The following is a 288,358-nucleotide window of genomic DNA, read 5'->3' on the forward strand; positions in this document are numbered from 1 at the left end:
AGGCAATGAACATCACATGAATATGTATGTGAAAGAACACCAAAAGAATAGATACTGAAGACTTGGATAAACATAGGCTGTGCTAATTGAAAAAAACCCACCATTATAGCCAGTTTTAGGGAAAATTCAAATGCAGCTATTGTTTGCAAAGCATAGGTTATATTGTCATATACTTTACAGGTGAAAATGAGCAAAGCTATTGCTCCCAATTGTGTGCTTATTCTTTTAGCAAAACTAGTTTTCTGGCCCAGTATAGGAACAGACATTGTAATCAGCAAGCTCAGTTTGAAGTAGTAACAAACATAGGAAAAGAATCAAATTCTGTTGAAAACTTCGCAGCCAGATATGCTCCAGTCTCCTCTGAATGGCTTGGTAAGAGAGCAGAGCTTTCCCTTATTCATCATTTAGTAGCTGCAGAGACTTGACAGATCTGCGAATCCCCATGACTCTCATTTCTCTGAGTATCACTGGAAAAGTGATACAGTTGGAAAAAGCTGAATGACAGTTTGCCTTTGAAGGAAGGGAGATTTTTCGGGGGGAAAAAAAAAAAGTTTGTTGCGTTTTTTTTTCTTTTTTTTTCCTCAAACATTAGAGGTGCTTTCTAGGTCCAAGCAGACTTGCTTGAGTTCTGGATGACTTCTCCACTCTTTTTTTTAACAGGACTATGCTGGTAAAGCCATGGAATGTGCAAGTTTCCTATTATCCTTTGTGGTAATCCACTGGGGGAACAGATTTCTTCTATTGGAAGTATAACCAAATGATGTCTTTATGCATATTTGGAATGCCTGAAGAGATTACTGCAGGCAAAGCAGAAAAATTTTGGAGAGTATTTGCAGCCTTGCCACAATTTGTTACTCAAATTATCTATTTAGCTTTCTCTTTCTAAAGCCTGGCTTGAATACGGTAAGTTTGCATCATTTGTGCGTGTGTATGCAGCTGGACTTTCCTTGCTTTCATTGTCAACGTGCAGTAGGGAGACACTTCTTAGTTTTGTCCAGTGCTTGATACATCCTGTGATTGGTGAAGACATTTTGTTCACAATTTTATGAACCAGGGTTGTAATGCCTTTAAAATGTTCCTGCCAAATTAGCTGTGCACTGATCAGTCATAGGAAAGGTCTTCATGAATCTATACTAAACTGACTACAGTACAATCTTGTCTTAGGTGGCTTCTTATATCAACATCTCAAGCTCTTTTAAAATCCAGCACGAAATAGATTTAAGTTTCAGTTGAATCACTCATACCTTTGGAAACTCCTTTGCATAATTAGATGCAGTCATCAATCTGGATCACAGTGAGCTCTCTGAATTTAGCAATAGTGTTGCTGTAGGCAGAATGGTCTAAGAGAATAAGATGAGGCTTGTCAGTAGAGGTAATTTCTCATCTTAGATCAAGTTTTATCATATAACCTCTACATCAAATGTACCCTTCAGAGGAGGACTTCATTTTAACCTAATTTTAGGTGTTTAAAATGTGCCTTTTAAAACATTTGAACTAATTGTCTAGGCCCCTTTTTAGTCCATGGGAGGGGCCATTCCCGGAGGAGAATTCATCAGATTTGTATTAGGTGTCAGCTTTCAATAGAGTCATATCCTAGCAGGATGTTTTACTTTCTTGCACTCCTTCCCAGGGTCTTTCTGACCCATGCCTGGGCCATCGCTGTCTGTAGCTTTCCCAGGCTACTAACACGTGTCCCAGAGGGTGGGACACCATGACCTTGGTCACAAGCCCTCATGCTTCACACAGTCCTCATTCAAGGATAACCTGCTGCCACACCAGCATCTGCTGCTGGCCAAAGGAGAGTCCTCTCCTGAAGCTGGCTACTCATGCAGTGGGGTCAGGATATTCTCCAGGCCCAGTCACAGCAGAAAGCTCCTCAAGTCGCACCAGAGGGAGCAATATCACAGCTGTATATTATGCTTCCCTTTCTCTGAGAGACAACATACTGTTTTCCGATTCTTTTTCATCTGAGGGTGTCCGCCTTAAAATGGTCATGAAAGTCCTGGGACAGGGATTGGTAAGTGACCCAGATCTGCACCACAGCTTGGGATGACATTAGTCAGCCCCAGCATTCCTTTGCTGGGAGCACGGCATGTGTACGTTGTTGCACCACTCAGCAATGCGGTGCCTGGCTGGAGCCAGTGGTGCCATCAGCTGCCCGGTCCCTCCACCACCCCAGCTGAGGCAGGTCACCTGCTAGAAGGACGTGCGACTACAAAGTGGCAGCCTGCACAAAGGCCTAGGCACATGTGGGAAAGCTGCTCTGTCAGTTTGCTTTGCTGCCGTGTATTGCAGGGGCCCTGCTAGTTCCTGTGCTCCTTATTATGCCATTGGCAATGTCTGTGCCACCTGTTACGGGTGTTTGAAGACAGACTCGGAGACAGTGTTCGCTGTTACATACCTTGTGTGGCTTCTAGACAAGACTGTTTTTGCCACTGTACTGCTACACGTAACATTTTTCACTGTTGACAGCAAAGGGTGTATGTCACCTGGTAACTCCTGCATCCTAACTTCTTCCCCTGGGAGAGCCTGTCCTCTCAGGTTTGCTCCTGACATCCACCCTGTTCTTGTTCACAAATCCAAGGTGGGCCTCACCATGTAAGGCAGTCTGACCAACACTAGCAAGGTGGTTTAGAGGCATTAGGGGCTTAGCAATGCAGCTGGTCCTGCAGAATTATCTATCAGACGTGCCCTCACATGGCCTGAAGTTCCCAATTCACTTGCTTTCTTTTCTTGTAAAATGTGTTTTGGATAGAGATAAGCTCGTTCAGACACTGTTCCTCGTAACTTCTTACAACTTTTGAGGTTTCCCACTGATGACCACTTTACATGTCGTGACCTAATATTGAAAAATAATTTGGGAGGGAATGAGACTTTGCTTCACCAGAGATGACTGAACATCAAGGAGGAATTTTATCTTTATTTTCATGATGTTAGCACAATAAACTCACACAATAGCATTGATCTGTACTTATTTAACAAAATACATTTATAGCAATTTACAAATTCTTTTCCATTTGAAAACATTGCATAACATTTTATTAAACACAATACTTTATATAGAGAATTCTCATTAAAAACATATTTTATTTTTGAGTATTTTCTTTTCTCAGTAAAGCACAGCCTAACAAAGAAATTCGTGCCTGTTAGCAAGTAAGAAAATCAGAACACTAAGAAGATGTCACCTGTCAATTTATTTGATTAATTTTAAATTAAGGTATCAGTGGAATGTAAACAAAGAGTAATTTTACAAAAGGCTCCTTATCAAATATACATGCAGAGGTCTGAGTTCCAATGTATATATTATTACATTTCTGCTCTCTAACGTAATATAATTTGATAAGCCATTATTAAAAACAGTAGCCTTTGGCACTTTGAGTAAAAAAGAATATATCAATATTTATGTAAAGAACACAATTTCAATGATTACACAAGAGCTTTAAAATCTTTTGTTAAGAAATAGGAAACTTTAGGAAAAATATCACACTGCACTTGAAATAGTGCAGCAAGTTTTAGAGTAATAAAAGCAACACATATGCCAATATATATCTGACTAAAACCAAGGAATAAAGAACAAACACTCCCACCAGGAATCCTGCTGTTTCCAAAACAGCTAAATTGCCAGAGGGAACATTTTCTAATCTTTGCTTTATTGCCATTATTCTCCATTTCAATTTTCCTTTATTTCCAGGTTCATCTACTTATGTTCTTTTCCCCTGCACTTACAAACTAACAAATGATTGCATCTTATTTCCCTGCATTGATAGGCCAACAGTGATTGTGTCTTACCTATTCCTTTAAAGCTAATCCTACCTGCTTTATCATGTACCTAGACCAAACTAAATCCAAAGGGTTTTGTTCATGACAATCCAAGTGTTTGTAATTCCTAGGAACCTGGTACAAAATTTGGTATTAAATACCAAGGACTAAAGATTCATCCTTTTAAAAAGAAAAAACGAATCCTGACTTGTACTAGAGTCTGAGAACATATTTCTAAAAAATTACTTTTTTTTTTTTCCCTGGCATCTATGATTATTTTTTCCCAGCTAATGTGCCTTAAAGTGTGAGTTCAACATACTGTGCCTTTAACATACACAATATGCTGCAACCCTACTGGTTAGCTTCTTACATGTAACCTGCAGAATATTCAGAATATTTCCTCCCAATGATCAACTCTATGATGCTTTTTTTTTCTATTACTGGCAGGAAAAATGTATTCATTTCTTAAGGACCAACACTCTTCCACAGCACTGGGTGATGGGAAGGTGAGGGAAGCATTGCTTGGCAGGGTTGGCTGACAGCACTCAGCTAAGCCTGGAGCAGCTGTATAACTGGGAAGGTCTATAAAGCTTTCTATTGACTTTGAATCCCTTCTTCTATACAGATTAGTGAACACTATCATTGTACTTCTGAAATTACTTAGGATTGGGGTTGGTTTTGGGGTTGTTTTGGTTTTGAGGTTTTTTTGTGGGTTGGTTTGGTTTTTTTTTGGTCTGTGTGTTGTGCTATTTATCTTCTTGGGATGGGATGATTCTTCCTTCTACCTCCTACTTGGCTGGCATAGGGTGGGCTGAGTTCTGTGGGGTAGGATTGGTAGACAGCATCTGACTATGTAGTATGTATCTGGTTCTCTGATACCCTAAATCAGAAGAGGACATAGAGTGAAACACTCCTCTCAAGAAGCCACAGAACAGACCTGATCTGCTACTATTTATTCAGTGAGGGGACTGTTAAACTATTCCCTCCTCCTCCTAGCAGGGGAGCTGGGAGGTGTCTGATGGCAGTTCTCTTTCAGGTGGAGATAATCTAGGAGAGAATGAGGAGCTGCAGTGGGTGAGCAGTGCCCCTGGCTTCCTTCATGATTTAAATTATTTAACTCAGAGCCAAATGTAATGAGGCATTTCTTCTAGCATGCCCAGGACATGCTATGCTTATTCCTTTCAGAGCTTATCCTTTCAACAAATTTTGGCAATGGAAATTTTTAGCAGGTAAGTTCTTTCATTATATTCAAAGCTCAATTTACTCAAATAATCCATGTTCTCTCAGGTGCAGAGACCCTCCATATTCTTAAGTGGCAGTGGTGGGAAAAAATATAATGCTTAAGAAGGCTCTGGAGGGTGTCTCAAGGGAGGTGAAAAGTAGTAGTGGCACAATGCAACACTCATTCAGTGATTCTGTAATACCAAGGCATTCCATTTTTAAAGCGAAGCATAAATTCCTTAAATGATGGTGACTTGTGATTTCACCTAAATGGAGTGAAACTTGTGATTGTTCTTGTGGCATACCAAGCAAGTGAGGTGAATAGCTGCTTCCAAGTGTGAGCTGTGATATTGGTTACAGTCTCCTTGGAAGCTAGTCAGGAAAGTGGCCCTTTATTTTTATTTACTCCTGGCTCACCTTTCACATTTGCACATCTTGCAGTTATTGGTGCCCTGCATTGTATGGGTAAAAAACTGATCAAAAAATGGAAGGGTTGCTGAAGGACAGAATAAGAGGTTTAAAAATGTAAAATCTGAATTACTTGTAGTATTTTAAAAGACCCCTTAAAAAACATAATTTAAAACAATTCTACAAGTTAGCCTACTAAGAAGCAGCCTCTTCATTAGTAGCACCTGTTCTTAAACAAAAGTTGAGCAGTAGCAGCAAAACTATTCAAAATAGATAGTTATTCCATTCTAATGGAACGTCACCCACACGTTTTTTGTTGCAGTAGACATCTTAAAGAACTACACAAAACCTTTGCAATCTTTGAATGTGACAGATCCACTATAACAAAGCTGTAAATATTTCCTAAGCTAAATGAATGCAGCCAGCATCATCATAGTATTAGCAATATTACTTTTAAAGTAACTGCACATCAATGTCATGTGTTTGTAGAGTCTAATAAGTATGCAATTTTTCAAAACATGTAAAGTTATTATCAGCACCATCCTGTATTAAAGATTTGGTGCAAATTCTGCAAAGGTGAATATATACCACTGATACAGCCTTTGCTGTGAAAAAATCAGTTGATTTTGGACACAAATATAAATAAAATAAAAAGTTGGCACATTCAGGAAATACAGTCTCTGTGTTAAAGACCATTGTTTTGATTGACATCATCACCCTCAGATAAATGTTTTGAGTCTGAAGAAACAAGTTTCACATTAGTTAGGTTCTAGCATTGTGCTTTCCCCCCACCACATGCTTTCCACAGGCTCATGCACGTTGCACATCAGCAATGTTCAACAACAATTGGGCTGCTGGTCAATAATTTGGCACATGAAAGATAAATATCAGCTCAAAATGAAGAGAGCAGAACCTGTGTCAAGATGTGTTTACTTTGTGGTGGTGTGGACCAGCTGATATGTCTCCTCTCATTCTTTGTATGCTCGTGTGGGGGATGTGCCTTTATAGAAGATGTTTCTGGTGTTCTCTGGACTGCTCCCTCTCTCAGGGATTAAAATGATGTTACCTTTTCTTCGAAGTGTTGAGTCCCGGCTAGAAGAAATGGACAGAGTCTCTGAGCCAATCTCACTTCCTTCTACTGGTGTGACTCTTATTGTCGTGATTCCATGATGGTGATGCTCACTGTTATCTATGTTGCTTCTTTTCCTGTCACCTGACCCATAACTGTCTTTTAAGGAGTCACAGCTCTCAGAGTCTCTGTTAAGATCATTTAGCTCATATGTCTGACGAAGGGTGACTTTTTCAGGACCTTTCCATTTCCATGACCCACTTCCTTCACCTTCTGATGGCATCTGAATTACAGGTCTGTTATTTTCTGGGTGGGCCTCAACTCTTACAATGCTACTTGGCTCATGGTCTGTCAAGGTTTTATATCTGATGGCTCCTGTACAGGTGACTGTGCTTCCCTCTGAACTCTTTGGGCTGCCCTGAAGCACTCCTTGCTGCTTAGACATGGCTATTACTTGCATGATTCTTGGCTGGCTATTGCTTCTACATGCAACGCTCTTCTCAGCAGCTTTCAGCCATTTAGCTCTAGCTGAACTGCTTTTGGGCGATGTATTCACATTCTCCTGAGTCTCCTCAGGAATATGCACTAGCTGGGATGAGCCAGGACGTGACTGAATAGAGACCCTTGGCCCACCAGAAAGACCTGAGTTGTTGCAACCTGGTACGCTGCCAGGTTGAATTTTCAGGTATTGGCTAGTTGGGCCATGATGATCACCGTTTACACCCACTCTGGAAGGTTCTGAGCTTGACCTCATTTCGATAGCCCTTGGTGGTGACTGGCCAGATTCAGTCTCTATTACTTGCAGTGACAACTTTCGACTTTCGTTCTTGTTCTTCCACTGGGAAAGCAGTTGTTTGGAACGGGCAGAATCCATCGATGCATGTATTGTTGCATTTCGTCTTGCTGGATCTTCCAAGGATGGTGTGTTGACTCTTGGCAAAGTGTTGCTGAAAGTAACCATATTTTCCTTTCCCATTGGGCTTCGTGGTGTTATTATTTCTACATCAGCATTTGCTCTCTTGATGTTGGTCAGGGACCCTGAATCTCTGTGGTTTCTATTCAGGATACTTTCTGTACGGTGAGAGGCAATGCCATCACTGCTGCTACTATTTTTACCTGGCAGGATTCTGTTTGCATCTTGACTGAGGTCTGTCAAAGACCTTAGAGGTTCTCTCTGAAAATTTGGGTGAAAGACATTGTCGTCACTTGGTAAGAAGTTCCCCACAGCATATAGGCCCTGGTATTTGAACAGAAGCGTCAACAATCAGTTAGGGGAAAAAAAAGAGACATTTGAAGGTATTTTAATTATATTCTTATGACTTTAAACAAATATTGAGTGACAGAATTAGTCTAGCTTAACTGACAGGGTATGCTCACTTTCCTTTCCTCACCAGTATATCCTTATTCCAAATTCTGTCCTCAATCTGGTACATCTAGGTATGTATGAAGTAGCCTCAGTAGGGTAACTAGGGCACACAGTTCATGGCAATGAATAGTTGAGGAAAAGATTTAGCCTCTTTCAGTTTATTTTATAAAGCAACAGGTACAGCTGAAGAATGTTTTGTTACAAAAATAACAACATAAATGTTTGCAGTCTTCTGGGCAAAGCTATTTTACAGCTATGCTACTGTCTGCTCTGATTTACTGAATCTTGTTACAGCTTGAGTTCTTTGCTCTGTGATTCTGCCCTTTCTACTGCATAATAACCGTGTAATACAATATCTACATGATAGAACAATTTATCAACTTTAAATCAATTGGTTTCCAAGCTGTGCAGAACTGTAACAAGATTTAGTTTATTCAGTAGACTCACTGTAAAATGCTGTCTCTCTCTACTGAGAGAGAATATTCCATGAAAGGGTCAAATGCCTGACTGAATCACTTAGGTTACTTGTTCTTTACGCTCCTTTTGAGTTATTTGCATTTTCACATTATTTCCCTTCCCCTTCCTCTTATTGGTGTGTAGTTTTCAGGACAGATTTACTGACTATTGGGTACCCAGGACCATGTACCTTCTGATGTATGTTATCATGCAACGGTATACGGAGAAGACCTAATAAAGAGCATGGTTATTTGTGGATTTCAAACATGCGAACAACAGCTGCATTTATGAGAGTCTACAACAGCTTAATCATTTGAAATAATATTCTCAACAGAGTGCCTTTCTTCTCACAGTGCAATCACAGAAACTGGCTTTGGTAGCTTGTGGGGTTTCTATTATCTACCCTGGTTTCTGTTCCTTCTGCCACTGTGAAAGCCATTTTTCCCCCCGATCACCTTTGCAGACTATCTGCATGTACCTTAGATTAAATTATCACAGAAAAAAAGGAGATGGCATATGAACTTATTTTAGTATTATACTAAAATTCATCACTGACTTCTTGTGGGTCAAAACCATCCCACTGGCTGTTAAGACTCTTCTGTTCACCTGCCCATGCTGGGGCAAAAACGTTTTCAGTAGAAGGTCTTGATTGCTCACAGGCACCGGAGTTGACACTGTGCTGAACAGCTAGGGCAGCAGCAGTCATGTTGGAGACACACTGAGAGCAGCAACCAAAAGCAAACGCTGGATGAGCTTCCTACTGACAGATACAAACAGGCCTATTCTACATACTCCCTTACAGGACCCTCACAAGGTGCTCCATCTGTTTCAACCCAGTAGAGAGGAAAAGCTTAGGAATAACCTGTCTTGGGCATCCTATTTCCCCTGCGTAATTTCTCCAAGAGCTCCAAAGAATCACAAGAGTGTAACATTGCCTTTGATGTCTTGCAGGTTCGGCAATTTACTCAGCTAAGTTGCTGCATATTAACTCAACCATTTCTTTTTGAGATCATAAAGCTAATGTTGGCAATATAAACTCAGGCTGGCAAAAAATACCAATTAATCCAATATTTTTCTTGTGTTATGCTTCTAAGTGTGGAGTAGAAAAGATGAGTATCTTTAAGCATTTAATGAAGCACATAATGTTAGAGCTGTTTCTGTATCAAACACCAGATGATTATGTACCATTTTGTGAACTGTTATGGCACTTTAAATTGAAATACATATTTGCTTTTTCCTGTTTATTTTTAAAGTGATTACCCTTAACATCATCTTCAACATATTTTGACTGTTTTTCTAATTATGGCATGTGACCATGATGAAAAATTTTTGTAAAAAATACCAGTACTTTTGTTAGAGCCTTATCAGTTTTATTTGCTAAAACTTAACTACATGAATATTATATTTACCAAATAGAGAGCAATTCCTCCTCCTATGAGAAAGCCACAGTAAACATCAACTGGATGATTCTTATACTGGGTGATACGAGTCAGACCACATATAATTCCACAGATGATAAAAGCAAAGACCAAGAGTGGTTTCAGAAGTTTTGAGGAGTCTGTTAATGTAGAATTGAAGTACATCTTGAAAAAAGAAAGAAATGAAGAAGCAGTTGAAGAAACTTAAACTTACCTAAGAGGATATGAATTTCTCACATTCAATGTTTCTTTCACACGTAGTCACTATTACACAGTAATACTGCAAATAATCAGTTTAATTTTTTAACTTTACAGCTCTGTTAAAATTTGCTCACTTACTGTATCTGAAATCACACGGAATGGATTTCCAAAAAAACAGGTAGTGTTGCTTATTGACATCAATTAGGAGGATTTTTATGTCTAAATACTCTTCACAGTCAGAGCCTAAATGTTCTGTAAATGTGACCAACGAGTCACTGCTTCTGAAATACAGAAGCCAGATGTCATGCCAGATGAAAGCAATAACCTGTTCTAACAAAAGCTACCACCAGATGCTTTAGAGCCTTTCTCAACTGGGGGCCATGATGCCAGGGAGGTCACAAAAATGAAGTGGAGGTGGTTCATCAGTACTGTTCCAAATTTAGGCCTTTCCCTGGCCTGAATAAATACTGGCAAGCTCCCAGTTCATGCACAGTTCCATTATCTAATTTCATTAACTGGTTGTTATTGGTGTTTTTTTCCCTCTGATGTTTATAGCATGAGTGATGGATTTTTTCTTTTCTTTTTTTTTTTTTTTTTTTAAACTTCAAGTAAGTGGTCACTTATACAAACATTGTAGCCTATGCTGAAGAAATGTCATTGGTCAGATGTGGAAAATCAGCTGAGATCGCTGCAGCATGTCCTAAATTCCTTGCTAGTTACTGATAGTTTTAATTCACTTGCTTTGCAGTAGCACCTTGGGAGGCCTCTGGGAGTGACTGTGCCAGTTCATCCATGCTGCAATTCTATGGAGGTCAAATGAAACTACATATACATAAATGTTTGTTCCTTAATGCCTCAAGTTTAAAAGCAGCGAGTCAAGTGAAGACAGCAATAGAGAAAAGGCAGAACACATAAAGGTTAATTTGAATGGTAAGTTAAAATATCACCCTGTAAGACAGATAAGCACTGCACTTTATATGGGAATAATATGAGGCACCACATATACTTTAACATTGCAGTTTTTGTTCCTTCTTAACAAAGAATATGAAGCAGTTGAAACTTTTCTGTATTCTTAATAGAGCTGGTTTTATTTTAACTGTTAGTTTTATTTTGCTTTCAAACTGGCAGAATAAAAACTTACATCCATCCAGGATATCCAGGCAACACATCACTTTACAATATACAGCAAATGACTTTCTGACTTTTGTCTTGTACAAATGAAAATGAACAGAGTTGGTTACTCACCGAAATGTACACTGCTGCAAAGGCTGCCAGGGTGGCATGTTGAGAAGGGAATGACTTTCTGCCAAGGAAGGACACTCAAATTATGCTTCTCAGTTCAAATACACTGTGCTAGTGTTCACTTGAAAAAAACACTGGGTGGTACAGTCATTTTCAATCATATATTGCTTAGGAAGTGTAAGCTGATCAGTAATGTTTAATTTCTAAATTTCTTTTCTATAATCTGGAGAAAGGACCAATGTTAATGAAATTACTTTGTTTTGAAGTAAATATTCAGCATCAAATTATTTTTGTGTACTAAGAGAACAGTGGGAATGAGCTAAAGACTGAATGCTTGATTGAGAGAAATATATATACATTTATTTATATAAATAAATTTCCATATTAAATTTTCAGTAAGTACCTAATTATACAACTTATTTAATGCATGAACCTTGATTTTATGATTATTCCCACTGAATTCACTTGGACTCTTTTCAAAGTAAGGACTCATATGCTTTGACAATCAGCCCCTGTCTTCAGCAACTGAATTCATCATCTTCGTGCCCCTGCTTGGTTGCTCTTATAATGGGGGGCATGACAGGGTGACATTCTCAAAGAGAGGCAAACTGCATCTTTATTTGCTATGTCTTCAGGTTCGTTTTTTAAATTTCAGCACTTCATAACATGATATGAGCGAATGGATAAAAGAACGTGGAGAGGGTATTTTAAGTTACCAAGCCCCTTCCTGACACCCAGAACAAGAGGGTAAATGAAAATATGTCAAAACTGTGTGAGACAGTAGGCGAAATCAGTTCCATTCTTGAAATTGCTGATGGTGTTCTGCTCCCATTGAAAATCTGGGGACTTGAACGATGTGGACTGGGTCTTGAGACAGAAATTACAGATACAAAAATAAAAAGTGACAGCTTAGCTTCTACTTCCCTGACCAAGAAAAGGAGGTTTTGTAAGTGGCAGCTCACAGAACCATCATGAGGCCCTCTTTTAACATTATTCTTCTTATAGACCCATTTCAATCCTCTAAAAACAACAAAGGAAAAGTGATGGGAACATAAAGGAGAGATTTTTACACAGTGGAGGGAAAAATTTAGCTGGGAGTGGATTCACTAACACCTGTTCTATGGCAGACATCTATTTCCTAGCTTGTAGAAGCCCTGAAAAACTTTTATGACCTCTGAGCTCTAGAAGTGAGTAAGATGCAGTGAACATGTATAGCAGTTTATATCTGTACATGTATCTCCTTAAAACGGCATGGACATGTAATGTAATGTGCTGGCTGTCTTGGTGAAGAAGGGTATGCCTATCTTGCAGCCCCCTTCGCCCGAGAAAGCTCAGCTTGCGATAAATACTCAACAATCATTCAGCTTCGCAGATGAGTCTTGTCACCCTAACTGGGCTCCACGCACAGCATTTTCCTAGCAGCGCCGGAGTTAGCTAGTTTAAAATAGCAAACGCTGAAACAGTCCTTTGCGTTTAGACAAAGACATTTTTATGCAAAGCAGCAGAGTCCACTTTCTAAATTTCTCTCCTATGCTTTTTGCCTTGTCTGTTGTAAATAATTCATTGGCAATTAAATGTGTGCATGTAGTTCAGTGTGAATGCCACACCGCTGACCTAAATTTGAGCTCATGGCTCTAGCAGGTTCATGACTGGCCAAGATGAAATCAGCATGATTCCTTTTTAGTTTCTAAAGACAGATCTAAATTCTTCTTCTTCTTTCTTTTTTTCTTTTTTTTTTCCCCTCTTCCTGCGCCCCCCACCCCCAACAAATCTTTCACAAATAGTATCTCTGGGGAACAAGTTCAGGGTTGAGGACAGGATGATAAAGACATGAAAAATGTAAATGTTTACGATGGCTAATCAACTCCTCTATCCTGTGCTGGTTTTTAGTGAAAACATAAATCTACTTACGGTCTCTGCAGAGCTAATGTGTAGATTTGATTCTATGAACTTTAGTACCACTCAGAACTTAACCTTAATTTGATGGCATTTTTACACTATATAAGGTGAGTCATTATGCTACAGTCAATTTTCTCTTTGTTCTATTTCCTATTCATATGCTTTCAGTGCAAGCACAGCATGTTACAGACTAAACGCACTCTGTATACTCTCTAATGGCGACACTGCTTTTGTTCTTCCATTCATAGTCTTTTAATCTAAAATGAAAATAATTCAAGCTAAAAATATGTAGCCTTTCTGTATGGCTCTGTATTGAAAAGGTGAACAAAGGTCTCAAAGAAAACATGTCCAGAACTCAGATGACAGTATATCACTCTAAATGCTCATGCACAAGGATGTGTAGAGGGGGAACAATGATAAGAAAGAGTCATACCGAGAAAGAGAGTCATACTGAGTTAGAACATCAGAAGATAGAGGATAGAGAACTCACTGGAGATCAGAACAGAAATGACTGAAAGGCTCTTTGACGGTAAATAGAGGAAAAGATGGACAAAGGAAACCACTGGATATTTGGGGATGTTGCAGAAAATTATTTCATATAATCAGCTGGATAATTCTGTATTCTTCTCTATGCTTTTCAAAGGGGAGGCTAGAGGAAAATTTCTGGAGCCAAAGTTTCTGGGAAGTACATATGAAAAATGAAGGCCATTAGCAATCACATATGAACAAGTCCCTTACAAACGGAAATTACTAAAGTCAAATTAACCTCCTGGGCTGAAAAAGTTACACCATAACTCCTATAGTAGATGAATGAAGGAAGTATTGAACCAGTAGCAAGTGCTGATCACTTTAGTAAAGTTGAGACTGGCATAAGAAAGCAACAATAAAGGAAGAATGCAATAAAATTGAATTAAGGAGAAACTGAAGGTGGTGCCAGAATCAGATCACCAAATGCATCCTCTATGATGGGAATAAATTTGAGATATCAATATACGGTCAACTTCCTAAAGAAACAGAAACACTTTAAATTCCAAGTATTTAGTCTTAGTATGTTACAACTAATTTAACTGTTTTTTGGAAGTGATGATATTTAAACTTAGGAGCGATCAGTGTTTTTCAAATGGCTCCAGGCAGTCAATTCAGAGCAGTAGGCATCACATTCGAGATGATAATGAAATGAATGAGATGTAATCATGAAAATTTTTCTGCCTGCACACATGTAAAGCTACACCGATTTCCCTGAACACCATGTAGGTGCAAGACACTGCTTGCAAGCATCAGGCTTCAATGGCAGTATCCCAGTAACAGCAAATGGTTATAGGAAAAAAGACAGTGAAGTGAAGGCTGATATGGTAATTGAGGATCTTTAAACATCAGCAAAATTGGTTTGTTCCAGTGAAAGGAGACAGGTGATGAGATTTGCTGGAAGATACTTACAAAGTCAATGATTTCATGATTCCCAAGTGTGGTGACCATTGAAATAAATGGAAAAGCAAGCAAACTGAGGGAGAGGTGCCTTAATATTAGACAGAACATTTTAATAATATCCATGTGACAAAGATGTAATACCATGAGACATAAAGTTAAAACAGAAGTTAGCATCTGGGGCTGGATACAGAACAAGAAAGAGTGCAAAGCTTTAGTGAAGCAGATGTGACAGAAGTAACACAGCTTCATGTCTGCTGATGAGGTACACAGACAAATTTTGCAGCTCAGTCAGAGATAGAAATTGTAGTCATTTCAAGCATTCTATAATTTTGCTGTAATGTTTTTCGAGAGCAGGAGATTTAAAGAAGCACCAAAATTCTGAAGGACTGCAAAACATTCAATGACTAATAGGCCAGAAAGGTTAACCTGGTGTGGAAACAATCTAGAAGACTGGTATTGTATTCAGTGAAGAGCTTCATGACTTCTCACTACTGTGGTGCATATATTTAGGACGCTTCATGCTAATGAAGTCCCTGAACTAACAAGTAGCAGATGTACTGGAACAGTACAACCTATTGACTGACACCTTCAGATTCCTTGTTTAAATCTATGACCAGTCATCAGTAATTGAATTATCACTATTTTATCACATCGAGCTTGTTTAAAATAAGATATATAGGCTGAGTTATATCTAGACTTGAATGATATGCATGTCCAAAACTACCTATTGTAAACAATATTAATTCCTCTCCTGGCTATGTAAGTAGGGAGGCTAAAGAATAAATTATCAAGGAGGATAAACCACCAGTTAGAAATACCATGAAAGAAAAGGCATGTATTTGGGAACACAGATTTGCACTTGTTGTGGTCTTTCCTCTAACAAAGGGATTTTTTTAATGCTGTCAATATAAAAAACTTAATCAACTAGAGAAACAGAAAACAAATAAACTCCTCCAACGAAACCAAAACCAATCTTCACAAACTAAGACAAAATTGCCAGGACAGTAATGTATGATATACAGAAGTCTCAGATAAAGTACTTAGGTGACTTTTTCCCCTGCATCTTATGGGGAACTTATCCAGATCACACTGGGAAAAGCAGCAGAAGCGATACTTCTTAAAAACTGTACAGGACCTTGTCTCCTTTGAAGGAGGGAAAATAACTAGCTAGTAATGGCTGGGCTTCTGAATCTGACAGAGTCATCCAGAGCCCACTGTTGGCCTTGTATCTTTATACGGAAAATTCAGCATCACTAAGACACTTACGCTCTCACCCTTGTTATAAAAAACTGACATAACTCATTCGGACTTCAACTAGAAAAAAAATCTTGAAACTGGGACATAAAAAAAAAATAAAATGAATAATTAAAAACGTACACAACAAAGGACAGAACCAACCTTCCAGCATTGATAATACTGAGATCAGCTCCTGAGCAAATATCTTCCACGACATACGAATTCTCTGAGCAGGATACGTTTAAGGACGTATAGTTAGGCTTGCAAACAGTCAGGAAATATGGTGCCTGATATCCTGTTGATAGCTGTATGATATCAGTAACAAGAGCAGTGGAACAAAGACCAAACACATGAACACCTGGAAAGAAATAATAGAGCTTGTTAACTTTACTATATGCATAAATTAGATTAATTCATTGTGACAAAATACATTCAACAGAATTCTGGTGGCTCGTGCCATTGAACTTGAGAGAATTTAACTAAAGAATAATATTTTTTTTTAATGAAAGTTTATTGCAAAGTTGAATTCTTTAATGTAAAAAAGTAAGATTATTTATGCTTGTTTTCTTCCTGTTGATACTTAACATTTAATTTTGATAGCTTGATGTCAGTTTTCTGAACTGACTAAAAGACAGCCATCTATTTGAGGAGAGCGTATGTGCTCGTCCATTCCTGGGGCTTGCCCCCACTGGGATACAGGGTTTTAATAACATGGACAGTTGCCCATTAGATGACTGCTCTGAGGACTTGTTCTCTTTTTACCACCAGGGACTCATCAGCTGCCAATAGCTTTCGCTACCTTCACACCTCTGTATTTCTTGAGTACCAAGTCCTTGCCACAAGTCCAAATATTTAAGTCCTGTGGGTAATTGATCAATGCTTCTGTCTGATAAGAATGCCAAATTCACAAGGCAGTTGAAGTAAATGGAATTGTTTTATTGAGCATTTTCAACTGCTTTTCCTCTAAAGATTTCTACAATTCCCTACTTGTATTTATATAAATAAATTTATTTTTAATCTTAAAATTGAAAGAATGCTAAAGCTATTAAAATATGGAAGAAACCTCAATTCAGAGTATGAATCAAGAATGAAATTCATACATCTATGAGCTTGTCTTTTTTGATGAGGGAATGGAATGCCATACAGGAGGAAAAGTGGAGAGCGTAGGCTATCTTTACAGTCCTCCTTGCTGATGTGGTGACCTGCCGTCCCCTCTGCTTCTTTCTCACTGCTGCTCTTCAGAGGATGCTTTACTGGTCATAGACTGCATAACCTCTCCTGTCATTACCTCCTTGCTTGCCAGACTACAGAAACTTAGTGTATAATCCTCCTACCAAGTTTTCAGTCTACTGTCCTGCAAGTTGGCCTTGCCTAGGCTGCCCTCTCTAATGAAAGCTTTTTGGAAAACAGAAAACCTTTCCTTTAGCCACTCATTGGTAGAGGAAATTAACTGTAAGAAGGGGAACAAAGTCCAGTTGTCTTTTCAAGTTCATTATTCATAAATGACAAATAACCAAAGTAAAATAAAACAATTCAATATGTTCTTCTATCATTAGGTTGCCAGATTCTAGCCCTTTTTCAAGAGGTGGATAAACACATCCCAGAAAAAGAATGTCAAATCTACTGGCAGTTTCTGACAAGTTTTTACTGTCATGCTGAACACTGTGTCAGGTGGTTTGAATCCTTATGATGCACTGAAACCATTAAAAGGAAGCCAGCTCAAGGTGGGCAGAGAAGGAAACATAAATTATTCCTTTAGAAACACTGACAATAGTATAGGAGAGGAAAAGGAAAACAGAGAGTGTAGATGCTGCATTACTGATTACGGGGCTGCTCTGTCACTCCATTTGACAGTTTCTTCTCGCGTTTTCTGGCAGAAAAAGACCTATGCCAGTGACAACCCTGCACTATTCTGAAAGGATGTTTCAGAGAAGGAAACCTGCATAGTGAAAACCGAATGTATATGGAAAGCTCTTCTTTGTGACTAACGTTTGAAACCCACCAACAAATCTGACAGCTCTTCTAAGAAAAGAATTGAAGTTGCATCCTCCTGCATTAATATTGGCCTCCGTTCCAATCCCATTTCTTCTTTTGGACAGGCAACAGTAGAGGATTCCTTCTCCTATCATTATCTGCAATGACAAAGGAGTCATTAAATTAAATGTAGCGGTTACTCAGAAGACACTGATGGAATTTAAATTGCTGAAATATAGCTATACCACAACCAACGTCATCCACTGACATGTACTTGCCTTTAAAAGATTTGCATCAATATGTAACATTCAGTAATGCAACATAGCCTGAGTAAAGGCAGGCAAGAAGGTGACACTGAAATTAAATGTAAGTGGCATATAGTATACAGCGCTCAGTGGAATCAAGGCCTTGATCCACAGCTTTAATTTGATGCTTCTACAATAAAAAATTAACCATTAGAAAATCTTACCGCTAAAATAATCCAGAGCCACTGCAATATCTTAGTGCTCCTGAGGTGGTTTTATCGCTCAGTCTTGGCCTCAAGCTTAGCAATCCCTAGCAGCTTCTAATTACGTGGCATCCTGCTCTTCTGTATTTGTTTAATTTAGCTTGGGTTTTAACCAGATCCACAGCAGCCGAAAAAGTTCTGTCCTTATGGCCCCTCCGAACACACCAAGAAAAACAGATCATGACTGAAGCTCTATACAAGAGTTCAGAATAGAAATACAGAGAAGATTATAAATGAAAAATGGTGTGGCTGCAAAATCCAGATCCATTTATATATTTGCAGATTCAGGTTTGATTGTTTTCCCTGTTAAATAGTGCAACAGCTTTGAAAACTGTACAGGGCTTGTACAGAGTTCAGAATAAGGGCTGGGCTGAAATTAATGAGGCAGTTCTCACCACTGAGAGGAGATTCACCTTGTCTATCCGCAGATGCACTGAAACCTAATACATGTAATGCACAAAGCTTACAATGCAATGAGATGCTAAAGCATCTGAATTATGCTGAATCTGCTGTAATTACCAGCGAAGTTTGTGCATGCTAAGACCCCTCACCCTAGGAGAAGGGAGATACAATAGACAAACTTAGTCTAAAACTTTATTTTAGCTAAAGGTTTAGTAAGTTGGTTTCCTTTCTTTGCCAGAAAAATTGAAGTAGTGAAGGTTGTCTCATTACATGGAAAAGTCAATGGTATGGGTTATTTAAGGAACTTTAATTAGATGAGAACTATGGTCGTTATTATCTGTCTCCATATGATCAATATACAGCTGAAACTTCCCAGAGAAATCAGTAGTATTTCAAACTTAAAAACCAGAGAAACTCTAATAGCTTTTAGCCAAACTCTAAGGAATGTCCAGCACAGAGAAAAACACCAGAGAGACAGATTAGCTTGTGTGATTGAGGAGAAAATTAGGGAACAGCAAGACCTATGTCAAGGAAAATTCAGAGGCTGGTATTTCCAAGGAAACAAACTCCCACAGTAGAGGAGGCAGCAGGGCTGAAACTGCCAGCAGTGAATCTCTCTCCTTGCAAATTGATTTCCCAAATCAATGCAATCTAATTTCCTAGTGATCTCTGTTAGAAAGCACATTGTTACCTTTATGTAGGTTTTTAGCCAGTGGCCGATAAGGATCTGAATCGACACTGATACGATTCGATAACTGGTCCTAAAATTTTTGAATGAATAACTAGAGAGAAAATATGTCAGAGGATCAGATTCAGAGTTCTTTGAAGGAAACAGAAGTCATGTTGGAATTCAGGTATATCTATATTCCAGACATATAACATCCATGTTGGTAATTTCATACAAGTCCAGTTGTTCCACACTGAAATCTCCTGTGCTTTATGAATACATATAGGAAATTTCATATACGCCAAAAGCTGTAAGACACATGTCAATAATACAGGTAGTAGTTTTCTGTAGCACTTCAGGGCTATAGAACAGACCTGGTTAAAATCAGTTGCTGCTCACTAATAATGAGCAAAACCCCACAAATTAAAAAAAAACCCAAACCATAAAGTCCCAAATCCACACAGATCCTTCTGTAATAATGGCTTGGAAAAATAAATTACAAAATGCTAGATTTGTTGTAAAAAAAATTACTATAAAGTCAATAGATATAATATGTTCTCTAGTCTTGGGAAAAACTGAGTATATCAATAAAAATAATATAGCAATGAATTATTATTCTAATGTTTATATAATGCTTCAAGGAGGCATTGAGACTGGAATTTGCTTGTCTACTTCCCCTTCTCCCTTCTCTCTTTTTTTTTTTCTTATTTACACGCTTTGGTAATATTTAAGATGCAGCTTAATCACACCTGTATTTTATTGAGTCTTGATGACTTTCTGCCTCATACTGCAGTAAGTACCTGAACTGCAGACAGAGGCTAGCATATGCTATCTTACTGGAGATTCTCAGTTCCTCACATAGCACGTGCATTCTTTTCTTTATTTTACAGGGTTTATAAAGTGTGTAAATCAATGAAACATTAATGACAACTAAATTATAAAATGTTAAACTCTACAGGATGACAATGGCACAGTAGTAATCTTTTTGCGTTAAACTTCATTGGCCTATTTTTCCAAAGAAACAAGGAAAAACTGGAGAAAAAAAAAACTATTTTTTTTTACTTCAGAAGTGGTATGGAATAATAAAGAGCTGATCTACAGCATTTTCAGTGCCTTTTATTAAAGGAGGTTGTGTATTTCACACTATCAGAGCCCATTCTCCGACTAATACAAGCATCACATTCATGCTCACGCTAATGCAAATGAAGAACACCTTCCTAAGGCTTGCAGCTTTTCAGCAGTTGTACTTGGGAGCTTCAGGATTTATTTACTTTACCATCCTATGTTTGATAGGCATGCATAAGTGGGGGGTTGAGTTCCTCACATCGCATGGCTTTGGTTAGCTGTCTGTACTGCCAGCAGGAGAATGATTCAAGCAAGAATAACATTTTCTATTGCAAATCTTCTTGCAATGCTGAAATAATTTAGCTGTAATCAAAGCACTTAATAAACACTGTAACAAAATGGCATCTTTCATCTCCATTGAAGATGTTTTATACTACCTAGGCTTGACATAAACTCTCTAAAGTAAAAATCAGCTTTTATCCCTCAACTGCGGACCAAGTGAGCCTATACAGATTCCTTCTATGGTTGTTTCAGGAAAGTCCACTTTGTTATCCGAAACACTGTTTAAACTTAAGAAATTCAGCCAAACTGCAATACCAGTAAGTTTTGGTTTTATTACAGTCTTTGGCCTTTGCTGCAAGTGTCTGCACTAGGAACACTGGGACTCTTAGCAAACAGTTCCTAAATGAGTACAATTTTGAGCCTGGTGGTTGTGCAAAACTCTTCAAAAATGGTTTCTAAAGCAACCAAAATCAAACACAGTAAGAGTTCAGTCTAAAAAAAGACAAATAAACAAAAAGCAAAGCGAGAACATCACTTGATGATTTTTATATGGGCATCCCATTTTATAAGTTTTGTAATTGCAAATTGGCTAGTATTATGAAAGTAATGAACTGGTTGAATTTAAGGGAATTCAGTGGAGTTGGCAGCAGAGATATATTTGCAGCTGGCCTTGGAGAAGCGTCTAACCGAGATGTGCAGTCACTGCTGTCAGGGGAGAGAAGAGACCCTTTCAGAAGGTTGATTCAGCTTTTTAGGTGCATGGAATCACCCACTCAAGGTGAATTTCTCTCTCCATTTGCCAAGCAGGAGTGGTGTGAGAGTAAAGCTCTTATCTGTGCTGCCTAAAATCAGTCACAATGAATTCCCTCTAGTATATATATATAAGGTCTTTAAATTTAATTTTAAATTGACACAGCAATTCCAGCAGGACAATACTCACCTGCATCAGACAATTTATATATTTTCCTTCTGTGAAATAGTGACTAAACTGCTCATACTCTGACAGGACACTACTTCTTTGCTGAAATAATCTTCTCCCTTTGGGTGAATGATTAAACCAGCCTCCTTTTGCCTGCTCTTAATGACTAACTCACAATTTATAGGAGTCCCAGTGCTATTTGGGAAAGTGTAATTGATTTCACTGACACGGTTGATAAACCTTGTCACTGAATAAAGCTAGTTCTCACAAAAGTGGCATGTTCCATGCTGCAAATAGAAGGCTTCCATTTCCAATGGAATTTTGAATTTTTGGTATATCTCAGAGTATGGAGACGTCCTGTCTGTAAAAGTTCAAACATTTGTACAGCACAACAGAACGATTCAAGCTATTCTCAACCACCTGTAGTTGCTGTTTCTTAACATTAATGACCGCAATCAGGATTGTATGAGTAGATGAAGTGCTACAGGGAATGCTTTAAGGAGTGTGTCTCCTTCTGTTATATAAGAATAAAAGATTAATTTAAAATCTTAAGGTAATTAGCCTGGATGACACTCTGTAGCCTAACTGAAACTGAAGGAGCTATTTTCTTTATGCCAGCTGAAACTCTATTCAATATCTTTAAGAAGTGACAGTGGCATCTCAAACTTACCGTAATTGATGGTCCAGCAAAAACCAGACTAAGCAACATCAAGAAGGGAACAGACTCTTGTGTAGGTTCAATGTATGGCATACTCAGACTCTTGTCATAGCAATTAAATCCAGAGTGAACTGGCTTGAAGACATCGGTAAGTTCAAGAAAATAGAGGCTAACAACAGAAGATGCCAATATAGGCAACTAGAAGAGAAAAAAGCAACAGATTACTGTTTGGAAACGAAATAGCAATGCTTTTGCAAAGACAACATAGTCTGTTAATAAATCTCTGTGATGTTTGCTATTTACATCCCACTGCTCCTTGTCATATCCATTTTACCATCTTTAAATAATTAATTCTCTAGAGATATGATACTATTCAGTTGATAGCAAATAACCCTGTTGTCTGCCAAGCTAGTCAAAACACCCAATCCAATCTTCAGCCCACATAATTTAGCTTCTTCCTCTATGAATCAGTAATAGAAAAACTTTGATTTTTTAATATTTTTTTTTTTAATGAAGTACCAGGACTGCAGTCTCCCATGTGAGGCTTCAGCATTCTGCTGTTCATCATCAACACTTTTTGGTCCTTTAGCAACTCTCTGTTATGTATATGACAGTGTTTATATCAAAGCCAGTTTGTGTTAAGTTTCAAAGTGCCAGTTAATGAAAAACAGTATCCACTGCTTCCCTAGAATCTAAATATGTGATAATATAGCGTTCTGTCTTTGCATATTCATTTCGTTATTCTATCAAAAAAGCAATTAACTTTGGCAAGACTCAGTCTGTGTAGAACCATGATGAGTATGGTTCACAATTCTTTTATCCTCCAGCTACTTAGTGATTTTACCCTTCACAGTTACTTCCAGTAATTTATTAAGAGTGAAGTTCACCTCTCTGAGGATAAATTCCGTATCTTGCCACCAGCTCCTGAAAGCACAGACTCAACTAGCAGAAGGAAGTCATTTGAGAGAAGAAACAGCAAATAGGCATTCTGAAGCCATTGGTTTTTAGGTGAACAGATGTGATTATTCTCTGTATTCTCTTAGTAAATGCTCAGAAACATTTTTTGTTTGTTATTTCCCAGAGTCCTTACTGAACAAGGCAACAGTAGAAAAACTGCCTGCTTCTCCACTGAGATGCAATGACTCCCTCCCTGCGTCTCTACTGCAATGAAGGTACCTATGATAATATGATGTAAACTGCCTATCTGCTTCCTTTTCTTTTAAGATGGTTATCACATTAACTTTTTTTCACTGTTAGCTGCAGCTGAAAAGTAAAATCTTGCAACTACTAAATAGTTTCACTTAGACAGATAAAATCATAAAAATCTGATAAGGCTGTATCACATCTCCTGAGGAAAAAACCCTCCTCGTTTATATCAAGCACCTCACATCATGTGAAACAAGGACTGCCCTAACATAATTTTGGGCATGCTTAGATCATATTATTCTTGCAATGTTCAGTAAAATTTACAAAAATAATTGATTGATTAAGATCAATGTAATTCATCCCATTCTACAATGGAATAAAAAAGCAGAGGTAAAACTGGATGAACATGTATGTTAGAAAAATTATGAATAAAACCTGCAATATATTGCAGAGGGACAATGGTTGCTCGCATTAACTGGCCACTTTTAGATTTTTAAACATTGGGCTTTTAAAATGCAGACTTTTTGTGCATAAAATGTGGTTCTGGGTGGTTAAAGAAGGAGGGTTCTAGCTAAATTTCCCTGAAACATTTCTTAATATGACTTAGTTTTTGTTTGAAAAGAACAGTTTATCTTTCACGTGCTGAAGGACAGATTTGAAGAGGGTGAGTTGTATCTTCGAAGTGCTCTAAGCAAAATCTGCAGAAGGTGGAGAATGGAAGAATTTGCCTGTCTAGTTATCTGTGTTCAAGTTGATTGCATTGTAATGCCGCACAGCATAGAGGCTGTGATTGTGCAGAAAGGGAGGGAATGTGTAATGGCATCCCAAAGTGCTATGAGCACTACAAAAATAACACCAGGCATCTAGTAAGTTTGCTTCAGTAAGTTGTGTGTGTGTGTATATGTAACTCAAACATATATGTATATTTCCGCTCACATGCTGTATTACACATACATATAATGTATAGCATGCACAATATGTAAAATAACTACACAATATATTATATAATCTGACATATAATAACGTGTCTGGAATAATTATATACAATGTGACTAAATTGAGTTCTGCTTCCTGCCCATCACAGGAAGAAGTCCAATTCTTTAGCTGGATGCATTATATAATACTATTTCTCACTTCCTGCTGGATGCAGTCCCTGATCGACTATAATTCAAAGCATGCACGATTACTCAACATGGGCTAGATTGTTTCTAGTCATTATACAGACGTGCAGGGCTGAAAGAGGACTTCCCTGGAGTCTTCATACTCTGGGAATAATTAAGATTGTTGTGAAAGTGGGTGCCCTTCTCTCCACACCGGCCTGCAGAGCCTATGGAGCTGTTTGGGATAAGGGGCCTCCTCACCAGAAGGCAGGCACAGTGCATGCTGCCCTGCTGTGTGGGGAGCTTGCACCGAGTCTCTGCTGCTCTTGCTGGGACACTAAAATTCTGCACAGCATTTGAACTTGAACATGTTGCAATTTCACGTTTGCACAGCATTTCACTCTTGAAACATGTGCAATGTCTTTTATTATTAGCTATTTGAAAGTCATACCTAATGACTTAGCCAGGGTCTAGGTTCCATGGGGCAAAGCATCTTCTAACAGGACACAAACCTATTCCAAAATAGGCAAAGTGTCTACTGCCCTTCTTTTCAGAAATTATGCCCTTTTATCTAGACGTCCCCAAAGGTTCATTTCCTAGAAAAGAAACACAGAGCAGGCAGACTCATGGAACACTTTGCACTCAGAGTTTCATCTTCATTGCATATTTTTCCATTTCTCTAATGTCAAGAAAAGGAAAACCTCTTCTTGAAAACAGGCTCTGCATTACTCAGAAGTCCACCTCTACTTTGATTATGGTATTCTTAGGCAGGCAACTTTTTTAAATGGCAATAATGAACTATGAAAAATAGGTGATATATGAAGTGATATTTTATTGTGAGGAACTAAAATAAAAGATGTGGATAACTTTTTTATTTTTTAAACTACCATATGTAAGCTATAATTTTATTGTTAATTACAAAATCAAGGAATTACAAGAATTGCATTTTACTGTCTTACGACTTCACTACAGGACTACTGTATTATTTCTGACTGTAATTACTCATTCTACTAAAAGAAAAGAAGTAATTCTAAAGGACTATGAGTCTCCAACGTAACTGCTTACAATACTAATGAACAGGTTTATAATCAATTTGCTATATACAGTATGTCAGATCCCACAGGACGTTTTTCCTATCTTTTTAAAAACAAAAATACAAAACGTGTCTTCAAAAATTCTAACGTTTCTAAAAAAAAGCAAATGTTTCTAAAATCTTCTAAACAGTATAACTGGCTATTTAATATATGAATATTTATGGAGTGTCCTGCTTAAGGCAGCAGTAGTTCTGTAATTATAGACTTCAGCTCCCAACACCTTGAAAATGTCAAATATAATTAGATGGTAGAATGTGTATTGTTTTAATTACAAAATGGAATAGGAATTTTCCCGTTCCTAATTAGAATAATAAAACCCCCAACCTCAGTTCATATCTTGACTAGTGAGTCTTTTATACTCTTACTTTCTTGGTTACTAATGGAGAAAGGTTTAGCTTGTAATTTAGACCTGTAAATGTAGACTTTGACCCAAGTGGCCAAACTGTTTGGCTTAGAGTCTTAAAGTCAGGACCATAATCAGCATACCTGCTGAAGAGATTTGATTTGGGATTGGTTTATTTAAAAAAAAAATAATTTTTCTTTTTCCTCCTGTTATTTTCTTAAACTGTAAGTTAAGCGCCTTTATTAAGCCATAGGACTTTGCTATTAACAGTAATTAATGTTATTAATAGTTTAAAAGATTTTGCTCTATTGAGCTAGGAATTGTCCAAGCCTGAGAAAAGATGATCTCTATTCCCAAGAGCTCAACAAGAGAGATCCCAACCCAGAGATCATGTAAGGAGAAAAATAAAAGGTGAAAAGCTCCTGCTTGTTACATAGTGCAGGACAAACCAAAAGAGCATTCAGTAGCATAGTAACTTCTCCAAACAGATGGGATATGTAACAACCAAGAGCCACAAGACATATATCACATATTGCAAAGAACTGGAAGAAGAGATGGCTGTGAGAGGAGTCCAGAGGTGGGAGAAAACAGTCCTTCAGGTTGCCCATCACTCTTCTATGAGACATGCTGTGATTGCTCCTGGGGCCGTTTTAGGGTGCTCCCGGTTTAATTGTGAGGTTTGAGATTATCCAGGACCCACAGTGCCAGCACAATTTGTTACTGGTCATATGATATAGCTCACATATGGAAGCCATACTGGTCCTGCCCAAACCCCACAAGTTGTCTGCCCCTTAATCACCAGGCCCAAACTTGCTGGGGTACCCCCAGGTAGATGGAAATTTCCCTGTGATTAGTTTTACATGGCTTTGAATGCACGAAAAGAGGAACCTGTAGAGCTGTAGCCTGCTAAATACAGTATTGTCATTGCTACTAACAAGCTACAGATTTTGTGCTGAGTTTGCAAGGACTCAGGACTGGGGCTTGTCAAATATGCTTTGTTTGTACTTGTCTTGACCTGCCTGGAGCTTTGCTTTTATTTAGTTTAATTGTAACAGCAGTTTTTCTGATGATCTTAGAAATTAGGCTAATTTGTTTTACTTTCACATATCTTTGTATGGTACAACTCTGCATGATTTTTACATTCTAGAAGTAGCAAGTAGTTATTCTGTATAAACCGAGCTATTTATGACTCTAGTGAGCATATTCCAAATCCTTTGTCAGGAGCACTATGATGTTGATGGTGATTCTTCCTCACTCTAGGAACCACTTGGGTTCATTTTTATGTTTGCTAATGTGCTTTTAAACCTTGCTCTTCCTCTTTTGGTCCATCTTTTCACGTTATATCCCAATTTACTATATGTGGCATGCCTTACATATGTTGGATGCTTTTTCTTTGTACTCTTTGTTACCCATAAAATCAGTTTTGTCAGTTCTGCGTTTCTTTATCTGACCATTGGGTGAGTTATTAATAGCCCTGAGGTCTCCAGTACCAGCATATGCTCCGTCTCTTGTCCTACACCTGTAACTCCTCCATACTGCACCCTCTGTAATGCAGGAATACAGGTCTGGTATGATAGCAGAGGTCTTGCAAATGAGGCAGTGGAAGGCCAAGCTTTAGTAGGAAAATCTTATTGAAGTGGATGGAACTCTAAATAGCACAGAGTTGTCCTTCGGGTAGTTCAGCATCTGAGGCACTGACTTTTGTCTCCAGCCTTCCACCAGAACCTTGTTGTTCTGAAGGAAACACTGAACTGATTGCTCTTCAATTAAAATGTAGGCCCGTTAACTTTACTATTTCACAGGGTCTCTGCAGAGCCCTAAATTTCTAATTCAATGTGCTCCCTCCCATTGGAGAATTTCCAAGTAATCAAAGCTTCACTAAAACCACATTCTCTCTGCAAGTGTTACAGGCAAGTCAGTAGCAATCAGATATGACACTATGGAGATAGTGAGGCTCAAACCAAAAGAAAAGCAACAAATAAGCACCCACTCTCCGATGCCCTCCCCCCCTCCTAGTTTCTCTCTTACCTTGAAAGAATATGCAACTGGATACATCCATAATTCAAAACACTCTGGGAATTACTAGCTTCTACAAATTCCCTTTCTCTAAAACTGTACACAGGTACTTACATATTTAACTCTTATATTTGCCAGCACTTAACTAAGCAAAGAACCCATATTTATTTTCAGGAGAATAACATCTTAAAATCCATGGTCTTTGTGAGAGTGCAACCATGGAGTGTCACATACTCGAGTGTCTGAACCTCTTTTGAGGGTTGCGGTTATGTGACCTCTCTTTGCTTTGCTAAAATGCACTACAGGCATTCTCTCTTATCTGAACTCATATCCAGATCCCATGGTCGTGTTGTATTGGGCTGTGTTGGGGGCTACGAGCAGACACTCTTTAAAATGGGTTACAAAAGTGGTTAGCCTGGGCTATATTTCAGTCAGGCTAAGTGAGGGGGAAAAAATGAAATGCCTCTCTTGTAATTATAGTTTAAAAGTGAAGTCACTGCTCAGTGTGCTGGCCAGAATGACTTGAGTGATCTTCCTTGAGACTGGATGCAACTACAAAGGCTGTAGAATTGATTAGTTTTACCTGTCTATAGAAGTTAGGCAGGAAAGAGAGAAGCAGTATGTATGTAGCTTTCAGAGGAAGTCAAGACACGATTAGACAGATGCAGAATAAAGATAATATGACTAGCCTACCTTTCAAAAAGGTTTAAGGGATGCGTGATACACTATCTGGATCTTCTATATTTTGTAAATATTTTTTAGACTTGGATGGCCAAGAAATTCTTAGATCCTTAGGTCATTCTACAACCTTTCCACAGCAAGCAAGTTGTTCCCAAGCACAAGTGCTGCCTGTTTCTCCTGTTTTCTGGAAATCTTTGTAAGCAATCAAGTAAATAAACAGGACAGCCTCGAAGAGATAGCTGATGAATGCCATCAGTTTCTCCTCATGGAAAAAATACCAGCCAAGTGCTTGGGAGAAGGGTAGTCTATTTAATAACTACGTTGTGTTAGCACTGCAAGGCTGTGGCATTGTGGAAGAATCTATTAAAATGTATCATAAATGTCAGTCCTTGTGCCAAAGAATTCATGGTCTAAATGACAAGGCACAACAGATGGATGAGACAAAAAAAGAGGGCTGTGGTGGGTTGGAGGAGATAAGGTATTCCTATTCTCAGCCAACTACTAACAGTGATTGCAGCCTTCAACCACCCTGGCTGTTGTCCTGTTGTATTTTGGTGCGAGGACACAAAAGAGAGGAGAGAATGGAACAAAGTCAGGTCTCTTATCCTGACAGGAGTGAATACTGAACTCATGACTATGACTGAATACCTTCCAGAAACAGGTCAAGAAAAAATCATGGTATCAGCCTAAATTCTGCCATCTTCTCTTGGTTTTGAAAACCCATAGTCTCCTCACCGTGGTTCCTGCTTAGCTACACCAGTCCTGTACCTTCTCCCTCAGTGAGACTGCTGTGCACGGCTGGGATAAGATCAAGCATAAGCTCAATCGTGTTGCAAGCTGGGCTGTCATGAGGACTTTTGAAAGACTGCTCTAAGCACAGGATGGCTGTAGAGCAGGGGACTTGCTTGACCTAAAAGTCAAGTCTGTAGATTTTTTTATGTTCAAAACTTAATTCTTAAATGCCTAAAGCAAGGCACTCAGGCTTTTCAGAACTCTAAAAGTTGCATCTGTATAAAGACTTTTCGCTTTTCTCTCCAAACTCAAGTTTCTGCTGCTGCTTGTCCCTTTTTTGGATGCAGGGTTCCTCTGACTCAAAGCTGTAGTCTTTTCTCTAAAGGATTTTTACCTCACCATTGTCTAAATTTTGTGGAAACTACTACCAGAGACATGATATGATGGCCTTTCTTCTCCTAGATTTAACACTATTGGATTTAATTTCAACTCACCATTGAATTTGAAATCCCAGGTGCCATTAAAATCTATTATCATTACCATTTTGGAAAATTAAGTTATCCTTATTTCCAGCATTGATTTTAGAGTTTAATTGAATATTTCAGTGACTGCCAATTAGAGACTAGCTTTAGAAATACAACAGGTATCTTTGTGCAACTCCTCAAACCTCCCGATCTTCTGCCAAACCTCAATAGAAAACCTCTCAGTATGTGTAAGACCAAAAACAGAGGTGATATAAAAGTGCTTTTTTTTTAATAAATGTATATGTGAAGCAACAATTACACAGACAGAAACCAACAAAAAAAAACCAAAAAATATTCTCAGACAGGAATAGTCAAAAAACACTTAAAAAATGTTTCAGTTTAACTAAGTGTGCTTAAATAGCAAATCCTTAGGCAGAAATTTTACAACACAAAAACCCACCACAAATGCATTTCTTTTCGGACTTTAAATGTAATTGATGATTCATTATATTATGATTACAGTTACATTATGATTATTGATTAATTAAATCAATGATTAGTTACAATCAATGAATAACCACAAGCACTGAGATTTAGGATATTGCACGTACTGTGGATTATGAAACTTTTTACACTCCTGCTGCAAGGTCATGGTAAATCAAGAACAGCAACACTTCAAAACAAAGTGGTTGTTTTCGGGTTAGACTGTTACCAAACTTCAGCCAGAAGTCCCCTCAAAAACCTCATCTCCAGGGCACAAAGCTGCCTATTCCTACACAATACTACAATTTTTCTACTCCCTGAAACATATTGGTTTACACACACACACACAAAATAATCTGTGAGTGCCAACCCTTCTCCAGTGGCTTACTCCCATGCTGTTTTGCCACTTCTGAACTCCCTTCCTACAAATTGAACTTTTAAGGGACAAGCTCATCAGTCAAGATACAATGTTTTTAACAGCTCAGCTCCTGTGTATGTAAGGTTCCACAACAGGCTGTTCTTTAATAATTTTGGCTGCAGAGTGACAGATTTTTAACAATTACAGAAGAAAAACACAGAAAGGGGTATAAATTTTTTTCTACTTTTGGAAGAGGTAATCATTTGGAAAAATTCATCTCCTTGAATTCCTAATGCATTCAGGCCTCCTTTCACTACCAGGTTATTAGGTCAGGAGGATGCTGCAGGACTGAAAAGGGAGCAGGGCCTTTGTTTGCTAGGAACTACTCAAACTCTACACTTGTCAAGCAAGTAGCCAAACACACAGGGAGATCTAACATGTGGCATTTGCATTTCTTCTCCTAGGACAGCCTTGGCAGGCCTGACACCTCCCTTTTTGTTCTCCTTTTCTGTTCATCTGCTAAAAGCTGGTAGTGTGCAGGCCGTACAGCTCTTCTGTAAGCACAGAAGTGATGTGGAGGATTTAACACTGATGACTTGGCCAATGAATTATACAGCTGCTTTGAATGCGTAGCAGCTTCCTCAGATAGACCCTTAATATTTTGGGGATGCTGGTCTCTAATGCACTGTTATAAACAAATCTGACATCTATTCTCTGTGAGTCAGCCACATGACAAGGTCAGCTCGATGAGCAGACTGTTAAGTGTATTTCTCCTTCTTCTTCTCCCCTCACACGTGGTTAACTCTTTTGAGAGAAAAAGCAATGCATTTGGAAAGTATTATGCTACTTCCACAGTATGGAGATAATTTCATCTTCTACAGTTGGGTTTTTTTGTTATTTGTTTTTGTGGGTTTTTTGTTCCCCTAAGGCTAATTTAAGCATAACAGAAAACCTATCTAGAGAGAAATGTGACTACACTGTGCCTCCAAGACACAGCAGTGTACCTCTTACACTAGATCCAAACATCCTGTTCTTAGGAAGAAGGATTTAGCCCTATCGCCTACTCTCTCTCTACTCTTATTCTAATCGCTGCACTCCCTTGGCTTTTTGTGTCTTCTTGCAGTCACACCTATACGTGACTTGCAGTGACAAAGTGCATAATTTAAATGTGGTGGGTCATGCATGGCTGAAGAGCTGAAAAAAATTCCAGATGTGACTGAGAAGTGGCACTGAGCTACCAAGTGATGTGTACAAACATTTGATGTTTCAAACCTACCTCTGTCAGTGTGTGTTAGAAACAAAAGGAAATAAAACATCTGGTGCTGAGACACAGCGAACGTTTTCTACATACACTTATTTCAATGGAAGCTGATGACCTTCTGCATTTTGCAGCCTGGAATCCTACAATGGTAACAGATCTTTGTGCTTGCTGCTGGTGGGAATTCCAGCTCTTTTGGGGAACAAGAAAAGTTAAAAAAGTTAAGTGGTCTTCCAGTACTGAAAGAAGTGTTTCCAAACAATCCTGGCATGATAAGCTCCTGGCCGTGCTTTGGAAAACGTAGAAAAAGAAGCCACCTGTATATCTGTATGCATGCATGCGTCATACACAAGAGTCTAGAAGACAATGTAAGGAAAAAATTTAACTGTGCAAGGGACATTGTCTGGAATATCTCCGATTTTAGTCCCTGGAAGTTAAGCAATGAACAGATGAAGGCTGTGCCACAGGAACACAATTTAGCCTCAGAATAAATGCATCAAGTCACTCCAACTGACAACACCTGGGCCTTTTGCATTCCCACATCTGGGGCATTGTATGAAGCAATAGTGCCACTGAAGTCAAAGGCAAAATTCATAGCGACTTCTGTGAAATCAGGATTTAAACTAGGAGTTTTTGAAGTGGGATAGCATGCATGAAGACAATCTTTTCTTCACCAAGAAGAAATTTATTTGTCTGTCCTGCCTCTAAAGTGTGCCCATTCTGCCAGGAACAGAAACTACATAACCCTGGAAGTTTTCCAGATTCATATTAAAATGTGAGACATCCGTATTTCTTCTGTAAGCGAATATACTTATGATATACTCTGAATATGCTGAAAAGAAAGTCAGTTAACAAAAAACAAAACTTAGTCCAGGAATACTCATTTTCAGTATCTCCCAGAGGCACGTAGACTTTTTACCAGGGAAATGAATTCTCACTACACCAGAGGGACTATGAATTTTCATGGCAAGTTTTGTCTTTCTGAGCCCTGCGTATGGAGCTCAGATAACCCATACAGTCTACAGGACCCTAAAATGCCACAAGCATAATTAGGAATAAAACAGGCCAAACTGCTGATGGCCACAGGCAGTGCAGATTACCACGTGCTTCAGGTGAGCACGATGCACAATGCAATCTAAAACTCTTCAGCTCTCAGGCATCTCAGATCAGAAGTATTACCAGTGTTTTAAAATAACCTCTAAAACATTCTTATGATACATACAATAAATCATCAAGTTATTTTATGAATAATGAAACTTGAAAAATATGTGATTGAAAATGCATTAAGTTTTATTTCATAATGCTCATTTGTTTGTCTCTGACGTTTTTAGAGAATGGCCCATCCATATTTTTCAGAAGCTCCATCTCTTAATTTTATTTCCTCTTTGTTTCTATGTCTTCCAAAGTTCTTGCCTAATTCTCCTTTTATAGCTCTAGTAATAACGATGATCTTAAGAGCAGCATATTGAGTTTATGTTTTAACTCTACTGTTGCTAAAAATCTGCTAGTTTGAGTTATTCTTAAATTAGACTGAAACCAAAATCAGGCCCAGAGTATTTCTTTTGAAGTTAACCATCTATTGGTGTTCATACATTCTATGTAATTATATTTTTTCCAGTCCAAAGTTGCTGCCACCAAACACGTTTGTTTACAGGAGTTAGTCTCATTCGTAACACATTCTTAAGGATCCTAATAGCAGAAAACCCGCAGTGTCAGAACTGTGGGTTTGCTGCTATTTCTAAAGATAAGGTCCTTCTGAAGCAGCAAATCCATCTTTACTTGTTCTGCATGCCTGAATTATATTAGACATTACAGATATTTTTTCACTCTAACTGTAAATTTCATTTGTATAACATGAACATGTCCCTTTCCTACTGCATTAAAATTTTGACTTCCTCCTTGACCCAATTGCCTTTATTCCATGTCTTTCCTTTTGTCTAGTGTTTTTTGTAACATATTTTCTAAACAATCCGCTTTTTCTTTGGCCTAGATCTCCTAGGTCTTGAAGCAAAGCGCATTACAGCAAACGCTAATTTTCTTGTTTGAAAGTGCAAACTTTATGTGCTATGGTTTTTTTGCTGCAATTCAGGGTGGGGAGGGATTCTCTGCTATGAATGGGTCAGGGAAGATTAAAGTGAATGAGTATCAGAAGAAAAAAAAAACATAAAAGAATTAACACCATTCAGAGAAGAGAGGTTGAAAGCCTGCTTCCCATCATCCGTTCAACCACCACTCATGAAATTAAAAGCTTTAAAAATCAGAAAGCCTTAATTAAATTGGGTAAGTTTTATTTTTAAGTGGTTGCCTGTTGTAGGATCTCATTAGGAACTTACCTCCTGCTAACAAAGGAAATCCGCATTATGTAGCAATGCCAGTCAACCACACTGAGAACCTTACACTTCTCATTGCAATTAAATCATCTTTGATGAAATCCCTCTTTATGAGGCACAACTCAATCTTTGATTCTCTTGAGCCAATCACAATGGAAGAATCTAAGCCATCATGCCCTTTTTCTGATGCTGTTGAAGTGCCGACATCTGCCTGTGCTACAAAGCTCTAGAAAGGCATTCTCATTAGTCTGATTAGAATCAGGGCACGTGTGGGTAAACACAGGGTGGGTGTGCACAGGTAACACAAGGTAAGTGTTTCTAAATGCCATATGAATTGTTGTCACCCCTTCTTTCAAGTGATTTGAGTACTCAACTAAAATGTGGGAAATGGTTTCAAATCCTCCAGCTGTGTAATAGGAGAGGTCTGGTAACTCACCAAAGAGTTGCCTAATCAATGCTTAGGCTCAGGTGTATTGCAGTTAGTTTTTTCTCTTGAAGTTGCTTTTACTTGTATTCAATGTTCACCAGTTCAAGAGGGGCCATAAACATGCCGCTCAATAATTAGAACTTGCTCCTGAGGTAGAAGGGCTCGCGCAAGCTTTAGTCTCTGCTCCCGTCACTGAATAACATAGAAATACTCTCACGTGAGGACTCCAACTTCCTCTCAGAGCTGGGTGTTGAAGAGATCTCTGCCTCTTTTTACATCTAGCTGGAAATGACTTGCTGAAGGTCTTAAGAGCCCACACCAGAGTAGAGAACTCGCTTGCTTCATATAGGAACTGTACACAATGCTCAGTCTAAATTCTTCATTGCTCACAGAATCCTTTGCCGTATTCCTCGCAACAGCTACAGGGAGCTTCTGGGGAAACTATAAGTATGCCATTAATATTATATAAGGGAACTCTGCAACTCATCCCATCTTGCTGCAGGCCAAAGCACACCCACCGAACAGCACAGTTCTGATATGCCTTGCAGGATCTCTACGCTCTCTCCTGCATTACAGTTATGCCCAAGCTGAGGTCCAGCAATCTCCCTTCCTGTTCGGATTCCCAAAGCAACAAAGATAGTACAGAGAGTGAGGAAACCCCTTTTCTAACAGCTTCTTCAAGCTTGACCTTTCCCTCCCATACAAAGCTCATGTAACATATGTGGGACAGTAAGCACCTTCCATCAAAGGGCTTTTCTTGAGCAGGCCTAATTACATGGATAGTATGTGTCTGATGCTTCCATATAACCAGCCTCTGCAAGGCTTTCCAGTTGGTGCAGTTTACTTTGGGTTAGCTCCTGACCGTGTCCAGGTGCTGAGGGAGCACAGGGGGCAGAGACTGTCCACTGTTACCTAAAATCCCTTCTCAACCTGACCCCTTCTACCTCCCAGAGAACCTCCAAAGCCCTTCCAAGTGCACCTGAAAAAAAATTGGGTTTGCTTTATATTTCACCCGATGTTTACATTTTAAAATTTAATACAATAAGCATTGTAAATTTTTTATGCCTTTTTTTTTTTTTTTTAGTGTACCGGTTATAGTTAACTTACACCATATTTTACCATTAAGTTCTTCCCATTATTCTCACGATCTTTCTCTAAGGTAAGTTATGTGGTGCCTCTAAGTGCCTCAGTCACTTCCTTGTGAGTGGAGTCACCTGAAATTTGCTCAATCCATAAAACATTTGTACCCCCCTCTTACTTCTGTGCCACTAAACAAATTTACATCACACCGATTTCCTTAAGCTTACACTGTATCTACTCATGATCTTATGGAAGTACGTAAGTGACTGTACTTTCCAGGGGGTTAAATGCCTCCAAGTGACAGACCGAGCAGCCAGTGCCTCTGCAACTCCACCTGCTACCAGCTGAGCAGCCATGGCAGGTTTTGCTCTTTAAGACGTGCTGAGAACCTCATTCCATTTTCAAAACAGACATTTTTAACTCTGTTAGAGGAAGCACATAATCCAGAGGTCAGTAAAAACATACCACTGACTGTCATTTTGAGAACGTTTCTATTTTCCTAAGCATTCCCTTACGAACGTGATTTTTATTCTACCAAAGCAACGTGTTTGCCAAGAAGCCAGCCCTTCTTGAAAGATGTCTTCCTCCCAAGAGGTTCCTGTGCTCATAGCGCGATGCAGCTGAGCAATCCTTTCATTTTCTGAGTAATTCTTAGGAATAATTCCCACTTGCAAAGACCGCAAATAAGAGGTTAATTTACGCCTGCTCCTTACGGGGGGGCTTCGATGCTGATTCGGTACGGCAAAGCAGCACGAAGGGATTTTGCATCAGACGGTGCGGAAACGGTGCCGAGGCGAGCTCCCTCTCCGCGGGGAAAGCGGCATTCCCCGCGGACGGGCTCCGAGGCGCGCCGCAACCCGCGCCCGCCGCCAGCCCCGCCGCCCCCGCGGCTGCTCCCGAGGGGCCCGCTCGGCGGGGGCCGCCACTCACCTCCACGAAGTAGAAGCAGGGCAGGAGGGTGACGCTGTCCTTGGTCACTTTGCCCTTTTGCCGCTCCTTCGTGGACATGCTGGCGGGGCTGCGGGCGGCAGCGCGCTCCCGCCGCCGCTCGCCTCCTGCCGCCGCGCCGCCCGCCCGCCAGCGCGTCCCCGCGCCGTGCGCGGGGCTGACGTCAGGAGCTGCGGGCGGCGGGGGCCGGCCCGGCCCGGCGGCGGGGCGCTGCGCTGCCGGAGCCGCCGGGGAGGGGGCGAAGAGCCCGAGCGGCGCGCTCGGAGCGGGCGGCGAGCGGCAGGCAGATGCGCACCTACAGCCCTGAGACACCTGAGCAGCGTCCCCGCGGGCGGGACGCTCCGGGGGGAGTTTGGGGCTTCTTTCTGGGAAATCTTTCTCTGGAACAGAGTAGGAGAATGGCCCTGGGAATACCGTTCCTGTACGGCAAATGTTGTCTTGCAGGTCTGCTCTTTTTGAGATCAAATGGCTAATGACAGCTCACCCCAGCCTCAGTGCCACTCGGGGGGAGTGGTGTGACTGGGACTGGGCAGAACTGAGCTCTTCAACCCCATGTGCAGTAAATACTAGGGCATGTGATTTCTCTAACCTGTGAAGTACCTGGTGCAGTTCCTGCCACAATCTTAAAAAGAACAGCATTAACCCGAACAATTGTTTCCATGGTGAAGGGTGTTATTTTGAGATCCTATTTATGAATCAAAGTTTGCAGCCTTTTCTCAGGCAAGCTCCTGTTAATGTCAATGAGAGGTACCCTGGATAAGGCCTGCAGGAGTTCTCAGTATGGGATAGAATTCTCATGCTTTTGTAGCACATTAATGAAGTCCACAAAGGTTTGTTTTGTGCCTGTAAACTTATTCTTGCTTTGTGGTGTTTACCTTTAATGTTCAGGGAGAAAAGCAGTCACAGTTTATTTCCTGTTCCTCCTTTTTTTGGGGGAACATGAGAAATAAACTGCTGTTCTTGTTCAGATGGTCGCTGGTATTTTGGCTGCTGTAGCCAAATTGCTATGGCAGTGGAGGTGAAGGTTCTTACCAGCCCCTTTTCTTTTGCAGCTGTTCTCCTTTCATTTACACAGAAGATGTGTCAGTCTGTGCTCTGCACCGCGCAGGCAAGCAAAGAGGTTTCATAAGAGGGTAAAAGCAAAAACACACTCCATGCCTGCAGGCAGGAGTGGAAGGCAAATCTGTAGTCTGACTTCAAATCATTGAAAAACACTTTTCAGAGCTGCAGCAGGTTGCAAGTGTTGCCATACCAACACATAGTCCTGTCCTGACCCTGTTAGGAAAGATTTCCAGGGTTTCTGCTGACTCAGAACTACAGGGGACTCATGGGTATCCCTGTGAAAGGGAGGTTGGGGGGCTCCAGGCAGCAGAGGTGGCCAGGAGGGCTTCTGGGAGTAGAGGAGCTGTGAGTTTTGTTGAAGGAGGTTTGTGCCCGACTATCAGCACCAAATTTCAGGAAATCATTTTGGGTGGTGTGGGGGTGTCTGGTAGTGGTTTCTACCCACCAGTGATCTAGCCTTTAAGTAAAAAAGTCCCTTTTTGTTAGCCTTGCTGCTGGGTAATTCGAAGTAAACCAGCAAGAATTGAGGGGCTGTAGCAAGACTTTGCTACTGCCAAATATGTAACTATTTTTGGGGAGAGTGGTTAATGATCAGTGGCTGTTTAGAATTGCATTTACTGTATCAGCCTCGCTTATTCAGAAATCATGAGTCTGGCTTGAAAATCATTAGCAGACACCATTAAAAATTACTCGAGTGCTTTGTTTGCCTCCGTTTCACACACAATTGCTTCATTCTGGAAGAGCAGTGAGGCTAGGGTGCTTCTCTGGTAAATTGAACTGAGAAACCCACATTGTGATGTAACTTCAGAAACTGGCAAAACCCCTGTCCAATTAAGAATGCAGCTGTGTTAGTTAGGTACAGTAAAACACAGGGTAGTAACCAGTCCCTATTCTACAAATTCTTACTGTAAATAAGTGTCTGGTGTGAAGGATGCAATGCAAGCTGTGTGACTGCTGTAAGGGCAGGAAGAGTCGTGTTAATTCTCTGGTTTTGTTTCTCGCCATTTTGTGAATGTACTGGTAGAGGGAGTTAGGAGAAGGGTTATGTATGATTTAGCTGAAGTGAAGCAATAATTTTTTTGTCGGTAACAGACCTTGACAAGAACTTCTGCCCTTTATCTAATCAAATAGAAGGGGAAAAGGATCAGCAATGCCTGAGTCCCAGAGTGTGGCAGGTCTGCCTCCCACTACTCTAAAGGTGATACTGATGGGCAAGTATGGGCATGGCTAGGGTGCATTTCCCACCCTTCTCTCTGGGCTTTCACTTGTTCTTTGTTGAGAGTCAGCTATAGCAACCACTTCCTCAAGAGTAAGTAACCAAGGTACAGCTAAGATGCCACTTCATCATTTCACCCTTGCTGTGCTGCCAGTGATGCATTCCCAGCTTCTGCCATACCTGCCTGGGTTTCAGAGTGTAGCACCTGATGGACTCTATGCAGAGGCTCAGCATCTCTCTTCATCTTGCAGTATCCAGAAAGGGCTGCAGTCATTTGGGCCTTATGTCCTAAACTAACATAATGGAATATTTCTCCTTTACTTCTCCAGACTGATGTTTAGGTTCCTGCGTGTCCTCTTTCAAGCACATGAATATTGAAGGAAAAAAGCAAAAAACCCTTGATGGGTGTAATGATATGGCTTTTGGACTAAGGGATTTGTCTGTATCTTAACACCTGGAAACACCCATGTGCCCCCAATGCTATTGCATTCAGCTCTTTCGACAGTTAGTTATTATTTCCTAGAAATTATGGGATTGATTCCTATTTACATAAAAGCTCATTTGATTGCTCTAGAAGTATAAGCAGCCTTCAAATGGGTATAACATACATTTATATCCTTATTAAATTCCCTTAACATTGATAGAACAGCGTGAAATGGCTTTTGTGTAAGAGTATCTCATCTATATAGTCTCCTAAAGGAAAATCGTTGGTAGTAAAAAATTCAGAAAACACCTCCTGTCCATTTCAATCAAGACAGTCTTACAAGAAAGTGTGGTGATGCGTGACTTACGAACACCCATTATCTGTGTGCAGGATAGTCATATGCAAAGGATCTGCACTAACACTGACAGCTTTTTTTACCCACCTTCAAGCACTCTCTGTAACAGGGAAGTGTCATGGAAACATGTTAGCATAAAGCATAAAACTGTTTGTTTATGCTTTGCTTCAGCAAAATCAATCAAGTTCCTGTAAAAATTTTAAGTTGGGGAACTATAAGATAAAATCCATAGATCTGGAGCATAGGCTTCTTCTGACTCGTCTGGGATAAGATTTAAGGAGAGATATTTATTCATCCCTCAACAAAAAGAAAACTTGTCCCTCAGTGGGTGCCCCTGGTGATTTCAGCCTGATTTTTAAGAGTTCAGCTTGACACAAAACCTCCCCTCCCCTTGCCCCCCCCAAAAAAAAGTATTATTGGTGGAGCTTCTTTAGGTGAAGAAAGCACCTTTCTTTCCACTTGTCAGGCAGACAGCAGCTGCCACAGTTATTAGAAATATAATTTGAAATTATTTTCCAGTATAGTCTAGTGTTTTGGCAAAGCTGCACTGCATAAAACATGACTGCAGGTCATCATCTCTCTATCTAGGTGCTCTCTTCCCTCTGCAGCAGTCTGCCTTTGTTCCCAGGCTGTGTTAAGTGCTGGACACAGGCAATGGCTGTGGTTCCATGACTTCCTTGGGAACAGAAAGCACACTGCATAAGCAGGGACATGTGGTATATCACTGAAACACCTCGCAAAGGCAGGATGAAATAATTTGGGGAAGAATCAGAATTGGCCGAGAGCCAGTGGGCAGATCCACTGGTCAGACAATGGCACTGGGGGCATCTGTAGCAAGCAGGAGTTTGGCCAGAGGCTGCAGCAGCAGCTGCAGTTGCAGTTACCGTTGCTTAGTAGCCTAAGAAAACCTGCTTTCCCCTGGTCACCACACAATTTCCCTGCACAAAAGCAATTTCTAGGACCGTATGTATGGATCAGGGTAAACACTTTTGTATTATATAGATAGATTTTTTGCTTTTATTTTGCCCACTGAGTGTGGAATAGATGATGCGAACTCAGCATATTAAAACAGTAATCCTCTTCTGGAGAACGAGTGGCATATGGGAGCTGGGCTCTGCTGTATGAAACTGACAGATGATTTTTGTTCTGCTTTGCTTGCCATATCAGAATTCAGAAATGCAGCAGTGTGTGTGTGTGTGTGTATATATATATATATATATAATCTTTGTTTTTCCCCTAGTCCCTCAGGAAAACGTCTATTTGGGGGAATTTGCTGCCTGTATTGAATTCACATGTTTTTCCATAAGTAAATTTGCCCTGAGCAAGTGAGAGGATGTTACTTATTTTACAGTCATTTAAAGATTTAAAGATTGTTTTCATCATAAGACAGATAAATTTTTTAAAACATTTCATGAACAGGCTTTCTAATCTTCCGTGCAACTACTTTAATATAGACTGTTACTTGGAGAAAAGAAACCGGTGGCTCCCAGGACAAGGTCTATGTCAGACAACAAGGCAATATCTTTTCTAGCATCCTAACAAGGTACAGAAACCCGGTAAACGTGACAAAAGGGAAAAAGGGTAAAATATAGCAAAATTGGATAGCTGAATAATATCAAGGGCATCCCCCTAGTTATTAACATTTGCATTAGCTTTTCACAAGTGCAAGATTATTTTTTACTTACTTTTTGATGTTAGGGCAAAATTTTTCCCTTGGACTCATCTGTAGCTCCCCTGTGAGCAGCACATAGCACTCTTGGATAGATGGCATGTGACAGCACTGGGAGATTCATTCAAGTTCAAAAAGTACAAAAGAGCTCCAGAGTGTGGATCCAGCTAATCCAGCTGCAAGGAATTGTGGCTGCTAGGAATTGTGGAATTTGTGATCAATTAATCAATTACCTTGAAGTTAAGGCCCTTTCTACAAAAAGGTGGGCCATTTCTTCCTGGCTGTGGGAGAGGTGATAACCTGTTTTAGAGCTGCAGTCTGAAGTCCTCTTCTGGTGAGTGGCACCAGAGTGCAGATGGGAGAGTTAAATTCCACTTTGAACTTGTAATTACATCAAGCAATTGTTTTTCCACTGTGTCTAATAATCTCCTGTTGCTGTAAAGCTCTGTCTTCTAATATCTTTTCTTTATCTACTGGATACAGATCATGGCTTTAAAGTAGCAGATGACTCTGAATGATTCCTGGCTTTCTTGCTGCCTTTTACACAGCAGTGTTTGGTCTAGAAAGTGAATTTCGCATAATTTGCATGAGTCATGCTAGGATCATTCTTCTGAATCTGTGGCTTTAAATACTACCTATGAATGTGTCTGTGCTTTGTGGCCTTAGGTGAGTTTTGGGTTGCAAGCTATGTTGCTGTGGAAGCATAATGCTGGACTGTGGTTTATACCAACTGCTTACCTTTAAGCCAAATTTAGCACAAGGCTGAGTGGTTATGTGGCTTTTAGTGAATCTGCCTTGCAGCTGGCTGATGTGGAATAGGGGAAAAGAAGTTTATGTATGTTATGTGTAATGCCAAGTAAATTTTTCTTTTGATGCTGATAAAGGCATATTCTTGGTTACATGCATACATCTGGATCTAAGGTCTTGGTTACAGACATGAAGGCATTAAAACATCAGTTTCTGGATATCAATGGCTCTTTAAAGCAACTTTGTGTGGATATAAATGAGGTACTGAATTTTTATGTGGTGACCTGTCACAGAGATTTGGTTTGAATCTGGGCAAGTTACTTATCACCAGCTAATTAAACAACAGGTGTGTGACCTGAAGCAGAGGTAGAGTGAGAAACTGCAATGATGCAATTAGCAGTAGTACCCATTTGTCTGAAGGGAAATGCAGAAGTTCCAGCAGGAATCCTGTTTGCCCTGCAGTTTGTATGAAATACTATGTCAGAAAAGGGCTGATATACACATCTGATATTTTGAGGAGTACTGCTACAGTAGCCTGTTGATATTAATCCATCCCTTTCTAATCATTGCATATATTTGCATCTGAACTTAGTTTTGCCATTTCCAAGACTCTGGTGACATGTTTTTCCTACTTAAATAACCTCCTTCTAAAAATGTTCCTCTTAAAGTAATATATGCAAACACAATATTATTCAATACATTCTAATGAAAATTGTATGCTTTGGATTCTGTGAACAAGACAAACTGCGTGCACGGCTTTGAGAAGGAAATTTAGCAAGTGAATGGTAAAAACACAGGATAGTGACTTATTCGTAGGAGGTGACGGGAAAAGTGTCTAAAATACTAAAATATTTGGTTTTCAATGTTCTTAGATATTCCATATTCACAAGATAAAAAATTATTTTATTTTTGCAATATTGAAGTTCAACATTAACTTTCCTACGAGAATATCAATTATTTTGGAAGTCTGCAGTCATAGTGCTGTTGGTTGTCAAGGGCTCAAATTAGTTGGCCTCAGGACTGAAAAAAACTCCTGTTCCCCACTCTTAAATACTCATTTTCACTGTTAGTTATTAAAACCGGGTCATAAGAACCTACCCTATGTGTATGTATGCCATAAATATGTTTTTATGTACTGATGAGGTCTTAAGGCTCAGATGCAATGTGGCAATTGACTGAAAACACGTCAGCTAAAAATGATTGCAATTCCACAATAGCACTCAATATATATCGTCATTAACTATTTATAGCACCAGAGAACTCTTGTCACTGAACTAACAGAAAAGGGAAAACCATGAAATGTGTCTTTTATCATTTGTATGACATTTTGCTTGAAAAAATTCTACATCATCAAACAGCAGAAAAACTCATTATCAATAAATGTTATACAGAAATAGCACAGCACAAGAATCAGTCCATCATCTTACTAGACTAAAAGTGGAAAAACTGATCTGTGAATAAGCTGAGTAGAAATAGCTTGATTGTAAAAACTAGTTGAATATTCATGGGGAGAATGTTCTTTATAAAATTAACACTTGGGCAAAAAATAAGAGGCTATACAATCATTTTGTGTCTGGGTTATGTAACATGAGGCTGAAGAGCTGTCAGGTGGCTTTCGGCCCCTTTGTGATCACGCTCAGAAAGCTGTTAAAATCAACCGTGGCTAAATTAAATGTGGAAAAGTTTGTTAACAGTGAGAATGTAGATGCAAACAGTCAACAGATGTTCACTATAGAAAGGGAACAGTCACTGAGTAGTTATTCCTTGATATAGATAAAGATTTAACTTTACGGTTTGCATTTTCATGAGGGAAAATAACTGAAGATTTAACACTTGATGTTAAAAAATTATGTCTAGCAATAATGCCTGCATAGCAGAAGTATACCAAATATGCATGCTTCTTAGACATGCCCTGATGCTCTGGATAGCCTCTAGCACAGAACAGAAAATGGCAGTGGCAGAAATGGATATATAGCTCTCCAAATAGTTATAGTGCTCAATCTTCTTCCAATGACATGAGAAGCTGCAAATTGCAATACTTCTCTTGTCATATGCTGGAGTCTTACAACCTGCCTGTAGATGTTCAGTAGCTGCAGTGCTTTCCAGGAGAGTGGAGTTGCTGCATGCATGGAGATCAGTAGCACTGCCCATGCACAGCAGGTGTTGTGCACACAGTTAATGGAATACGCTCTGGTTTCTATACATTCCTGATGAATAAAGGCCCATGCAGCCAGTTACATTTTAGGTTTATTCTGTACCAAATAACTTGTTTCTATGTGTCAGGGTCACTGTTTGTAGAAACTTCTGGACTTCTGTCTGACAGAAGTATATTGCTGAAGTTCAGAGTGCAAATCCTGATCAGAGGTGTTACCCCCGTGCACCTGTTGTTCCAAACACTGCAAGCCCATCTTTTCTGCCACGTAGATTTTTTTCTAATACAGCTGCTCCTGCCTTTGAAACTGAAAGGAATGTGTTTTTCGAGATGAGTTATGATTGCTTATGTTATCATTGATTGCTGGTATTTTGATTTCTGTTGATATTTTGATTTTTTTTTATCCTTCTGTTATTCAAATTATCTATTATTCTATTATTTCAAATATTTTAGGAGAGAGCAACAAACGAGGCCTTACATCAAAAGGGAGCTGCGTATAGTTAGCAGCAAAATATCACTGGGCAGTTAGGAATGAGTTTCCATTAGTGTTTGAATAAAAAGTTAGTACTTTGCTTACGTAGAGGACACAAAGTGGAGTGGGTGATAGGCATTCAAAATTATGCAAATTCAAATGCAATGATTCTGAACCAGTTCTTCTGAACATCTGTGTGACAAATAGTCAAATGAGTTCTAGAGTAAGTAATTTGGCTTCATGAGTTTGGCTTTGGGATCTCCTTAAAGTGAGCCAAAATGTCCTTTTGTTGATGTGAATATTGCTGAGGTGGGCAAGCCAATATCAAACTTTTCTCTCTATCCCCATTTTCCCTTATAGAATTATGCTTCTGCAGAGAAGCACATGAGCTCATAACACACATACGGTTTGTTTATTCTTACCTAAAGTGTGGCTTCAGTGGAAGTACTGTATAGTTTACAATGATACCGGGTTGAAATTCTCTGCGATATAGTGATTACTTGCAGCCTACTGCAGTCAACTGGAAGTGACAGACTTTATTGACAAGTACATTGAGCTTGCTTTCCATCTGGATAAGCAGAGAACTCTGGTGTTTCATGTTTAGTATTGGGATTATTATGATTATTCGTCAAAAATACTGATTTAGCTTACCATAGTAAAAGTGTATGTCATAATTTATTTATGGTAAAATATCTCTGTTTTGTAACCTTAGCAAGAGTTTAGCTTTGCTGGAATAGCTCTTTGATTAGACATAGCTGGCGTGGTGAGACTAGCAACAGCTCAACGTGGATTCCGTGATATTGACAGAAAAATTCTTTGTGACTTTTCACTTGGAGAATAGGAATATGTTATCCTAGTTATGCGGCTGACTTGGTCACATTATAAAATACAACTATCTTTAAGACTCCTGAAGTTAAAAAGTCATACTTTCCTCAACATAGTTACACAATCAAATTTTGTAAGCTGTGCCATGGCATTTTGCCTGAAGTGAAGCTGAGCGCTGCATTAGTATCTTCCAAGTCTTGTCAGTGCCTTAAATCACAGGACCAAGCATCCATTTCTTTTTGTGCCAAAAACTAAGGGCAAAGAATAATAAAACACAGACTGGAAAAATTAGCTTAATAACAGAAAATTATCGTAAGTAATGACGACTGTAATAATGAGAAGCTATCCATCATGTAAGGGGGTGATTTGTCTTGCTACAATTGTTCATGTCCCCTGACTGGAATATCTTAAACACATGCAAACTGTTACAACTTTTCACTGAGTTTTAGGGATTGTAACTATTAGGTGTAACTTGAAAAAAATAAAAAGGGAGATGCTTGTTTGTAACTTGAGTGGTGTGAGCCATATTCTACTTACAGGTGTGCCTGTAAAATATATGCTTGAAAGTTAAATGAGTGGCATTTTCTATTATTTTACTCATTCAATAACTTTTTAAAAAATATTCAATTACTGATAATTAATTCCTTTAGGAAAACAAACTGCTTTAATAAACAGATATCCCTACACATGCTTGGGAGCATATGCATATTAGGATATATACTTTCCAAGCTGTCAACTCTGCATCTAAATTCAGGCCGTCTTCTGGTACATACGTACAAAAATCTGCAGTTTTTTCAGATGGCATTTGAGAATAGGCAGTTACTGCTGATGATCCCAGATTCAGTCCCTGGATAACTGTCCTGCAACAGCTTGTAGCGTTTGCAGAAGGTGTAGAAAGTATAAGATGATTTCACAATAGGACAAGCAGCAGTGGAGGCTGTGTATCTCTGTGTATCTCCGTGTGCAGCTCACTACATAGTGTGGCAGTAAGTTCTTGCTCTGTGTAGCTGCTCCAGTAAACACCAATGGGAAGATAAAAAGAAATAGGGAAGAGCAGGGAATTAGATGTATCTGATTCAATGAATGCTTTTAGCTTCGTGTTCTTCCATTTAGCACCTGGCTTTCCCTGGGTGGTTTTTTCCTGAGTTTGACACAGTCTAGAAGGAATATGGCTACATGTAAAATCTGGGGAGATTAGGGTTAAAAGTGTTATCTGAGATAAACTGAAGTAGCTCAAGTGTACCTCAACTTTGTTGCCTGCAGCAGTGCCCTGTGGAAGCATTCAGGAATGCCAAATACTGTAAGTGCTCTAGTAACTGTAACTTCTGCAGGCCTCTGCCTTGTGAACTGGCTGGTGGAGAGTTCTCCTGCTGGCCTTATATCTCTGCGGTGTGTCCCTTGCTTGCTGACTTGTCTCCAGAGGGACATCTGACACCTTTATGGCTTCTGTATCATCAGAGAACTGTAGGAAAGACGCAAATGAGGGACAAAAGCTTTGCCCATATAACTTGAGAGGAATTAGTCTTTATGTTTGGTTTTGTAGATGTGTATGTGTATAATGAATATTGCACCCACATTGATTACATGGGGCCAGAATCATTTCATGGCATTGTAAACTTTGCCCGAGTGGAAGAGTTGAGGGCAGATTCTGTTGATGTTATGATCTATTCATTCTGGAATGACAATAACAAATTAATATGTATGGAGAGCCAATATTATATAGTTGCAGACATAGTTACAGATACATACTGCCAGAAGATATGCTATATTACTGAAAAAGAATAGATTTCGATTAGATCTAAGGAAGAAATTCTTCACTCTGTGGGTGGTGAGGCACTGAAACAGGTTGCCCAGAGATGTTGTGGATGCCCCATTCCTGGAAGTGTTCAAGGCCAGGCTGGATGAGGCTTTGAGCAACCCGGTCTAGTGGAAGGTGTCCCTGCTCATGCCAGGGGCTTTGGAACTAGATGATCTTTAAGGTCCCTTTCAACCCATGATTCTGTAATTATATATTTGCATGAAAAAAACCACAGGCCAGTCATCATCTTTTACATCCCATATTTGAGCTGTAAGAGAATAAATCTTGCCTAATGCATAATTAAATGCATTATAAGGCATCTACTGGCTCGCTTGCCTCCTTGTGGTATGGTACATGTGTAGTTTTAAATAATTATGTGCACGTATGTAACACAAGCCTGCATTCATTTGTTTATTGTTTGTGCAGCTCAAATGCTGCACTTTGGCTTCTGCCTGTAGCCTGACTAGATACGTGGATGTGTCCCAGGATTTCAATTTTTTTTTTTTTTACATGAGACAAGTATCTCTGAATACGAGGATGAAAACAGGATTCCTGAATTTAGATGTAATTTAATGAATTTAAATTCTCTGAATTTAGAAATCTAGATTTTTTTTCTAGGCAAACTCAAGTCTCTCAAGTTTTAAATAATTCAACTTTGAATAACTTTATTCATCCTGTAAAAAATTTCCATTTGTTCTTTAATGATTCAGTAACATAAACTGTGATATTTTCCATATTTTTCAATCTCTGTCTATTATAGCCCCTTTAATTAATGTTTTATCCATAAATTCTTCAAGGACTTAGTCATTCAGATTGGGTTGAAACTTACATCTTGTTTGTTTCACAGCTGAAACTTAGCAACATAGATATTTTAAATGCTCCAGCAACTCTAAATAAATCAACTTTTCTAAGTTCTCTGTGGTCTAATGATTATAGAAAAGCTTAATGCTAAATTAAATCACTTTGACTTACTGTTTCTTCACCTAGTAGAATAGCTCAAAATGTCTCTACAACCTCAATCTCAGGAAAAAAAAAAAGTCTTTTCTGACTTGGACATATGAAGGTGGCTCAGCAGAGGCTCTCCAGTCAGCCTTGGTATGATTGTATCCGAATGGGAACAAACAAGAAAGCAGGGATCCTTAATTCTATTCCTACCAAACTCTAGATCTAGAATGGAAATTAAATTGAATGTAGATGTACACAATCAAAGGACAAACAAGAGCAATATCTACATTCAGGAATGTTCTGCAGTGTGTCAACAAAGCCAACCAGATACAAAGCACTGAAAGTCTTTCATGTACAGTGTAACAGAGATGTTGCTTTTCTGAATGCTTTCAGTTACAAGAATCTTGTCCTGTAGTATTTTCTAAAGAAACTCAAATCCTGAAAGTAAATTATGTCTCCTTAAAACCATAAGAATTGTTTATTTTCAGGAAATCTGTCCATTATTTCATTCCTTGTCAGCAGTGGGAGTAAAATGGAGGCAGCTTCTTTGATGAATTTGAATGAATGAATGCCTTGTCTACCCTGACATGCCTGCTGAAGGCTTCATCCTGCACCATGTGAGCTTCTCCCTTCTGCCTGAACTCTCATGCTGTTTAGTAGGGCTTGAATGCAGTAAGCAATTCTGGAACTTGGACTGGATGTCTCTTGATATCAAGACTTTTTATCACAGAGAAGTACAGGATGCACCCATTTCAGCATACATGTAGCATTAGCAGTGTAAGGAGGACAGGTACTTAGGAAAGATCACCTGGATTGATTTGAGAGTGGACATGCTGCATAGCTCAGCGAAATTCAGCTGCCATTCCCAGGGAGTTCCAACATGAGCAGAGGCTTTATGAATTCAGTGGTGAGATCTACAAAAGGAGAGAAACTCCTTTTGAACAATGTGGAAGAAAATAAGAAAACGGCTTCCATGGATGGACAGACCTTTTGACTGGATAAGTCAGCTGTCAGTTAACTGTGAAGTAAGGAGATGTGCATTGCCTGAGGCAACAGGGAGCTCTTAGTGATTTGCTGTGGTAAAAACTGTCATTGAGATAAAGTTATTTCATCCAAACACTTGTAAATCCATGAAAACCAAGGCATTCCTTTGAAATATTACTTTATAAAGCCCACAGCATTTTACGTTCTGGCTTCTCAAATTAATATGCATCTCAATTAGATACCAGAAATTGTTTAAAATCTATTTTCCCACTGTAGGCAGATGGATGTCACCCTGCCTAATTTTCAGCAGTAACCCTAAATTGCACTGAAATAGAATTATTTATATCTTAAATTTAACTCAGATTAAAAAGCAAACTGTTGGATTTTGAAAGAAACAAAGCCCTTACAAATATTTTCTTAATTCCAAATTAATCTGAATATACAATAGTGTAGTTTTCTTCATCTTTCCCAAGAGTCCATTTAGGTTGATTGAGGGATTTATTTGTGTGGGATTTAAAAGGCTTCAATAACAGAACATCAATATCAGCACTTATTTGGTAGAATGCAATTTTCATGTGTTTTTCATTGCTATTATTTGCCTTCCTGACCTGGCAGAATGCTTTCTGGATAGAAATTCTAATGATAACTACGGAACTGTGACCAATGACAAATTAAGTGTCAATAAAGAGTGAAAATATGTGAAGGAGATGATATTTTTGTTACTGCTTAATACTTCACTTTATTGTACTTTGAGTGGGGTCATCTATCTCTCTAATGGTAATGATTTATTTCTAGTATTTTTTTTCTGCATCTAATACACCACTTTGGCAACAAAAAACTTTCCCATTTTGATGTAAAATTCTACACTTAATTGATAATAATTAAAGAAGAATGTGAGAATGTTTCGTTTCATTGACACTGGAATTAAGTTCAGATAGTCTGACCTGCTGTTAGAAGATTCTAATGGGTATAAGTGTTACTATAGTTGAAGAAATAGGGCAAGTAATCAGCAAAACTTTCTTATTTACATGCATGCCACTTGATGAATATGCAGATGAACCATATCACCATCTTGGATACCAGATGGAAATTGTTTATGAATCTTAGATATGATCAGCTAGTTTATTTATGGTGCAGAAGCAAAATTAAAAGCAATGACTGCACCTATCATCTTAATTAAACAGGTTAAAATGCTACATTTTTAATCACTGTGCTGTCAAGATTATGACTACAGCTAAGAAAGTGTTAACATCTTCCCAGGACTTAGTGTATCCATTAATCTGTTAAGAGATTGGTGGCTGAACCAGTGAATACTTTGTCTTGAGATATGCATGTAAATTTGGGAGAATTGAGGAAGGATATGATGCTCCAGAAGCAAGTATCACTGCTCATAACATGGGTTACACATTTCTGTATGTTATTGCTACACATTTTTGTATGTTCTCCATTTATTTTAAGCTCTCCAGATGCTTGCACATCTCTTGTTCATCTCTTCCATATCATTTCCATATTTTCCTTGCCATTTCACCGTCTCAGTTCTACAACTCCATTTTCTGCACACTTTTTCTTTCTTGTCTTCTGTCTTCATGTCTTGTTCATTCCCTCTTACAGTTTCTCACTTTTCTTGCTTCTTCCTCTGTCCCACCTTCCTTGTCTTTTCCTCTTGTTCAGCTCTTTCAGTCTTCCATTTTAATCTCTTTGCCCTTTTTTGTTTCCCTGAGCCATGTTTATTTCCAAACTCCCTGCCCCTTTCTCCACAGTGCTTTGCTTCTTTGCTTTTCCCTGTCATGCTGTCCCCTGGGTATTGCCAGCCAAGCAGCCTTGCTTAGGGCAATTGCTTAATTGAGGTAGTAAGCAGAAACCAGGTGGCTAAGCCCTGAAGTGAAGAGCAATACGACACCCTTCTCTTTGTTCTGCCTGTGCCTACCCTACCCTCCAAATATCACCGTACCAAGGTCATTGCTGCCAGGGTGGCACTGCCCCATTTTTGCAGGCAGAAGCGACGCTGAGGAGCTGGTCCAAGGTACGGCTGGTGGTCCCATCCGTCCTGTGCTGTGCTGTCCTGTCCTTCTCTCTCTTTCCCTTTCAGTATTTTAACACTGAGCTTTTCAGGAAAGTGGCTGCAGACATAGCCAGGAAGCCTGTTTTTCTCTCATCCTAGTAACTCCACTGTAGTCTATGGGGAGGTATCTGTTCATTGGTGACTGGCTAATAGAATCCAGGATAGCAATCTCAAGGTGCTGGAGTTACTAGGATGTTGCAGTGCAGGCAGCTCAGACACCACTTTATCTGAAGCAGATAAGGAATACAGTGGAAAGCAGTATCTCTTGTTGTAAAGTTTGGCAGAAAGAACACATGGTTTATACATGGAGATGGAATTACAGACAGATCACCAGTGTCCTGCTTCCCTAATCACTTGCCTAGCTGGAGTTCTCAGATTTGCAGGTATGTTGTTTTTTTCTAGATCCAATTCATATCAACCAATTTGATTTTTTTCAAGTGTTTGGGAAAATGCATTTAAAATGTGCTTCTGTGCATTGCTATCGGTATTATGAACAGACACCTAAGGACACTTTTCCAGCCTGTTTACCTAACCTTTCATTTAGAATATATGTAATGGATATCTGGTGTTTCAAAGATGTGGTGAGAGACATTGACAGGTACAAAGGATCGACCTTTGCCTCTCTAAGCTCCAAACAATACTCTGTTTTCGTGGGCATTCTCAACTAAGTAATCACATTCCTTGCCTAGAAGATTTTCATCATCTGTTTCAGGATGTAACATCTCTACACAGAGGATTAGAGAAAGTTTGTCTATTTTTCAGTCTGCTTAATTTGTACATCTGAGAATTCTTTGTGCGTAGTTAATTTGTTTCTCCAGTGACTCAGTTTTCTCATTTGTTTGTGTGACACTTTCAAGGAGTGATTGAAGAGAGAGTATTCCCGAAACCCAGAAAAATGGGATTATAAAATCACCTTCCAAAAAGCAAGAGGGTGGCATTAGCACAATACATAAAACTTCTGTTGTTTCTTTCATTAACTTCGTTCCATGTTTTTTTGATCTCTCATAAGCTCTCTATGCTGAAGTTTATGCTTTTGTGAAATGGGGACAATGTGCTTTTCAGTCTCAAGAGATGATACAAGGGTTACGTAAACTATGATTAAATTCAGTGCTGTGAGATCATTAGAAGAAAGTCTTGTTACTCTAACTCTGATGTTTAAGGATGCTCATTTGGGTACAATTTCTAACAACATTGATGGGAGTTAGAATTTTTCAGGTACTTCAAAGATGTTGGATACCTAGAATGAACACATGATCTTTGCGCTCTTCTGTACATTTTGACTTGTGGTGTGTTGGCCTTGTCTAGATGCCAGGTGCCCACCAAGCCACTCTATCACTCCTCCTCCTCAGTTGGACGGGGGGAGAAAAATACAATGAAAGGCTTATGGGTCAAGATAAGGACAGGGAGATCCCACACCAGTTACTGTCTTGGGGAACTTAATTGACAGACTTGACTTGGGGAAATTAATTTAATACCAATCAGATCAGAGTAGTATAATGAGAAATAAAACCAAATCTTAAAACACCTTCCCTCCACTCCTCTCTTCTTTCCAGGCTCAACTTTACTCCTGAATTCTCTACCTCCTCTCCCTGTGTGGTGCAGGACTATAGGGAATGGGGGTTGCGGTCAGTTCATCACATGTTGTCTCTCCTACTTCTTGCTCCTCAGGGGGAGGACTTCTCACACTCTTCGCCTGCTCCAGTGTGGTATGTCTCCCACAGGAGACAGTCCTCCATAAACTTCTCCAACTTGAGTCCTTCCCACAGGCTACAGTTCTTCGTGAACTGCTCCAGCATGGGTCCTTTTCACAGGGTGCAGTCCTTCAGGAACAGATTGCTCCAGCGTGGGTCCCCCACAGGATCACAAGTCCTACCAGTAAACCTGCTCCAGTGGGGGATCCTCTCTCCACAGATTCACAGATCCTGACAGGAGCCTGCTCCAGTGTGGGATTTCCACAGGGTCACAGCCTACTTCAGGTGCATCCGCCTGCTCCAGCGTGATGTCCTCTTCAGGCTACAGGCGGATCTCTGCTGCACCGTTAACCTCAGTGGGCTGCAGGGGGAAGGCCTGCCTCACCATGGTTTTTGCCATGGGCTGCAGGGGAATCTCTGCTCCAGTGCCTGGAGCACCTCTTCCCACTCCTTCCTCACTGACCTTGGTGTCTGCAGAGTTTTTTCTCTCACATAATCTCACTCTTTTCTTTGACTGCTGTTGTGCAGCACTTTCTTTCACCCTTAAATCTGTTATCACAGCAGTGCTACCACCACCATCACTGATTGGCTCAGCCTTGGCCAGCAGCAGGTCTTGGAGCCGACTAGCATTGGCTTTATTGGACATGAGGGAAGGGTCTAGCAGCTTTTCACAGAAGCCACCCTGTAGCCCACCCTCTACCAAAACCTTGCCATACAAACTTAATGTATGATTACGGACTGAGTCCTTTTCCCAGAAAAGCTATGGGGATCCTCTACTGACCCTAAAAATTTTAGAATCAGGTGTGACAGCAAGAGGTTCACCCTCTGCTCCATCTACCCTCTTCCAAATGTGCTGTCACAAAATGGCAATGCAGCAGTTGTAAGCTATTTCTGCATCACCAGAAGAGTATCCATCTAATACATAAAGTCCCTCTAGGAGACAGTGAACCTGAGGTTGTACCTACAAATAGCTAATATTTTTTTTAATGCAATGATACTTCTTTAATGACATAAAGGGATGAATTTTCATGTAGAAATTTCACATAAAGCAAGAAACATGGGTTATTACTAGTACTGTTCTGTGAATTACGTGTAATGGGTTTTCCATTTAAATATAGCACATAAGATTATTATATAAATATAATAATTTCTCATCTTCTAGTTTACTTGAATTCTTAAGTACTTTTTTCCTCAATCTTTTCTGGGTCTCCAAGGAGTGTTTTAAAATGGGAAAGAAAAGAGTGGAGGGTTTGCAAAGCATGGCTGAGATTTTTTTCAAATACAGTAGCTATTTTTCCAATTTGTTTCCATTATGGAAATGTGGTGAAATAGTAGTGTTAGCAGTGTGATGATCAAATGTCATGGAAATCAGTTCTGAGTAAGATCAGCTTTTGTATTTTGGAAATCTTTGCTAAATATGGGAGAAATGGAAGCTAATTCTTATGCAGTTTTGTAACAAAAATTATAATCACTTGTGATTTATAAAAAAAAAAATGTCTAAAAACATACCTCTGACATGTACAGGAGGGAAAAAAAAGCCTATGGATTTGAAGAGAAGTTTGCCAGGTTAAGCATAATATTCCTCTGTGGGTTTTTGCTTCAGGAGTTCTGTGGACTCCAGGGATGGAAGGGAAGAGATGCTCATGTAGCTCTTTAAATGCAAGTTGCCTAGATTTCAGGTCACCTCGGCTACTGCAAAATTTATAGTGAATAGGTTACTTCATAAAAAAGGAAAAGAGTGCATTTTTCTGAGTTATTTGCTGCTAGTTAATCTACCACCAGAAAGAAGATTTGCAGTAAGATTCAGAGCAGAGAGGTGCAGATTATAAAGTATATAATATGGCATGCATAAATTTTGCATTAAATGCAAAAATTAGAAGAAAATATTCATAGCTCTTCCTCAGCCGTTCCCTCTCCCACCTCCTTCAAATAACCTACTCAACCTCCTGGGAGTGAAACACTACTGTAAGTGCCACTTTTATCTGGAATGGATTGTACGGTAATCGGCATAGCAGGACAACATCATTCCCTTCAATAGTTTCCCTGCAAAAACTGCTGCAAACCAGCAGCAATCGTTTGTCCTCACTTCCAGTCTTGAGCGCTTAACCTTGGATGGGAGAACCATGCTGAGTCCTTTTCCCCAGTGGATCCTCACCTGCAATTAAAGTGCTGCAGATTGTATTAGTTACTCACTTATACCTGGCAACATCGATGCCGTGGTATTATATTGAGCTGACCCCCACGCTGTGCAGTTTGCCTTCTGCTGGTCTGGGAGAGCGTTACTGATGAGAGTCAGGCCCCAGCAACGGGCTCTGTACAAGTGCCCAGCAGGGTGTGCGTGGAAACGCTGGTTACTGCTCAGCTGTGCCCTCTGCCGAGTCCGGCTTCTCTTGGCTCCTGGCTGGGGACTGCGTTACAACTTCTGTGGCTAAATGGCTCCAGGAGGGGAAAAATTAATCTTATGTACCAGATACATAGTGTTCTGGCCTTGCTCCTTTTACCGGTTGCATAAACTTGTCTTTATTGAGATGGCAGAGGTTTCACTGAGATGCCTGAGAGAAACCATCACATCTTCAGTCAGTGACCCTGCCCCCAGAATTTTCAGGCAATTATACTATATTTGGGGCCTGGGGACACTAATGGTATTTAGCAAAACAGCCACAATCCCTTCAAAAATGTGTTGCTTGGTAAATGATCATGCTGATCAAAACCAACCAAACAAAACAGGGTGTTTGGCTCCTTCATGTTTTCTTAGGAGTTAAAAAGAAGTAAGGGAGATAGTTTTGTGAATATGGTCAAAAAAGTTACCTGATATTTCAAAAGAGGTGATCCACCATGTAAAACTGGACTATTTTAACATAATTGCTTTTTAAATTAGTATTGTACTTAAGAGGGAAACATCTGGGCCCAATTGAAGTTAATGATTTTGCTTAAACTGTAAGTGAAAGTATTTCATGAGGTCTTGCACTCTTTTGTCTCTCTGCAGAAATAGCTTACTGAAATGAATCTGTGTTCCTTTTTTTAAGCTGGAAAAAGATACAAGGGAGGAAAAAAGTTAAATTATGCATCCATAAAGCTCACAGTTATTTGTTATACATACAGGGCAGTTTTGTCTAGAGTTGCCTGAGATTGTTGAAGATAGCTTTTAAACGTTCTTTCTGAAATTTTGGTTTATCTTTCAAAGCATCGAACTTTGCTATAATAATATTGATATTTCCTGCCCCATTCATATGGCTTACATCATTTTGGTACCTTATAATGCTGGATCATTATTATAAAACATATCTTTGTGAGCAGAAAGAGAAAGAAAACCTCAAGAGTGGCATAGCCAGGAGAAAATGATTCTGTCTCTCTGCACAAATGAAGGGAAATGTCATCATAGATCAGATATTATGCACTACACATGCATAATGTATGTATTTTTTCCTCCCATTTTCTCTCAGTCAAGTCTGATTATGAGTGGAAACTAAAAAAATAATGGACAACTGGAAAATGCTAGAATATGTTGTTATAGAATGCTTTGGATATTACCAAATGAATTAGCTATGCCGTAAGGGCGAGAAGTGTGTTCTGAACCAGGAAATAGCCTGGTTCTGCCTTCGTTTTTATTTTAAGCCAAAGAAACTAGCATATGACTGAAGTCAATGGATCTAATGAATCTTTCAAAATATCTTCCTGGTAAGAACTACTCAGAACATAACCACCTTGTTTGCAAACCCCATTAGAACCAAACACTGCTTCCTGGTGTTTCAGAGTAGCTCTTTTCATTTTCAGTAGGATTTGGGAACATAATTTAGTGCTTTGTTTTTATGTCTCTCCAAACTGTATATTACAGAAAGAAAAGGTTATCAATTCAGCAAATTTGTAGAGCTCCACTGAGTGAAGGAGCTGACTTAGTATAGTTGTGATACAGAAAGGCCATTTGGAACACTTTGCAGGAACAAAATATGCATTCCCTTACAGTGTGTATTTTAGGCATTTATTTACTGTTTATTTTAGGTCAAGTTGCCTTATATTAATTTTAAATTTAATAAAAGTAATAAATAATAAAAATTTTTAAAAAATGAGCTGAGGGCCCTGTAAGGCCATATTTCTCTGAATGTCTTGTGTGCTTGCCCCAAACTTGAGATTTGGGAAAACTGCAACAGTCGGTCTGAAGATTCAGCACCAAAGGGAATATGTACTTTGAAATGTATATAGTTGTCTTCACCTTCCTCTGTCAGGGTTTTTCGCCTCCTAGTTGGAAAGTCAAGGCTATCTTGGCACCTATAACACAAAGATCATTGTAGTTCTCAGGGATACGCACTGTGGTCAAAATACATGAGGTGGCGTGGAGAATAACTGCATTCTATTGTTTATATAGAGTCCGTTAATACTGAAAGAGAAATTGTCATTATGGAGTGTTCTATGGTCAATTGATAATTTTTTTTATGCTATCAGCCCAGCAGTGCAGTGATCTGTGTTAAATGAAAACAGCTGTATAAGGAAAAAAGACTCATAGTAAAGCTGCATTAAACGTCTTTCATGGAAGAAAAAAGGGGTAATTTCACTGCCTCCCCAGTGAGCTGGGTACTGTGTAAGCTGCATTGTTCTTCAGTGCCTCATGTGGACTGTGATTTGTCTGTTCTATCACTCTTTGTATGACAATACTCTCCCTTAGTGCTGCATTCTTCCACATTGTATTGAGGCCACAGACATCGGGGCCAGGTATCTGGGCATAGATTAATTCTGCCCAAGTTTAGGCACTCAGTGCCCAGGTTTTCCATATAGTTAATGGAGTGAGTGTGTTTTGTGAAAGAGAGGTGCCTCCTCTTTTCCAGAGGAGGTGATTTGGGTTTTAGAAGCACTGGATATACTACCTGATGTTCTGCTGGCTTTTGGTGTAGTTGGAAGCTCCTAGCTGAGGCACTTTAGTTATATAACTAAATTTGGACGAATCCAGGCATTAGCATATATTTTACCCCTCAGGTTATGCCAGAGAAAATCTGTCTCTTAGAGTGTCAGGATTAATTTGAAAAGAATGCATCTTATGTATATAGCATTAAAATAAGACCCACTGTGAGCTGCAATCTTTAGAATGTATCTTCAATTAATGTCATGCTGAATTATGTTTGTGGTGGAAACACACAGGTATGATGAAACTTCTTAAGAAATATGAAATCATAGCCTCTTATTTCACAGAGTGGCGTCCTCCTTGTTACAGCAGCTCGTGTTTGTACAAGGATCTATCTGTGCTCCGATTGCGACAGGCGGCACACCAGGCAGGACTGATTTTGTGGCTCAGCTGGTAGTTTTTGCTCTACCATGGTGACTGGTAAATTCAGCTCAATGCAGAGACATTCTTCCTTTCTCCAAAACGGAGAATTCTGTTCCCCATAGACTTCGCTGGTATAAAAGACATGATAAACCTGTAGAGGTCAAGCTTCCTGTCCTTTCTCGGTAAGAGCTGGTTATTTTAACTGCACTCTAACATTGAGTTCCCAGGTACTAAGTCCTGCATTCTGTGATGTAGGGCTTCAGTGGAGGGCTACGTTTGCTCTGAAATATATAATAAACTGTTACATTTCTTTCTCAGTAGAAGGATAATAGACCCCTTGAAAATGACTAACTTGGTCCTGATAGTTTTTCTATTATTTAAAAAGGAGAAGAAAAATTTGACTCCCGTTATGACAGAAACAGAGCAAATCAAAGAGGAAAATCTGCATGATATGGCACTGTGTGTTTTTAGCAGCTCTAGTCCTTAGCTCCTCTAAAATGCACATTTTCCATTTCAAATTGCTGGTGCTATAAATTAAATAGATATTTTTACTGAGATTACATACTCTTTCTTTTTGTAGTGCTAAGGTACTTTAGCATATTACAGTACATATGAATGTAGTACCTTGTAAAAAGCTATTATGCCTATATTCACTCAAAATCTCAATTGTGTAAGCATAAGGCACTAGATACCCTTTTCATGGCCTGCTCCAAGTCTCCCTTTTTTCTTAACAAAAACCAGTCAGAGAAGGATAGGGTTGCACACTTTAAGAATGGTGTGTTTCAAATCTTCCTGTTTTAATTTACATAGATTTCTTGAGATAACTGGAACTTTCAGGCAAAAAAGTGAAGAATCCTAGTTTATATTAGGTTAGAAATATGCAAGACTTGCTGAATTCCCTTAACTTCACTCCCACCCAAATGCTGCATTTTCCCCTTTCTGGATTTTCTTCTTTCTGATTTTTCAAATTCAGCAGGGAAATAAATATACAATTGTCTTCTACCTGTAGTCCAAAAGAAAAAGGATGATTACTGTACCAGGTGTGGCATTGCATACATGGATGGCTGTCATAAGAAAGCCTGCTATTTCTGGCCTGTTCTGAGTTCAGTTTGCCTGCAGTTATGGTTGTGAGATCAGGATATCTTCTGTCTACATGTTTGTGCTTTACAGCACCAACAGTACAATGGTCTGTCATGTTACAATGGGACGTTAGGGCAATTCTCTTTCCCTTTGAATGTTTTTACCAACAAGTTTTCCAGGTGTCACTGAACATCATGAGAAGCGAAATCTCAGTATGTTGGACAACATCTCTACCAGAGAAAACCTTCATCGCCAGGGTACTAGTCATAAATTGAGAGTTTCTGAGCATGATTTCAGCCTTGCTAGAGTTTCTGTTGAGGGAGGGAAGGCTGCTTTTTATAATAAATACTGAAGAACAAATATCTCATTGATAATATAAGATATCCCATATGCAAAATTCTCTAAATTTGGATAAAGCTGAAAACATTTATTTATCAAGTGGACAATCTTGTAAAGACCTTACAGAACTGAAAAGCAAAAATCATGTGAAATTCATTAGGAATATCCTTGCTGTCCTACAGTAAGTATTACAAAATGGTACAAAACGTGTTGGTATACATTAAGTTCAATGGCATTTTCTCATGGGGGTTTAACATATCATCAGAATCCTTGGGGTGGTCTTTAGGGTTATAGGTACAGACAGCTTTCAGTTCAGATAATGTCTGACGTCTGCATCTGTAACTGCTGTAACCCAGTTGTGCATACTGTACGTGAAGGTTGCCCGCTTATGTATATACCCGGTATACTGCACTGGGTAGCTGTAGGCCTGTTCTTTCAGCTAAGCACGCCCCTTTGTAACTTTGCCCTGTTTCATGCGTATCAATCCATATGCATATTTGTGCACTCACAATTAGTCTTCTTGTTGAAGACCTGTGAATAAAAATATTAATGTGTGGGGGGAAGGGATGGAAAGAATGTGTGAGTATACGTTTGTCCTCTATTGCATAATTGTTCTCTACTGTACAATTAAGGACCACAAAAATAATCAATTGGTGTACCACTAACTAGTAAATGTACAGTGCTAAGCACAAAGAAACTTTGATTTTTTTTTTAACATCTAAATATGACTGTAATAAAAAAGAAGTAATAATTGTTTGTATTACCCTCTAGAGAGCATGTATTGCAAAACGCTATGTAAAGGGTGGGGCACGGACTCTGAATATTCTTGTGAAGAGGATTTAATTTAGAATACGAGCTGATCTACTTCCAGTGGCACGCTTCAGGAGCGACTGTACTGCAGTGAAGGGAGTAATCCTAGCACGTGCTCAAAATCAGGCCAGTCAGATTGCTTCTGTATTTCATGTTAGGTTCAATTAAATAGCTGCTTCAAATGCTTGCACTTCATGGTGGTATTATCAACACCTGGAAATGTAATACTGTTCTTCTGCACTAAGGCTCAGTTTTGTCTGTATTTGACTCCTTCAGTGTTTTTTCTATGGCCTAGAGAGCACTCGGTAAAGGAGGAGATGAGAGCAGAGGCTGACATCCAGGCATGTTTTCTAAGAACATCTTTAATGAGAGAGGGAACAAGTATTTCACTCTGATCACTCAAGCAGAACAAGTTACAGTATGTCACTAATACATAGTGCATGGGCTCATGAACCCAGGCATGCTTCCTGCTTTGCTGTCTGCTTTTTTCTGTGGTAGATGTTTCACAGAAACTAAAAGGACTTGAGCTGTTTTATTTCAGTCCCTGCAGCTCCTCAGTACAGGAATGTCTTAGATATTTTTCTGCTAGGAACAATAATGGTCTCTGGACAATGGTATGAACAGAAACAATAAAGCCTATTTCTTCTCCTTTCAAGTCAACAAATATCTTAACCCTAATTTCAAGACAGAGGTTTAAATTTCCTGTAATTGGACAAACTGTGCAGTTTCACTCTTGTGTGTGGGCTGCCTGCAGCACCCCTGGGCACAGGCAGCAGCGAGCAGCTGCGTGTGTGCAGGGCTGGAGCCCTCTGCCGAGCGCTGAGCTCTTGCAAACCTAATGGAGACATTGGTCTCCTCTAATAATCTGCACATATTTTTTCACTTCAGGCTCTACTCTTTTTCTCTTGATTTATTTTTGTGATGTAAGAATGTGTCATTAGTATTCTTACCCAGCTTCTCATCTGTTAGTCGGTGTGATCCATGTGCAGGGTGAGTGGGCAGCAGGCAGAGGCAGTGGGAACTGCAGTTTGGACAGGGCTGCCAGGGTGAGGAAAGGGGACCTGGACAGTCTTGACACGCACACAGTGCGCTGGGCTCGGGCTGGGGCCACAGGGGATGAGCGTGGGCGGTGATGGCAGTGGCTGAGACAGAGCAAGAGGGAGACCAAGGGCCACATCCGCTTCTAGCCCTGCTGTCCCAACAGCCAAACAGGAATTCTGTTACAGGAGACAGAAAATATTGTTGTCTTTTTAGCGTAACTGGTCTGTAAAAATCAATCAGGAGCGATTTGCATTGCTTCTTCCTTAGCTATGAGGAACTGCCAGTCATGTGTGCATAATCTTGTTTCAGCTGGCACTGGCAATCCCTGTTGGGATTTTCCACAGCATCGACACAGTGCATTTTGAAATTCAGAAGTGAATATGCATCCAACCTGCTCAGTCAAAAATAATCCCAAACATTTAAGCCTTCTTTTTTTTTTCCCCAGTGAGTCTATGTAATCTAGAAGCAGTCACATGCTATTAGAGCTTTTCATTTTTATCCTGTTATTTCTCTTACTCTTTGTAGCAGCCGTAAGCAGACGGCCACCATGAGCCGCCCTTCATTGTACGCAGAGCCCTGCTGCGGGCAAGCGTGCGCTGCCAGCTGCCCCGGTGCCCTTGGCTGTGCGCTGTGCGGTGCCCTGGCTCTTCCTTTAATTGCCTTTTAAAAATTGTTTTAGCACAATGTTTTTCTTCAACTGAAGCATTTAATTTCTATAAAAGCATGTAAGGTGGTTTGTTTACATAGGTACCTAATGCATATGAAAACTTACTAAAGACTCTTGTTACTTTGCACCTGATTTTGTTAATGTTGATTTAACAGGCATAAAGAGTAACTAATGTTGCTAAGAAGGATAGTAGTATTTTTTAGTATTTTAAATTACCTAAAATTATCTATCCTCTGGAAGAAATAAACTAAAGAGATTGAAATATGCAGTGAAATGCTCTTTAATGCATTGAGGAATTGAATATATGATAAGAACTTACATAGATGAAATGCCGATTACAATTTAGGAAGCCTAATTATAGTTAAAGACTGCTACTGAGCATAGGCTGATATGCATCTTACTGTGTCTTCAAAAATCTCTAGTGTAGGATGCAAAACAGACTTTACCTTTTCTGAAATCTGGTACGTGTGTATTTGTATGGCTTACAAAATGCTTTTTGTATGCACTGAGTGATGGATTGGTATGTAAATAAGGAGACAAAGCATCACACAGCTGTAGCAAAACTGAATACAACTCCCCTGGAAAAATGGAAACTGATTTCTAGGGGCGTTCATCTAACAGAATGAATCTGTGCAAAGCTTGCAGGATGTAAACAGTGATGCTTTTGCTGATGTCAAGGGCTTAATGAGTGGGGAATAAAGTGTACTGGAGGGCAATATATAGGATTTAAAAATAAAATATTCTGTATTTGCATGTTTTTTCAATAGGTTTTTCTTCTAATATACAATTCCAAACTCACATATGATTTGTGAATGTGGACAGAAGATGTTTTCTGGAGTAGAGCTGTTCAATTCAGTTCATGAGGAGTATGATGCTTGTCCATATTGAACTTTACATACATTTGCTGGGGTGTGCTTTGTATGCACTGCAGCACCAAGAATGTTTAAGCTTTGGAGCATAAAATGATCAACTACTCAGAATAGGGAAAAGTTCATCCTTCTATCAACTAGTGCATTACTTCAGTGTAATATTTTCTGGAGCAGCAGTGGTTGTTCAGAAAAGATATAAAGCTAGATGGATCTTTGATCTTTCCCTGTATAGTGCTTCTGATGTTCCTAAAAGGCTATGGACAACTGAAATAGAAATAAATGTTGCAAATGTTGGTCCACACAAAACTAACTTCCTCTACATAAAATTTTCCCCAGAAGGCAGTTGACTAAGTCTCCCAAGTAGCAGGATTTGGTGTGGAACTTTCTTTTTCATAAAAATGGAAAATATTAAGTCAGTGTTCAGTAATATTTATCAGAAAAGAAACGATAAAGCGTGTTTCATTCTCCAGCCACCAAAAATCCCCTGGCACAAAAACTTTTTTCTCTGAAAATAAAAAAGAAACAGCAATTCCATTAAATGCACCAGTGACCAGTCTTTGGTCACTGTCTTTTCAAGGACCAAGGTCCTTGATTTGTATTGCTATAGCACTAGACAGCTATAACGCCCTTCTACCTAATGTAGTCCCTCTCTCCAAGCTAAGCACCTAATAAGGGGACCAAATAAGATAGTTTAAAGAGGATGAGCTTAAACTGGTTACTGAAATATTTTTTCCCAGTAAAGTGACTAAAAATAGGCCAAACAGGCATATTCCTTCTGGTCAGGATAAAGAACAATTATTTTCATAGAAATAATGAGTTGTACACCCAACATCAGATGTACCATTACCAGGGTCCTACAGTGAACAGAATATAACACTTCCTGGATTATGACAGTAGGTAAGGTGAGGATTTTTTTTTGTCTTGAATGAATGTTAAAACAACTACTTTCCTAATGCTTAGTATTAAAATTCTCATTAGAAACCAAACTAAGAGGTCTTAGGAGTGACTTCCACTAAATAGGCGCATCACATATCACTTAAATTTTTCTCTAAGCTGCATACACATACAGCACCATTCCTGTGACATAAAATGCCTGTCTGTCTCCTATTTACCCATCTTCCTACTCTGCTCAAACACACTATTCTGATTTATTACCAGATTCATCCAATATAATCATGCTTGGGATGTTCTCCCTATAGGATGGGGCCAAACTAGGAAAAGACACGCAGCTTGGTTTGAGATAGGTCTCTGGGCAGCCTATTAGCCGTGGCACAACATCACAAGTTTGATGACTGTACTCTTGATGGAAAATTGACCTGTGGCCTTTAGCCTATGTGATGGAAGAACACAGCAGTTGCGTGCCCACAGCTGAGACCTCTGAGAAACAGAGGCATCTTTGTCCTGATCTAAGTATAGAAGGAAACAAAATGTACCTAAGAACATTAAGAGATGTAGGTGTAGATACCAGTAATGGATGGAAGAACAAAAGACACAAGTACTAGTATCTTTTTCAAATTTACAGTTATGTAGCTATAGCAAAAAGACCTTAAGATTTTTGTGTGAAGTCTTTCTTGAGCCATATTCCTTATCTTTAGTTTCCTGGGAAAAGATTTTCAATAATTAAACTGAGGGGTGCTAAGCATGTGTGAAATACAGGTACAGGAGGTACTAAAACAAGTGTCATTCCTTGTAGTAATGCTTACTTGAAAAGTATGGCTGTAAAATTTTACAGAATTTGTTTTCAACTCCCTCCTGCCCAGCCCCTCTCCAAAGATATTTCTGCAATACCATGGTGTAACATATTGAGAAGGAAATAACCTTGAAAACATGTTTTATTTTCTAGTAATGACAATGTAATATTTTTTTTTTCTAGTAGAGATATTTCCTAATATATGTCATTGGTGGTGGTTTTTTTTTCTGGCTATGTTTGTACACTATTAATAAAAATCAAGCTCAAATGGATCTTCTTATAGGAATTACAACTCTCAGCTTCCTACTATCTTTCTACTACCTACCTACTCTGAGGTTTCTTTTTTGTATGTTAGAAGTACTGAGAAAAAACTTCATATTCTTGGAAATCATCAAGTACATATTTATATACCTTTGGATAATTTGAAGAAAGTAATTATACGAAGAAAAATGGAAAGACATCTTGGTAGGGATTGACCAGTGGGGAGGTAGTGGCGAGATGAGTGACCAGCCAGTGTAAGGTCACCTAGAGACACGCTTAACCTGGTCGACCAGTGGCGTCAGCAGTACTTATTCCTGCATAAATAGATTTTCCTTTCCTTTCCTCTGTCTTTTAGACTTATGGGTTGTTCAAAATGAGATGTTAAGTGACAGTGGGCCTCCTGGCACTTCATATAGATAAACTAGGAATTTTTTGGAGTATGCAGCAGATAGGGATGGACATAGTGGACTATAGTTTGTCATGGTAGCACTTATACAGATTCATATAGGTGCTTCTGAATTAATGAATTTTTAAAAAAGTGCTCCTGACATTGAGTGCTGTAATCAAGCAGACCAGCTCTCTGTCTAGCCTGCCAGTCATATTGTCCAGTAAGAATGAGACATAGGCAAATTTTCAGTACAAAGGAGGTTAAGAGTGTTCGTAAATTCATATCACGCTTAGAAGTGAAGGCAGGCTTTGTGCCAGGGTTCTGCAGGCAAAGAGTAATGGCTTAATTGATTCTGTTACACTCTTCTCTCTACTTTACAGTTTTTCTTAAACTTATACCTATACTGTACATAAAAATTCATCTCAGACTTACTGGATTTCCAAGGTCCACTTGTGTATTAATTTTTATGTGCTATCCATTTATTTGGTGATTCTGTAGTGTTGATATTTTAAACCTGACATCATTTACAGGATAGATGTCTGTTGGTTTTTAAATTATATGACAGAAAATGTAACGGTTTTGTGTTATACTTTTTGAAATGCATTGTGAAGGCATTCAAAAAGAGACAGTAGCATGACTTATGTTGTTTCAAATCTCAAAAACATCCCAGGCAAATTAATATGGCTTTTACCTGCATAGTTCTCATTTGTTTTCATTGTCTCCTATATTGCTGTCTTCACCAGAGAGTGTGAAGGTCTCTCAGGAAATTAGTGGGCCATGTAATTATTTTTTTCAGAACCCATGACATAGTTCATTCTGCCTCATTCTTTCCTTCGAGTACGAATCGTCTAAGATAAGTATTATACAAGGGAAGCAGAGAACCTACACCTACTCATGCTGCCCTGGACTTATCCTGGAGCTGGCAGTCCTCCTGCTGAACTTGGAGCAGGAGGTAGCGAGACTGGTGATGGATGAGCATTCCCATGGTAGTTCTTTCATAGCCTTCAACTTGACTGGAAGGGACTTCTAGTTTCTTCAGTGAAAATCTGTAGATGGTAGAAAAGACCATTGTGTCCCTGTCTTTATCCCCAGACTTACATCAGACTTTCACAATTTTGACCAATGTGTTTAACAGTTTGAGAATGAAAGCTGAGACTCAGAAGGTGACTCAGTGCATTTGGGGAGATAGCACCAAGCTTTGAAGCTTTGCAGTGAAGAAGAGCAAGAGAGTCTGATGTACTTGCTTTAGTCCGTGTTGGCAATGCGAAGTTAGAGCTCTGTAAAGACTGAGAGCTTTAATGCATAAAAGTCATATGTGAAAGTCTAACAGGATGAGAATAGCTACCTTCTGTGTATTGACAGAAGCAGATAGATATACAGGTAGAGGAAGAAAGTCTTGCAAAAGTCAATTCTTTTGTGTGTTATCTTGCAAACACACTTTAAAATTCACTATTTGTATAAATAACAAACAGGGGTTCAGGACACCTTAAGCTAGCACTTCACTAACTAGTACGGATGACACCAGTCTTAGTAGTTTCAAAGGCTATTTGTTAAAAAGTATTAAAGAAATTGTGTCACCTAGTATTTGAAATTATGCACAAAAGAATAAAAAGTGATATCTCAAAAGTAAAGGCACAAACCTATTCAGAAAATAGTAGGATGTTGAGATCTGGTTTTCTGCACATTAAGACCAAAAGTCCGATTCATTTCAACAGGAAAAGGAGGAAGGATCATGACTCTTTTCCTTCTTTCCTTTTTTTTTAAGCTTGGAAAGAACTGGGAATAGCAAAAATAAATCCTAATCAAGAACGATTAAGTTCTCTTCCAGAATCTTTCAAACATCACAATTCAAGTTATCCTTCAAATGTCAGTGTCAGATAGTCACCGCCTGTTTTATTGTTACTACTGCTGCCTACATTGAAAAAAGTCTCTTCACAATACATTCTTTTTAAAGATATGCAGCAAGATGATAATCTGCATTTCCATGTATCTCTTGTACTGTTTTTATTGCAGTGGCATCTGGGCCTCAGGAGCAAACACTATATTAATGTTAGTTAAAAGGAAATCCTGGAAAAAATTTGTGACTGTCTGGGACAGCAGGATGCATTTGCACCCTTTTTTACTATGCGATGTTTACTGTTTATGCATTTCTTTCAGGGAAATTAGCCAGAAGCCCAGTAGAAATATAAATCATAGCTCTAGCCAACTGAAGATGGATCATGGCTATATCCATAGTTAAAAACTTTTTAAAAGGTCAGTTTTCAATACAGTGTGTGCTAAATAATTAACTGTGTGCTTAATTGCGCAGAAGTCATTTTAGGTTGCGTCCCTCTTTGCCCACATAGTTGTTCTTCCAGAGTACGCTAAAGCTTTTAGTGGTTTGTTCAAATTAATATAGGTCATTGCACGTTTTCGAGTACTGCCGTTGTCCCAGTAGTCTTTATTAGCTAACCTAAATACCTTAAAAAGTACTTCAGCTAAATATTTCTCCTTTTAAATGTGGACAGTGTGATAATCTGAGCCTGCACCTTTGTTTTTCCCTTATTCATTGTTACTGATTTTAAATTACAAGCCACTTACAACAGTGACTATCTTTCCCTAGCTGCCTGGACAGCAGCTAATACATTTGGAATATTATTGACACTTTAATGAATATTACTAATTATGCAACTTCTTTACAGACTTCAACAGAGCCACATGGCACTGAAATATTCATTATCATGAAGAAACTCACGTAGTATTTAAGACATTTGCAAGATGCTTTCCAATAGGTCTCAACTAGTTGAAACATGTTTGACCTAAATGCTTGAAAGTCTGTTGACTGTGAAGGAAGAACACACAGTTCTTCAAAAAGGAAGAGAGAGGTGTTTTAACAACATTAAGATGTTCTAGTAGCAATGCTTTAACTTTCTTTTTATCTGTCTTAGATTATTTGACGATAGTGGTAGGCAAAATAACCTGGTTTTGATAGCAAGAGAAGCCTTACTCCTTGTATGTACAGTACAAACTTCCTGTAGAAAAATGTTGTTTCATATGGTAAATTGTACAGCAATCAAAAATATGCAGCAGTCTTCTTATAAACAAAAAGTAACACACTGTTGGTGAAATAAAATGTTAATTGATAATTGCTAGAAAGAGGCTTTTCTCAGCATGTCTTTTTATGGGAAAAGACAGACATCTGGTCTAAATAGTAGATTAGCATTACTTTTTCCAAGAGCACATGAACTTTGTTTATCAATCACTTTATGAATTACACATATGTATGTTCTATAAAGTCTACTCTTTAGACTGCACTGTCACTTCATGCAGTAAAGTCCTGGAAGTAGCCATGGATCAGACTGTAACTTCCAGACAGCTTTCCAACTCTCAAGTCTTCTCTTCTTTTCCCTAAGAGTGTGGAGTGGGTCTTTTTACCAGTATCAAAATAAGCCCTCTGACTCTGTCTGCAAAAGGGTTATGGAATGAAAGCTCATTGATCACTGTGTCCCTATCCATGCTCCATAGCGTAAAGAAATCAGGCAATCAGTAACAGGGGTGTAAATGTTCTTATTCCTTCTTGTTCCATTATGAAGGTATGTTTCAATCTCAAACTTAAAGCACAGGCACGCTGAGTTACAAAAGAGGGCTGTCTGGCCTGACTCCTACTTCTGACTGTGACCACTAAAAGATGCTAAAGGAAAAAGAAGAAGAAACAGAGAGTATATTTTAATGATCCTTCTTCTGAAAAGATATCCTGAATTTGGTGACTTATAATCTTGAAGTTCATCTGGATCATCACATTTAAAAATGGATCATGTCCTCAGTGAATGAGTCTAAAGTTATTTGAGAGCCCTTTCACAGCTTTAGCTTCCACAAGAATATAACAATGCCAGAAAACTTTCTGAAACAATACATTCTTTTCATAGAATGAGATTAGAGATTTTCTTAGGGATTAATTTTGTAACACTATAACAACAAGATAAAGAAAAGGCCAGACTGTTTCTTAAGCTGAAAGCTATGCTGGAGCTAGGTTTTCATTGAAGAGCAGGTAACTATTTTCCAGTAAGTGCTTTGAGGTAGGATCACTTACATGGACATTTTCTGCAACTGACCTCACAACAAATATCCAACCAGGCAGTTGTGGTGAACGCACACTTTTGACACTACTCACTAGGACTGTTTTTACACACTGATTTTGACACACCTAGATTCTATTTCATGCACAGTAGCCCATCTTATTCCTTTATAGTCTGTCACATCTTTACTGTGAAATGACATCTCACTATATTAAGGTTCATATTCCTTTTCTGGCCAGCAAGATCTTTTTGACACTGGTATCCTCGTCACAACTGCTGCTTCAACATGCTTTCACTCTAGAGGTTCTTTTCCTTTATGCACATACATTTCATATGTTGCTTACTGTCTTTTTTTAAAAAAAACAGATTTCTGTGACTGCATCACTGAGTCACCTCATATTTTCTTACTACCCCTTCTTCAAAAAGCTTTCTCTTCAGAGAAAAGTCCTCTATTGAGTGGTCAAGCAACCTAAAACCTTCCAAGATTAGTTGTTGAGTCATCTCCCAGTTTATTTAATCTTGTATTTCATATGTGTTCCGTCTTTTGGGGCAGATAACTCAGTTTTCCCAGCTAGCAGAGACATCTTTGATCCTGTTCTTGATGGAATTTTGCAGTGACGTTTTTCAGCATGAAGTAAGATTAGTGGATTCTTCTGTTCTCCCATGATGACATTTTTGTAGTTCAGGACAACATGTATTCTTGCTCCTGCCATACCACATATCTATCTTTCTTCCAGATTAGCTTTGACGTCTTACTTATTGACTTTTTAATGAAAATTCTCAATCGTCCATACATATCTGTATTTCATGTTGTAAATATGCTTCTTCCCTTATCCTTCATCTGTTTTATCCCTATTTTTGTCCTTCTCTGATCACTGTTATGATCTTCTGTGTAATGCAAGTCATTGTCTTCATGGTCCAGTCCCTGCTTATTTTCGTTGCCCCTGCCTGTCTCCTTACAGAGGTAGCCAGTCTTCTTTTCCCCTTGGTGTGTCTGCCAGTTTCTTCTCTTTATTTCTCCACTTTGATCTTTCAGTTGTCTGTCTTTCTCTTACCTTGTCTTCATGGCATGAATGGCTACTTTTCTATTCTGGGTCTCTGTGTTTCAGATCCTCATTTTCTTCAGGGATTTACAGTTCTTGAATCTTCTATGCTGTCTTTTCCTTTCTCCTCTGTCATGTCCTTAAATCCCCTTTAAAAACTTGGTTCTATGTACCCATGGCAACAGATGCCTCAGATTCTGTGACCAAAGCAAGCACTGAATTAATTCTGCAGTGCTTTTCTTGTTTACCATATCACATAAAAATGGGAGAGCTGAATTTTCTTATCTGATGACTCATAACTCTCCACTAGAGCTGATGTTTGAGCCCTTTTTCTTTCAGCCTTTTTTCTTAGAGCTGAGTGAACAACTCCTAAGGAACAACTAATTTAGTGAAAGTAACCCTTCTTTCTTTTTTTTTTCCAGTTACTGTGAGACAAAATCTATTGCATTTCTACAAAAAGTAAATATTGAATGGTTGCTTAGGATATGCTGAGCTTTGGAACATTCTTCCCAAAACTTGTAGAGAAGCAAGCCAGCAGTAGGCAACACATATCTAGGACGGTGAAGGAGGAAATAGGATAGAACAGCTTTGTTAGCAGCCATCTGTTACTCCCACAGATACTGCCGCCTTGTGCATGAGTGATTAAAAACATGTGAAACAATGCAGTAGGTTCAGTCTGAGGGTATGGCTTCGTAAACCCTTGGCAAACGCTACTAGGAAGCTGCAAGCACCCCTCGGTCAATAAGAACAGCTGCTGAGAAACTCACCACAGCATACAACTGAACGCTGCATAGACTCAGAGCACTGACTAGCACGTTAGGGAAACTACACAGGTGTTACTGATGTAACGTGCGTGTTATCAGCTACAAAATTAAGATTGAAATGCGGAAGTGGCTATGACACACAGAAGGATGGTCAATACTTAATCAGGGATGTAGGTGTATACAGGGTTGATTAATCTTGTGAGATAAGGTGCTGGTGTGGTTTCTCATGTCAGTAATGCTAGAAAGAAGCTGCTTATCTGATTATACAGATTGTGGAGAGGACTCGTTCTTTTAGCAGAAGACTCCTACAAATAAGATGCATCTTGGCCATCTGTTGCCAGATGGAAGTGTTCTACTTCTGAATCACTGGCTGCAGTGACATATTTAGAAAATGAATCTTTCATGGATAGATCCACGGCACAAACTGTTTGTGATGAACCTCGCATACACATGCTGAGGTTATATTTTCTGTTTACTTGGCCTTAAGTTATAGTATGGCTATATACTCCTGTGAACATATTGTTATTTAGTAGATAGCAAATCCTGCAGTTTGCACCCACCATCTGTGAGGTATCCCAGTTGCCTGAATAGAAGTAGATAAATTATCACTAAAAAATGCAAACACAACACAGAGGTCCTATTTCACTTTTATTTTGAAGTCTGTGAATTTATTTGCGGAGCCCGTAGGGTTCAGCATATGTACTTAGATGCCCAATGCAGACAGTGTTTTAATATTCAAGCAGGCCCAGAACATAGCCAATTGACTCACACACCTTCCCCTACAGCTCTGTACAGTACTTAAATTTCTCCTGTGAAAACAAAAAAATCACAATTTTTCTTTCTTTTTTTTCTTTATCATATTTACTGTGGGTTTTTTTAGTGAACAGAGATTAAGAAGAAAAAAATTATTCGTAAGTTAACTGGGAACTTTACAATTATGCAGTATAATTTTAAGTCATTACTATTTTAAGGAAGTATAAAGATGATCATCATGCTTAAGTTCTTCGAAGTTTAATTGTGGCTTTTTACACGTATTATTGTGTACCAATTAGGTCTTATGCAGAAGCTGAGAACAGTCAGTGAATTTTATCTCAGCAGAAATAATGCCAGGTTTTAGTATTAAATGAGCTGAAATAAACTGAGTTTATTTGGCCAGAAGAAAATAGAACAAGTAAGAGGAATCTGAAGAAATAGTATATAGAGATTTATACATGCCAGCCTCCATCAAATTTGTCTAAATGAGAAATAATTGATAAACAGATTGTTGCAGTGTCATAGAGACCCTCACACTGGTGTGATGGTGCACCTCTTTGATTTTGAAAAAGAAGAACCATACCTGTTCCCATCTGTAGTTGCATCACAATTTTTCTGGCAATACAGAATTTTCTTAGATAGTCACATGAGGAAAGTACTGAATATGTTTTTAGGTACAGTTTAGAGAAAAGCAACAGCTAAAGGCTGGGGAGAAAACCATTATTGTGTGTTCAGCCTAGCTTCCCGAAAATCACCATTAGGAATTCTGCAGATCAGCAGCAAGACAACTTGAGGTACAGCTGTTAATAAATAAAAATTAATTTTGATATACATGTGACTGTAGGGACTTCTGCTTCTTCTTTGTATATACATTTGGTGAACATTAGAGCAGTCAATTTTTTTTCTGGCAAAAATTATTTAGAAATAGTACATTTCACAAGCTGGCATGTGAGGTAACTTTTAATTAATACAAGGTAGGATTGATCCTTGTAACAGAAACAACAATGTGTGATATTTACATCTATTCAAAACTAATCAGCATAACTCAAAATTTGGATATTTGGCCATGTTAATTAAAAAATCAGGAAATAGATGTCAATGTAAATTTGAGGAAATCACAATATGACCTCAATTACTCTGTTGTTATTTTGTTCTAATAATACTGTTGATGAGACACACAGAAAGTACATTAATCAGCTGGATAACTTTTATCAGCAACTCTTTCATGTCTGATTCCAGATGAGGCTGTATGACAGATAGGTCGATGTCCAGCGCTTACGGTGAGCTGACTCTACATGTGTTGTTGGTAGTGACTGTGACTGACCAGTCCCAGAGTTGAAATAAGCAATGCAGAAATGTCCCTGCAGATCCTGTATGGCAAACTGGAAAATGAATAGAGAAAGTGTGGCTGGCCATAAAGTGCTTCAGGGTCCCTAAATATTCAAGTGAGCATTTAGCGAGGCAACGAATTGTGAGACAAAAGATGCTTATTATATGTAAGTACAATCATGGATGCATCAAGCAAAGCTGACGTACCCGTTGCTTCCACAGCACTACCAACCTTGATGGTGAGGGACTCTTGACAGCAATAATTCTAGTGTCATTAGTGTGCAACTAAAAAAAAAAAGTTTTAATTCACATAATTGTGTTTTATTTGTGAACTATTTATTCAGAACTCTTAGGACTCAAGACTTGTCTACATTGGGTTTAAAACAGACCCAATAGCACCACCCCTTTGCATGGCCTGTGTCATTTGTAGCTCCCTGGCCATTGGTCGTACACAGAGAGCTGCAGCTGATTTTTGCCTTGCCTGGTAAATCCATTCCTGACTACAAAGCAAGCTGCAGATTATGACTTGCTGTTCAAAACATTCCACATATTTGAATATTTTGATTCTAAAACAGTGAGAAAAATTAAGACAATAAGCTATTCCAAGATCTGTATGGGGAATTATTCCAGACAGTTACACTATACTGTTTTAGTGAGTATCTCTGCAGAGATTCCACAATCAGCTGCCTGACTGTGGGAAGGTGTCTTCATGATACCTTCTCAGTGGCAAGGGCCTCCTGTTGTTACGGTAGAGGGTCATTGTCACTTCCATGCTGGATGGGATTTCATGTCAGCACCAGGATTTTGCTCCTTCACTCCAGTGGGATCCTTTAAGTACAGAACTATAGCATTAAGATTTGCCTTGATTTCAGAAATGAAGTCATTTTATAGAATTCTTTTATTGGTTAATCCCATATTAATTTGCCTGCTTGCAAAACAAGTGCATTCTTCCTTCATCATCTTAACATAAAAATGACCTTGTTATTTCTGATAATGCGGCTTGTTGGGCAAAACTTAATCCTGTCACTACAAACATAATTCAGTGAATCCTCTTCTTGCTGATAACACATTTTACTATTTGAACTCCTGTGGGAGCTTTTGATTTGGTGTTCAACAGGCTTCCAAGTCCTTCTAATGTTAATCTTCAGATAATAAGTAATCTAGGAAAGAGAGAGATATAGTTTCTCTAGTTCCTAGCTTTCATCTTTCATGGTAATAAGATTGTCTCTCAATACTGTTTCAACTGTTTTACAGCTTTTAAAAAAATAATTCAATTTAATTTCAAGACAGGAGAGCACAGTTTAGCTCTCAATATCGTCACAAACGTACACCCATCAGAAGGCCAGCAAAGAATGCAGAAACGAGACTTGTGTGCAACATATGTAGAAATCACTGGGGAAAATAATGTGATGGTGTATGTTGCACTGCCTCCAATCTGCTGATAACATTCTCCTCCACGTTTCATTTACTCTTGACCTAGATGTTGCTGTCTGTTGGTAATCACTGATGGCCTGGCAGATGCTACAAGGACCTGTCTGGCTATAGATTAAAACACTTGTGAGGTGGAAGGTTATTTGGAGGAAGTGGCAAAGAGACTAACTGCCCTGGGCTTCAGAGGGAAAGAGCATCTGAGTTCATTACTAAGGTTCACCAGTTAGTGGCACTCATGAATTTGCAGGTAGCAAAAGCAGCCAAGAGTGTATATTCCTGTTCTCATCAGGGTGATTTGCATTTGTTCTCTCATGTGGCCCTCAGCTGATAGCAACTTATTCTTGCACAGTTTAGATTTCATTGGCTTCATGCTTTGCTTTTGAATACACATGAAAATGTTGACTTTGATCTGTATGATCTGTGTCCAAATTATCTTAAATAGCATTTTCTCCCCCAGCATCCTTGCCATCAGTATGAGCTATGTTACTTCTGTGCCCTTTTCCTGATATGTGCCTAAGAGACATGTTCTCTCTCCTGTTGGGGTGAATTGGCTTTCATGTATTTCTTTTCTTACTCTGGTGGATCTAGAGCTTGAAAGGATAATCATTGCTATTGTTTTAATTTTACAGTATCTTATAGGAAAAAAAGCAATTTGGAAATATGTCACATCTGGCTGAGAACAAGCTCCCTGAAAGTTTACTATTTAAAAAATTATAGACATTAGTGTACAAAATTCTCCACTTTATCACTCCTGTCTGAAGATGAGTTCTTTGGTATTCTGTAGTTTGGTTTGATATTCAGATTACATTAGATACCAGGCTCATCTCTATTCTGTCAGTTATTCAAAGCACTCATTTGCTGTTCATAGAGTTAAGAGTTGGCTTGCCATTGCTTTGTCTGTCCTCTCTCCTCACACCCCAAGATCAACACTAATATCAGCATCAGGGAAGAGAAACTTTTAATTATTGCAGCATCAAAGCCTAAAATGTAAGATAAATTCTCTTGAAGGAAGAGGAAGAATAGAGTGAAAACATGAAAAACCTAATGAACTGTGTTCTTCTAAAGATTGTTCTGAATATACATTTCATTATTTCCACCATGAATATGGTTCAGGTTATTACAATATTTTTCCCTGATGATTTTTCTCAGCCTTAAAGAAGCTAAAAAGTCAGCTAAACCTGATTTTTTGTCAGCTTTAGATCATACAAGAATTTGTGCCGATATAAAATGCGTGCTGATATAAGAACAGTGGCTTCATTATATGTGAAAGCCTGAGTAAAGTTTGAAAAAGCAACTGTCTCTGTGCATATGCATGGAACAGAGAAGTAACTGGAACATAGGTAAAAATAAAAAGGGAGATCTTCACTAGCGGTATTTTCTGTGAGTAGAGTATTAACTACTGTAAAAATTAACATTAAAAGTGGTGGGGTTTTTTCACCCCAATGAAATTAAGCAGTGAAAAGAACTATTAAATTTAAGTTGTAAGTATGAAACTCCTGAAGTTTGCGCTGTAGCTATAATTCTTGTGTAGCAGGATATCAGGGCTGTGTCTTTGTGCTCTTCAAGGCAAGGCCACTGGGTGGTGCAGGAACTCTCAGTCTGCCCATCTGCAGAGACAAGATAGTGTACAATTGGAAACACTGGACTAACTTGAGAGAAAGTGGTTGACTGAATTCTTAGCCATCTTCACAGCTAAGTGTTAGACTAATTGGTACAGGAACTATCTAGGTGGGAATTTTGGACTGTCCTGAAGGCTTCCCCAGGTGGCTCTGCCATGCCCAGACCAATTTGTGTGTTTCAATGTATTGATTATCAACCTGAGTGGAGAACCTGGACCTTCCAGGATTCATCTTGGAAAACTGATAAAGCTGTATATAGATATCCTTTAGCTCATAAACTCTAAAGTCTTATGCTTCACATTCATGCAGCACATTCGCCCTCCTTATGAACAGGTACCAATGATAAATAAATAGATACAAATGGCACAAATGATAGATATAAATGTCAATATCTTGGAGGAAAGTATCTTCATTAAAATATAACTATCATCTCCATTCTCCGTTATGTCTATGAAGACTATACAGATACGGCACACAAAAATAATTTTCTATCATGAAGATTTGTTTTCTTCATAGCACAGTGACCTTATTTTCCAGTTTTCTTGACAAATTCAACATTCCCCAGACACATTCTCTGTTTACTTTCTGGCAAGCCACTACATTTTTACCACACTGGGGAGTATAAGTGCTACAGATAGTTATAGTGAGCTTTATTTGCATTTTAGTAGATGATTTTTTTTTTTTAGTTCAGAGCATATCTTTACATCTCCTGAATTATTGATAAGTACTTTTTCCTTAGTGTAGGTGAATTTTGCCCATAAACGGAAAGAGACAAATGAAATAGAATATGCCATTTGTATTTCTAGCCAAAGCCTAAGTTACAGGGAAACCTGTGATGAAACAGATATCTTGTAATGATGATACAGTAACATCTTAGATGTGCTTGGCACTTGTGTAACAAACTATGGAAGATGGGCAGCACCAGGCTCTCAAGTTGCCTTCAAGCTGGCTTTCACCAAAAAAGGGACATGCCAGAAGACAGTCATACAAATGACATCTGTGGATAATACACGTAGTAAAATAGTGAGAAGATTAGGGGACTCCTTTTCAGAACTAATGGTATTTGAGTTCATCTTGTGGCTCTGGCAGAAATGTGCTATTAAGTACATCACTGGAAGTTATATTCAAGCTGTGAGCCTGAGTACTTCCTCTTCTGTTTCTGAGCAATGCTAGAAGTGCTTAAACTCTGGGCATCTTGTTTTTCACATTAAAAGTTGTTTAGAGTTTCCCAGAGCTCATTGCTGATGTCACATCCAAGGAGGAGGTCTCCCTGTGAACCTTAAGTACTTGAGCCAGTCAGTAGACATGCCTAAAAATCGCCTGTAGAATTGATTTCTAGGTGAAATGCAGGGCAGTGACTGCTTTTTGTAAAAACATTCTGCTATTTTGGCCATGGTCTTGCTGCCAAACTCCTACCCCCTTTACACAGCGGCTAAGAGTTTAAAAAAAAAAAAGCACCCTAGAAACATGAATGCAGTTCTTGCATGTTGAGATGTGCTGAAACTTCTTATAAATTGAATGGATTTTGATCAGAATGGGATCAGAAACACTGAGAGCACGCTTGTGACAACTGTATGAATTGAGGATGTTCAGCCTACAGCTGCCAAGTGTGAAACTCACCTGTGGTTCATAACCAGCCGTCATTCAGAGCTGCGGGGGGGGGGGGGGGGGGGCGGGGCTACTGCCGCTCAGTCAAATGCTGTTGTCCAGAGCTCTTCCTGGAGATGTGTACTTGCAATCTTTCTTCCAAAACCACTGCGAGCACAGATGTGAACATGACTCCCCAGTCTAGCAGTGAGGCAGATTGGTGATGAGATGTGGCAGGGGTAGGCTTGTCTGGAGAGTCATCCTGTAGGCTGCTGTTAGGCATAGCCCCAGAACAGCAGCTGGAGGGAGGCAGACTGCCTAATGCATACAGTGGGGCACTGCCAGAGAAACTGTTTCATAGGCTGCCTAGTAACTAGTTACACGAAAAGACTTCATATTACTAAACCAGAACTAGTTCTTTACCAAGAGCTGTTTATAGCGATGCTTGTAGTGTTTCAGCCACGTTCTCACAGATGGCTTCTTGATGCCTCATTCAAACACACCGATCTTCCTCCAAACTCATAGCAGTAACCTCTGGAAAGGCAATTTCTCATATGGTATGTGTTTATCCTATGTAAAGGGTGTGCCAGGCTCCAACCCATGTCTGCCTCCATGTTAAGGAAAAGGAAATTCTGGGACACACTCCAGGCTCTACAGTTCATCCTGATTTTGGTGCACTGAGAGCTTTAGGCATTGGCAGACACCCATCTGCAATACTTAGACACTACGTTAACATGAACATGTCTCTCCTTTGATGCTATGCTGGAGAAGAAGAATCTTAGGTCCTTTTTATACTTGAGGTAAGAGCTGAAGAGTGGCCATGTATTGGTCCTTAATGCTCAGAGCTTGTTCTCTTTTCTTCAATGTGTTGTTAGCACTCCATAAATAATAAATAACTGCTATGTTGGTGTCTCTTTAATGAGCTGAGCCTATAGTCCCAATGTGCAGTGGCTGTGCATGCACATCTCCATATGCAATATTAATGGTTATGTTATGTAACTGTATAACTGAGTGTCAAGGAGTCTCTGGGACTCTTGCCTGAGTGAAGCTTTGAATGGAATATGAACTGCAGGGTTTGACCCTGGATGCATACAAGTAAACTGATCAACAGCAGAGCCACCATTTTCTACTGGCTTGATAAATACGTTCAGCCTTTAACTATCTGAGAGACTTCAAGGACACATGCCATACTGCTTGCTTATGAAGCATTTTCTTGTTCATTGCCTTGAATAAACGCAAGCTGAATGCACATAAGCACTGCTGTGTTTGTTAGTGCCAAAGACTGGGCTAAAAATGCCTGGAGTGACCGAGTCCCAGCTGAAAAGCTCACGGATGCTAGGGAGACCCCAGCCGGTGCCTGCACAGGTCTTGCTGGACAGAGCAACAGCTCTGTTTCCACATTTCTACCGACTGACTCAGAAGGGGAGGGGAGGCACAGCGTCAGACTCCCTCAGCCACCTTCACGAGGGGAGGAGAGCGTCAAAGATGCTCAGTGCATTGCTGGGAGCCAGGTCACATACAGACATAGCAGAGTTTGTTTTTCTGATATTGCTTGGAAGCATCTGCTTTCTCTTCTCTTCTCTTCACTGTGCTGCCTCCTGGACTGTTCAGCCCCAAGCCCTGTATGAAATATGCACAGGCAGGGCACAGGAGGGAGAAGGAGAAGAATCAGCTGCAGCTTATTAAAGCATCAGGGGAAGAAAGGGAATCAAAGATGGATTTGGGAGGCCATAGAAGAGAGAGAGAAGGAGATGTGAGATGTTAGAAGATGTGCTGCATGAGAGAAGCTGAATGAGGATAAGGGAGTATGTGAAAAGGATAAAGAGAAACTGGAGGGGGAAAACAGGGAGACTAGAAGGAGAAAACATAAAAAAAGATAGAATAGTGAGACAGAAATGAAGTAAAGTGAGGGGCAAAGTTGAGAAAAACAGGAGAGGGATAAAGGACTATTTCAGTACCTTTTAGGAAGAGCCTAGAGAGAAGCTTTTAAAACTATAGTTTTAAAAATTAAATAATCAAAGCAATAGTGTGTTAGGTTTTTTTAAGGAAGAAGACCACAATCTAGAGAGGGTGCCCAGCATTTAGAAGTTTCCCAATTCTGGAAGATGCTGACTCCTCTGGAGATTTTAGTCAATTTACTATTCCAGTCATGGGCTGATTCCTAGGATCATTATATCCACAGTCCATTGCTTCCTGCTCTTCTTTTCCAACGGTGGAGAACAGTAGTGCAGGTTTTTCTTCCAGGAGGTTATTGCTTTTTTGGTTTGTTTTCATTAACTGATCTTAATTTTCTTGTAAAAGACTAGGAAAGTTTTTGTGGCTGTGGTGTTGAGAATAAATATTCTGTGGATTCTTCAAAACCAGGAATCTATTGTACTGTGATTGCAAGACACGACTTCGCAACTTGGTAGTGAAGTACTTTCTAGTCCTGTGTTCCCATGATCCTGTAAAAGTCTGGTAGATTAAAATTTTAGTTTTGAAAACTTTTAAACCTTCAACTAATGCCCTTTCAGCAAAGACCTCTAGTATAAGCTTTAAGAACATGCTCAAGTTTTTTTGAAGTCAATAGAATTAGAAAAGCTCTGCTGAAAAGAAAGAAAGGATTTGTTTTGTTGAAATATGCAGGGATGTAAACCAATTTTGTATAGATACTGTTATTTGGAACAAAAATAGCTGGAATCAATTAAACAAAATAGTAAAATCTAAGTTATCTTGAAGTTCTTTCATACTGTAATAAAAGAGCACATGTGAACAGTTCTCTTCCCTGTTGTAATTCTCACCATTCCTTATTTTGGTACCAATCTGTGTTTTAAGCAGGCCTTTCATAGTTTGCTGTGGGCACATTATTCTAAGCAACGGGAGCTTCTTACAGATGGACACAATATTCTTTGTCTCTTTCACAGGTGAACATGATTTCGAACAGCAGGCATCAGTCTCAGAGAAGCTACCTGACATTGCCATGCTTCGTATTAGCTGAGGTAAGAAAATACTGTAGATACATTGCTAAGTTCTTGGGTGTATTTTTTAAGAAAATGCTCTCAGCAGCAACAGATTTATGTTTTACCAACATATTTATGTTTATCTCAACATGGACTGCATCTCATCTGCTAGTTGGCAATCACTTGTGGCAGCTGTGAATAAAATTTCTGTCCCCATACTGTGTTTTTTTTTCCCCCAGTTCTTTCATGAGAGGGAATGAAGGGGGGTCTCTATGCCTGCTATTTCATTTTGAGTGCATGGGATGTTCTGAAGTGCCAGAATCTGGGAGAGTGAAGTGACTCTGAGCTGGACTTGAATAGATACTGGTGGTTAAATCTTGATAATAATACTCCATCAGTCAATAATTCTTTTTGTTCATCAATCTTAAACCACTCATATTCGAGAGTAAATATCATTATTTTAATTTTAAAGGTGGTGAGTAGTGAAAAAGAAAGTTAATTCAGGTGTTCAAGGACATTCAGTCTGTCAGGAACAGGAGACATTTTGAAATGATGCATATTGAGTAACTTAAGCACCACCTAAGCCAGTTTGCATTTCTTTTGCTTTTGTTTTTGAGACTATCCTTACTGAGACATTATGAACAACTCCTTTTCTTTATTTTTATGCTTATAGATCACACTTATAGCAGCACTGACCCCAGCTATGTCTGCCCTGCAGTGGAGATGGAACTGCAGCATGGTGTAGGTCTATCTGGCTCTATTTGATCTGACTTTAAGGTGACTTGCTTCAGCCTCACCATGAACTCAGCAGAACTTGCCACCTGCAGGGATTTCGGAGTGCCTGGCTGCTGTGGCTATATCCCCACTGTTAACCTAATTATGCTAAAGCTAGCTTAGCCAGGGTTAGATCCAGAAGGGTATGGATAAGGATGGTGCACAGCCATAGCTGTGTGTGTGACCAGGGGCACACTCATTGCACTCGAGTGTGGGAGGATGACAGGTACAGCCCCTTAGTCCCTGTAGTAAGCCTTGTGCTAGCATTTAGGTGTAAGCGCACTACGTTGCTGTCACACAAGGTCTGTGGTGAGGAAATGTCCCATTTCCGGCTAGGGGCAAGCTCACTTCTGGTGAATGGATCAAACTATACTGTAACAAATATATTATTGTTGTAACAATATACATCTTGTGGGACTCAGTAAAGTATTGGTGTGAAGGAGAACGTGACTTCTACATAGGACAGGTTTTACACTGATAACTCAATTTAGGGTAGTTGTTCCCATTTACCTTGGCAGAGATTTCGTTCCCATTTCTCTTAAGGCATTTCTACATCCAAAACATCTGGATCATGTGTAAAATTCAGGCACCATTTTGCTTATCTTTTAGTGCATGCTAATTATAATGAAAAATCCTGATGGCTCTTCTACAGTTGCCAGCTGATTTAGTATGAGGGAGCCTGAGGGAGACGATTAAGCTCTACTTTAAGCACAATCTTTCCTGACTTACTTGTGCACACTGGTATCATTGGATTCTGAGAACTGCAGATCAAAGTAGAACATCTTCAGATTAATATTGCTCAGACTGAGGCAGAGTGGGGAATTCACATTCAATTTTCTGTTCTACCACAGACTTCCTGTGCCGTATTGAATGCGCTGCTTGGGCCTTACTGCAGGGGCAATTGGGCATTGTTGTGCCTGGATTTTAGGAAATCTGTTTGATAGCAGTTTTTCTGGGGTTTCAGTGCTGCTTAATATTGGACTTTGGAAGTAAAAGTTCAGGAGTATTAAGATTCCTCTGTGAATCTAGTTCCTAGATTCTCTGTGTCTTGGTACGCATCTCCTTGCCTCACACCGGTACTAGGAGACCAGTGCTTTGGTTGCTGTAGGATTCTTAGATCCTTCTATGATATCTGTAGAGACATCTGATAAATGGAACGTGGGAGATGTCGTAATTTGAGGGAGAATGTAGCGATGTGCCAAGGAAAATTTTTTTATGGTGTAAACATTATGACTTAAGTGACCTTTCCTGAAGAAATTTTCATGCTCCATGGAGTCTTTCATCATTGCGTTTTAAATTAAAGTGGTTTTATCAGCACATTTTGGAAGTTGCTTCCATGAGGACAGAAGATTGCTTCATTGTCTGGCGTTATTTCTGTCACATCAGTTCAGCTAGTTTTGTAAGTTGGCAATTTATGTTCACTGTTTTCAAGTAATGTTTGTGATCCACTGTGACACAAATCACTACAGATCCACTGGCTTTTCTTGCCTGTGCTATGTCACATTGAGACAGCATCAAGATGCATGACCTCTGTATCATCAAATCTAATGGCATTAGGGGATGCAAAACTCTGATGATGTTATGATACTATTATATACGTTTATGTCATGGAAATCATTAGAGAGAAGGTACAGAGCTTCTGGAGCTGTAGATGGGGATCAGCAGACATGATTTCTGTTCCTGAATGTTGGGAGTAGTTGCTTAGCCTTATTCAACTTCTGGCTCATTAATTGTGAAATCTGAATAACAATTCTACACCCACATTTGATAAGATACACAGAAGGCAACAGATATGTTGTAGCAGTACTGTATTCTATAATCACTTGTTATTATCATTGTTCTCCAGGATCAAGAGGTGATCCAAATGTAACAGCTGTAATTCTTTTTTAAAGCAACTGGATAAGAGAAGTATGTGATATTTGAGCACCTGGGTTTAGGTATTTTGGTGATGAAATGGTTTGTGAGCTTTCTCAGCCTTCCTTTAAAAGCCTTGTTGCACATTTCTCACTTTTTTAGCAGAAGAAATTAGTCCACTCACATAGGTAAAAGATATGATAAGGGAACAATTATGCTTACACTTAGGCTGCAGCTGGAGAGCAAATGAAGGTATCAGGTAAGGGTTCGAGTACCTGCACTGTACAGCTACAAAACCAAGTCCTCTCTACTGACAAAAGGGTATAGAAGCCATGAGGTGCCAGTGGCAGTGGTGGTGACTGTCATTTGGTGGTGATTGCCTGTACAGACCCGACATGTCTGCAAAGTTTGTAGGACTGGGCTCTCTGTCAGATAAACAGTTTATTTGCAGAGGCACAGTAGTTACTAAGTGGTTGTGTGCAGCTTTGCCAGCCTGTATTTCAAGAGTTTATTTCGCATGGGACAGAGAAAAAATATGCTTTCCTGGAAATCTGGCAGCCTGTGTTGACTTCAATATTAGAGCACTTGAGCAGATGTAAATGGGATACAGAGTATGACACAGTACTGTACACAAGTCCTAGCTTGCTTCTCAGAGAATTGTGTCTGAGATGTTGTTTCTCTCCATGCCACTGGCGTCCTGGCAGCACTTTCTTCTGAGCTCCACAGCAGCCGGGAAGCTGGGGCTTAGCCCTCAGCTGGGGCTCAGCTCAGCACTCCTGGCTGGGAGGCAAGAAAGGGCAGCGCAGCGTGAGGCAGAACAGTTAAAGCTGTATGAAGGTCAGTAAGTACCTTAGCCCTGGAAGGAGGTGTGAAGGTGCTTGTTGGAAGTTACAGCAGAGAATACTTACATATATGTTAGTCAGGTTCTATTTCACTCTCTTCAGAAAAATACAACTTTTTCATGAGTAGCCTGGAGGTGAGGAGCAGAAGAAAAGGTGGAGATCAGTGTGATTTACACTAGGGGAATTCTAGGAATAGTTCCACTCTAGCAACAAGGTAGAATAATGTTTTCTGCACTTCTTAGAGCTTGATCCCAAACTCTGCTAAGCAGTGATGTTACATGAAGATGTAACTTACTTGGTAGATCCGGTCTCTGTGCTCTTGGCCTTTCTAGCAACGTTTAGTGGAATTTTTTCTTAACTTGTTTCTAACCTTGGGCGAGAAATTACCTAAGCAGTTAAGATGTACAGAAACTTTCAGTGGTAAGAAAAACAGAGTCTCTGTAGACGTCATTCTTCTGGTGATAGTAAGCTCTATACCTTTCAAAATGCCAGTTTTTCTCTACAGAACAATCTTGGAAGCTACTACTGTCAACCTTTCTGAAAACCTCCGTCCTCTTCAATTCGCAAGTGATAGAAAAGATGCATCTGGGTATTCTGTCATCTGTTCCAGATACTTTCATTAGTCTGATTCAAAGAGCTGAACCTCTTTTTATCTGTTGATCCTAGTGGATGGAACTGGGAGATTGTATCTGACTACCCAAGCTGGAGGAAAAAATGTAAACTGTATAAGACTTTGAAAGCTCAAAAACTGAACTTGCATGGCTGTACGAACATCTGTTATACGCTATTGCTCTCGAGCTTCTGCTGGTTCAAGGCATCATTTATGCAGTCTCTTTTGTCCTTAGTTTTCTGTATCTGACATTAAATTCTTATGGTATCTTGCTGCACTTGTTTATTTATTGTTTTCCTGCTAGAAGCTTTTCCATTAAAGAAGTTAATGTAAGCATCAGATTTTGAGATTAATCTCCTCAAAGCCATGCCATATCAGAAGTTAATTTCTCCAGCAGTACCAACTCATGCACCTATTAGGACAGACCATACATTTAGATTCCATAGGCCAATTATTGTCCAAGAGTATTGTTCAGTTTTCCTTTGACCTACGTTTTCCCTACTTTGTCCATTCTTATGCAAAATCTGATTTATTTCTGCCTTCTCTGACATGTTTCAACTAATTTGTTGTTTAGTGAAGTATCTTTTTCTAACACGTATGGTGGTAATAGCTGTCCAGGTAACAGCTGTGAGGTAACCTTAGCTATCTCTCTTTAATGGAGATACTTTAGACATGGTAGTTAGCTGACAAAGGGGCCTGCTGGACTCGGTCTTACCTACCCTAAATCTAACTGTACTAATCTTGTATCTACTCGATATCACCAGGTGCAAACTTTTCCTAATCATGTGTACTTTCAAAATTTTAGGCTTAGGCATTCTCCTACTAAAAGCATTAAGTGATGCTATTTAAACAATCTATTTTATCTGTTTTTTCTGGTTTTCTTTTTTTCCACTTGTGCATATACTCACTGAAATCTCTAGAGAAGGTGTAATTCTTTCACCTGTTATTAACTCGTAGAAATTACTAAACTTTCATTTTTTTGAATGAAGGAATTAGAATATTACTAACTCTGGCAGTTGGCAGATTTTTTTAATATATGTACCTGTGAGAATATTGACTTCTAGGTACGTCAGATGCTTCAGAGTTACTTTCATCAACTACCTATCTAAATTTTGTGAAAAATTTACCTTAATGTGCAAGAGACTTCACACTTCTTAGCATAGAGCTCTGAATTGTGCATAGCTATACTGATAGGTTTTGCTCTTTTTTCAGTTTTTGTTGGTGATGTGTTTTGTAGTAATACAGCAATGGCTTTTTTCCTGCTTCTCAGAAGATCCTGACTGACATTTATCTCTGCCTTGGTTATGCACTCTGCAGAGCTCTTTATGCAATTTGTTCTCCATTGAATTGTGAGCTTTCTCATAGCTGAGAATTAAGATGACTCAGACAATTTACAGCTAATTCAACAGTAGGGGGTCAATCTTAAATTTCTCCTTTACCCTTTGGGTTCTAAGGATTTATTTTCTGCCTAAGAAGGACATTATTTATAATCTCTCTCTTGTGTAATTTTCTCAGTCTACCATTTTCTTCTCCTCTTTTTTTCTGTTTCCAGTGTCTAAGTAGCTTGTTAACAGTCTTAAATCTGGCCAGTAAGGCATTTAACATAGGACGCAGAAACTAGGTGCATGAGAATGACTGAACTGCAGTTGGATGAATTGAAGTGGTGATACTGGAAAGCCAACAGGAAGTAAGTAAAAAGCATTTCACATCCCTCATCAAAATAGCCAGCCTTCAAAATCACAAATTATCAAACTCTTTATTTTAATTTGTAACTCTCAAAATATTTTTTTCTTTAAATCTAGATTTTTTTAATGATTTTTTTTTTTGATGGACCTTAAAGATATCGCACTGAAGTGAAACACTATATGTGTATACTGGAGTCTGCTCTTAAATGAATACAGTTAGAGTGTGGTTTCTGCTTCTACCAAGTATATTTGTTAGTGTTCATTTATCTGTGTATTTATTCCCATTCCAAGACTTGTAATCTCCTTCAGGTATGGAGTAAGGTGCCTGATAGCTTTTTTTCTTCAATTTGAAATGAAATAGCACATGAACAAGGAAGTATAATATTAAAATGTCATGCACATTTCTTTCTAATAATACTATTACTTATTGTTGATCTCTTCTCCATGATTTAGCTCTTAAGGTTCTGCATAGCCACTTGAATCTAAAATGCAGGTCTTGAAAGGAATTACTGGAAGTATAAAAATTATGATAGCAACAACAAAACCAACAATAATTTAAAAATATATTCAGCTTTTTTTTAATTGTGTTGTAAAAACCCAAAAACTTCTTTAAAGCAATGCAGTGCTTTAAATACTATAGATAAATGCAAAATAACAGGATAGGATCAAATACACACAGTCTTCGATGGAATTGAAGTTATACAGAGATTTAATAGGAAAAATAAAATAAATAAATAAATCGTAGCTGAAAACCCTACTCCATAGCTTTCAATGATTTTGGCTGTCCTTGGCTTGTTGCTTGGTGGAAAGCTGTTCCTTCAATTACAAGGAGCCCTTTGACTCTTTTTGACTTACGGAAAAAATATTTTTAACTGTCCTGCATATTTCTTGAAGCATCTGAATTGGGGGAGATGATGGAGTTTTTCTAATCTTGCATCCCATTAACTACTCCTGGCTTATGACTTCAGATACAAATACAATCCTAACAGGTGGCACAAAGAAGTTGCTTTAGGGAAATATATGAGCATTGAAGTAGGAAGTGAATTGCTTAGGCAGTCTTTGTCATTACATTTGTCCAAGATCTTTTAGAGATCATCTTACAGAGCAATTGTCATGACTGACTGTCCTCTAATCCCATTCCAAAACCAGAAAAAAAATCATTGGTCCTTTAAAACTCTTACTGAATTCAGTATATTGATCATTTGACAAAGAGCATGGAGGGAATGCATCTCTAGAAACTGTGTGTGGGTCTCCCATTGCAATAGATTCTTTTCCCTTGTGAAAATAGAAAAGTTTACCTGCTCAGAACCTGAGCCTTGTGACTGTTATTGCCATATGTTGATTAGCCTACATTTACTGCACTGGTCATTTAAACAGCTTTTGGATAGAAATTACCTCGCATGAAAGTAATTCTGTCACACTTCTGTTCAGTTGCTAATTTCTGTAATTCATTTTCTTAATGCTTTACAATGAAAAATATATATGCCACCAAATATATCTGTTCCGTCATTGCAGGGCAGGAATAGTCCACTGTCAGAAACAGTCCCCAGGGGGGCTACGGCTATCTGTGCAGTATTTTACTTTCAAGAACAGCAACACATTTTATTTGACAATGCCCTGAAAAGTTAAACTTCCGACCATATCTAACAGGATGATAAACATTCAGAGAGAAGAGGTTTTCAACACTAATCATTCACTGAGAGCAATGCAACTGAGAGAGAAAGAAGTGACGCTGATGAAAAGCACTAATTGTGCTAATGAAAAATTTTAATGTCTGCTACTGATGAGGCAAGCATTGGAAAACTGCTGCATCTTTGAAACGGATAAGGCATAGTAATTCAATAAATGTTCTTTATTTGTAATGTCATCTTCCCAAGCAATCTCTGAGCTTAGCTCTCATAAACGAGTAAAACCCTAGTAAGCAATTCCACTGTAGCAGATAATTGTTTAAGGAGTTGCATAATAGAGAACCAGATGCAAGTAAATGTCCTGCATGGAAGGGTTGTGTCAGTCACTCTGGGCAATGCAGAAAGGAGCCACCTCCCCCTCTTTGTTCTTCTTCACCTGCAGGTACTGAAAGTGATCGTAGTAGCCAATAACATGAAGCAGGTACTGGTTTTCCTGCTTTTCATAATGCCCGTTTTACTTTTTACTTTTAATTACTTACTATTACTAAAATAGGTCAAAGCACAGGAAGGCAAGAATTGGAGATAGCAAGGACAGCAGAATCCAAGGGAGCTATAATCCGAGGGAAACTAATCCATGAATGAACCTTTTCTAGAATTGTCTTGAAGTCTGAAGAGGTTTCCATAATTTTTGCTCTTCTTTCTAATGCAATGACTTTTCCAGCCCTGACCATGAGAAACACAGGGAGAAAAAATTTCCTGACATGCAATGGAAAAAATTTCCTGACATGCAATGAATGCGTTGTGGTTTACCTCTCCTGCTGGCTATCCTAAGAAGAAGGGAGGGTATTGTGAGTTCTGTAGCTATTGGAAGTGAACAAGGAGTTGAACTTTCTTTTTTCTGTGGGATATTTTTATTATGTTTAGGGATATTTTTGGACATTGAAAGTATTTTCTAAGAACTTGTGGAGTGTAACTCTCCCAATTGGTTTATAAGCTTTATTATTCTGTATTTCTTTAAAACACCCACACTGGTGGTATTTTTCTTGAAAACTGAAAGGAAAAGATTGTGTAGAAGTATCTATTCATTACACAAAACTAGTAAGATACAGGTACTGGTGCAAGATTAAATTTCTGGGTATCCCTTCCAAGATTTTTTTCTATCTTTGGGGAAGATTATATGACCAAAGCTGCTCTGTGTTCCCATTTACATTACCCTTGTTTCTGGAGTTGCTAGTTGTAACATTATTGTAAGACAGTTGATACATTAAGTAAAGAGTGCATGAGTAAAACCTGTGTGGATAATATGCATTTTTTACAGTCATACATAATACAACATACATGGTTTTCCTAAACTTATTGTTGACTTTGGCTGTGTAAATAATGCCAAGGTCAGGTGGGATAAATCTGATACTGTTCCCATTTCTGTGGGATGACTTACTTTTTTTTTTTTCTAACTGAAACTTTAAATGTTTCTAATGGAATTAAACACTGGACATTAGGATGCCTAATAAGATTAATAATGTTCTTAAATCCAGTTTGGATACTGTCCTAGTTACTGTAGAACCAGTATTCAGCATGTTGCATATTGGCATTGCTCTATGAAGGAAAGGTTAATGCCATAAAAATTATGTATCCTAAGATGGTTGCATCTTTTTAGTGACTGCCCACTCCATTTTCCAAAGATTAATTTTTGTGCTGGCTTAGTGAGAATCTGATTCTGCAGCCCTAATGTTCTGTACTCAGATCTCCTACTGATTCTAATTTCTCTAAATTAACAGAATTCTTATAGGGAGGGGAAGGACTAAACGCTAATAATATTTTAATATGTCTCTATTTCTGAGGTAGTTGTACTTTGTATTTACAACTTTACAACACAGCAATCAGTTCAAAGTAAATGAGCCTTATACGCTTCTAAGAATGATAGTTTCTGGCAATGTGAAGAGTGTAAAAACTGCATGATGCTTTAAGGCCATAAAAGTAAAGTCGGTAGGTGGTCATAAGAGAAAAGAGATACTCATCTTAGTTCTGGCAGGTATCAATTAATCCTCACCCGAAACGAATCCTTAAGTTATTTTATATTCCTTGAGTCTGTCCCAGTGATGTGGCCTTCTTACCCCTCTACCACCTGCCAGGCCTACAGAAAGCCAGGCTGCCTGTGCATAATCAAGCTCTCTTCATATTGTCCTGCTGTCACGCCACTGTACTAGCTGCCTGCGTGAGCTCTTGAGCTGCTGCTTTTTAATCCTTTTGCTCTGGCAGGAGCCTATAGAATCCCCCACTTACTTCATTTTCCCACAAGAAACCTGTAATTTCAACTTCTGGTGTTCTTGCCAACTTTGTTAATGTACCCTTGCACAAATCTCTCTCTCCCCGCTTTTCCTTCTTTATTCCCACATGATCACTTGCCACTTCTTTCTTTTAGTACAGTTGGTTGTCTGGAGTTAAGCTGGCCAGCTGGATGAATAAGGCGTCAAATGAGTAAGGATTTCCAAAAGCAATGATTGAAGTAAAGAGTTGTGTATTAACCAGACAAGCATATATTTCATTATGCAATAATTTGACAGTGTCCCCTATTACATCAGTGATATTCATATTCTAATCTAATAATTTTTTTTACCCTCAGCCTAACAATTTGTTAAACACAGAATATTTTTAAACGAGAAGCAATCTCAACTTAATTTGGGAAAGAGCTAGAAAGCTTTGGTTATTAATAATTCATGGTACCAATGATAGCAAGTTACCATAAAGGATCTTCAGAAGCTGGTTTATTTATTATTTTGTTATTACTTTGGCTTTCTACCTTTCCAGCTGGTCCTTACAGTTGAGGATTCACTTCTCTAAGCAGCAACAGCTGTTGCTATGTCTGTCAGAAGTGACTTTTCAACTGTTTATTTCTTTCCCTGCTGCCTTCCTGAGTCTCCTGCTAATGCTTGACAGTATACTATTTGCCGGGAAGGTAATTACGACGAGAAACGATGGCCAAGTCAAAGGGGTAGCCTCTCAGATTATTTTTTTAAGGACCAATCCTGTAACAGGTTTCATGTAGCACTTTATTGGAGCACATACACATATATATGTATATGACTGTCCCTTTAGAAAGGGGAAAATTAAGAGATATCGTTGTTGCTACCAGTGTAGGTAAGTGGATGGGCAGTTTCACTTTGTACCAATTCACCAAATTAGAGGAAATATGTTTTTATTTTTAGATATGAATTACAATAATTGCAGTGAATCACTGTTAGAATGGAGTGTAATCATTAAGACTAAAGACTGCAAATCTATCAGTTGGAGTAAATGACAAGTAATTCACAGAATCACAGAAAAAATTAGGTTGGAGGGGATTCCTGGTGGTCCTGTAGCCCACCCATGTGCTCAGGGCAGGGCTGACTTCAATTTTAGATCAGGTTCCTCAGAGCCTTGTTGGTGAAGTTTTGAATATCTCCAAGGATGAAGATATCTTGATAGGAGGAAAGTATCTGAATAGTGATGGATGGATATGGATGCTTCCTGAAACAACTGTTTTGTAGGAATCCAGTAATTCGGAGAAATGCACTTACTAACTCCATTGTGAAGAGGCCTTAAATGCCTTAAACCAAGGTTGTCTTTTTAGTCCTGCTTTCTGGGCTTAGCCTTGTAGCCAGAAGGGGTAGTGTAGAGGTGGTGTTAGGCAGTAAGTGGGGGCTTCTTGAAGTGCAGAGGCATCTGTCCTGCAGCGGGTGTGAAAAACGTGGCTCTGTGAAACAAGCCAGTGTAGGAAATTACTGTGAGGCTTGTCCACACTGGCGTGGTGACAGTGTCATTCAGGGCAGCATCACAGGGCTGTACGAATGCTTTGTGTCTTTGTAGCTGACTACTTTTTATCACTAGACTTTAAGTTTTCTTCTTTCTTGAGTTTTCTGTCTTCGCCGCATGCTCATAAAAACGCCACAAAAGAAAGGACATTTTTCAGAGAAAAGATGTTAGTGAAAACATGAATGTCTTGGTGTGGAATGGAAATGTGCGATACCTGCGTTTCTTGTAGCTCTGCGGATCATGAATGCTGAGGGCTACATCAGGGTAGAGAAGCTGGGTTCTGGATGATGGGTATTATGAATTGGACTTTAAATACTCTTAATATTTAAAATTTTCAAAGTAATCTAGGAAAATCATCAGCTCTATTTCTAGCTTTCTTGAACACCTGGTAGCAATGAATAGTGTCCGTAATTCTGTACGGTAAATTCTGAGGGATGTTTTTTTCTTTCTCTACATTAAACCACTGGCTAAAGATATCTTGGACTTGCTCTTTCTATGCTTTTTATCTAAATTTTATGAAGTAATGGATAATATCCAACTTGGGAATGGGATTTCAGGTGTAATGCTAATGAGAAATGTCTGGTATAATTTGTAAGAACATAAGTAGTTCTACTGCACAACCGTATGTGAGCTTATTCAGGAGAAACTCTTACAGAGGATGTATTGGACTCCTGCCAGGATGAGCTGCATACATTAAATGATAACCAGAGCTGGAAGTATGCAGTAATTATGGTGCATAATTTATGATATTAGCCTCTTGGTCTTTCCCTTTTGAGAGAAAGTTAGTAAGTGGGTTAGTTTAATCTTATGTACAGACTTGCACTTGAAAGTATCTTTGGAGTCTTCTATACCTCACCTGTTCATGGTACAATTGCTAAGGGCCAAGCTTGGTTATGGAAAGAGATAACTCTGCAAGTTTTACTATGCAGCTGCCCCTGAACTGAGGAATCCTCAGTCTTGGAAAGAAGACCTCACGATTCCATGCAAAGTCTCATGCCAAAGTGACACTCTCATTTCTTTTACACACTTTTGGATGGTTTTACCTTCCCTCTTCTCAGTGTGTCAAAATATTTTATTCCCCAGTCATGGAATTAGCAAAAGATAATGATGGCAAGTGTGCAGAGCTAAAAACTAGTTACACTTGTGTTTAAGTGTGGAATTTAAAAATGAGCGGGTGGATTCATCCAGGTAGAGACCGGGCTATAAAACATCAACCCTGCAAGCAGACACGGCCCGATTTTTCACACAATTTTTCCTGCAAATAAACAAGGTCTCTTTCAGTTAAAACAGAAGTTTATCTCCATCTCTCTGGCAACTACAGCTGTTGCTCACAGATCGCAATCAGATCTTTGAGAATCAATAGATCTTTGTCTATACAGTATGTGTCAAAGCACTGGGGACTGCTAGAGTCCATTTCCTCTAGGTGGCTACGCTGTGGGTGAGAGTGTAAGCAACCACAGAAAGGTGGCTGGATGGGCTGACCATTTCCTTCTTCATACTCCTGTGTGTTCAGATCAATAAAAGTTCTATGCTGACAACGTAGAATGTTGAGGAGTGGGCAAACATTTACTTTAAGTGCATCCCCTTAAAGGCTGTACAGAATATTTAGCTGATAAACTGTATTAATTAGTCTCACTATTTTATTATAAAAAAGGTACAAAAAAAAAGGCAAATTACAACTCAGCAAACTGCCATATTCAAATGAGTGAAATTAATTCAGTGATTTGTAAAAGGAGCTTTAAGACTGGTCTGTAAAACCTTCAGGCATTGTAGAAATGTCTGAATTAATTTTGGATTGTGTACAAGATGGGCTATACAGATACATACAGTGTACTGCACAGGGCAGGTCTGTGTGATTTTTTTTTTTTTTTTTTCCCCCACTTGACTACTGCACTATGAATAGGCTGGTGCTCTGCGTATGGCAGCTACTGTTCAGTAACCTGCTGCACAATCTTCCAAGGTATTGCTGGTTACCTGGGAACGGAGTTCTCTTTCCTCAAAAGAAATGGTAAGAATGATGATAAGCTGGGGGGATGAGATGAAGAAGTTTATTCCGAAATCCTGAGGATACTGATATGATTTTTATCGAACCAACTGCCAAGTTTACAGTCAGTTTGTATAACATTGCAGTTACCAAATATGTTTCTAGCAATGAAGATAAATTCTGCAGTTATAGTTTTCTAAGTGGTAGGCTTTTTCCTGAGTTTATCTTAGGTAAGATTAAATAATCATTATTTGAGCTTTCAAATATGAGTGTTTCATTTCACTTCACATTGTCAAAACTGTGTTCTGTATTTTTTTATTTTGATAGTAGAGTGGTAGATATGCTAATATAGGCTTCAGTTCTCAAGATGTACAGGCCTTAGGAACATGGTGTCCCTCTGGTGACCCAAATTTCTGTTCTAACCTACGAAGAACTTGCATGCAATAATACTTCTTAATTTGAAGATAGCAAGCAGTTTTAAGAAGATTAATTATCTTATTGATGTAAACACTGACTAGGTAACTAATGTGCTGTGACTGCTACTCATTATATCAAGCTCTATCATTTCATTGTTGCCTTGTCCTCCTCCTCATTTGTTTCATCTCCATATGCTTGCTCTCTCATACACTTGCAATGCTTTGTATGTGGTGCCCAAGCTTACTGGGCCAAAATGTTGTCTTCTGTGGAAGCGGGGTCTAGCTTTACATAATACTGCAATACAAATGCAATATTAATGCGTATGCTGCTACTAATTTGACTTTTTTCTCCCTGTGTGACTCTTGAAAAGTTTAATTCCTATGTTGAAGCTATGTGCAAGTGAAGGTTAAGAGTAAAATTGATCATGTCTCACTAGAGCCTTTTAAAAGAAAGGTGCTAGTCCAAGCTAGTCATCAAAGCTTGTTTCATTATTGTTGCAAGTGGTATCATCAGAGGCTGGTATTTCTTAGGATGGAATGAATGACATTTGCAGAGGATGATTCATCCTGCCCTAATGTAGTAGAGCTTAGTCACCTACTGGAGTGGTCTATCTGTGAACTACATACTAAGACCATATGAAAAGCTTAGATTTGGTGCCTGAAATGTCTGAATCATACTGCAAGTGTTCTGGGCAAGCCCCCATTTCTGATTGTGTGCTGTGCTCCAAATGCTAGAAAATTATTTTTCTCTTGCATTATGATGGTCCTACAAGCATAAATTTTAGCAGTAAATGCCCCAGGCTTTAGGACTTAAATCACTGCACATCATGAAATTTAATTAAACAATTAGAACAGCCTTTTAGTTATCTCTTAATAATATCTGTTATTAAATACAGAGGAAGAGATCGTTGTGTATTGGCAGAGTAAAACTTGCATCAAATAACTAAAATTATACAATGCTCTAAATTTTGTATGCAAGTAAATCTCTCTCCTGCTGTTTACCAAATTAGGAAGGCCTTTCCTAATTTTCTTCCTGCATAAAGCCAGGAGGTCTCTAAAGATTTTAGTTCATTCTATCTCTTCCCTGCTGCTGTGCCATCAACACAGATGCAATATTCCCTTCAGAAAGGGCTGGTTTGGTGTAGTGCTGTGTGATGTTACAGGGAAACAGCCATGGGGTTGCCAGCTGCTGTCACTCTAGTAAACCATGAAAGAGGTAAACAGAAAGGTAAAAACAGTGGGATAATTTGATATTAATTCTTACTTTTCTTCCCATTGAGAAGGCTTTGTTGGGTTGCCTTTGTTTCTTTACTGCCTTTTGCCAAAGCAATGTCTTATAACTATAAAATATTATAAAAAGTGGTGATGTAAGCACATGAAAGGTTAGTGAATTTGGCTCGGAATTGGAAATATGTCCCTGTAATGAAGGTTGTGATTTCAGAGTATTGCAAAACAATGCAGCCATGGTTTTTCTTTGTCTGCCCTGCTCTACATTGTGTCTCTTAAGCTGATATTTCACTTAAAATTAAGTAGCAAATGAAAAGAACGAGGTAAATCTGTGAGGTGTATCAGGGGAACTTCTGCTCTGACATCAGTGGTGCTATTCCCAGGAAAGTTAGTTTCGAAAACAGTCAGACTGTCATCTGAGCTTCAACTGACAGTTTTACCAATAGCCTTCTGAAACAAAAATTGTTGGTTCTGGGCTTTTCTCTGCCATTCCACTGTCATTGCATATCACTGATATAAATCAGCAGGAAATACTGTTACTGCACAATGTATCTCGCTGTCTCCGTTAGTCACTGGGGATTGTGCTCTTGTGCTTCTGTTTGTTTGATTTAATACATGTTTGCATATTCAACTGTGCAGCCAACAAACATCACGTTCATTATAATAAAAAGTATAGCTCTGATTTTAATTGATCAGCTAACTGCATATTCATGAGGGCAAGCCACTGGTGAGCAGGCCATGCTTATAAAGAATGTCTGCAACAATGGGAATTTGTTTATGAGTATTAAAATAACGCAGTATTTGGTATTACTTTCTTTTTGCTCATGTAATGTTCTAAGCGTCTTGTAGAGCTTGGACCTGCCTTACCTATGCGTTCCTAAGCATTTCTGCCCTTCATGATTATACCAAATAGTAGCCTACGTAGTGCAACAGTCAACTTCTATAAAGAGTACGGTAGCAAGCATCAAGTGCACATATGTTTTTCAACTGGTGCAAGTCAGACAGAAGCTAATCCAGATTTTAACTTTTATCAGCTGCAAGAAACCAAGCCTTTCACACTAGTTCTAAGGAAAAAAAGTCTTCAAAATGGGAGATGAGGAAGAAGGGGCTGAGAAAGGATGACAGTGCCAGAGCAGGCCTTACCTGTATAAAAATAAATATACAGTTCATAATTATTTTCAGAAACAGCTGTAAGTTTACAGAGCTTTCAAAGAGAAAAATAATTGAAATTTTTATATACCTTCTGCTTTAAATTTTTTTTTTTGGCATCTGGCCATCCACGGTGTAGTTCATCCTCTTGCTATTCAATAAGGTGACCCGACTACTTTTCTCACCTACTGATCTTTACTCTAAAAACTGGACATTGGAGAAAGGGATTAATTAATTCCCTTAACTCTTCAGTGAATGACAATCAATCAATTTGCCTATGTAGGACCATTTTTTCTGAATGAAAAACAGAGCCTGACATTTTCATGTTTTAGTTTGGTTTTGTCAGTGACCTGAGTTGACCTGGATCACTCTGAGCTGACTCTGAGTTGACTGCCAATGAAGCTGACTTTAAAACTCCTCTTAGACTTAAATCCTGTATTCTCTGGTTTGTAACTCTGTTAAATGGCAAGTCCACCTGTAGTATTTGAAGTGTGGGCACTAGACTGAGCCAAATAATACAAGTGAATATTGTACCTAATAGATTTATTTGGGCCTGTTGCACACATGTTTTTAAATGATTGGAAGCTACATATTAGAGCCTAAATAGTGTCCCTGTTGTAGAGTAAGAGAAAAGCAAAACAATGAACTCTTAATTGTAATGCCCCTTAATAATTCCTTTAATAGTCTCACGCTTCATTCAATGGCAGCCAATATGTACTTGCTAGCATTTGTGTACCAGCAGAAAAGGCCGAGTGCTCGGGATACAGATGTATTCCTGTACCACCACATATGTTATTAATTTTGTTTAGCCTTAACGAGAGAAGGCCAAGGCCATCTCTTACTATTGTTTACATCTACCTCCTGGTGGGGTGTAGAGAAGGGAGAGTCAGATTCTTCTCTCCAGGTTCTCAGTGACAGAAGGAGGGGCAGCAGGCCCAGGATGGAACACAGATAATTCTAGCTTAATAGAGGGGAAAAAATGTTTTGTGTGTCAGTGGTCAGACACTAACACAGGTTGTCTAGAGTGGTTATGGAATCTCCATCCTTCTAGATACTTGATAGTTGACTGGACTGAGCAACCTGATCTAACGGGACCTGTGTTGAGCGGGTGGTGGGACTATGTGGCCTATGGAGATTTTTTCCAAAATCCTTCAGAGATTTTCACAGTAGCTTCAAAAATGTTTTGTAAAAACAGGACTTTTAATGTCCTCTAATTCCTACATGTAATAGCTTCATTGCTATATCTATAAATAGAAGTTGGCTTGCAATAGCAAAATGCAGGAGTACTTTATTAGCTGGTTACTGGAAAAAAGTTGATTTCCCCCAATGCCAACTTTTGAAAGAAATATACCACCCGTGTTTCTGTGGGGCATCCACTCAAATAGAGCTGAGTAGCTGAGTCTTGTGCTTATTCCAGCCCTGCTATTGACTCTGATCTTTGGATCGGGCCTTCTATCCTAACAATGGGCGTACTTGTATGCAATCTCCAGGACGAAACTAAGAATTTATGTGTATGGTAAGGGATATTGGACTGTGCTACAGAAATGGGGAAAATAAACTCTGTTCTAGGCAGAATTCACCACAAGATGTCTCATGTCTCACTACAGATTTTTCACAAAGGCAGGAGCTACCCGGCTAAGTCTGGTAAGCGCAATGCAAATGACACGATTTAAGGCTCTTCTGGTGAGTATGTTAAGAACATATAAAATAGACTGGATGTGGAATCCGGGCATGAAGAGTGTGTTCTTTAAGGGCTGATTAAAAATAAAAGCATGGAGACTAACATCACTGAATAATATGAACAAAATTCTCCAGAGAGGGGAAGAAAATGAACAGTTAAAGCCAAAGTACAACACTAGGAGAATGATCACACATTGTACAACAGGGTGATCCAATCTCATTCGCCATTAGTAACAGCCTTCGTTAAGTAAGCCAAGCGGAATCTTTAAGGCTGGGGTGTCCCTTCAAAGACTGTTTTCTGGCCATCTAACATTGTGGGGCAAGAGGGAGTACCTTTAAGTAACTTTTTATCTTTTTATCTGTTGGCTTTGGGAATCCAAACTTAAGCCTGCACATGGGTGAATCTGTACAAGCATTGGGCACAGCTGTGTATTCTAAAGTGTACGTGTATGTGCTATATATGTATTTTTAAGTGGAACTCTTTGGTTTTCATATATGTATGATTTCTCCCAGCACTCTCCCCCTACTCTGAGATGTTACCTGGAGGAGGATAGCTTTGTGTCCAGCTACCCTGTGTCTTTATGGCTGCTAGATGAAAGCTTTAAAGGCTCATTGCTTTAGTAGCTGTCCGTACACAAAAGTAGGTGTTTCCATTTCGGGGCCTTTACTACCCCGGCCAGTAGCGGCGATCCGTTTGCCCGCCCGGGCACCTCCGGGCTCCGGTCGCGGCGGCGTCGGAGCCGCCGCCGGGCCGCGCAGCGCCGAGCGCCCGGCGCTTCCCGGCGGCTCCGCGCGGGGGCAAGACGGGACGGGGGCGCGAGCAGCTCCGGGAGCTCCCCCGCGCGTGCACGCCTGGCGTACAGGTGCGCGTGCCGGTGTGGAGAGAGGGACCCGCGGTACCGCCGCCCCGCAGGAGGTGCGGGGAAGGCGGGGAGCATTCCCTTAGTAATCACGGTCCCGGGGCCGTGCCGTGCCTGCGCCCACCACCTCCCTTCTCGCCCGGGCCGGGGTCCGGCGCAGCTGCGGCTCCGGCTCCCTGCGCGGGGCGGGGCGGAGCCGCCCCCCATCGCCGCCGCGCTCCGCCCGCCCGCCCGCCCGCTCCACGAGCCGGTGCCCGCGCTGGAGCCGGTGCCGGTGCCGGAGCGGCGGGCCGGGGCCCCGCCTGCCCTGCCCTGACCGCGCTCCGCGGGCCTGACCGCTGCCGGCCGCCGCCGAGCCGCCTCCGCCCGCGGTGGATGCCGCCGAGGAGCGGGCGGGGCGCGCCGCCGGGGAGGGGGGCTGCCGCGGCCGCCGGAGCCCACGTACATGCAAGTGCCCTCTCCGCTCACCAGCATGCTTTACTTCCAGATGGTGATCATGGCAGGGACCGTGATGCTGGCTTATTATTTCGAGTACACGGACACCTTCGCGGTCAACGTGCAAGGCTTCTTCTGCTACGAGGGCGCGTACCGAAAGCCCTACCCGGGCCCGGAGGACCGCAGCGCCGTGCCCCCGGTGCTCCTCTACTCGCTGACCGCAGGCGTGCCCGTGCTGGTGGTAAGCTGGGGCCGTCCGCGCCGCCTGGCAACTTGTTGGGCTGGACCGGGCCGGGCTTCGCCGCGGGCCCCGGCCGGAGCGGCGCCGCCGGCGGGGTGGCTCTGGGGTGGGCCTGGCGGGCGGGGACGCTCCGCGCTCCCGGCGCAGCGGGGCTGCAGCCCGGCCCCGCGGGCCTCGGCGGGCAGCGCTGCCGGGCTCGGACCCTGCCCCGGCTGCTGCCCACCCCGCGCCTCTGAAGTTTATTTTTAGCACCGATTTATGTAACCGCCAGTGCATGTATTGCCAGCGCCGTTCGACTCCTTTTGGTAAAGATGATATTTCGTTTTCCGAAACGTGTGTCGGTTGCAGGTAGATGGCTGCCTGAGGGAAACCCGCTTGTTAGCAACCACTTACTAATATTTCACCCAGTACCAATTAGAAGACCCCTCTGTCGGTTTGGTTTTTTTTGGAAATAAACTGATACGTGCAAGGAGCAGGGAGCAGTTCAGCTTGATTTAGTTGTCTCCATATGTAACAGTTATGTATGTGCAAACTAAGCCTCTGTGTCTCTAACTGAATATGATCTTCTGCCAATCAGATTTAAACAGGTATATCTGAAATGAGACTTATTTCATTGATTTTATTTGGGTTTTTTTTTTGAAAACAGCCAAGAGGGCAAAGTAGTGAGATGTTTTCCCTTCAAGTTGTTTAATGTACTATTCGTGTTGTCAAGTAACAAGTGCATCGTTTAATAATCGCTGACCATACTGTGGAGCAAAGGCTGAGGGAATGAGATGGGACTATTTAACCATCAGGGATGGATTAGATATAGACTCACCAGGGGCATGCACAGTTACATGTACAGAAACTCTTTGTAAAGAGTTTATTTTATCAGCTGTAAGCATTAGAATTTAAAAAAAAATGAAGAAGAGGCCTCTTAAGACAGTAATTATTAATTTCCCAGATTAATTTCTCTTCAGGATATGTAAAAAAATATGAGAAGGGAAAGCTTCATCGAGGTGATACTGTGGTAATCCCAGATGCAACTCCCTTTTCCATTGTAGCACCATGAGGTCTCAGAAAGGGATCCAATATAAAAACCTCATGGTCAGGCTCAGCCTTTGTGTTTGAGACTTTATTTTATTTTTTTTTTTAGGGATTGAACTACATTGTTTGGCAAAACATATTATGTAGCCTTTTAGTTTCATTTTCCTTTTTATTTTAATATCAATTAGTTAACTATTTTATTTCCTGCTTGTTTGTTTGCTCTTTTGAACCTCCATATGCCATTGAGACTTTAAAGGTGGTTTTTTTTTTTGTTGGTGATGTTTTTCTGTTGTATGCATGTGATGTTTGTTTTGCTTTTTATTCTATTTCTTTTGTTTGGCTCAAATATTCATGATGAGCATCTCTTTTTCCTAATATGTGTCAGCAAAATGGATTGGTAGTTTCCATTAATTTCCTGGGTGCTAGATGATTACGTCAGAGAAATCACCATGACATTTTGGGTTGGTAGTCTTGTAATTAGCCTTGCTAAAAAGCTAATAATAGAATTTAATGATATTAGCTGTGCTTCCTCTCCCAGTCACCAGTGTTTCAGGCAAATGACATGCCTTGGGAGGTCAGGGCATGGAAAATCACATTGCAGGTGCTTGTGTTGCCCTTTTTTTTTTTTTTAATTTTATTTTATTAACTGGAGAACTCAGCCCCTGGGAATCTCATGACTTCAGCAGCATTAAATCCAATCATTAATGTTATTAAATAAAGGCAACATTTTTCAGGCTTCAGACAGAATTCTGTTCTGATTCTCCTTGGGCAATCTTGGACTTAGTGTTTACATGGGATAGCTCTTGCTCAGATGTGCAGGATATGGGCATTGCCTTTGCTTGTTCTTTTCATTGAAAGAAGTGGTGTAGGTAGTATTTCTTCACCAAAGCAACTTGTGTGCTTTTAGCAGTAGTTGAACTTCCTTCCCAAGATTTCAGAGATGAATTAGATTCTCTTCTATTTCATTTGTTTGTCATCTATGGTGGTTTGAGCATAGATGTTCCATGTAATTTTTGGTTCTTTTCCTATAAATTTAATGTAAAAGTGAATCATGTAACAAAGCCGTGTTTTTACTTGAAAAAATACAAATGTGGACTAGTGAAGGAAATGGATTTCTATGAATGAAACTGTACTTCCTCCCTCCCAAACCACTATTGTAATGGAATATAGTTTATTAAATACTATAATTTTTAAGAGTTTTAAAAAACTTTTTTTTTTTTTTTCCTTTCTGTTAGTTTGGTGTGTGGCTTTAATGCTGTTTCCGAAGTTTGGAGATAGAGCAACAAAGTGTCTTTACCTTGGTGTTCAGGGTAACTTTTTTTAATTTTATTTTATTTGAGGGATGGGGCTTGTTGAACTTGAGCCAGCAAGAGCTTGAAGGTAACTGAGGTTCTCTTAATATGACTTAATCCATGGCTCCATTGCATTGAGTTTTAATGAAATTGCTCTAAAATCAGAAAATAAATGAGTTTTTCTTCTTTCCACATGCCTACTTTTAAAAAACTGGAAAAGTAAAGTACCAGTACCTGGATCTGTCTTGATGAGCATCTCACCAGCAATGAGTCTCTTGCTACTGTGAGACTGTCACATGGCTGCTCCTCCAAAATGCCTGTGCCACATCAGAGCTGCAGTAGAAGACCTGGGTGTCAAACCATGCGGTAGAGCTGGGTAGTCACAGGCCAGCGATGTGCATGTGCTGAGATGTAAATAGTGAGCTGGGTCATTTGAGAACCTGTAAGCACTATGTTAATCCTGGAAACCTTCAAGTTAGTTTTTAAAATGCTACTTCCTACTAATACATTTCTGCAGTGCTAGGGCAGCATTGCTGCTGCGTTTCTATTCCTGAGTCCGTCTGCTTCCCATCCCGTCTGCCCTCATGTCATCCAAGGACAGATGCAGCTGGTGTCAGGTCACAGGTTATCAGGGGTCTGATCTGGGAAGTGGAGTCCGGGGGCAGAAGCAGAGACTACATGCTCTACTGTAATGCTTGACTTGCAGGTGCTCTGGTATTGGAAAGGGAAACTCACTGAAGGAAGGGGGTTCGTACTCTGCGCTTGGGACTTCCTGGGTTTGTATTTCTACAGTCTTTTGTCAAGTGTTTACAAAGTATTAACCAAGTATTTGGTCAGCCCTGAAGCAGTCAGGCAGTTGGACCAGATGATTATTGTAGGTCCTTTCCAAGTGAAATGTTCTATTCTACAATATCTCCTAGGTCATGCAGGAGCTAGTAAAAAGTCAAATTGTTGTGCTGTTCACTTCAACAGTAATCAATTTATTGTCCACTAGTAGACATATCTGCTTGAAGTCCCTGCAACTTCAGAGTTATCCAGAGGAGTTTTGGATGCCCCCTCCCTGGAAGTGTTCAAGGCCAGGTTGGATGAGGCTTTGAGCAACCTGATCTAGTGGAAGGTGTCCCTGCCTGTGGCAGGGGGGTTGGAACTAAATGATCTTTAAGGTCTCTTCCAACTCAAACCATTCTGTGATTCATAGGTATAACAGAAATTGTAGGAAACCTGTAGATGAATCCAGCAGCTGTTCGGTAGGGTAAGAGCTTCTTCCTTTCCCTTTTTCCAGTTGATGTCCCAGCTTTTATGCAGGTTTCTTGGAATGAAGCAGGATATATTACAACATTGGTTTCTTGTGTTCTATGGATTATCTCTAAAGGGTGTATGCACTGTTGCTTATCTGTTAAATTTGTAGTTTGAATTCTTCCACTGGAGAATTTTGAGGGCCCAAATGTTTGGGTTGGTTTGTTTTGTGTGTGTGTTGGTTGGGGTTTTTTTTGTTTTTGTTTTTTTTCTTTTTTTTTTTTTAAAAAGGCTGAAAACAACTGCAGCTTAACATATAAAAAATACATGGTCCATTCCAATGTTAGACTGTTATTTGTGGAAGGTCTCCTAAGTCATACCTTTAAGCACAGGTAAAGTAGTGCCTTGAGTGAGTAGATGTGTTTGCGTAAGGAGCGTTAGGCAGACTAACAGTAAAATGTTTTACTAAATGTAGATGAGGTTGAAATTGCAATCAGAAGAATGTAAAAGCTTTAAGTACAAGATTCTGTGATGGAAGAATGAGACTCCAGCAGAGGCAGTGCCCCTGTGGGCTCTCTTCCTCCCATTTGTCTTTGTGACTCAGGGTTGAAAGAGTACTGCTGGCTCTGCACTCCTGTCCTCTGTAGCACTAATCTCCAGAAATCCCTGGTATACTGAGGAATTCACAATACACTTTTTTGTTTTCTTTTTTTATTTTTTTTTAATCTTTAAGTCAAATGTGAAGGTGACAAGAAATACGCTGTTGATTTGAGTCTATTCAAATATGTAACAAGCATTGAAGTGCTAGTTGAGAGCTCAGTGCTATTTAAGCCATTTCCCAAAGTGCCAGTTCTTGCTCAGTGGGCTGGTTGCTTTTTTAGACTTGTTATGACAGATGTAGCTTGAGAAATATACGTCAGTCTAATCCTTTAGCTTCCAGTAGAAATGATTTGTAGAACTGTGAGGCTAGTTTCTTATGTTTTCAGAATCTGTAGAGTGATCAGTTCTGCATTATTTCTTTCTGGTAGATCTAAATAATTTTGACCTCTCTAAAATACGTATAACTGCACTAAAGGATTCTTTTAATGAGTCCACATGCTAATATGGATTACTTAAAACATCAAAACTGTTTAAGCAATAATTGGTGTAACACTCAATGTATTGGACCTAAGATGTACACTGCTGTGTAAAAGCCAGGAGGAGATAATGACACAGTTTCATTAAGATGTGTAAACAGTTTTATTATGTAAATGTTGTTTGTTTTTATTTCCAAGTAACAAGTGGATGATTACAGTACTTATTCATAAAATATACACTGTTCTATTTGCCTAGATGAATTCCTATCATATTCATATTTTCTCTGTAAACCAATTAAAGACTAATTTGTTTAGGATAATCCTCTTAATGTCATCATTGAAAAAATATCTGCCATTCATACATGAAGTGTTGCATTCTATTTTTTTTAGTGGATTGGATGAGTCTTTAAATTGGTGCATCCCAAACAAGGAATGAATGTGAAAAATTAGACATTCTGCCTTCTGCTTAACTTTAGTTAGTAACTTTCTCCCCTCTGATCATTTGAGGAAGGAATTTTGAAACCTGGCAAAAAAGTCTTTAAAGTGAGAGATGCACCATCATTGCTCATATATCGAATTTGCTGTACCTTGATGCTTTAAGAAAACTCAAGATCATTCTGTGAACAATGAGAAAGAGCTACCTTTTGAAGGATCGACACAGATTTCATAAGTCTCTCTTCCTTCCTCAGTGTCTTTGCTGATCTCTTAATAGTTCCAGGTCTGAGCAGCTCAAGCGTAGTTGAAGGATATGCAGAGACCTGAAGGAGGTGCACCATTTGTTTCCAGCACATAGATCTAGCTGATGTGATTTGGCATACTCCTATCTCACTCTTCCTTTTTGAACCTGCTAGTCCCTATTTTCCGTCTGGCACCTATGATTCTGTGTGCTGTGGCATCACAGACTGATCAGATTTTATCAGGCTGAGTTTTAAAAATGCTCTTGTCAGATTAGCTTTTAGTTAACCTGTTGTTCACTGAAACTGTTCTACTCATAAATCTTAGTGCTGTACATGCAAAAGGGTGCTGGATTGTGATCCATTTCTGGGATATCAAAATATTCTGTTATCTATTTGTTATAACTTCAGAAAAAACACAATTTGGAATTAAAGTTCTGAAAAAGAAACATTTCTGGAAATGTCCTCTGTGAATTTGCTGTGCTAGGAATCTGTAAATTTACTTCATATCCAAGAACTGTAGATGCTTTTCATTCCTGACCTAGCTCAGAGAAAGGCACTATCTTCACAAATGTTTCTATGAATGAGTTAGAGGAATCACCCAGCAAAGTGTTCAGTCTGTCCTGGTGTTCTTTTTCAAGAGCAATAAGATATTTCACTAGGTAGGTAGCTGCAATATTTGAACTTCTCCTAATGCAGTTTTTGAAATGACAGTGGTAATGCAACCGATTAGAATTGTACATCCAAACTCATATGAATTGCATAGACTAAACTTAGGCTCTAAAATCAAATGGAAATGGGTTTACTTGTATGAGAAACTCTCTTTAGCTTCTTGATATGTGACCTATCTCAATAATCCTGGAATATCTTTGATTACCTAAAGCTTATTTATGTGTCCTTTTCTTGTTGGCACATTTGGCAGCTGTTAAGACTTTACATGAAGAAGGAATTGCCAGAATACTTTGCTTACTCTGTGATCATGTTGTTCTTGAAGAACCTGTTTTGTCTCTGTCTTCATAGTTCTGTTTCAAGCTGCGTGCACAGCTGAAACTTCTTTTCCTTGATAGTTTTCTTGCATTCTCACATTTTAGGGCGGGGAGGAAGAAAAAAAAAGTGTACAAAGTGTAAAACTGGCTGCTTCTTTTTTTTTTTTCAATGTGCAAATGCTGGGGTCTTCAGAAAGCCAATTTTTGGGAATAGGGGAATACCAGCAGAAGATATTAAAGCTAAGGGGCAATTTATGTCATGCCCTTCCTTTGTGAAGGGACAGAATCATAGAACAATAGAATGGTTAGGGTTGGAAGGGACCTCAAAGGTCATCCCGTTCCAACCCCCCTGCCATGAGCAGGGACACCCTACACTACACCAGGTTGCTCAAAGCCTCATCCAACCTGGCCTTGAACACTTCCAGGGACGGGGCATCCACGACTTCTCTGGGCAACCTGTTCCAGTACCTCACCACCTTTAGAGTGAAAAATTTCTTCCATATATCCAATCTAAATCTACCATCTTTCAGTTTAAATCCATTACCCCTTGTCTTATCACTACATGCCCTTGTAAAAAGTCCCTCTTCAGCTTTCCTGTAGGCCCCGTTTAGGTACTGGAAGACTGCAATAAGATCACCCCAGAGCCTTCTCTTCTCAGCCTGTCTTCATAGGAGAGGTGCTCTAGCCCTCGGATCATCTTCGTGGCCCTCGTCTGGACTTGCTTCAGCAGCTTCATGTCCTTCTTGTGTTGGGGACTCCAGAGCTGAAGGCAGTACTCCAGGTGGGGTCTCACGAGAGCAGAGTAGAGGGGGAGAATCTCCTCCCTCGACCTGCTGGCCATGCTTCTTTTGATGAAGCCCAGATGACAGTTGGCTTTCTGGGCTGTAGTCGCACATTGCCGGCTCATGTCGAGCTTCTCATCCACCAGCACTCTCAAGTCCTTCTCCTCAGGGCTGTTCTCAATCCATTCTCCACCCAGCCTGTGTTTGGGCTTGGGATTGCCCTGACCCATGTGCAGGACCTTGCACTTGGCCTTGTTGAACTTCATGAGGTTCTCACAGGCCCACCTCTCCAGCCTGTCAAGGTCCCTCTGGATGGCATCCCTTCCCTCCAGTGTCCACCACACCACACAACTTGGTGTCATCTGCAAAGTTGCTGAGGGTGCACTTGATCCCACTGTCCATGTTGCTGACAAAAATGTTAAATAGCACTGGCTCCAGTACTGACCCCTGAGGAACACCACTCGTCACTGGTCTCCATTGAACCATTGACCACAACTCTTTGAGTGTGACCATCCAGCCAATTCCTTATCCACTGAGTGGTCCATCCATCAAACCCGTGTCTCTCCAGTTTAGAGACAAGGATGTTGTGTGGGACAGTATCAAATGCTTTGGATAAGTCCAGGTAGACAATGTCAGTTGGTCTTCCCCTATCCATCAATGCTGTCACCTCATCATAGAAGACCACCAAATTAGTCAGGCAGGATTTGCCCTTAGTGAAGCCATGTTGGCTGTTACCAATCACCTCCTTATTTTCCATGTGCCTTAGCATAGTTGCCAGGAGGATCTGCTCCATGATCTTGCCATGCACAGAGGTGAGACTGACTGGCCTGTAGTTCCCTGGGTCTTCTTTTTTTTCCTTTTTAAAGATGAGGGCTATGTTTCCCCTTTTCCTGTCAGTGAGAACTTCACTGGACTGCCATGACATCTCAAATATGATGGATAGCGGCTTAGCAACTTCATCCGCCAGTTCCCTCAGAACCCGCGGATGCACCTCATCAGGTCCCATGGACTTGTGCACCTTCAGGTTCTTTAGATAACTGCATTGCCTTTACTTAAGAATAAAAAATGATTCACCCTGTTAAGGCCTGCAGTAACTTTGTGTACCAGATGTCAGTATTGGCCTGTTGGGACACACAGCAAGACAAGTATATGGTTTGATAGTCTGATGCTGCTTTTATCCCAGCATAAAACCACTAATCCAACAGAGCTGTAACCAGGAGAAACAATAAAAGATTCAGAACTATTGTGAGTTTTTTTGGGAATTCTTCTTTATCTGTCAGTCTTTCTCTTGTGCTGCGATGGCTTACATGATCAGTGCCTGCAGAAGTCATGTCTGTACTTCCAATTGAATGTATAATTTCTGCCATGCTTGCTGTGTGTGCTATTTATAAACACTAACAATATCAAGGCCATATGCTTCATCCCTTGATGGGCTCTCTGGAAGTAAAGTGGCAAGCAGATGTGAACAAGGCGGGGTTTTGTTTGCAACAGATGAGTGCCTGCTTGTCCTATAAATGATGCACTTATGTTTAAGTGAGAAATTGTTAATCCAACTAATCCTGTGAGATTAGGGAGTTTGTATGCATTGTTTGTAATCTAAAATAGTAGCATTGAAGTAATAATCAGTTTCCCAACCAGACAATTCTTGCTCATTGTACATCATGCAGGATTGGGGAAATGGGTGTCCATATGATACATAATAAATGACAGCCAAAGTAGAATCATAAATAGCTTTAGCTGTGTTTTTCAGCCCTAAAAGCAGTGTGATATTTAAAAAGCTTTACAATGCTCTTGCAGCATCTCTCAAATACATTGAAGTGAGTGATGGCCCAGCTTTCATCATAAATGATTCTCATTTAGCTGAGGTGTGGTACCTCACAGATTGCAAATAAAAAGCTTCGCTAAGGTAAATGAATATACCACGTCTCCAGCACTCAGAACATAGGATGTGCTCTTTTAGTGAGGAATATCCATTGTAAACATGCTAGTCCTTAATATTCACATATAGTACAGTTAACATGGTATTAGAAAGGGACTAGGAAAGCAAAAGTTATAGCACTTGCTGTCTCTGATCAGCAACCTGGCTTTGCTAAATGCACTTCTATTCACCTGCAGGTGGGAATATATTTATTTTCAATGTAAAGCGCTAAGACATCTGCAGTAGAAAACTTACTGTATGTATTAAGATATTTTTTAAAAATCTACTATGAATCTAATGAATTGTTCTGTACTGCTTCAAAATTGGCTTTCAATCCTGGATGCAATTTCCTGGGGTACAAGGCACCATAAAAACCCCTCTGGTTTTTCTGAGTGAAAACTCTGTAGGCTGTGGATTCCACTTCTGCTTATCACTCTGGACAACATATACCGTTACCTGGAATTTTGCGTGTATTGTATAAGTGTATCATAATTATCCATTGTATAATTATTATACATTATATATTTATATAAACATTTCATTAACCTTAGATACTTACTAATGTCCAACCGATTTTGAGTGCAATATAGCAATGTTTTAATGGCTTGCTTCTTTACAAATAGTATTTTTCCTTCTCTGCAGATATTACTTCTTGCCTCTCACCCATGTAGGGTTGAGGAATTTATATGAAGGCATTCATTCCTAAACTAGCGGGTTTTGTTTTCTAAATAATAATTAAAAAAAAAAAAAAGCTATCAAGAACAGAAGTCAGCCCAACAGTATCCTGCTGTTCTTATTCTTTTTTCTGTCTCTTCATAACATTTTGAAATACCTCCTCTTTTAGGCTGATAGGTTTCATGCTGTCTCTAAAAGGGATGAGTCATACTTTTATTTTTTTGGTCATTCAAACTCTGAATAATATTGTAAAGACTTTCTTTGATCAATTTGTAGTTTGCCTCTATAAATCAAGCATTAAATATTAGAATCAGTTAGTAGAACTCAGCTTCCCAGTGTAGTTATTTTGGGTAGTAATAGGGATTTCTGTGGCCTGTCCATAGCAATTTAGAGCTCAGACATGACTGAATTAATTCTGCTTAAAGATTCGTTAATCACGGGTCAGCTGAGCTGCAGTAACCAACCATGTGCAACTTGCAGCCTGTGGAGAGCATGAGGTGAAGTATTTGAGCTTGACCTGCTTTAATTAAGACTTAGGCCAATGCATGTTACCTTTTTGGATTTTACAGAGTGGGTGCGCAGACTGTCCATAACCTGGCTCTGCTGGCAATTGGGGGCCTTGTACGGTCAAACTGCTCCTGGCTGATGTCTGAAGTCTGACCTCCCCATTCGCAGAAGCGCATGGCTCTGTGGATAAGATCATCTCTATGCAGAACAACGCGTGGACGTGTCTGAGTTTTAGTGGATACTTAATAGTAGTTTGATCATACTTGCATAGATTGAGTTTGGTGTCCAGAGCCTCTCCAGTGCTCTGTTTCTAGCTCTCATGTTCCTGTGGGGGCTGTCCTTGGACCTGTTGGGGTGTATCTGATCTCTACCATCGTGCATTCAAATGCCCGAGGAAGGAATGAGGAGCTTGTGCTGCATTGTACTGTAGGCCACAAGCACGCCCGTGGGAATGGTGGTGGGGGTAGTCCAGCTGTTACGATGGTCCTCTTTGCCAAGTGCTCACACTTGACTGAAATCAGCACTTCAGTCAGTCATGGAGGCTCTTTCCAGAGCATTTAGCAAATGCAGAGGAGATTTGTAGACTGACCTTGGGGAAAGTAAGTAGTTTGTGGACATCTGCAGCTGGCAGAATGAATGTACGGAGCTGGGCTGTGAGCTCTGTCAGGCTTTGCCTTCATAAAGGAGTCTGACTACCCAAGCAGGGTGTACATTTAGCCTTTACTGCCTAGCTGTCAAGTGGTAATTGTGAAACTAGGCTTCTCTGTAAAGCACTAAGAGATTTGTGCATGAAAATAATTATACAAGAGCCATGTATGTACTAATTGTTAATTAATTATCTTGATATTGGTGGGGTTTAATCATTTGCTTCAGTGCTACTCGAAATAGCAAGGCTTTCCTGAGATGGTATAGTGTATGTGAATGAGCGTGGTGCTGATAGAAACTTTTTATGGAACCACGTTCATTTTAAGAGTCAGTATTGCATTTTTACTCAGTATTTCTTTTGTTTATGAATTGATTGTGATTGTTGTGTGATTAGAAGTAGAAGAATATCATAGAGCAGAGACTATTTCTTTAAAAAACTCAATATATTTACCTATGCGAGTGTGTATGCACAACATGCCAGAAAATAGTCATGTTTACATGGTTGATTTATATCCGTAGTTTAGTTCACGTATGTTTTTAATCTTGAATGTCAGTGGCAAAAAAAGTAATGCCTGAAAGAATTAGTTCACCAGACCAGAATACTTAAAAAGGTTATCATATCACTGAATGTGTGAAAGCACCTTTCGACACAGAATACTTTGAACTTCTCTTTCTAGTAATAACTTAAGTTGCTCAAATGAGAGATTACATCCAACACTGATTAAAACCACAATATATGTTCTTAGATTTACGCAACAATTATGTATTTTATCTAATACCGCTTTATTGTCTTCACAGAGAAGACTGAATGCCAGCTCTTATAAAGTCTGCCTTGAAGACATCCGATGTCAAAGCTTCACAAGATCTAAAATTCATTCATCCATAAAACACTTCTCTCACCACTTGAGATTTTTTTAAGATATTTGATAAAGCCAGCAACATGTTTACTATTATTTTACAGTTCTACGCAAAGGAGGTGATCCTTGTTAAACCATTATGCTCTATTTTACGAGTGGAGGGAGGTAACAATCACATATTGAAGAAGAGTAGCTGGGCTTACTTTGGCCTATAGACTTAGCAAGTAGTTTTCAGAATACCATTGCATGCCTGAAAGAGCTGGTTTTATGCTCTGCTGTCTTCACAGCAAAGTGTACAATCTCCCCTCTGTCTTGTAGGCATTTCCTGTACTAGGAATTTTTTGCTAAGATTTCCCACTCTTGCTGCTCCTGTTTCAGCTCATTGGCTGCTGTGCTAATGAGGGCACTTGGGACTTCCTCTTAATTCAAGCACTGCATTGTGTAAACTCCTAAACAGGGTCAGACAACATAGTGTTGCCAGCTGCACATCTGCAGCCATCTGGATTTGTGGCAGGAGCGGTAAAATAGACATTGTGTAGCAGAGTTGAAAGAGTGACAAGAGTGATGCAAATCATATTTGCAGAAAATCTTAACATGAACGTATTTGGTCTACAGAGTATCTAGAATCATTATTGAAATGGTTTTTCTACATATATATGTATTGAATAAAGACAGATGGGATATGTGACTGCCACACAATGTTCTGTGAAAAGCTCGCTGGCTAATTCACTACCATTGTGTTATTAAGAGAAGATGTAAGTAAGTATTTAAAGTTCTGATGCTCATAAACAGCTCTCTGCTCCCATTTCTATGCCTTCATTAAGATTCTGTTTCTAATAAACATTACTTCAGTATATTAATTTATTATAATAGTATTCTTAAGGAAAAGTAGTTGCGCACTACAATTAAAGCTTTCAAGTCTGAGGAAAGAGATGCAGGTGAATGGTCACGCGTTGTTTTGTATCTGGCCTTACTAGTTGTTTGAGGCGTGTCTGGAAGAGGACTTCTGATGTCTTTTTCCTTCTGATCCTTTCCCACTGACAAGCATCTCTAGTCATCTTTCCAGGAATAATACCATGGGTCTGCCTGAAGTCACTGAAGCTTCAGAAGTTAACTTTGGTAGAGCCACGGTTTCATTTGCTTTGACTGTGTCACTGAAGTGTCAATACATGTTGCAGTCTCTACTTTTCTTTGAAAGCTTTTACTTGGTCATTTGTTTCTTGGCTTTCACAGGCACTAGAAACGTGGATTAATACTGTCAGGGTTTGCTACTCAGTACGGGTTTTGTGCTGAATGTACATACTACACACAAGTAACTCCAACGCGAGGCAGCTCAGAATAAAGTCCTAGTTCTAGATTATATGTTTCCCATGTAATGGCTTTTAAAGTGTTTTTAACTCATTTTTAGTGATGCCTGGATCCTTTGCAGTAATTCTTACAATGTGAAGGCTATAAAGTATTATAGCAGAAGAATGACTTTAACATAAAACGCTCAGGAGTAGGTATTACAGTTTTGGACTCTTCTTTCTTATTTATCTGACCTGTTAAACTACTTTCCCAAATATTTGATACTACTCCACTGTAAAATTGGCTTGGCTTCCTAGTTTGTTTTATTATCTTTTTGGGATGGCATTTATAGCTGAGATCCATTTCGCCACTTTGTCTGAAGTATTGCTCTCAATCTAGAGTGTCATAGGTTTTCACAACTAATTCAGCCCCTGCTGAATGTAGTGGGGATGTTACCTTTGATTTCATCTGAAAAAAGATAATAACGTTAATGTATTTGATGGGTTGGCAATTAAACTGTAGCCTAAGATAATTGTAAAAGAAGACATGCTTATACAGAGGCCACTGTAATAGGAGTGGATCTAGTTATGTGCTTTCAAAGAAAGCTATTTTATTGTGAGGATAATTTTTAATTTAAAAAAGTGTAAAATTGTTTTATTGAGCTGTCTACTTAAATTACTCATGAGAAATCAAATACTAATTGACAATAGCAAACATAAGTAAAAACCAAACACGTATGTTTTGCAGACACATTTTGCCATAAAAACGTAGAAAACTATTTTTGTGGAGTCTTGCAAGTTTTAATCACATGCAGCCTGTTTTTTTCATAGCGACATCAAAACACAGGGTGCCTATACTGGCACAGTGTTTGGTCCTTCAGTTTCAGTTGTTTGATGATGATGACGTTTCAGTGAAAGGGGCTTTCCTTGAACTGATCTCAAGAATAGTGTATCTGCAAAATGTGGCTGACCTTGAGTAGATGTGAGATAGAAGTAAGACAGTGTGAAAAGCAGGAAATTCAGATATTCTGCTTCCTCTGAGAACAATTGGCTCCAGTCATGTACTGACTGTAAAACCACTACTTTGTGACCAGAATCTTTAAGAGAGGCCTTTTATGTGATCAGTTTTTATTCAAACACGGATGAAAGACCGTTTATGTAGAATTTTGCAATTGAATGTTCATCCTGGGTAGAAAAGTGCAGTTGTGTAGATCACCTAAGGTTTAAAGCATAAAGTAACATCGTTGTTGGAAATGATTGTTGGTATGGGTATCATAAACATTAGTATTGTGCTCATCAAGGAATAATGTTTTCAACATGGTCAGAAGGGTTGAGAAATCAATCTCCCTCAACAGACAGATGAAAGTACTGTTTTCTTGGACAGATGAGAAACAAAGGGATTTACCAAGGCCAGGCCATAAGGAACCACAATCTTTATCACGTGTATCACTTGAAGTCCAATAGAGGACTTGATACAGCTGAGTGCAGAGCTGAACATGCTGTATGGAATTCATCTTCTAATAGGGAAGTTAAATGGTAGAGCTTTGAACATTTTATTTTTCCTTTGCAAATATTATGGTATTTTAAAGGTTGAAGCTAAGCACCTGAAAAAAAGAAAATTTTTTGATGTAAAGTTCTTTTCCAAAATCCCTAATGAAATAATTAAATGTAACAACAACCTTTTTCAGGTATCACCCAGAGATCAGGAGACTAAAATTAGTTGATCTCTGGCCATATTACAACCCATCTTCCTAATGAGGTGTGTTTGTAGAGTGAAGTGTGGAGCTTGGAAATGTTACATAATGACAACCTCGTTTTTGTAGAAAGAAAATGTGAACAACTTAAAACCTGTATGAATTCCCTATTGTAAGAACCTTTCCTGGAGTATTTCAGCTTGAAGTAACTTTACCTTTTGAAATGTGAATTGATGGCTTTAGAAGGCAGTTTTGAATTCTTTTCTTTTCCCCTCTCCATTTTCAGATCAAAACTACTAGGGTTTTTTAGATGTGGAGAATTTTCTCTAGATTAATATTTTTTTCCTGGTTTTTGGATATTATTTTATAAAATTAGAAAAACTTGGTGCATGGGCAAGAGTTCTCATTGAAGTCTGTTATCTGCTACCTCTTGGAATGTGTTCACCAAGAACACTCGTCTCAGTATTGTGAAACTGTGCCAGCAGTTAGATAGTTTTGGAGCCAGGTGCCAGACACTTATTTGGCCCCCAGACTGCCGAGTTAGCGTTACTGAGCTTGTTTACCCAGCGTCCTGGCCGTTTCCAATTCCCTGGAGAACTGCAGTGTGGAGCTGCTGGATACTCTTCATCTCACAGCAATATAAAAGGTTTAGTAGGCATGAGGAGGGGCTGCAATGCCAAGCGTGGTGAGTAAAGCGGGCTGAATGCGGAGCGAATGTTCCTGTCAAGGTGGAGTGTGGTGGGGCTGGCACGCCCTGTCAGGCCACTTACTCACCCCTCTGCATCTGCCACAGAGCATCAAATGCAGGACCTGCTGTCACAGGCCAAGATTCACCCTCTGGCCCTCTGTGGTGATGGCAGAAAGCCCTTCTCTCAGTTACATGCAGAATAGCAGGGTCCTGGTAACTGTTTCTGAAAATGGTCTTTTACATAACCAAACTTCAACCCAGCATTGTGTGATTCCAGCACTGGTGACAGCGTGCTGCTGTGTAAGGACTTTGCCTTTTAGATGGCGCAGGCATGCTCTAGAGGAGGTGCCGTTTGCGTATGTGATCAGTTGCTCGATTAAGAAAATAAGAGAAAGAAGGGAGGAAAAAAAAAGGAAGCTTTTAGAGACACTGTACTTAAAAGTATTTATTTTTTCTGTCATATCGTAAAGTAATGAATGAAGGTAATTCAGTGAATTATGAAGTTGTCTATGTCTCTGTGATTTTGTGCTCTTGGGGTTCACTTGAAGCTCCCTGGTTATAAATGCTCGGTTATTATGTGCCTCTTGCTCTCAAACAGCAATAAAGTCTTCATGAAGTGAGCAACCTTTACCATCGTTACATACTATGTGTACAATGTACTACAAAGAGCACTAAAGAAGGTTTGTCCCTGTCAGAAGTAACATTAGTGTTTAGTAGCATATAGCCGTACTCTGCACTACAGAGAAATAACTAAAGCAGATAATATTTGACTATTAGATATATAATCTTATACTGCTATTTTTCTGCTGTAAATGGCCATGACTAAATATATACCAAGAACTCTTATTAAAATTTTGATATTTTTCTCAAAAAATGGAGAGTACATATTTTTAAAACAAAATTTACTGAAAAAAATAACCCGAGTATTTTTTTCCACATCTTTCTCTAGAAAATCTATTTTCTTTTCACATCTTTTCTCCAGACCTTCAGAAGCTGCTGTGCAATATGGTCCTATATTGCCCTACTGATTGCAAAGGGGGATATTTTGTATTTAATCAATAGCAGACAGATTTATCTAGGATTTCTTTTTTCATTTTCCCCAAAACTCTTTTTTTACTATAAGAAAACGTACTTCAGTTAAAATCAACCAGGGCATTTGCTGTCAGTTTAAGTAAGCAAGAAGCCATGAGAGCAAGAAAAACACAAAGAAAATGGCCTCAAGGGAAAGCTCTGCATAATGAACTTGAAATTGCTACTGCTGGAAATACTGTTGCTGCTTTTCCTGCCAGGGCTGTCACCTCACACAGTAATTTTAGCTTAAAGCAGAGAGTGGAGCTTATCTACAGCATCACTAAAGACCCGAGGTTTATGCTGCTGGATTTTCCAAACTCTAGAGACCACTATGCTCTGTGGTGTGTTAATGGCATTTTTAAAGGGGAAATAGGCCAGAAATAGCTCACGGTCTTACTGAAAGTTAAGAAGAAAAGATAAAGAACAGGAACAACAAAGGCTATGGAAGCCATATTTTTAAAAGAACGCTTTTTAAATAGAAATTCATAAGTTAAATGAATGGGGAGGCCATGCAACTGAAATGATAACAATTTGCCCAGAGATACAGAGGTTGTCCCCAAGACTTTTAGCTCCCGTTCCCAGCTTCCATTCCTGGCTGATAAGGAAGTAAGAGAAAGCCCATTCTAGAGAGAAAAGCAGAGCTGCCTGAGACGCTCATTGCCCAAAGTGATAATTCCTTGCCATGTTATTTCTTGAAGATGATCTCACAGAAGTCTCGTTTAGGGTTCAAGTCATGCCTGAATGAGAGAAATACAATGAATGAAAAGAAGTCTGAAACAGTGCACAGTATTGTCAACTGTTCTTAACTTAATCAGTTCAGAATATGGATGAATATTTTGTGGTCTTTTTAATGCAATAACTGCTTTTCAGTGTTACTCATCTATCTGAGCGGTTGCTGTAGCTACAGCATAACCCTGAGAATTGGCAGAGAGGGAATCGTGTATTCTACCATGTTCCCTGGCCCATATGAAATATTTAATGAATGTTTGTATTCCTTAAAGTAGGTGTTAGCTGGAAGATCTATGAATGTGTACACAGAAATTTCTTTCCTAATCCCAGATAGAGATTATCAACCTTAAATTTCAGTGTTTACCTTGTTTAAATGTGTTAATATACCCTCAGATATCTTGTCATCCAAATGTATGTTTAATTCTTACTTAAATCCTGGGGTTTTATAGGAAGTTACGCCATAGATGAGAAGGTCATCCATAAAATAAACCTCATTAGTATTTCAGAAGTGCAGACTTAAGGCCGTTTATTTATGTAGGTGCTGGCTGTTGTAAACCATACATGACACTAGGGCAAGTTTGTTTATGGAGTCAGTTTACTGGAAAATAAACAAGGTCAGAGCTGCTCTAGCTCTAATATTTGGAATGAGTCAAGTTTGACATTTCAAGTTGAAAAAGAGCTCAGAATTTAGAACCCGGTTAAGAATATTCTGGATGGATGATTTTTGGGAAGGACAAATTAGATTTCTAAATTGACATGCAGTGCTAAAACCAGAAACAGCTTGCCTGGATTCAGAAAAATGACTAATACAGAAAAACCTGAACTTATTTGGGAGGAAGAAATCAGTGTAGGGAATGTGTGCTAAACACTGTAAGTATCCTGTGCAGAAAACAGGGAAAGGGACAGATATTGAGTGGTTGGCAATAAAGATGTTACTAGTACATAACCACCATGAAAATCAATCAGCTAACAGATGAATTAGGAGCTAAGAGGTGAAACAAGAAGAAATATTTATTTTAGATCTCGCCACTCCCAAACTCTGTTCCTGGCTGTCGAATGGGTTGTCGCAGACGGGGTATGATTGCCATGGAGATGATTATGAGAACTTTTCCTGTCATTTAGTTTTTGCTGGGTTAATGTTTCTTTTCCGTGCTTCCATAAAAAGAAAAGATTATCTAAATGCCAGTTATGAACTGTGTATTAATACTAAATATCTCTGTGTAGGGTGATTTTTGTATTGTTCCTATTACGCTTTGTATTGTGAACCATGGCTAAGGGCCTTCCCTGCAGTTACAGAGGGAAGCTGTAGTGGAAAAAGAACCTGATCACTGCCTGTCAGAGCTTAGGCTGGTGCCCCTAGGGCAATCATTCTTATCTTGCTCCTTCTTATAACAGTTATGGACGCTGCATTTTTATTTAAGGACTGTGAAAGTTGTTTTTATCTATGTTCTTTAGAATATTGGAAAGCCTGCACTTTGTGGTGTTAGTCTTCAGGTGAAAATCGTCCTTGTCCTTATACCTTACATGCTGTAATTATATGTCAAAAGTTCTTCTCAGCATTAGGGAAGGATGGTCTCTGCTTTTAACAGCTGTTAATATATCTGTGAGCTAAGAATTTTAATGTATATATCATTCTTTAGGAAACCTGTACAGTGGATCTAAAGTAGTATGACCCTGTTAGACAGAATAAGGTAAAAGATGCTCCTAATATCCTCACTTTTTTCATTGCAAATTATATTTCTGACCTGAACTTGCGTAGCTCTGTCTGAAGGTTTATGTTGTCAGAGCTCTCAGATTCTCCACTGCAATTCTTCACTGTCTGTTTTGGAATATTCCAAAACCTTTTTGTCCCAAGACTTAGCCAAGAAGTACACAAGTATTTCTGTTGTATTAAACGTCATTTGTTGCCTGTTTGCAAGTCACATATGTAGTAGAAGGGATAATGGTGATCCCTGTGCCAAGAGGTGGTACAGAAATGGTTCCTTCCTGATATATACCAGACATGAAAATTGTGGTAAAGGATAAGAAGGATATTGTCCTCTCTTTCCTCTACCCTGCAGAGCTGATTATTGCCAGTGGTGCCAGAGAAAAGGGGAAGGAATTGCACTGGGGAACAGAATCTCTCTGGAACTCACTGAGGTTGAAAAACATTTTCCTTCCGTTTCTGAAACACCAATAGGCTGGTTATTGATATGAGCAGTGCTTGTGCTTAAGGATGGGAGAACAGCTTTGGCTGAGCTGCTAGTACAGAAAAATATATAGAACCTGTATTTGTTGCCAAATGCCAGAAGGATTCTGTCAAAGTAAAGCCACAGAAGTGTAGAGATGAATGCCTGTTGTGCTCAACGGCATATCCCACTCTGGATACTTCTGAGGGTAGAGCACTAGGCTTCATATAGCAAACGTTTTGTCTTTAGTTGAGTTCTGCATCGTTCTAACCCTTGCACCTACGTACCCACTATAGGAGTATTTTTGTTCACCTAAGAACTTGAACACTGCTCCTTGCTGTTCTTGGAGCAGAGGGTTTTCTTCATGCAGGTCATTGTCAAAGACAGGAAATGTAGAGAAAAATTGTTGCCAGCTGCAAGGACCTAGATGCAACTGATGAAGACAGGTTGCTGGAAGTGAGGATCTCCTTTCCTATAACTGAATGAACAGTTCTCCCATTTGCTAACCCCAGCTTCCCTGCCAACCAAAAAGTAGAACCTGTATTCCTAGATCAGGAGATTCAGAGTCTCTGCTCAGAGCTGGAGAGTTGAGCTTGCTGGCATGCTTTTTCTTTGTGTTCTTGCAAAAGGTTGAGCACTGAATATCGCAGATCTTCACTTGTGCTGGATTCTGTTTTTTTCCTGGAGTTTGGAAGCTTGCAATAATTTTACTGAAATGTATTGAGTTTGGAAAAAAAAAAAAATCAGTTAAATGCAGAATCTGACTGTTGCCTAGTCCTTGGTGTTTCATTATTCCAGAGGAAAGAAGGGACTTAATGTGACTCATAGTAAAAATCTCAGTATTTCAGTTTTCACCTTTATGACTCATATTAAAACTGTTTCTTTGTTTGCTTACTTTTTTTTTTGTTAGAGCTGTAGGGGTCCTTAGGCTGAATTCTTGTTATTGTTGTCATAATTTTGGTGACATTGATGACATTGAATTCGGGGTTGAGTTACATTTCATGTGTGTTACTGATCATTTGTTACTTACAGATGAAGGAATTGTACTTCAGTATGCTAAAATTTGCTTGCATCAAAGTAGAGAGAGGATACTTGTTAGTTTAGGTATTGAAACTTGTTTCATCTAAAAATTACACTAGGATCTGAAGCCAATCTGAAATAATAGATGATGACTGTTTCTGTTACAAACTGAATTTTGCTTTTTACACACTTGCCACCACAGTTGGATTTTTTGGTGGTTTTTGTTTGTTTGTTTTGTTTTGTTTTTTTATTTGTGCCACATTGTTTATAAGAAGTACTTTCCTCCTCTATATGTCACAATTTAGCCCAAAGTCATCTGTGTAGATCTACAAAAACTAAGTAAGGTCGTTAATTGCATTCTTCCTGTTGACAACAAACTGCTTATAAGCCATCACTCATAGTTTGGTGTTGTTTTTTTTTTTTGTAACCAGTGCTGTGTGTAGAATTGTTCAGGCCTGTTATGATATATGAAAAGGTTTATAATTTCCTGTTAGGTCAAAGGATTGGAAAAACCTAGGCAATAGATTGGATTTGATGGCACTAGTTCTTGTATTTGTGTAGTATTAAGATTTCAGTTTGCTGGTCTTCATTCCTGTTTATCGGTGTGATGTACATAACAATAAGCTTTACCGCTTTTCACATAGTGGGACAGTGGAAGCGCCTTGCCTTGAAGTCCCATGGTGAATTGAAGTCAGAATGTAATGGTCGGTATTCGACCCTTCTGCTGTACTCTTTTTGTGCTACCTGCCATAAAGCTTCAGTATCATAGGTTTAGATAGATACGTGCTTAAGGCTTGGCTTTGGCTACTAAGTCTAAGGACCATAATTGACACGAGTAAATTAATGGTCATATTTTGCTGTACAGATAAATCCACATCTTAGAGGGGATATTTTACATTCAAAAATCTATTTTTTTTCATTTGTGATTTTTTTTAAAAGTTTTTCACCAACCATAATGTGAATGATCTAGAGACATGAGAACTTTATTCATTTTTGTGTAATGGATGTGAAACAGGCCATGCTTAATGTTAAAATATCAGTGGTGACACTTTGTTCAAGCATGAGGAACAAAGCCAAAGCCAGACTTCATAAAGTTAGCTGGCAAAATATGAATCCAAACCTGTTCAGTATCTCCTGGCAAACCAATTTTCTGCTATAAACAGGAGCGCTGTTGTGATTTTTTTTTTCTTTATTTATTTTTGCCCTCCCCCACCATGGTTCAAAATTTAGAGCTCAATCTCGTGAAGTGCTGAGTGTCAGTGAAAGCTGCATGGGAACTGAAATGTTCAGCATCTTCCAGGATTAGACCTTTACTGTGGTCCACATCTTTTGCATTGCGTGATCTGTTGTTCCTGCACTAACAGATTTCTTTCTCTTTCCCTTCATCCTGAAAACTAGGTTATGTTATGTTGATTCCAAGTCCTAGTTATAGAAGTTTATTCTCTTTTAATGCAAGTAAAGAAAAGCAAGCCATAAGGCATATTTTCCTCATAAGCAGATTAATGTACAGAACTTGATTCCCTTATGTTGTCTTTTGTGCTGGTTTGGTCTTGTTTCCTTAAGATGAGATCGCCATCTTTGTAACATTAGTATATTTTACTTGCTGTAATCTGATGTACCGTTTCTCTCCCTTTTTTTCTCCTTCCCTAAGATTATCGTTGGAGAAACTGCAGTGTTTTGTCTACAGTTAGCTACAAAGGATTTTGAAAACCAAGAAAAAACAATATTAACTGGAGACTGTTGTTATATAAATCCACTGGTGCGCAGGACCATCAGATTCCTTGGTATGAGCAAAATTAATGCTTTCATTTTCTGAATGGTGAGAGTGATCAATTATGTCTTAATTTTGACCTGGAGAAAATTTTCAGATAACCATAAAACATTTGATGTGTAGTCTGAACTCAGATGCAGTGAGTTGTCTCCTATTGGGTAGCAAATGAAACTTCTTGGAAGTTTGGATAAAAAAATAGTTGCAGAAACAACAGTAAAAATGGAAAAAAAATGGAACCGCAAGGGGGAAAAAACAACCAGCAGGCCTGGAGTAGAGTGAAGTGGAGAAAGGAGATATCCTTGTGCTATATCTATAGTTGATAGTTTTCTTTTGGTTATGCACACATATAGCAGCCAAAGTTGAAGACACTGAGATGTAAATGTGTGTTTGAAGCCAAGCTCAGTTTAGGTACTTTCTTAGCCTGGAGATTGGATTATAGTCTCTAGTAGAAAACTGTACAAAATCCATGCTCCACTGAAGTCAGCTGTAACTCCCCCATTGACTTTAGTAGCTATGAGATCTCATCCTTTCTAATGAGTTCATTGTAAATGTGTTTAGAGGGAGAAATACCGCCACTCAGAATGTCTATTGAATATTCCCAGATGCTGCTTTTTAATACACGCAGGGATGCCGTGGCAGGGCTCAATTGTTGTTTGCTTCTCGCTCAGGGTTGTATCTAGGAGAAACAGCTGGAGGAATGAAGCCTCGGGGCAGCTAATCCTCCTGTGTGCCCCAGTCGCAGGGGGAGGGAGAGGATGTGCAGCCGAGTCTGTACTTAAAGTGTTTGTGTGGCAGCCGCGCCTGCCTTCTGAGAGCGCGGTTGCTTGCTGTCACACTAGAGTGCTAAAAGTCTTTAAGAATGAGACTGTCTTGCACAGGTTGAGAGGAGGTGGGGAGTGAAGATGAGGAGCTCCTCCTGCTCCAGTCGCTCTGTCTGTAATCGGTGCCCCCATTTCTTTCAAGGTGGGCCCTCCTTGTTCATAGAGACAAAAAAAAATTGGGAGAGAGGGAAGGGATGAGCAATGGCCTTCACACGGCTCTACCAGGGGAGGCGTCACTACCCATTATGCTCACACAAGATGATGTGGCCACCTGTGTTGGGACAGCAACCCTTGGGGCTTGCTGAAAGGGCCCTTCTGTGCAGCAACTCGGCTAGTCACAACCTGCTGCTCACTAATGTCTAGCAGCTCAGAGTGAATTAATTTTAGTGTGACATTGCTGACCAGCCAGGATTCCAGGAATCATCCTCAGTCCTCTAGCTTTGCTGAGGCAAAAACCTGACCTTTAGAAATGCACGTTTCTGTGGCATCATGTCGTCTGTAGTGTACATCTGTTAAAGTCCTCATGGTGCCCCATGAAGTTGGAAACTGCCAGAACTCGTGCTATATTCACAGTGACTTGAAGCATGGGAAAGGTCCATGGAAATATAGGAGGAAAGCGGTAGCTCAGGTGGAATTTGAACACATGCTTGCTGGCTTTGCCTCCCAGTCAGGGTGCTGGGTTTGCATTTCCTTCCAAAGCTCGTTTTCTGCTTCCAAAAGGATAGAAAGGGACCTTAGAATAGCAGAAATCTGTTTTCTTTTAAGTAATCAGGTACATGCATTTCCATTCTAATGAATGAGTGCTGGTGCTTAATGCTTTGCTGATATGTCTGATAAAAAAAACTCTTTAGCATAAGCAGCTCCTCAAATACAGAGATCTTAGCTCACTGTGTTGATATTGTGATTAATATGCCATGCATAGAGATGTACCCAGCAGCAGGCAGATGAAGACAACTCATGCCTGGCAATACTGAATTATTCAGTACTTCAGCTTCTTTACAACTGCGAGGGAAAAGAATATGTTTGTCCAGTATGTGTCACGACTTCTCAAGTTTCTTCTCCATCAGGGCCTGACTTCCTTGGTTCACAAGCAGATCTCTAGAATTGCAAAAGTTACATACCAGTGTAGCTAGCTACCCTGAACAGTGGAGATTCGTGGCTAAGGGAGCTAGGAAAGTGGGCTACTTGCACAAGAGGTGAGCGTGCTCCTCTAAAGGATGGAGAGAGATCGTGTGTGCGGGTACGTTGCAGTGTTTCTGCTGCGGTTCTGTAGGAAAGTATCATCTCTACAACGTGAGCCAGGATCTTTAGGGTACAATAAACGTGAGGGGTTTTTGTGTTCTTAATTGGAAGGAGCTGGTATATTACTATGACAAATACTATAATATATTGCCCTGGAGTGAAATTGTTGGGAAATTTAACTCTTTGTTTCCCTCTTTAGGAATTTACGCATTTGGACTGTTTGCTACGGACATCTTTGTAAATGCTGGACAAGTAGTAACAGGGAATCTTGCGCCACACTTTCTTGCACTTTGTAAACCCAACTATACAGCACTTGGATGTAAACAGTATACACAATTCATCAGTAGCGTACATGCCTGTACTGGAAATCCAGACCTCATCATGAAAGCCAGAAAGACATTCCCATCCAAAGAAGCAGCACTAAGCGTATATGCAGCTATGTATCTGGCTGTAAGTATATTGTACTATTTAATGTCACTATATTTTTGAGAGCAAGTGAATCACACTACGACGGGAGGAGGGAGGAATGGGGAGAAGATAAGACAACTATTGGCTGATTTTATATATGTAAACCTTCTATGGGTTACTGTGAGGCCTTTGAGAATTTGAATAATTGGACTTTATTCTGACAATTACAAATGTAGCGGTTCTCTGAGCCTTGGAAGCTGCGAGACAGCAAGTTGTCCAAAAATGGTTATAAATTTAGGATAACCAGGTTCTTGGTTTACTTTCCCCCATTTCTAGGGAATGTGGGAGGAGGCTTTGTTAGCTGGTCAAGAGCAAGGGTAGGGATTGCCCGTGACTGGTAGTGGTTCCTTTTGCGTGTTTTAACCTAATACTGATTAGTAAAATTGCACACGGCTGTATTCTTTGGTGGAGGGAAGCCAAGGAGTGGGTGTATGTAAGTGTCTGATCTCTGCAGGTTTCCTGAGATCTGTGCATGTTTTAGGTACCAGAATTGGTATTTATAGGTGCCTCAGTGCTCATGCGAAGTCAGTTTGGCTCTCATTCTGCAATGAAGTGAGCTACAAGACAATCCAGCAGTTCTTCCCTCTCTCCCCTCTGATACAGGGCGTGAAGAGTAGGGCTGGGATAAAAACTGGTGTTTACAGCCTGGCATCAGAGCTGTTGTAGAGACTATTGACAAGTGTGAGGAGGCAGAGTGACTAATGAATCTCACTCATGTAACTGTGCAGTACTCCCTGGCTTAATTCGGAGTACACATTATTCTAGTCTTAAGCAGAGGCACGTCTTGCTCTTAGTAAAGTTGTCCCCAGCACATGCCTATGGGAATCTCTTACCTAACCTATGCTGGTCATCACAGTTGTCTGTAGCCCTTTGGATGGGCTCAGGGCTGCCCTCACAGTGTCAGGGGAAACTAGGCAAGTGTGTGTGTACCTCTGTGGTCATTGCGGAGTCATCCCTTATATTCCCTCAGTATTTGAACAGTGGCCAGCCTATACATCTGTGGTGTGTTATGTATGTGTACATATATACACATGTAGATATGCCTGTGTGAGTGTCTGTTGCTTTTAAGCGTATATTTAATGAGTGGACTTTTAATTCCTGATTGATCTGGAAACTGATACATGCCAACATGACGAAGATCCCAGTCCCATCCATGGACAGCGTGCCAACTCCATGCTTCTGAATATGGTTTTAGAACCAGTTGCTTAAAATCTGTAGCACTGACAGTAACATTTACCAAAAGTTCCTTGTGAGCAATGTCTGTTTAAGTGATGTGGATCATCAGTTAGTACAGGCAAGTGTTATCTGCAAGTAAGAGATAAGCAATAAAACTCTATTCTAACTTGAGGCAAGTGTAAGGCTCCTAATAGTATTGTCTTTATTTGGGGAGATATCTAAGGCTTTACTTCACTGAAACATACCTCTAAATTTGGCGTAAGCTATTTTAGAAAACATTCAGCATTCTTCATTTTAATTGCTCCTATTTTCTCAACCATCTGTAAAGTTGGATTTCCACTGTTGCTGTGAGTCACAGTAGCTAAAGGAAACCAACTGTTCAGCTACTGCAAAGCAGGAAGGAAAATAGTGTTAATACATTTTAAAAACAAAAAGTAGAGGTTAGTAAGGTCTAATACCTAGTATCAATGGCTTTTGACATGAGCAAGAGCACTTTATGCAAACTTCATGTTGTCTGTGGTCAATATACAGTTAGCAACATAAAAAAAAATCTTTCAGTAACTGCAGAAATTAATATATCCTGTGTCATTACTGTATCACTGCATGATGCATGACACTGTCATCGTTTAACTAAAGCACTATAAACTGCTCTCAGAATTTCTGAATTCTTACAGGCTGCCAAATAAAGTCAATTGCTATGATACATCAGCTGAGTTGTAGCTTGCAAATTTAGGTCCTTGATGCAATATTGGCAGTTCTTTTTTTTTTTTTTTTTTTTTTATATGCTATTGTATGGTCACAGCTAAAAATACTGTTTATTACACACCAGGGAAAAAAATGCAGTGTTCCAATATTTGGGGTCATGTCCTTATACCATCATGATGTTTATCAGAATAGTTGGCCCTGAATAACAACTTTCTCATCACTGTTCATTGGAGTAGAAGATTTAAACAGTAGCCTAGTCTTTGTATGAGCTGTGGTACAATAGTTATTGAGTGCATGGACATAATGATCTCCATATATTACTCAGCTGGTATTTCATGAGCATATAATCTCTGATAAAAAATGTACTTTCTTTTTGGTTAACAGAAATATTTGGGAAAGAGGGAGAGATTGTTACAGAATCTTCCCTGGACATTTCAGCCAGCTGTGCACAAAACGAAACCAGCTTAAAGACATAAAGAGACAACAAGCTGATGCAAAGTCCTTGCTCTCTGAGAGGGCAAAGTAAACAACGTCAGACTTGCGTGATTTCACATAACACATTTAAAAACAAAGCCTATGCTTTATCTAATAATTCCCCTATCTCATTCTATTTAAGCGCAGCCATGTCCTTATCACTTAGCATCTGTGCATATTGTCTTTTTAACAATAGCTTCTTTTTTATCTAAATTCTTGAGTCTTCCTTTCTTCACCCTCCCCTCTTTTGAGAGTGGGTGGCTGCTATGGTAACTCTGAAATCCCTTCCTGCTGAAAGCACAGTCTTTTTTGAACAATTGTATTGCTAATATTTAGACCACACCATAATGTTTGCCTCTATTACTTTCTCTCAATACCTATCAAGAAAGAATTAGTAATGGAAATGTTGAATGGCAGCACTATGGTTAGGCATTTTCTCTACCCTGCTCCAAATACAGACACTTTCAAGGATGCATTCCTGGTCGTCTTCAGGCTTTTAGGTTTATTTTTGCCAGTGTACCAGAGACTTCATAATGAACTACTGTAAATACATTCCAAAATCTATACCCAAGCTGGCTGCTACCTGGGTTTCTCCTTAGTCTGCTCAACTTGTCATAGATGATTTGTTTGTTTGTTTTTGCTTGAGTTGAGTTGATAAGTTGACTGCATCTCCTTTGACTTCTTATCAGTATTGCAATTCACCCTTTCTTAGCTGGAACAACATCTGCCAACATAGGTATTAAGGCAAACGGTGCAAGTTTATTAAATAGCATATGATTGTATAAGCCACATTTTGATATGTGTAAGCTGACACAGCCTGGACAATTAAAGGTATATTTTGAAGCAGCTAAGTATGCACATCCTTGTTTTTTTTTTCCCACAACCGAGACACAGAAATGAGAAGTCATGAGTCTTTTTTTTTTTCCTTAGGATTTCAAAGTGGTATATGATGATTTAGTCAGTCTATTCCCATTGATATAAATAAGAGATTTGTGACTAACAGTTGTCCTTTTGTGCTGCAGACCTAGAGGATTGGTCATTGCTAGTTGTAGTTTAAGACAAATTTTATTTCAATCTATAAAATTTTGCTTTTTTGGTGTTTTATTCTTACTGCATTAGCCAAGAGCAGTTGGCAGCCAACCTGTCTTTTGGGTAGTGTTTGAACTTGGTATTACTGCATACATTTCAGATTTGCTTTGGATTTGTAATCATAGAGCAGCAGGTTTAATATCTTGATAATTGACATAGCCCTGAAGTCTGTAGGCTGCTTTTGTTGCTTTGTGCTGTGAACCCTTGGCCTCAACTACAGTTTCAGGCAGGGCTAGCAGGTAAAGCTGGCAAATAATTTTTCCTCTCTGAAGAGCTTTTCTTGGGCCCGCGATCATCATTTCTGCAAGATTCTTGCTCCTGGCATTCTACTCTATCATCTTTGCTATTTACTGTATTTGGAAGTCACCGGGAAAAAGTCAGCAAGGCAGACTGGGACACAGTGCTGGCAACATGGTGATGTTCTACCCAGTATCACACCTTGTTTACATGAGGCCTTGTCTCACCTTTCCTACTTCTTGAAGTGTCTGTTTGGCTCCTGCTCAGTGGGCAGCTGGCGGAGGCATGACGGGCCTCTCTGATAGGCTTTAGGGAGTGTTCAGGAGGAAAGGGAGTAGCAGAGCCACCTTATTGAGTCGGCTTTGTTGTCCATTTTCTGTTAGGAAGTTGAAGAATTAGAGGATTCTTGTGGCTGCTTTTCAAAGGCAGTGTTAGGAAAGTGGAATTTCTTTTCAGTATCTGGCGCAGCAAGTAAAAGTATCTCTTGATACTGATTGTACAGCATATATCATGGGCTTCATATATTGGGTATATTAGTTACTTTCAGGCTGGATGGTAAAATATTGCAATATTATCCAGGGATTTATCGAAAGACCTCTAGATATTTTTTGTCAGTCAGTTCTTCATTACAATTCAATTGCTTAAGATAACGACCTCTGTATACTGAATCAGCTTTAATTACTGTTTAGGTGTGTCTTACAGTCCTGGTACATTAAGGGATACTGCTTTCCTTCTTCAGTTGTTTAGAGCTGCAACTGTGAGAAGCTCATAGTGGGAAACCTAATAGTAAGGTCCAGCATTTCTAGAGCTTTCACTTCCTTTTGTCAACCCAGACTCCTGACTTTGAAAGTAATTTTTTGTCTAGGATTATGAATAATTGCTGCAAAACTTACTGAAAGCAGGAGGAGGCTTGAAAAGCACTAAAAAAATCTTCAGTGGGCAGTTGCGGAAAGGTCCAGATGATTTGTGAATATGACTGTGGTTTGCTCTAGAAATAATTTGACCCAATAATTATTAATTAAGGAAGCTGAAGAGCTTTTTAGATTGTCAAACAGGATTCTAACTAAACATTGAGCCTGGTTAGAGAATACTGTTCACTATAGCCCACTACTTTTTCAGCTTTTTGATCTCTTGAGTATCTCTTTTCTTGTAGGTATGATGAATATTGAAAGTTGTGGATTCCTCAGGTGGAACATGTATAACATTTACTTATATTACTTGAATAGTTCTAAGTTCCTTCTTTAACGATAGTGCATTTTAAAAGCAAAGCAAACCATGACAACTTACATTTGGAGCGCTGTCTGGGATAGGTGCCTGTACAGTGATTCCTTCCTCTTTCTGCTTGTTGCTTCATGAGTCATTATTCTCTGCCTACTAACGGACTGGTCTGTCTCTTTGTCAGTCCCCCAGACCATCTGCTTCTGGGAGGCCTGAAACAGCAAGCACAGAGGGGATCTTCCTACCCACAGCCCTGGGCCCCCAGCTGATAAAATCAGCTAGGAAAGTTAACCTTCCTCCTGGCTGGTGCTAGGATGACTAGCTCCACTCTAAAATGAGACTTTGGGACCTGTTACGTGTGTGTTTGTGTGCATAGACATTTGTGTGGGTGAGCCTAAAGATAGCTGAAAGAAGATGACTAGGAAGAGCCTGCAGCATAGCCCAGGAGGCCACTTTGTCCTGGACTTGACATACAATTCCTGTTCTTATGTGTTTTGGAATTATTTTGTTTGCGCTAGATTTAGGACATATTTCACATGAGTCAGACTTGCAACATGACACTTTTGAAAACTTTCCCAGTACAAGCTAAGTGCCAACACTATGATTATTCCTTATATTATGACTTGAGACGATCATGTCAGAAACCTCACAGGTAGCTTTGTCTTTGGTGGTGATGGTGATGATTCTGACTCTTTCAAACACATATTTTCAAAACCATTTCAATTGAAGTTTTTCTTTCAATTTATGAGGTTCTCTGAAGCTTCACTTCCAGCGTCTTGAAGACTGAAGGTCAAATGTTTGTGTTTTCTTGAAAGTCTAGTAAATATTGATATATAGAATGATCGGATAACATCCACTTCGTTATATGACTCTCTGCCAGTGTCTGCTTGCTGGTATCACCTTTGTATCTTTTCATACTTAAATCTTATTTCAGGAAAAAGGAAAAACAGTAGTAGAAGTTCTTCAAGAGAAGATTCACTGCTGATCCCATGTTGCAGGAGAATGTGCAGCCTGCAAAATTAATTCTAACTACTGTATCAGTCCTTGACCTAACATACCAAATCCTTGCTGTTGGTCTTGCTGTTGATAAATTTAAAAGATTTCCTTAATTAGATTCCTTCTCTCCTAATTTCTGTTCTTAAAAGGAACTGAGATGGAAGCCATGTAAAAATTTATATTGTCATTCATTCTCACTAATGTTTTAAATCACTGAGCTATTTTTCTTTGTTGATACTGCATTTAATATTTATGAGAAGTAAGACAAGAAAAATCCTGTCATCTTTTCAAGATGTTTATTCTTTGTCAATTACTGACTGTGCTGGCTTCTAGCTTTCCTTCCAGAATCAAGAGGAAAATAACTGCTTAATTATATTTTATTTTTACTGCAAATCAGATCTTTGATTGAGTTGACTGTGTTAATATATTGTACTACAGCTGCAAGAGGTCAAGTTAAAAAATGGACATCTATGAATCCTGCCTTGGAAGAGTCTACATTTCTTATGTAGAGTTTTGCAAATATAGAGACTTTTTGCTACACTATTTTGGGAGAAGTTTACCCTGTTTCTATTGATTCTTTAATAATATTTTGATATAGTACTATTTTTAACATTGGTGGTGTCTGTTTGTGGAGAAATCTTTTGGCTGCTGCAGCATCCTGTGAAGGTTCTTTCGTCCAAATACTGTTTCATAGATTAGCTTATCCCCTAGCTGCTTCCACGCTTCAGAGCTAAAGGGGGTGTTGAGGTCGGTCAGGCATTCATGCTCTGCCGCCCAATCTAACAGCTCACAGAGAGCTTCATCACTTATTTTAGCCCCTGCGACTGTCATTGCAGGTTTGAGAATGGAAAACATCATGCTTTCTTTTGTGGAGCTTTGTCCCATCATTCTAATTTGCAGTTCGTCCCTTGGAGCCCCGTGTACGGAAGCACGTACCTTCAGATCTTAGTTGCGGCTGGATCACGTCGGGGTCACCAGTTGTCGCAGCTGGAAGTCTTCAGGCGGCTCCAAGCAGACCAATGTTCTAATGCGAAGGCTTTAGGCTCTACTCTAAGGAAGACCCACACTCCTCTAAGGCTCAGGAGAAAATGCCTCACCCTTAGAAGTAAACACCCTGCCTTAAATAGTCAGGAGTCACATGGTTTGCTAGATGGGTCAAGGCTATTGGTCACTTGACCATCCATCTCCCAGAGTGATTGGCTGAATGCTACAGCACCTGTTTCAAGGTAACTTTCCCAGTGTAACGAGCCACAGGTGTTTTAGTTAACCTGCATAGGGAAAGAACCTTCACAGGATGCTGCAGCAGCCAAAAGATTTCTCCACATCTGTTCTTTAAAGAAAAGATAAAAATGGTACCTATGCTGGCAGAACCCTCAGGTTATTTTGAATAATGGACTAGGCATGACGATCTTGACTGCACATATAGGAAGGTACTTGGCAAATGGAGGTCTTTATTACTCAGATGTGCGGCACAGCATGAGTCTGCATTTGTTTCTGCTCACTCAGTGCTTTATCTGAGCCGGGATTTGAAGGACATGCTTGATTGTAAAAAGATTCTGAGAATTTTCTGCAGAGCACTTTCCAGTTTAGCTTTGTATTAAAAACGTTGAAGTTTGACTGAAGTACTGCAGAATCAAGTGTTTTGACTATATAAAAATTGAGGTCATCTCCTTGGACAATAACCAGGTGTCATAGATAACTGACATATATCACTGAGACCTGCCTTAAACAAGTGACACTTTTTTTTCTTAATTGATTTTTCCTTCTCAGATTTTTTTTTTGATTGAATACACCACAATATAGAATTAAATGCAGGATAGCTTCCTGCCAACTTCACTGTGTCAACTTCTCCCAAGCTGCATTTGAAATTTGGTGACCTTGCTGCATATTCAAAATATTAGAATATTTTCCCTAGCACCAGATGTTCTAACATGTAACGTGAATGTGGATAATGGTGGTAGTGTCCAGGAGTACAAGGAGACTCGCTAAAATAAAGGGTTGCTGAGTAACTCAGCGTGCACTGCTCTGTTTGTAGCTTGAAGAAAACCAGCAGGGCTAAAAAGCTGGAAATTCAAGTTGCACTTGTCTTATCAGCATTCCACATGGTAAGAGTAACCCACTGAAGAAAGCCTGCAAAATATAAGGAGCTAAGATAAAAGGATAGTTAGTAAAAGGAGAAACGCTGTTTCTGAGATGGTTTAGGAAGAAGAGAAGAAATAACGTAGAAAAGATGTACATGTTGCGGTACTCTGCTGTAATTTTAAGTTTAAGCTTTGATTCATTCTTTAAACCATGGATCTTTCTCTAGTGTTTTGAACAAAATTACTGTCAGATGTTGCTCTTTTCAGACAAGTTCTGACAACTACTTTCTTCACTTAATTTATTGTACCTGTAACTATGCTTCTTAAACTTCTTGACTGGATTATTGACGTATTTGATAACTGATTACCCAGTAAATTCAGCTGAACTTTCAGACAGTACAAAAACTCCAAAAGATTACCTGTTTATTGGCTCAAAAGGTGCAGGTTCTTCAATGCAGATTAATCTGTTTCCCTTTGCCATTCAAAGTGATAGCATTACACATTTGGAGTCTCTAGTGAAACTCCATAGAAAATATTTGCATTCTTCAATCTAAAAGTTTCAACTCTGTCTAAGTGTGAAGGTTTTAGGGATTTCAGTGGTTTAATTGTAGAAACATCTTCTGCAGGAAGTACATACTTTTTTCTTAAAAATCTTTGTAGTTGAAGTATCATTTTTAAGGGGGTTAACTTTCAAGCAGCCTTAATGCCAAGGTTTAAGAGAATGGAAATTCAAAGGTCTGTTATTCATTTCTTCCATTGGCCTATCAGAGCTTGGAAAGTGCTGGCTTAAACCTAGTAGTCACTAATGCACCCTTAGGGCAGAAGAGCTGCTCTGTCATCAGGCAGTGCTTTTAATTCAGTAGTATTGTACAGGGAGAGTTAGACTGGAAGCAGGGCAGATTGATTTCTCAGAGTTTGATGCATAAAAGTTTCTGTATTTAGATTTGTTTATATGCTGGGGGGGGGGGGGTGGTACTAAACATCCTCAGTCACCATCTGTGAAGTACAGGGGTGTATTGGTTCAGCACTGGTTAAAATTCTTTATGCTGGCATTTAGTTCAATTTTCACTGCTTTTTGTCAAATCTCTATCACGTGGAGAAGTTGTGTGTGAGGAAAAAGGCATTTGCTAATAAAAAAAAGGCCTTGATGGAGCTCCTTTCAGGGTAAAGATCTTTTTGTATTACTGTCAACACTGTGCAGTGAAAAATCAGTCTCTTTACCTCTCTACAGAAATAAATACATAGATTGGAAGTAACAGGATAGAATTGTCGAATTTGCCGAATTTGTTCTTTTGGGGACCTTTCAGGTTCACATAAAATTAAATTTTGTTGTATGGTCTAATTGTTCTTCTATATCCCTAGGAAAAGGGTGTGATCAGTTTATTTAGAGCTCTACTTTCTTGTTTCTTTACCAAACAAACCCAAACAAACAACAATCCAGGCCAAATACACATAGCCTATTCAAACAAAATCTAGACATTTTGTTCGCCACTTAGTGGAAGATATCCATCTGTCTTATACTTTCTTCCTTTCTAATTTTCAGATGTATATTACCAACACAGTAAAAGCCAGAGGAACAAGGCTTGCAAAACCTGTTCTGTGTTTGGGCTTAATGTGCTTGGCTTTCCTTACTGGAATCAACAGAGTAGCAGAGTATCGAAATCATTGGTCAGATGTAATAGCAGGATTTATAATCGGAATATCTATAGCAGTATTTTTGGTAAGTGTATACCTGTGTCACTTCTGTTTGAAAAAATCAGTGTATGACTTTGTATCTCTTAAAAAAAAATATTCATGGGCTTGACTTTTCGCACAATTAAATGACAAAAGAAGCGTTTCTAATTTTTGTTTTTAATTAATGATCAGTTTCCTTAGTTATATTTACATACATTCAGAAATGTGAAGTCAAGAAAAGCCTGATCAAATGATCTCTTTTGACTTCCTTATAAACCAGATTGTAGCATTTCAACAAATAATTTTTTGCATCAAGCCCCACTTTAAGCAAGTATATATCCTTCAGAATAACATCTAGTTATGATTTCATATATGAAGTATTAAATTCAGTATAGTGATACCTAACACTAATCAGAGAATAAGTAGCATTTCTTTTCTGACTTTAAAGTAACCCTAGTGATTTTCTTTTATGCTAATTCAGGTTTACATGGAAATTTTATGTTATTCTGTATCAAAAAATCCTTGTTTAGCCTTTTCCTTTTCTGGAACTGTGTTCCAAAACCAAATCGTTAGTCACAGTTCACAATGACTAGTGTCTGTGTCAGAAAGCTGCTGCTAATCTATTAATCACCTTCACTGATAACTTCAGTGCAAGACTGTGGCATAGAATAGTCACTGTTGTTTACTGCCTGCAAGTTTGTCTGTCTGGCAGCTTGTAACAGTACTAAATACACCTTTCAATTTTTTCCCCGTGAAAACACTTTTGAGCTTGATTCTTGGATCTCAAGGTCTTGATGTCAAGATCTTGGATCTTAAGACTTGGCTTGGCTGAGGACTCTCACGGCGATGGCTGAGGTCTGTGTTTTCACTCCTCTGAGAAATCTGAGGGCAGCTTTAGGTCTCCTTTAAAATATACCTGCTTGCAGATCCAACATTCCCTTCCACGCAAGGTGTCCAGGAGTTATATTTGGTGATTCATTTTTAAGAAGTTTTTCTATTCTGTTTGTGCCTCTAAAGTCATAAAAGAGAACAGAAATCTGTCCCAGCATTTTTTTTACTAAATTTTATGATGTATATTGCATAAATTCCTTTGAGTAGCATGACATCAAATTTAGTTGTGTTTTGAAGAAAATGCAATGGGGAAACATTGCTGCTTGGATGAGTGTCTGAATTAGTAGAGACACTACAAAACTGGTTTATATCACATTCCTAAATCCCTGTGTGAGAGTCACTGTTGCCCTGAGCCAGGTTTAGAGTTTTGTTCAAACTTGGGGATGGTATTGCCTTCTTATTCTCCCTTTCTCACTCTCCATTTGAGAAAGTCTTTGCTGGTCAAAGTTTAGATGGTACTACCCTTTGTAGGAATTTAAGGTTATTGCCATATTCTCCTGAACGTTCTCCAGGCATCTATTCATGACATTGTCAATAATTGGTATTATATTTTTCAGCTTCGGTAATAGATTTGCTTTTAGATAAAAGACTCTCTGATTCTCAGATGATGCATGTAACAATAAATTGGCTGAAAATCTTTTGTCTTGAAGTATTAATTAAGGATTTTCTGTAAAACATAAACTTCACATTTCTGTGTTTCTGCTGTAAGCTGTGACTAAAGTTGGTGTCAGTTCTGCCTAATTATGGATGTCAGGATCAAAGCTCAAAAGAATGAGTTGTTCCTTAGCGATTTTGTTTATCTTCTAATTCCTTCTAGGTTGTTTGTGTGGTAAATAACTTCAGAGGACGTCAGCCAGAACACGAACATTCTCATATGGATAATCTGGCCCAGATGCCCATGATCAGCATACCCCGAGTAGAAAGCCCTTTAGAAAAGGTAATGTCTGACTTTTTAAAAAACAATTAAATAAAACATAACTTTCCTGCAAGGATGGTCCCAAGCAATCTTGACAAGAGTGCCAAGGTAATGAGATTTAAAGTAAGGAGACATGGCAATGAAGGAGAAAGAAGGGAAGAATTAATTCAGAGACACTCCTTGGGTGACTCCTCCTGTCACCTCCAAGAACAATCGCTGCATATCAGTCCGATTTACTATTGTAGCCACTGCTAAGTCCATGGAGTCAGGCTGAGTAGATCTGAGGCCCTCTATCCTTGTGTTCCTCAAGTAAGTTTGATTAACACTTTGGCTGAGAGTCCACAGAGCTTGAAGTGCTTGGAAAGAAAGTCTAACCCCTGACCCCAAGAGGTTATGTGATTCAGATACGAGTGGCGTTTATCCTATTTCTTTGAGGTATGTCAGGCTAGTGTAGAACATGAGATGCAGTCCCTTCTGGATCAGCTGTAGGGCTTTTATCATCAGGTATACGCTAGCCCCAGGACAAGGCACCCACTTGGTAATGCTTAGAATCTGGCATCTGCACTAGCAGGGCAAACCACTTAATGAACATGGTAATTACAGAGTAACGTGAGTCATACAGTAACTGCAAAAAAGCCATGATCTCTTGCCAAAGCAAATGGGATTTTGGACTATGAGGTGCTAGTGATAGTCCCCTGGGTATGCCAAGTCGTTTTACATGAGTAAGTATTGCAATGTGTTTAAAACTTATTTTAGTTGCCTGTAATAAAAATCTTTGGTTTTTTGAAGATGGTGTTTTACTATGTAAATGTTAGGTAAGATTACGTCTGAATAATTTTATGAGCAAACAAACACTGAAATAGATAGCATAACCAAATAAAGAAAACGTTTTAGGTGTTTTTACCAGGGGGAAGTTTTAACTACCAATGCCAAGTTTGAAAGCAATTCTATTTTTTGTAATGACTATCTGTCATAATTTGTTAAAATCTCTTGTGTTATACCCATGTTTGAAGATAGTAAACAGTTTTACACTGAGTAGGGCACCAGAAGTATGTTTTTATGACATTCTGATAAAATCAAACTACTCCTGATATTTTTTTGTATTAAACATAAGAATAAATGTTTTTAACCACTTCCCAGTCTGTCTTAGTCACTTGGAAGTGGTGGAAATTATCCTTTAGTAAGAATTGCTGCTAATCCTGAGTTTGTTATTCCTTTCCTTGAAGGGAAAGAAGATTTGTTTTCAGAATGATCTAACGTGCCTTTTTGAACCAAATGTGTCTTAGCTACTTCTGTTGATATCTTGTCATAAGGAGGTCAGAGTCTCATTTGCTTGAACAAGCATTTAGATGATGAATGTGTATCTTCAAAATAATCCATTCAGTAAACTTTCTGTAAAATGTCAAAACAAAACAAGATGTCAGTTATCCTAGGACATACCACATTAATAAGAGCATCCCTTATTTACGTGCTAGGCTCTCCTACAATAGAAGCCGTTTCTGTTGCTCAAAGCCATCATGGGTAATAAATGAACATTTTTTGTACATTTTTAATTTTTTCTGGGGATAAATACCTCATGTTAACTTGACACCCTCTCACTCTTGATGAACAATGTTCTTTTCCTGAGACTTGGCCTAGGCAAGATTTGAGATGTTGTGGGGAAAGCTATGGGAGAGTGTGGAAGTGCGGTGACAGGAATAATGTTTGCTCTGCTTGAGGATGACCTCTAGCATTTGCGAACCGCCCAGGATTCTGTTATAGGAACGAGCTTCTTTCCTTCTGAACGGTTATTGCTGTGGCAGTAGAGCCTAGCTGTTTGCTGTCATGGAATTTCTCTCTAGATAATTAGATTGAGGACTGTACACAGGGTGTTACACTTGGTGAGATCTCAGTGTATGAGTTCATCTTCGTCTATATTGCGAAGCCCTTCTCCTTTCCAGACGGACAGGATGAGAGGAGGATGATAACGTGGAAACGTTGCTATGTGTTGGGAAATGCTTTCTTCTTTTTCCACTCTCAGAAAATTTAAATTTGAATTAGCAAATAATTGATAAAAATGTTACTTACTGTGAGTGCTTTAAGTGTTGAGTTTTTTAGAAGGCACTAAGAACAGTACTTTTGTGGAGCTACGATCTAAATTGAGCCATCTTAATTAACTATCATCACTACAAGAATTATTTACTTAGTCTTTGCTTTTTAACTCCCTTCTTATTTTACGTTCTTTGTTCTGCTGTAGAGTGAGAGAGGAGTGTGAAATAATTCCTGTGCTACTTGCACATGGCTAAAGTAGGAAAAGGCAAGTTACTAGGGCTGTTCCAGTTCCATATTCTGCATGCACATACATTTACATTTGGTTTATTTAAAATCTGCTTTTCCTTATTTCAGTCTACAGTCTCCTGCGCCAGTATTAAAGGCAGCTTATTGCCAGAAATTAGCTGCTAAGAGTAGCATGAATTCTGACTGACTGAAGTTATCATGGGCTAAGGCAGTGCTAGCATGGAGAAATGCAACTTTTATTGGTATTTAAAAATAATAACTGTATGAGTATCTGGGAGCGAGAGATTCAAAGACGCTGTCTTAAAGAATAACTTCATTAGCAATGCCTACCAGATGGGACCTCGCTCATTGTGATTTTATTATAAATTCACCTGTAAATGAATAAGCACACGGTGCATCACGTAGGCCTGGAAGCACCTTATTTTTGTGTTTCCAGATCTGCTACTTGCTATTCCAGCGCTTTTTCCTGCTGGACAACGAATGTTTTTTGCATGCTTGGCATGCTCTCTGTGCTGACACTGTCTGAGTTCTGGTGGAGGTCAAGAGCTACATTTGAAGTGCACTTAAATAGGAATATCTGTACTTGTAATATTCTGAATTGAGCTGCTACTGGTTAATGACAAGAGTAGATTACTGTTTGCATGACACGTCTGTTTAATTGTAGTGCATGCAGATGATTAAGCTGTTCTGCACGGGTACTCACTTCTCATGCACTCAAATAAGCCATAGTTGCAGTGTCTCCTTGAAGAATCCTTGCCAGAGCTGGCTCAGCAATGCAGACTTATTGCTTTCACCTTAACTACATTCATCCTCAGAATTAATGAAAAGAATGAAAGCCAAGAAACCTCATCACTCACCCATCTGCTCCTTTTTCTCTCCTGTCTCTGACCTTCTTCATCTCTTACAAGACAATTCTTTTTTCGGTTAGCTGGCACTCTTCTACAGAAAGGAGGCTTTCTTCCCACCACACTCAAGGTTATGGACTCCTGTTCTTTTGCAAGAGTTACTGGGAAACAGGATATTCTGGGTGGTACCTGGAAGATTTTAAAGTTCAGCTTCATCCTGTGCAGTCACACACTATTTTTTTTTCTGTTTTCTGTTTCAGGGGAGACTGGCATTATTTCATGCTAAAGTCACCTGAAAATGGCCAGGGCTTACAGCGGGCTTGTACATGTCTTGTAGTAGCTGCTGACTTTCCTAGCCTTTTTTAAAAAAATAAGTATTCTAGCTTTGAAAAAATCAAATACAAAGGGAACGTGGAACATTTTAGGACTAATTGAGGAAATAGAATACTGAGGTAAGAGGTTTTAGAAGGAAGTATTGGGTTAGGAGAGGCACTATGGTTCATCTCCTGTGGGACAAGATGAATACTGTGTCTGATCATCAGTTCTTTCTGTAGCTGTTAAATGTTACTTTTTTGTGCAGTGGGTCCTTTGCATTGCTCTGTTTGACAGCTGAGCTGCATTTATCTCCAAAGTCTCTGCTTGACATTCCTTCATAGTGCTACTTCTGTTGGCGATGCCCAAACCATGTTCTCAAACACAGTCAACTTTCCTTGTAACAGGAAAGTTTCTTGTACTCCACCCTTAGGACTGACTCTCCCCCATGACTGTGAACTAGAAACAGATAGTTTAGGTGCTTGCTCTCTCTCTCCATTTCTAACTTTTAATAGTGACAAATACTTGAAATTTCTCTCACAATATGTGGCATTCTTGTTGCGTGTCATATCAATTGCTAGTGACTATCAGGGTTAATTGTCTCAAAATCTTGTTGAGTTCGACATTATAATTCTCATTCTGTTGTGTATGTGCCAAAGGTAATGGTGGTGATAAAACATTTTAACAATAGTAAGTATAGATATTGCCATGGATTCTGAGAGTATTTTAAGACTGGGGAAGCTTTCATTTTCTGTTTCTAAGGTACAATATTTTTTCTATTCACTCCATCTTGATTATTTGTGACACATAGAACAACTTCTTCACACTATCTGTAAAGGGTATTTTTAATTTTAATTCTCAGCGTTGCTGCTTTTTCCTTGGTCTTAAGCATTTTGGTAGTAAGTCTTTCATTGGTATGTGCACTTATGTACACGCAGCGTGGCCCAGGGAGTCCGGTCTGGTCCCTAGGGCTCTCCAGGGAGACTGATCACCTGTCACTGAGCTCACAGGGTAAACGCAAAGCACAAAGATGTTTTAGCTCATCATGCTATGGGCAAATGGGGGAGAGAGTTTGTGTCTATTTCAGTTGCTTCAAAATATTTCAGTTGAGAAGTATCTGAATCTGTTGTGCTTGATGTCCAAAAGTGCGTATAGGTTTCTGTACGGTGTTTTAGTGCACGTATGTGTATGTCCAGGATGGCTTGACTAGAGTTTATGTGCTTACATTAGCTTATAGTCAGGTTTTCAGATTTCTATTGTCATAATGGTTCTCTTTTGATAATACGGTGTGTTAAAGGAGATAGGATACACATTGTCTCACACACAGAAACACATACTCAGGAGAGGCAGCTCATAAAAGACCATAAGCAGTTTCGTTTCAATGTCAAGCGTTTGAATTTGCATTCATGTCCTACTCTTCTGCTTAAATCTACTTTGGGGAATTGTACACAAATAATTTAGTTTGAATGCAAACTGTGGTCGCCACATCTAATGTTCAGATAAAATAACGCTTAAACATAGGAAATGGAACAATGTATTCAGTGTGACCTCCTCAAATATACATGTTGTAGATGTTACAGAATCAAGGTATTAGTAACAATCAAGAAGATCCTCTGCCACAAAACTCCTTCAAAGCACGCATCATTAGATTCTTCTCCTGGATATCAGGAATGGACCATTTTGACCGTCTTCATATCAGGCAATAAACGTATGTGCGCAAGCGCGCACATGAGTGTTTGGGTGTGGAATTGAAGCAAAGGCGGGTGCAGCGTTCTGTGCAGGTCTGCAATGTTTTAAATGGAGAACTTCACTTGAACTCATTCTTTTCTCTAAAAATGTGATTTGTCCAGTGAAAGCATAAAATATACTTTGCTGACACAAAGAATTATATAATAACATTATTATTACTGTATGATAAATTATTATTTGCCTGAACTACTACAGTAGTATTTTTCTATTTCTTTTATCAAACTCCACTGTGTGAAGGACAACAATTTTTTTTCAATCTCCTGTTTTCAAAAATAGAAAAATCTTTTTTAAGTTGATGACTATTATTTCTAACTGTGTTTGTGAGAGCAGAACAAAAAAAATTTCAGGTAAAAAATATTTAATATATGTAATGAAAACTGCAAACCACAAAAAAAGTTGTCATGGATTTTTTTTCAATGCTTTAACATTATAGAATCTCTTATAAACAGAAATTAATTAAAAACTCAACAGAAGATATCAGATATGGATCATTTTCCCCCAGAAACCTGCACTCAAGGCTTAGCCTTTAGCTTTCATTTTTCTCTTGGTGGTGTGAGAGGGTGGTTATGAAGCATGCTTTGTTCAGCTGGTGCTGACACCAAGCTGATACTGTCAATTTAGAATAAATAGTGCAAAAGCTGGCATGCCTGTCTGAAACTACTGCCATTGAGCAGACCATCAGATTATTCTAATTCTTTGGAGTACTGTAGGGAAAACAATTTCCCATGGAGTTGGAGAAGCTGATACCTTGTGCATGGTTTTTCACTTGTCTCTTGCATCTGTGTGAATCTGTTTGCTGACAGTGGTTAGTATCTCACATTGAAATTTGTCACAGTAAAATCTAAACAGAAATAAAGAGCATAGTAAAAGAGTTGAAATGCAGTTACTCCAGAGGGATGCTGTTTGTTTACTTTTTTCTGTAAAGAGTCTCAGCAAGGCTTGTTTGTAGTTTTGCCTGAGACAATAACATATGAAAAAGCATGAATACCCAGACAGTTGCATGAATTTGTATCAGTGATTCTTGCCTTCAGCAAGTGATTAATTTTGACCTAATTACGCTTTACCTTGCTGAGTCCATTGGAAATGAATCGACAAGTCTTCAGTAGGGTCCAAATCAATAGCTGTGCGATCGGTAGCTTAGCAGTTCTCTCCTGAGAGTTTGCTGAGGAAGGGGGATTTTCTTCTGTGTTATCATATCCCATGCTCTGCATGTCCTTCCAAGGATAGTGACCTGCTCATTTTCCAGGTATAGCTGGTGGGAGTGTGAACCACATTCTCCTTTCCTAAGTAATAGTTATCCAGTCCTGAATTAATGCCACATGAACGAGCATTTGGTCCTCTGCATCACAGACAAATGTGTGTCACTTAGAGAAAGGGACAGCATGTAGCAGGACTTGAAAGAATTGATTAGAATAAATAACAAGGAATATTTTTTCCTGTAATTTCTCATTTTTAAACCATCTTAGTTATCAACAAAGTGAATAATTTTAAACTAATGCTAGTTTAAGTTGACACGATAATTTTGAGGTCTAAATAGGGAAAAATAAAGTAAATACTGTGAAGGAAATGTCATAATAGCCTCACAGCAGCTCCAAAGTCGTTAATGTTGCCCAACGTATTGTCTTTCCTGTACTGAGAGCAGAAGATGGCCAGCCAACTAAAATGCTTTGAAACGTTAATGTTTTGTTTTCTAATTAGGAAATCTAATTTTACTTTTCTTCTGCATAATCAAAGTCTGAAAATAATGACATTTGCTAATATTGTTTGCTGAAAACATTTTCACAGAAAGTTGCATACTGATTCTTTTTTTTTTCTAATGCTTTTTAAAAAATCTACTGGCTATGGTTTAATCATATTTAAAACATAAATCATTATTTAAAATATATTAATTCTGTTTTGGAGAAGAATGTGCATAGATGTTTGCTATTTGATGGTGTTCTTACGAAAGCTGTCATAAAATACAGCAAGAACTTTTCAAGAACTAAAACACCTATTATAGGGGAGGGGAAAGAGAACTCCTCCTCCTGGGCACAGTATGGTTATGGCACAGTGACAGAGGGAGCAAAGCTGCCAGCCTTGTTGGAGAGGAGGGAATAGGAGGCAGCTCTCCTGTGCTCCCACTCAGTCTACTTCTAAATTCCATTCTGTAATGTGGAAATCAAAGATGCCTGCCTGCCTTCCCCTACCCCGAACTGAAAGACAAATATCCAGACAGTTTAAAGGAGACTTGAGAAATATAAGCTTGTGTGATGGCCACTCTTTCTATCCAGCACTTTCTATGGTGTGTGATAAGGGATTTTCTGAAGGACTTGGAACAACTTCCGTTAAGACAAGAAAAAAAGAGATGTATCCTACTCTCCAAGAGTTATCTACATCCCCCCTCCTCTTCAGCTTACATGTCCTCTCTTCTGACTTTGGTCTGCTCCAGGAGGGGAGGTGGTGAGAGAAATCAGCAGTGCTTTGCATGGTATTGTTTCCCTCTGTGCATTTTTGTGCTGGGGAACAAACACGTGGCTTAACATCAAGATTCCTTTTGTTAATTTTACACATTGCATGCTTTATAAAAAATGGTGGCAGTCAAAGGTACTGTGTGTCTAAAAGGAACGTACAGTTCATTTAGATCCTGCACATCACTGTGCAGTTGAGTGCTCACCTACCAAATGTTTGCAGAAGCTTAGGATAGAGCATGAAAAAGTAGCAAAGCTCTTTGGGATACTGCAGTTTTACTGTGTAGTCACACGTAGTGTATTCGCATTCTGATACACGTCTTCGTGTTCATAAGAATCGTCCCGTTGAAGAAAAGAGAAGGATGACATTGCAAATGAAGAGAACACTGTAGTGATTCTGAAACAGAAGTTTTGAATATGAGTTCTCAACTGACGAACGCAATTTTGTTGTAGCATTTTACTGCTTGATTCTGTGCCATTGAGTTCTTGGGGAGCAATTAATCTTTAAAAAAACTGCAACATTAAAATTGTATTAACACTGAAAGAGAATATTCTTACCTGTCAGAAACTGTCATTTTAATTTCGAGGAATTTTGCTTTAAATTATGAATAAGATAGCAATAAAAGTACAGTTTAACTCAGTTATTCACACTGTTACTTAATTTTAAAAACTTCACCTGGAACTGAAATATTGTAGAATCACCACACCTCATTACTTTGTTCAGCACACTTGCATATCCAGTCTTTCAGCAGTTAACAAAGAGTTGCTATGGGAGTGAGTGAGAGCACTGCAGCGAAAACCAGTTTTATTTACATCGTCCTGCAATAGTCTCCAAGCATAAGGCTGTCCCTAAAGCACAAGAGGTAAAAACTTCACAATGGTGACTGATGTCTATCTGTCTGGTTTCTGGGTTTTCATCTGTTTGTTTTTCCTTAACTCGTAGAACCACATCACGGCCTTTGCAGAAGTCACATGATGTTGACGCTGATGTATATTCACTCCATTGGACTTCATCTCTTTCACAGCCCACACGCGATAATTGCAGTGTATCAAAAATAAGAAATTTTTAGAAGTCCTATTTCTGACTTGATTTTTACATCATTAAAATGATACCAACGTTTTGAAGAATTCTTAAATATTAGAACGTCACTTTACTTTCTAGCAGAAATATTAACTGTTTACTTTTTGATGGAATGGGACAAACTGAGCACTAATTATATTTATCTGACAATATCTTCTATTTTGGCTTCTCATTGTTTTCAATGGTTCATGTACCTATTCCAACAGTACTTCATATTTTGATTTGACTTTGATTTTTAAAACCTACGTTTTTAATTCAGCATGAACTTGTTTCCATTTGAGGCGATTTCAGTGTATAAAAAGTAGACAAATATTACGTTCTGTATGAAAATGCTGTTTGCACATTGTATTACGCTGTATTCCATGTAAGATATCATTCAAACAGTATGTTATATGTAAGACTGGTGCTTCTGCTTTTGAAGAGAAAAAAATGCCAATTTTTACTGTAATAAGTATTGTATCATAATTAAAAGTTTATTTATTTGGATATTTTCCTGACATAATTGTAGTTGAATTGTTGTTTTGTAGTTCTTGAATGTCTTGGATGATATATATGTATCTAAGTTAAAAGAAATGAAAATAATATAGAAAGTTGATCATCGATATATTCTTTATTAATAATGATATTCCATGAAGGTTAAGGGCTCCATTCTCAGCTCAGCATATCTGATGGGAAGCTGTGCTATTCATAAATAGTTTAAACAAATTCAAGGAAGACTGCATATTCTCATGTTTGTTGTACACCTTGATGTTATGCTGGGAGAATGGGTGCTAAGATACGAGGGTCACTGGCTTAGTGAGAAAAGTGCGTATGAGTTTCTACTCTCCATTTTCATGTTGGAGCACTCATGGGAAAAACAAAATGGCTTCATTAATTTTCTTCAGCCTAAGAGACCAGGACAGGAAGACTTTCTCTCTACAAATCTTTCTATCTCTGTTTGTGTTTCAGGGCCATATTCTTGCAAAAAAAATCCTCTGTAGGTCTGTGATGTGTTGACAAATTGATTTTTCTTCAACACCAGGCAGTGTTATCGTATCTCTGTTATCAGTGTGAATAATCAAATTGAGCATCCCCTTCAGAAGACAGCCTCACTAACTATTTGTAGTGAAGTTGTCCTATAAAAATTGAGCACCAAATGAATCTGAATGTTGTAGACGCTGAAGATGCTCTTAACATCTGCCAGAAAGTTTTCTTCTGGCAACAGCTGATAGAACGCTAGCACTATAGACACATTGAGAATAGTAATGTTCAGTGCAGGCTGTTAAACATTCTAGGCCTTAAATTTTCCATAATTCAGTGTATTTCCTGTGCGTTAATCCTCGTTAGAAGATGTTTGAAACATAAGGCTGTAAAATCAGGTATTTTCTATGATGAATTTTAATGCCTTCCCACTTAGTCATCCAAGGTAACACCTGCTTCTTACTTTTATTCTAACCTCTGCTTTCACTAAAATACAACTGCCTAAATAGTGCTTGGCAAACAGGGCAATGCCAAGCCATTTTTGAGTGCAATAGAGCATATCTCACAATCATTGTGCTAAGCTGAGAAGTAGAGAATAAATACATACATCGAGGAGAAAAGTCCTAGAATAGAGCCCTTAGCTACAACAGTGTTACTTAGGTGATTGAAAATCCACCATTATTAGATTATGAAATGTGTTTACAAAATGGTAGTAGGTCCAAAGTTTGTATTGCCATATTAGGCACACTTACCCTTCTCTTAGTCTAGCTATTTAGGGTCCAAGGTACTAATGGTTTCCTCTGTGTGCAGATTTAAATGAAATCTTCACTCGTTTTTGCATGGTAGCAAACCTCCATTTTTTATATCTGATTTATAAGATTACCAGGAGATTCTTTTATGTTAAAAGAGATGACTCTTTTCAGTGTACTGTATATCATCAGCTTGTAACTGGTCTTTTTCTCTCTCAGGATCTTTCCCAGTCAAATATTCGGGTTAAATTTATCATATTATCTCTGTGAACCAGCAGTGAGAAAACAAAAAGAGAGACACTCTGCTGTATAATGTATTTTTAAATAAAATAATTTTTCATTCATATGTAGTGTAATTTTTTTAGATATCTGCTTTAGGTTTATTTTGGTTGACAGTGTACATGTAATGAAATGATGATTTTAAGTCAACTGCATTTGGTGACGTATTTTCACAATTAACCAGGAATCCCCACAGTTTACTGTCTTCCCTTAGAGGTGGTTCTGCTGAAACTGAAATGCAGGAGAGGAAGAAGATCTCTATTGCAGAAGAGCCCATAGCCTGTTTGTGAAGGATTTGCTCCCACCAGGATGTGGACTGGCCAAGCTCCAGACCCTACTTTGACTGATTTTCAGAATTGGCAAGAATTTACCTCTCCCACACCGGTACCTCTCCACTGCCCTAGAGCTTGGGCCTACGCTCTTCTGTTCTGGACTCGAGAAAGCTTTCAGTAGGAACAGTTCGCTGAAACAAAGTAAGTTGGCATTTTCTGTCTAAAATGGCTTTTTCGTGGTTGCTTTTGAAAAAATCCTAGTGAGGAGCCTATGACAAACAAGCATCATCCCTCATTCAGGGAATAGTCTGGTGCAGAGTAGTTCTTAATAAGAACACTGTGGTTGAACCATTTCAGTGGCTTTGAATGCAGCTGGTTTTATGATCCTAGTGGACCTTTTCTGTGTGTACTTCAGTGAAACAGCTCCACTCTATTTATAAATGAGATGTTGAAGAAGCATCTCTAATGCTATATGCTGCTGTGTTCCTAAAAATGGAATTCTTAAGGCATATGGGGACACCAGCTGGGCTCGTATCCATACCATTTTAGATTCTTTTATATGTATTCTGCTGTTTGTTCGTAATCATGAACTGTATAAGACATACGGTGATAGCATCTGGGCTCCCATCTCTTCAGCTTTTAAAAATGTTCATTTTAACAATGTGTATTAAAAGAGGATAATGTTGGTATTTTTCAGCTGCAATTTTCTGTGCTGTTTGCTGTTGCCTTCTAATTTTGTTGCTGTCCAGGATCACAGTGAGTGCGACAGTCCATTTGCACATTATGTTAGCAGGGAGCTTTTTATACTCTTCTGAACTAATTTTGGTGTTTCTGAGGCTTGTCATGCAGAAAGCAGAGCATGGTACATTTTAGGAACAGATAACCTGAGTCTGTTTTGATCAAATACATCCCCGGCTATCTGCATAGCCTTGGCCTTGGTAACACACTTGGGAGCATTTACAGGTGGAAGCATGAGCAGACTTCCAGAACTCTCAGTCTTGCTGCACCTCGGTCCAAGCACACCAAGAGCATTTTCACCAGGCTCTGCCTCTGACAGCTGACTTGACCCCAAAACACCAGATTTCCCTGCTGTAAACCAGCATTTTCCATCTCTCCTCAAGTACCTTTGAGAAACTGGACGTATCAGGCAAGATACCATGCCTCACTCCGAAGTGTACTACAAGCATGACTGCAGCTGGAGCCAGCAGCTACACAGTTCTCATTTGGACAAGTGGAAACATGAATGAATGGGGACCTATCATGGCTTCAGCTTTTGGCCTTTTCCTTCCCTTTCTAGACCTTTTGGTTTTCAGGGACTTCCACAAAGGAAAGTAACGAAAAGCTTCACAGTCACCTCTGCCCGCTCGAACCTCTGCTGTGTGCCTAGGGTTGTGCAAGCTTTACTCTTGCCATCAGGGGACTTTCCACTAAAACAGTGTTGCCTTTTTGTCATCCTCTCCTATGTGAGGATGGCTGAAAAAGCTCCTTAGGGTTTCTAGTTGACCTGATATTCTAGGAAGAGGAAAACTGAACACCCCAGAAATAGCCCTGTCAGGGTGGGAGTTGGAAGCCCTAGTGTGACTGTGTGATAAGCTTGGTTGTTTCCTCAGCACTCATTGAGTTGTCATGCCAAGGTACGACTCTAAAAGGTTTGCTTTTGATACTAAACTGTCTATATTTGCCTCATCATGAAGCCCCAGTCCACTTGCAACACATTGCTTCTGTTCAGTACTGGAGGTTGTTCTCTCTCTGTAGAGAATCTTAGGAATTGCAGCGTATCCTGTATGAAACCTGTCACCAGTGCCTGATGAACACTATCCCAGACAAGTTGGTGGTAAGATAGCTGTCATTAAGGCTAACTTCAAAGATGCTTATCTCCTGCTTGTCTAAAAGGACATAATGATCCAGGTGTGTTCGATGATCACTAGCTGGAAGCAATATAACTGGCTAGTGCCCAATCTCCAGCTGCTTTTTTTTCCTGAAGATGGTCACATCCAGTTCTCTGCCTATCATGTCCTTAGACTCAGTATTTTCTATTCCAATTGTCAGCTCTTGATACTCCATTCTGCTGCGAGATGTGATATTCATGAGGCATAAAGGGAGAACAGCTGTGTTCATCGGCAGACAGTTTTAGATACCATTACATGTCTTCTGCACTTGGTCTGTTATCACTAGCTGTGTAAAACATTTGGAAGTAAGTTAATCTAATTGAATTAGGACAGTTTAATTCTGAATAGAAGTACACACCCCGAGGTTTTATATGATTCTAACTAATCCACGGCAAACCTCTCACTAATTCAGATAAACTGTCCTGAATTGTCCCCTCTGTGGACAAATCCTAAGTCTTTTTTTTTTTTTCCCAGAGGAGCTCTGCTGTTGTAATATCTTCCCCTAGTGACTACAGCCAGAACAGCGTGTGGCAGCCAGCTTCCTGATGTGATCACATCAACAGAATAATCAACTTAAATTGTGCACCTACTAGTGGCTTCATTAGTGGACTGGGTGCAGAGGACTGCTCTTGTGCTCCGAAAGAGATTAAGAATGGGCACAATGGTAATCTCCCACTGTGAAATTGCTGAATCCATCCTCTAAGATGGAGGCTTCAGTAGAAGCCTCAGTAAAGAGTTGTAGTCCCCAAAACCAAATTCTTCGCACCAGCGTTCTCATCTGACAATGTTCAGATCTAAATAAATAAATAAAAATTAGAACCAAACCCTTTTTCTGACAAATCTCTCCCTAAATAATAATGATCTACCTAAATACATACTCCCTGCAGCTGTAGGGAACTTGTAGCCTTGCTGGCGATCTTTAATGTGGTTCTGAATATCAGATCCTGGAGTTGTGAATTTCTAGGATTGTTCTGACTTAGGCAAATAACCCTAAAAGAGAGTCTATGTGTCTACAACTGTAAAATAAAAACTAAAGAACTACAAAATTAGAAGGGAATGAATTTCAGAAGCAGGGAAAATGCCTTCTGACACTCATTAGCAAATTTGCCAAATTGAGGTAGATTTGCTATATTTTTCAAACTTAAAATATCAATACTTTAGTGTATGTCATTTCTACATTTTTAAATACTGCAGTAGAAGAGAACTGCTGCTCTTAGTCTACTGTTTCTGCTAAGAAATCATCTGCTGTTTCATTCCTTTTGCTACTGTTGCTTAAGGAAGCAGCTACTGTTCCTTCCTTAGCAACCTCTATTTATACAGTAGCAACTGACAACTTAAAGATATTCTATTCAAATATCCTAAAAATAAGTCTGATGTGATGAGAATGAAGTGCTGATTTAGGAAAACAAAAGAAAAGCCCCTTTGGATCTCACTGAAGACAGGAGACTTGAAGCTAATCCTAGCAGGAAATACCAGGAGTAAATCAAGACCCTTGCCTTTTGGCACTACTTTGCATTGCTGTCAAGACAATGTGATAGATCTTTTTTGAGATCAATACCTGTTATTTTCTGAGCAATTAGAGAAAACATTATAAGGATGTAGTCTTGGAGCATGTAGTTTTCCAGAGTGAAACAGAGAATGTCCTTGGTTTTATATTATCTTTATTCTATGGAGTCACACTCAAAAACAGTGAACACCCGTGCAGAAGAGGGGGAATAAAAGACTAAGCAGACTATATATTGTCAATGGAGGGGGAGAGCTTTCCCATGCTCAGTCTTCTTGGGAAAGAAACCTAGTGAGTAGGGACTTGATGTCAGCTGGTTATGTGACAGAATTCTGTCATCCTGGGTCTTCTATGGGAGTGTTGCCTGCTGATAACGTATACGTTTCGGTCAGTTACCATTTTGCTTAGAAGAACAGATAATCATGAGGTGTTTGAGCTTCAGTTCTTTGTCAGATTAAGAGAAGTCAGTACTCCCCTGGCATTGGACACTACGCTGCTGCTTTTTATTGGCTGCCTGATGACCTGCCTTCCCTGTATATTTAAGGTAAAAGGCAACATTGTGCATTTTTGAATTAATAAATGGAATTTTTTCTTCAGGAATCTAGTGATCTGCATGTAGACGTTAAGAAAATCTCTCTCATGGATGTAATTTGTTTTGAAAATTCGGACGGTAGGACCACTTCTACCTGTATACTGCTATAAACCTGAAACTAAAAGCTACTCATAGTTGAGGGGAAGAACCACCTCCACAGGCTCAATGGAAGAGCCAACTTCTACAAGTCTTGAGCACTGTGGTGGGAGATGCTACAAGGTTTTGGTCACCTACAAGACTCTTTATGACCTACTTGAGCTCCAGTGTGTGATTTGATTTTCAAATGTACCGCTCACTTCACTGTGGTTGTAGTTTCAGTTGGAGGGAAGATTGCTGAGAGACATACATGTCAACACAAAAGAGAACAGTGCTAAAACTTTCCTTTTCATCCTCAGTGGCCTTACTATACCTGCTCTTTTGTTACATGGCTCTGTGCTCTATCTTCACTTTTTCACTCTGCTTCTGGCATTTGTCTTTCTATTAGATGTTACATACTGCTGTGTCACATCGTGTAATAACCAGCAAGTGTAGCTGGACTTAGGCCTTTGCCAACACAAAATGGATTTTTCAGGTGCAGATATGAATATGAAAGTAGAAAATACAGTGAGGTATTAGTTATTTTAATGGGAGTAGAACAACAGCAGAAAATGAGATTGTTTCAAAAAAACAAAAGAGTAAGGAAAATTTGATAATAAATGTGAGTGAGATAAAGGCTTAAATCTGAACACAGGTGGAATTTCAAAGCATATAAAGTGCAATGACTTTAGAGACAGTGGGTGAGGATTTTCTGTACAGCTGGTAAAGCAAACAGATCGTGCTAGATTAATTGATAACAATGCAGATCCCACAAGTGGTGGTCTGATGGTCATGTTTACAGGCACAAATATGGCCTGAATTTGTGGTGAGTCACAGACTAATGGGAAAGCAAAGACCGCGCAGAGCTGCATGTATCATGCCTTCTGCAATACAGCAGAAAAGAAAATTTGTCAGAAAGAACTAGACACTGTCTATTCTGGTTTGTGTAACTCTGGATGGGAGTAAGGGGACTTGTTCCAGATTTAAATAGGATACGTAGTAGAGGGTGGGAGGGGTGGTTTTGTATCTTTTTATCATTTACAAATCAGACCATATGTTTGTTAATTCTTTCAAATACACGTAGTATTTGAAAGCAGCACTCCAGATATGACAAATGTCCCTTTCCGAAGCAAGCTTCTTGTGTGGAGCTACTCATACGTGAAAAATCACCAACAAAGATGTACAGGAGACAACAGGAAAATCCCAATCATCATCACTCCCCCTCAGCCACCTTGTGTCCTCCTGCTTTGACAGGTCCCCTTTCTGCACCTCATACCCCACCCTGATCAGGCTTTTAATGAGACCTCAAAAGTAGGCCATCGATGCGAATACAGTACCTCCTCTCCTGTGCATCTCTCTCTGCTCCAGCCTGCACTCACAGGCCATTAGCAAGGCTTCAAACACAGCTTTTGCATTAGCTGTGAGGAGGACACGGGAGAGCTGCAGCTTCCCCTGTCACTGCTGTTCTGCAGCTAGAGCTGAGATACCCAGCTGTGCTCCCTCCTACTAGGGTAAAAGGATACCAGACATCTTCGGCAGGCCAGCATCCTGTCGGAAACTGGGCTGTGGTCTTAATTGCTGGTGAATATTTGCACATTTATATTGTTACATTGGTATCGTTCTTCCTGACAGACTTAGTTGTGACAGGAGGCTGCAAGCTCACGTAGAGCAGTGGTTAGCCTTGGAACAGGGAAAGGCTCTTTCACCTGCCAGATGGAGACTGGAATTATTGTGTGAATTTCTCAGCTGTGTCTCCCAGAACCTTTAGGATGTCCTGGCATGGCCCTTTTCCAGGACATTATGTTATCAGAATAGGCTTTCAGTTCATCATTTCTTATTCCTTGAGTATAAGATGGATGCAATTCCCATTCATTCTCTGTACAGATGCCATCTTTTTTTTCATATGCCAGTTTCTTATTCTTGATTATGTTTTGAACTATTCACTCTTCCATATTGGTCTTTTATTGCTCTTTTTACCAGATGGCATAAAGAGCTTTGCAGCATATATTAATCTGTCTTAAAAAAATTTCCATTTCCCTTCAGTGCCATTCCTCTCTGCTGAGTTTTACACTTCAGCAGTGTTTAAGCATGTCGTCTTCCTCATTGTTTGATGTTGGCTTGCAGTTTAGCATTTGGCTTAGGATATATCATAGACAAATAGATAGCTTTGCCTTGCACTTGTCAGCCCTTAGGGTCCCGTCTCCCTGTGGCAGCGGTGGAACTATGACATTCTGCCAGTTTGTGCATTATTGGACGTGAATGCTGGTATCAGTGCAGAGGTACAGGCAGGGAGAAATGTGAGACTTTCCAAAAGCTGGGAAGAGACCTCCTGGTCTGGGCAGCAGAGTCCTCGTGGCTCTTGTGGCACAATCACTCATGATATTGAGGAAGCTCTGTCACAGGCAGGTGTGGTCCTTTTGGAGCCCTGCTGTCATGCTCAGTGCTATTGTTACAATAACAGCTGTATTTTGCTGTTTTGTCTGTACACTTCTGTTTCTGCATCAGCAGGTTCAAAGTGGATTAAGTAGTGCCAGAAATGCACAGGCTTCCTGACACTTTTTAATTTTCTATGTCTGGCCTCTTTGTGCAAACATGCAACATGCTGATATGTCAGCCCAAGTATCACCTCACCTGCTTTCACATCCATCCTTCAGACACAACTGACCGTGTTTTCACCAAGGAAGCCACACAATATTGACTCTCTTCCTCCTCTTTCTCTCTTCCTCCGGTGTCTCCCACACTACTGTAGTCCCTTTGATGTTGGTGCTATTTTAACAAAGACCAATACACAACAGAAGTAGCACTGTTTATGATGATATTTGCTTTCTTACAACATACCTGGCTACACGTGTGATGTGATTTGTATCTATTAGACTGTAGTTCTTTTGCACTATGAATTGTCTGTATCTGGGTCTGCAAGACACCTCATCAAATGGAGCTTTCATCCCAAATGTGACCTTTAAATGTCATCCATAATCTTCTGTAGACACTTTTATCTATCTAGGAGACATTTGGGATCCCACTGCTGAGCACAGTATCTGCAGATCTGGAACAGTGGACCATAGCACTGAGATGCTCCAGCCAGCCTGTGAACATGAAAGAACAGGCCAGGATATATGACCATCTTTTATGCTGCTGAACTGTGCTGCTGATGATTTAAAATTCAGATTACTATGAAAGGGGGAAGACATGAAAACAAAAAAAAAGGAGAGAGAAATTTAGCTAAAGATTTTAGGAGCTGTATAGATATTAAGATTCTGAAGGGGAAAAGTTGCTTGCTGAAGTAACCAAACATATCAGATGAAAAATTACAAAAAAAAATCTTCACCCAAAAGGGAGTTTCCAAGTATTCTATCAAAGAAACCATGTAAGTGCAAAGAAATGCAAATAGATTTCTGCTTTTTTTTTGTGAGATTAAGCCTTTTGCTGTGCCACCTTATGCAGGAAATTGCAGTCTGTGATCAGTGTACAAAAGTATAAATTGACTATATTTACAGACTATATTTATGTAACAGGGGTTTGTTTTCTGACCTGCTGTTCCCTGAATGAAGCTCATCATGATCACTATGCGCAATCAAGTGGAGTTTTGCTGAATACGGTGTGCAGCCAGAACTTCTGATATCAGCTGGATAAAAAGGCAGCTTGGGAGCTGGAGGTGATGGCTACTGAATCCATCATTCACTGTTTCCCTTATCACCACACCTATACTGCTACAAAGAGAGATTAAAACCAAATCACTCAATTTACGACCTTAGCAATAGAAACTGCCACTGTTGGTAATAGCATTACAGTTTGTAATTATAGCAGTTGAGCGGCTTCTATACAAATGAACAGGCAATTTAGATGTGATTTGACTCTAGATATCAGAGTCCTGATGTTTGTCATGGTTCATTTATTTCTGGAGAGGTCTGGGAGAAGGATTTGTCAGTCAGGGGCTGAGGGAACATGAGGGAGATAATTCTGCAGCTGTGCAAGTGCTAGCTCAGCATTTTGAATAATGACGTAGGGCTCCATTTATTAAATAAGGTACTCTGCCCTACAGGACTCTCTAGCTATGACAAGGTGCTATACAGGATTCGCATTTGTCATCTATTAAAGCAATTGTGGTATCTAAACACAAAATTGTGGGAAGAGACACCTTCTTCATCCTAGTATAGTCACCTGCTCCTGCTACACCTGCCCAGCCCACAGATATTTCTGAAGCACTTGGGAGACTCCAGAGAAGCGAAGGTTCAGTCTGAAGGATCTGGGGGAGTTTTAATTTTTTTTTTCTCTGTAGTAGTTGTGTTGTGCATCTTTTAGTACCTCGCCTCAGAGTTAGCCTAATGAACCAAAGCTTAGAGAGTGAAAGTGCAAGATCCTGCAAACGAAAGACCTTGATTTGGACTGGAGGATAAGTGAACCCTTGAGAATTAGTGGGAACAGTAAAAATACTGGAGACACATTGAGTTTTCTTGGAACTTTTAAAAAATAATGCATATCTCCTTTCTGTTGATTTACAAGGTGCTCCTGTGGCAAAGACTAACATAGAGAAAACACTTATAGCCATATTTCCTCAGAACAGAAATACCATTTAATAGGCTTTTATTTTCCTGCATTCTTATTTCTTTCACGTGATACAATCTTAAAATAGTTGAAAAAACTCTCAAATATATGCTTTCTTATAAGATGTTTAAACAGGTGTATAAAAAGGGCAGATGATTTTAGCTTGATGGATGTCAACCAACGTGGTCACTCAAATAGTTAGAACCACATTGCAGTTTGACTTGCTCTTTTCAGCAGCAAAGCAGCAGCTGTTAGAAGTGAGCATTGCTCTTGTTCCCATTTCTCTGTTCTCCTGGTCTTCATGTCCCAGCCAGTATCAAAGAAGCAGGATGTTTCACATAACAGCAAAAATAAAATCTAAGCCCATCTTTGTCTTCCCCTATTCTTCAAAATGGTGTTGTAAAGGTCACCTTTGGTGCAGATAGAAGCTTGTAGCTATGTCTTGTTTCCTTTTCTAAGTGGAGTTTAGTCTGAGTTGTAGTCCAAGATCTTAGCCATTTGATGACAAGATCTGCAGTACATTTTGTATTCTGGCTAACCTCCAAGTATATTCTGCCTGGCTTAATTTACACAGTGACACCAACAGACCGATATAGTTTCTACTCCCTGTTCTGCAATTTGGTATAGTGTTTGCTGTGCACCACTAGAACAGCCAATCCAAGGCAGTCGCTGGGGGAAAATGGTAGTGGCTGAAGAGAGTGGCTGTCCTGTGGCCAGGCACTCAGTGATGCAGTGCTGGATGGTGGTCTGGGCTCACTAGTTTAGGGGATATGGTTGCCAAGGTCCTTAGACAAACTTTTCACAAGAAAGATAGATGCATGAACTGTGTCCCAGACTGATTTTTGAGCATGAAATGTGCCTAATGTTTACCCTGTTTGGAAACACATTCATGAACCATGAAGGAGAACTGTGAGGAGAAATATTACAAGGAAATCTCATTCTGAGAGGCAGCTGGTAGTACTAGGATTCATATTTGCATATTCTGTAGCTACTGAGCAGTGCCTTTCGGGTCCGATTGAAGTCTGTGGCAGAGATTGGTGGCTAAGATTTCTCACACCTTGGTATCTGTCTTACAATAGAAAATAGGATTAACTGAAGGATAGTAAAATAAGTACATGAATGTATATGTGAAATGTGAAATCACAAGGGAGAGATGGGGAGGACAGAGTTGGGAATGTAGAAAGTATGTTTTAAGCAGGACATTCAGTTTGGAAAGCACTGAATATAAGAATTAGTAGCCTGTGCTTTGAAAATCATTCTTCATAGAAAAATCACATTCTAATTTGTGTTTTGTATGGAGTTGTTCTTTATTATTTTTTAAACTCAAAAAAGATCTCTAAATGCTTATTAGAAGTTCTGTTATTTCTGAAAGTGTGTAATTTTATTTGATAGCTACTTTTATACTGATGGATCTCTTTTTGCTTACTGTAATGTTGTATTTAGGCCTGAACAGATGCTAGTAGAGCTATCTTAGTAGAACTATATCTGACTTGGGCTTTTTCCAAGCCATTGGTAGCAGTTTTACTTCTTTGTGTCCTTGGGCCAAAGTTTTCAAATGCATTTAACTTTTAAATGTTAGTATTTTTTCAAAGATGTTAATTGCCCATATCTACATGAAGTGTGCCTATGTCGGGATGAAGCCATGTAATATTAGGCTGAACACTGATTTGGCTTAATATACTGGCAGTTATGAGCTGCTGCTGGAATGGACCTACAAGGGTCAGCTTGAAAGTCTCAAATTTTTGGCTCTATGCAGAGAAGTATGATTGCATAGGATGCTGAGCTGTGGAAATACATTACTGTGGGACACACACAGCAAAGGACTTCCAAGCATGCTGAGGAACTCAAACTTGAGATTTTGGAATTTTTCTCAAGCTCTTGATGACCTCATTGGACACAGCACAGGAAAGCAATGAGTGCCTCATCACTGACTTAGCGGGGGCAGAGGCGGCCTAAACAGTCCTTGCAGAACAGATTAGCCTGGAAAGATTCCCAGGAATGGAAAGTATAAAAGCAGAGATTATACCTCATTCCAGCAGGGTGGTGGAAAAGACAGGCCACCAGTTCACCCTTCTCAGCATGTGCACTCAGCACAGACATAGCAAGAAGTGCTCTTCCCCATGGAGTGGCCTTCCTCTTTCCTGCTGGGGCATTCGTGCTGGCCACAGTGCTTGCGCTGCCCAGGCAGCTCCTGTTAGGCCTTAAAACAGTCTGCAGAAGGCAATTTCTCTGGGCCAAGAAAAGGGGCTTATATACCATAGCTGAAGGATTTGCTAAAGTCTGTAGAAATCAAATGTCAATGCTTTAGCTTGCAGTGGGAGTTCAGTGGATTAACTTTTGGGTGCTTTTGAAAAGCACAGTCTATGCTATTTATTGGAAATTTTAAGAGGCAGATTCGTGGCTTCCGTAGAGCTCTTTTTTGCAATAATAGTTTTTGGATATTTTAAATCTATTAAGCCCAATATAGGAATATTGCTTCTGAAGCAAAGAAATCTTCACCTTGCCTTTACTGTGTATTAAGAGGTTTCCCATGCTTACAGGGCGGCAGGAAAAAAGCTATGCAAAGTTCAAGCTGGGGAACCTAGTTCTGCAGCATGCAGCCATCACGCACTTAGCATGTGTCATTTAGTAATGCTTCTGCCCCTACTTGTCTTTGAATAAACCAGAAAGAAAATTTGCCAATACCTCTGATGTTGACTCAAAACTTCCAGTTTAGATGAACATCTTTTGGAAGGAGGAGAGAGAGAGAGAAGAAAAAGTTGAGAGCTGAATTGTTGTTTGGCATGTAGGCTGAGGACTGGAGGTTTTGTTTTTTTCACGTAGGTTATCTGTGGAAATGTGGGCAAGTCACTGGGAAGTGAAGGCCTGTGACTCATCCCAGCTGGTGCAGCAGGCATCTTAAGAGGAGTTACTGGAGGATGGATGGCCCTTCAGAGGAGAGGGAGTCCTTTATGCTTTAATTGCTCACACATTGCAACATGGATGATCATTCGTGTTTCCCTGGTACCAATAGGTTTTCTTAGTGGTGAAATAAAGCAATGGCTCCTACATGTAAGGATGGAGATTTTCTGAGCCGGATTGGTAACTCTCATGATGCTGCTGAAAAGATAATATTTAACCTGCTCGAGAGCACAAACTGGATTTTGACCATCCTATCAGTTTCCCATACGTTGTGAGTGGTTGTCACATGCCATCACAATTCAGTCAGACGAAATATTTTTCCACTATTTTTAAAATATATACTTAAATATAGTTTAGTTGAATGAGGTCCCTACCGTTAGTTCTTGAGAAACATGTTTTGGTGTAGGGAAAATTTATCCAATTACAAACCATGGAAAAAACAAGTTTTAAATGAAAATGCTATCAGGCGTTAACTGTGAAAGCACCAAAAGTGCTGCTGTAATAATTTATCTTTGTGCGTCCAAGCAGTCTTCTAATGGAAAAAGAAGTATTAAATTGCGTTTATGGCATATTATGATATTCCCATCATTCCATTGCAGAATAATACTCCCATGTTAGAGAAAAATCTGTGTGCTTGCATTTAAGCATGAGAGTGTTTCTCTGATGTTCAAGAGTTCGTTTTAAAATGAAATTTTACAGCCCTCACCACCATTCTTTAATAGAGCCTAGCAGGCTTTTATTAAAAATACTTTCTAAGGTATTTGTGATAATTTATGCTTCTTTGTCCAAGCAATCAAACTTTTTATTTAATTTAGAGAAGCCTACAATAATTAACTATAAAAACGAAATCATGCAAAAGCTGGGCATCTTCTGTAATGCAATTAATACAATGAAATTCCTTCTGAGATCAAGGGTAGATCCTATATCTATATCTCATTTTTGTCATTTCCTCAGGTAACAAATTAAACTCTATAAACTTTATTAAAATACGTTAACTACAGAAGTACTCTGGTTATCCTTTTCTGGTTTCTATGCAACCTACTGACTGTACTGTAATATAATATCAATAATACACGATATTTTTATTTTATTTGGTAATGTGTACACTTTTAAAATAATGGAAGAACAGTTCCCCAGCACTCATCGATAATTCAGTGCAGTGCTCCAAAGTGTACTTGCAATTCAGTTCTCTTAATATCATCTGCAGCTGTTATAATGGTGCATTGTACATTTGCAGACTGAGATCACTTGGAAATAAAAACAAGATTTAAAATACTTCTAAGTAGTAAATAAGCAAAGAATTATATTCTTCATGCTCTTTACTGCAGATGTTTTTTCCTTTTACAGGTTATTTCAGAACACCTCAGGGCCTACCTAGTAGTTTATAGATAATAATACCCAATTAAACTATATAGTTTTCCTCCACACATCAACTCCCTGAAAGAGTCTGGTGGGTGAGGAACCAAAGAGAGCATGTGGAGGTTTAGTTTTTAGTGACTCAGTGTCAATAAATTCTCTGGTACCAAATTGCTGCCAACTGAATAATTTTTTTTTTTCTTTTTTTCCTTTTCCCCGTCAGGAGTTAAGAAACAAAATTCACTTTTTAAGGGAGCTGGGAGTAGAAAGAACTTTATGTGCAAGAAATGAGATGGGGAAATTATCCTTACTCAATCATGCACCTTGCATGCTTTTTGCAGCTATTTCCAACATATTACTGAGTATTTATTTTAATGGTTATTGCTGGCACTTGTGAGTACTGTGTACTGTTTAGAACCACTTCTAACTCTGTCCGCAGTGCACCCTCTGTGTCCACGGATGTTAAAACAGACTTATCTCTTCTTCTGCAAAGGTAATTTTGTGCTTCTGAGAGTGAATTTTTCCACCCTGGCAATTTCCTTCTGCCTTCCCTTCCCTCCTGCTGAGTTTGGAAGCAGCTGTGTGCCGTGACACGAGCTGTCACCCATCTGGCCATCTCCTTGCCCTGCTACAGCAGCGTGAGGAGTGGCGTTCAAAGGACACCCTCCAACTGCTCCTCAGGGCTTGGAGCAGTCCTGGCACTGCCACTTCTGCAGGAGGAGTTTTCATTTCAGCAGGAATTGTGGCCCCACAGTGCTCATTAGACATTTTATTGGAAAGATTCGAAATACTGTATTGCAGAAGCCACGTTCTGTTGAGAAGAAGGATGGTTCAGGAAAAGTTTATGATGGATTTGCAAGTTGAGATGCACTCTTTTCATTTCTGAACTTGGAATTGGGCTCTTTATAGCTGTCACTCCCCTTTGTGTGCATTTCAGGACAAAGGTCTTTGCTCTCTGAGGCTTTTCTCACTAGGGGCTTGTTTTGATGTTTAGCGCACTGCAAGAGGCTTGGCACTTTGCATATTTTCTAATAACTGCATTTCCTCTAGACAGATTAGACAATACTGTTGAAATATATTTTTTCCTTATGAGCAGCAGCATCTCCTATGTCCCTGATTTCTGATAGATGAGTAGTCAGGTACGTCAGACATTTTATCCTGTGTCTCTGCACAGTGCACTGGCTGACACTGGGACTTGGATTAAGTGAAAACAGAAGGCACCAGACTCTGTCGAAGTGGGTTTCCAGCCACTGGAAAACTCCAGTATTAAAGCCAGGCTTTTAGCACCATCGTGCTCAGTTTCACAGCTATAATATGACTGTGGTGTTACCTGTCTTTCGATACGCATACCCTGCTCAACAAATGAGGCTATAGAAGAAAAAGTCATCTTCACATCTTCACTAGGGTGTTTGGGGTTTACTTCAAGGAAACAGAAGCAAAATGTTTCGTTGAGAAAACTGAATATATCTTTATCAAAGAAAAGGAAAAATACTGAGAGAAACAATTAGTATGTGCTGAGTTGTAAAATTTTGCAAAATAGACATTTTCTTCTGCAGGAAGCCTGAATTGAGTTCGGTGTGGCAACATGTAAAAGAGGCCATGGTGAAAGTAAGCAAGTGAGGAAAGGAGAAGCTCCAGCTCCTTGGGAGCTGCTACAATGTGTACAAAGGATTTTTTCTGTGAGACAAGTTTAAAACTGATGAGTTTTTAAATTAACTCCAGGCATCTATTACCATAGGGTTTTGCTGAAGCTAAGAGCTTAGTAAGATTCAGAAAAATGAATTAGAAGATGGAAATGTTCATGATTATTATAGATAGGATTTCAAGCTATTTACAATAAAATTAAACCATTAGGCTAAGGAAGCCATCTTAGTCCTGAAGAGAGGACTTTTCCTATAAGATTGTTATTTCATATTTGCTCTTACTCAATGTCTTGTGAAAATCCAGTGCCGATACCCCCCAGAGACCTCATACTGGACTAAATGGAACTTGGGTCAAGTGTACACTTATAATCCTCTCTCAGCTATTTTATATCTGTGAATTGGCTACAAATGACTTTATAAAATGTTTTGGGTTTACAGTCTGAACTGTTCATATCGGAAGTGAGCAAATCAGTAATTTGGCAGCATTTCTGCTTTCTGCCTGGCTAACTACTTACATACAAACACTTCCTAAAGACAGACCTTTGGTTTGGGTTGTTTTGTCAAAGTGGTTTTGGTTAGTAATAAAATACAAGGTGAAGTCTCGTTGGAACAAGGTGATAATGATGCAGATTTGACAAACATGATTTGTGTAGCTAGCAATAGTATGTAGATCGTAAACAGATAAGGAAAGTAAGATAAATCGTGGCAGGGCATAACGTAAGGAGTAGACATTGGCATCATTTCCCATGTTTTTTTGGTACCCTTCCTCTTGATTTTTGCGACTGTTAAAGTAGACAAGATACAGTTGCTCTACATGTAGCAACAAGGCATGCAAATACCCCCCTCTTGGTTTATATTCAAGAAATAATTCAAATATTAATTTAATAAGTAATAATAGAGAATTATTAACTTAAATATGACAGCTCAGGAATGAACCTATAAAGAAGTCATATGAGGGCATCGTCTGATCTTTTTATAGTATCACATTCAACATTAGTTTAGTCTATAGTCCTTTGCATATGTTGCAAAGCCTACCTTCTATCTCTGTCCACCGGGATAAGCAAGTGTGGGAGTGGGCTGCAGGCTTGACACGGACTTCTTTGAATTACTTTGAACTTTTTATTTTTGCTTAGCATTGCTACTTCTTAAGATTTGTTTTCTTTGCAAAACAGAATTCCTTCTAATATTAAAAACTATGGAAAACTTTTTTGGTGTTTTTTTTTTTTCAATAGAAGTGTGAACAGTATTGAATATTAAAGAAATTACAGTACAGTGAAAAGGCATTATTTGTTGCAATGCTAAACGCAGAGAGACAATAAATGATTCTATAGTTTACAAAAATATGAATCACTGAAAAGAAATGTATCAAGACTGTGGTGCAGTTAGTGAAATTGTTTCAAGGTTTCAGGGCTAGAGATGTTTAGCAGTTTCTAGAAATCAGCTATAATCTTAATATTCTTTGCAGTGGTTTAGCTTAAATTGTATAACATTTACACTTGCTCCAAAAGGAAGACATGCTGTGGAAAGAGACTGGATCAATTTTTTATATTGATCTGCAGTTTACTCAGAGGTTTTGACTACACCAGGATCTGATGTTTTTCCAATAATTTGTAAGCGAAAAGTAATAAACTGCAGTAAATCTGATTAACTCCAAACTTAGTTTTAGGAGGATCAGTGGTATTTCAATAAATAAATATATTGTTATCTCCTCCACTGGGGTTTTTCATTTGGAAAGACACAGCTATCTGAATACACTATGTGTGAACTGAGCAGATCTGACTCCATAACATTTAGGCTTATTGTATAACAAATAGTTTGCCACAAGACCCAAGAGGATGATGTTTTGGGGCAAACTATTGAATTCCTGTGGGTTATCATTTGATGTGGTTAATTACATGTACAGTTGTAAGCTTAAGGAATTCTGTTCCTTTCGGCAAAGATTCATCAATGCATGAAATTGTACAAAATGCCCTGGATTTTCATGCATGAGATCTCCTTAGTTACTTACTGCATCTCAAAAACCCTTTCTTTTTCACTTGTGTTTCCCTTTGTAATTGTCTTTGCTATAGGAAAAGTAGTGTGTTCAAAGGCAGTCATTCAATTTTGATAACATCAGAGCGGTAATATTTTTGTTTCCTTGCGATCAGATCTGTCTGTTTCTCTTAGGTTTTCGACGAAGTACATTCCCATAACAAATGCCACAGGCTGCAGAATCCTTGATGTTAAGATGTTGCTCTGATTAAGAGATAGGCAGCCAGCAAATTAGAAATGCTGATCCTCAGATGCCGAGCTGGAACTTTGATTGGTCACTAGCAATAAATATAAATGTCATATCAAAATATCTTCGTCACTCACAGATAAATACTGCGTGTCATGCCTGCCTCTTTTGCAGCGATCCCTCCTGTTCTCTGCAAAAATGACCAGCAGGCAAAATGTGGCACAGTGGCAGCAAGCAGTAGAGTGGTCCGTGAAATATTATGTCAATTATGTAAAGATGAAGGACATAAATAATACATAAATGAAGTGCCTTGCATAGACAGCAGTAGCTGCAGCTTACCTGGGCCAATCTGTTTAATATTAATTTTCCTCACAGTGTCTAGTGTTTCAAACTGGATAATCTAGTCTGTGCGGCTTCTCTCGAGCCCCATTCAGCTATGGAATCTTTCGCAATGGTGTGTACAGGCCAATATCAACGTATTTTTCAGATGCTTTTGCAAGTGATCTCATTGCTCCCAGACCCACAGCGGGTGCCTGGGGCACTGCAGGTGGGAGCTGCGGCTCCAGGCTTCCTCTGGCACTGCCCGGGCTGGAGCAAAAGGCGTTCCCACATGGAGAGCTGAGGCAGGTCCATAGGAAGAGGCTTTAAAGTGCCGAAGTACCAGCCACTGTCCATCCCCAGCCCTCTGGGGAACATGCCTAGGTCTCATGCAGGGATGCACCAATGCAGGGTAATCACACCCGAGCAGGCACGTGGGCAGGAGATCATCAAGGTGTGAGGGCCATAATGGCTGGGTCAAGATGTCTGTTTAAATGGACTGTTGCCCTCCTGTGAGTTGGAGTACTGTAGCGTGGAAAGCTGTGACCTGCGGTACTGCGGCAATGAATGGCTGTGCTGGCAAGGAGGGATGATAGGCTGCATAAGCTTTGATGCTATGATAAACTTGGGAAGTATAAAATATATGACCTGTTGATCATAGCACTTATGTAAACATTGATGAATTATTTTCATAGTGTTTTTCACCTACTTTTTATGTTGTATAACTGAGTTTTAACAGTGATAACAATGTAAAAAAATCTGTAGTATTCTGAACAAAATCTAATTTCATAAGGGATCTATTTTTTACAGTTTAATTTTAACCCTTAACTACTTGATTTACTTTGTAATTAGTAGGAAATCCATCATGTACTCAAAGAGCAAATACTGTAAATTTCAACACAAGAGGGAAAAAAAAGAAAGGGAACCACATCATCCACATAAATAATGAAGTTGAACCCCTGATTTAAATTCAAAGCTCAATTCAGCCTTAACTATAGAGCTGCAGCTGGCACCTCATAATATAAACACTAAAGTAGCCTGTTGAATTTATCCTTAATGTCCACAAATGAAGTTAGAAACTTCTTTAGAGCTTCGTTTCTGCTTCAATGCCTGCCCATGGTTTTAGATCTTCTGCAGACTTCACAATAGCCCTGTGTTTCCCTGGCTGTGCAGAAAGTTCGATAGCAAACCTGCAAACATCCCTTGTACTTAGCTCTCTGCAGCTGTGCAAACAGCACAGTGTATTTTCAATATTCTGCTTTAAACATGCACATGGATAATTGAACTTCAAAGCAACAGCTCTGCTAATTCTTTTATGAAGATGCAAATTACTAGTGTGACTTCTCACCAGATTGGGAGCTTAATGGAACAATCAATCTGATCTAAATCCGCCCAGAGGCATGAGCACAGTTGGGGGTATTTCTGGGAGTCTAATCCATACTTTACTCACTGGCAGGGTGCAAAACTAATAGTAGCCTGGAGTTAGCAAAGTTTTCACTTTCAAATTCCAATACTGGAGTTACCTCCCCTTATAACCTACATTATTTCAGGATCAAGGGCCCCGATTCTGGTATTATTTGCAGAGATCAAGCAGGAAAATAGAAGTTTAACCAGGGTAAAACATCCAATGTCTTCTCAAAGATTTAGTATGAAAAGATGGAATATTTGTTAAATTCAGTGTCTTCTCTTTCAGCAAAACCATGCTCAGTGGTTGTTAAAATATGTGGTATAATTGGCTCCAGTATGCATGTTTCCTGGTATAGTTTTTTAAATGAGCCTGAACTTGATAAATGCTTGGCATCTTCTCTACTCACCATTACCATTGTACAGCCAGCTTTTAAATGAAAGGCTGAAAAATACATTAGGGGCCTCAAAGGCAGCCAAAGCAATTTACCATCTTGCTTTCCAGTTCACAGAAACAGATGTGGAAGTTTAACTTCTAGCTATTGGGAAGTCCAGCTCTAATTAATTCAATATAGAAAATTAAGGCCCTAGAGGAATAAATGGCTTTGATTGTGCCCTTCACACTTTTGCCTGTCTCCAAACGTGCACCTAAAATGACCTGAAATAACACTTTAAAAAAAAAAAAGGCAAGATATTGCGAACACTTGAAAATAAGTGCAAATTTCAACTCTGAAATGCAATTTGCATTTCTATGGAAGGCCACATAAAACTATATTTCCAAGTAGCTGGTAGTTTGTGATACAAGAAGAGCATCTCTTTTTCAGTAAGTGCTGTGGGCTGAAATTTTGAACCATTTAAGATCTCACCATCTGAAATGCATGTATGCGTGTAGAGGGAACTGTCTAGCTGTTCTCCAGTCCTAAACATGGCTGGGTTTTGTATGTGTTTTGACAAGTTGCTAACTTCTCAAAGGGAATGCAAACAGGATGGCAAAGTGTGAAGCATGGAATGAGAATTCTTTTTCATGGGGTGGACGTAGCCACAGAGGTACTCCTGGCAGCTCGTTAGTGTGTACCTTACTTGCACTAATGCTGGAGCAGTAACAGGTTGTCCTGTATAATACCGTTGTCCCCCTTGAAAGCCAGTCAGATTTTACCAAGGAGGAAAAAAAAACTCTCCTCCCTGTGCAGCACCAGTTCTGTGCATCAGAGCCAGAGTGCCACTGAGCTGGCACAGAAAGCAGGGGTTGGACATGGAGTATGTAGCATTTACTTACTTATTCATTATCTCCTTTTTCTCTTCTTCTTTCTACTCTTTGATCACAGACTCTCTACATTTTTTATTCTACCTCTTTGTGCTCCATTTCCCAATCTTTTTTTCTCTACTGAGTTATTTCCTCTGGGTCTTTTTCCTCTTCATTTTTTCACAGCATTTTTGAAGCAGAAAATGCATCAAAGATGCTTCAAGTTTGAGCTGAACTTTAAACCCCACACTCTTTGAGGGACTTCAGGGCTGAGATGGGTTCTCTTCCTTGATGAGGACAGTTGTGGGCTCGGCATGTCTGGCTGGTCAGGCAGCCCTGGCAGGCAGGGCAGGTACTGTCCCCAGCAAGGACCAGAACAAAATAGGAGCAGTCTGGTGGGAGCTGCTCACCCAAGCCAAAAAAGCACCACAACCTGCCACCTGACTGCTGCCACCATTGCTCTGTCTCCATTCTCATGGATGGAAACACAAGTACGTTAAAGACAACCTGAAATTTTCCAAAGCCTCAATATTTAGTCTGTGAACAAGAGAAATGCTGTGAGTGATAGAAAAAGCCCACAGTAACAGAGATGCTCTTGTAGTGCCTTACTGACAAGCAGCACGAGGTGAGCGATGATCACCTTCAAAAGCTGCATGGAAACAATGATGCAGCTTCCCAGCTAGGGCAATACCATGAAAAGCAATTGTATGAGCCAGGGAGGGGGAAGTTGGGAGGTGGCGATTCCCTATGCTCTCCTTGGGAGCTGTCTTAGTGGCAGAAGCATGGGTGAGTGTCCCACTGTGAACACATGTGCTCTCGCCTCCTTCCAGGAGTTTACCGTGCCACCAAACTATCCTCTTAATAGAAAGGAAATGCTGCAAGCCAGTGCAGCTATGTGCAAGCACCCCTGAAAGACGTGGCCTGCTGGCACGTCGTTAAATCTGGCATTTAAAATTGCTCAGACAGATGGAACAAAAGTATGTAATAAAATGTGACATTTTATTTTATCATCTATATTTGTTAAGTGAATTCTTCTGATCGTTCCCACTGTCAGTAGCAGTGAATGCGAATCAGATTCTGACAATTTGCAGTTTATAAAAACCAACTGCAGGGGTCAGACAGAAAAAGATTAAGTAACAATTAATTACAGGATACACATTCATCCATGGAATCTGGCTATGGTGGGTGACAGCTCAGCCTAACAGAATAAAGTGACACGATTCCAAAAACTTCTGTAGTCAGTCATTTACAAACTACTTCTCAGTATCAGTTGTCTGCTATGTGGTCTTCCTTATATATGTTTCTATGTATCAAAGTTTTATTAGAAATTCATAAAGAAAAAAATATATTTGTTTTCCTCCTCTGCCTTCCACGTTAGTCCCACTTGTTTGCTTTGGTATGTAATAGAGCACCTTCTCTCTGTCCTCTTCAAAGCACAGCTCCATTTCATACATGCTTTCTCTCCCTCTCCGTGTTTTCCTCCCTGCTGCCCTGGACTCACTCCCAGAGGCCCTGCACAGGTACAGCTGACAGCTCTCACAGACCGCTGCAGATAGCCACACTGATTTAACTTCCATTTTTTATTCAAGAGAAGCTAACCCTCAGGGTCAGCACTCTCTGCTTAGCCTGGCTAACGAAAGGAGACGGTGGAACACTGGCAAAAGGGTAGAGTGAGCCCTGATGCTTCAAAGATTGTCTCCCACCCCTCCTTTTCCAATTTGGTCAGGGACTTCAGCAGCAATTATATCACTTAATGTTCATTTAGTGCTAAATTGGGAATATTAAGTAGTAAATGATTGAACTTTTAATTAGCAATTAAATTAAAAGCAGCCTCCTCACTGCAAGAGAAATCTCATTGAGAGCTACCTTTATAACTGACAGTATAAAATACATGTGTGGAGGTAAATATTAATTCCACTGTAGCAGCAAGTAGACATCCCAACTTAAGAGCAGAAACTGCTGTTAGGTGTTTTATCAACAAACTGGAAAAGTTAAAAAAAAAAAACTCTGGCCTTGAAAGCTGACAATCTAAGGAACTGCAATATTTACGTAGACGCTTACACAAATGCCTGGAAAAATAATCGTGCTACTACTAAAATTTGTTGTCGCTATTTATTTATGGTACTGATTTTCTCACTGAAGGAGCCAAATTAGCCAAGAAAGTACTGCCACCTGTTAATAAGGTGCAGAAACGAGCTGGAAGCTTGGAATACAAGGGATGGGTTTGTTCACGGATCTTTCCTTGAGGATCTCATTAACAGAGGGATTTATAGTCTGGGATGCTCACTTGGAAATGGCTGTTCCCCTGATGAAAGCAGACAGTGACTGGAAACCCAGCTGCTTGCAGGTGGGGAATGAGGCACAGGACCTGCTGATGCCACCAGATTTTGGACTTCTGAAAGCCCAGCCCCTCACTCTTCAAAGTGTGGCATCCCTTACCTATGTAAACACAATACCCATACCCTGGCTGCCACTGCGGGCTGAAAAATATGTGGCTGAATGTAAGTGAAGCCTCTTGTTTGCATCCCTCCACTCCGGGATCGATGCTGATCTCTTGCTGCTGCCAGCATTGGTGCTGCAAGGGAAACTACTCAGCTCTGTCGTTGCCCTTAGTACCAGTGTTATCTTTCAGGCTTCCTGAAGGCTGGCCATGTAAATCATAGGTACAATATTTCACTTTTAAGGAACTTGTCACTTGGAGTAACCTATGCAGTTTGATGGTAGTGACTGAATGAAGACAGCATGGGCAGCCCATCGGCTACCTGCAGAAGTAGCAAGCTCCCTGTAGGTAGCACACTCACTGCTTAATGAGTTTGTTTTGACCACTGACTCATGTCCTTCCCTTCCAAGTAGTGTAAAAATATGCACTTATTTGGTGGGTATTTTTTTTCTATATCGGAACTTTTAAGTGAACATTGAGGAGTATTTGCAGGAAGCCAGTTTCAAGTGGGGATGTTTTCAGCAGGTGCACCAAACACTGAATCAGAAGAAGAGCTTCTATCATAGGACAGTTGGATGAAAGTATCGAATCATTGCCTCTTGGGTTTTTGGTTGCACCTCTGAAGAATACACAGGCCAAGAATTATTTGCAAAAATTATTCAGCAACACATTTCAAATAATGAATATTTCAAGTAAATCATTATGGGCCATACTTGAATAGGAAAAGAGGCAAAATAGTTGATAAATTATTCATGCAGCTTTAGCACTAATGTAATAAATATTACATGGTGTCAGAGGGAAATGAAGGGTTTTGAAACAAAGAAAGAAATTAACTAGGAAGGAAAAACACCTGAAAATTGGAGGTGAATACACAGATTCGAGATATGTGAATAATAATGACGAGACTAACAAGAGAAAATAAAAAGGATGACAACTACGAATCACTTTGAGAGACAAAATATTCTTCCTCTTTAGTTCTTTCTCTACAGAGAATATACAAACTTCTCAAACTTCCTTCAGCTCTGTTTAAAAAGAAAACAAAAGAATACCCCCTGGAGTTAGCCAGGGTGACAACAAACCTAGATCCGGCTAAAGGGAATTACATGATCGGAAGTACTGATTTACAGAAGGGCCATAACGTTTGGAGACAAATATAATTTTGAATATCAAATAATGTGTTACTTTTATTTTGTAAAGTGACTTTTTCTCACCAGCTTAATATTGAATTAGGACGATAGGATTGTATTTTTTTTAAGGACAGAATCCATGAGGCCTCTGTTGTGCTTTGAGTAAGCACATTCAGCAGCGTTAGCTGCCGTGCCATTAAACACGTCTGAGTCGTCAGTCAGATCTGCTCTGACGTACCACATCAAGTAACAATGTTATTAATTCCTTGTTTGCTGTTTTGCTCAGGTATAGTGTGTACAGATTCTCACTAGTCTTATCAGTTGACTCTTTGTTTTAACATTTGAAAAATTAGTATTTTTTTAATCTTATTTTTGTGTGAGAGAGGGAGTTAGCCTTCTTTTTTCCTTCCAAATCCTTTCCTATTTACCTTCTTTTTCAACAGTAAGTAGAAAATGGGAGAGAAGAGAGGAAAACAAGTTTAAAAAACCCAACATATTCCGTACAGATTTTGAAAAAAACTATTTTTTCTAAAAGTAGAGATGGAGACGCATTACAATTTTTTCCCCATTGACAACGGACTTGGGCTTCTTTTAACCTCAGGAATAACATACTAAAATGAAATGTTTTACATTCGTCATTTCCATAAGTCTCTCATTTACAAATCTGTCATGGGCACACCAGTCTCCTCCTCATTGGACATTTACCAGCCTTGGCATATCAATCCATCTTTTGCACATCTGCTCAGAAAATGTAATTAGTTATACCCATATGCTGCAGAAGTACATGATAAAACTTAAGAAACAGAAAAGGCCAAGAGACTTGACAGCCTTTCTCCTTCCTACTATGTGTATTTTGTCAGACTTAAAAAGTGAGAAGCTTTTTCTTGCCCTCTGCCACACGGTGGGGATATTACTGTGTCCTAAGCAACTTCAAGAGATCAGGCAAAAGCAATTTATAGTTTATTCTAACACTTTTGGTTCTATTCACTTGAGAACAATCATTTATACTGTAAAAAGATATAATATTCCCCAGATAGACATACATTCTTTCCCTGGTCATTAACATACTTATGAACTTGTCCTTGCAAAGAAATGATAAATAAGACGGACAGAGGTCCTCATCTGAAGTTCTGTGACATGGGAGACCCAGATGAGAAGCTCTTGCTCCATAAAATGACACTCATACATAGCAAATGTGGAAACTCTAAGCTTGTTGATCAGCTTTTTGACAGCCGTGATCAATTTTGCTGGCAAGTAGCAAAGGAGAGAGGGACTACAGTCCAAAACTGAGCTATACCTCAGCAACCAAAAGTTGATTCAATGGCATCTTTGTGCCACTTTGGCTCATAAGAAGACACCAGCATTCAGCCCTGTGTTCAGTGGCCATGTCTCTGCAAAAGGGCCGAGCAGAGGGCTGATGTAACTCCCTTGGACTTTACTCAGCCACAGGATCCTCTAAATTTGCTTTTTTTTCACGAGCAACATTAATGACCTTGCATTCATGTTACGCCCTTCTTTCTTATGACACCATAGTTCAAGGCTATGGATACTGGAATAGACCTGTTGTAACTATGATTTATCCATTAATCCCAGCTTCTTCAAAGTTAAACCCAAGGATGAAATATGCTCCAGATACACCGTAGTTCCATCTCCATGAAAAGGGGTTTGCAGCTGTTCTCAGGATCTGCTGTAATGAAACATTAGTTTAGTTTTTCCCTGGATGGTACATATCGGCCTTAGTTGGTGGCATGTTTAAAACCCAAGATTACAATTGAATTCACAAGAGATTGGAGCTTTGAATAGGACCTCACCATCATGGTGTGGAGCAGAAGCCACTTACCACTTGTTAAATGATATGGTACAAAACAAAATTCTGAAAATGCTGAATTCTGTCAACTCTATTTCCTTGTTTTCTCACTGAAATCCGAAACAATGTGTCACTGTTCACTATCTGAACTAATTCATGGTGATTCAGCAGTACAGAAGCACCATTTCAAGTTCATTTCTGACACATGACATTTAGTTGTTGCGTATGTTGTTTAATGGCTGTACATTTTTCTTAAAATAACAAAACAAAACCAACTTTCAAATTATTAGCATTCTTTTACTTCAGTAGGGGGTTCAAAAGCAAAGCCGTTGTACCTCTGTCCTCCCACTTTTCTTTTAGAGTTAACTTTGAAAAAAGAAAAGCTCTCCTAATTATAGAGGTTTTGCTTTCTTTATAAACTGGCTATTTTAAGTTCTATTTACAAGATCACAATATGAAACATCATTCAAAAACAGTGTGAATTGATTACATCCTTCTGAAGAACATGTAGCAGTAGAATATGCATTTGTAGCTGTTACGCTGCCCTACAATTAAGGCTTTATTGCTTCCCTTCTAAACACATGTTGTTGCTGCTGGAGAACAGCTGAGATACTTAAGATGAGACAGTGGAAAATCCTCCTCCCCCCCCAAAAATCACCCCCCAACCTTTTAGAAACAAATGGCAGAAACACTGTGGTCACTACCAAATATAAGAGTAAAGTCAAGATACCGATTATATTTTTCTGCTCCAGTTCCTTTTTAATAAGCAAATTTTCCCCAAACAGTATTAATAATTTGAACATTGCTTAATTGGGAGACTTCATATTAGAACAGCTGAACACAGTCTTTGGTCTTTTCATTCATTTCCATGGATTCTAGATCACAGCATAATGATCACATCAGGAATATTCACGTATCCCAGAATGAATGAACAGACAAAAAAACAAGAGGCAGCATATAAATACATTTGCATGGTTAGAATTACTCAGAGAATCAATTCTGCTGTGAACTGATCTCAGATTTTTTAAAAACTAAAACTAGTACTGAAAGGAAATGTTCCTTGCACTGAGCAGCTCTCTGCACACCAGTGAGCTAAATGTCAGCTGCCAGCTTTACGGGCACATAGTCGTGCCATGTGACACTGCGCTGGCCATTTTACGGAGTTGGGTATGTGTTCCTACATCCTTGCTACAAAATAGCTGCACCACAAATAATGAATTAGAACAATCTAAGATCTGGATCTGTGTTACTGGAGAGAGACTCCCAAGGAAAATCTTCACAGCTTTGCAGTTTACTTGTTCTGAATAAATACTTTTGATAAATGAGATGACATACTGAAAAGCAGATATGAAATAATATTGCTTTCCATAAAGGTTGTCTATAAGACAAATGCTTCTAAGGGCTGAACATATATAGCAATAATGCTGATCAGCTTTGTCAAGTTGCAGACAATGACCTTCTGCTGTGAAGCCAGAATTCCCATAGCAACCCTCACAAACTTCAGACGCAACACACGTTTGGTGTAGGTAGCAAGCCATATAAAGTAGGAACAGGAACATTTTGAGTTAAGGGTTAAAAACTAAGCTAAATATAATTTAAATCATGAAAGCAAATATCCTTCTACTTGTATCCAAGGTATTTTTTTCTTTCCATACAATTTTTTGATCTTCTGTATTCTGAAATCTATGTATAGACTGTGATCCAAGTGACAGACAAGTTACCTTTGTACCACTCCCAGAATCTCTTTTGAGTAATGAGACAAAGTGCAGCAGCTCCTTTTGCTCCTCAGCGTCTCTCTCAGCACTGGGGCAGCACTGCAGCTAGGAGAACCAGGGTTACCTTTCACCAGCGCGTGCCTGGCTCCCAGCCCTCCGTGCCCTGCTCTTTGCCAGCTCCCCCATCAAAGGACTGTGTGCCCTGTCCTAACATGGCTGTAAAAAGCCCATATTAAACTTGGGTGAGGTGCTCAGCGGGTGACCAGGAACCAGTGTGGGACCTGTAGGAAGTGCTTGGCAGCTCTTCTGGAAAGGCAAAAAAAAAAAAAAAAAAAAATCAGGGAATGTCTGCTATTGGCGTCTCTGCATGTTAGCCAGATAGGGCATGGCTTTTTTCCCCTTGGTTAAAAGGAGCTGGCTAAGGCTTGCTGGTTTGACCCAGTACTGTGTTTCTGTATTAGGGCTGATGCTGGTCCGTACTGAGAGTCTGTCTGCTTCAGCAAAAACTTGGAAATGAAGAAAAGGCTCATACAAAAAATGGTTCTAGGTTCAGTCTTCAGCAGAAGTGTATGTCTTCATTTGCTGTACACATATGTGACAAAATAAGGCACAACTGTATTTGTATAACATTTTAAATTCCTTTAACAATTGTGCTATAGTGCAAAATCATCATCACAGAAGATTATAAATTAGTTGCTTTTCTGGTTTGCACCTCCTCTTTTACATTTCTCCATTACTTTTCTTCCCCACAATGAGATGGTAACAAAACATGTGCAATCGCAGGAGTAAAGCAACATGCTGGAAGGCACCATAAATATTGAACAACTTACTTTACTATGTTAAGCTGTCACAGTTACTTTCCTTATAAATTTGTACTGTCTTGACGGTAAATGAACACGTAGTCTCCAAAGAGCTATTCTCACTTAGCTATTTTCTCTCAAAGCCAATTACAAATCTTTCTCTAACCTTGCTTTAGCCTTAGAGTCATAGAATGGTTTGAGTTGGAAGGTACCTTAAAGATCATCTAGTTCCAACGCCCCTACCACAGGCAGGGACACCTTCTGCTAGACCAGGTTGCTCAAAGCCTCATCCAAGCCTTGCTTTTATGTCAGCAGAGTATCTGCCAGTGGTTTTTGTTTATTGCAAAAGGTATTGCTGCTGGTGGACAAAAGGAGGAGCGGATGTACTAAATTCCGGTAGTAGTTTTTCTCTTCATAGAATTACTCTCAGTTTTCACTTTATTTCATAGACTCATAGGATACTTTTTAGGTTGAAAGAAACCCTCATAAACTTCCCTCTTTTGCTTTTATTAGATAGAACTTTGGACTCTTGTGCTGTGTGTATTGAAGTACCAAGCAGTAAAGAGAGATGAAAATGCATTAGCGATTCTGAAACTTCAATGAGCTGCTGCTCATTTAGATAGTCCCTGCCAGCCTTAAGGGCTCAGTACCAGCTTTGTGAGGTCCAAGCAATTCTTATGGGCTCCTGGGCAGGAGGTGCAGATGTCCAGGGCAACTCTGGCTCAGTCTTGTAACCCAACTGCCAAATAATGCAAAGCCCGAGTGAAAAAACAGTTCACCAATTAGAAGTAAGGAGCTTTATGATAGTTGAACATGTCTGGAGCTTCTTGCTCAGCTCTCATTTGACATGCTATTTTTTTACCTCCTAGTGAAAGCTTAATTTATTATTGCAATGAATGCAATCCCAGAGTACAAATGAAAAAAAAAAAAACCACCAACATGTTACTTCTTTTCATTTGCAAAAGAGCCTGGTGAGGTGCTTTACTTTTGTAAAAAAAAACCAACACATCGTAACATTACAACCACTTGTTTTCTTGTTTTTTGGTTAAAGGGGTTAATTCAAAAAGGCAATTCAGTTGCTCTTTAAGCTGACATAGTGTCATAACAATTACTTAAAGAACAGTGAATCTTCCCCACACCGTGTAACCAACATTGCCTGGATTCCAAGGAAGTTTCTTAGTTTGGCTTTGACAGTTAATGGCTTGGTTACTCTTGGTTAATTATTAATGCAGTCATAATAATCATTATTCCTTAATTAACCTCCTAAACAATAGGATTATCCAAGGAATTATTCCTGCTGAAAACTCAGTGTCATGTCACAGTCTAGATCAAAAATTTTAAACCTCAAAGTACATCTTTTCGCCTGTAGGAATCATAGAATCATAGAATCATGGAATGGTTAGGGCTGGAAGGGACCTTCAAAGGTCATCTAGTCCAAACCCCCTGCAAGGAACAGGGATATCTCCAACTAGATCAGGTTGCTCAGGGCCTCGTCCAACCTGGCCTTGAACGTCTCCAGGGATGGAGCATCCACCACCTCTCTGGGCAACCTGTTCCAGTGTTCTACAACTCTCATGGTAAAAATTTTTTTCCTAATATCCAATCTGAATCTACCTCCCTCTATTTTAAAACCATTACCCCTTGTCCTATCACAGCAGGCCCTCCTGAACAGCCTCTCCCCATCTTTCTTGTAGGCCCCCTTGAGGTACTGGAAGACCGCTATAAGGTCACCCCGGAGCCTCCTCTTCTCCAGGCTGAACAGCCCCAACTCTTTCAGCCTGTCCTCATAGGAAAACTAATAGAATGTTTTTTGATCATTTTTGTGATATTCTATATTTTGAACAAGGACATCCTTTTACAGTTCTGCATTTCTTTAATTGTGTATCTTACCTAAAACAGGATGTACCTTCACTTTTCAGGTTCCCAAAACCTCCCAAATCCACTGAAAGCTTGCAGCTGTCCATTTCAGGTGCGGATGAGCTGTCACCTCTCTGTTCCTCCCAGCAAGACTGAGCCACTGCCAACAGTGGGGCTGCACCCAACCATAGGCGCAGCTTGGAAAAACAACACAGTAGGTTTCTTGAAGGAGTTTAAGGTTCAGTTTGTTGGCCAACATTTCTTCTAATCTCTCTATATTCAATATACTGCCTCTGTGGGGTTACACAGATACGGCTTTTCTCTCCATGATGATGGCAGGGCTAGAGTCAAGGCAACAGAAAGCCAACCAACAGTTCAGAACTGGTTCACACAGTAAAGGCTTCAAATCTGTGCAGTGCTTTATGAATGTTTTGCTGTCCAGGTGCTTTCTGTACAATTTGATCCTCTAGTCACTCAAGTCAGCCCCACCAGCTACCAGGTAGAGGCTCCTCCATTTGTTAGAAAAGGTTTATGTAGCCATTTTCTTTGAGTAATCTTAAAACATGTCAGAGGAGCCTGTTACATACACCTCTGCCCTCATCCATTCTTCATGAAGCTGCAAGGGACTGTTTGTGAAATACGGTGGGCAGTGCTGATATGTAATATTAAAGTGTGAGTTGGGCATATGAAAGAAAACCCCTTGATATTCCTCCTGGCCTGCAAAGTTCCTGCTGGAAGGTTGGTTTCATGATTAATTTATGCCACATTATTCTTATTTTAGCAACGCCATCAGTGAAATCCTGCCCATAGCCATCAAGCAAATGAATGAATGTCGATATATAAAGCCCATATCTTTTTGAAAAGTCACTATTTTGGGTGCAGGCTGATAGCAGGAGGGGACAGCAGCTCTTTTTTTAAGTCTCTATTTGTTTCCTTTTTCTCTGGACATGTGTCTTGCCACAGATCACTTGGAGCTTGTCAAGCGATGGAGTCTGCACCAGTCAACCACTTAAAATCATTCAGTGCTTAGAGCCTTCAATGTCTTACCCATACAAGCCATCTCTGTTTTACCTTTATTACTGGCAATTTGCACTGGTGACAGCTCCCCTGTTAGGCATCTGAGAATCTTTTTGTTCTTGTCTTTTTATATGTTTTCAGTCTAACAAGAGAGAAACACAGTGTTTACAGGCTGTAGGTATGAACCACTAATATATAAAGAGGCAGAGTGCACTCAACAACTGACCTTTTCTTCTGTCTTGAAATTGTTTCCTCTTTATGGTCGAGACAGATCACAATGAGTACACTTTGCAGCCCCAAAACCCATGCAATCCCAGTGCTGTCTGAGGAAGCTGGCTGTGGTTAGCTGGGAGTTGGGGTTTGCACACAGAACTCTAAGCAAAAGGAGGCCTATTTTCTTTATTTTAAATATTTATTTGACTTGTGCTTTCCAAGTACCTGTACATAAATTCAGAATGCTGTAATGGGCACTTTGAAAGTATTTGACCAGTAAATCGTGACTACCTGCCAATGGTCCTGTTTCTGACACTGGGCAGAAAAGGCATCACTGCAAAAAAATGGAGTTGTTGGGCCAAGAAAACACACTCGGTCTCGTTGTCTCTGGCTGCTTGAAGAAGTCAATAAGCAGTGCCAGTTCTGTATTGTACAGGTGGTGATTATCTAGCTAGGAAACTGCAGGTGCAATTTGAATTTTCTGTTTTACAATAAAACACTAATGTTATTTTTAAAGTGATCTCAAATTTGATAACAAAACCTCCATAGAACTAGATGGAAAACTTTCTGCCACTCAGAGCTGTTGTTTCATGCTCTCTTCAGACAGATACACTAAAACATCACACCATTTTTACACTGGTTTCTCTTCTTGAAGATCAGATTTGCCTTTTAAGTGTTTAATTAATTTCAGTCTGAAAATCTGCAGAAGGAAGTCGAAGCTTCCAGACAGAAGCTCTTAGCTATAGGTACCTGCAAGTTGAATTCCTAGTCAGACTTCTGGCACTTCAGAAATTATTTTAAGTGGTTGGGCTCTAACAAGCTGTACAAAGCTATCTGAAAACAGCAGAAAGAAAATTCAGTAGGTATAGGCAGATTCATTTTGAGTAATCAAACTGTTTAAGCACTTTCTAAGCATAGCTGAAGGAAAATGAGACTCCATAGAATAAAAATCTATAGAATTAGGTCTAAATACACAATAGACTTTCTAAAATTACAAGTTTCAGAACTATTTGCATGACACAAAAAGAACAATGTTTGATTGTATTTAACAACGGTTTTGCATGATGATACTGCTACCGGAAAATTGGAAAAATAACATGGTCACAAGAAAGCCTCTCTATAATTGATTACTAAAGTCTTTCCCTCCATACGTTATGGCCTAGCTAAAGAGGAAGAGAAATTAAAAATAAATCATGAACATAATGAATGACAGCTCATGTTTTTACCAAAGATGCAAAATCTCTGATGGTGCTTCTGATTTCCAAACACCTTCGAGAGCAGCTTTCTGCTCTGGCAGAACGTACAGGTAAAATCAATGCAACAACATTGGCATTCCCCATCTCAGCTAACCAGACATTACTCTTTCTTAGAAGAGCCTAAATTAGACTCACGGTATTTAACTTTTAGTCACACTTAAACATTCATATCCTTCCAGGTATGCCTGTTCAAGCTCAATTTCTTGAACTTTTGCTTATCTGGTATATATCTGCTTATCTGGTGTTACTGCTGCCTATCTTGTTGGAATCATGTTTATAGGACCGTACACTACTGAGAGATTAGGAGCTAAAATCAGCAGGCAAAATTCATTATTAACAAATGCAAATTAATGCTCACTGGGGGAAAGCCACTTCTCCTATATATACACACTGATGGAAATTAAAATATTTAGTAACCTTCAGAATAGCTCTTAATGTTAGTAGACAGTTCTGTGGAATGGCAGCTCAGCATTCAGTGGTACTTTAAAAAATAAATTAGGAATTAGTAAGAAAGAATGATGAAAAAAAATCAAAGCACAATTATGGCAACGTGTACATTTCTGGTGTGCATTTTGAACACAGGTTGCAGCAGAACTAGCAAGTCCAGAGAAAAGCAACAGCAATGACACAGATGTGAAATGCCTTTTGTACAAGATGATATTAAGCTACAGCTTTTCCTCTGGGAAAAGAGGCAGTGCTTGGAAGACACAGTAGAGGTTTGTGAATCCTTGAGAGGCACAGGGAAGACAAATAGGAAACAATTGTTCATCTCTTCTGACAATTTAAGAGGCAGAGGGCATTACCTGAAATTGTTGGGTAGCTGGTTTAGGAAATCACAAAATGAATTTATTTTTCCTGCAAATTAAATTGTGGAATCCATTGATATTCAGCATGGTAAATCCTTAAAGTTTAGATGGAAAAAAGAAATAAAGTACAGGAAAAGGCATTAAGGGCTATTAAGCACATTGATAGAAGCTCTGATGTAAAAAAAAAAAAAAATCAGCAGGAAGGATACAAAGGGAAAAAAGCAGAGTCCAGCCATGTTGTTCTTCCATGCCTCCTGCGAGCATCTGCTGCCAGCACTGCTGGACACAACACTGCGCGGCACAGCCCTTGGGCACGCACCGCCTGCCATTCCTCCTAACACGGACTCACCTCTCATCTGCGAGGTGTGCACACGAGGAGAGATGCACGCTTCCTCCAGGATTTAAGAAGCATCTTAACTGCTATTTTATAGCTGAAAAAAAAAAAAGAGCTGAGCTTTCATTGACACTTAATGGGGGCAGCACAAGAACAGTCTTCCTTGCATTGCTGAAAAGGCCGTGCTGGTATGCCAGGTCTCATTTGCAATCTAAATTTCTTAAGATCAAATCCACAAAATGACTCGTCCAGCCTGGACAGGTCCACAGCTGCCCAAGTGCAGCCATGTGCCGAGGAACTGACCCACCTCCCGCAGTCCTTAGGTGACAGACAAGAGCAAGCTCACAAATTACCACCACAAAAGGTGAAGGTGACAGCTGAAGCCCTGCTATTCTGCAAGGCCAGAGCTGTGGTTTGGCTGTCTCTGATTCCTTCACCTCATTCTGTATTCAGACTTAGGCTTGCTCAGACCTTAACTACCAGGGAGAACAACTGCAGGAATTACAAGTGCAAACTGACAGACCTTTTGAGTGGAATAATTCAATGACTGGAACACTTAAATGCATATTGCATGAGAGAATCAGCTAATCATTTTAATGTAAAACTCTCTTTTCCTTTCTTATGCCTTTCTCTTCCACACTAGCTATCCAAAGAGGGAGAAAGTTAAGGATTACAGAAGGGTCAGCCATGGGAGTCAAAAGTTTGATCCTGCAAACTCCAAATGGAAGCTCTTGTGTTGGCAGGATCAGTGCTGCAACTAATGTTGTATCATTGTAGAAACGGTCTGTTTCATGAACTGTCAGTTTTTTCCTTATCCTTTAAAAAATGACAAATTGAAGATGTTTATTAGACATGTAAATACTGCAAACTGAAAACTGAATTAACAGTACTTTAAAGCAGCATTAATCTCACAGAACATGTTCAGCATCTTTCCCTACCACGTTGCCATTGGGTGAGTAGCACAATCAATTAAAATAATCCTAAAGAGCTCTTTGAAGACTACGCTGGGTAATTTTACAAGTACAGGAAATTACTGAACAAAGAGAATATAACAAGCACACTAAAATACCCAAATACTTCTTAAAGACTAGGATACAGAATGAAGACAAGCTTTCCTTATTAAACTTTTTATTAAAATGGAGCTATTTTTACATATTTAAAATACTTTATATCCAAATTATGCAATATTTGTGAAAACATTTGTATGCAAATACTTGCATAAAAATATGTAAAATCGCAGCTAAGCAATATAAAGCAATATATAGCATGTTCCAAAATGTATTTCAGGACTAGAATACCTGAGTTTTCAATAAGCTGGTTTCCTGCATTTCACTGATTTTTAACAGTTAAATTTAATAATTATCTGATCTTGTATAAAGCACTTCTTTGGTTGGGAGAAACTGCATGGGAAAGGCAGAGACCGAGCAGAGATATTACTCAAGGCCTGTCTTCAGAATCTTCTTCCACATGAAGATCCACTGTTTGAGATGCTAGGAAGGACTCCCATGTAGCAAGGCACTTCAAAAAAAAATAAACACAGATTCATATCAATATAGCAGATAGGTTTCTGTACAACTGGTAGCCAAGGAGAAAAAGAAGGAAAAAAAAAACAGAATACATACGCATTGTCACAAGCTGCTTTTGTGGGACTATGGTAAGAGCAAAATATGGTTTCCTAGGCAGCTCAGTGATACGCAAAATATTAGCCAACATGCTGAGTGAGCTGTAAAGGTCACTTTTACATAATGACAAGTGCACAGTGTGAGCATTGTAATTATACGTGTTAGCATGGAAGATGCTAACGTTAATTATGCTCTTCTTTAATCTCTCCCTTTAGTTACAGGCAAAGATCTCTTCCAAATAAAAAGCACACTGTCAGGCACAGTTCCCTTGTAATCTCTGTGGATTCCTATTGTATACCCAATTTTCTTTCCAAGTTAAATTAAAACAGTTTTTTTTCTAAGCACACAGAGAATTCATTTTTTTCCCATGAGTAATGGGAAAGAAATGGGACCAGAATGGGGGGATGGGGAAATAGTCATCCTGACAACAAGTGACATTTCTCTCCTCATGGAAAAATGTATTTATAATTGTACAAACTATTTTTTTTTTTATTTGAAGCACCAAGACTGTAGGAGTAAAATGAAAAAAAAAAAAAAAAAATCCCCAAATCACTTTGGTTCAATTTGGCTTAAATTAGTGCTGGCATCTTGGCAAACCATTATAAATCACAGATTAGTGTTGAGAGTTATGGCAAGGCTATCGGTAGGTAACCCGCGGTGTGCTCGTGTTTGTTACCCAAAGTACCAGGCTTCTACTATTTCAAGTCTGTCATTAGAACAAGGCAGGCAAATTAATGCAATAATTTCATTGTTTTGATGCTATTGGAAAAAAAAAACCTTAAGACGGAAGTCTTCCAATAAAATTTTGAGTTACATACTCATACTTATTGCTTTTGACAATGCAGCTTATTTACTACTTACTGTACAGTTTTTTTCATGAAGAATCTGAAATATTGACAATAAATAAATGTTCTGAAATTTTTTGGGAAATATCTTCTTTTCTACTAAAACCTGGACAGCATACTCCATTTATCTGAAGTTTGAATTAAATCAGTACTCTGAAAACGGCATCATTTCCTAAGTGAAAACTTTTTCCATAAGCTATTCAAGCCACAGTAATTTGCTGTGCCTAGCTACAATGAAATATCTAGCATCCATCTGTCATTGTTTAGGAGACATGGAAAATATGCTAGCATTCATGCTGCTTGCACTTACAGCTACCTAACTCTGTCTTATTAGACATTTCCAGCGAATGACTTCAAAACTCTGCCATTAAATATGTAGATTTAATCATACTACATTAAAGAGCATAGGTCTTGGTATTATTGTGTATCTATGTGCAAGCAGACGAGCGGGAGGATCCAATAGTCACAAATAATGTTTAAGTATAAGCTCAAAGAGCAACATGAAGAAGACACACAGGATCACAGGAGTTGGGGGAACTCATGAGACCACAAGGGCGCAGAACCAGGAGCACCCATAAGTTATGGGAGACAGAAGTAACAAGAAAAAGCAAACAAAAGTCAGCAGCGATTATGCCTCTGAAGACATTAAAAAGTAGAAGATGTGGGTCTGCAAGATAATGTGAGAGATTAAAAGAGCCGACTGACCTAAGAGATCACAAAGAAAAAAGTTTATGGGAGCTTATTTCTGCCTAGGTTTTTGGTCATTAGCAGGCATGTTAGAGACTGTTCCTGTTACTCATATATTGTCCCCTAGACTATGGAAAACATGAATGTATTCCCCTAATCTTTCTTTTCTGATCTTGCCGACAAAATCCCCAACTAACTTCTGCTGCATTTGCACACAACAACATTATGCTGCTGTTCAGAGCATATCTAAGGTTTGAATTACTGTGAAAAGAGAGGAATAAGAGAGTAAGATTCATGTGGAAATCTGCTGCCTTCATTGACTTTTTTGAGAAATGTTATTTTGAAATGGTAAATATAAAATCAGGGAGAAACAGTGAAAACATGAACAGTGATCTGCAAGTGCTGCAAACTGATTTCTGACTTAAAAGGTCTTTTTGACCTTATGTATAAAGCCTTTAAGGTTTGATCATTAGATTCTCCCCTACTTCACGTGACGCTGTGGCAGTTGAGCCTATCTGAGATGCTTGAGCTGGAAGGTAGCATCTTGGTTTCGAAATGTCAATGAGGCAGCTGCTAGCAATGTGTCTTCGCTGTGGCGCTCGGACTCGGATTTCTGTTTGCTAGAGCCCAGCCTGGATTACCATCCTAAAAATCTGCAAGGCACATCTGTTTTCCTAGGCTTTTTCTAGCTGTAGGACAAGAAATGATGACTGTTTCTTGAAGAGTCTTTTGTTGGCTATGACTGACCTTTTTTTTTCTGAACCACAGTTTAATTTATACCATGTAACTCCATGTTTTGTCATTCTGTAATTTCAGAAATGTGAATTAAAATACATGTATCAGCACTGGCTGGAATGTAAAAATGGCTTTCTGCTGTCTTTGCAACACTGAGCCAAACTGCACGTGTTAAAATGCAATCACAATATGTTGCTTAACCAGCTAGATACAATCTACTGAAGTCTTTCCAGACAAAGATGCAAAGCATTTTTTTCAGCTACACAATTTACTCAGTTTTTAAATTATCCTCGTTTATATAACCAAAACACATTTTCCAAATGTAAGAGCAATGGTGGCTCATTTCACTGTCAGACATCACTGTGCCGCTACAGTTGACAAGTTTTATAATTAACCATACCAAAACAAAACTAGGTCTCTGTGCCTTAGGCTCAAGCTTTTTATATTGTGAAGCATGAACTGAATAAATGATATTTTGTTAGTGATGTATACTTCAACATTATTACAGAATGATTTTACTTCATTCTCCTGGGAGGTTGAAAACAGAGGATCAGCCAGCTTTCGCAAAGGAGACAGAAAGGAAAAAAAAAAAAAAAAAGAAAAACCAAACCCAGGAAATTAAATGTGCATGCAAAGGATTGAAATTCATAATCCAATTACTTGTAAAAGCCCAGTGAAAGACATAAAAAAAACCTAAATACACAAAATGAAATAGCAGGAGCTTAAATAAGGCTACTTTACCTAAAATACTCTGATTACTACTGCAGGTCACACATCTATTCTGCAACATCATTTTTAGAAAAAAACAGCAAAAAGGTTTTTCATGTAGTACAATTGCATATCCAACTAAAAAAGGAGATACAAAAATAGAACACGTAGTAGATGATAACAGCAGTAGTGTGTCACATGCCATGTGTGTTTCTGTCCCAGTTCCCTGTTTTCCATGGTTGATACCTTAAAAATATCATTTATGATGGCACTTTCTGGAGTAGAATCTGAAAATGAAGTCTTGTGTGTGTCTGAGAGAGAGAGAGACAAAAAATACTTTCACAGCTTCTGGATGCAAGGAAACAAAACCTACAGTGCACAGAAACAGTAATTCCCACTATAGAAAAAGGTCTTCCTAAAAGTATTTAAGAGTTTTTATGGTTGAAGTGAATGAGGGTTCAAAGATGGATCCTGGCTTTGCAGCGACATTCACGGAGACAAACTGGCTCAGCCATGTGGGAGCTTTTGAAAATCACATGAAGTTTGTTAGCTAAATTCCCAGGCATTGCTAAGGTAGGATGTGATCAACATGCATGAGCAGCTTTTTGCTACGCAACCAAATGACTACTTAAATGCATCACTACAGAGGCCTCTAGGGCAAACAACAAATCTCATCTATTTTTCTACAGCATTTACTAGACAGAAAGGTACATAAGGGCTTTAGAGTTAGAGCGAAGTTGCTGTAATGGGGAAGGAGTATTGTTTTGCCCTAATGAATCTTTTGGATCAATTTATGCCTGTACAACAATGTAGGTCACAGAAATAAACTAATTTATTCTTGAAATAGTTAAGAAAATCAGGAAATTATTTATATTTTTTGAAAGAGTAGGCTGTGTCAATACCAACAAGAATCTCACTATATCAAAGATAACTTTAGCTTTTTATCTGATTAAGCTGCAAAGGTTTAGCAGGATTAGTTTGACATGAAAAAAATAAAATTAGAGGCTACGCTGTAAAACAAAGGCTCATCCATGCACAAGAAAAAGCATGCTCTTTCAATGCCAAAACTAATTAAATATCATCCTACATTATGAAAAAAACCCCACATTCTTCCTGCATTTACTAGAGTGCCTCACGAGCAGTGGAAAACCAATCTTTGGTATATTTGCTGGATTTATAATGTCTAACTAGTCTTTGGATCAGGCTGCAAAATCTAGCCACTTACTCCGGTGTTTTTTCTGAACAGAAAAGGTTAACAAAGTTCATTGCTGAGAAAACTCTGCCTTGCTGGAGAGAGACTTTTTACAAGGGCGTCTAGTGATAGGACAAAGGGAAACGGCTTTAAACTGAAAGAGGGGAGATTTCAATTAGGTATAAAGAATAAATTTTTTACAATGAGGGTGGTGAAATGCTGGAACAGGTTGCCCAGAGGAGTTGTGGATGCCCCATCCCTGGAAGCGTTCAAGGCCAGGTTGGATGAGGCTTTGAGAAGCCTGGTCTAGTGGAAGGTGTCCCTGCCTGTGGCAGGGGGGTTGGAACTAGATGATCTTTAAGGTCTCTTCCAACCCTAACCATTCTATGAGCCTATGATTCTATGAAATGTTGAAGTGTTTCTTTTTCTTTGATGCTGTAAATATCCTACAGACTATAGTAAACACATGAGAAAAACAAAAGGACAAATTTAGTAAACGTTTAATGGCTATTGCTCTTTGAAGCCAGAGTTCAACGTTGCCAGGTTTGGTTTTGCTAATTTGTACCAGGAACACTTCAGATATGGTGGCTAAATAATAATACCACCACCACCAACAACTTTGTATCTTGGTTTTAGTAATGCTGCATCTTTAGGGCTCTGCAGAGTATCTATACCTCACCTACTGAAATCACTCCTGGTGAGCTCAGCTTTCGCAGCTGTAAGCTCCACCCTGTGGACAGTTCGTGATTTCAACTGTTTGGCAGATGCCTCTTCTGGACTAAAGGGTGCTATTTCAGACAGAAGCGTCACACCTAAGGCATGGGGAAAAGGAACAAAATAAAAGGTATGGTGTTAACACATGCTTCATTCAAGAACTATTCTCTGCAGTGCAAACAAATTGATGCTATTTCCTTCAGAAATAGGAGTAAAGTTCTGAATTTTTAAAAAATAAAACCTTTTCGTGTTTCAGAAAATCCTCCCTATTTTGGCAATGCAGTTACAGTCATTATTAATACAGTATCTTATTGGCTTTACACCCTTATGGAATACAGAGACACTTAAGCATGTATTCACCTCTCTTCCAGAAGGAAAGAAAAGGAAGTAGAGAACTCTATGAACTCTTGAGACCAGCTACAGGAATACCAAATGATTGGTCAGTCATGGTAATTCTTGCCTACTAAATGACATTATATTTAAATGTATTATAACATATCTTGTACATTATCACAGGAAAGTCTTCATTCTCATAGGCCTGCATAGAAGCCTCCTGTAAATTTGCAACACTGGGCTTTAATTAGTGTCTTTGTTCCCACAGCATTGACAGACACAAAGAGATTGGTGATTCCACGGCTGTAGAAACAAAGGAACACTTCTTATTCAATTACATTAAATGTAGATAGTCAATAAACTGGAAGGCTACCAAAATATCTCTAATCGTTTTCAATTAGTAAATCCAGAGAACTATAATTACAGGTAACACTTTAAAGTAGCACTTCATGTAATCTGAATATTTATTCAGCTTAAGGGAGACATAACTCTTTTATGCAAGCTAAGTGATGCTTGACAAGTTGACAGCAGACTCCTTAGACAACTACAATTTAGGGAAAAACCAAACAAATGTAAGGTCATACTCTTTCACCATATTGTGACAAAGAGGAAATATCATTTTAGAAATTCTAGTGTACTTTGACACAGTGCTGTGTTGTACTTGATCACACTGGCTTTAGTTTATACAGTCTTGAAGGACTGGATTCTCTACTGCAAAAGCCACCAGAAAACATGAGATGTCTGTCTCACGTTACTCTGTATTATTCAGAAATTTAAGGGGTGCAGAGAATGGCCACTAACAGGAATGAGTCCTGGTTAGGTTGTGTGTGTGGGAAATAGTCAGCAAGATTGGGGAGTAACGAGGAGGACAGTGAAGTGCTGCCGTAGAGAAGAGAATGGGACTATGCTCACAGAGAGGCAAGAATAGGAGTTGAATTGCGGGGGGACAGGAAGCTGGGGAAAGGAGAAGCAGCAGGTAGTGACCGAGTTAGAAAGCAGGAGATGATTCCTCATAGGGGATGGAGAAGAGCTGGGCAACTGGATCATATCCATGATATCCATGGTGCCTGGGAGCATGTACAGAACTTACTTTGGGAAAAAAAAGGCAAGAAATAAGATGAGGGATGCTACAGCAAGAAAAGGCTTAGTAAGAATCAAATGGTGCATCAAAAGCACGGATGAGTAATTTAACTTTGGACATGGGAGAGAACATTAATGATGCAAGTAGTAAGTGAACAAGTGAAAAACACTGTAGCAGGCACTGTGTTTGTGCACGAGTTTAATGAGTGAGACTCAAACTATTATCTTTAAGATAGGATTTTGTTTTCTACTGAAAGCATAAAAATCATATTCTGATCCTCAGGTTTCTGGGATTCCCTTCCTAAAGTTTCAGTTACAAATAGTGAAAGTAGATGCTAGGGGTTTTTTTCTGCTATTTTCAGGAACTCATTACACACCTGTAGTCTGTAACATAAGGGCCTCTGACCCTTATGAGTAATCACTTCAATAATTAACCATCAGCATTAACCACAGGTCTCAAATAAACATGCGTCTTTTAGATCAACGCTCCCAATCTAAATATTAATTTTATCAAATTCTCTTGAATGTCAGGATTAAGATAATGATTTTCTGATAAAGCAGAAAAAAAAATTGGTAAGCCCTCAGTTTGCAAACAAGGAGTGCTGCAATTAGCACAATATTTTCTATTATTGCAAATGCTGCAGTAAGATGAGATATTTTTTCTAAAACCTAGATCTACTGAGATGTAACAGCAAAAACATTTTATGCAGATTTAAATAATCAAGCAAATCACCAACAAAGAATAATGACTCAGTACAAAATAATTTGTCTAGTATTTCAGAGGCTATTTAAGAAGAACCACTGGCAGTTACAGAGATAGCTGAACCATTTTCTGAAGTTTGTGACTCAATGATAGTAATTTAATGTACAGTACAAGCTTTGGTGTTCTGAATTAAAATTCTAATTCAGCAAAAAGCATTTCTAGACAGGAAAGAGAACCAAGGAGTTATTTTTGTGTTCAAATTTAGCTAATCATTCATTAACAAAATATTCCAATATATTTAGCATCATTTTAACATACGTATTGCTGATATAGAAGTCAGAGATCATCAATAACTGAAGAAAATGTGAGAGGATGCCAAAAGCTTGCTGCCTGATTTCAGAAAATATTTTGATCTTAATATGTAACAACAGATTGTCAATGTCCATGCATCTACAGACTGTATGTTAATTAATTAGACTTGATGATCAAGAGCTCTGTCTTTTCAATTACATTTTAACAAAATGATATGTAAAATCAGGACACTGTCATTGGCTAACGGGCAATCCATAAAAAGTTCAGAATACAAGACTGGAAGTTACAGATATCAACATATATCTGTGAAGATTACTAATTTATGATTAATAGATTGCTTAGTGTATTCCGATTTTTTTTTCCCCAAAATAAGGAGAAATTCTTTAAAAAAATTCAGGACATCTGGGATACTTTCAAAACGTGCACTTCAATCAACAATGTGTTCCCCATGAAGAAACTTCACAGAATGCTTAACGTATTTCGTTATCTATTTTCAAGTTCTCTTTCTTAGTATATACTAAGAATATATATTCTTGTAAAAGGGAATTCTTACCAAGACTATTAGCTGTGGCATTTGAGTTGAAAATAAAAATTTAATTTCAACCACTTTTCTTTCTTTTTGAAGTAGTAAGCTTCAATTATAGAAAGACTCAATTTATTAATTGTATACACTTGCAGCATTTGTGTTTTTTTTTAAAGTGTAATAAGTGTTTCATATTGACTTCTCAAAATTGTATTGTTCTTCTTTATCCTAGCAAAGACTGATGATTTCACGAAAGACAATTCCTTAGAGAAATAACAACTAGGACTTCCTGAACGTGCTGTCTGAAATGGAATCACATTTAAACGCTTTCCTCATACAAGATCATTTACACAAGTTTGAGCTTTCCAGAGGGCTTCTTCATGCAGTTACAGCAAAAGGTTTCCAAACTGAAATACAGCAGCTGACATTGAACCAAAAAATATGTTCCAAATTGTTGTGGTTAGTAAAACAAGAGTGCCCTCTGTCGATGATGAACTCAGGATCAACCACTTGGGCACAAACAACATATGTTTTTATTGAAATGTGTCAAATTAAGGATAACTGCCTCCCTCTTCCCGCAAAAACTGCTTCTGAAGGTAACACAAGTTTGAACTAAAATGCAAAAATTTCTCTATACAGACAATGCATGAACTTCTCCGCTGAAATAATCAATGAGAAAATAACATTAGTATGAGAAAGTGGTTTACCTCTTCATAATAACGGAGATTATTCTCAGCCATATTAGTGAATGTTGACCTCATATCAAACTGCATGTTTTGCTTCCACCTGTCCCAATCCGCTTTCAGAGCATTATTGGCACATTCAACTTTGTCTTCAAGTTTCCCAATCTCTTCTGAGAACTAAACATGAATTGTAACCATTAAAAAATGTTAGTGAAGTCACCACTTCAAAACTGATTGAAATCAAGTTATCGTAGTGCAAACAAACAGAACTGCAGAACCAAGGTAGGTATTTAACTTAGCACAGAAAGCCATTCCTCAGGGATAAATTTAAATTTTATTCCTAATGAATAAGTCGGTACAAGTTCTGAAATACTAACAGAAATTGTAGACCAGATTTAAAGTGTTGCTGAAGATATTTTTATTGACTGAGAAGTCAATAAAACTCTCTTGCAACTCTTGCACCTCTTCACTAGCACTTGACAATAATGAATCTAAAAAGGAAAGTATAGAGGCTTTACTGAACTAGAATCAACTATACAAATTAGATTTATCCAGAAAAACTGAGAAAACCCTGACAGAATCTTTGATAGACTCAGGAGAAAACAGAATGGGGAGACGACAGCAGAAATCAAAAGGACAAACTTTCTGATTTCTTGCCTGTCACCTCACCATCTTTTCTTGTGGAATTAACCTCTGTGTGACCAGGTGCGGGAGAGAGAAATACAGAAGCAGGAAAATAAATTAAACCAAAGGACTTCTGCAGGGAAGAAACTCTTTCACAGCAATCAAGGATCAAAAACCTTGAGGGTTACTCTACAGACATTATTTTCTTCTAATTACTGTAGATGCACAAAGTGACTTTTCAGCTAATGGGAATGAGTAAGTGGACAGAGGCCCTCTCTTTAATGAGTCTTCTAGTCCTCTCAATAATTTTGTTACCTATTGTCATTTACTAATCAGCTGTGTCAGTTCTGGCTGGCACCCAGTCACGGAACAAGGTACATCTTCTGCAGCTGCGGTGCAAGTTCATCTCCTGGGTCTGCACAGCGACTGTCTGCAGCAGGAGGAAGGTCAGGCAGAAACACGACCACCAAGGAACATCAAGCAGGAAAAGATAATCTCCTTGTATTGTTTCCATTACAACTCAGGTCCCATATGCCATCCTCTTCTTCCTTGTATTCTGCTGCCAGACAAATTGTTTTTTCCTCATACAACACCCCTGTAAAGTTCGATAGCTCCCCATGCTCTCTGCAGAGGTGGTGCTTTCATCGATAGGAACCTCGGGATGCCAGGATTAATTTCCAAGATTTTCCAAAAATACTTAGGCTATTGGCAGAATGCAGAAATGTTGAAATTCAGAAAGTCTTGGTGTGCAGCCTCCATCTTGAACCATGCAGGGAGGACCGTGTTCCAGCGCAACAGCCGGCAGTGCTGCCACCATCAGAAACGAACTAAGCAGCACTGCCTGAATTGGTCACAGAACCTGAACCCAGTGCTTAATTCACAAACCATGATCCCAATTCTGTTTGACATAATAGAATCCTTCAGCTCTTAAAGTAGCCAAAAACTCCTTAGCTAGTAAAACTGAAAATTTCATCTGAATGGATTTTCTCCATGTTTCATGATACACAGATGAATAAACAATTCTAGTTAGACTTGATTTCTACACCAATTTTCCTTGCCACACTTCTAGATTAATGAAATACTGGTTATTAATCAAGAACAAAATGCAAAATATTATTTCTACTTTACTGACAAGTCCAAGTTCAATTATCTAGCCAGACCAGTAATCAAACTATGGACAAGGATAATTTCAACTACCAACACTGTAGTCAATATGAAAAGGTTAATCCATAGTTTAAATATGGGGAAATTACCTTTAAAGGAATTACAGGCAGCTGGATTCGGTGTCTTGGGCATGTCCCAAGTTAATTGCCTTTCCTTCAAATACCAAAAATGAAGGCACACAGAATACAGAAAATAGTGAATATTTTTAAATGATTTAGAGTAGGAAAGGCAGTTGAATCCATTTTTGGTTTTGCAAGAAAAAAGTCCCTATATGGGAATGAGCTAGGCAACACACTTAAAGAACTTCTCCAACTTAGAAGTCCTGGCTGCAGCAGCTTCCCCTTATCTCATCCTTCATATCTTTAAGATATTTATTTTAGAGTTTGTTTTTGTCTTGCCTTTTCTAGAAACTACAAATTTCTTCCATGGTGTAGTCACAATGTGATGTGGACGGGCAGACTCTGTTCTAAATCCCAGCCTGGATATGTGGTTTAAACATCACCGTCTAAAGCCCAAAAGAAACTGTGTGCTGTATCGAGGCAAGGGTTGGACTTAAGGTCTAATGACAGCATTATGCCACATTTCATTATCTCAGATAGAGAGGTTTAAGATCTACTTTTTCACAACTGAAAAGAAATATAAATGCCACCCTCTTCAGCTGCCATGACAGAAGAAATCAAAGAAGAAAGGCTTGGTCTCAACAAAAACACCTACCTAGTGTGTTCCTGATTCACAAGGTGTAAATTGTTACAATTTATCCTGCAAATTAAATAGGATTCTGAATCCATTTTCTTACATTGACCTCACTGAGGCAGCTATAGGGATAAATTAAATCTCACATCAGTGATGCCCAGAGAAGGACAGCACAGTGCTAATCAGACATCGGACCATGGGACAGGAAGGTGGGAGCCAGACACTGCTAGGTCAGAGTGCTACCAGTCGTGAACAGTGTGACCTGCAACCAGAGAGACTTGGCCCAATAGCCAAATGATCTGGTAAGTGACACAGCATTTTACACTATCTTACTAAGCAAAATAGCATGAATTTCTATCTGCTACATGAATTAATCCTACAGCTTGGTTATACTATCCCTTTTTATCCTGGAATTAATACATAAGATATATCCAGAATGTGATAGATTCAGCATTTCATCTCTTTACTACTTAGTTTCAAGCCCGAACACTAGAATCTGTAAGTTAACATTTAATGCTTATCTGGTTCTGTCAGAGCACATTATATCAACCTTTTGTCAGAATTACTATTAGCACTAGTGGCAGTACCAAAACTGTTAAAACTCCCAAACCACAGAGGGATAAACTAGCATTGCTGTGTATGCCTTCAGAATGGAGCGTGGGAGCGATGGAGCCACAAACTCCAACATCTTAACAGCCAGAGAGCTCTGGAGGTAAGAAAGGTCTAGATAAGCAGGAAGACACCAAAGTCCTCCCAAATATCTCAGTCAGAGCCTGCATCCAAAATCACAGCCTTCAAACCCTCCGTACCCTGAACAATTGCCGTCTTCATGGACTGTATTTTGGAGTGCAAGACAAGGTTTCGGCTTTTTAGCAGTACCACAGGCAGCTTTCTAAAATCCCAGTGGCAGAAGCACAGCTCAAGAAAAGGTTTTTCTCCAGCCAATGAGCCTGACATCTTGTAAGGTTTAGTTTGCGATTCCAGCCTATTTCAGCTGCGCTGACCTTGGCGATGTTTTGTATTCTCCTGCTGTATAACCTCCTGTTTGTTAAATCATTTAATGTTTGCTGTGACCAATGCTAAAGATCTTGCAGCCTTTTATCAGCTCTAATGACAGTCTAAGATTTCTTATCTATGGTGGAAGTGTACTTCAAATGAGATTAGAGTTCATGCCATTCATTGTCAGCAGAATTTCTGGCTGCTAGATTGCACTGACAAGTTCAATCTGACATCTATGAGATCATTAGAAGCTACATGAGTTCTGCTCAGGATAGAAATTTGTAAATACAGCCAAACTCAGTGTTTGACACCAATTCCAATACTAATACCCGTGTTATGACCACGTTTTATTCTGAAAGTAGTATGGTTAGAAATGTCAGCAAAATTTTCAACACATAATAAAAATACTGATTAAGAAAACAGCTAAAAGTTACTTGAATGGTTAAAAATAGCAGTACACCATTCTCTCTGGCCAAACTATCATTAACAGAGAAAGCCTTCAACTTCTAATTAAGAAAAAGTCTTCAGGATACAGCTGCCACTCAATTAGAGAACACAGCATTTTATGATCAGATTAGACTAACAGACATCTGTTTTACTGCTCTCGTGAGACTGCAAGGGAAATCAGGCTCTCAGAAACAGGATTTTTTCAAATGAGTAAGAAATAGAGGGGTTGGAAAGATAAAGCAAAGATCTGAACACCTGGGTAATCACACCATCCAAAGGCTTTTACCAAAACTGTAAACACAGATTTGGAAACACGGAAACTGAAAAAAGACCAGGTTGTGCAAACTCATCTCAAAATTTTACTGGAAGCAAGTACAAACATCTCATTATGGAGTAAACCATTGTCCATATCAAATCAACGTGGTATGATCAATACTATGTTAAAGGGAAAAATATTCCTTTTTTCTGTAACAGTTCAGGAAAAGCCAGTGCATGCACCTTGTCTGAGGACTCCACCAGATTATAAAAGAAACACCTTCTGAAAAGACCGCATCCTGCCAGGCAACTTTCCCTTCCCTACGGTGAATAGCAATAAGACTAGCTGCTAAACAAGCTATATGAAATTGCAATTCATCGCTGAATTGCTCTGTGCAAATGCGACTGGTTTTAGCAGGTTGCCAACAAACCGTACAAATGAGAAGCACTGATGAAACGGGAAGCAACGTTGAAAAGTTGATATAACTAGCTGCATACAAATAACTTATGCAATAACCTATAACACTCATTCTGCCACAATAAATTCTTAGAATCATAGAATATCTCAAGTTGGAAGGGACTCGCAAGGATCATTCTTAACATGTACTGTGCTTCTACATGCAATGCCACTAGGGCGTGCTGCCGGCACACAGGGCACCCATGGCACGGGGTGCTGGGGACACGGGCAGGCTATGGGAGGAGCCCACAGCGGGTCTGCCCATGCCCTCCCAGGGCAGCATGAGAATACGGTGGCCTGCAGCCAGCAGAGGACTAGGACCTGCCATCGCGACCCCAACTCCCAGCCTGGGGGCATTCTCCAACTTACCATCCTCTGTGCATTTTATAAGAGCTTCATACTCTATATGTAAACTAAGCACAAAGGACAGGAGAAGCAGCAGAGGAAGTAGAGAAACAGAAACAGATTAGAGAACACAATGGCAGTGAAATGAGAGGACAACATAAGATATAAGTAAACAATTTCTACTTCAGGAAAAAGCAAAACCAGAAGTGTTTAGTTATGGTCCCACTGCAGTACACCGAGGCAAATTGCTACAAAGCATACCGTAGCCATCGTAGATATCAGACAGTGGTAATATTTTCTTATTTATTCAGCTCAGTGACAAGAAATCAAATGAAAATATGCATTTCAAGTGCCAAAACCTATCTAAACAGCTCATCTTTACATGAAAGCTAATGATGACAACCCTAATAAAAAGTATCTGAGATATCAAGGACTTTCTCCTTTGATGTACTGAAAAGTTATTATTATTTAGACATTTTTATATATTAATTACACTGTATAACACTTTGTATTAACACTCTGATAAAAGGACATTACTTAGGCTGGAGAGTTAAACAATCAAAAATTTTAAAAATGCCAATACCCATCTCAGAATTTTCTCTTAATTGGCATGCTGAGCCTTGCTGATGGTTTTGGGGATGCCTGCCCCATGGGCTACCAGTTACAAAGCATGGCTTCAGAGGACGTGTTTTCTTCAAGGGATCGTCTTTTGCAGTTAAAATAAGGCCTGGAAGATTTCAGTTTTCTGTACATACTCACCGGATCCTTTTCTGTCTTTTTATTGGCTAAAGCATCAACTTTGGAGTCAAGTTCTCCTTGAATTTGGTCTCTCCTTTTCAAAACACCCTTAATATAGGAGAGAAAAAAGAAGTAAACTGCATCAAATTTCAGCCATCTGTTCAAAAAACCATCAAACAACTTGACTGTTTAATAAATTAAGCAAGGTCACAGAATGAAGCCATCTAATAATTTTGACATGATACATGTACTTTCCTCAAAAAGAGTCTCAAAATCATGAAGTGAAGACTTATTTTTCAATACCTGTATTTTATCTCATGTGTTTTTCAAAAATCTTAGTAAATCCAAAATCAGTGCCACAAGAGTCTGCCATACACAGTATCATTTCTAGTTGTATGAAAAAAAACTGCAACAGCAGTTTACTTAGTATCAGATCAACTTACTATATAGTGGTATTTTAAAATAGCAGCATGAGTTTGCCAAAGCTCATGAGCAAAAGTATCTTCTTTGTGTAAAAGTAACAAGATAAAGTAGAATAAGTAACTAAAAATGGTATACCAGGCATTACTGAAATTGTGACTTTAACCTTCAATATTGTTTTGTAAGTGCCAAACATAGTTCAGTAAAATCAGAGTAAATTATCATAAAAATGATAGATGTTCTAACATTGATATATGTGCTTATTTTCAGCATATGTAATTACTTCCTCCTTTAAAACTGTCTTATCAGGTATTGGATTTTCAGCATAATGTCAAAAATAATTAGAAAGGGGAAGAAATGTTACTTATTAAACTACAAAACAGGAACAGTACTACAGATGAAATTTCCATTTCAGATGCTCATTTGCTCTGTGACCTTGAGGAAGCCTTACAAATTTCTCTTTGGTTTCCTCATCTGTAGAGGCACACTCAGGTGTGCTCATCTTGCAGAAATGTTGCAAGGCTTTAGTCCTTTAAAAAAAAAATAATCAGATGCAGGACATATAAAATTACAAATCTCAAAACCTTCTTTTATATTACCTTGCCACAACTGGTTTTACTGCTTCTTCTGCATATACTAAAGAGATTTTCAATATTCACCTCTAGCACTGGGCATGTTGAAACAGCACAGGGCACAAACAGCTCTACCTTCTCTAACTGTCTTACCTGACTGAGTTACCTTTGAAATCTTGTCACTTGAACAAACACAAATAGAATAATGTAGGAAGTTAATTTTCAAATAATTTTTCAATGCTTCTTTTTGAACAGATACTCACTAGAAAAATTTGGTAAATCTGACTTTGGACAATTCTGAGTAATAGATTAGCAATACATACTGATGATCATAAATCTAAGTTTCAATAGCTCAGAATATGTTTTAGTTAGATAAATACAGAAAGTGTTTAGCTGTAAGCATAAAAGCAAAACAAGTATTTCTGGAACAGCTTTCCTTCATATTACAAATGCTTTCTCTTTTTACTTTTTCTTTTGCCTCTTTTAAAACTGTTTTAATGACTATTTGGCAACTTTTATCAGAAACACTCCTTAAATTACAACATAAACCCAATTATTTTAATATTAATGTGCTGCAACTATAGACAAGAGCTGACTTCTATAGGCAAACAGAGTGTGTTTTTAAAACATATTATTATACTTTTACAGTTTTTTGTTGTAATATTTAAGGTACCCTGCCACAAAACCCTCAAATAATTGTATGTGGACTCGTAACCAATTTATTGCTGCACTTTGTACCCTGAGGCACAGCAGTACTTTGCACTCCTTCAGATTTGTTCTATGAGTCAGTTAGGAAGGAGCCAGTCCAGATGTAAATATTTTAGCTATGAATTCATCTCTTTCCCCAGTATAAGGCTGAACTCCCAACACTGGAAAATAAAAGGATTGTATCGACTACACCTTCTTCGGCAGGTTTACGCATGATCTTGGCTGTACTGCACAAAGGTCCCTGTGATGAGGGGTTAAGCACACCTCTCAAAGCAGGCTTCACTAGTGTGTGACTTCCCCTGTTGTATTTTAGTGTGACTAGTAGTCTGCTCTCCAAACTGCAAGAGGGAAGTAAGCTGTAGGAAAAATAAAAATCCATGGTGAATGAAAGGAAAGGAACGGTTGTTGAACCAGAATAAGCTAGTGGAAGAAGATTTTGCTACGGACAGGACCTCATGGCAGCCTAATGCTGCATTGCACGTGTCGCATCAAGAACACTGCAAGCAGAAAAAAAAGCAATGGGCAACAGCTACTTGTAACACGTGCATGAAGAGCCAGGGTCTTGCTCTACGCATGGCTTGAAACACACTCTCAGTCCTTACTCAGAAACCACTGCAGTAGGAGCTGGGTTCCCAGCAGAAAGGCAAGGACAGATACTGCAGCTTGCATTTCTCAAAATCTAGACAAAAGAGGGGTTTGTACATATTTTCTGCTTTCTGGAGGCAGCAGAGTGGGAATTATGACATGCTGAATTCAGCTACTTAATTATGTTGATTATACATCAGCACTGAGTTTATAAATTCTGAGGCCTGATTTTTTACATTCTCTCCAAGTGTAAGAAAAATACGTACATAAAGGGAACTGAGAGCATCAGCTTATGGCAAAGACTAACACATGCTTATATAATGACACAGGGACTGGAAGTTCCCTACTATTCTGGAAAAAGAAAATATAATTTAGGAACATCTCTGAGAAAGGGAAAAACCTCTCCACTCCTCTTCCCCCACACAATCTGTTCCTCGATGAGTTCATATTTCGGCAGTGTCAGAGGAGGCCTTTCTCAGCTGCTGTTCCCCAAACCTTTCTGTGTTCCCACCTCTCTGCTACAATGCAGAGCTCTCCGAAGACAGCAAAGCCAGGCACTCTTTAGCCCAGCTTTCAAGGGCTGCCTGCCACACAAAACTATCAAGCTTTTCTCATCTGGTAGGGATGCCTCTTGCCTGATTAACAAGGGAAATAGGACCAATCGGATTCCCCGCTAATGGACACCTATCCTGTGCTCTGCACCTCCAGTAACAATGGAAAATAGAGGGACTGCAAAATCATTTCCATCAGTTACAAATTCTCTTCTAAGTTTATCACTAGACTAAGCCAAACTTTATATACAGCCATAAGCAATCCTTAAGGAAACCTTACCATCAGGATTTCACTGTAGAGTACATATTCATGTAAGATAGGCAGCAGATTTTCAGAGAGCCCGGCCATTCGCCTCTCCGTAGCCTTGCAACACTTGTCGATGCAGCTGGCAACACCTTTTAGGGAGTCTGCTATATCTTCTTCCGATGCTGACCAGAGTGTGTGGATGGGGCCATATTCCTTCATTTCATTAAAATACTCTTAACAGGAACATATTCACCTTTTAGTCTTTTGTTCATTAGTAAATGTCTAAGTGATACTAATTGCAACCTCATATTTATTGTGAACAAAGCAAAAGACTGAGGCTAATGTTTAAATTTGCTCAAATGACCAAGATAAGTAAACTGCAGTTCCTTGCTTATGAATAAACTTATCAATTAATGTATTGTAATTAAGTAGTTCCCAGAAACCTATCAGCAAAAACGCCCCACTCATTTAAAAAGTACACATACGCTCTTAGACCTGATGGGCTGCATTCAGTTCACCCCATGATCTGAATTACTTCACGTTGTCTTCATACAGAGGGACATGAGCCATAGCAGCCCCAGGCAGCAGTCGGCCAGACTTGGTTATACTACCCTGAATTCCTCTGCTACAGTGATGCTCCGAATCCTGTCTTGGTTATTAAAACTAACAGCTTTGGTATGTCCCAAAAGCTCCAAAAAACATACTGAAGTTCACTCCAGTTCTGCAGGTGTTATCTCCTTTAGTAGTTTTTATTAATTTAAATACAAGGTATCCTACAAATTATTTCTCTTATGTCTCTAGGCAAAGTGGTAATCTGTAAACAGAAAGAAGGCCCAGAATTCACTGTGCCATTTGGTAGGACTAAACTTGGGCAAGGCTGGAAATGACCCGAAAGCTGTGTGTTTGTAGGAGGGTACTGTGAACACATTGGTCATGTATTGAAAACACAATTTCATCACAACTGAATTTATAATGAAGAAATGTCAAAAAAAAAGAAATGCAAAGCAGCTGTGTGGCATGAAGAGTGTAATGTTTCCTTTGAGATTAATTGAACAAAAAAAATCTCCATGGAAGATGTAATTAAGAATGCCACATTAAGCTACTGCAAGCAGGAATCTTCTCTGAATCACAGCTATCAACAGTTCGTATCCGTGACAGTACGGCCCTGCACACAAGTGTTCTGCCAAATGCTATTTGAAAAATCTAGAAAGAAGATATAACCTACAGCATTTGGGAGCACGTCAACATTCATAAGGTTTTCCGAGAAATATTTTGGCACCAATGCCTTGAGCCTATGGACCTCAGCCAGCTATTTCCACTGAAATGAATGATGTGGAAAGGAACTCTTTTCACCAACATGTATTTCCCTTTTATAAGACCCCTTGAATTTAGTGAGGACACGCTGAGATGTGATACTGCACAATAAAGCACAAGGGCTCAGTTACTAAGGAACACAGAGCAGCTCTTCAAATTATATTATATAGACAATAAAACACCTTAAGTGCTGACCAGTGGAAATTCTACTAGAGAGGGCTAGTCTGAGATCAGGGTCAATCTCAGAAATATAGTAATTTAGCATTCCAAGTAGGAGTGCAAACTGCTGCTACTTAAGGAAAAAAATGAAATTAAGTCATCTTTCTTAAGAAAACTCTTAACAGGCACAATTTCCCATGACAGAAATTATAGCCAATGGTAAAGCTATTAAAAAAAAAAAAAAATCTACTACTTGGTCAACACAGAAAAAAAGGTGCAAAATGAAGCCAGAAAAAGAGATGTTTAGAGATCTGGAATCTAGAGAGCATTATGTCAGTACAAGACAGCATAGAAAACTCTGACTGCGTACATTCCACTGAAAATACAAAACAAAAGGTCACGCAGCTTTCCAAAAAGCACAAGTAACAAGATAGCCATACTTGCTATGTTTTCCTCTTTCTAAGTTCCTTATCAAGTAGTTTAATGACATGTTAAAACTTTTCCTATTAAGAAGTTATTCAAACTAACTTGAAAGTCTGCCAAAACAATAACCATTATGAAAAGCACAGTATAACGAATCTCCCTTCTCCCCTGCTTGCTGGAAAGAGTATTTTGCCTGGCACAATGAAAACTAATTTACTTTTCCAATATATTAATTTCTTAAATCAATAAAACTGATACTTGTTTCTACTTACCTCTTTCTTCCTTGTAAATTCTATGAGCTATTTTATCTAGTACATTTATTTTCTGACTAAATGTTTCCACGTAATCGTTAATTTCTATAAACATTTCAGGACGATTTTTAACTCCTCCTCTTACTGAGGACGCTACAGCTCTGACAGTCTGTCCCATCCTGCTCAGCAAACCAGGACCCTGCTTCTTGTGTGAGGAGAGTTCCTACGGACAGAACAAGCCGTGTTTATTTCCATGCACTTTTAAAAATTCTCTGAAAACAATGCATCCTTTAATGCTTGCTTTCTTAAAAACAAAACTACATACATAAGCCTCTGTGTGTCTTTATAGTGTTTAAATCTTACTTTAAAATTATTAGACCAGAGTCAGAACTGTACCTGTTGTGTGCTTTTATTAGCTAAGCCTTTCTGGGCAAACACAAGCACACCGTGTATCATGGTCTCACAAGAACGATTAAAGATGGCAGAGAACCTTTACCCTTTCATCTCTTAGGCTGAGCTAGCTAGTTTGCAATTTAGCCTTTTGAACAGGAAAGCAGAGGTAATGATTGCAGAAATAAGTCATTGAGGAAAGCAAACTATTCCTACTGGAAGAAGTAATCCATCTATTTTTTTTGCAACTCTTTTCTTATATTGCTAGAATAACCTCTGCTGAAGTTCAGAGGCCGGCTTTTCTGAGTTCAAAACTCCAATTTTCAACTGGACGCATCTTGCAAAAATACAACAGGAAATTCAAAGGCTGTATTTTTCTTTAGTGAAACTAGTATAACTTTTTTTAAAAAGCTGACGAAAAAGACAGTGCCATGCCAAAACAAGATTTAAAATACTACTTTTCATATAATCTTGGAAGCTTATATGTATACCAAAAAGCATACAGAGTTGAAATATTGTGAATTTGCCACAAAAATCTAAAATGCAGCAAGAAAAAACACTTTGGAAGGTAGAGCAATATTTATGGCCACATGAATGAGTACCAAAAGCACAGAAGAAAAGGTTATCTCGGGGGATGAATACTCCATAAATCCTGTGCCTTCTTCTGACATTTCTGTAACAAGCCGTGGGAGGACACTATTGAGTGCTGAACTAGGGAGACTCCTGATATACTCTACTAACACAAGACATGGTTTCACATAACTGTAAATAAAAGTAAAGTCATTTTACCCAGGCCTGTGCAGTAAGAAAAATTTTGAAGTCTTCATTAAAAGTTAAAGTTGGATGATCAGCAATACGGTTCAAAAATTTATGTAAAGCTTTTCTTCGAGTCTCAATGAATTCATCATTAAATCGTTCCACCATTCCTTTCATTATGAATTTTTCGGGCAATGGCTAAGGAAAAAAAGAAAAAATATATTGTATAATTTGCATAATATTAAGAGTATTAGAATAGTTCATATACTTGCTGAAAACCATAGGTATACCTCGTAGTATTGACCATGAAAAACCCAAACTGTTAGAAAGTTACCACATTCAACAGTGGCATAACATGGTTCTTGTAGCCTACAGTGCAGAAGAAAACAAGTACAACTAAGAAAGAAGGACATAAATTACTGCAAATGGCACAATTATAAACCTAAGAAATACCTTTATGGGATTTTTACTTATCACGTATGTATAAAGCTAATGAAAGTATGTTGGTTTAAAGTTTGTGAGATTTCAGAACTGAAGACCTCAAACATCTCTTTGTAAAAATGGAGCCATCTTATAAACAAATAAAAATAATGTAAGTTTTAGCAAACTAACAGGAATAATCAGTGCTGGATGTGCTTCTTCAAGTTTGCTCTTCAACCAGAGGAAATCCTGGTATCGTCTTCGAACTTCATATTCACTGGAGTCAAATTCACCACGAGATGTCTGAAAACCAGAGGGAGAAAAAACAGGCCCAGGTTAGAATACCAGAAAAAAATAATAAAATAGTTTTCGATTTTGGAGAAAACTGAGTATTTGAAAGGAATGCATACATGATTTTATTTTGCTTGTGTTATTTGCTTGCTGTTTTTTGAAGTGCAATGATCAACTACTTGAAGAAATAAAACACATCCCATTTTAGCATGAAATCAAAGTTCTATTGTTAAAAAAAAAAAAGAAGAGAAAAGCAAGAACTAAACTGTACACAGAAGGATTTATAATAATTACCCTACCACAATGTCTCCAAAAGATTTCAATCATTATTTTAGTGTCGCATTTTCCTTTTAGCAATCATGGTTTTGTTCCTTACTTTTAGGGCATTTCTTTTAAGGTGATTAGTAATCTATGAGTGAGGAAAGTCTATTTTTTAGTGTTCAAAAAAAAAACCAAAAAAAAACCAAATAGCTGACATACATCCTTGGGATCTGCTGAAACTAGTCAACAATTCCCACATTGAAAACATGAAAACTTCAGCATATCATAGCAATAACACTTCCTGCGCTGCCTAATGGATTCTGTGTTCCATCATCAATTCCAGTTTTGTAGCCCTTTGTTAGAACTTGCCAACAAACCTTTAATGCCTAGAAAAATGCTTATTACAGTGTTGCAAAATTGTCAGACCATGAGATTTATTTTATCACTGCTCCATCTTCTAGGATCAAGCTACAAAGAGCCTGTGTTTTCACTAAAGTAATGCGTGTTTAGCATTCATTGTTGCACAGATTTCTAATGTGATGCAAGTAAATTCTAAAAACCTGAAAACATGCTTTTGTAATCTAAACATTTTGAAGGTTGAATAAAAATTTTTCAAGGTATGTGGGAGGAATGCTATTACTTTATCAACAACCAGCACTTCCAATTAAATACAATAAGAAAGGACAGAATAGATGAAAAAGCAAATCCAATCCACCTTACAGCCCTTCCATACTCGCCTGAAGAAAAAATGTTCTCTCGTCTACAAAAACATGCATAAAGTGACAATCATTGCTAGCAACCTAACGAAGATACCTCTCTTCCTACTCTTTAAATATTTTATGAGGAATTGGTATCTCCTCTTATTTAAGGATGAGTTATCAATGTAAGCCATTCTAGCCATGAATAGATGCTTACCTTTGTCACTACTCTGTATGTAATGAATGTTTCAATGGCTGTAATGTGACTTTCAGGATCATCGACTGTAATGAAGAGATCTCTTAATTCTGGTTCATCTTCAAATTTATACTGGTTTATCATTGATGAGGGGGATATTGGCACTGAAGTACTGAATGAGTTTACCTCAGCCAATGATGTATCCTACAAATAAGACACGAGAACATGCATATCAATATATCTTTATATACAAACACTCACATGCAAACATATACGTCTCAGATGCTAAAATGGCAAGCTCTTAAATAATCTGGTAAAACAGATAAAACCTAGAGCAGATGAAATAATTATATAGCACATAGCAAATCTATTATCCTTTTCAGTATTTGCTTCAGTGAGGATGTAAGAAAGAATGAGATTTGTTCTAAAACTAATGAAAGAGCAAAATGCTACCATTTGACAAGGATGTTACGCATAGCTAGAAAGAGGACTTGCCTATGAATGCTAAAATTAGTTACAAATCCAAGCACTCAGTAACTGTGTAGGATACTTACCAGCTTTATTAAAATTGTTAGAAGCCAGTTACTCAGGACTTAGAAAGTTTGAATTATCTCTACTAACCTGAACAGGGTGGGTAAAACCCTATGACTTTAAAAGAAAACAAGACAAAATCCAAATCAGAATTTTTATTGAAATTGGATATTTCGGTTTGCATACATTTTACAATAAAGTTTGAAATGGAAATCTTTTACTGAGACATAAATTTATTTTTTAAAAAAAGAAAAATGGTAAGTAAGGATGCAGTACAAATTTGATGCTTAATTTCTAAAAAAGTCAAACCACTATTTTGCTGAAGTGGAAAACCACTTTTTGATAGCATCAACCACTTCCACCACAGCACTCTAAGAATATGCCCCTATAGCAGCTGCTTCTGCTCAGTGCATTCCATGGTGATCACTCAAACTGGAATTGGAAACAGGCAAGAAATCTCATTTTCTTTCTTAGATGCAAGTCTGGATGAGCTCTACTAATTTATCCTTCATTTATCCATGAAGGATACAGTGACTAGCAAAATAAATTCACTAACACCATAAAAGTGCATAATAAAAGAATAAATCGCTAAAAATAATAAATTTGGGCAATTAAAATCAATCACTATGTTTTAAATATCAAATATTTTATACATTTTTTAATATATCCAATGCAATGAAGTATTTTTACAACAAACTTAAAAATTAATCTGTTTTCCAGAAGTTTTCTAAAAGTGTAGTTAGGCTACACTAACTACCAAGTGGCAAAGAGCTGATCTTTCCGGTGCCTCAGTAACTATGGAGCAAGAAGAAAAGCGATGTTGCTCAAGAGAAAACTGCTCAAATGGCAGGGGTGGAAATGTAGGAGTCCACAGAAACTAGAGTCACAGCGTCATCCCAAGGCCGATCTCGCAGGAGTGAAGAGCACACCACTGCAGGGCTGCCGAGCTTGGTGAGAGTTGCTTTTTTTCCTTTGAATTCAACTGGATCAAAACTTTCTCTAGAACACGTTCTCCTCTCTTGTTCTTTTCCTACCTTAAACCTTATTGCCTACTGCCGTCCCTCTCCTTTGGATTTATCAATTTACTTCCACAAATATGGAGTAGAAACTTGTATCAGGAATTACACATGGAAAGCACTGATGTATCAGGTCTCCTCCCATCACTTACGTACAGTTCTTTCAACAGCGAGACAAAAGCAGGATGGAAGACTAAAGGCAATGCTTTAAATGTTATATAGTTGCTTACTTGCATACCTGTAAGTCTTTTTATTTTTACTCAGTGTGTTCCAACACGACTTCTATACTGGTATGCAGCCAGCACTGTCCTGAGTGGTGGAGGATAAACAGAGAAGCTATTTTCACTGCCTGCTAGCACTGGCTGGCCATGCTCTACATGAAGAATGAGGACCGCTAGTTCAGAGCAGTCCATGTGATTCAAAGCGCTGAGACAACAGGAAATTTCCAGGGAAAGAAAAATGCATGTGAGCATCTAAGGGACTTGAGCGGCCATATAACTTGAGGAATGATGACTCTGCAAGGCCTAAATTGGATCAATGAAAATGTGTTTCATATTTTCTCATTTTCCATGGGTCATTAATACCTTAACATGTTGTTCCTCCCTCTACATTGCTACTAAAAATTGCTCTATACGGACAGGTTTCTGAAAGTATATTTTTATATGGAAGGGCTTATGAATACATGGTTTGTGAAACAAAACACGGGCAATAAAATCCATAGAATAAGCAGGTCTTCAGTTCTGTTGTAATACAACTCTAGTGTTCACCTGCACATCAATGAATGCATGTGAGCTTTAAACAAGCATCTGTTTCTCTTTCTTTATCCTCATGATACTTCAGGTTACTTTCAGCAGTTACTGAAGTTCGTGTGACAGAAGTCTGATGTCATCACAGAAACATGGCAAAAAAAGACGATAATTTTCTATTTTCTATACAGCTGTAATTTTGTGGTTGGAACTATGCATGAATAAAGATGAGGGCAGAAGGAGTTTTGTGGCATAGGAAAACCAGTCAATTCTTCTAGCTCTTGGGTTGTATACCTTTTTTAAAATAAAAACTTTTTTCCTCTTCATCTATGGAAAGAGAATCAAGGTCCTGTCCCAGATAATGATGTGCTTTCGCACGCCTCCACCAGCCCCACCTACCTGCAGTACCCCTTCTCCCTTCCAAGCCCTTTCACTACTGACAGCAGTCGGCAGAGCTGTGTGTGCCCATCAGCAAATAGGTTCATGCGTTTTGATTTACTGGCCAGGAAACCAAATAGATAGAAAACCAATGAGCTCGTGGCAGCATGAGGGCTGCCTCTGGGTCTCCTCCCTCTAATACTTGCAGTTACCCTATCTCACTCTCATATTTGGCTGCAATGGGTCAGTAAGACTCCAAAATAAACAAGGGAAGGAAAACACTCGTACAGCAGGAGCAGCCTTAAAGTAGGCTGAGCACACAGCTGAGCCTGCAACTCTTTGTAGAAGACATTAAGCCCAGGGGTTTTCCTGAACATAACTCCTCCCCAGAGCATAGATCCTTGAGTTAGGGTTGCCTCCATGCCTCATCCATTCTTCCCTCCCTCCCTCCCTCCCTCCCTCCCAGCGAGAATCCAGAGCTTGCAATCTTCTGAGGCCAGGGATCCAAAGGAGGTCTGGAGAGAAAGGACATGGTGGCAGAGTTTGTCCTATAAGAGAATAGTATAGTTGTTGGAGCTTTCTTCAAAGAAGCAAAGAGATTAAGGAAGACAGAACAGTTCCTTGGCCGAAAAATTCACTTATAAATTAGTCTCAAATCCTTGATCAACTTGTTTTGGAAGAAAAATTAGCCTCTCTGCAATTCCGAAGTGGCATGTACATCTCTTCCAGAAATACCATTAATTAAGTTTTCTGTAATTATGAAATGGAGACAAACACTGTAAAGCAGAGTTTGAAAGAAGAGCTGCTAAAGATTTTCAGTATTAACCGAAGAGCTGACGGCTTTGTCAACGCCAGGTCACCATATCAGTTAACACGTAAGGCGAAGATTAACTGAATGGCTATTGCGATACATGTGCTACTCTATACTTTGAAACTAATGGAAGAAAGCAGGTTGAGAACATTGTATTTGTGTGACTCATAACTCAGCCCCGAGAAGTCCTCTCTGCTAAAAAGACCTCAGAACTTTTTCCACAGTAACGGAAACCAGGCTAGAGTGAAATGCACGTCACATCACGAAGTGCTTTATCAGAGCTGCCGAAGAAGATGCTAGTCTGTAATATGTGAGATATGTCACAGGATACTGGGTCAATGGTTTGTGACACTATCAGGTTAAATGTCTATGAATTTTCATAAAATAAAAGCCCTGTGTTTACATCTTGAGTAATAACTTCAGGTATTGATGTTGACAATTTTTAAGAATCTCATTTTTTACCATTTTGGTAGCTGGTACATTTCATTGACTAAACTGAGAAAAATGAAGTTGATGTCAGTGTCAGGCACTGAGCACCGCACTGCTGCTGCTGTCCCGCTTGGCCTGCAAATGCTACACTGCTACCTTAAAGACGGCATGAGAAACTCCATTAAGGTGCAATTTAAAACAAGGTGGTCCTGGAACAGTACGTTATGGAAAAATTGGTTTTACAAAACTTAGTCTGAAGCTACATTTAGCCTGTCAGTTTCCCTTGAATATACGGAACATGAACAAATGGGGTGTAATCCCCAATCAACCTCACAGATTTTCATCAGCTCAAAAGATCAGCCTCCAAATTGCACCTGAAAGCAAACAGTGAATTACTGGTCTACGTATAACCACTAAATGCAGGTGTCCAAGCTTTGGAAAGACTGTGGTATTTTCATATAGTATGACAAATTTTCTCATTTGTAGCAATAAGTTATCACGTGACATGCATTAATAGTAGTTAAGATTTAACAAAAGTAGCAGAACAAAGATATTTGCCATATAGCAGCAGTAACTCGTATCAACTACACTTGTTTTTATTTTTTATTCCCAAGGAGCATCGCTCTTGACAAGCAAGCGGCATAACTGTTGATATGCTGTATTGATAGGCAAATACCTGCATGCAGAACTGCCTGAGCTTACGTAGTAAAAGCAAAAGGATTCAAAGTAAGAAGCAAACAACTAAAATGGTATTTTAGCACTGCTTTTGCATGCAAGTTCAGTGAATCATTCATCTCTTTATGTCAAATCAAGACTGATGCTTTTCTAGAAAATATTATTTAGCTAGTTATGCTTCAGAAAAATACAGATAACTTGGTGAAATTTAGCCTGACCTTTTGCATGTTACAGACCATTAAATCACCTAATAGCCCCTTCTGGCCTTAAAATCCATGAATTTCAAGAATTTTACTACAGTCAAAGTTTAAATACATAGCTCCTAAGAATGAAGCTCTTATTCCAATGATTTTATTCATGCATACCAAAAAATGTATCTCGTTTACAGAAATATAAAAATATACACATTTAATTCCTATGACAATTGGTTCTACTGAAAATACATTTGATGTCACATTTTCAAATAGGAAACATAACTGCTCTTCCTCTCCAATGTCAAACATCCTGTCACACAGTCGTTCAGAAGTCTCAGAAGGTTAACAGGGCCTTGACCCCTATATATATTTTCTCCACCTTAGCTATTTGTATGTCCTTATGTTATATTTTAGATGCTGCCGTGATAAAGCCAATAGATCCACGACATGCTCTCTTCTTTAATGGCTGAGCAGGCAAAAGGTAAGCCTTATCTTAACCAAATCAGTAGAAAATGAGAAACGTTATACGTGGTAGCTGTACTGAACTTCACTGGATTAATTAAAACCGGCAATATTGGCAGGACTGGTGCCCACGTACCTAGCCTGCTCTGTGTAGTGCCGGAACGTGGACCCTAACACATCGTCAGTTTCATTACTTTTCTTCCCCTCGTCACAATACAGATGTTACCTTCTCAAACCTCCTACGTGAAGGTGCTAGGCTTCCTTCTGCTTTTAAAAGAAAACTTGAAACTTGGAAATATTTATTTATATTTAAATACAACTGCAATTACTGAATACGACTGTTTATTTAATTTACAGATACATATATGGTACAAGACAAACATAAGTGATGACAAAGTTACAGCGAGCCCAGATTACTTGGCAACTTTAAGGTAAGAGCAGTAATGACTGACTGGCACAGCTCGTCCGAAGGACCAAACCCCGCTTTTCGTGCCCGAGGAGAAAGTGCCCCGGGGCTCGGCTGAGCGAGCCGGGCCGCCCGGGGGCGCGGGGCTGCCCGGGGCAGCGCTCGGCGGCCCCCGGAGCCCCCGGTGACTCTCCCAGGGCAGCGGCCGGCAGCCGGACCCGCCCTGCCCAGGCGCTGCGCTGTCCGGGCGCAGGGCGCGGAGGCTGCCCGGCCGGGCGCGGGGCAGGCGGGCAGAGGCCGAGATCGCCGCCGCCCGGGGCGGTGCGGGGCTGTCCCGCCCCCCCGCGCCGCCCCGGCTCCCCGGCGCACTGCGGGGCAAAGTACCGGCGGAGCGAGGGAGCGGCCAGCAGCCCACCCGCCCCCGGCGCGGCGCGGCCCGGCCCGGGGAGGGCGCTGCCGTACCTTACTGAACACCTCCAGGTCGTCCTCCTCATCGTCCAGCGCCAGCACCTCGGCGGCGGCGGCGATCAGCGGCCCCCGCGCCGCGGCTGGGGCACCCGCGGGGAGCTGGAGCTCGGCCTCGGCCCCTCCCTCGCCGCCGGGGGAGGGCGGGGGGAGCGGCGGCCCCGGTACCCGGCCCTCTGCCTCCATCCTTCCCGGCGAGCGCGGGCGGGGGCCCCACCGGAGCCGCTCCCCGGGGCGCGGCAATGGGGCGCCGCAATTGGCCGCCCGCCGGTCGCCCGCCCGCGGCCCGCCCCCGGCCCGGCCCGCCCGCCCGCCCCGGGGGGCGCGCCCAGTGCGCAGGAGTGGAAGTGGCGGCGGCAGGACGGCCGCCTTGCTGGGCTGGGAGGAAGCGCGGCGGGGCCGGGCTGTGTCGTGTCGTGGTTGTGGGTTTGCCCCTCTGAGGGCGGCGGGACGACGGCCGAGGCCGCAGCGTCTCTATGGAGGCTGGCCGTGAGGCGGGGAGGAGGCGGAGGCGGCTGCAGCTGCTCACAACGCCCACAGACGTCTTCATGGAGGCGTGGGGCTCGTTCGCGTGTCGGCATCTCCCCGCTTTGGCCGCCTTCGGTGCTGCTGAGGACCGGGGCCGGTTGAGCTGGGGTCGGTTACCCGCGGGGGCGGGCTTGGGGAGCGCTGGTGCTGGAGCAAGGGTGCGCTGTGCCGGGGGTTGGAGAGCCCGGCGGAGCCCCGAGGGTGCCCGGCAGGGACGGGCGTACCCAGGCTTCCCTGCCTTCCCCGGGTTGGTTTCTTTCTCCCCGGTGGGCATCCAGGCTGCATACCCCCCCGTCCCCACCGCCGGGCAGCAGTCGGGACACACGCCTTGCTCCTGGCCTCGCGGACCCTTTGGGCAGCCACTCTGTTGTTTGTAGCTGGAGGATGTAGTCCTTCATGGTAGGGTCAGGTATGCTTTCGGGTGTTGAGGCCAGAGGTTACTTTGGGGTCAGGGATTTATTTGTGAGAACAAATTGATGCCATGTTACATCTGGAAAGGAGTGGGAAGAGGAACACCAAACCAAAAAATAGTAAAGCTGCGGAAAGTAAAAACATCAGAAATTAGGAATTCTGAAGTTGCCAGTGTTGAATAGGTAGTAATAGGCAGTGCTACTAGTTGCAGGAGGTGGGGCTGTGTAGTAAGGGAGCAGGCAGGTTGAGGGGGGAGAAGGCTGGTCTAGCCTGTGGTGGGGTTCCAGTGCTACCTTGGGCGAGCAGCTTCTGTGCTGAGCACAGGAGCTCCTCTGCAGTGCTGGACAAGGCACCGAGGCCCACGTCTGCACAGCGCAGAACAAGGCACATCTTTACAGGCTCCCTCTGAAACATCTGAAGTCAATGGGAACTTTGTCGTTAGCGTAGGCTTCCAGAGTCCTGCGTGGGTACTTAAACAGGCAGATACAACATAACCTTTGCGTACCTTGGTTCCCGTGCTGTCAAATTAGAAAAAGCAAACCCCGTAATCAAATGAAAGTATTTTGAAAAGCGTTCGTCTGTGAAACACTCCTGGCAGTTGATGAGGAAATGCCAAATCAATTTCATGCTTTCTAGTGAAGTCTTGAGCCACAACTTGAAAGAAAGAGATAAAAATAAACGCTAAATATTCACTGAACTGTGTAGAGAGAGAAAAATAATAGGCCTCTGTAATTAGAGAATGTACACTAAGTCGTTTTCATGTTTGTTTAAAAAATAAACCAATAACCTAAATCTCCGTGGGAACTGTGGGTTGAGGGGCGGTGGACCTTTACACAGAAGTGACCACACACATTTTTGCTTACGGACGAGCCTTTGCTGTTGTGGGTGGCTCTCTTCTGTGGACCAGCCACCAGAGGGAGATGGGGTGCACCTTTCCTGGGTACTCAGATATCTGCTGACGGCAGAGTATCTTTCCTTAAGTTAAAATAGATGCTTTCTGTAGTTTTAAAATAACGACTGGCCTTAGTACGAGATCCTCGGGCGTCTTTTCCTTCTGACTCTGTGTAGACCATCCCTGCCCTGCTGCTCTTTCCCGTTCCCCAGCTCTGTGCATGGGTTCTCTGGTACGCTGCCTTCCTCACAGGCTGCCCCCAGCCCTAGGCTGGGTGCTGCTCACCTCCAGCCTCCTCACCTGCAAGGTGCAGGCTGGGGTTCCTTGTGCAGGTGCTTCTTATCCAGCACCAAATCTACAGCTCTTCCCACCTCTGCGTCTTTTATGGTTTCTTTACAGTGCCCTTGCTGCCCCTGTATCTCCTGGTTACCCTTGAGTGCCAGACACTGACAAAAAGTGAGTATCAGAATATATATTTTCTACTCTGTCCTTTACGATGATGTATCATTGTACAGATGTATCTAGCTTGTTTTCTGACTTTATATAGGTGATGGATAAGTTTTATTTCCTCTGGTTTTGCCTTTCACTGTTTCAAAGTGCCACGCTTTGTGCCAGAGGCCTGCAGGTTTTCTGAATAGAGTAAGTACCTAGAACCCGTATAATGTCTGAGTTTTTAATATGTCTGTATTTAAATTCAGATGTCATATTTGTGAGGCAATAACAAAATAAAATAAAACTCATTGAGGATCAGAATTCCAGACAGCACACATCAGAGATGATAAATAAAAGACAGCCAGTCAAAGGAATTATAAAACTGATGTACTGTAGACTCGAATACTAAGGCTGTCATCTGGATCATACTAATTTTTCAAAGTTTTACCATTCTCTTGGGTTCTTTATTTCTGTTTGAGAAAAATCTCACAAGATGCTTTAATTGGATTTTTTCTTATTATAGCTTTTTATTAGCTCATTAATCAAGCCTAACAAGACATATTTTTAGGTTCCTCACTGGCAGTGCTTATCTTTCTTTGCCTTATATTTGAAGTACCAATCTGTGAGAAAAAGGTATTCATTGTCCTTTGGTCTAGGAAAATATGCATTACATTTAACAGTTATTTGGAGTTTTAATCATCGCTAGGACCCGTGCTAAAACAAAACAGGGGACTGTTCTGCCATCACTTTCACCTGTGCTCCCCACCCTCTACCCTATTTGTCCCTAATCTCTATTGAAAGAGCCCAGGGAGTAAATGTAACTTCAGGGCACCTTCCCTCCCAGTGGGATTGCCAGCATCTCTCCCCCTGCGGTGTTTAGCAAAAAGAGCTTTTTACAGACTCAAGAATTTGTTGCTTGTTTTCTGCTGTAGGACCAGAGACGATTTTAAACAGTTGGATAATTGTGCGATTCAGAGATATTGCAGGTAGCATAAATGCAGAGCTACACTTACCAGAGGGGTTTTACAGGTTTCTCCCATACTGTTATTTCAAAAGTGCATTGCTGTACATCTTGGTTATTCTTCAGTTCAATGTGTGTATGTGCACACGTATGCCAACAGGCTCCGTGTTGCCTGAGCGCCTGGGATTTACACGTTTAACCACAGATATCCTTCCCCGAACTTGTGGAATTAGATCTTGGCAATAATTAAGGGTCAATGTCATTTGTTGTTATGCCATGAATATTATTGCCCTACTTATTTAAAGAAACAGCTATTGCACTGAGACAATACTCAACAATATTTTGCTAAATAAATGTTAGCATTTTGGAAAGTATGGTGTTTTCTAAATACCTATACAATATTCATGAAATACTTTACCTTTCCAGGCTCACCCACTCAGGAACACCGAGTGGACTATTCACATATGCAGGACTGACTGCAGTTGCCTCCCACTGTCATTTGTTCACTTAAGCCCAAAAAGCTATTTTGTATTACAAAAATGTCAATATTATTCCTCCTTGCATTTTCCCCTTTTCTTTGGTAAGAGTGTTGATCCTAGCTAGTAATCCCTTCCAGAGTTGCTTTTTCTTCAGCAAATCAAATTTACAAACACCGAAGCAGAACCAAGCTATTCCTTCGCGCTCATGTGCAGGCTGCATGTGATCCCTTTAGGCCACAATACCACTTTGAATGCTTAATGTTGACTTGTCGAGTTTCACCAACTGCACAGTGATATGGACAGGATTAAATCTTGTTTTATTTCATCAGCTCTGTAGCCAGGCAGTAGCGAGGTATGGTAGGTTCATGGTGTTTTACTCTGTTCCACCACTGCAGTGCAAATAATAAGCATATTAGTGAATCTGCTGACATTCAGCACCTTGGCACAAATGAGAACATTTTTCTAGGTCTGAAATGCATTGTCAAGTAGCATTCTTGTCAGCGTTGTACAGTGTGTAAGCAGAAGTCATTATGTTTACACCCAGAAGATATTTTGATGGTGAATTAAGGGCTGACCTTCATATCATACCATTTATTAGAGCAAGCCTTATAGTAAGCTCCATATAATGGCTCAAAATAAGGTTAACTATTTGTGCTCCATGCCTGAACTGGCAAAGGAGTCGGAGCAATAAAGCTCTTGGGTAAGTTGCAAGCTGCTTAGCTTTTCAGCTGCCCGTTGTCTTTTGGTTGAAAGGTAACTGTTAAGCTCTTGTTATTTTTGTTGTTGTTCTTAGTTTAAGTTTGGAAGGTGCTTTAATTGGAATATTGTAAAATTATTTATCTGTCAGACAGTGGATATCCTCCAAGCTTATTTTTTCAGAGAGTATCAGACTGTCTTTGCTTTCTGACTGCCCAAAGGAAATTACAATGTAGTGTACTCATAATCATGTTATCTCTTTTATAGCTGCAGATCATTTTTATGATGTTGTAGACGTACAAAGCCCTGATCAATATCTAGAGACTTGCTATCCTTTTAAGTTATGTGACTCTGCCAAATTTTAGACATGAAAATATTCCAGGTGAAGCACTATTGGGTTTCATAATTTTTACAATATCTAAAAACAGTTGCCAAGCTTCATTGGATGTGAAAGCATTGATTTTTTTGTAATACTTTGCACTGTTGTCAGATAGAGTCCATCTGTTCTAATCTAGCTTTGTCTCTTCTGCTGAAGGAATGGTTTCATGTTTCCAAATAATTGCTGCTGTTCTTGTTTTTTGTTGAATAGTATATTTAGCAATATGTACTTCATGGCATGAAATATGAAGAGTACCTCCTAGTCCAAAAGTATGCAACGAATATATTGATTTTTTAAAAAACCTTTAAAGGCTTATTGAATTAATTTAATATATGAATCTGAGTTCTTTCTATTTTTAATTTTCCCGATGTCTAGTTTGGGAACTCTGAACTTCAGGTAACAGATTAATACTGGATGTCAGTTAACCTGTTTATGAATGACCAAGCATGGTCCTGTTTGTTAAATAACTGAAAAGAAATGACAGTGGCTGATATGAATGTTACTCATTTACAGATGTTTGTTTATAACCCATTTAAATTGAAGAATTCTGTATTTCAGCTATTGCAGTGTAATGCACAGGCTCTGAAAATATTATGCCAACCTGTGATCAGTTTGACCTTTTAGGCACAGGGCCTGCCGTTGCTTCAAGGATTATTAGCCTTCATAGAATTGGTTTATAAGGATTTAGCAATCTGTTCACATATGCTTTCAGTGAGCCTGAAAAACTTAACCAAAGGGAGCTGGCAGGTAGGTGAGCTTACTTAAACCAATCCAGGAGGCACACCGTGGTTGAATTAACCCTCTGCATTTTTGATGTTTTAATAGATGTATTTTTTTTTAGACAGAATCTTTCTGTGCCTCTTAGTTTATTATTGCCAGGATGACTATTAAGATATTTTTTTAATGAAAGGTTTTTTTAGTCTACAAATTCACACCTGAGGTATTGACTTAAAATTGAGGTCTACATGAGACCTAATTAACACTTTAATACTTATTGATAGAAAATTATATGTATATAGTCATTCATAAAACATATGGAAAATTCATTCTACAGCTATACTGCCACAGCATCTCTCACTTTTATCCTGTGTCACTGAGCTCTTCTCTTCCATAAAACTGTACGATACTAATTGTAGAGGACAGCGGTTCAAGGTCATTCTTGCTAAAAAACTGCCCCTTTTTGTTCTACAGAGATCAGAAAAATTTTTTAAAAACCCACATCATCATCATAATGTGGAAATAAAAGTATGGTCATGGATAGTAGATTATGACCCAGAGGAAAGAATGTGAACAATGCAGCTGCAGAGAGGAATTTTAAGTGTTATATGTGAAACTGCCCACATGAGAATTGCAGCCCAAGGAAGTGAGCCAGCAGTCTAACTACAATCAATATCCAGGTTAAGTAAACAATTACAGTCTGCTGGAGTTGGAAGGAAATCTACACAGCCTGACAGGGTAACTGCAATGTCTTCAGGTGTAAATTCTGAATTTTCTTCATAGATAGCTTGCTTGCCATTTACGGAGTGTAACTGATTTTTTTTTTTTTTTTTCAACCTATCAGGCAAAGGCTGCTCTCAGTTTGTGAAGAGCTGTTGTTAAGTTTTTGCAAACAAATTAGGTATATCAGTTAATAGTCAAGGTTGTTTTAAAAAGCTGGAAACTGGTGAGATTCAGAAGTGACCAAAAGAGCCATCAGACAATATGATTAGACAGAAGAGCAGGCTTATGAATAAGTAAAAAATACAAATATTAGGGTACTTTGTGAGCACTGAGTTTGCCCAACATAGAAGACATCGATCCTAGAATGGAAACAGCTGTGTTTGCAACATTTTAGGATAGTTTGCTTGTCAGATATTAATATGTGGAAAAGACCTTGTGTGAAAACTTGGCAGTTCGTCCCACAGAAGATACTTCTTTTCCTTGCAATATTTGCTATAAAGTTGCTAAATAGCTCAAAAAATAGTTTCAACACCGTTAAAAGAGATGGCTAACCCCAAAAAAAGAGCTGTGATAGTTTTATAGATGAAAGAATATTTTTTACATTTTGGCTTGGTCTCTCATCCCTTACTTAAGCAAAACTTGGGAAACCTCAAAATTTTCCTGAGAGCATACATACATATGAAACTGATCATATAGTAGACAGCTGTTCTGCTATCATGCCCTCATTTTATATTTAATCCCCCTCAAAATAGCTTTATGCTTAAAAGTATCAATTGCTCCTAGTGGACAGTAAAGTGCTGGAGCATATTTGTTTCCCTGTGCACAGAAGAGATTAAATACAATGAACCATTTCCTGCCTGTTCTGTCACCGCTCCATGTCTTGTTTAGGATTAGCTAAGGCATGTAGTATGTCTGATGGGAATGCTATATAGTGAACATGTGAGTGAGGTGTGGCACAAGTACACAGGAGAATACACTTCAATGAATTTTGTAACCCCAAGAAGATGTGGGTTTTTTTCATTTTATTTCTTCTTGGCATGTCTCTGTGTTTTTGCACTGTGTACAACTTTGGAGACTCTTTGTTTCCAAAACTGAGAAGCGTTTGTCTCCAAATACTGAGAAGCACCAGTGCCAAATTCTAGAAAAGAATAGCTGAAGAAACAATTTAAATTTCAAGACTTTATGCTAAGACATAATCCAAGACACAGAGTGACTCTGGACAGTATGATCACGCTGCAGCTGCAAGAGATCTAGATCAGACAGGGAAGGAAGTATTCCAACAGATGTGATTGACAGTAGTGGCACAAGCAGTCATATGCTTCCTGCAGTTTTCTCTTATTTAATAACAGTTAGCAGTTTTGTTTTGGGCTGTGAGAAAATGAGAAAGACCGGATTTGTCTGTATCTTAGAGAGGAAACAACAGGATTAATTAGATCCCTATTTTCTTCAACTGATTTTGCACTTAGGCGTGATGTCATAGCAGAGGGCTTAGGACATTGACCCAATGGATTTGCAAGAGAACTTGCTTTTAAAATGTGGTTTCTGGATGGATTGTGGCATTGAAATACTGTGTTCTGGAGAGTTGCAGTGAGCTCTGTAGTTAGACAGCACTGGCGCTTGTTTTCCACTGAGAGAAAGAGAAAAGTTGTTAGGCAAGATGAAACTGCAGGGAAGAGTAGGTGTACCTCCCCAGCTCCTAGGAATTAAATCCCTGTCATTTGAGATGAAAGCTTAAATACATGAAAGTTCTCTTCTTTATTCATCTTTTTGATAAGCGATTGCTAGGAGGATGCTATATACTTAAGAAAATGGAAGGAACAGAGAAGAATTTGAGAGGTGTGTAATACAATACACATAGCCTACTCCATACTGTGAAAAAGTTTGGAAATTGGAGGGGTCAGTTCCTTCTACTTTAGGTGTATCACTGTGCTTTCCTTATCTGTGAAGCAAAGCTACATGCTATTTTTGGCTTTACTGAACTTCTGAAACCTTAACAGAATAACATGTGTTTTTCTGTCGTATCACTTAAGACAGCAAATGACTATCTACTAGATTGCATTTTTCAGCCTGTGGCCATGTATGGTGCATGGTTGATTTGATGTTCTGTAAGAATTCCTCTGTAAATTGTCTTAATGATTTATACCATCAAATTGTTCACATTTCTAAATTTTATATGAAACAGGCTAAATTTTAGCCTGCTGAGCTTTCTTGTTCTTAAGTGATGCACAAGAGGAAAACAGACATTATTAGACACAGCAAGGAACAGAGAACAACAGTTGGAAGGGGTTCATTTTCCAAATACAGCATCTCTGAGAGCACCTTTGGGTTTGCTCAGGAGGAAACTCCAGTCCAACCATTCTACCATATCTTAGACTGACTCTTAGCTGGGCAAGCTCTGCTGATGCTGGACTCAATAGCTGACCATAGGGGAAAGGTTCACAGGGGTAAACTCATCTGGTTTTGAATCAGCTGGGAATTACTTCAGCTCTTTAGCAGGTTGGAATAGCTTAGGAGTGCCTTCACTTGAATTTGCATCTCTGTGTTTCAGAAAGCCATTCAAGCTGCCAGGAGGAATGATAGAAGATGCGGGAGACTTTGATTTGATTCTCACTCCGCCAAAAATATCTAATATAATTCCCAATAAACTGTATGGTTTCTGTCTGAAGCCCTATGTTGATAAGGCAACACAAGTATTTTGGATATAGTGCTGGAGCACAACACAGCTGTTCTTGCCTTCAGCTATCCTCTCTATTAGGTGAGAGTTATTGGGTAGATTGGAGCAAATCTCCTTTGATATCTATGTGCTTTTTAGCACTTTAAGAGCATTCCCCAAGAAGATTCATGAATCACGTGCTCTAGCAGAACCAATGCAAATTGCTCACAAGACAACAAAGAAAGTGTCCTGAGGTTCCCATGAAAATGTGCTGGTGGTGCGTGGATGCCTTTTAACCTTGTCCTTAATTTTACATCCACACTTCAGTGCAAATACATGCCTGATGGTAGTGGGGAAAGAAGGTGAAAGGAAACAATAAAAGGGAACATGGTAGCTATGAACTTAAACTCAAATGAAAAAAGCTTTGAATAATCATCTGGTTATGCAACGTATTTAAAAGTGAGATCTTGTTACCAAAGCATTTTCTCTTATTATTATTTTTATAGTACAAAAAAGCAAGTGATGTACAGATCAGTACAGAAGCTGAAGGAATGAGGCTCCAGTAAAAGTACGGCCTGAAATGCTAATGGCTTTAAAACAAAATTATGCCTATTTACAAATGAAACAGTCAATTTTTAGGTAACCAAAATGCAGAGTGGAATGGATACAAATTATTTCATAATTGATCAGAAGGTAAATAATGACACGTACTGCTACATACTGAGGAAGCTGAAAATAAGGAAATAGTACTGGTAATCTGCCTCTGGGGACTGAGATTGGCATAATTGGTGAAGTAAGTCTGAAACTAAGAAATGAGGGGTAAGGCAGAAAGATTTTTGGATGGCCCAATTTATCTCCTGTAAACAGAAAAAGTGAGTTCAAGTGTCTTCCAATGATGATGGAGTTAGCAGTGAGCAGGACATGAGCAGCAAGAAGGGAAAATAACGACCTGTGTAACAACAGTCAGGTAGGCCAGGCTGGTCCAGCTTCTGCAGTGTGAGGGATGGATTCCTTTTTGGGGTTTGTTCAGTGAGCCCGCACCGATGGATGCACCCCTGAGGGAGCTGCACTGTGCCCCTGCTACCTGCCTCTCCTCCGCGGCTGGGCAGGGGTAGCCATTAGTACCGCTGGGAGGAGGCGGTCAGATGTTTGGCAAGGGGAGTGCAGCCGGCCCTGCTTGAGCTAAAAGCAACAGGCCAGAGCAGTTCTCAGGATTATAGTGAGGTGCTATAATCAGCAGAAGGATTTTGAGTAATTTGGGTAAAAATTAATGGTCGGGAAAGAGTAATTAAAACGTTAGTATGCAAACATAATGAGCTGGACCAGCAAAATGTGGGATGTTAGAAGGATTACAAGAATGTAGTGGAAAAACAGGTGTGGAACGGTGCGGCAATAAAAAAGATAGAATTGCACATTAGTTTGAGGCAGATTAAAGAAAGAAGTAGCAATAATGTAGCTATGTTGTTTGAATCAAAAGTACTTCAAAATCAGGGAATCATAGAAAAATTCTATTAATTTTGTAAGTCTGTAGGATATTGTAGGGTTGGATTTCGTTACTAAAAGGGATCTTTTTGAAGCATTTTATGTTTTAACATTTTGTGCGTGGTTAAAGCTTTGAGTACTACCAGGAGTTGTGACCATATGGGCGGGCAGCCCCACATATGGAAGTATTTAACTTCTTCAGTATAGCTTGGAGAACAAATGCTAATAATACTGGGTATTTCTGCTGGTAATAGCTGACAGTTTTTTCACTTTGTCGATAAGAGGCCAACTTTAAGGTTTCATTTAAGTAATGAAGATATTCTAGATGAGCTGATTGAAGAACATTTGATGTGTGATTCAGATAAAATTAAATGACAAGAGTAAAACAAATAGGTATGTAACTGACGAATTCCAAGGTTGATACTCTACAGATGTGAATGATTAAATCAATCTACCAAAGAAGCTTGGAAACTCAAATGTGGAGGAGATCTAGCACTTTCTTACTCAAAGTTTGAAAACTATCTGGAATTAATAACCAGGACAAAGAAGGAAACATTGTAGAAAGAATCTAACTGGATGAATAGCCACATAATTAAAAATAAATGAGCAGAATGAAAACAGATTGCAGAATGGACTGATAGGCAAAGAAAACTGTGCAAAAGAGGTAAAGAAGCATAGGAATAAGGTGAATTGACAAAAATTAAGCAGAGCTAGACCTTGCACTGGGTATTAAACATGATAAAATTACCCAGCCTTAAGCAAGCAGTTTCAAAAATAAACCACTAAAAGAACATGGGGTCACTGTTCAGAGATTAAATGTATGACCCTAAAAATAAGAAAATGCTTCATTCTGTCTTCATTAGAAATGATGCTGCTGACTGTGGTGGGAAGTGGCGGTTGCTTAATAGGAATGGGTCCACAGGCTTTGAAATAAAAATCATTGCAACTGAGATACAGGGGAAACAGAAGCAGGTTGATGTAGTGAAGGATAGTGATCAACAGTTTCCTGACCAGAAGGAGAGCGGCTCATGAATTGTATCTGATTCCATATGATAGCAAATAATATGGTATTAGGGAGAAGGAAAAATGATCCAGGTGGTTGTAGGTGCGTTAGTCCAACTTTGAGGCTTTAGAAGAAATTTTGAAGGGAATCCTTTCTGTACCTGCAAATGCTGGAGTGATACCAACTTTGGTTATAAGCATTGGATCATTACAGGATTGCTGGTGTTAGGAGCAGGCTGCGGGCCACACACACACTTCCCATCTTCAGGGACCGGGTGTTCTTAGGGGCCAGTTTGCCCCAGCTGTGGGCTGAAACACTTCTAAACAAATCATACCTTTAGGCAATATTGGACATATTTTTTTAAAGCGTCCAGCCATGGGTCAGTCTAGCATTTCGGATTAATTCCATGCCTGTAACTTAATTTTGATGCATAATGTGCAGATCAAGATTTGCACCAACATTGATTTCAGTTGTAGGCTACAACTTTCTCATACAAAGTACCAAAACTTACTATAGGTGCAGAATGCAGATTATGGAGTTTCTGTGAGACTGTCCTCCAACTGACTTATGAATGCAGCTAACTCTGTGAAATGATCTTAACTTTCTTCTTGAGGATGAGAGAGATTGTGAAGAGCACACTTGAGTCTACGAAGATTTTCCTTTAAGAATCAAGTCCACTAAATGAATTTCAAGTTTTGTCCTGGAAGGTAAGTGCTTTAGACCTCTTACTAACACTAAGCATAAATTAAGTTGTAAATTGCAATCTGTTTAGAAAAAATAAATTTATTTCTAAATTGTATTTAAGCAATGATGTTGTGAATGAGGTGAAAAACCACAACAGAACTTTTCCCAATAGATTCCATAATAAAGGAATTTCCTCCTTGACCACCAGAACCAACAGCCTGACAAAAAGCATCCTAAATACCACATTTTGTGTACTACATCTACAAGGACTGCAAGAAAAATAGGCTCAACCCAAATATCAGCGGGCAAGTCACATTTTGCGACCTGCGCTCTTCCCCACCCTTGGGACTGTCTGTTGGACTGAGGTTTGAGCAGCCCTTCCTAGAACTGAAAAGATGGGGTAGTGGGCATTTTTATAACACATTTCATTTTACTATTGTGCTTAGAGTGCTTATACTGTTAAAAATAGTGCTGGAAGAGGACTGTGCAATGAATAATAAGTTTAGGCAATGCTGATAAATTAAAAATAAAATGTAGCTTTAGAAGTTGCTCAGAGGAGCTTGTTTAAGCTTTCCCCAAATTAAATATCAAACTGTTGATAATACCTGGCATCCTTTGTAAGAACGTAGTTCAGATACACTCATCAAAAGAGCTCATGTTATTAGAGGGGTGATTGTGTCATCTTGGGTAGAATTATTCCACACCATTGGTATTTCTTGGCAGACTGACACATTTTCACTTGACATTGCTCTGTCACCCCTGGGAAAGAAAGCGAGTCCTACCTTTCCGTGAATAATTCATTGGTGAGCCATCACACTAAAGTATTCCAAAGAAATATTCCCTTCTTTTCAGAGAGGAGAGGAGGGATACCAAAGCTTCTTATACTTTTACTTTTTTTAATGCTACTCTGCAGTTGTACCTCTTCCTGAAAGAAGTTCTATAGCAAGCTTCTCTCCCAGCAAAGAGCTAACTCTCAGTTCTGATCTTCTGTTTTGTAAATTAATCCATGTTATTTTCCCAAAGAGTTCTGGAGCAGAGCAGTGGTAAACTGCTGATGCTGTGTAGCCTTTCTGAGAGTGGTGCATTGTCTGGAACTGGATAAAAATGCTGATAAATCAAATCTCTTTTAGAAATCCAGCCAAGAAGCATGGTTGGCTGTTCAGTAAAATGTGCTAAAATATATTTTCTAATTACTGGGTAGATTGACATTAGCAGTGAGTGTGCAGACCACGTGTTAACACCTGGCAGAACCAGGATTCTCCAAGCCCTTCCTTCTGGGAAATGTGGTCTTTCATATTTGATCTGAGAATGAAGGGCTCAGCGTTCACAGGCGTGTTTAAAGCAGTGGGGAAAATGTTTACACTGAGTCAGTTTGTCTTAGTTTTGAAGTGTAAAAAGCCTGGATTTTCTGTTTAGCTGGATAAACATTCCTATTGCTAATAACGAGTTTAAGAAGCGTAAGTTGAAACAGAAGACTCTGTATGGCTTATTTTTCTTATTTTAGGTAAGCCTTTGTTAGGTATCCTGTTTGAAGGCTCTGACAGTTTTTTTTCTAAAATTGTATCAGTAGCAGGTGTTCACTTTATTCTTTACTTTTTCACTTCTAATATGTATTTTTTCATGTCTGCTAGAAAAGCTTGGCTATCAGTTTAAAGCTTGTTCTTGATAACAGGCAGGCAAGGGCTCAATGAGCCGTTCTTTTATTCTTATGTGCAATATCTTGGGTATTCGAAGGGCTCTTTAGTGATCCCTTCCTCTAAGAAGCTCAAATAATTCCTGGTATTTTATTAATCTGTCAGAACAGGGGTTGCTTCTGAATTTATCTTGGTATTTCTGTCTGAAACAGCTGTGCAGCCTATACTTCAAATTGCCAGCATTAAATCAACATAGTTTTCCTCCTCATTCTTCATCAATTTGTCATATAGATAAGCCCACTACCTGCACTAGCAATCTTCCATTATCCACTGTTCTTGCTGGTTTCTTCCATATACTTCCATCAACACCCACAAAGGCTTTTTACCCTCAGATGTATTCTGTCTTTTTCTCTTTGGTTTTTTAAACTCCACTGCTTAAGACGATGTCTGCAGATAGCTAATGACTCCACAAATTGAGCATGTCATTTGACTTATTTTGCCAGTGATGCAGCTAGGTGGTTTGGACTTTAATCTCTTGAGATCACATAAAGGAAATAAAAAAAAATAAATCGGATAAAAAGAAAAAAAAACACACGAGAAAAATGCATCTTGATGATTTTTGTGATTTATGGGAACTCTAGCATCCAAATTTCTTTTCTAATTACTGAAAATGTGCACATTTGAGGAACATAAATGAATACACCGTATCCTCTATTATAAACTATGCAGAAAGTGTCCTTCATGATCAGATTTTTACCCCATGAAATTTAATCATCATTCATACAGATTCTTCTGGTTTTTTCATATATTTGCTTGTCCCTAAATGTGCTTCTGTGACGTGTGTATATGTAATATCCATAACTAAGATGTTCTTGTTTGTGTTGTAAAACAGTAAAGCATTTCCAATGCCAGTCTTATAATGAATACTGTATTTAAAAGATCATGCCTCGTTTTTCTGCTGTATCAGCAGCAGAGCATTATAGTCTGTCCTGAAATTTCACAGTATAAATTAAACAGCTAAGGAAGGAAGAAGAAAAACAGCAGATACAGATTAAGTGACCTGTTCCAGATCACAACACGCAACTCTGACAGCATGAGCAGTAGACTCCCAGCCCAACCTACTAAATTTGGAGTCATCAGAAATGTAATCCTTGTTTTTAGAAAAAGGTGAGGGGTTTGGAATTGGCTTGAATTTTATTTTTATCCTTTTTGTACTTCTCTACAGAAATAATGATAACTATTTACAGTGGCTGTTGTAAACCTTATTGAAAGGGTTTTCAGAAACGGCTGTTTCCAGTCGTCATTTCAGTAATGTTTTTCTAAAATGGAAAAAATGAGAACAAAATTTTTGCATAGGAAGAAAGACATTTCAAAGACTTGCTGCTTTTCTTCCATTAGAGTGCAAGCGCAAGTTGAAAAGGGGCATATGTTTTTCAGTGTGTAACCTCCATGTGTGGGCATGTTGGATACTAAAAAAAGAACTGCTAGACTTTTTTTACAAGTAATAGATTTATTTGCAAAGGAAAATATTAACAAAATCGTCAAAACACCTGAAGAAAAACTAATTCAGAAATGAAACAGACTCCTCTAGAAATGTCTGTTGTTCTGCAAGGTGTTTGCAAATAAATACTGTAAGAGATGTTTCCTCTTTCAAATCAGACAGAAGCTGCTGATTCCCTCTGCTTCCCTGTTGCTACTGCGGGTGCCCCAGGCTTTTTCCTCTAGTGCAGCTGTGCTCCACTGAAATAAATGGCACTTCCTGGGGACTACATCTTTAGTTACTGGTACAAGAGTCATCGTAATGTGCAATGAGATATTTCAATAATGCTTTCAAATGGCTATTAAAACACAACACTGCATAATAAAATCACAACTGCGTGGTTGCAGATAGAGCTACCGGTGATAAGCTACCTTGACACAGCTACCTACGTATTATTCCCTTCAAAGAGGAGCTACTAGAAAAAAATGGAGGGCAGCAAGGAAAGGTGTAAAAACCCCCAGACGCTCAGTGGTGTCTCTTCTTCCCAGCTCCCTCCCAATTTTTTGTTTCGGTTTACAATCTCCAAAGTACTGAGTTTTCGTAGCTCAACTCACTCATTGCCTCACATCACAGGGAATAATAATAATTCATGCCTAACAGTGTGAAATCTGGAAAAATGAATTCGAAGTATGCCTATGTCTTCAAGGAGATCCCTGTTATTTCCCATACGAAGTAAATATCTTGCTTGGGACAGCGGCAGATGTTGTGCGTTAACAGAAATGCTTTGCCTTTTCTATGAGAAAGGTCTCAATTAATTAAGATTTTGTGCATTAAAGCAGGGGTGAACCCACACGGTGATTGCTGTGTTGTCAAGCTAGCAGCCTGTTCTGCAGGATAGCAATCAATAGGATAAAGAAAAAAGTTACACAATGTTTAATCATCATAGCACGAAGTTCCCTTCTCCTTCTTAGTATCCACCAGTAAACGCTAAAAAGGGACCACATTTAAGTTGGTTCTAACACAGCACATGTTGCCAGCTTCTCAGGATCTCATCTGGGACAGGCAGGATTTATCTGCTTTGCAACTGTCGAGGCTGCTGTTCTCAAAAGTGGTTAAGGACTCCTCACCTAACTCGAAGCACTTGTGTGTCCCAGGTGGGACGCCAGCGCATCAAGGCATCGAGATTCTCAGGAAAGAGCAATGCGCACCTCTTGGGGCAAGTGAAAAGGGACTTAAATTGCTGCTGGGTGCTTGGAAACAGCCGCACAACAGCTAACAATGTCTGGCCCTGGGCTTCTTTCTTTTCTTATTTTTGTGCTTTTGGTTTTGATCATTAGCTTATTCTGCCCTTAAATACAGTTTGCAGCTTGTTACTTCTTTTTTGTGTGAGAAGCTAAGCTTGTCATCCTGGACCCATGAAGTTGTATCTCTAATATGAACAGGAAAATACTAGCACTTCAAACACCAGTATGTATTTCAAGCGGACCCTATATGCTCATAAAATGATAGAATTTAGGATCTTTCCAGTGACAGCCATGACTGCCTTGTTTAATGTTTTGCTTCTGGAAGATCCTTTCCCAGCCAATACTCTAGCCAGCCATCCCTTAAAGAGAAAGGAGACACAGGTCTTGTGTTTGAGTTATTACCCATCCAGCTGGAAACATTGCCTATTACGTTCTTCATTGTATCTGTTACAGAGTATGTGGTACCTACTGGAGTATACCAAGACCACATGTTTGTATTGCTTTGTTTGTATGGTTCATGACATTTGCCTGATGATAGATAATCAAATCTTTCCGAAATCTCTTATTTTTTTGCAACAGAATTTCACTCTCATCTTGCATTTTTTTACTATTTATTTTGTCATCAGAACTGTTAGAATTCCTAGTAAGTACTTTGGCACTCTGTCTCTTTGTTAGCCAGTTTATTTGGCAACAATTACAGTTATCTCCTGGATATTTCCAGCATGATTTTTTTTTTAAAATAGAGCCTTTGTCTCTACACTATTTGAGAAAATCAGTAATTGAAATCTGAACTGTATGCTGCTTTGATAGAAAGGATATTCTGGTTTTGTTTTCTGCTTGGAGAGGAATTAGATTTCAGCTCAAACGGTCATGTATTCTCCCTCTGTATTTCGTTTGTGGTAGGTTGTTCTACAAGCCTACAGAGTAGTGTTACAGGATAAAAACCTCCTGAACACATCCTAAATATGTTTACATGTATATGCTCTGTAGATACGTAGATTTGCCAGGTTATAATATTTGTAATTTAAAGGATTGTAATTTCCTTATAGCTTGGACAGGATTTTGAAGTGTTAGAGAAGAAATGTCTGCGTTTACCTTCAACTGATTCTTCACATTAGTGTAAGGAAATTATCCTCATAAAGATGTTCAGGAAAAACAGTCTCCTCTGATTCTTTAGTAGCTTAAAGGCATCACTTCATTTCATCTGTTTCTTTTTATACATATATCTATATATGTGTGTGTATGTGTGAATACGAAGACTGAAGATCAACATGTTTGGGAAAGTTAAATGCTGCCGGAAAGGGGATGGTGGACAGTTACTCAAATTCAACATAATTGAGACTAGAGATGCAAACAACTGCTCTTATGTTGACAGCCATACCTAATTTTCTTTTGATGATTTGTGTCATTTCAAAAATAGTGATTTTAAAGATGAAGCTTTCTATGATGCTGTCGAAATCTTATAGTTCACATTTCTGAAATAATCAAATTACACCTTCTTATACTTAACTAGAGAGACCAAAGTGCTTTTCGTATGCAGTATTGCACTCAGCACAAAAACAAATGCTAATGTGACTATCGGTACAGGACCAAACTTTATCTGAGATCTGGGGTGTTGCCATGGCAATTCCAATTGTTGGAAAAAAATTCCCTTTTGTGCTTCATTCTGACATTATATTGCAAAATGATGATTATGAAGAAACATGCAACCTAAAAGAAGGAAAAAAATATCTTTTTGAAGATGTAAAATATACTTTCTATCCCATTTACTTTTTGCGAAACACCAAGTGTGCGCCCAGATTGTTATGAGCTGTATTTTTTGCAGATTCAGATACTTTTTTTTTTATTTCTCAAACTGCCATAATAATACTGAATGTTATTTCTCCCAAATGTAATAATAAACATAATAAGGAACTCAGAGACATATATCCATTTCCTATGCAAAATACAAATTTCTGGTATGTTATACTGCTGATGTGGACCTCTCTGTTGCTTAACAATACTGCCAATGTTTGTTGAAGTATATATAAAATACAAAACTTGCTTATGTTATTTTCATATATCAGCTATATAATCTATGTATAATATAATCAGAATAGCTCATAATAGCCAATAGATCAGTTGTTTCTAGTTATAAAATTGTTTTTCTACCAATATCTCTCACTGTGAGAAAATTGATACAGCTATTACCTATTCCTTGCTAAATCAATATACAACAAGCTTTAAATAAAAAAGCCACACAATACTTCCAAAAGAGAAAAAAATGAAGGGATAAAGTTAAAATGTTATTTGTGCTGCAATTCACACTGAACTTTATTGTGCATTTTTTTATGTAGGAAATGCATAAAATGGGAAACATTTCCAGAAGAAAACTCATTCTTGCAGTGCTGCATTGCTGCTTTATAAATAAATCATTGGCCTTTCTGTATTGATCACTGGAACAATCCAGTCAAAGAATGCTGACTTAGTGCAGCCCTTCTCAGGACTGCTGGATTACGAGGAAAAGCTGGGTAAGTGGGACCCAGCAGCAGGGAATAGGGAAAACCCCAAACTGGTTAGAGATCAGGTTTGGTGCATAAAATCCAGCCCTTGATTTATTTCTTACCTCCAAAAAAACTTGACAAGCTGATTTCTACAAGATTTCCTTTTTCTTTCTTTTTCTTTCTTTTTCTTTCTTTTTCTTTCTTTTTCTTTCTTTTTCTTTCTCTTTCTTACTCTTTCTTTCTCTTTCTTACTCTTTCTTTCTCTTTCTTTCTCTTTCTTTCTCTTTCTTTCTCTTTCTTTCTCTTTCTTTCTCTTTCTCTTTCTTTCTCTTTATTTTTCTCTTTCTTTCTTTCTTTTTCTTTCTTTCTTGTTATTGATCAGGAGAAATAATCAAATATAAAACAATACTAGTTGTAATTACTGGATGCTGAAGATCTGTGTGTAATGTATGGTGAAATTTTTGTAGACCGTACTCAAAAAGACCTTCTGAATTTAATCCAGTCTTTTAGTCATCCCAATTATGATGTTTGTTTGTCAATAAATAAGGGCTCAAATCTTCCAGGAATACATTTGAATTAGTAGACTCTTGGAAATAGTTCTGCATTCCTGTGAACTGAGGTGAAATCTGAATTTTATTTGGTTATCTCAAAGATCATAGCTTGCCAATCTGACAATTTTGTGATGTCTGATTTGTCAAGATTGCTGGTGTCAGACCCCAAGGCTTTTCTGAGAAGAGTAGCCTGTTACAGCAAGGAGCTGAGAAATACTATCTGGGTTTGAGAAATACGATCTGGGCTTGCATGTCTGACTGTTACGATCAGTATTGGATCTCAGAGGCATATACCTTATAATACAGGCTTTCACCAAAGCCTGCAGAGGTGTCCTATCAAGACTGTATGCTCACAATGTTGTTTTCCAGAACTTCCAGCTAGTTCTAGAATATAAAGTTCTTCTTTTGCAGAAAATAAGATTTACTGGTAGATGCAGGGCTCAGCTGATGGCAGGTTATTCAGGGCCGTGGTGATGTGTTGCTTTTAGGGCATGTTGTCATCACATAAGTTTTTTTCTGTTTCCCGTCGATTACGAATACTTCCACGATGCAGGTCGGTAAAATGGGATTATTTATTCCACCGGGTGTTTGTCTCTAGTGTCGCGGTCGGAGGCAGCACACGCTCGCCGTGCTCCCAGCCGGTGCGCAGTGAGCTGGCTGGTAGGGAGCGAGGTGCTAGCAAGCTCTGCTGAAGCTGAACGCAGCAGAGGCGTGCGGCGTCGGGCAGGAAAGCTCCGTGCGAGGGGCCGCGGGCTCCAGTGCGTGCATTGATCCGGGCTGCTGCGGCCGTGCGGGGGGCGGCCGGGGGGCTCCGTGCCCCGTCTGCTGCGGGCGAGGGGAGGCCGTGGAGCGGCTGGGGGCGGGCGGCAGCGGGGACCCGCCGGGATCGGCTCCCTGCTGAACGCAAACCCTTGACGGCAAAACTTGCCCCCAGTTTGAGCTATAAATCTGGACCGAAAGGTTTACAGGGAACAAACCCGGAGGCAGAGAAACAGCCTGAACCTGTGGTCGTTGCTAACGTGGCAGAAAGCACCTGGCGCAGCCCTGGTTTCCATTGGACGGGTACCTGACGGGCTTCCCCTTCCTTCTCCCGCTGTCCCAATGTCAGCCCCTTCGTGCCTTCTGCTAGCAGGCTGCAAGGCCTCTCGCTGGCGCGGACGTAAGAAACCGCGAAGCGTTCCGTTGTGCGGGACCGTGCGGCCCGTGAAGCGAACCCGCCCCGGCGGGGCCGCCGCTCCCTCCCGGCCCGCTCCGCGCCGCGCCGCGCCGCTGGGTGGCGCTGTGGTATAAGGACGCGCGCGGCGTCCCGGCGCGGGCAGCGGCTGCGCTCCGCGGGGCCGTGTGTGGGTAATTCGGAGTCTTCGCTGTCGCTCTTTTAAAATAAAATAAGTTTACCATATCTAATTAGATACTTCTTATAAGGTGGATTTCATTCTAATTGGGTAAAGCTATGCTACTGGTTTAAAGTACAGCAAAGGGTGTATGTGTTCTCTTTCACAGCTTCCATGTTTTTTTAGTCCTTGCAATAAATGCAACTGATTACACCTTTTAAATCGATGTTCTCTCAAACCAGTATGACATAAATGATTGTTCTGTCATTGTGATTTTACTGCCATTGTTTTCAGTGTGTGAGGTTCGTTAATGATATCTCTCTTAATCTCATTCTGTCTTTCCCCATCCTTCCGGTTGTGGTCTTGAATCTGCATGTTCTTTCCATCCAAACTGAAGTAATCTATTTAAAGAGCCTACAACCGCCACCGTGCACGACTCTAGCTTGACCATGACACTGCAGGCTTTCCAGCAGCAGTGAGATCGGTAATCCCCAGCTAATGAACAAGAGCTCCAAAATGTCCGTTGTGTGGGGAGGATTCTTTAAAAGCTCAGATTTCCTGTAACTGAGTGTTGCCAATGGAAAATCTAGTTTTTGCAGATGTCAGACTAAATTCAGCCTAGGTAAAATTCAAATGCAGTGCTTGTCTATAGGGAAAATTAACGCCTTGAGGCTTCTGTGTGAAATCAGAAGGCACTGGCTAGTCATTGCCACACCCATTTTATGGCATTTTATGTCCCTTCCCAAAGAAATTCATTAATGCCTGAATTCACTTCACCAAGTGGGTTCTGGATATTCCCACCAAAAAGCTGTGTCACGTACCAACATAAGGAGTATGCTCAATTTACAGTTCTTTTGAATCTGTGAGAGTTTTGATACAGGTGGTCTTCCTTCAATCAGCTCTGGTGATGCCAGGCTGGGACACCCACCATTTTCACCTTGTGAGTGTTCCCATCACTCTGTTCCTGCAGCTGTCTGACGTGTGAGCCACTCGCAACTGTGGTTCCAGATTATGACTAGAGCTTGCCTGTTAAATCTTGATGGCATCTTTTCAATTAATTTAAATTCTCTTCTGAAGAAAAGCTGTTCCTGCAACAAAATAATGGCAAAGTGTGCTGGGTTTATGTGGTGGGGCTTTAGTAGCAGGGGATGGGCTGTAGAGATAGCCCCTGTAAGGAGATGCAAGAAGCTTCGCCAGCTCCAAAACTGGTTGGAGTGGTCTCTGGACAGGGCTGAGCCAATTAGTGCCTCTGTGAGCCAATTAGCCACCCTCTGTTTAAGAAGGACACGGCTTGGAGAGCTCTGAAGCGCCCTGCTCCTGAGGTGCCCACTGGTCAGAGTTCATCCTGCTGGGACTGCTGAGGTTTGTTGGACCTGGCACAGCTGCAGCAGAGAGGACTGAGATCTGAGAGAAACGGCCACGCAGACACCAAGGTCAGTGAAGATGGAGCAGAAGGAGGTGTGCCGGAGCTGAGATTCCCCTGCAGCCCGTGGTGAGATGGCAGGCAGCCCCCTTGCCACCCCTGGAGATTAGCAGTGGAGCAGAGATCCACCCACAGCCCGTGGAGAATCCCAGGCTGGAGCAGGTATGCCTGTGCCTGAAAGAGTTTGCAGTGGACTGTCTCTGTGGGAAAGACCTCCCCATGCTGCTGGATAGTGATGGTGAAGCACAGATGCATCTGCAGTGCGTGGGAAGGGACTCCATGCCAGAGCAGGTGGCTGTGCCCTAAGAAGCCGTGATTCTGGGAAAAGCCCGTGCTGGAACAATCTGATGGGTAAGGATTGCATACTGCGGGAAGGACTCACGTTGGAGAAGTTCATGGAGGACTGTCTTCTGTGAGGAGGGGCCCCATGTTGGAGCAGGGGAAGAGTTAGGAGTCCACCCCTGTAAGGAAGTAGCGGCAGAAACAGCGTGTGATGAACTGACCTGCAACCGCCATTCCCTGTCCCCTTGCGCCGCTGGAGGAGGTGGTAGAACCGGGGAGAAGGGTGGGCAAAGGTGTTTTTAACATCTGGTCTTGTTTCTCATTTTCCTCTCTGAATGAACTGTTAATGAATTAAACTGATTTGTCCCCAAACCCAGTCTGTTTTGCCCAGGGCCATGGTTGGTGGGGAATCCCTCCTTGTTCTTATCTCGGCCCTCAGGCCTCTTGTTATATTTTTCTTCTCTGCACCTCACTGTGGAGGTGGGAGGAGTGAGTGAGTGGCCTCGTAGTAGCTTATCTGCTGGCTGGGCTAAACCACCACACAAAGTCGTTTTAGAATAATTTTCAAAGAGTGGTTTATAACTATATTGTACCTCAGAAATAGCTTGTCTCTGTATCCCGGTGGTGCATGGCTTTCTCTGCTCTCCCTATATCTCGTATACAAAATTATGGGCTATTATGCAAAAGTCGTATCTCTATCTTATTTATTGAAGTGTTGGTTCACTAAATAAAGGATCTCAGCAGTGATTTGAGCTGGCTGAAAACCTTGAAAATTATATATTTCAGCAAAAGGTTTTCAACAAGCTCTATTTTTGAAGCTAAAGTACTTCAATTCCCAATGACCAAATTCATTAAAATATAAATTAGCCTAAAGAAACAGAAGAATTACAATGGTATATTTGCATATCATATATTTGGTGTGAATATAACAGTGTCTTCACGTAGGCTAACAGCTACTGCAATCTTCACAACCCCATAGTTGAGTAAATGACTGTAGGGCGAATGAGGAAGCAAAGAGGACAAGGATGAAAATGATTTGTACTGAACGGGAAAGAATACTGCAGAATTTTGCAGTCTGGATTAAAACCTGTGTTAAACCAGTTTCCTCAACTAAGACATATCTTAGTTAATCAATTATCATGGGAGGTATATGCTTGTGTCAGTATTCTAATAATAGAAAGAGATTTAAGGATTTAATGTTTCGATTGTATTTTCAGAATTGTAGCTTTTTAGTGATTATTGCAACAAGGGTGAATACGATCTAAGAAATAAAGGTGAAGAGCGATTGGGCTGGATAGAATTAGAATGTCTTATCTCAGGGGAGTTAAATGATCCACCTGTGGTAAAGACCTTTGCATCCGCAGAAGGCAGCAACAGAAATTTCTTATAAAGTTTGACCTGTTGTTCTGTAAGTAATATAGCAGAGGCTCCAATACAGACTATCTCGTCAATTCCTTTTAATAAATGAAGCTGAACTGATACAGCAGCTTGTGTAGTTTCTCTGATCTCTACCAATTCTCTGCTCTATGCCTTCATGTGTGTTTCCGTGAATTGCTGATGCACTTGGCCAGTGAGTTTTCTGTGACTTCAAAGCCAAGCCTTTCACTTTGCCTTGTATAAAACATGCCCAGAAGCTGGGTACTGAAGAAAATAAGTAGGGAGAAAAATATTGATTTTTGATGTTAGGATAATATAAGAAAAATGTTTCAAAAAAAAAAAAAAAAAAGTGGAAAAAGCCCATCTCTTCTTCATTTTGGTTTTGTTACGTTTCTCATTTTGTTGCCCACTGTTTCCAGAAAATTCTTTTGTAGAGAAGCGACTAGTTCCATATAAATGCAAACAATAACTGCAAATATTGCATTTGTAACTTCTAGAAGGTACTGTGATATTGAAGAAAATATTCTTAAGTTATGCTATTCTACATCACTTCAGCTTTCCAAAGGAAAGGAGGAGGAATGGAATGGTTACTCTTCAAGAATGATGGGCATCAGGTTTATCAGTGGCTTTTTGGAAAGGCTTGTGGTTGATATCATAGTGCACAAACTGGATTAGCTCAAATGTAATTATCTTTGTTAGCTTTTGTGATGTAACTCAATGTATGTCATTGTGCATCGCTTTGACGGAGTACTGTTAGGAAGACAGTCAAAACAGCCAAATAGCCCCAGATTTATGCCCTTTTTAGAAGTGACTAGGACATTTTGAATCCTATAGGTCAATAGACCTTTATACTTCTAAATCTCCTAGAATATCTTTGAAAATATGACCTTTAATACAGTCCTGTCTTTCCAAACAGCTTCAGGGGTCATCCCAGAGATTTCAGATAAATTTGAAGTCAAATGAAATGAGGAACTGCTGAGTTCAGATTCAAACTAAGAAAGAATAAATCACAAGATGTGAAGAAAAGAAAGTTTCAGGACTAAAGCTCTTCAAAACAATGTGATTTTACTGTATTATTGTATCCCACGAGTTCTTCAGTCACATCAGAACTCTGAGTATAGAAGTAATCTAACTAAGTGTGACTATTGCTACTACTCTTTAGGAAAATGTTCCAATAACTCATTGACCTGCAACTGTTTAAATTTATTGTCTAAAATATCTTCCTCCTTTTTCTTGATGTTGTCAAATTTTTCATGAGTGAAAAATTTTTAATATTCAACTTTGTAGCATTTGAAACCAGCATGAAATAGACCATTTTATGAGAGTTTTATAAACTTCATTTAAACTCAATCCAGTTTTCAGACGAATAATTTTTAAGAGATTGGAATGAAGAGACACTATTATGTAAAGGAATGTTTAGTATCAAAGCATATAAATAGCTTTAGCTGACAGCAGAACAATAACTTCAAAAGATCACAAATTATTTTCAAATTTTAATAAAAAGAGAAGCTAGATTTATTCCATTCTGAAGATAAGAAAGGATGGCTTAATTCTGTTCTTAAAGCATTTTTCAGACATGCTTAACTTTTGATGTCAGTGTTTTTAATCCCAATTTGCACTAATAAAAACTAGGTGCAAATGAGTGCTGATGAGTCTGTATTGAAGTTAAAGGAATAGTTAAAAATGTCTATGAATATTCATTTAAATTCAGAAATGAACTCCAAATTGATCATGTCTATGACTCTGTGAATTTGCTGTCTATGAGCATACAAGCACTTGAAATTATCTTTCATGAATATTTGCAAAAGCAAATTTTCAATTAGACTTTTCAGATACTTGCAGAAAATAAATTTTCAGTGCTATATTTAATTGTGAGATTTGAATTTCACGTAGTGTTTCCTGGTATTTGTGATCTGTTCTGTGGGACTGCATACCTGAAGGATTTCAGGAAGTTTTCAGCTGGGTGGAGTGCTTTGGAGAACCTTTACCTGGTGAATTGCAAGAATCGAGAAGCAGAAACAAATTAGAAGATATAAGAAACTGTGCAGATTTCAAATTTCTCTTTGAGGAATTTTTTTTTTTTTTTTAGTGTATTGAACATTATACTTCAATGTAAAGTGAATCTTAGAGGCCAATTTCTCCTCATTTGTGCTGTCAGGAGGTTGTCACTGGCAAGTTCAGTGACTATTTCCAAGCAAAATAATTTTAAGAAAGTGGTTGGTTTTTTTTCAACCATTTAAGACACAAGAATCATGATAGAATACAATGGCTGATAATTTGGGGTAACTTAGAAAAAGTGGTGTACACACAATGACTGTCATTGGAACTCCAAAATGTGATGTGTGGTTTCAGTTAGAAGGTAACTTCAAGTAAGAAGCCCTAACTCTCATAAGAGTTTGTGTAAAACAGTTCTTGTAGTATATGAAGTTTAAGCTCAGTCCTGAGCATGTTGTGACTTGCAGGAAGACCTGAAGCTGAATATTCTTATGAAGGAATATGATAGAAATGAAAATTCAGCAGATCTTCCATAGCAAGGGAAGAAACTCCTTCCAGCATGCGAGGCAGGAGGATGAGATGTGTCTGGCTTGGCACATTTACAGTTGTATTCCCAGAAACACGGAGACACAGGAAGGACGTGTGACCCCTCCGTAGACCCAGTGGGATCAGTTCTGGCCTGAACTGCGATGCACGGGAACGCTGGGAGGAGAAGCTGCTGGCAGCCCACAGAGGGGACCGCAGGACCCCCTGGGCAAGCCTGGAGAAGGTGAGCTCATCCACCTTGAACGAGGGAAAGGTGCTGCTCAGGGTGAACAGCCTGGGCAAGGTTTGGTCCTGTAATTGCCAGCCCACTGTGCTGCTGATCTTGTCGGGGCTAGGAGAGGCCCTTGTCAATAACTGCAGTCCAGAAATGCCCTTTTTATTTTTAATTTAGTTTTTATTTTGCAAGTTTATCCAATGTTGTGTGCAAGAGTCTAACCACTTATTTTGCCGGACTAATCGTGTCCTGATTTCGTCTTTTGCCTTGTCAAGTGAGAGGCACATTCCCTATGGCTGATCCAGGGCACTTTCTTACTTGAGGAGCAAAGAACTGAAGTACAGGCTATAGCACAGGTATTGCCTTGGAGCAGGGGAGTTACTAAGTGATCCCACCTAGTTACTAAGTCAGCTCGGGGGCAGGCAGCAGGCAGTGCTGGGTCAGTCTCCCTCGGCAGGCACAGCTGGTGCCTCTGACAAGCAGCAGGCAAGGGGGAGATTGTTTATGATGCATAAAGTTCCCTAAGAGGGTCGTACAGCTCAAAAGAAATCAGATCAGGTTTCTGAAACTGAGACAACTAAATTATTCAGCATGAATTGTCTTTGCTTGCAAAGGTGCTGAGTACCTTGAATCCCACGTTCAAATATTCTGCAAGCTAAAATACTATTTATTGGAAGAAATTTGGGAGTAATTTAAAGCCGTGGATTATTTGATGAGTTTTCTAAGTGATTTGTAGACAATTTATAAACAAGAAAAGAAGGATGAAAAAATTATTTATTATGTACTGCGTCTTCACCTCTAGTTTTGATACTGAGGGAATCCAGCCGCAGTGCCTAGAAGGCATACATGCCAAGGATTGGATTTCCTGTGTAAAAGCTATACAACGTGATAACACAGTTGTACTGCATATTCAGTTTTGATATGTAACCTTTTAAATAAATTGGAATACTCTTTGTGCCTATACAGGCACACATGGAGAGATCATAAACAATAATTTCGTAAAGGTCACTTCCTCACTAAGCACTTAGAGCTCATGGCATGAGCTGTATAGGGCTACTAAAGGACCTTTATGCTTTTGGTTTTTTGGTGGGCGTTAATATTTTTGCAGCTTCGAAGCTCTGTTTAATCCAAAGGCTCCATAGTCTTTCCTGTGGTGGGTCCGTCTGTGCAGCCCTGTGCCGTGGGCCCTGTGCTGCCTTCCTGTGCTGCGGGGCTGGCTGCGAGTGCCCGTGCTGGCTGTAGGGGCCAGGGGGTTACTGGAGAAGGCAGCGTGATGCTGCAGGGCTGAGGCTGACAGCATCCTTCCTGCTGTGAATGAGAGGGTACGCAACAAGATCGGAACTGGGGAAGGCTGCTGACCTTTTGTGTCAGCAGCATCTCAAAACAACCAGGTATCTGACTGGTTTAGGGACCTCGGGAACCTGGGCAATACAGGAATACCAAAAGCAGCTGAGGGACCTGCACAAGGCAAGTACCAGGTGCCCTTGGATCTCAGTCCAGCTGCTTAGCACGTTGCTCAGCTTTTCCTGCTGTTCCCTCCAAAGGGAATGAAGTTGTTGGTGGAACCATTTTATTTTGGTCCAGTGGAAAACTTGTTCTCTTGGTCTTGCTTGTCTCCAGCAAAATATTTTCTCTCAGAGGAAATTTTTAGAAACTCATAGTCCGTCCAATGAACATTAAAACCAGCTATATCTGTCTGGTCTTTAGAAACAAAGGCACGTTTTGTTATAAACTCCGCTTATATTATACCTGCTGGGCTGTTCTTCTTTCCTGTGATTGACAAGATAGCCTAAATCAATAGCCTTTTGTTTCCAGACCTCTATTATTTTAAAGAAATCTACATCTTTCTTGCTGGCAGTGTAGGGGAAAGTTATTCCTTACTGTAGTGACATCAGAGGACACCCTCAGCAGGGTAAGTGGAGACCTTGGCCTGTGGATGTGTGCGGTGTTTGGGGTCCTCTGCCCCATGGGAGAGCTGAGCAGGAGGCTGAGACGGTGTGTTTTAGCTCCAAGGAGATGTTTTCTCTCCCGTTCTGCCTGCTGGCATAAGGCCACCGTGGCTCACAGAAAGAATGGGATGTTTGTAAAGGTATCGTTGATATGCAGAGGTGTTGTAATTAGCAAACACCACAGCGTGCCCGGGGAGAGGACGCTTGACATTGCAGCACAGCCTCTGTAGCAGGCAGAGGTGGGTGCCACCTGCCACAGGAGGCAGCTCGTCCATCTGCTGGCAGGGATGCTGCTGCACTGGCTCTGCCACAGCTGGAATTGCCCCTGCCGCAGGCACAGCGCTGCGCAGAGCTGGGGCCAGAGCTGTGTCGGCAGCCTGGGTACCTGCCGGCTTCTGCTGCCGGCATCCATACTGCTCTGGTGTTTATTCAGTACCTAGGAATTTTATTTAAAATTATTTCAGTTCTCTCTCAGTGAGAAGCCCTTGAATGTATGATTCAAAGCTTTGATTTTCTCTTCTGTGGAAGACCCATGCCTAGCATCCATCTGTGATCTCGGAGAGGTTACATGCGCTCAACAACAGAGATGTGTTAGCCCAAAAGTTTAAATTACCCAGGTGACTCTTACCCTGGAAAATCTCTTCACTGTTTGTGTGTGCAAGCTGATAAAAATCAGTTTTTCCCAAATTTAAAGTGTCAGTAGAGTTTTTTGCTTGAGCATGGACAATTTTATTAATAGATTGTCTATTTTATGGGATTCTTAATAATTTTAATGCATTCGCATGACAGAATTTTAAACAGGTATGTTTTCTATGGTATTATAAAAGTATGTATTTGTAAGGGGTTTTTTACATTACAAAATGTAAATCTAGGTTTATACTTGTCCCACATCACTCCGCAGACTGTAACTGTTTTTTCCTCAAGCTGATGCATTGTGGCTAGTAATTTTACTCCTCTGGCAGTATTCGTCTGACCTTCCCCATGGGGCCTGATCCTCGAATCGAAAGGAATTTTTTGTAAGATACTACATAATCTTCCCAGAAAAGGGGTAGGACTTCAATCTCATAAAAAGAAATAAAAGATGTAATTTCCCTTGTGATTATTAAGCATCATTTGTAAATGAACCTGCTTTGTGGAATGGTGAAAAATGGTTGGAACAGTTAAAAAATGGATCGAATATGGAGAAAATACATTCCCACAAGAAAGAATATAAATTTCTAAATGGGGAATATGAAATGATTTTTAGACATTAAATTAACAAATTAATTTGGCTGACATTACCTCCAATTTACATAGAAACCATTTTTCACATTTTCCACGTAGACCATTTTCTATGTTCTGCTGTGACTGAGAGAAAAACAAAGCAGATGAGTCCTTTAAGGCAAGAGGAAAACATCCCGAAAGTCATTTTAACTCATTCCAAGAGTTGTGCAGCGGGCAGAGATTCAGGGAACGACAAAGGCATGCGCAGAGGGAGGCAGCGATGCCAGCGTAACAGCTGGTATCTGAAAAAGCCCGGTTTGCAGTTCCCATTAGCGCTCTGCATGGAGGCTGGGGTGGAGCTGCTCGCTGCTCAGGGCAGGCTCTAGAAAGAAGGATACTGCTGTGGAGCGGCTGGTCTGAAGCTCATGGCTTGCGAGGCCCTACCCAGTTGGGACTGAGTACAGCAAATCCAGATCCTAACTCCACACTGCCACGGACAGGTGGAAAGCCGGTTCCTCGCTTGGTCGAGTGAACTCAGTGGGAATGGCTGCACCAAGGAAAGGTCCCTGAGGTGGCCTTTTTCCAGTTCTGCTCACACGGTAGACATTGCTGCTGGGCTAAGTGAACACACGTGGGCCCACTTCTGTTCTCTCTCTTCTATCACAAGACTCTGCAGCAATTTTTTGATTTGTGGCTCTTTGTTTCTTTAATTATTTCTGAACATCCCAAAACTGAACAGCTGGTGATGGCCAAAGATCTGTGTTGAGGCACCAGTTCCGCAAACAACAGTGTGGTCATGCTGCATGATAACAAAATTCAGGGTGTTTTGGTACAGGAGGACCCAAGTGAACATCTCAGCAGGTGCAGCTAATTTGCACAAGCAGAGCCCAGCTCCTGAGCCCCGCTGAATGGGTGTGAACAGCCACAGGCAGCAGCTTATTTGGAGGCTGAGGATGGTGGCTGTCTAGTTCCTCCTCCCGCTGCATCCTTCCCTGTCTTCTAGGTGAAGAGAGTAAGAAACACCCAATTACTCTTCCTAGATCAATCTGTAACTAGTCCACAATGAGACATTATAGGTATCCTTTCTTCCTACTCAGGCATGTAATCCAGGCTGAAAAACTAGCTGAGTCGAGCCTTGTGTAGTGACACTAGGCGACCAAAAGTGCAAATATGCCTAAAATTCAAGACTTCAGCTTAAGTCACTATTGTAGGGACGTTTCAGACAGAGGATAGAGAACAATACGTGTGTCCAGAGATAGTGCATTTATAAAAAGTCTAATAAATAGTTCTAATTAGTTCCACAAGCAGTTAAAAAAGAAAAAAAAAAGTTCAATAGCTCTGTTATCATGTTCTGTGTCGATATTGAAGTTCAGTAGCAAACTATGCAAAATCAGCCATTCACATTAACTGTGACCAGGGGATAGAAATGATAGTGTGAAGATATTGGGAAGAGAGAAGCAGAAAAATAGGTTGCCTGTTCTCCTTTCTTCCATCTTTGCACAGTTTGGCAGAGAGTTTGGGAAGGGGCTTTTCGCCTCTTCAGGGACAGACATAAACTTGGACCACACAGTCTCAAACTCTGCCAGCTTGTCATTCTGCTCATGCATTCAAGATGTTGCATATTAATAGCATTCCCTGATGGCTGGTGGATAGGGGTCTCTCCACCTAAACAAAATAAGCCTCTTGGCACAACAAAGTACAAAAGAGGCCCACACAGGAAAAAAAAATGCACTTTAGAACCGGTTTGGAGAAACTCTGCACAGATGCTCGTGTGCAGATGCATATTTCAGATGTTCTTTCTCCTGATTAGCATGCAGCAAACTCACCTGTTTTGCTGCCTAGAGGAGTCACAGCAGAAATGGAGAAACACCTGCCTGAGTTCAGTTCTTTTTCCCTGTGAATATGATTTCCACAGCACCCTTTTTCAATTGCCTTTCTGTGTAGCCACTGATAGCCTTTTCGATCTCCCTCTTGGGCCTGCTGAACTGGCAAACGCAGGGTAGTACTTCAGGATGGGAACAAAGCCCGGGCAGCGCGGGGAGCTGTGCTCTGAGAAGGGGAGAAGGGAGCGGGTGGGTGGGCTGGTCGCACCGACTCATACTGCACAGATGCGTTGGGGATGCTCAGGCAAGATCAGTGCTGGCATGGCTGAGACAGCAGGATGAGAATCCAGGTCCTGGGCGAAAAGCTAGCGTTCCTGATCCGCAAATGATCCGACGCTCGACACATACGTAGCCTTACCTGAGGTCTGGTCCTGGGAGCCAAGAAAATGAAGCAGCCTGCTTCCCCCCAGCCCTGGCAGGGTGCTGGTACCGTAAGTGCCTGCTCCTAATTCTCACACTGAACTCTACAGGCAGATCCTACGTACGCCCAGGGAATAAATTTCCTTTGTGCTTTGCTCCATTGTAGCTTACTGCAATGGCAGAAAGCACAGCTCAGTTCTAACCATGTGTTTTGTGAAAATGAGCCTGAGGAGAAGGCGAGGAGAGGATTGCTTATATGTGTGTGGGTATCTGATGCAATCCACAGTGTGAGCCACGTTTTTCTGGATATTTCAGCATATACTGAGAATGACACATGAGCAGTCAAAGCTATTTTCAGAACTGACAGTTTTTCTTTTCACTCCAACAATTGCTTCTTCAATACACTAGAGTACGCAAAGTGCTTCAATAAACTTTTAATTAGGAGTAGGAGTAACAGTGAAACTAAGAGAAAATTCTAGCCAAAATGAGAGCTGACCTCAGCTCATACCTGTTTTGCAGGTTTTCGTTAACTTTTTGACAGAAATCGTGCACTTTGGCATTTGTTGGGTTTCTGGCAAGGCTGAAAGCCAGAGTCCTGAAACAGCCTAAGAAAGATTGTTTTCATTATACTCTCGACCCAGCAAAGACCCAGCAGAAATCTGCTCTGATGGGAGTCATGGGCTAAAGCAGTCTGGATACATTTCGATCTGAGATCTCAGGTACTTCTCTAAACCAAAATACTCAAAATGCTTGAGGTTTTTAGAAAGCCTAAAATCTTCTCAGATCCTTACAACAGAGAACAGAGTACAAGAAGAAGTCTCCAGATAAATCTGAGATGGATTTTGCTGCAGTGGCTCTTTCATGCTTTCTGACTGAAGTCTGCTGACTGACACCAAGAATGCAAATACGCGGTGGAAGGGGTCTCTACTCTTTCTTAAGCTGTCTAAATCAGTTAGGTATTTGAGGCGTGGTGGTGTATGTCCTAAGAACTTCGTTTCTTTCTATTACCCTCCTGACAAAAGTAACTAATTCCTTTGATGTTTGCAAAGGAAGATGCGTCCCACAGAGCTAATGCTCTGTGCACTACATGTAGGAAGATATGTTTAAGGAAAGATGAGAAATTATGGATCAAATAATGATGTGGAAGCCACTCTCACAAACAATGAAGATCATTCTGGATGAACTCCAAATACCATTACTATTGTTTAATTTCAACTCCAGTCCTACATCTGCTTAAGATAGTGTCAAAGATAATAATCTCACCAGACAGATACAAAATACAAAACTGAAATTACGTTGCTCAATTATTTTGTTTGCTAGTGGTGTTAAACTACTGTTTTTGTCTGAATCATGCAGGAGAGCTATGATTTTTACCTTTAAACTCTTCTGAAAATGCAGCAGTTTAGTATCAATACCTATTTCTTCCCAGATTACGTTATATGAATGAGTTTGATAGGAGTCACCATGGTGAGGAAAGGATAATGGAATTTCAGGTAAGAGTTCTTCATAATGAATTCATTCCTTACACCATGTTAACACCCACACATGAAATTAGAGACCTTTGTAACACAATGCAACAATTTACTAGAAATCACAAAACACCAATTATAGAATTGGACTGAAATTGGCTGCCAAATCCTCCGTCCCTGATGAAAGAAGGATAGGTAAAGTCATGCCAGCACATTTTAACTCCTTCCTAAAAATTCTCTTGGGTCCATTGTGTACTTCCTCTGTGACAAAGAAGTACATTGACTGCAGTGTTATGTGTATGACAGGAAATGCAAAATAAAATAAAAACAAATAGGTTGTGGACAGCAGTGAATATGAACTCAATTTGGATCATGTTTATTTAAATAATTACAGTAGATCGTTAACTTTGAGAATCTCCTGATTTACGCAAGTTAAAAAGGAAAGAGGGTCACCTTCTATATTGTATATATGGCTTGACAAGAGAAAGCAAGCCTGTATGGAAGAAGCATGTGACTGAGGTTCCTCAGATGATATTTTATAAAAGCACAATTAAATGTCAGTATTTTACAAAGAACTCTTAAATCCTCAGACTGAATCTTGCCTGTTTTTACTGGTAACAGAGTACCAAACTGTGAGCAGAACTGAGCAGGATCTGACTTTCCATCACAGACAGTTAATAATTAAATCAAACATTATATTCAACAATAGAACATATGCATCAGCTTCTTTCAAATTGCATTTCCTTCCTGTTAGATCCATTAGTGTAAACCAGACTGCCTTTAGAAAACCCCTTATTGCTGCTGTCTTTCAGCACAGTTTCCTGAAATGGATAATGTGGTGCATATTATGGGCAATTACACAGAACTCCCTAGTGATAGGGTTTTAGAGTTTCAGAATAAAACAGCTGGAACTACAGGGCTGTAAACTAATCTGAAAAAGAGACAATAGTAAGGCATTTAATGCACATTGTTAGAACATGGACAAAGACTAGATGTGAAATACTGCATATCACCATACCTACTGTATCACACAGCATCTTCTCTGCAAAATCCTGTTTAACTCTTGAAAGACAAGACTGTCAAAAGCCAAAGATTTTGCCATGAGCAAATGCACACACAGCTGTATAACCCGAACTAATTGGAAACATTAAAGGAAGAAGTCTTGATCCAGAGCCCTGGTTTTCTCTTAATGTCGATGGAGTTTGAATCAAATCCAGAACCCTATTCAAAAATGATAATTTATTAATGATGCATAATGAATATATACCTAGATACACTAAGAGGCAGTGTCTCCATCCCTCTTTTACTATTTCAATACGCTCTCAAAATTTAGCATTTTAGATGCAAAAATTGTATTTGCTCTCAGATGTATCAAGACTACTGCTACAATATGTAGTGCTCGATACTCCATCAATTCAAACTGACAGCAAAGCTCCCATTAATTTTAGTAATACAGCAGCAAATTTTTAGAATAGCACATGCATCATTTGGAAGCACAATGACCATGATTACATGTGTAATCACAGTAATTGTGCACACAATTACTGGTTGGGTATCTAACTGCCTTTCAAAAATCAGTTGCTTTACTTGCATGTATACTCACAGCAGTCGCTTGTGCAAATACAGTGCAGCCCAGAGCATCCCTACCTCTGTGCTCACCACTGAAATAATACAGAAGTGCTGCTCTGTCTGCAGCACCAGGTATGTGGGATAGAGAAGCGTGTGTTTATGTTGCAGTGGTGTGAACAATAAATAAGAAAGGAAGAGAAATTGTTGCAGTGTCTCTTTGGGAAAGTTAAAATGTGAAATTACTTCAACTAATTTTTCAAAAGGACAGAGACTGATTTTCACCAGCACCTTTCTTGTGAGCCTCCTTATCAGCAGGGTCCAGCAGGCATCAGCAAGTTAGCGTTTTGTAATGTTGTGGCAAAATGATCAAATTATTTAGAAAATAACGGCACCATACTGAAATAAAAACCAAAGTAAAGTAAAATAAAATAAAACAAAACAAAACAAAGATGAGTAAAATTTTGCAGCTTAAGAAATTCAGGAAACAATTCAAATTTTCAGTGTAGTGTGCTGAGAATTTCTTACACTGCAGAACCTGAAAACTAGCTGTTGTGGGTAGCTGTAGTTTAAAAGGCAACCTCTTTTGCTCAGAAAATTGAGTTTTATAGTCATAGCGGTATGTAAAAGCGCATCCTCTGTAGATAGTGATAAAACTTCCAGATCCATCCTTTCGCTCTGCAAAATGGTGGCAGGAGAAAATTTGACACGGACCGTTTCATTCAGCTGTCCCTTACAGCCACGGCTTCCCGCCTCCCCTGGAGAGCAATGAGTCTGCTCTCCCTTTCCAGTAACAGCTGTACGACCCCACACGAGAGGGGAAGGAGCAGTACGTGGGATTTTAGTCCGTCGGATCCTGCTATCAGCCTTTGGGAAGTTTGGCCCTGGGCTTTGGTGCGCTGAGGAGACAACGGACAGGCTCAGGCAGAAGAGGGAACAGTGTACAGATGCTTTGAAAAACATTTGCTCTGCTACTAGAAGACTTCAGCACGTTTCCTCCAAAAGACATCAGCTTTGTCGCCGAACACAGGCTGGGGAGCACTGCGCCATGTGCTTGACATGTTTGCAAAATAGCTTTATGTAAGTTAATCCGGATGCCGTGTCCTATTGCCTCTGCACAAATAACTACTAAATAGTGTTTTGAAACTTTATTGTAGTACTTGACTCTCTGCTTGATTCTCTACAACCATTCTGCTGATAATTGCAGCAAATTTTGCTCTTAATTTCATTAGAGTAAATGTGAAGTAACCTCACTGAAGTCCAATCAGAGGGAATTTCGGCTCTGTACATCACTTTGGGTCTGCAGTCATGTACATAGGAGCTATGCATGTGGACTGAATTCAGTATAAAGCATTAAGTGCTGACTCTTTTGTAATTAACATTAGAGAGCTGTATGAATTCTTTAAGCTAAGAAATCCCACAAGCCCTGTAGAAAACATTTCTTTTCAGATCTGAAGTGTTATTGAAGAGAATTCACCCTAAAAGATGGACAGCTGCTGGGACATGAAGAATATAAAGCTCTAAGACTGTATGTTGGAGAACAGCTCCCTCAGAAGTGTGCATTTAGTCTCTGATACCTTTGGTGATATGTGCTGCCTCGCCTGCCATCTCTGGGAGTGTGGCCTCACTTTCACTGTTATTGCAACATGCATCAAGAAAAATGAAAACAGAAATTTGGGAAAGGATATAATTAACCTACTTGTGAACATTAACCTTCAATATCGTGCTAATTATCTCACTAATTTAATCACTGCAGATCTCAAACTTGTTTGTTAAATATTTGATTCTGCAAATTGTTTTTGCGACAGAGGTGTGGGTAGCTTTCTGTGAATGTAAGTTACTCTATGAACTCTTTACAAAACCATTGTATGTTCGCACTTCAGTGGACAAATCCCACTGTCAACAAGACTTTTAATGGCAATCGCAGAAGACGTGCCCTGAGGCTGAGAGGTATAGTGCCCTATTATTTTAAAATCCAATGACCACGTCACAAAGGGAGAAGACCAGAGTAAATTTCTTCATGCGCATCTTCAGGTTTGATTCCACAGGAGTCTAGACTGGAAAGCTCTGTTTTTCCTTGTTTCTGTGGTTGCGTTGCAGCTGTATGGCTGTTTCTTACCTATTCACCTCTTGATTACTGGAGTCACTAAGCAGATGATGTCCTTGATCTTCAACCCTTCTTATCAAGTGAATATTTTGTGCTAAAAGTAACCTAAAGCGTGTTTAGATGTTCCAGTTACGATGCTGCCCAAAGTGGCTCTAATTATTCCTGAGAGGAAGCTTTTGATTTTGGGAGTGTTTGTTGAGAAGATGAAAGTTCAGTGTTTGTTCCTTTCTCCCCGATGGGCAGGGGGCTGTGCTCCTGCTGCCACCCGTCAGCACCCACCGGGCTCAGGCAAGCACAGTGAGGCAGGGGCACAGGGATGTCTCCAGCCACTGGGTCTGGGAGAGCAAAGGGCCGGGCTGTGGGTGCCAGGGAAATTCCTGGATGGAGAGAACAGCCATGCCAGGACAAGCCCTGGAGGCTAGGGCACCCCAGTCCTCTGTCCCATGGGAAGGTGGGAGGTCTCTCTGCTGTGCTGCTTCCCCTCCCTCCATTACTCCCCAGAGGCTTCAGCCAGCCCCGCGTTTCAGGCTGTACCCACATGGCAGTACTTCTTCAATGTTGTTTTCTTCATTTTTTGTTATATCTGTCTCCTTAATTGAGGAAGAAGGTGAAAGATTGGGGTTGACGTTGTGTTTGTGCACTGTAATTCTTACTACCAGAGGAAGATAGGAAGGTATGCTAAATGCGGGTGATGGCTCACAGCAGACCTCTGACAGGAGCTGTTTGATTAGTCAGGTGTCCATATAAATACCTATTTGGGACTATATTATTACCTTATCATATATTATTCACAATTTCATCCTGATTGCCTGTATTTATTTACTACGCACTTACACACACAATTCATACTGTTTAGTTCATCCCTAGCAATAAGAAACAAATTTCTGTGAATTTAGCTGAATAAAGCTGTGTTTGTTCTTGTTAGTCCTCAGAAGTCTGGTTCTTTCTATGTATTACCTCAATTTCTGGGCATTTTTTCCCTTCATTTACTCCAAAAATGACTTCAATACTAATACATACTGAAAGACAGCCAAGACAGGATGAACTTTTGGACAATTTATGCAAACACGACAGATGAGAATAGATTTACTATAAACATGTCAGGCACAAAAGACTTGACTGCTTTTTAAATACAGTGATACTGGAAGAGATTTATGGATATTTTCAACTGTTCATTAAAGAGAAAAATATTTTGAAACTATAGGCACTATCCTTTTATCCATTTTTGCCTTCCAGGCTGAGTTGCAAACCTTTGATGTTTTCTTCACCAAAAAATAAAAGTAGTTATGAATTTATTTCTCCCAAGTGCTTTCATTTTTGTGTCAATTTACAGTTTTTATTACATTCCTGGCAGTCCAAATTATGGTGTTTGGAGAGCAGCTAGAGTCCACAGCTCTGAGTTTTCTGAAGAGAGGGATGAAGTTCACTTAATGATGCTTTCTGGCCACTGCCTTTTTTCTTCTCCTTTAGTAGTAAAAGGTTAATAAAATCTATGAATACTTCAACTGCCTGATCGAGCAACCAACCTATTAAAGGTTATTCTAATCTAAATGACTGGAAGCCACTTGAATGGAGAAAGTTAACATGCAATATCTAGTACCTGCTGGATCAGATTAATAAAATGGAAAGTCTTAGACATGAAAATCATGTATAGATGTAGTCCCTATAGTTGACTGAGGCATCAGTTCTTACAGCCAGACAGGCATATGCTTAACTGTATATTTTCAGAGTCTGCTTCTGTGCCCTTGTAAATCAATAGCAAGCCTTGCTTTCAACCGCAGTGCAACTGAGGTTGTCGTCAGTCAATGATTTTGCAAGGTGGAATTGAGATATTGGAATGGTTTCATGGAATTAATCAGATTCTTTCTTTCTAAAATAGTGTTAAATACATGTATGTAGTACAGAATTTCAATGTGAAAATATATGCTCTTGCATTGCTTCTTAAAAACATTGTATCTTGCCAAGTCTCCTATGAAGTCAAAACAGTGCACCAAAATGACAGCAGGAAGGACTGTGGAGTGCTTGAAGATCTAATCCTGCATGCTCACAGTGCTGACTATGCTCTTGCTTTTTGAGAAGATGGAGAAAGATGGAGAAAGAGCAGATCTGGGTGGAAAATAACACAGTTTTCATGACAACCTTAGAAGCATGTTGGCAATTTTGGAGCAGAAGGATTTGAGCATTCTGAGACCCTTCGAAATAAGGCAGGAAGCTTTATAAAGGCTTCATTTTGGAGAGATCACAAAAAATGGATAGCTGAAAGTAATATTTTAACAATTTTTATGGAACTTGCATTTCCAGCCTTTTAAAATTAATTTAAGAGCCACAAACTGACACATATTTATAAATAACATAATGCCGTTGGAGATAATGCAAATGTCTTTACAAATAACACAGTGTAGCTTAAATCATTATTTTTAATGCCTCTATTTTTGTTCCTATATGAGCAGGTCTGTGCTGGTCTGCATTAATTAGATTTAAGTAGGATTTCTAAGGCCAGATAATCATTACTTCTGTGGCCCTGATTTAAATCTGCAGTAAAACATTTCTCCATTTAGTTTGGTGCTTTTGTGTCATATTTCATACACTAGTTGTCTCTTAATTAAATCCATGATGGCCCACCAACACAGACTATTAAAATAACTATACTTTGCACTTGACATATTTATGAGACAGATTCATAGGAGTATAGACTGATACTTGAACTACTCACTGAGAAATGCTAATAAGATTATGATGAAGGTAAGATTAGAACATTCATCTCCTTTTCTCTTCTCTCTTCTTTTTAGAAATTTATTTTTATAACTGCAATTCACTACTTCTATTTCAAGCTCTTTGATGTTGTTGTATATACCAACAGTTCTTTCTGTGTGGATTTATTGTGGCAATGAAGAGTGGGAAACTGCTAATTTATATCACACCAGTAAAGCGTGTGAGTATTGTGTTCCTTGAAGTATGAATGTTTACAGTTGTTTGTAAAACCTGCACATGGGATTGGCATGTTCAAGATAATGCATATGAAGGAATTACTCTACCTTTGGAACTGGGTGATGTAAAACACAGATTACCGTGAAGTGCCACATTGTTTTACCTTTCCCACCTCACTCCTTGAGCCATCCCGCTGGGGCAGGGCTGGCTGGGGCTGCTCCTGGGTGAGCGTTGTGCCTGTGATCATCTGCTGCATACTGTTGTGCCAGGCAGGACTTGGCCTCGCCTGTCTCCCAGCTGTAGCACAACATGTTGGCATGTCATGGACGGTGCAGTCTGCTCTATGCAGTTTGACTGTCAGTGCGACCTTCGAAATTGCGTGAATGCACGGCCTCTGTGGTTAAGACAAACAGAAAAGGAAGCAAATCCACAAGCTGTATGACTTGAAAGGCTGCGTGACGTGCACTAAGATTTGATCATTTGGATGTCTTGAAATGACCTTCTTAGCATAATTTATTGACAGATCTGCTCATACAATTTGTTTGATAATTTTTTTAGTAATTCGGATGTGGAGGGTTCAAGGAACTCCATATTTGAGAAACATTTTGGTAGAAGTGGAAAAAGTTGCTGAGTGAATGACCTAAAAGCAGCGAGGACTTCCAACACTTTTCAGGACCAAGACGTTCACCTCTTAGGGACCTTTTCCCTCTCTCCCTTTTTTCCCAGTCACTTCCTTTCATGGGAAGGCTCCTGCACGTTGCTGAATCAGGGATCCAGGTGTGAGTACAAATGTAGAGGGCTCTAAATACATGCAGTTTGAAGGGTATTTATGTTACAAGTGTAGTGTATAGAAATGCAAATCTACATGACACAGATTTGGTTTTATTACGATGTATCACTGTGCTTCATACTGGTATTCTCTATGAAAACAACAAAAGCATCAAATGTTGGGATTTCATTTAGAAATAAATACAATATTAGAAAGTAAGAATAATAAAGATATATTAAATATTTCATCCTCTATGGAAATAAACCAGCTACAGTTCAGGGAGCTTCACTAAACACATTAAGTCTAATAAAATTGCCTACACGTACTCCTGACACAAGTAGTAATTAAAATAACTTGTTTCAAAAAACTGGTCCTATATATGAATACTTATTGGCAATTATTTCTAAGTTCTTCAAACCAAAGATAACGTAATTTGATTCACACACAATGTTCTTGTAAACGTGGTTCATACTGGGTTTTATATGCAGCTTAGGACTGTTAATTGCCATTTTGAGCCTCACAGTAAAATAGAGTTCAATATGTCGCTTTTTCTGAAGTATTGAGAAATGTTTGAGAAATGCTTGTCTTAGTCTAATCAACTGTGAATAATTTATTTCTGAGTCCTACTTTTCAGTATAAGTGGATCTGACTTTTCTCAGAGCTTCTAAAGTCTAATCAACTTGTTACATTCGTTTAATTAAGGAAATCTGTAACGAACTGTGAAGTGTATGAACCAACAGGCTTCTTCGTTGTGTAAAATTGATGTATTTTCATTGTGAATGTGATTGTGTTTATTTATATTGACGAGTAGCCTCTACTAAACAAATCTTTTTTTTTTTTTTTCTATATGTATAGGTCAATATGAATAGCATATAAACTGTTTTCTGAACTGCCTCTCTCCTGATGGACCCACCAGCCAGCTTCCTGAATTCACACAGCTTTAGCTTTCAGGCAATTCTCGTTTCTGGAAGAGTTACAAGTATGTAAGTCTTCTTCCGTGCTTCAAAGAGAAGGGAGATGTAATAGAGGTGTGACATACAAGAGTATGGATAAAAGACTGACTCTTTTAGTCACAGTTAACCTGAAAAAGGTCGTCACAGTAGAAGATTAAAACACTGCCACAAGCTTGTGGTCAGGATCTGCACGCCACCGAGTTACTGAGAGGAGCGCAAAGGGGCGAGCTAAGGATGAGGGCTGAAAGTCTAGTCTGTGTTTCCCAGCCCAAAGTGATTTGTTCTCATTTCTCTGAGAAATCATCATCATTGGAAGGAAGCAGCTGGTAAAATAAAGAGCTCCTACATCATGTATGCATTTTTTTAAAAAAGATCCTATATTTATTTGTTAATAAATGTTTAGAAGTCCATCATTCCTCCATCATTATCTGACATGAGGAGCATTTTTTGTTAAAATAAAGAGAGATGCTGTGAGGATTGACACTTTTTTTTTTTTCCTTCTTATGCTCAGACAAACTCTTCAGCCTTGGAGAAAAGGTCCTTGACCCTGGTCTATAATGCTGTCCAGTGCTTATAGGATGTAATGTGAAAATCACCAAAACTGTCCTTGGCAGGATGTTTCTTTCCATTAGCTGATTAAAAGGGTTTATTGTTGCCTACAGCACCATTGCTTTATTTTTTGTATTTTTTCACAAAGAACAGATGTGCCTATGTCCTGCGCCATTTCTCTTTGTGTGTTTTTTGATAAATACAGAAGCGATATCACTGCCTGGGCAGATCCCCTCTGTGAAGTTTCAGAGAGGGAAAGCAGGGGAAGGTGAGGGGCTTGGCGATGGGGCTGGGGTACTGGACACACAGGGAGTAGCAGGGGAGGGGGGCTGTGGAGCACTCAGGCACAGGCGTTTGTGCAACGGCATGGTGGAGAGTAAGAGGAAAAGCACGCAAATTTGCAAGCAGCAAGTGCCCAGAGCAGAAGAGAACCCCTAAAATCTGCCTGCCAATGCTGTATAAGCTCTGCTTTGACAATAGCAAGAAGTGGGGTTTGGCATTTTTTTCCGACTGACAACTCTAAATCAGTTAGAATGTGGAAAGGGAAAGTACCTGATCTTAAAACGCATCAGGGTGAACTCTTACCTGTCCTTCTAACCTGTAACAAAGAGAACTGAAAAATTCCAAGTCTTTGAGATGAATCTGATATTTATTTTCTTGTTCCCTGTGTTTCAGGGAAGAGGTTGAAATCTCCATACAAACGCTGTCTCCAAACGCGGGGATCATTTCAAGCAGTAGTTCTGATATGAGTACCTTTCCAGCCCCCTAGCACAGGTTTTTCTAAGGCATGTTGACATCTAATGATAACAGGGTTTTCCATTACAGAATCACAAATTGTTGGGCATGTGATCTTATGTTCAATAAATATTTATTTGATAATCACAGGTTAATTAATTTCCCTTGTTTCTGTTTTAATTCTGTACATGCTTATACTATACAATTAGAGAAAAACACAGAGAAACATGAGTAAATGTTGCTTATACAAAATGTTTCTATTACCCTTTACTTTTAAAATCATTAATAGATTATTAGGAGATATAAACATAGGAGACCATGGATCATATTTGCATGTTAATGAAAGCCATGAATTATACATTATTTGCTATGGAGAGTACTACAAACAGTATTCCTCCTTTCTAATAGCTATAAAAGCTGGCGGTTTCCTGGAGCACACATCACATCCCCTCTGCAATACCTTCTAATAGAAAGAAAGAAATCCAGCTCTTCGAAGCAATCTCTTGCTAAATGAAATAGATTTTTTGTGTTGCTTTGCAACACACAAGTGTGACAGTTCATTTTAAACAAAATAGTTTTAATAATGTCATTACTAATATCTATTTGGTCATCTCTCTGAAAAATGGCGTTTTAATAGGAATGTTTCATTTTAATAAATGGCAGAAGAGGCAAGCTGCCCTGAGTCAGCAGGAAGTGGATATACACCAGAGAACAGGCTGATTGTGTTAGATTCATCCAGAACATTGAACAGCACACAGACAGTCCAAGAAAAAGCAACTGGCTTTATTCAAATGATTAGTCTTACTGCTACGCTGTAGCACAGATTCACACATTCTTCTATTATTCCTTGACCTTGTGCCAAAAACTCCCACTTGAAGAAATAATTAGAATTAGTGTTTCCAGTGCATGCTTCCATCTTCCTAACAAACAGTAATGAAATGTGGCTTTTACAAAATATGCAGTTAATTAAACTTTTTTTGAACATTGTTTGATTAATACGGTTCCCCTGTGTTAGCCCCTCGTTGCGCCCAACTATCTCTACCTGATATTGGTGAACTGGAGGAAAAGCACTATCAATAGGATGATTAAAATTCCAGAAATTTGCACTCTAAAATTGCTTGTGCTTTTTTTCTTTCTTGTTTTATCTCTGTCTTGGGATAAAGTGGAAAGATGGCCATTATTTGTAATCCTGTTTTAAGGCGAGGACAGTACGTGTATTATATAACTACTCTACAAATACCCTCAGCGTGAATATGAAGAGCACATATATCAAGTGCTTCAAGGTAATAAGTGGATTTCTAGGCAAGATTTCTGAAAAGGTGGCTCAGCACTGTATTGCTTAATAACGCTATGCAAACAGAAATTCTGATTTCATTTTTTTAATATTATTTCATGCTTTTTTACTGTCTGCCTTAATTATCCCAATGCTGAACAAGTATAGTCTTTTGATTGATGAGAGTTCCACCCCTTTACCCACACTGCTGCAGATATGAGGCTCCACAGTTTAGTACCATAAATCACTGTGATTGTATAACTTAACTACTGTATGATCAGAGATCACATACAGTGTTAGCCTGAATATGCATTCATCCTTCGTTATAAGTGTTTTAGGGCTAAATTTATTCTAGCTGTTTGGAGAAATATAAGTTTCTTCACATAAGAAAGCAATGCATTTTAAATAAGCAATTCTTTCAACAACTGGAAATGATCACAAAATTCTTCTGTTTGCAATCTTCATTAATGTGAGTTATTTCATCACTTTGGGAGAAATCCTTTCAGGCAAAACCAACAATTAAACCCCTCCCTCTCCCAGCTCTGACGGCTATGAATCTATGGATCAGCCATTTTAGTAATTAACCACAATTCCTCTGATTTGTGAATTTCCAGATGATGAGGCAGGAAGCAAGTTACATCTTGGAGAAATTGCCCTCAGGAGAGAGGAAAAACTATTGCGAGGTTGACAGCGCAACCTTGTACCGGCACAGCTTCCCTTCCCTCGTGGTTCAAGGAGTTCCAAGCACCCTCCTGTAAATCATCAGCTCACATCTATTTATTATCTTCCAGCCCAGTGCACAAGACTATCTGTTACACACGGATACCAGCAATATTACAAGGTGGACTCAAGGGATAAGACACAGCAAAACCTGCACACCTCCTACGCCTGAGTCACACCCGGTGTTAAGTCAGGTTCTGTGCATGAAGTACACGCTATTGTCGGAAATGAAACAATTTGAACTACTGTATTTCAGAGCTGGAGGTTTTTTTAGTGTTTCTCCAAAATGCTTGATCTTATCTGGTGCTATTGTTGTGTTATTATACAAAGGCAAAATTTATCTGCATAGCAATGGACAAAATGTCTATGAAAATATTGCTATTCGTTCACTGATTGTTGTTATATTTGGAGTAGGTATCAGCTACACTCTGCAATGCTTGTCCTGGAATATCAATAAATAAATCATAAAAGCCAATGCTTCAAATATTGAAAAATTCACACTTCAAACTGTGTTTTGAACTATACTGAGAGCAATGTCTCAGATTGTCCTTTTGCTTTATATGAACAGAGGAAATTCAAAGCAGGAGGAACTGTCTCCTGGGATTTGGCATAGGGGAGTGCCACAAACCATCAGCCTTCCTGTCTCTGCTGTGCCAGAGAAGCCTCTCTCGGGATGTACCATGAGGAGCAGACAGTGTGTCTGGGGAGTTAATGTGGCTTCAGATGAAATTATCTCCTGCAGAATCCATCTTGCCTGATGGTTGTGTGCATGCAAAGGAGCCAGGCAGTGGCAAGGAGCCACGCCGCAGCAGGGCAGGTGAAGGCTCGGAGAAAGTAGAAGCACCTCCATATGACTCTGCTGGGTTCAGTGAAGTTCCTTGCACCACAGACTTATGGTGCTGATGCAAATGGGATATCACAACTCTTTTTCTCCTGTCTGGGGCCCAGATTTGGTAAGAACAAACTCATTGAATTCACTGCCCAGTTGCGCACTTTCAGTGCTCGCTCATAGCAGGTGTCTAAATTTTATGGTGTGAATGACAGCTTCAAAAGGAGAAATGAAGGCAAATGCCCTTCTGAAAGGTATGCTCTAGTTCAAGCACAGGTTTTTGGGCTGATGCCCAAGTTGCAGAATGAATTCGTGGTTTGTGTTGTGCATGGGGGCACTAGGCAATTCTAATGGTTCTTCTTCTTTCGCTTTAAAAGCATTCAAATTAGTCAAAAGCTAAAATTAAGAATGGTATTTTGTAGTTTAATTGTGAATGCAAGGCTCGACTTGCACTGGAAGCCACTCAGGTACATCTACTCAAAGGCCAGAAGAAAAAGCACTGCAGGTATTCGGTGCTTTATCTGATTAGAAAACAGCCTGGCACAGATGTGATTTCTGCTCCATATATCAAACTATGGCAGGCTTTTGCTGCTTCATTATGAAAGCATCTGAAGTAAAATAGGTTTTGGAACATAAAAAATGACAAATTTGGAAAAATATCTATATGCCAGATGGGTGTAGGAAGAATCCTTGTGACAAATATATTATTAAGGGAATATGCATAAGGAAAGAAACTGTGCCCAGCTCTTCTGAAGATGGACAGGCAAGAAAGTAGCGTCTCACTCTGTCTGATGTATTCTCATCTAGTCTAGATCTAATTAATTATGTTGCATCGCTGACATAAGATCCAGGTACCACACACAATAACAGTAAGCTGCACTGGGGCTTCAGCAGGACCTGAGGGTTGCTCTGCCCTCCCTGCTTTTGTTTGCTTTCCTCAGGGGCTGCAGGTCGGAGTGACGACATCTCCGCTGGGGAAAGGCTAACACAAACAGACGCGGCTTTTGCTGCGCACCGCGGGCGGCGCGGCATGAGCTCATCCTCGTCTCCCGCCTGACCACGCTGTGTCCGCCTCCTCCAAGGATGCTGCTCAGTGAGGTTCTGTCGCAGCCCATGGGCGCACCAGCGCAGCTTCTCCTCATGCCTCGTGGAGAAGTGGAAGCGTTTGAGAAGTTGCTGAATTACTCCACTGATGCTTTTGGAGCTCAGATCAGCACCTCAGAGATGGGCCCTGGACCGACTGAGAAGGCAGCTGAGTGCACAGCTCCCAGCGGTTGGCTTGCTCATGTAGGACGGGGTGTGAGCTGTAGCTCACCCACCCCGGCTCCCTGGCTCAGGACACACGAGGCTGTGTGGGACGACACGGCAGTGCACGAGGTCAGGGCTATGAGGTGCAGAGAAAAGAGGCTGAGCTCTGATGCTAGGAGGGTGCTGGAGAGGCAGCAGGGCTGCGAGTAGGCAGAAGGACCAGCACAGGGGAACCCTGGGAGCTCCAGCTCCACAGTGTGGGGCCAGCAGGGCCTCTCAGCCCAGGCTGGTGGGATTAGGCACCCTCCTCTAGACCCTTGAGGTATGGTCATTGCTTCTTCCTTGGAAGCTTTCAAATCAGTATTTCAGCTTAAGAGTAAAAAAACAAAAGGACACGCATGGTCTGGCCAGTCCTACACCTGGGAGGCAAATCAGGCTGGTAGGGTCCTACTGGCAGCTGTAGGGGGGCATGCAGATATAACACACATTTGAAAGAGATCTTAGCCTTTGGTTCTTCAGTTTGGATTCAGAGTGCAAATGATCTAGCCGTGATTAATGTGATGAGATCTGAAATAGAAATGGAGGCAGGGAGGATGGTATGACAATCTTACCATTTGGCTTTGCATTATTTGATTTTACTGATGCCCCATCCACTCTCTGATTGCTGTTTTCCTATTTAAACCCAGCCGAACCAGGAGGCTTTTGCTCATAGGCTTCTAGTACTATTTTATTTGGCGGTTATGGAATAAAAGAATTTTAGTATTGCCTTAGAGTTTTTCCTGACATCTATCACAACCAATCCAGCTCATATGTGGGTGAACTGTGTTTTGATCCAATTATAAAATTCTGTTGGAGTCTTGTTACATTCTTATCCCATGTGCATGTTGAAAAATTCAAGAGCAAAAGAAAATTCTACAAAATGTTTCCCATTTACTGTAGGCTTGTAGACACAAAACTGCATCACACAGTCATTTGTGGAAGCTAATAGCAAACCAGAAAAACAATATATTCTTCAAGAAAAAAAAAAACCACCTTGTTTATCAGCAGCAAGATTTAGAGGGGAAATAGTAAAGTCTGTGTTGTAGATATTATCATAGATAGTCTTTGGGGACACAGCCTCACTTCTGTTAATTGTAGGAACAAGAACTTTAAGGATCTGCCAATCTGAAAACGTTTCTGAAGATGCATTATAATTACAAATTTAAAAAAAACTCAGGCACAAAATGACCAAGGCAACACAGGTAACATCCCGGTGGATTATAATAATACTTAAAAACAGAGATACTTTACACACTCTTAGTATCTCTATAGCAAAAATGCATTATTAAATCAACAGCCCATGTGCTATTTGATTACTAAGATGCAGAAGTTGATCTAGGATATTTCTGGCTCAACACTTTCACTGTCTTCAGGCTACGAAACATAATAAAGGGGATTAGGTGTCTCCCTTGCTCATCTGCTCTAGAAAGCCGTGCAGAGGCGTAGCTTCACAGTGTGCTGCTCCCAGGGGAGGAAGTACGCTTGCTCCAAAGCCTTGTGGCTCCATCCTGGTGGGGTCTCCCACACACCTACAATCAGAATCCTCGTCCTAAAGCTGTGTGACAAGGGAGATGCCAGCATCAAGCCAGCAGCCTTGGGCAAGCGCCGGTGGCCCTGCAGCTAAACCACAGTGACAGCAGCCACCAAGGCTGGGTGACCCGGCCACTGGAAAGGACAAGGAGAAGGCGGCGTGCATGTGTGCTCAGAAAAGGTGTCAGGTCACTCCAAAGGCTGCCTGCTCTTGGTTACATCACTTTTGCCTGTCTGGGATTCCAGTAGCTTTATGGTTAGTCCTGTTTTCCTCTTTTCCGAGGGTACAGACAGGTTGTTGGTCTCCAGCTCTGGAACGCCGCCTGTGTTTCTGCGTCCCGTGGGAGGCTGACGAACGTGGCACCTCTCCCCATGGCTTCCCCCGGTCACTCTCAGCCCCGCCGTTAAGCTCTGTCGCAGAAATCTGTTTAGTCACAGAAGCAGATTGCTTCCATGAAGCGCAGAAATGTAATTTGCCAGTACTTACACTACAATATTAAATACTATCATGTAGCTCTTTCACCTTTTCAGTTCTTTATAGCAAAAAATACTTGGTGTGAAATCCTGCCTCTACAAGGGTTGATGATAAAATCTACATCAGCAACAGAGCAGCTTCTGCCCTTCCTCTGGTGAGCGGTTTTATTGGGTTTGCATTTAAAGCTGCTCGCATACATCAGCGCTTTCATTGCCGGTCCAGAGCACTTGCACACTCGCGAAGCTGGTGGAGGGCTCGTCTCCATGCTCTCCTTGTCCCATGCCGAGGGACGGCTGGGCTTTAGTGGCAGCCCTTGCTGGGGTTTGTTCTCCTGTGGAAATGGATGGCCATTTGGGCTCTGAGGCAGAACACGCTCCAAGCACAGCCGTGAGCCACCACACCTCACCCCAGGCTCCAGCCCACTGTAGTTAATCATTAAATAATTCCCCTGGTGATGTTATCCAGTGCTGATAAATTACAGATTTCATTGTTTTGCCTGGAGCAGCTTTAAATTGTGTTAATTTCATCGAAGATTGACACTGGCTTTTATTTCCTTTTGCTACTGTTTTGTCCTGTTAAGGCGATGCACGCTACACACTTCAGATTGCTCATATAATTGGTACAATAGATTTTTTTCTCTTATTTTGAGAAAATTGTAATCAGAGCCTTTGAAATACCAAGATCTTTCAGATCAATAAAACACTAATGATAGTGTATTCAAAGAGGAATATTACCGCAAATCCAGTAGCTTTTAAAACAACCTTATTGGGACCGTGTTTGTTTTACATGTGATCTCAGAATGATTTCTAATTTTATATAGCAGTGAATTTATTCCACCTACAACGCACATTTCTCACACAGGGTTTTCTCAAAAACTGAAGATAAAATACATCTTCCCGATGAGCCAAACTATCATCAGTCTGATTTTCTCTTTTGGCAATGGAAGAAGTATCCTCAGGTAGTCTTATTCTGTTCACACTGAAGAAAAACGCAGTTTTAAGTTAGTGGGATCTTGATCAGACCTTTTATGACGAGTTCCACCTATTTTGGAACAATGAATGTAACAGTTCAATGCATATTGGATAAAGCATATGGAAAATTTCCAAGCTATAATTTACAACTACAAAACTGATATTAAATATTTTCTGTACTAGCAACAATGTGACGCAGTACAATAGTCTGTTGTGGTAAATAAGAGGAGGATTTGATCGTGCACTGTCGTAGCTCCCTGAGCAGAATGCTGACTTCAACTAGGAAATATTGAATAAAACTTCAAATCCCACCTGAGGCTCCATATCACAGCTGGTGTTTTTAATAGAAACTTCTCTCAATAATTTCACTAGGGTACTTGGGGTTTGTTTTGGTGGTTTTTTCTCTTTTTATCTTTTACAGCATGTGGTACAATGCAGTCTAAACCCCTACTTTGCTGTAAATGGGCACAGAAATGAAACGAAACAATAAATCAGGTGCCCAGTGTCCTGAGGCACTGATGGGTGTTAATGGCCCTGATCAGCCTCAGCTGGGGCCTCCCACACACCCATAGGCCCAGGAGCACTATTTAAGCTCAGCCCTGGGCCACCAGTCTTTTCTTTTGAGCAAGGCTGTAGGAGTGCTGTCTTCAGCTCCCTGACTGTGCACCCTGCTGACCTGGACTCTTGCCTGTGTGTGGACCTCCTGGCTTGGTGGCAGACCTGTCATGTCTCTATGGACCTGTCTGGCAGTCTCAGGAATGTGTCTGATCCTGGCCTGTGGATTGACCACCAAGCTTGGCCTCAGACCTGCCTCATCACCATGAACTTGTCTGCTGCTGGGGGCTTGTAGTTGAAGCTGCCCTCTTCCCCTCATCAGCTGCTGTGGAATTGGCCCTGATACTGCTCTTAGCTCCTGTCTCTCTGTCCTGCTGGAAGAAGATATGGATTAGTCAAGGTAAATATATCTGTTAATAGAATTTACTTAACCTGGGTTAGGGCAATCCCAAGCACAAATACAGGCTAGGTGGAGAGTGGATTGAGAGCAGCCCTGAGGAGAAGGACTTGGGGGTGCTTGTTGATTAGAGGCTCAACATGAGCCGGCAATGTGCGCTGGCAGCGCAGAAAGCCAACTGTATCCTGGGCTGTATCAAAAGAAGGGCAGTCAGCAGATTGAGGGAGGTGATTCTGCCCCTCTACTCTGCTCTTATGAGATCCCACCTGGAGTACAGTGTTCAGCTCTGGGGTCCCAACATAAGAAGGACATGGACCTGTTGGAGTGGGTCCAGAGGAGGGCCACAAAGATGATCTGAGGGCTGGAGCACCTCTGCTATGGAGTGAGGCTGAGAGAATTGGGGTTGCTCATCCTGGAGAAGAGATGACTCTGGGGAGATCTTACAGCAGTCTTCTAGTGCCTAAAGGGTGCCTACAAAAAAGCTGGAGAGCGACTTTTTACAAGAGCATGTATTGATAAGACAAGGTGTAATGGCTTTAAACTGAAAGAGGGTAGATTTGGATTAGATATAAGGAAGAGATTCTTCACTCTGAGGGTGGTGAGGCACTGGAACAGGTTGCTGGGAGAAGTTGTGGATGCCTCATCCCTGGAAGTGTTCAAGGCCAGGTTAGATGGGGCTTTGGGCAACCTGGTGTAGTGGAAGATGTCCCTGTTCATGGCAGGGAGATTGGAACTAGATGATCTTTAAGGTCCCTTCCAACCCAAACCATTCTATGAACCTACCTTGCCCCATGTTTCTATCCCCTATTTTATATTAGAAGGCTGAACTTTCTTAGGAGTATAAAAAAGCAGCTAGATTTAATATTCCAGGGCAATTGCTGTGTCCAAGTCAGTTCATGTGAACACAAACTCATTTTCCATATCTAGTTTTCAAGACTTTTGAGCTCCAGAAACATGGAGACAGGAGCTACCGTTCCTCCAGGGAAGCAGCTGGCTGAAGCTTGAGCTGCTGCTGAGCTTGTGCTCTCCATTAGTCTCCTATTTCCAAGGGGTTTCTGTGGTAATCAGTGTTGATCTGCTTGCTTGTCTGCCTGATCTTGTGTCTGTCTGCTTTATGCGTAAACTCAAGTTATTGTTCAGGAATGTCATAAATCAAAACATTCCTGGTGTCCATGTGACCTGTGCAGGTCCTGGTAAAAGAGATGGTGTGGTGGTGCTTGAGAGCTGAAAAGAAACTGAATGGTTTGTCAGTTTTCTCTCATCAGGACAGCGTGTTAGGCAGTGAGTTGATTGAAATGCCATGGAGTGTTTCCAGAGAAGAACTATGGTGAATTGTAGCAGAATGGATTAGGTTAAAATTCCCCTAAATACCTCTGCTCCACAAATATCCAGCTCTTGAGAAACCTGTGGCACTATGTCAGACATTATGCAGAACAACTCAAATATGTAGGCCATTTAAAGAAATGGAGAAAAAAACCAAACCACCTTATGTTGAGTTTCCCCACCACTTGGAAGAAATATGGGCATCAGTGTTATCTAACTGTTTCTCCTATACTCTGAAGTACCTCCTTTTGTCCAGTGCTGTACTGGAATTGACCTAGCCTCCAGAGGCAAACTGCCTATTGGTTTCAAGGATCACACTCAGACAGTTAAACTATTGCTCTGGCAGATTTTCCAAATTTCCTCCAAAAAATTTTAATTTCTCAGGACCTGTGAGAGAATCTTGAATTTTTGCCAGACTCTGATAAGGAAAGTTTGAGGGAGAGGCAAGAGCTGCCTGTCTGGGATAGGTGCAATGCCCTCCTTCAGGGTAACAAGTGAATTTGGAAGCGTCTGTTTAAATGTAATGTTAGTGTGAAGGTAATAGAAGAATGTAGGCCTCATCCCACAAAGCTGTAGCCTGGAGCACCTGCCAAATCAGATCCTTTACATGTGGGGTTAATTGGCATAATCTGTAAATGTTTTTTGTTTCCAACTGCTCTACATAGATTAGCCTAGCAGATTAAAAAAAACCTGTGGGTCCATCCAAGCACTTGGGATAATATATTCTCATTTTAAAAGTACTGTTGAATATAATGAGTAAGGGAAAGGAAGGCATGAAAACAAGACTTTGGAAGCAAGGCAAAAAGTCACAGTGTTTGTTTCATGATACATCTGGGATTTTACCACCTGGGTAAGCTTAAGAAGCAGACCTTCCAAATAAAAATAACAATAATAGTAAAAAGTGGTGGTGAGGTACTTCAAAAATCTGCATTTTACAGAAGTGTAATCATGATTTAAAAATACAAAAACACTGTGACTCAAAAGAGGGAGAGCGTGGGTGTTTGCTGGGGATGAGTCAAAAGAGAAGAAATTTCAACTCCAGAAAGCAAATGCAAAACCTGAAGCTCTGTAAGAAGAGCCTACGAGAAGGCAGACCAAATTTATGCATTTGTTCTGCATCCAGAGTTCACCTCTGTGCTATGCAGAAGTCATTGATTAACTGACATTAGATTGAAATGGGGCAATTAGACAGAGTAAAATGTCTACAGCATAAATTATACAAGAAAAGTGTCTGAAGAGAGCCTCCTGTTTGTCTTTAAGACTTGCCAGCTGTTCCTTTCCTGCCTTGTGATTTTTACCTTTCCAGATAAGCATGTTCCTGTTCCCTAAATCAATCTGACGGAGCAGAGTTAACTGTACGTCACAGGATACAGCTGTATGTCCAGATACATTTTTAATAGGTCAGCCAGTCCAGTGGCAAATGAGCAGTGAATCATGTCAGCAGAAGAGGCTGGAGGGCAGATGAGGCTGTGGCAGTGTCTGCAGCGGACACAGCTGCTTTGGCCCATGTTTCTTGGAATGGTTTGTAGTGAAGCATGTGCCTTAGTCCCCTTTGCAGTTAGTAGAATCAGATGCTCAGCCTCACAGTGTTGAAAGACAATTACAAGAGTTACAAATCCTGCTGTTTTCCAGTGTAAATAAGAAAGGTAAATCACTAATTCCTTCAAAAAAGAAACCTGGGCCATTCTGTGGCTATGCTGGTTCACTGCTCTTTGCCTGTGACAGTGCAAGGCTTGATTTAATGCTTTTTCACAACAGGAACAATGAAAACTAGGGTTTTTTTAGTGAGATTGCTTTAAGACTCCTCTTGTGGCTGTGCCTAGCATAGGGTGATCCAGAAACACCTTAGTAGTGACTTTCGCTTGTTTGTAAAGTCAAACTATTCTTCACCATGGTCTTTGGGTATGAGCCTCCATGGCAGTAGTGTGCTTTTGCTGTGCCTCATCTCACTGCCTAATCACCTGTGGGATGTTTGAGGCCACCTCAAGTTGGGCTCTTCTACAGAAGCACAGTAGTTGGAGGTGCATGCAGCTGCCACTTTCAGCTGTAGCTTTTACAGCCTGTATCTGTTTACCAAGTTCAGACCTAACTGAATGTGCATGGTCACAGCTATGGCAGCGTGAAAAGACCAGGTATAAAACCCAGGGCTGTGCTTCCATTTTTTTCATATCAGCACTGCAGGTTTTAGGAGCCAGGGGTGTTTGATTTGTTCTCGGGGTTGTACCTTACTCCTTGCAAGGCTGCTCTGAGCTCCTCAGCAGTGGAAGAGGCAGCCTGCCCTGACACACAGGGTCTCAGATGGGCATCCTTAGCTGTGTGATGTGCACCGAGAGCATCTCATGACCTACAACAGGTCTGGCTTTTGTCCAGAACAAGGAAAGCAGATCTTAGCATCTGCCTGTCTGAACAACACAAGAAAAGCTCCAACGGCTGTGCTGTACAATGGTGGGTGCTGGGCTCTTGGGAGTAAGCTGGACATGGACCATTTTCTGATCTTCCCTTCACTTGTGCCAGCAAGGCTAATGTGTGAGCTCATCCACTGTAGAATAACTCACAGTTCATAGTGTGGCCAAGTAAGATGAAGAACTGATCTTGGGTAAAGCCAAAGTTACTGCTTACAAAGAGAGGAGAGGAAACAGGTATTTAAAATAGCTATTGGCCCCTCCAGACTGCTTCAGAAGCATTCAGTCTTCTCTGCTTGTGTTGTATGCAAGATTTGACAGTGAATGGGCTTGAACTGGTGGTAGCTGCTGGATGTCCACTTCAGTTTTGCGTTTAACATTCAAAGTTAATTAGTCCCTGTAATTCAAGTGTATATTCATCCATTCTTTTTTGGTGCTTTCTATAAAAACACAGGCTTGTTATTTGTATGTAGTTCTATCATGGTGCTGGCTGAGAGGCACCCAAAGCTGATGGTATCTCTCCTTTTACCTACAGCAGTCAGTACCTGACTCAATTTTATTGGGAGGACACATCAAGCATAGGAGTTCCATAAAGATCAGGTGTTAACACATTTGTCCAAGTTTAATGTGCAGCACTGCTAAGCTCAGCCAAGCAAAAGGAAAACAGGTGAGCAGTTAGCTAAATGGTGTTTACATCATTTTTGTGCTGGGTTTTATCTGACTTGTCAGAGACCCACTTTGTTTTATAGACACATCTCCCAGCATTCAGAAACGCAGATTTATGATGTTGAAAATATTTTACCTAAGCTGAGAACATTTAACATTTCATAATTGGGTTGGAGGGTTGTACATATCTCAACCAGTCCAGTCTGAAGGAAAAACAAAATGTTTCAATTTTTCATGTATAGAACACAAGTGTGAAGGCTGACTCTAGCAGTAATATATAAAACACTAGAGAAATGTAAACCATTCCAGCCTCATAATATATGTGCTTGTTTGGTAATTTCTTGGTGGTAAGGAGTGTTTATACAGCACTTGAAGTTAAAATATCTGAATATCATGCAGACAGCATGAGTCATAAGAGTTCACTGTATAAAATCATCATTTGAAATTAACCTGTCAGTCATCATTAATGGTCTGTGAAACCCTATCCCTTGGCTGGTGCCAAGTCTTTCCCACAGAACAGTTACATCATGATAAGCTCTGCTGTGTTCACAGTAAATCAGGGAGTTTCACAATGAAGTTACATGATAAGCTTTACTGTATTACACAATAAATCATTGTGCTGAACAGTTACACAATAAGCCTCCTTAGTTTTTTCTTTATGGGAACATTTCTCAGTAATGGATAGAATTTAATATGAATATTTTTCTCCGTCTTCTGCCACCTACCTCAAATACAATTTATGGGCACATCTTCAGACTAGGGAGAAGACCACTGTGTGAGGCTTGTATTCCTGCATATGTGATAGGATGTATTGAATAAAGTACTGGGAGATAGTTCACAAGAAGTCTAGGGAAGTCTGAAGGCATCACTGGTGCTGACTCAGTGACTGGAGGGGTATCCTTTGCTTTCAGTGAAGCTGTGCCAGGTTACACAAGCTGAGTGTTGGCCTTTTTCTTTGGTCTCCAAGAAGATATGTACTAGAACTTCCTATTTATGCAGTGATTTGTATTTGCTTTGCTCTGTCTTGGTTTTCATTGTCCCATTCAACTTTTATTAGTCAGCATTGTTATAAGCAGCATCTTCCCTTTTAAACTCTATTTTATTGATTCTTGTGGTTTACAGGACCATTTCTCTCCCTACCAGCTCCTCTTATGTGATTTAACCTGCTGCCCTTATTTGACGGTTCCCAACTCAATCAATTTATCATAGAATCATAGAATGGCATAGGCTGGAAGGGACCTTAGAGATCATCTAATCAATCTCCCTGTCGTGGGCAGGGACACCTCTCAACTAGATCAGGCTACTCAAGGTTCTGTCCAACCTGGCCTTGAACACCTACAGGGAGGGGGCATCCACAACTTCTCTGGGCAATTTATTCCAAAGTCTTACCACCCTCGTACTGAAGAATTTCTTCCTAAAATCTGATCTAAATCTGTTCTCCTTCAACTTAAACCCATTTGCCCTTGTCCTATCAGTGGACACTCTTGTAAAAAGTCCCTCCCCAGCCTTCATGTAGGTTCCCTTCAGGTATTGGAAGGCAGCTATCAGGTCCCCCCAAAGTCTTCTCTTTTCAAGGCTGAACAATCCCAGCTCCTGCAACCTGTCCTTGTAGCAGAGGTGCTCCAGCCCCTAGATCATCTTTGTGGCCCTCCTCTGAACATGCTCCAACAGACCTATGTCTCTCTTATGGTGAGGACGCCAGAACTGGACACAGTATTCAAGGTGAGGACACCAGAACTGGATGCAGTATTCGAGGTGGGGTCTCAGAAAAGCAGAGTAAAAGGGGAGAATCACCTCTCTTGACCTGCTGACCACACTTCTCTTGATACATCCCAGGATGCGGTTGGCCTTCTTGGCCGCGTGAGCGCACTGCCGGCTCATGTTGAGCTTCTCATCTATAAACACCCCCAAATCCTTCTCTTCAGAGATACTCTCAACCCATTCTGTGCCCAGTTTGTATTTGTGCCTAGGATTGGCCTGACCCAGGTGAAGTACCTTGTATTTTGACTTGTTGAAGCTCATGCAGTTTGCACTGGCCCATTTCTTAAGCCTATCAAGGTCCCCCTGGATGGCATCTCTTCCCTCAAGTGAGTCCACGGCACCACACAACTTGGTGTCATCGGCAGACTTACTGAGGGTGCACTCAATGCTGTCATCCATGTTGCTGACAAAGATGTTGAACAGCACTAGACCCAGAACAGAACCCTGAGGGACGCCGCTTGACACTGGTCTCCATGTAGACATCGCACCATTGACCACAACTCTTTGAGTGCGATCATCCAGCCAGTTCTTTATCCACTGAGTGGTCCATCTGTCAAATCTGTGTCTCTCCATTTCAGAGACAAGGATGTCATGTGGGACAGTGTCAAACACCTTGCACAAGTCCAGGAAAATGACATCCGTTGCTTTACCCACATCAACCAGAGCTGTAGCTTTGTTGTAGAAGGCCACTAAATTAGTCAGGCATGACTTGCCCCTAGTGAAGCCATGTTGGCTGTCACCAACCACTTGGTTATTTTTTATGTGCCTTAGCACAGCTACCAGGAGAATCTGTTCCATGATTTTACCTGGCACAGAGGTAAGGCTGACTGGTCTGTAGTTTCCAGGGTTGTCCTTGGTCCCTTTTCCAATCTGTAGGAACCTCACCAGACTGCCAGGATCTCCCAAATATGATGGCTACTGGCCTTGCAACTTCAGCTGCCAGTTCCTTCAGGACCTGTGGATGTATCTCGTCAGGTCCCATGGAATTGTGCACCTTCAGGCTGTGGATGTATCTCATCAGGTCCCATGGACTTGTGCACCTTCAGGTTCTCTAGGTGTTCCTGGACCTGATCTGCTCATACCCTGGGTGGTTCTTCACTCTCCCAGACCCAGCCAACATCCTCTGTGATTTGGGTGGTTTGGTTCGAGTGGTTGCCAGTGAAAACTGAGGCAAAAAAGTTGTTGAATATTTCAGCCTTCTCCACGTCCTCAGTAACCAGGTCACCTGTATCCTTCTGGAGAGGCCCCACATTGTCTCTCATTTTTCTTTTTTCTCTCACATACCTATAAAATCCTTTTCTGTTATTTCTAATATCGCTGGCCAGATTTGACTCTGTCAGGGACTTACCTTTTCTAACCTGGTCTCTGAGTACACGAGCAACTTCCTTGTAATCATCCCAGGTTACCAGTCCCTGCTTCCATGCTTTGTGTGTTCCCCTTTTGTATTTGATTTTAGCTAGGAGTTCTTTGTTTATCCATATAGGTCTCCTGGTGTTTTTGCCTCAGTTCTTCCTTTTAGGGATGCAATGCCTTTGAACTTGGAGATGATCCTTGAAAGTTAACCAGCAATCTTGGGCTCCCAGTCCTTCCAGGGCTTTATCCCATGGCACACTACCAAGGAGGTTCCTGAATCGGTGAAAGTCAGCTCTTCTGAAATCGAGGGATTCAAGCTTGCTGAGCTTCCCCCTCTTAGCTGCCCTTAGGATCTCAAACTCCACCATCTCATGGTCACTGCCACCAAGGCTACCCACGAGTTCAACATTACCTACCAGCCCTTCCCTATTGACGAGAACAAGTTCTAAGATGGCACCTCTCCTCGTTGGTTTCTCTGTCACTTGTATAATCTTTACTTCACCCCAAATCTTCAGGTGTTTAGCTTCAGCTGTCTCCTAGACATCTCCACACTGATGTCCCTGTGCTCTCCAGCACTACAGACTGGAACTCAGCTTCATGCCTTTCCTGCTAGGCTGATGCTTTGTGCCTCTTCCTGCCTCTGGGGCTCAGACTTGTCTTGCGATGTCTTGGTGTCATGTTCTCTTCTCTACCCGTGTCTCACTGCTTCCCAGTGACTTGCATAGCCTACTGCCAAATGCCTCAAACATGCAATTTGCATTCTCCTTCTTTGGCAGAGTCTCTTAAACTCCCGCTACTACAGCCTCTGTGTGCCACTTCAAAAATGCACACCTTCTAATCTTGACATGAATTAGATGAAATAGTAATAAAAACGGTTCCTGTTGCCATTTCAGTTGGGTGCCTTCAGGTGTATAAATTGTTGGAGTCAAATTGTCGGAGCTGTGTCTGCCTTTCAAAGAGCAGGGAGTCATGTCTGCATTAATGCTGCCTTCACAAAGCATCGTGTACTGAAGAGGGCTATTATGTACACAAGAGCTGCAGGAGCCAAATCCCCACTTGCAGCACATCAGAAAAGCTCCAGTAACATCATGGGATGTAGCTTGGGTCTGTGCTGGCTGAAGGTTTGGTCTTGAGTGGGAACTGTGTGATGTAAGCAAGGAGGTAGCTAATGAGGCCATTTTACCCTTTATGGAAACCCACTGCAGATATAAAAAAACCAAAGAGGATCTCACTGAACAGAAATGAGAAATCTGGGCACAATGGTCTGTTTCAGAACTACTCTTCATATTTGTTTTATTGATGGATATATCGTTAGAAAAAAATTGCATATGAGCTTACAGCTGCTGCTCTCTCCTAAATTCTAGCATGAGGCATTACCCTGTGAGTACACGAGATTTACTGGTGCTAGTCTGTCATGTGTAGTGGAAGAGTCAGGAAGGAACTCAAATCTCTGCCAGATAAGGTTTGCTGCAGTTCCTGAGACACTACAGTTTGCCATTTCCTTTGTCTGTTCAAAGTCGCATTATTGCCTTCTACAGAAGTTCAGTTGAGGTGGTTGTGAGGTTAGGAAGAGGGAAGGAGAGATGAGAAATGTGGAACGTTTTCTAGTCTGCATGCAAAGCAGATCACTTACAGTATGCGTTGCTAGTTTAAAAGCCCTCAAGAGAATGTTGCAGGGCTTTGATGTAGTAAGATATGTGCAAAATCAACACTTGCTGCCCTTATTTAAAATGTCATAAAGATGGGATGTCTACACTTTCTGCAGGAGCAGGCTGTGTAGCCTCCAAGAGGTATGTGTAGGTAGTATATTAGGGCCCTTTTCCTGGTATTCATCATGTTATGTGGCCAAAACACAGATTAAATCCTGTCTTGTAGCAAGTGAATATACTCGACACAAGCTGTAGTATGAGCAGCCTCCAGACATGGCATAGCACATGTGTGTTCCCGTTGTGTAGGGGAGGTGCCTTTGTGTTGGGACATACTGCAGTTTAGGTTTGTGATTGATGTATGTGTAAAACATGACAGGGAGAACCCAGAAGGCTCTCAAAGCTGAAACAGGATAAGGCTGTCAGAACAGCTATCCACCCTGTGTCTGAATCCTCACGTTGCAAGTGACATGTATGTATTGAAACTAGCTTATTAAAGCAGACATTTAGGAGTTAAAAGGCAAATTTACAAAAGGGTTTCATACTTGGGAGCCGGGCCTTTGAAGCCGTTGTTCCTGTCTTTTGTGAGATTCACGAGACATGCTGAAATAGCAAACTGCCTTGTCATCCCTGGAATCAAATCTTCAAATGAAGAGAAACCTTTTTTTTCTGAGAAAAGATGCACTCACTGAGTCTTTTCAGATACCATTTCTATTTGTGACAGTAACTTTTTCAAGGAAATTAGCAGAAGATAGAACAAGGTGCTGCTTCTGATTGTACATTTCTTAATATGCTTTAGAAATATACACAGTGGCAACATTTTTACAAGAAAATGCCTCCTCTTTCATCAAAGAATGACATAAAAAAAGCCTTGACTTTTGTATGGCTGTGTATTTCATTAGGCATATATCATACTTCTCTAAACTTCTAAATGGCAAATATTCCCAATTAATATCTGGGAAAGCAAATTGCTTTAAATGGTTCATTTAGGTGAATTTAGCAATTTTATTTTGTATACAAACCAAAGAGCTTTTCTTAGCTCAGCTTTTCCACTTGCCAGAGTACAGGTGTTTAGTGGTTGAGTGAGATCACGTGTAGTAATGTTCTCTGTAAGACACTAACAAGCCCAGAAGTACTTGCTTCCCAAATTACATTTTTAATTGCTCCAGAGACACTGTACCTAGATGCTACCATGAGCAGGTAGAATTGTTTGGCACTAATGAGGAAAGCATCTGATTTCATCAGGTTTCATATAAGCTATCAAAAAGCTGCATATGCCAAAAAGGAACTGAGTGAACACTAACTCCAAATAGCCCCAGAAGAGAAATTCTGACTCTTTGGTAAATGTTTTTCCCACAAGTCATCTTGTAACTTTGATACTCCTTACGTGCTATTTCTAGCATGAATTCCTTCAATGCAGAACAAAAGCACCAAGTAACCCCAAAAGTCAAATCAAGCCCAAAAAGATTCACATCAGGCTTTCCAGTGAAATCAGAATGTATTTGCAAGCAATGCTTTCTCTTGCTTCCTGCTTTTGTTACACTTCTTTACTCCTTATTTACCCTGATGGTTGAATTAAACCAGCATACAAGTGCTTTTCTTCTCTGAATGTCCTTTAATTTGACAGCCTCATGGCCTTAATGCCCTTCTTTGCCAAATATTGCTTTTTCATAGACACAAGTTAATTCCTGTCGTATTGTGCGACAGAGCTGAGCACAGTGAAAGCCCAGCTTGCAAACTGCCTCATTTCTTTCCAGCCCCTGAGGAATTCTGAATGTCAGTAAGAGCAGATAAAACCATCAGCATGTTCCTTCTGTTTTCTTACTTTGGAATGTTTTTCTCAGCCATATCCAAAACCATGGGCTGTTATCTTTCATTTTTTCACCCCACTCCTTGCCCCATCCAATTTCTTTCCCTCTTCCCTGTTTCTTGCCTCCCCTATAGGAGTGCAATGACTATATATCTTTACTTAGTCTTCTTGCTGCAATTTGTTTGTGTGGCTGGAAGGAAACTATGCTGTCACTCATGAGCCTTTACACCTGCCAAAGTTAATGAGCTAAGTTTGACCCTCATTCTGGCTGGTTATTTAGAACTTCACACTCACAGCAGATTTCTAATATTCCAAAGGAGCATCTTTGGTGTTAAGGAGGTGTTAATTACAAATATTTCTATTAACAAAATATCTATTTAATATGCTTTTATCTATAAAATATAGATATGATTTAATATGTTTCTATTCTATTTCATACCTAAATTGCATTTTTTTTGCATTGAAGATAGCCATAAAAGTTCCAATAGAAGAAATAAATACTGTTTTTATTGATAATTGACACTTCAAAAGGTTATTCTTACCAAGGGAGGAAATGCAGCAACAGGGGTTTTCAGCAAAGGTGCTTCTACCTGGTGTGACCCTGGGGTCCCAACTTTTTTTGGTGTATGTCCCCATGGTGGCCCTGATTGCAGTGACTTTACACATGAGTGATGGCAACTGAGGTGGGATCAGTACTGGGTCCTGAAACTCATTGTTTTAGTGACACTACTCAAATGATGACAAATGGGAAAAGGAGATGAGTAGTTGCCCTGAAGGTGATTAGTGGTGGGTGAACACAGTATTTGTGATCTGATAAGAAAAGCACTCAGAAGATGAGATGTGTTTCCCAAAGGTGATGTCTGGCAGAGAAGGGAGTGAGCAGAGGCCAGTGGTGCGCCCTTGGGACTTTCTCCAGGTCTGGCTGGATCCACGGCAGAGACGGAGAGTGGGATGCTGCAGAGGTGCTGCTGGTGTCCCCAGCCAGTGGGCTGGCCGGCACTCACCTGAGGTGTTCTTACCTCTGAGGAATTTGCAGATTAAGGCCTAGACAACCTAGAGAGCCTTTCAAAAGATCCACAAACCCTCTGAGTCAGTGTTGTGTTTATCTCTTAAGGAACCTTGTCATTAGGCTCAAATTAAAAATGAGCTGTCAGTTTCTATCAATAATTAATGCTGAAATGTTAGCACTTTGAAAGACTGTTTCAAGTGCAGCACATTCCATTTAATGCTGAACAGTCTTATATTTACAGTAATTCCACCTTTCATCCTTTAATGTCAACCTCTAAATCTTTAATGCTTTAATCACACTTCTTATTTTGATATCCCAAGTGAGCTTTTCTAACCTGTGTCCACTCCCTTTCGATAAGGTGCACATTTTATACTGGAAGGTTAGTCAGCAGCGCTTGTTAATTATTAAGGAAAACAAAATGCTACTGCTGGAAAATTATGTTTGTTCCCAGCAGTATGTGTTACCTTTAATCTGTACTGACAAGAAGCAATGAGGAATCATAAAATAATCAGAGGAGCCAGGAGAGAGAATTGTTTGTGAAGAACATTACCCAGCAGAAATGTAGACAGCCTTGATTTGATTCCATAAATGAACCTAATTACTGTGTAATATATTGTTCTATGGAAATAACATATCTGTAAAATGTAGTGAAAAGAAGGCACTGAATTCAAAAGCAGATGATTTTTGCTTTCGAGTTTTGCTCTCTATAGCATATTCCTGGATGGCACTAACTGACTGAGAGGTTTCATGTCTCGTGCATAGCCAACAGTGAGGAAAAAAAAAATATAAATCATCCAACCTGCAGCATATGTCTGTGAGCTGAGTTCTTTGTTGTAGCCTTCCCATTGTGTGTAGGGGAGAATTCTGCAGAGAAATAGGCCACCCAAATGTGCTGTGGAGTTTGGTTTTTAAAAAATTCTTGCTTTGTTTGTCTCCCTGTATGTATCTCAGAATATAACAAAATAAATACTTGAAATTTTCTTAACTGTCAGGCAATTAATGGATATCCTAGAGACCCTAGGAAAAAAAAAGCTTAAAATGGCTTGCAAATAAGAGACAGTTTTGAATTTGTAGTTATAAAACATATCCCTCCAATTTTTTGGTGTTTTCCTTTCTGTTTCAGAATAACTCCTTGAAGTGAGACGTCTTTATACAGTTAATGGGTTTTGTAACCAAGTTTATGTAACATTAATGGGTTAGAGGCGTATTAAACTATAACCTACTATTTAATTACTGGCATCAGCAGAATAAGACTCTACCTGTGTCTGGCAGGCTCACGTGCTCTGATATATCATCACTACCAATTTATGTTATGAATTTGTTGTTCAGGCACGCATCTTCTGGGACAGATGCTTAAGACCAACCCCCATTATACCTATCTGTTTCCACTGGTGCTGCTGTATGGAGAAGGCAGATGGGTGTTTCCCTGTAACAGACACCTCAGCTTGTCCTCTCCTTTAGAGAGGAGTGATGGTGCTGGGGAGGGACCTGCTGTGGCCTTGACAGGCCTCATAAGGTTGTTCTAGTATGGGACCATGTCTTAATCACGTGTATCTGTCTGCAGGAAGATATCCACTCTGAATTTGAATGCTAACCATTCTTTAATAATAGGGCTTATTTCTTCTACTCCCCCTGCATCCTGAAGCATGTACTCCTTCCCTTTCATCTTGCTGCTGGGCAAGGTTCCTGTAGGCATGCTTGAGAAGCTCTCCTTTGGCTCTGCATTGATAGCTAGGAGTTCAAATGCACCACACAACTCACAGAAAATAGTACCTTGCTGCATGGATACCCATTTGAAAATGGGACTGTCAGAGATGCTCCAGAAAATGTCCAGCTCATTTGGCCTGGCCATTCCACTCAGGTGAACAGGGCACCCTGTCCATCGGGCAGTGTCTTGCACCCGTTTCGCTGAAGTGCTAGTGAAAGTGTGGTGTGCAAAGTGGTGAAGCATCCAGACTGTATTATGATCAATTCTAGCAGCATTTCCTCCTCAGATGCCTGTGTTTCAGTGAGCTTAAACTGGAGTAAAAGACAGTAGGATTTTCTCAGCCTCTGAACTTTCGCTTGTATTATCAGCTCTCAGTAATATTATCTGCTGCTTTTATCAGGCTCCCATCGACTAGGCTTTTTTCTAATTACATGAAGAGCAGATGAAGTCCTATTAAGTTGTCTGTGACCAGAAAAAGAATTACTACACTGATACTTTCAATCCTTGCTGGCTTGTAAAAAACGCATTCAGAGTTTACTGAACCTCCACCTCACACATCAAAAAAGAAATAGAAAAATTCCTGCTGCTACATTATCATGCAAGCATCCAATTCTGTCCTTCTGTACTGTGGAGACAGGCTCATCATGCAGAAAACTGTTAAAAATGTTTATAAGATGCCCAACAGGACAAAACAAATGGACATGTGTAGTATATGCACATTGTTCATTACCAACATGATTAGTGTGTATATATAATAGATGTGTTGTTAAAGCACAGTGGGTTCTTTGAAGTTTACAAGTTTGTTATGAATTGATTTATTCATGAAATGCTTTGTTTCTATGACAACTTTATTGGTTCGCCTGTGGTCTAAATACATATAGGCATGGCAGGAATTCCACAGTACAAAACAAATTACATGCTACCACCTGAATGGCTTGATACCTTTAGGGAATGTACAGAAATAGTCCACCATAAGGGTAGAAATCACCATAGACTGTGCCACTATAAGAAGGCTTGCTTAATAAAGAAAAATGCTTAAAGGTCCTCCATGGCTTCCAACTCTGCAATAAAAGGCAAAGATGAAAATGAAGAAAGGAATCTGGTAAAAAAAAAAAACACCAACCATAAAAGGGACCCAAACCCCAATTGCAGAGATACTAGTGTATTCAAGAAAAAGCCACAGATCAAACACCAGCACACTCTCCCACAAATAGAGCTTGCAAGAAGCTATTAATATTCATAACGGATCTAGAGCTACAAAAGAAAGTGAAGAGCTATTGTTTAGTAAGAAATTAGTGTGAAAGTATAGGGCATTAGTTGATAAAAGGATAGAGGAGCTCACTGGGACAGCACAAAATGGGATCAGGGAAAATAAAGTCAGTAAGTGGATCAAATAACAAAAAGATAAATTCTAAAATATAAGAGCAATAATGAAGATGGGCTGGGAAGACGACAACTGTTATGGAGGTCTGAGACCTAAACAGGAGAAATAGCACATTTTAAGGTATAGCAAATGGAGATTATATAGCAGGGCTTTTGTGACTGGCTCCTGTGACATATGGCTCTCTCCAAAACAGTATCCTAAACTATGGTAAAACAATGGTGCTTTGTCTGCTTCTGTCTTATGTCATACAAAGCTCTTTGGGAAATGACAAGCAACAGGAAAGTCTGTGAAACAGGCTCCATCACCCACAGTCTATCTGCTTTTCAAAGCCATAAACATCAGAAGAAGCAGCAAGCACACTTCCATTACAAAAAGTTTTCTGGCAATGTTTTTAAATCTAAACAAAGATGCAGAGCATTCTGGATTGTTTTTGGAAAATTGTTATGAGAATTTCAAAGAGAGGAAGGACCATTGATTGTCCTCTGCCTAGCCTGAAAGCCAGCAAGCAAGCCAGGGCAAATGCAAGTCCTTGCCTGGTAACCACAGGCTGCCCCTCCAGCTCTTCTGCCTCTGCGAAGGGCCTGTGCTGTGATGGAGATGACAGTATCTTTCCATGCTTACTTGACTCAGACCAGGTTTGTGCCTTGTAATTTCTCTATTGGTGTGTCATTCATTTAAGTGCCACTGATTTCACCTCTTACTGTGGAGCGTGCGGAGCCTGGGGGTGGGCCGTGGGCAGACTTTGTAGCACTATGGGCTTAAGGATGTGATGCCTCGCATGCACCACAGTGAAGCCAGGCTGCGAAGCTAATGGGGTTCAGTCACTATGATCTGGCTCAGTAATGAGTTCCAGATGGTGCCTTAGTCAAATAACTTCTTATGTGTTAACTAGATGTATTGACTAGGTAAATTTAATCCCCTGCTCTGAGAAGTGACGAGGCTGACACTGACAGGAGCTGTGTGAAAGCCACGGTCCTGAGTCCGAACAGCACAGGGAAAAGAAAGCAAAGATAGTGAGATGGGAGACCACATGTAGCTTTGTGCTGGGCAGGCACGCAGTGTGCATGCTTCACTGCCACTCTAAGTGCCTCAGCCATTTGACTAATTTGACATGGAAGCACTAATAAAATAAAAAGCTTCTCCAATTAGTGCATACTCTCTATTATTTCTGACTCGTGTTCTGACCCAGTCCCTTCCATGCTCCTAATTGCCTGTGCTGCACTAAGTGACATTGCCTTCCACACACATTTATGAGCTGTGGTCTCCTGCAAGAAGAGAGAATTATCTGTATCAGTCTCCGTGACTGATTTGAAATGACTCTGTTACTTCAGCTGGTCAAACTGCACATTTACAAACTATAGAATACTTACAGACAGACATCAGAGAGAGGAAGTGGTCACCTCTTTGGACAGTGGGTCATATCCTCAGCTGGGCATCCTTTTGCATCATGCTCACTTCAAGGCTCTTCATAGTGCCAGGGTAGCAATGAAACATTAAGCCTCTAGTAGTTATTAAAGTAAGGCCATGCCTAGAAATCAAGAAAACCTAGAAGTCATCTTTACCCTGTGGTGGCTTTTTTAGGCTGGGCATAAGCCTTGGGGGAGAAAGCTGACATCAGTCAAGTAGCTCCTGACTGCACTAGACCTTCAGAGTCTGAAAAACTGCTGAGGTAAAGATTGTTGGTGTGCTGAAAGAGAAAGGGCTTTTGTTTGTTTAGTTTTCTTTTGGTCTCTGTTTCGAGATACTGAGTCTTCTGCCTGTGGAAAGAGCAATTGCCCTTTCAGGACTCAGTCTGGATATGAAATGTAGTGGAGAAACTCTCTTAAGAAATTTTTTTTTTAATTTTATTTCTGTATTATTTAATTACTTTCTTACTGGTTTGACCCTTATACAGTACAAATAATGCTTTTTTTAAATTCAGCGTTTGCTTTAAGGAAACACATAGGCTGAACAGTGGGACAGGGTATCCCTCAGGACTGACTTAAGCTAAAGGAGGGAGCCAAAAGCAGTGCTAACCCTCAGCACTTCTGAAATGTCTGCTGGCTTTTGAGCACTGTTCCCAAAAGACCCAGCAAGGAATGACTGCGGATGAAAGACAGCTAGGCGAGGATGCTGCTTTGCACCAGATTTGGGCTGCTGGAACAAGCTGGAAGCCAGGGTACCTGGCCAGAAGCCATCTGATGCAGGCACTGGGGAGATGGGTAGCCTGGCAGTGCCCAGGCCACCTGGCTGTTTTATTACAATTCTTTGCATCTGCCCTTCTCGTTTTCAAAAATTGGAAGATTTCTTGATTGTGCATGGCAGGGAGTAGTGAATCTCCAGGATCTGAGCAAGGTCATGGTTCATACATGGTGCCAACAAAAAAAATTGTGGCTGTACCACATCGGCACAGCTCCTGGTGTCCATCATGCGTGTTTCAGTAAAGAGTGGCTTCTGACAGCCTGCTTGACAGTGGATTTACAAACAATTTTCAGAAGTTCTCCTTTCCTTCCCTCTCATAAATATTTTTAGTGTCTTTTCAAATACTGTCTGAGCTACAGAGGAAAATGTCATAGTTTATCCCATAACTAACCACAGTATTTAATTATTTAATGATGGCTATAAAACAAGTGTAACAAAGGGAGAACTGTTCTGAACTTTCTTGTCACTGTATTCAACAAATACTTGCTCTTTATCTGACACACCATTGTTTACTCCTTCAGCCCTCAGAACAGCAAGATAGCTGAACTATCAATATATTACAAGAAAAATCATAGACAAGGAAAGTAAATTCCGACTTTTTGAAACTAACAGTGTAGTTCATCTGATGAACTGCATGCCTAACACTCAATGGAAAGTCTAGAGGGAAGAGTCTAATGCAACTTTTAAAATCTCTGCATTTCAGTCACAGGTTCTGTGATGTTATATTTGTGCATATATACATGTATATATAAGGATACATCATATATGATCTACTGTGGTAAGTTTATGCAAACAGTACTTTAACTCCATTCAAACACCTTATAAAAATGCCTCTGTCCACAGCCTCTCTGGAACTGCCTTGTGTGTGTGCATATACATGCATACAGAGGGGTTATGAACAGATACCCTTTTTCATTAAGCAAGTGACATTTTCATGCTGGTGCAGCATCTATCTATCTTCTTTCTGGCAAAGCTGTGTGCCTTTCAGTCAGCATCTGACTAAAGATCAATGAGAGAAAGCTTTTTGAAGGTGCTTTCAGGTCCTGCGGCAAGGGAGATGATCAGAAAGCTGCCATAAGCTTCAGACGCACTTGACAAATGAGGAACTATTTTGGCGCTCTGTAAACTGCTGTCACATCAGTTAGAAACACTAATTAGAACTACTTTGCTATTGAAAGTGTCCAGTGCATTAAATACCACTTCTGCTTATTGCAATTAGCTTATCCATTGACTTACGCTTCATACCACAAGACTATCAAAGATGGAAATGCATAAGGGATTGTTTAATAATTTATGAGGGAAATTAGAACTGAATGGCAAATAGCTTTTGCCTGCTACCCTTTGACCTTTCATTCCTTGCAGAGCATGATGCTCACATGTAAAATGTGCTCATCCTCTGTTTTGTCTAGCTGGAGAAGAGTCAACAACCCGAGACGCACAAGTAGCAAAACATCAGATTGTTGTCTTTTTCTCAGAGTGATGTGGAGATAAAGCAATGTGGGTAGCTTCTGAGAAGCAATTGGGCATCCTGCTATCGCGCAGTCTGTAAAGCAAGAGAGTCTTCTGCTCTGCCTGTACTGTTCTCCAGAATGGTTCTTATTATTGAAAAAGTGGCAAGACTTTGTTAAATAATCTATATACCATGTGGAGTTCAGAAGAGGTGGTGATGATTTTTAATGCCATTTCCTTTCTTCACAGGGCAAATTTGTAGATGACAGAATCTAGTAAAAAAAAAAAATGTAGAGACTGAGACAGCTTCATATTTTTGTTTTAAAGTTTAATTGTGAGTCTGTAATGTTTCAACGTTTCTTAGGAATCAGAAATAGGAAACAAAGTTGCTCATGACATAAAAGACAGAAGCTGTCCAGCCATTAAGAATGCTATGACTCTACATTGCATGCAGATGTTTTTAGCTGAGAGGAGAGAAGAAAGTACCACTGTGTAAGTACATAGCTGTTTTGCAATCTAGTGCAGAATCTAAAGTCACAAGGCTGCATTCTTCACCCTGCTTTTGTTACCTCAGTCTAGGCACTTATTCTTTATGCTTAGATTCCCACTGATGATGTTAGTCCTTAGTTCAGTTACCAGTGTGTTAGGGAAGATCAGGGTCTGTAATTTGTTGTTTTAAATGTAAGATAGCAATCTTACCACCACTCGTACTTCTTAAGAGCTAGAATGATTTTCTCCTTAAGTGGTCTTTTTTTGTTCTTAAAATTTTTTTGTTCTTCGAGGCCAGCTCGAAGAGTGCCTGTGTTCTGTTCCTCAAACATTAGTAAGGTAGGGCTGTAATGCATGTTTTTTTTTTTCTAAAAGTGTTCATTTAAAGAAGCAGACAGAAAACAAAGCGGCAATGGGGCAGTTTCATCTAAAAGCTCCTAACAGGAATCACCTTCAATGATCTGATTCCAAATACATGAAACTCTTTCCATTTTCAAATTCCTTTGTATGCCCAGTCAGTGATCAGTGCAGAATATTCCCTGTCTGCCTATATCTGTCCTATATCTCTCCAGACAGCTCCATGCAGAAATATTTTTGGAAAAAAGTAATTACTATTTCATTTTCAATCTTTAAGTGATAGAAAGATAAATACTACTAACAAAAGCATAGATATATATATACTCACCTATATGCAAGTATAGATTACAATACGAAATGATTTGGTTCTTTGAATATATTTGTAAGTTTGGTTTCGGTTTTATTAGGAAAGAAAAGTCTCCAGAAGAGCAGAATGGAATTGCAAGATCTCAAACCATACCGTGAGCCTCCTCAGTCTACTAACATGAGAGGCCAAACTAGAGTCCTCATTTTTGCCCTTCAGTTTTGATGCCTGTAACTGTGAGAAGGGAGAGAACTGGTTTGGTTTTTTTATTAGACACGTTTGAAAACCAAACATAATGCCGCTGAAAATATCTTGGCATGTTATGCAGAGCTGTTTGAGGCCTGTTTTGGTTTGGAGCAGATGAGTGCTTTGGTCTCTGGGTTAAGCTGCACATGTTCTTCAGGAGCGGTTCTGCTCTTCTAGAACATGATTAGCAGTAACACAACTGAGATATTCATTTTTCCTGAAATTCACTGCAATGTTGAGAATTTCTGGCCATTGTGGAGCTAAGAACCTGCTAAGGGAACTATGGAAAACTTTCAAGGTTCAGCTGTGACTCCACCACCAGCAAAGTCGCTATTGATGCTGGTGGAGCTGCAGGCTGGTGCCTGGGCAGGAGGAGCGGAGGCCGTCTGTCCCAGCCTGGGGCTTTGTGTTCCTTTGTTTCTAATTGTCTGCTGCCTGCTTTTAAGACTGGTAACCTTAGACCAGAGGGAAAAAGAGGATTATTTTTAAGCATGATGAAATTTAACTTGTAATTGCTGTTGCCACAGCAGCCAACTGAAAGGCAGGAGCACAGCTTTACCGAGCAGCTCCTAATCTCCAGGATTTACAGATGCTGAAAATGAGCAGGAAATCAGGGCTGTGGTGTGAGTGCAACACAGGCTTACAGATATCCACACTGAAAGCACAACATTACTAGCAAGTTTTGCATCACTTGTGTGACTTTGAAAATCCTCACTGTTTGATGTTTGTGTCAGGTTTCACCTAGCATTAGTCAGACCCTGCATTGTATTTAATGTCAGTTTTGGTATCTGTCTGCTTGAGACAGGGTGTCACAATATATTCTGTTGCTGGTAAGTTTCGACAGGGAAGTGGTAACTTTTACGTTGACTGTTTCCCATGAGGTTTCATGTTCCTGTAAAACCAACCTTTTAGGGGAAAAAAAAAAAAATACAGTATTAGTTTAACTTGCTGTTTCATGTGAAACTGCCAAGATGATCCCCAGAAAAAACCTCACCACTTCTTCAGATGTCCAGTGCTGTACGACACATGCTGCTCTTTTCTCTGACAATATTTTAACAGCTGGTACAGGCTTAGGTTTTTCCTTCATTTAAAGCCCCTCTGTGGTGGCTGGACAAAGTTCTTCAATCCAGAGGAGAGATGTTTTTTCTATACCACATGAAGCAGACAGGAAGTGTGCTGTTGCCTACACAGTACCTATTGAAAGCCTGTCCTTGTGAGACACGTGCCGTAGGAAAGCTTACCCCCTGGTTGGGCTTTTGCTCCTCGGAAGCGGTGATCGCCCCAGCCCTGAGCACAGGGGTGCGTGCATGGAGCTGCTCTCTCCCCCAAGCCTGGTTTAGTGCCCATGGTTGTGGGCGATGCCCACACAGCGCACTGCCTGCTGAAGGCCAAATCCTAAACCTGTTTGTAAAGGCTGTTGACTCAGACTAGCTCCAACATGAGTGTAGGATCTTCTGTACTAGAGCATCAGGAATGCTATTCAAATTCGCATGTGTTTTCCAGAGTGATCTAAAGCAAATCTTTAAAAGCATATCACGCTTACTTATGATGTATTAGAAAAAGGGTTTATTGTTGTAATTTTTCTGTTCGCTGACTGCTTTTCTGCCTTTGTGGTCCACAAATAAATAAATGAAGTATTGGCAACATCTCCTTTGTGCGATCCCAAAGAAAACCTCAAAGAGGAGGTCATAAAAATAGCTTTATGTAATTTCTATTTTGTGATACTAGGGATTTTTTTGGTACTGCCTTAGATGTTTTTGGTGCCTTTTTGGTAGAAGACTTTTAGCCCATTAGGTAGTTTGCAGTTTTCTGTAGAAAAATCTTTACCTGCCAAATCTCTTAATTAGGCTTCCCCCTACCTGCTGCTGATTTTAACATGCTCCTCATCTGAGAGGCATTAACACTTCAAGTGAGCTCTGTGCTGTGGGGTAAAGGATGGTTGTCCCAGAACCACTGCACGGAGCGGGAGCTGTGGCCATGCAGGTTCATGCCTGATGGGGGGCTGTCTGGGTGGGCTTTGCCTCTTCCCACTGTCAAGGGGCAGGATGTATTTGGTTGGGGGCCCTCCAGTGCAGGTTCTCCTCCTGCTGTCCCAAAGTCTGCCCATGGGGTGCTGCTGGGGCTCCCGCCCCTCCTTGTGCTCCAGCAGCTGGTGGGATTTGGCCGCTCTTGGGGCTGAGGAGGTGTGACTATGCACTAAGGTATTTTTTTTTTTACTCTGATAGAAAATTGTTAAGTTACTAAATGGATTTTGTTTTATTTAACCAACGTATGTATAAAATCTCCCAACAGAAGTGTGCATGGCTAGGACAGCCCAGGTGAATGCAGTTGGCTCAGGAGGCGGAGGCTATTCCTAAATTAGGACTGAACTAGAGGCGAGTTGTTTTGTACTGTGAATTAGTGGGGCAGCCAGATTCTTTGTATCAACTTTCCTTGCCTGAGAAATGCACTCATGAACAATGGCTGGACTTACTCGCTTAAAATTTCTGCAGATGGAAAAATTCCAGTGAATATGTTCAAATAGTATTTGAAAATAAATATGGAGTATATAAAAATACTCAATAAGCAGCTGAGCAGGAGCAAACTATAAGAAAAATTGCTATTGTGTAAAGATATATAGTTGCAACAATAGACTGATATCCAATAATTTACTACTACCAAGTTCTAAAAAACAGATGACTGCAAAGCGTTTGCTAAACCATTCTTTTTCAGCTGACATGTGGTTGGATTATATGAACTGACTCACCATTTAAATGGGGCTACAGAGATTGGTGTTATTGATTCAGACAATCCTTGACCTCAGGGATAACGCTTGCTGTAACAGAGGAAACTGGCTTTTAGGCTGGAATTCTCCATCTCTCTCTGCATCTTTGTTATTTGACAATACTGAAAACAAAAAGATTAGGGAAGCAAAGCATGAGTTAATGCCACCAAAGTCAAGCAGCTTTCCTGGACTGCTTGTTCTGATGAAATAGTGCTGGTGCCCTCCAGAAGAAAAATCTAGAGGTACTGAGGCTTTATGTAGTCCTTTGGATTCAAATTTTCACCCAAGCTGCTCCGTGTGTGTGTACACACATGTGTATACAAATATATTTATATGTCAAAGCCATCTGTCTTATTTCATTGGGGTACTTTTTTTTTGTTTGAATTATCAGAGTTACACTGAGGTGAAGCTCCAGATGCAAAACGCTATGAAGTTGTCCACTCACGTTTTTCTTCAGGGCAGACACAGGATTCCCATGAAATAATGTCAAGTTATTGTCTGTACGATAAACTGAATGTGCAACAGTGCCTGGGTTGGCCTCACCCCGCCCCCCCCCGTAAGCAGCCCGTTGGCACAGGCACTATTGCCATACGGCCCCCGGGCAGGTGCTGGTGACTGACACCTTTGTGCTACGCTCCGAGACAGCCCAGCTTCCATAGACACGAGCATGCCTGCCTGCGCGCAGTTATGTCTTCGCTTTGCTATGTCACCCTGCCAAGTGGGGAGCCTGCAGTCAAATCCCGCATGCAAGGACTACGCTCAAGCCTGAAACAGTTTAGTCTCCTTGGGCTCCCTGTAGAGTCAGTCAAGAGAGGCAACCTCTTCTGCACGGCAATTTAGAGCAGTGACCTATGGAAGGAACCTTCTCACTCTGCTCACGACGTGCAGACCAAGTGTCCCCAAAATGGCACTTACAGTGCTGTCAGTCACTTACTGTATCTTTATCTCGTCCACAGAGGAAGAACAACGTTGGGGTTTTGATGTCACCAGTGTCCTCTGCAAAAAGTACAGCTGTGTTGTTGCTAGGGAAGGGGAAGTGGAGAACGGGTCTGTCTGTCCAAAGGGTGACAGCAGCCCAGGCTGGCTCCATGGGAGCCCATGGGGCTGGTGTGTGGGGCTCCAAGAAAAATGCTGGGGATGAGGATGGCATCTGGACCCCGCACACAGAGCAGAGCAAGTGAAGGTGGGAGGGAGTCCAGGGTGTGTGGGGGGGTTTTTGTTTTGTTGGTGTCTTTGTCATTTTTCCCTTGTGCAGAACACAAAGGTTCTGTGTGTCACTAAGCAGGGAATTCTGGCTAGGGCACACAGGAGAAAGCAGAGGATGCCTGCGATATATGGGATTATTATGAGATTTGAATGCTTAAGGTTTCTCCGGATATCTCAGGAAGGACATTACCCAGATTTTGGCAAAGACAAAGAAAAGCTTTCTTTTCAAGAAAGCTATCAGTGAGCGCTTGCCAGGCTGCCTTCAGGACCTTTTCTTTGCAGAGAAACCCCAAAATAACAAATGCGTAACACAGCAGACTGTTGATCGCAGTCTTAAATTAACTTAAAACTTGCACTTGTCTTTTTTTTAAGGGTATCATCCCTAGGCTTGTCTATAGTCCAGGCACTGTGTGTACCTTCTCAACCTGTCATTCATCAAATTCCTAACAGTTATCCATCTCCAGACTTTAAGCAGCTAGCCTGGCACTTGTTCAACAGCTGCAGCATCACACAGTACCTGTTGGGCAAGTACTTTATCAAAAAATGATTTTTCCGGCTTTTTATCAGCTATTTCAAATCCCAGGTTGCAAATCAGTTGCCTCTGGTTTAGTTATATGGAAGCAAAATGAGATGCACCTGAATGCTTTTAAAAACAATTACTTCTAATACTATTTACCAGTGCAAACATCCATCCATCCTCAATTCTTCCTTTGTACACTAACACTCGCTTCTTTCTTGCTCTTTCATATGCAAACACTGTGTCTATGTTAGAATCACTGAGCATAAGTCAGATAAAAGCAAAATCTGGTGTATTAACAATGAAAATGTTCTTCTGAATAAAAACATGGATTATCATGGGATTTTTCCTAGGATTATACTGTATTCAATATGATTAAGAGCCTCAGAACTTCTCTCCAAAAGACTTATTCTTCTGATCAAAGTGAACATCCCATTTTTCTATGCCCGTTTCCTAAGCAGATTGAAGAACAATGTCCTTCCTAGGTACAAAATTTCACTAAAAATCATTTGAGGAAAGGGCAATTGAAAACGTCCTATGGCTGATCTTCCTGTAGCCTCTCCAGTGCTATTGAAAAAACATGCAGAGACTTGGTTTTGGGAGCCTGAAATCTCTCCTGTGAGTGGTATTGTGAAAAGAAACCCCTTTGATGTGGGAGCATCCACACAGAGTGGGCTGGCACCTGCTCTCCTCACAGAGCAGCGGCTGCCGTGTCCATGCTACATGGCTGGTAGGTCTCACGGTGGGAAGGAGTTGAATGTGGAGCCCTGTGGGATCTGTGTATGCTGGGCTTTGGAGATAGTTCCTTTGCAGTTTCAGATAGCTCCAAGCCGTTTGCTGACCTTTTGAAGGTTTCCCAAAGGTGAGAGTCAGAAAGCATGGGCGTTAGATGCTGATGTTATCGAATGGGTTACACACAACACGCTTCATTTGCTTTTACATGTTTAGATGATGGCCCACTAGTGCTAAGTGGTGGCAGCCAAAAAAAATTCGTTGAAAATGAGTATGACATGGATGCAAGGAAGTGCTACGCAAGCAGAAATGTTTCATTCCTCTTGGGACCCAGAACTGTGTCACTGAACTACTGATGTCATATGTCATGCAACAGGCCTGCCCATGCACAAAAAATGCAATGGCTGTGTCCTACTGAAATCTGTAACTCAAGCCAAGGTACAGTCGGGCAGCACAGTTTAAGTGTGTTTTTTCAAGTGGTAAAAGAAATCCAGTAAAGTCTTTGCAATTATTCCTAGATGGATCAACATAGCATAAAATAGTAGTGCACAGATCATATGAGTCATACTGAAGCTGAATCCATGCTGGCAGAGAAATGCTTTCACTTCAGCAAGATCTTGAAGCACCTCATTTCCTATGAGCTAGATTATTTTTTCATAAATTGTGGACAACAAATAAGATGAGTTTAGCCCTTGCCTTTGTTGCTGAATGTGGCAAGCTGATGTGTGAGTAATGGAGCAAACAGAGCAATCTGTTCCAGAGCCTCCGCGAAATTTTCCATTGTTTGGGGAACGAATCAGTCCATTCTCTGCATGAAAGGGAAAGTCACGCTTAGGAACTTGATTTGTTGCAATGATCCTCCTTAATGCATTGCACTACTAGTGACATTCTCGCTGATATTGGGGTCCTTTGTGTGCTTTGTATCAGTTTTATTTTCTTCCCAGGAAATTGAAACACCTATATATGTAAGGAAGTCAATCTTTGATTCTTTCGGGCCCAGAAGTGTGCCTGCTGACATGATTCAGATCGCAGGCTGCATTCACAGTGGCACAGAACCAAGATATGAAAAGTTTGCTAATGATTTTACCCCATCTTCCTATTACAGTGTTGAGTTTCATCTTAAAATTAAGTCTACTCAGTTGTATAGGGCATGAAGAGTCTTTTGGGAGCTCAGAGCAGTGTTTGGAAGGACATGGCTTTCCCCACATTCACGCAGTTGCTAGATTGGAGCTGGTCAGAGACTTCCTCTAAACTAATGCAGGCCTAAGGAAAATATAACTTGTTCATGTGATTTCATTGGTACTAACTTGAATGCCCCCTCCTCCCCAAGAAGAAAGATCTGTTTTTGCAGGGAATTCCTACCTGAACAGTGTAATTCTAAAGTAAACAGTAGGCATCTGTATCAAGAAACCTTTAACCAGGAGGAAGACACTGGAGGCGGAATTGAAAACTAAAGGGGAAGAAGAGGGA

At 39.8% G+C, this 288,358-nt stretch overlaps 3 protein-coding genes across 5 annotated transcripts; 1 reads left to right on the forward strand and 2 right to left on the reverse strand.

Moving 5' to 3' along the window:
- Nucleotides 1-6,356: 6,356 nt before the first annotated feature.
- PLPPR4 (phospholipid phosphatase related 4) lies at nt 6,357-36,698 on the reverse strand. Of its 2 annotated transcripts, XM_086617520.1 has the most exons (7): nt 36,621-36,698; nt 22,191-22,376; nt 17,706-17,835; nt 15,866-16,061; nt 11,144-11,201; nt 9,689-9,862; nt 6,357-7,694 (listed from the first exon to the last, which is right to left on the reverse strand). In XM_086617520.1, exons 1-7 carry the CDS (start codon nt 36,696-36,698, stop codon nt 6,357-6,359), a joined length of 2,160 nt encoding a protein of 719 aa, XP_086473646.1. The 2 variants fall into 2 exon arrangements, with proteins under 2 accessions (XP_086473646.1, XP_086473647.1); XM_086617521.1 differs by lacking the exon at nt 9,689-9,862.
- Nucleotides 36,699-80,932: 44,234 nt separating this feature from the next.
- PLPPR5 (phospholipid phosphatase related 5) lies at nt 80,933-190,138 on the forward strand. The gene is made up of 9 exons (XM_086617305.1): nt 80,933-81,001; nt 99,951-100,139; nt 122,121-122,253; nt 124,503-124,753; nt 134,291-134,467; nt 136,130-136,249; nt 151,035-151,136; nt 187,134-187,205; nt 190,055-190,138. The coding sequence occupies exons 1-9, from the start codon at nt 80,933-80,935 to the stop codon at nt 190,136-190,138; spliced, it is 1,197 nt and encodes a 398-aa protein (XP_086473431.1).
- Nucleotides 181,697-210,659, reverse strand: SNX7 (sorting nexin 7). Of its 2 annotated transcripts, XM_086617303.1 has the most exons (10): nt 210,581-210,659; nt 210,471-210,526; nt 204,382-204,564; nt 203,107-203,217; nt 202,528-202,692; nt 201,370-201,571; nt 199,235-199,434; nt 196,140-196,226; nt 190,421-190,573; nt 181,697-181,777 (listed from the first exon to the last, which is right to left on the reverse strand). In XM_086617303.1, exons 1-10 carry the CDS (start codon nt 210,657-210,659, stop codon nt 181,697-181,699), a joined length of 1,317 nt encoding a protein of 438 aa, XP_086473429.1. The 2 variants fall into 2 exon arrangements, with proteins under 2 accessions (XP_086473429.1, XP_086473428.1); XM_086617302.1 differs by having other exon boundaries at nt 210,471-210,659.
- Nucleotides 210,660-288,358: the final 77,699 nt, after the last annotated feature.

This window comes from Tauraco erythrolophus, chromosome 10, assembly GCF_009769465.1.
Source record: "Tauraco erythrolophus isolate bTauEry1 chromosome 10, bTauEry1.pri, whole genome shotgun sequence".
Taxonomy (NCBI): domain Eukaryota; kingdom Metazoa; phylum Chordata; class Aves; order Musophagiformes; family Musophagidae; genus Tauraco; species Tauraco erythrolophus.

Coding starts and splice junctions, on each gene's coding strand:
- PLPPR4 (XM_086617520.1), bottom strand. CDS start 36,698: ATGTCCACGAAGGAGCGGCAAAAGGGCAAAGTGACCAAGGACAGCGTC. Junction 16,062..17,705: donor AAGAGCTGTCAGATTTGTTG/GTGGGTTTCAAA, acceptor ATTTCTTTCCAG/GTGTTCATGTGTTTGGTCTT. Junction 9,863..11,143: donor TTGCAGCAGTGTACATTTCG/GTGAGTAACCAA, acceptor TCTTTTTTCAAG/ATGTACTTCAATTCTACATT.
- PLPPR5 (XM_086617305.1), top strand. CDS start 80,933: ATGATTTCGAACAGCAGGCATCAGTCTCAGAGAAGCTACCTGACATTG. Junction 124,754..134,290: donor ATGCAGCTATGTATCTGGCT/GTAAGTATATTG, acceptor TCTAATTTTCAG/ATGTATATTACCAACACAGT. Junction 187,206..190,054: donor GAATACCAAATGATTGGTCA/GTCATGGTAATT, acceptor TCCTCATACAAG/ATCATTTACACAAGTTTGAG.
- SNX7 (XM_086617302.1), bottom strand. CDS start 210,659: ATGGAGGCAGAGGGCCGGGTACCGGGGCCGCCGCTCCCCCCGCCCTCC. Junction 201,572..202,527: donor TTCTTACTGCACAGGCCTGG/GTAAAATGACTT, acceptor TTCTGTCCGTAG/GAACTCTCCTCACACAAGAA. Junction 190,574..196,139: donor AAAAGACAGAAAAGGATCCG/GTGAGTATGTAC, acceptor ATTCATGTTTAG/TTCTCAGAAGAGATTGGGAA.